Raw genomic sequence first — 286,322 nt, 5'->3', positions numbered from 1 at the left:
AAGAGTGTGGGAGAAATGGAGGGGAACCCTCTAGTTAGCAAAAACACAAACATTTTAAAACATTATATTGAATGTTATTATATGAAAACATAATATGTATTATTTGGTTATAGATCACCTTACACACTATTAGACATTAAACAAATCTGACTGTATGGTGAGTACCTCAGGTTACAACACCTAACCTGTAGCCAACTCTGTGTGTGTGTGTGTGTGTGTGTGTGTGTGTGTGTGTGTGTGTGTGTGTGTGGTGTGTGTGTGTGCGCGCGCGAAGAAATGTCTTTCCACTGCATTAGTTCTTCAGATAACATATTGCAATTGGGTACGTCCCTAATAGAGGCCATATGGTGCAAGATACAGCACCAGGAGCATATGGATCCCCACAGTACCAATCTGTCAGCACAAACACAAGCTTAAGAAACACACCCTGACTGCTTTAAGGGAGTGATCACTGTTTCTGAGTGGGTCTGTCTTGTGTGCTTGTTCTTCTATTTTGTTATTCCGCTTTTCTCATCACTCTGTCTCCTCTACTCATGTCAAGAAGCACCCCTCTCCTGCCCTGCCTGTGAGCATCTCTCTCCATCTGTCTCTATCTCTCTCTCTCTCTCTCTCTCTTCATCTCTCTCTCTCTCTTCATCACTCTCTCTCTCTTTGTCTTACTCTTCCAGTCAAGCATATCAATCTAATCAGAGCACTCAGTGTGACTCCAGACCTCTCTTTAAACACACACACATTCTTACACACACACACACACACACACACACACACAGAGAGAGAGAGAGAGAGCACACGGAGCACATGGACACGCACATGAAGCACACAGGCACAAGCATTACACACAAAGTACACAGACACACACACACTCTCTCTCTCTCTTTCACACACACACACACACACACACACACACACAGAAAAATTAATACATACATACATACATACTGTATTCAGACAGAAGAAAATCATGCCGAAAAATGAATGTGCACACCATAACACGAACACACACACACACATACACCATGTTACCCTTAAGTGGCTGCTCATTAGGCTCAGTGGATTGTAGATCTGCCAGTGACTCCCTGCTGAGTAATTGATTGTCTGTTCGGTGTGTGAGAGGGATACAGTGTGCGTGAGACCAGTGGAGGAAAGACTGACTGGACAGGGGTAGACAAGAAAACTGTGTAAGTGTGAGTGAGTTAAGCAATTATACTGATTTTAGAACAGCTAAGGGGAATTGTTAGGCAAATGTAATAATAATTATATATATATATAATTATTCCATATATTATTACAGTTTTTACCCATTGCTTGAACACTATATATGCTTAGACCATTGTAACACAACTTGAAGCTTTTGTTACTATACCTTAAACACAGTGTAACCATACCTTCTGCACACTACACACTATTTCATGCATAAGACACTTTGTTCATAAATGAAATGTCATGGGTACCATTGGGACAACACATCTATTCAAAATACAAAACACATTGGGTTATTGATAACACTTAGATACACACACTTGAAAATACTTACTTACAAAACTGAACACCAATCAGCCAGCCACAAATAGGCCTCAGTTGAGCGATTTTGAGAACTTTGCGAGCAGGGAGGCAGGGAGAGCAAGACGAGGCTGTGCAAGGAACAATATTTCAGATGATATTAGAGCAACTTTGGTGGATCCTCTGATAAATCATGGCCTGACAAATAGGGAAGCTGGGCAGAGTCCACCTAAGCCTGTTTTTAGAAGTGAATTTTTGGTTTTACAGCATTTTTGTTTTACCGTATTTTTGCATTACTGTGTTGCATTTACTCTGCTGTACTGTATAGTACTGTGATGAAGAGTATTAAGTTGATGTCATTTGTAACCTTTCTGTACTTCAATTTTTGGTTGTTGTGAAAACCTTTGTTGGAAAAACAACACAACAAAAACTGTTGCATTAAGCTTCACAGAATGCTAACTGATGAACTCAATAAAACAGTGAAAAATAAAAACTGCAGTGTTATATAAAGTACACTAGTGTGTTGCTGCTAATCTGAAAGTGTATTCATATGATGCAAGTATGTATCATTTTGTCATCAGTGACATTTTCACAAAGGATTGTTAGGATTTGATAGCAGAGTTTCAATTTGACATAGATGTGAATGGTTTATTTCCCAGTGTTGTGTCTAGTGTGCTTGTGTGTAAAGTTGACACAATGAGCCGAAATTTGGAAAAAGCGTTCAAGCAATTGGCAAAAACTGTAAATATATAGAATATATAAACATATTAAATATATTTCCTCAATTAAGTGGTTGCCAAGCAACGTCGAGACGCAGCTACTCTCTTGTATTTTTGTTCTGTATCAGGACCGGAACTATCCGTTTTAGAATGAGTGTGTGTGTGTGTGTGTTTATGTGCATGGAAGGGGCATTTTATGTGCATGGAAGGGGCATCTTTTCTCGATCGCTTTATTGCTTGTGTCAACTCTGACATCAAGTTGTCAAAACAGTTAACACACAGGTCTAAACAGAATCATTCTGTCCAAAATGACACATTCTGCTAGCAAACTCTAAACATATTTAAACACGCAGCAAAAGCCAATTTTGCCTTCAAACACCACAACTTGTAGTCAAATCATTGTTCACTTTCAATCAGTCATTACACACTGCACAACATAATGCACAATTCTTCTCAAAATGCCAGGAGTTTCAGCCTTCATTTTTGCTATGTCTGTTCCATTTCTTTCTAATTTGTCTGGTATCAGAAATTGTATTCATTCTTCTCAAGATGTAACTGTCGTTGCATGTAAGACCTACCGTAGCGCCTAGACAAGACAAATTTCATTGAACTATGTCATTTTTCATTAAAATAGACTGACAGTAAACACCTTTTTTCTTTATCAAAACAGTCTAAATGTGCCTTAGATCCATACTGGCAAATAGCAACGCAGAACAGATATGGATAATGAATGATTGCTGATTGAAGAATTGTGCAAAGGAGTTTCACACAGGTGTATCAGAGATTCAGACTTATGCAATAAATCTCTACCACCTGTAAATAGATGTTTTCCTTTTGTAGGGAAACCAATAGAGTTGGGGTCTTTGAATGACATCTGTATTACGTAACTGTTTTGCAAAAGGGTGTGAGAAATGTGTAAACCTAATGAAAATGTGTGAACACATTTACAAGAGATGACTGTGCTAAGAAGATGTTAATGAAGATGTTAATGAAGACCAACTGCAAAGGGGGGGGGGGGGGATAGAGTAGTGTAATGGGAGAAGGGGAGAGCAGCGCGATGTAACACAACGTTTTGAGAAAACTTTTGTCAAAAACAAAGGAATAGGTTAGATGGAAGCAAAAGAAACAGAATATAGAAACATGTAGTCAGGACTCAGAGCTCTGTTTGTCTTGCCCATATCTATAAGCTCCTGAACCCACTGAATATTTTTCCTCCACCCCCATACCCTGCCACCATACTGGTCCTCCACTAAAGTGCTCCAGTGGTTTTATGGTGAGGGGAATAAACAATAAATAAATAAAATAAGTGGAATTAAATGAAATTGATTTATTCATGTCCTTTCTTAAGATTTACTCCAGCAGGGAATGTTGTATTCTGTTATTAACTGTGCAGATCAAGAGCATTTCAAGTTCATTTTAGTCTACACATTAACAGTTAGACAGACAATAAGACGTTTAAACATACACCATGTGTCACTATCTTAATATTTTAGAAAGCCAAGCTTCCACATTTGAGTACATCATAATGTCAAGGTACAGTAGGCCTAAAATCTTACCTCATGCACAACACATGAAATCCCAAACAGGCAAAAGTGTATGTATGTTCAAGTGTTGTGCATGAGGTAAGTTTTTTTGGCCTACCTTGACATTATGACCTACTCAAACATGCAAGTCCCAAACAGGCAAAAGTGTATGCATGTATGTTATTACCTCTCATGATAGCTGACTTACAGTAACTGGGCTGGGTACGAGAAGAAGGCGCGTGCTTTGTGGTTGGGCAACATGCTCACTGGCTATGTTGGCTGGTCTTGCACTTGTGGCTTCATCATGTCTCTTATCATGTATTTTGTTGTATTCATTACAATGTCATTATGACATGACAACTCAACTGTTGATGAGACATATGAGTCAATATTTCCATTCCTCTTGCATACTTGCAGCCCTTGCATGTAGTTGACCACAAAGGTGATTTCCTTCACTGACCGAAGCTACTAAAGCACTTCAAGGAAATGTCTCCTCCCTTCACATTCTGTATGTGAAAGACGAAGATAGTTCTCAAAGTAACTCTGATATAGTATGAACTCAACCTTTTAGAACTCCAGCAATGACTCAGAATGGGAAAGCTCTCAGGAATATCATGCAGGCTAAAGAAACAGAGGTTGAGGGAAGGAGTGTACACTCTCAACACAGGTAAAACTTCTATTCTTTCATTAAAGCATACCCTCATTGCTGTTCCACAGGACACAATAGTATTGAGGTTTTCTGAGGTGATCTCACAGACACATAATTGTAGTTTTGGAAATCTTTTGAGTATATCGAAAATTATGCATTTCCTAGTAACCTTAAGTTTGTGCCATAGATCCTACAGAATTGCAGCTATGTGCTTTGGGGTGCTTTGTGTTCTTCAAGCAGCGCTAAATGTTTCCCTACGTCTGTTGTGTGAGTTCTCAACACTGATACAGCAGTCACAAATCTCCTGTATTTCCTCAAATAATAGACAGAAAACAAAATAGACACAAAAACACATGTGACGCAATGACACTTAATGTTTTCAGACCACAACAAGTTAGACACGCACGATTTCCAGGCTGAGTACTCCACAGTAAGTACAGAAAAAGACGTCTTACAGACAAGTCAACCATTGTTATGGAAAAAACACACTGAACTAAAACAGGAATGTGATAAGCTTCAAAGGAAACTCTATAATCTGGGTGAGCTATGTATGTAATATGTAATATTACAGAATATAAGAATACACAACAGTGTTCTCTCTCTCTCTTCTCTCTATTAATCTCTCCTTGTCTCTTCCTCTCTCTGTCTCATATCTCTGTGTGTGCGTGCGTGCGTGCGTGCATGCGTGTGTGTATGCCTGTGTGTGTGTGTGTGTGTGTGTGTACCTGTGTGTGTGTGTGTATGTGTGTGTGTGTGTACCTGTGTGTGTGTGTGTCTGTGTGTGTGTGTGTGTGTATGTGTGTACCTGTGTGTGTGTGTGTATGTGTGTGTGTGTACCTGTGTGTATATGTGTGTGTGTACCTGTGTGTGTGTGTGTGTGTGTGTGTGTGTGTGTGTGTGTGTGTGTGTGTGTGTGTGTGTGTGTGTGTGTGTGTGTGTACCTGTGTGTGTGTGTGTGTACAGAGAAATTCCTTCAACAAGGATGGAGTTACTTCAATTCTAGTATTTACTTCATCTCCTCTGAGAGAAAGAGCTGGAGCTCCAGCAGGAAGGACTGCAGAGAGAGAAGTGCAGACCTGGTCATCATAAACAGTAGAGAGGAACAGGTATAGTGTCCACTGCTCTCTGTGTGTGAGTTTGAGTGTGATCTTGTATTGGTTTATTTGTGCATGTGACAGTGTGTAGGTGGGTTCTGCAAGCATGGTGGGTTGAAAGACAGACAGAAAGACAAAAACAAGAAATAATTAAAACATAATGAGAACATTTCAGGCAGACACAGATATATCCGTACAGCAATTGCTTGCTTGGTTAAGATGATTGTGTACTTTGTCCTTTGAACAGGAATATCTGAAAAGATTTGGTGTGGATATGTGGATGGGTTTAACAGATGCCGATAGTGAGGGGCTGTGGAGATGGGTAGACAATGAACCCTTGGTCACAGGGTAACACAAACATTTATTTATCTGGTATTTAAAGTTGCACAGAAGTATTTCACTTGCTTTATGAAATGTAATGTTGTTTCTATTTCAGGTACTGGATGAATGGTGAACCCAACAATGGGTTTGGACAGACAAACGAGAACTGTGCTGCCTTTAATTCTGTAGTACTCAACAATGTGAACATTTGGTTTGATACAAATTGCCACTTCGCTTTCAACTGGGTTTGTGAGAGAAGGGTTCATCTTTAGCCACAGCATACAGATATCTAACAGCTAAAATATAAATGCCAGAAATAAATAAATAAAATACTGTTTACAGTTTTTTCTGAATGCTTAAACACAACCGTGATTCTTATAGCACAATTTCTAAAACTATTAATACTTATAGCAAAACCACTCACTGAGTTCGCAAAACTAAAAGCACAAACACTGCTTTGCACTTAGTTTGCAATTTTGTAACACACACTTTGCACAACTGTAGGTACAATCCACTGCACAGCACTCTTTTTGCGGAACTGTAAACACAACTCACTGCTTAACCACTGCTTTACACTCAATTTCCAAATGATCAACACACTCCTAGCAAAACTATACACATGTATGGCTATTATTTACACTATTTTGCCAACTCTCTGGCACACTTTCTCATGTGAAAACTGTTTTAGATAATTAGTTCACTTTGCAATCAGCCTAAGCACTATAAATAAGCCACAGGTAATGTACAATGAGTACAATAGAAGGAGCAGGAAGAGTGAGAAGAATAAGAATTAGAGGAGGCCGAAGAATAGGACGTGGAGGTGAAGAAGTAGGAGGAAGAGGATGAGGAAGATGAGGAGGCGGAAGAGGAAGGGTAAGAAGAGTAGGAAATAGCCCTTTTACAGAAAAAAGGGCTGATTTTTTTTGTCAGTGAAATTGCTATTTTGTGTTTTGACTTGGAAAAACACACTTGTGCTTGTTTTGTTTTGTCTAAATAAACACCAATACTTGATGTTTGGATCCCTGTATGTTTACAGAACAATGACAAAAGTATAACCTCAAACTGACATAGTCTACCTTGTGCACAGAGAAAGCAAAAGCCAGATGTGTTTTTTATTCATACCATCAGTATGTAGTTGGCACATTGTGTGCTTATTATTGTGATGGCTTGTGTTTACTGTTTGATCCGAAAACACCATTTTTACGAAGGTGTGAAGAGTTACAGTAAGCAAGGTGTGTTAGCTTTTGCAAGCGAACTACAATGTTTTGCTGATTTGGTGAAAGGTTTTCCTATTTGTGTGTAGAGTTTTGCAAAAATAGCCATAGTTACAAAAAATGTGCTTAAGCAATCAGAAAAAACTGTAATGGCAGCAAACATCATCAGCTTGTTGATGACAGCTCTTCTTTGTTAAACTTTGTATTTTGTACATAACTACAGTACAATGTTAATGTTATAGCCATGCATATAGTCTTTCAGTATTAACAAGACAGAGAGAGATATATACCCCATCACCATACTGGGGATGACAAAACCAAGAAAGATGTTTCTGAAGTCAGTAAAGACGAGGTTGTCTCTTTTACACATATGCCTGTAGAGGGTGCTGTTATGTCATGGTGTTTGTCAGTGTAAATGTTACACTGTAAAAGTGTAGTGACTAAAGCGCTCTAGTGGATTTAGGGTAAGGGGAATAAACAAGAATGTTGAATTAAGTGTGGAATTAAATAAAGTTGATTCATTAGATGCCCTTTCTTAAGATTTTTCTCCAGCAGAGCTTGTTTCAACCTGTGTCATCCCATACGAAATAAGGCATGGTAAAAAAACTATACCTTTGTAGAAGTGTATTTGCTGTTTTCAGAGAAATCCCTGTGTGATGGCCTGCTCTCTGCTCATAACATTGTACTTCTGAATAATTATTTTTTTCTCCCATAACTTTGATTCTTTTTTTTTGTAATGGCTCTCCATACACCTCCTCATGAAGTCCCCTAGGGTTTGAAATCTGATGGTGGGTAAACAATCTGCTGTTCTAAAATGACTGTATTTTGATACTCTGTTATTAGCTGTGCAGGTCAAGAGCATTTCAAGTTTCTGTTAGTCCACACAGTACAGTAAGTCAGGCAATAAGACATTTAAACACACACAATATACTGTCACTATCTTAATATGTTAGAGAGCCAAGCCCAAGCTTACATGAGTTGGTCATAATGGCAAGGTAGGCCTAAAATCTTACCTCATGCACAACACATGAAGTCCAAAACAGGCAAAAGTGTATATGTATGTCATTAGCTCTCATGATAGCTGACATATGTAACTGGACTGGCCACAAGAAGATGTCTGCTTTGTGGCTGGGCAACAAGTAAGCACACTGAAACTGATTTTTTGCAGCAGGGCATCATGCTTCCTGTCTATGTTGGTTGGTCTTGCGGTCGTGGTTTCATGTTTCATTGTGGTGTCTTTTATTTCAGTGTGTTCCCAAGGTTAGCCAGCTGCATAACAACAGCAGGAGTAACATATAGTCTGCCAAGACAAAAAACACTCATAATATAGCTTATGAATTTAAAAAAGAAGAAATGTGAAGCTTTGGGCTCTGTAGGAGACACAGTAAAGATGTGATTGTGACCAAATGTTCAGGAATTCGGTATGCCAAATATTAACAGTTAAACAGCTTTTAGTCTGGTTGCTGCTTTACATTACTGTATTCATGATTATTTCATTACGACATTACAACTCGGTTGTTTAGTTTCACATATGAAAAACCCATGAAGACAGTTTGAGTCAATATTTCCATTCCTCTTGCATACTTGCAGCCCTTGTATGTAGTTGACCACAAAGGTGACTTCCTTCACTGACCATATAGCTACCAAAGCACTTCAAGGAAATGTCTCCTCCCTTCACATTCTGTATGTGAAAGTTGAAGATAGTTCTCAAAGTACCTCTGATATAGTATGGACTCAGAAAGACTTAAGTGGGAGTTATAAACTCTTCAATGCTGAGTGTACACTGATGCCCCCTTGTGGAGGGTGTGCCACACAATGCCACTTCACTTTCAACTGGGTTTATGAGAGCTACGGTATAATGGCAGCAAAGACTTTGACAAACTTTGTATTTTGTACATAACCACAATGTTAATGTTATAACCATGCGTGCAGTCTAGTATTGTAGTATTACAGTAACAAGCACCATGACGAAAGATCACATGCAGTAAAATCAGCTTCCTATACCATTGCATGCTGGTTCACTGAACTAAAAAATGTCATGTCCATCAATAGATCATTTGTTTTTGTAAATGCACTAAAGAGGAACGTTTAAACTACTGTTGCTATTGGCCAAGGTACATAGATGTTTCACATGGGATGTTGTGGTCAGTCTGTCAAATGATGTGCATGCACACAAAAACCCACATGACTTCAAGTGAGCTAATTTTATACGCCTATACTATGGTGTCTGAAAGCAAAGGACTTCCTGTTGTGTTTATCTGTTGGTTCGGCATATGTGTTTAAACCAAAACATATTTTACAGCAAGGTTAAGGTTAAGAAAAACCCAGTGTAACAAATGTACTAAGACATGCCGAACAAGGCAAAACCTCATAGGGATACCAGTAGGAGAGGGGGTTTAAACATCGAGGAGACGGCCTCACGGAGAGACCTAAGACAACGCCCTGGAAAAGGTAAGAGCATTCACACACTTTCAAAAAATCTTACTGCTACTAGCAGCACAAAAGCCAACGTATGCCAAGAAAATCTGAAACAATTCAATAAACTAGATGTACCGCATTGCGGTACAAAATATGACCGCCGCTCAGTCCTGTATATCCGTTCCGCGAAAAATAAATCACACTTCAATTTGTCTCCATATTTTACTCCATCCCCCACTCTTGAAACTTTTGTGTATGCTTGTTTGGCATGAGTGTGTGTGTGCGGCTGCACAGAAAGTAGCCTACTGGTGCTGAAAAGGTGAATAGATTGTAGAACAGCCAAAGAAGATGTAGCATTGTTATAAAACCTTTAAAATCTCTAGACAATCACAAGTAGGGCAGTTCATCACAGTTCATCCACTGCAACTGGATTGATGAAAGGTCACTTACACCTGTAGGCTACATTGTATTTGGGAAAAGCAAAAGGTATCAGCATAATGTTATTTATTTATTTATTTATTTATAAACAAAAACATCTCTGTCAGTTCCATGCCGTTTTCAACAGCTATCAAAAACAAAGGTCATTTTTGGATGGATGGATTTTTTGTGAATGTTTCTTCTTCTACATAAGATTTGTGTCATCTTTAGTTCATGTAATACTTTATTGTCAATGCACAAATTAAGTAACAGTAGTCTGAAACGAAATGCTGTTTTACATCTAACCAGTGGTGCAAATTAGCCTGGCCTTGGCCTGTCTACATACTTCCGGTCGATTTCTTTTCCCTACTGCGAAGTCAGAGAGTCTGGTTTCCAGGCTAGGTGCAAATAACTGACATGTCCAAATGGGCCTTGATGAAATGCGTCGCTAGACTGTTCATACACATTTTAACGGGCCAAAGTTGAAGAGCTGTTGTCCGTTATTGTTCGTGCAAATATAGGCTGATTCATGTTCCCTTGCATTGTGTAACTGAGGTCCATGGCTAGTCTGGCTTTCACCAGACCAAGCTCAATCTTTTAAGAAATCAAAAAAATAAATAGCGGGAGCAGATCAGGCTGGGTTCACCCAGCCTAGTCCATAGGCACCGATATTGTTTAATTTTCCGATTGAGATATCCACGCTCTGGCTATTCTAAATGCATCAGGGAGTTATGACAAAACTGTAACTAACAAACTAGATCCTAATAGAAAGCTGTTAGCTTCCCTAAGCTACAGGTAGGCTTATAAGGTAGGCCTATTTACAACATAAATTGTCAATAGGCTATGCTGGCAACACAAATAAAATCTCCTTTGGAAACCAATGGCTTACGCCTTACAGTATCAAGCGGACTTAAAGGGACACCAGGCAACGTTTTCGTGTTAATTAATCATCTTCGTAAGTCGGTATATGGTTAAATGACTCATTACGGGGCGAATGAAGGCTCTCTCGCCCACCCCTACTGCCTGTAGAAAGAATATCCCACTTGCAAGTTCGGTGTATCCTACCCGCCGACCGAAGCAGGATCAGTTTACAGCACAGAGGCAGGCTAACAAAACGCTAGAGATTGTTGCAAACGTGTGTATAATGGCAGAGCCAGCGAAGAAGCAGCGAAAACCCTTGACGGAAGACGCAAAGAAAAGGAAAAGAGCTTCAGACCGAGCCAGAGGGAGTTTCGTAGAGAAAAAGCATCAGGCTTGCCTGGTGTCCCTTTAAACTGCCATATCGTGGCGAAAAGTTGTAAAAAAAATCACGCAGCTCCATGAGTCAAGGAAAGCGCGAATGAAGTAGCCACTTCTAAATGGGACCCACTACACAGTAGCTTTAGGGTGTGTTGCTAAAGCAGCCATAATGAAATGAAGGTGTCATTGGATACTTCACACACACGTGCTTTTTAATTTCACAGACTACAACTACCAAGCTGGAATCAAAGCACATCGATTCCCCTCTCACACCCTGCACGCACTTAGAACAAAATAAACAGGCGTCTCAGTCTCACGCATGTATAGGCAAAACTGTATCAGACCGGTGTAACGTTTGTAATTCTTCCATTGCACAGAATGATTTTTGTAGCACGTGCAACAAATGACAGTCGAAAGATACAATTACAGTGCTGCTATCAATTTGCTTGGTATAACCGCATTTATAGTTTTCTACAAATGCAATCAATCAAATTGGCCTCCATCACTCAACCAACGCTATGGTAACATTACCTAGGTCCTTATTGATATTATAAGATTAACGTACCTGCAGTAAAAACCAAGCATGTCCGATAAACATCCTCAGATTTATTTCGGCTTCAAGAAGAAATGGAAATTACATTTCATGTGAACATCATCCTATCCTTATTAGACGTTCTCTGCGGTAAACTACACTCCTTGTATGAAGCGTCCATTGTTTTTCCAACCCACTTTTAAAGGCCGTGTTGCAGGGTTCATTTTCCAACGAATTTGCACAATTTGCTTGTTGGTAATAAACATTTAAACTGTTATCCATTGTATTTGATGTTGTTGGGTATCACAAAACGGAATATAATCTGAAAAAAAGCAGGTACTATTTCACAGCGTTTGAAGTGATTCTCCTTTCCCCCACAATGCATTGCATTACGTCACCTTGGGGAGACTACAGACCAAAGCCCACCTTGAGACCCTTGAGAGTAACGAGAGAGGAGTAAAGAGAGACGAGTAAGGGATTGTTCAGCAGTAGATAGCGCAGATTATAGATAAATAGATAGGCTATAGATAGCCTAGATATGTATATAGACAGGTAGATAGATAGCTAGATAGATCATATCATATGCTGGTCACGGGGGAGCTCCTCGACCAGCGGCCAAAATGCACTCGCTTCCCTAGTTACTGCAGCTCTCCACCACAGTTTCCATCGGGACGGCACAGCCCACACAAGCACCTGCAAAACTGCGACTTGCCCATATTATCTCCCTCTTTGGTAAGCCGTGCCCTGACGATGTCAATGGCAATCAATAACGAGCAGTAGTTATCGAAAATATTCATGCTGAAGACACGACCAGCATAATCGGCGGCGGCTAGAAGCTAATAACTGGGGTGGCTCACAGGTGGGACTAAAAAGTTAGCCCAGCTAGCTATCATGATGCTTCATATTCTAGATATAAAGAAAATGTTGACTTTCATTCGGTGCTGTTCACTGACAGTAACAAAAAAAGTGTCGTAACGTTATAAGCATAATGCATTGAACTGAATAGGTGCATTATGTAGCCTCATAACGAGGCCTCTCAAATTCAGAAAATTGCATTAAACTAAAATCGGAAGACATTGTTATCTTTGTTAGACCAAAGGGTCGTTGTCATATAAATGCTGTAACGAAATTCTAAGTGTAAATATACAAACTTTATGTTGAAAGTGTAACCGCGACCGTTTCCCATAGGAATGAATGTAAAACATACCCTCCAAAACGAGACCTCCGAAATTCAGAAAAATTACTAAATTGATATCAGGCAACCGTTATTACCATTGGTAGATCATAGGGTAGCTGTGATATAAATGCTGTGACGAAATTCGAAGTGTAAATATACAAACTTTATGTTGAAAGTGTACCCATGAATCGTTTCCCATAGGAATGAATGTAAAACATACCCTCCAAAACGAGACCTCGAAATTCAGAAAAAATACTAAATTGATATCAGGCAACCGTTATTACCATTGGTAGATCATAGGGTAGCTGTGATATAAATGCTGTGACGAAATTCGAAGTGTAAATATACAAACTTTATGTTGAAAGTGTAACCGAAGGATGTCCATTGAAATGCATTGAAATGAATGAAGCGCAGATCATGTAGTCCCCAAAGTGACGTCATCACCGAATTGCGTAAAAAAACCCAGCTAATGCTAAAAACAACAAAAACTGGCATTTAACACCATTTGGAGACATTTTTAAAAATAATATACATATATTGAGTGCTTCATGTACCCATTAATCAACAGTGGTGGTTAACCTGCAACACAGGCTTTAACTTCCAACAATAATGTCTCACTGCAACGACGCGCTATCTAGTGGACAAACGACTACTTATCGCCAATACTGGAAATGCAGCCATGATGATGATGAATATTTATTTTGGCTTTCTTTTAATCCTACTGAATTTGTAATTATGTATCGGCCGTTCTAATACCGATAGTATGTGGGTGCCTGTGTGTGTGTGCATGTGTATGTGTGCACCGCCATCTACAGGCCAATGAGTGTACAGTCACTAAATGTACACATAATCTAATTTTTTTTAGACCCCCCCATGGATGAAATTCTACGAAACTTGGCATACCCCCAGAGCATGCCAGGTCAATCATACACATAAAATTTGGTGCAGTTCTGAACATCTTAACTGAAGATAGGGGCGATTAAAGCAGAATAATATTGCATTTTCATTTTTACCGGGGGTATCATTGACCAAAAATTCAGGAAGTAGATGACGGAAAAAAAAAAAACTTTGACAATCCCTATTTGACCGCTTCGCTAGCGGCGGTCATAATGATTGTTCTAATAACCAGGATACATTATATAAAAATGTATTTAACTTTTAAAATTATTAACATTTATTTAATTACATTTATTTAACAGAATCACTTGACTGAATTGCATAACTGTATTGCACTGAAGCTTTGTAGGAAGTGTTTAGCGTTTAGTGTTAGCATTATACTCTGCTCTCTATTCAAAAGTTGATCGGTGATTTCTTGATTGAAAGGTGATTTCTTTCTCCTGAACAGGATATGGTGTCTACAGGCTGGCTGGTGTATGTTTTGGAGTACTGTCTATTCTGCAAGCAGCACTTAATGTCTCACTACGCCTTTACTGTGAGTGCTTTTCTTTTAGCCAATGGGGGCAATACTCATGCCATGTGGAAGACAGTGTTGTTCTTTCCCAACTAGAATCCTTTACAGTTTTTTTTTTTTGATTGCTTTGACCTGCTTAAGGAAATGACAAGTTATAGTTCAATGAAATTTGTCTTGTCTAGGTGCTTACTGTAAGTCTTATGTCAATGACAGTTATTTCTTGGGAGGAATGAATACAATTATTTTTTATTCAGTACATTTTGTCTTTTCAGATACCACAAAAATGAGAAAGAAATGGAACAGACATAGAAAAAATGCTCATTTTGAGAACTAGATTTTGCATTTTGTTGTCCAATGTGTAATGATTGATTGAAATCACATAGTGATTTGACGACAGGATGTGTTGTTTGAAGGCAATATTTGCTTTTGCTGCATGTTTTAGGTGTTTTTAGAGAGCAACAGCCTTTTGCAAGCAAAATGTGTCATTTTGGCCAGAATGCTTTTGTTCAGACACGGGTGTTAACTGTTTTGAGAACGTGATATCAGAGTTGACACAAGCATCAAAACGATGGAGAAAAATTGTAATGCTCAATTTAGACGGCCAAGAGACACCATGTGGTATTAAGCATTGATCTCTTACAGTTCACACCGGTGTTGGGACCAACGCCAGCTGGAATGAAGACAGTGAGTCACTTAAGGCTGCAACAGAGCAGCTGCAAACCAGCTACAACTACGTAACCACAGAAAGAGAACAGCTACTGGCCAATTTCACAAACCTGATGACAGAGAGAGACAATCTTCAGAGAAGACTCTCTAAACTTGGTGAGTCACTAGTCAGGAAATATGGTTATACCTCTATGATATCCGTATGGCCTTTATGACCGTTGTGTTGTGAGTAAAGCTATTCATTAATTCATTACATTTATTATTGCAGTTTTCAGAGAAACAGCCATTTTGTTAGCTGTTGTTCATTCCAATTCTTTGATATTCTATATTAAAGACTGAGGCCATTTTATATTGTCAAAGGCATTGAACATTGTGTGTTGTTTACATGGCCTTTTCTACTCTGCACTTTTACTAAACAGAAGCTGCCAGTGCACATGGCTGGAAATATTTAGGCTCCAGCTTCTACTTCATCTCCTCTGAGCGCAGAACCTGGAAGGAGAGTAGGCATAACTGCAAAGAGAGGGGCGCAGATCTAGTGGTCATAAACAGCAGAGAGGAACAGGCAAGCGTGTGTGTGTGTGTCTGAGTGTGTGCGTGTGTGTGTGTGTTCTGGAATCCCCTAATTCATTAGATGCATTTTTCTCCCCCCCAAAGAATTTTGTAGTTGACTTTGGGAGAAAAATGGAAAACATTTTATGGATGGGAGCAACAGACCATGACAGAGAAGGAGTTTGGCAATGGGTGGATGGAACTCCAGTCCTTACTGGGTGAGAGCTTCAGGATATGAAAATGTGCAATTTCATTAACTGACTCAATCACTTTTTATGAACTTTTATATTTTTTTATTTACTTTACTTGATTTACTTTTTTTAATTAAAAATATATACATCATCAAAGAATATCAATTTAAATGTGAGTTGAAACATCCATACTTAAGTTGGCCCCATTACTATTTGCAAGCTGTGAGCAACAGTTTCAAGGTAGCTGTTCCGATGGTTGCCTGCAGTTTTACTGTATATGATCAATTTACTGTTCTTGATGATTTTGTTTTCAAGGTACTGGATAAATAACCAACCAGATAATGGCTTAATGGGAGAGGATCAGGACTGTGTCGCTCTCCAGCCTGCCAGATATAACTCATTAAAAACCTGGGATGATGCCCCGTGTGACCTTAAACTTCACTGGATCTGTGAAAAAGTTGCCCATCTTTAGTTGTTTTCCCAAATCCAATAGCAACATAGACACACAGATGAATACCTATAATGAAAAGCTACTGACCATATGTCATAGCACAGTGGCGGTTGCTGATCTTTGGAAAAGGGGAGGCTCTGATAAAAATGGTCAATTATTAAATTAATATTATTAAGGTGCTATATTGTTCTTTGAGGGCAAAAATGATCCCAAAACCCAGAATAGACCAAACAGTAGGCTATAGAGTTGGCATGGCAGACATGGCAGCTTGGGGGGAGTTTAGGCTAGCCTTCTAGAGTTATTTCTCTGTGTACGTTCATCTGCCTTGCTGTTTTATTTTTAATCTCCCCTGGTGGGCTTTTAAAATTCAAGTAAACATTAGCATAATGTAGCATACACCGTTATATAGCGTACTACCTAATTTAGCCAAAATACACAACTGAAACAAAAGCAAGTTACAAGCTATGTAAGTCCACATTACAGTTTTACTTACAGTATGCTATTTACAAAGACAAATAGAAACTGTATTGCTCACAAATTATGATAATTTGAGCTGCAACTTGCCTTGCGTCTCGACTTCACCTGCCAACACTATCGCATCCCTTGAACTTGAACCACTTCCTGTCAGATCGCAACATATGCTGTCAATCAAAAAGAGTCCAGCCTCTATGACTCTTCCTCCAATCATCATACAGAAGCTCGCCGTCCGGGCCATAGATATTAGAAAGCTAGATAACGCATTGACTGTCGAGTTCTATTAGGTGGCATCGTAAATGCGGCCGCCATATTGGTGGGGGCAGCACTTTTATTGTCTATGGGCAACATTTGCAGGCAAATTACAGACACCTGTCTGATTTCCAGTCAGAGTCACATGCTCCTCCATTGGCCTCCAGTGATTGCTGCCCCCACCAAGATGGCGTCCCCAGAGAATGTCTAATAAGGGGAGAACCGCCACTCTTTTGGGAAACTTCCAGTTTCTGAACTGGTTGCAGTTCCCATTCTGGTTCCACGTGAGGACGCTCACGAATAAGTGCAGAATAAATGGAGGTCTATGGAGCTGTACCCCTCATAATCCACTTTTCTTGCGATATAATTTTTTGTGTAGAAATTTGAATGTTGCAGTCGAAAGAGGGGCAGAGAAAATACAAACAGCTGAGTATTATATTTTTTGAGTCACTTATTTGTTCTAAAAAGCCTTTCAAATGTGTCAATGACGTCATTCATTAGCAGAAAGTTAGTGTGTTGTGGGCAACAATGACCCAACCTGTAAGAAATCGAAAGGACATGACTACTCGTTAATTCAACTTTTGACTTATAATCCATTTTGAGCTTGCAGAAACCACAATCAAATCTTCCATTTCTCAACGACAACCAGGTGATAGAGACAAATTTAGGCCTTTAGCTCCATAGAGTGTCCCAGTGACGCCACTTCCATTTGCCTCCATGGGACCTATCTTTCAAAACATTTTGAACGCCAGTCTATGGCGAAAAAGAAATTATTTTCTGGTCCCGGTTGACTTGTGCCTTGAATTACCCATATGATGTTTGTCAATTTTAAACATATAAACATTGGATCATAAATCCAACGACTACAAACCCATCAGTCGCGCTAGTGACGTTAGCTTATTCACAGCCACACTAGATTGTACAAGCATACCAGCAACAGGTCTTAATTGGGCTTTCCTTGCCGATGAAAATACCATGAGTCAGAGGATTAAACACATCAAGTAAGTTGTATTCGTCCATAGACTGTACATTAGATACTGTTAAGTGACATAGCAGGCAGCAAGATGCAACCGTTAACTAGCATAATAGCTAATCTTATCGTTAATTACGTTGGTGACGTACATCGTTCGAGACGAGAGATGTAGAAGGGGAGAACTGCCACTCTCGGAAAACTTCCGGTTTCTGAACTGGTTGCAGTTCCTTCTGTGGTTCCACATGAGGGCGCTCGTCCACGAGTGCAGAATGCATGGAGGTCTATGGAGCTGTACCCCTCAAAATCCACTTTTCTCGGGATATAATTTTTTTCCAAGTAATTTGAGTATTGTATTCGAAAGGGGAGGCAAAGAAAATAAACTTGGTTGAGTATTATATTTTTTAAAGTCACTTAATTGTTCTTAAAAGCCTTTCAAATGTGTCAATGACGTCATTCATTAGCACAATGCTAGCGTGTTATGTGCAACAACGACCCAACCTGTAAGAAATCAAAAGGACATAAGTACTCGTTCATTCAACTTTTGACCTATAACCCATGTTGAAGTTATACAAACTACAATCAAATCTAAGATTTGTCAACGACAATCAGGTGAAAGAGACAATTTTAGCCGTCTAGCTCCATTGACTCCCATTCATTCTGCACTCATGGCGATCGCCCCCAGTGGAACTCTGGTGGAACTGCATCCAAAATTCGGTACAATGGGACTTAAAGGAGAATTCCAGTGTGATATTGACCTAAAGTGTATTGAAACATGATACCGAGTGTGAACGTATGTCTCATAGCCCATCTCGGCTTGTCCCTGCACGCCAAAATCTGCGCTTAGTTAGCCGATGCTACCAACAGCTTTTTCAATAGTGGTGCTTCGGCATCGGGCTAGCCATGCAAATAAATCACTGTTTTACACCCATTTACGAGGCTCAATGTATCTCCACACTTCATTGGTAGACTTCCGAGGGCCCTGACATTTAAAACGAGACATTGAGAACTTTGAAAAAGCACTGGTAGTTTACTTACAAGACGATTTATACAGACAGTATCTTCACGAAGTTTAGCATTTGCAGCCATCTTGAATTTAGTCACGATAAGTCAAGCAACGAGTAAGAATGAACAGGTATGATAAGGGATCAGATTCCAAAAATAATTCAGTGGAAATTCATGGATTCCAGTTTCTTCCAGTAGCAGCAACTGGAATCCATGCATTTCCACTGAATTATTATGACCGCTGCTAGCGAAGCTAGCGAAGCGGTCATATAGGGATTTTTTTTTTTCTTTTTTTTCCCCGTCATCTACTTCCTGAATTTTTGGTCAACGATACCCGGGACACCGAACCACCGGGGCACATGAAATTTGGTGGGTATGTAGCCCCATTAGACTTTTACGGAAAATTTTCGTTTCGTCCCCGGGGGCCACTCCCCCCCCGTGCTGGGCCCCCCGAACCGCAAAAAAAGCAGTTTTTCCTAAATAACTACCTGAACCGTGGCACTGAGGATGAAGAATCTTTTATGGTATGTTGGTCTCAAGGGCCCACATCAACCTGGCCCATAATCACTCATTTGTGATTTGCACCTCCCTGGTAAAAAAATGAAAATGCAATATTATTCTGCTTTAATCGCCCCTATCTTCAGTTAAGATGTTCAGAACTGCACCAAATTTTATGTGTATGATTGACCTGGCATTCTCTGGGGTATGCAAGTTTCAGTAGAATTTCATCCATGGGGGTCTAAAAAAATTAGGTTATGTGTACATTTAGTGACTGTACACTCATTGGCCTGTAGATGGCGGTGCACACATATACACATGCACACACACACAGGCACCCACATACTATCGGTATTAGAACGGCCGATACATAATTACAAATTCAGTAGGATTAAAAGAAAGCCAAATATTCATCATCATCATCATGGCTGCATTTCCAGTATTGGCGATAAGTAGTCGTTTGTCCACTAGATGGCGCATCGTTGCAGTGAGACGTAATTTTGTTGGAAGTTAAAAGTGGGTTGGAAAAACAACGGACGCTTCCTACAGGACCGCAGAGAACGTCTAATAAGGATAGGACAATGTTCACATGAAATGTAATTCCCATTTGTTCTTGAAGCCGAAATAAATCTGAGGATGTTTATCGGACATGCTTGGTTTTTACTGAAGGTACGTTAATCTTATAATATCAATAAGGACCTAGGTAATGTTACCGTTAGCGTTGGTTGAGTGATGGAGGCCAATTTGATTGATTGCATTTGTAGAAAACTATAAATGCGGTTATACCAAGCAAATTGATAGCAGCACTGTAATTGTATCTTTCGACTGTCATTTGTTGCACGTGCTACAAAAATCATTCTGTGCAATGGAAGATTTACCAACGTTACACCGGTCTGATACAGTTTTGCGTGCGTGCAGGGTGTGAGAGGGGAATCGATGTGCTTTGATTACAGCTTGGTAGTTGTAGTCTGTGAAATTAAAAAGCACGTGTGTGTGAAGTATCCAAACAATTACACCTTCATTTCATTATGGCTGCTTTAGCAACACACCTTAAGCTACTGTGTAGTGGGTCCCATTTAGAAGTGGCTACTTCATTCGCGCTTTCCTTGACACATGGAGCTGCGTGAATTTTATTACAACTTCTCGCCACGATATGGCAGTTTAAGTCCGCTTGATACTGTAAGGCGTAAGCCATTGGTTTCCAAAGGAGATTTTATTTGTGTCGCCAGCATAGCCTATTGACAATTTATGTTGTAAATGCCTACCTTATAAGCCTACCTGTAGCTTAGGGAACCTAACAGCTTTCTATTAGGATCTAGTTTGTTAGTTACAGTTTTGTCATAACTCCCTGATGCATTTTTGCATTTAGAATAGCCAGAGAGTGGATATCTCAATCGGAAAATTAAACAATATCGGGTGCCTATGGACTAGGCTGGGTGAACCCAGCCTGATCTGCCCGCTATTTATTTTTTGATTTCTTAAAAGATTGAGCTTGGTCTGGTGAAAGCCAGACTAGCCATGGACCTCAGTTACACAATGCAAGGGAACATGAATCAGCCTATATTTGCACGAACAGTAACGGACAACAGCTCTTCAACTTTGGCCCGTTAAAATGTGTATGAACAGTCTAGCGACGCATTTCATCAAGGCCCATTTGGACATGTCAGTTATTTGCACCACTGGTTAGATGTAAAACAGCATTTCGTTTCAGACTACTGTTACTTAATTTGTGCATTAACAATAACGTTTCAGACTACTGTTACTTCATTTGTGCATTGACAATAAAGTATTACATCAACTAAAGATGACTAAAATCTTATGTAGAAGAAGAAACATTCACAAAAAATCCATCCATCCAAAAATGACCTTTGTTTTTGATAGCTGTTGAAAACGGCATGGAACTGACAGAGATGTTTTTGTTTATAAATAAATAACATTATGCTGATACCTTTTGCTTTTCCCAAATACAATGTAGCCTACAGGTGTAAGTGACCTTTCATCAATCCAGTTGCAGTGGATGAACTGTGATGAACTGCCCTACTTGTGATTGTTTAGAGATTTTAAAGGTTTTATAACAATGCTACATCTTCTTGGGCTATTCTACAATCTATTCACCTTTTCAGCACCAGTAGGCTACTTTCTGTGCAGCCGCACACACACACTCAGGCATGCCAAACAAGCATACACAAAAGTTTAAGCATACAAGGCATACAAGCATACATAAGTCAAGCATACACAAAAGAGTGGGAGATGGAGTAAAATATGGAGACAAATTGAAGTGTGATTTTATTTTCGCGGAACGGATGTACAGGACTGAACGGCGGTCATATTGTGTACCGCTATGCGGTACATCTAGTTGTGATTATTATTGTTGTTGTTGTCTTTCGAGACTGCTATGCCGTGATACTATGCATGTCTATTTTATATAGACATAAATCTATTTCTGCTAATACAACACAGTGTGTCCACAGAAATCCGATGTCCATCATAATTAAAGCTTGAGTGTGTAACATTTTTAAAAGTTTGCTATTATGCCAAACATACAGTTGAGAGTCTTCACTGGAAGTGAAATGAAGATGCTCCTCAAAAAGAATAATTGTCTAGAGAAAATAATAATATTCAGCTAGAAGAAGTTGTAATATTTATTTCATGAATGCTGATAAAAAAAAATCAGTTAAGCAGCTTTGATGGAGCTTATGAGTAAAGTTAAGTAAGCATGCAAATGAGTAGCAGTATGTGCCTTTACTTCCAGGTACACAAGCAGTCAGTAAAGGTGATTTCATGATGAATTCATCGTGTGTTCACACACAGGCCTCTGCATTGCAAAATCGGGGAAAGAGCCTGCCCTACGGTGCCTGAGGAGATTTATTCATTGCACACAGTACTGTCTTCCAGCTGCCAAACAGTAGGCCTTTATGTATGAAGTCTGAATAACATTGAATTGCCAATAAAATAAGTGAGATATTCATATAAAGTACATTGACATAATCTGTAGTTCATTATGAATTCATCATGTGTTCAGTGTGTAAACATTAGGAATTAGGAATCAGTTTACTGCTTGCACTAAAGCACCTCCACACTGTCATAGATGCTGGGTTTTTAACTGAGCACCATAACAAGTTGGATAAGTTGGATAGGCCTTCTCCTCTGTAGCCCATAGGAGACCATGATTTCCAAAAAGAAAAAAAAATACGTATGTATGTATGTCGGCAGATGGTGGTGGTAATGCACTCCGTTTGCAAACAGTGGTGTTCATTGATTATTAAAATCAAATATATCGGCGCAATGTATGATTTCCAGCCGTCTTATTTGCTATTGTGGAACTATTTTTTCAGACACCTCACAACCGCGTATAAACTTCCGCTCAATATTTGAGCCTGAAGCATAGACGGTGGCGCAGTAATATCAATATGCAATGAGTCGTCCAACAGAAATCAATGGGATTTTACAAATAAAACACGACAGAAACTGTATTTCGCTACGCTACTTGTTTTGGAACATCAACGAACACCACTAACCACTTGGTGAGTTGCACAGTTTTGAAAACGAACGTTAAGGGTTGTTTTAGGACATGTTTGAGCATGCCTGTAGGCAGCCACTCTGACTAGTCAAAGGCGTTTCAAAACGAGTCAGAAAAGTCGAGACAGGACCAATCGTCAAAATTTCGGTGTCCACCACTCTAGTTCATCCAAAACAAACCAGAAAAAGGACTCAAAGTGCTAAATACCGGAATTTTCTTTTAATTGAAAGCTCACCAGCAAAGATAGCCTATTGTCGGTGCAAATTTGGAAAACTTAAAATAAGTGATGCTGACCTGCCAGTTGGTAAAACTACACTTTAATGCTCCTTGTGGGTTTGTGGCCAGGGAAAACGAATGAAGTTGCGCAGGAACTACTTTCGCGCAAGGCAAACTTTACGCACCAACCGACAGCTTGCCAATATTGAAGATGTCATTAAAACAAGTACAGTACAAAAAAATAAAATTAATAAATAAGTTTAAATATAGGCTACATAAAAAAACAGCTCAGCCAGGTTTGTGTGTTGTCACTAAGTTTGGTTAAGAATGCTGATGGCCAATGTTCCCTCTAAGCTGCGCGAGCGACCGCGCAGGCCAGTCGAAGTGGCCGCGCAATAGATTTTTCAGACCGCGCACATTTTTCAGACCGCACAAACGATTTTTTATTTACCTTTTTACCCTTAAACCTGACTCATTGACGAATTCCTCTTGGTCGTCCTCACTGTCACTCTCAAGCTCACTGTCATCACTGTCAGTGGGAATGGCCCTAACCTCAACATCCTCCTTTCTTCCATAAAATGTATTAATATCCATCTCCTGTATAAATATCATATTAATATTTACATTGCATAATATAATACATTGGAATTTTAATTAAAAAAACACTGATTATGGTCATTTTACCATACATAAACATCTCCAGACTTATACATACCAATGCATTATATAGCCGGAATAAATTGAATAAAACTGCACAGTGTTGCCTTGAGGCAACGCAGGAAAAAATACAGTTTTCACATATAAATAAACACAAAATAGGCATCCAATTGATCAAATAAGCTTCTCTGGATACTCCTGCACATCCACATATTTTTTTGGTGTTATGTTATTAATTTTAAATATGATAAAAATGATGAAAATATTCTTACCAATTTGTGCCTTGTGTCCCATGCGGCTTGACTTCCTGAAAGGACTGCTCCTCCCCCAAACAAAAGCTCACACCCACTTCAAATCATCATTTTGGACAGAGAGGTGTCTAGTGTTACTACATGAAAAAAATCTGACATATTCTTTTAAAGGGCCAGTGTGGGGATTAAAAATGTATTTTGTTGCCTCAAAGCCACGGTATGCAGTAGAGGGCTAATCCACGATGCGTAACGTTAGAAATGTAGGGGTGAAGAATGCTTTTCCAAGTAGCCTACTGTAGCCTATTGGATTCCGCTGAAAAATGGTAGCGCTCTCGCAAGTTAAAATAATAAAGACGCCCCTTCAGGAAAAGCGATATAGGCTATGGGAAATATTGGGAAAAGTTCTTAAAGAAGATGACAGTAGTACAAGTTATGGTCTATGTAGGCCTACTTCTTGCGAAGCCATTTAAGCATGACAGCCAAAACGGGCAGCCTGCAGGAATAAATGTTATGTTTTACAGAAATGGCCTACTGTCACACTGTATGTGTCGCGCCGGGCTACCCGAGCAAGTACTCAAATTCAGTCCTCTCTGTGACACACCACACCAGACAAGGTTAAATTTTACAGGTTTTATTGAACGGGTTGGCAGCCACACCCCCCAGCGTAATGCAGTAGTGTCTAAGCAGGTGATACACAGCCGGGCCAGGCCCATCACCAATATATCCCGCCCCGGCTAAACCCACACACAGAAGTGGCCGATACCCAGATAGCCACACAGACACCAGGTTTAAGGAGGCAGGCAATACAACCTCACGATTTTGGCAGCCGAATAACAGGAAATAACCACACAGATAACAGGAATAACCACACAGGAATAACCACACAGATAACAAAGATAATGTCAATGAGACACAGTTCATTGAGTCACTTCACACAAATATGTTCACACAGCACTGAACACTACTAATCACACCCAACACTCACTATGGAAGTTTCTTAATCAGCGGTAGTCCATTCATAAGGGTATTGTCTGTTTTGCCACTCATGTCACCCCAATAAGAGAGGCTCAGTACACAGCTGCCCAGCTAGATGGGCGCGTGCGCAACCCGCATAAAGAGAGAAAAAAACAACTTGGTCGGCGATTTCTCCTCGCCGACCAAAACACATAAATCCCACAAAGCACTCAGTCCCTCTAGGCCAATCACGAACCGGAGTTAAGAAAAGGGGCGGGGCACTCCGTCCACTTTCTGTGATTCCCAGAGTTGAGCCGCTGTGTCTTCCTATTCCGGCTGTGTCACGTCTTCTTCTCCTAGTCACTGCTAAACGAAGGAAAAACACTCAGTGTCCACTCAGTCATCTGCCAGCCCATTCACTGAGCGACAAATTATGATCACTTCCCTTAGCCATGCGCTGACTGGAACATCTCGCACTCCACGCCCACTTCAGTCGCGCTGCATGCAACTCTCCCGTCCGCTCCTCCAAAGCACCGATCCTCTTCCTCGCAGGCTGGAAAAGTGACAAGACAAACACTCAGACAGCTATAGGCTAGACAGCGGCCCACTCATTCATCACAGGTGAGAAATATTACTCCCCTTTAGTAGGTGACGGCGCGCTTCTCTCTGTCTCTCCCCTCGCTGATCCAGACACAGTCCCGAACTCCACAGCTCTCCAGAACGACAGACAAAACAATGCACAGCCTTTACAATCGCGGTAGTCCCGACACTGGCCCACTCACTCACAACAGTAGGAATAGGTAGGTTACTTTCCTTTTGTCAGCATGTACGCATGCATTCATCCTGCAGACACCCGTCGATCTGCTTGCTGCTGCATCTCGGACCGCGTCCCCCCTCCGTTGACAGTTGGAAAGCCAATTCCTCTCTCCCCTCCGTCTTCGTGGGCCTGTATAAAAGCACTTATCCCCGCCCATGTCCCAATCATTCAATTAACCCCAACACCAGTCCATTAGTCCGTGTAATCAGTGCAGAGTTCCTATCCCCCAATATCAGCATTCAGACGCTTTGTTCAGAGTTCAGCCCACCCCAGTCATAACCTGACTCTTGCCAGATGAATTTTGTTCCGCTTAGCTCCGCCTAGCTTCACTCACATCCATCTGGGACCTCTTCCATTGAGAGTGATTTCTGCAACCGATTTTATGGTACAGCCAATCAGGACGCAGGGCGGGAGTTTCATAGATGTGACATAGAGTAGAAGCGACTGTGAGACTGTTATCAGCGTCACGGGTTGGCTTCGATGTGAGTGGTTGAAGTAGCACGTCAATAGATGACGGACAAGTGGCTTATTCAATCATATGCAAGCATTTTTTGATTAGGCCCAGCCTTCTGAAACAACACTCCAATGTATTGGTCCCAGATGGATGAGTGGAGCTAGGTGGAACGAAATTCATCTGGCGAGAGTCAGGTCACCCCAGTTATAGCTTACACAGAAACATACATTTCATAACACCAAAGACATCACGACACAAAGGCTGATATGTGACATATGCAGGCTATAACCAAAAGCACACATTTTGTAAATAAACGGGTCGGATCGCGGGTCGGGTATAATTTTGTCCTAATTAATATTCGCGGTCCGAGTTGCGGTCGGGTTGATTAAAATATTGGGCGGGCCGCTTGTGACCAAACCCGCGCAACACTGGTTGCCACATGCACTGGATTTCCCGGGATTGTTCTCTTTTTTGAGTGACTGTCCCGGATAATTAATAATAGCCTATTTCCCGGGGCACGAATTGTCCCGGTTTTTGGTGAAAATTAACTTTGGATTATAATTTCTGCTAGTTTCAAACAGTTTTGTTCTTGTGTTTATCATTTACATCAAATCCCGTGTAGCCTACGTACACAGACATAAAAGGCATGCTTTTTGGTGATTGGCAGCAAAAATAGAGTTTACATTATTACCTAGCAACTGCTGCGCAACCACAGACCCAGACCCCACTTTGTAGTTACACGCGCCTGTCCTAGTTGCTCTGTAGGTTAATATAACAGCAGCAGGGAAAGGAGTCCAAAGCGAGTGCGTGTGTCTGCGTCAACGAGTGCATCAGGGCAAATATATAGGTAAGAAACTATAGGAAATATTTCAACATTGTATTCACCACGCGCATCACGCACAAGGGCACCAAGGTACAGAGGGGGCACCAAAATGTAGCCAATAAATAATTTTACTGCTTTTCTTTTTCTCTTCGAGAATGTTTACGATGTCAAAATGCACCAACTTCGTGTCACATGCAAGCATGATCATGCAACAGCATCTAACTTGAGCGTTACTTACCGTACTCTTATTAATTGGGAAACACATCTTGAGTGCGCACCAAAGAATGACTGGTAGGTTCCCGGATTTCCACAAATCAAATGTGGCAACCCTAGTGACTTACATAGCCTGCTTACTCTAGGTTAGCATACCCAGTTAAGCCGGTAAACCTGCTTTCTGGAATACTCCCCAGGTCTATCTGGTATTGAAATGTATTGGGACATAGGCTAAAGAAAGAAAGAATGTGATCTGTCCAGGTGAACGGCCCTCCTTCTTCAGATCAGCCATGGTTAAGGGATTCAGCACATATGCCTTGCCCACACTGTGTGGTGATCGTGTGTAGCAGGTGAATTGTCCTACACTCAGTGACAACCTTGTGAAGAGACTGGAATGGATTGAAGGTGCCAGAGACATACAGAGGTACAGTATGAGGTGTCTTATAACGTTAATGGTTGTTACAGTATATGTTTGGGGGCGGTGGTAGCGTAGTGGCCAGAAAAGTTGTGCCCCTGAGCAAGGCACTTAACCCCAAGTTGGTCTGGGGTTGTAATAATTGGCATATGTGAGTTACTTTGGATAAAAGCATCAGCTAAATGAATATAGTATATGTTACTGGTAGCTTTAGTATTGTTGGCATTGGAAAAAATGGTTGACAAACATGTTTGAATACATTTTACCTCCACATTTCCTTAGTTGGTTTTGTAAACAGTCTTACCTCAATTGAAAACATGGAAACATTTTTCCTTCACACAGTCTTGAGTCCATGGTCTTGAAGATGGATACCTCTTCACAACATATCATCACCCTTGCCATCCTCCTCTTAACGCAAAGAGACACCCTGCAGGCCTTCACACTGATCTCCAGTAGCTCTCTGACCCATGGTCAGATCACAGAGGCAGGCATATTGAACGCCACAGCAAATGTCTGCAAAACACTGGTAGAGCAAGAAGGAGGAAATTTTGCCTTGCTGGTAAAAAAAAAATATTTTTCAGATGTCATTATGAAATCACTGCAGATATGTCAGTCACTGTTGTAAGTTAATGTAACAGAACGTTAAACTTTAAGGTGTCATTGAACATTTTCAGGTTTACCTCTTTATTTTAATTATTGGTGCTTCTGTAGCTCAATATGACTTGCAAGGTGCAAACAGCACGAAGCCTATGGCTTTGATAACCCAAGAGCACACAGAGTGGTGCAGTGATGGTGTTGTTTCTAGGAAACCTCTAGAATTCTCAAATAGACAGCTCAGCTTAACGCTGTTGGTGTGCATTACTGATGTCAGCTTATCAGGACAAACTAAGCCTTCATGGCATAAAATCATCTTCAATTCACCCGTAGGCTACATGTGTCACAAATGCAATTTCAGTTTTATTTTTAGCTCGATACAGTTTCAGTTTCATTTTATGACTGCAGCACAGTGTTTAGTAATATGACTGCAGCACAGTGCTTTTCCATTTCTCTCCATCCCCTAATCTGGAAACATCTTGTAAACGGTAAACAAACATTTCACAAATTGTTTAAATGTTGTTCAAAAATATTGTGGTGTGCACATTCCCGACCACTTGATAGCTTGTATGCACTAACTCACTAAGACAAGTCTGCAACAACAAACAAAGAATTTATGATGACACCCAAATGTACATCTGTATTTGCATTGAAAGTATGCTTCTGCCATATACACACTGCTTTGTGGTATGTCTACTGTAGATGTAGTGTGCTACTGATGTTTGCATCAAAGGAGACAACAGCTTAGATCTTACAAGTTAAAATTCTACTAAACTCATAAAATTCTAAAACTCATAAAATTCTAAAACTCATAAGTCCTATACAAAGGGAGTTTACGTTGTCAGAATGTCTGAAGTGAACAATTAAGTGGGTGGATAACTGAACACAAAAAATACATTATTAACTCTTCATATCAATCATTAAATAGACTGACTGACAGGTAGATTTAGGCATAAGTAGAGCTTTGAGTCTGTATGTGTAGGATGTTGATTATGTTAAATAGGACAAAGTTTTGACCAGGCAGAACTTCAAGGTGTTGTCTCATGCAAGTGAATATGGGGGTTGCGCTATTTCTGTTAAAAGATTGCCTGAACAAATTACATTAGACAATCCAGAGGCACAATTTTATTTTTTTTGGCCCACCACCACCCCCCCTCTTCGGAGGACAACTTTATTTTTATTTAAGTAACATATTTTTCAAGTGCAAATACAATTGTCCTACCTCAACCATTTATGTGACCCTGGAATCGTATCATATAGCACCACGTGAATTGAAACATAAAACACATGAAACGCAATAAGGTAACGTAGACAAGTGAGACGGATAGACAGACATACAGTACAGACAGACACTCAGACAGACAGTGGGACAGGACGATGACAGAGCTGACAGGATGGGACTCAGTTCTTGGTAATTGAATAGAAAGGTCTGTGAGTGGTCATGGTAAAGGGCTTTGGTAACATGCTATGTTTGGGTATTGCTAGTGTGTGTCTATATGTAATGTGGTGAATGTAGGGGGGAAAGGAGGAAATAAGGTTAAATAAAATAAATAAATTAATTAAGTTTAATCAATCAATTGATTAATCATCCAATCAATTCAATCAAGCAAATAAACAGATAGATAAAGACAGAGAAGGGGGCAAGGCAAGGGGGAAGAGCTTGGGGTTATGGTTTGTTGAATTTAAAGGAACCGTATGTAAGAAATGCATTTCAATTAATCATAAAATGGCCCTGATATGTCACTAGACATTAAGAAATCATGTTCATTTCAAATATTTATATCACTGACATAAGTAGTCCGGCCAGGATATTGTCATTTAAAAAGTGAAGTTGCAGCCCTCAACTGATGTTGATGTTGTGTTTTGTCATGTCATGTTGTGTTTTGGCCTGATGCGCCACCCTCCACCTATCTACTAATCACAAAGTCAGTAGTGTTTCGCCATCCGGGTTGGCAACCTTGAGTCAGGGGGGAGGGGGAGGGTATACACCGCTCTACAGTAATTTGAAAGTGATTGCAGTACCATTTTTGGCCACAATCTTACATGACCCAAAAAGAGTAGACAGGTTGACAGAGCCACATGGCGTGCAGATAGTCGTCTGTGCTACCTAAAGTGCATTGTGAACAAATATCTGTGTTGGTTAAGCTCATTTTAAACATTTTACTTTGAGTGATGTGAGATCTATGAATGACTTTATACTGTATAAGCTGTAAATTTGTGTTAGTGGTCATGGAAAATGTGTTATTGCAGATTTGTTCCCAATAATCAGGGTTGGGAGAGAACGCCAAGTAATTTTCCCACTTAGTTATTGGGAGTGTTATTGTTGTTTTTAGGTTTGTGATCAGTGTATATAGCTGGGAGGTTAATTTTTTGAAGTTATTCATTTTCATAATTTTTTCTACAAGTTCAGATGGTTGTAATGTGTTGTTGGTGAGGCTTGTTTTATCTTTAATTTTAAGTTTATCAGTGTATCAAATGACATGAATTGGTGGTTGTCAAACATGTGGTGAAGATGTGAGATTCCTTTTTGTGCCCATGTGGAGAAGTGGAAAGGTTTATTCTGTAATGTTAACACTGGATTGTGCCAGAGTGGGGTGTACCTGTTTAGTGCTAGTGATGATTTTGTGATTTGGTTTGTTTTCCACCAGGCTGTCAGAGTTGAATTGATGGTAATGCGTTGGCAGAAGTTGGATTTTTTTTTAATTGATTCTGAGTAGAAGGGGAGGTCTGCTATTCTGATATCTGTACATTGGTTTTGTTCTAGTTCAAGCCATGGGTAATTGTGATTTTGTATGTTGATCCATTTAACTAGGTATTGTAACTGATTTGCCAGGAAGTAGTGATGGAAGTTTGGTGCCTCAAGGCCGCCATGTGATTTTTTATTTTGCAGTGTTGAGAGTGATATTCTGTTTTTTTTTCCTTTCCAATAGAATTGCGTTGTTAATGAATTGAGAGTTTTGAACCAATTGTCTGTGGGAGTATTGGGGATCATGGAGAAGAGGTAGTTAATCTGAGGGAGAATTTTCATTTTGACAGCGGCTATTCTTTCGATGAGTGTGAGTGGGTGTTTTGACCAGCGTTTGAAATCGTCTTCAATTTTCCTGAGAGAAGTATAGTTGAGGCTAAAAAGCTCTGACAGCCTGGGGGAAATATGAATCCCTAGGTATTTGATGTTGCCAGTTTGAAAGTGGGGGGAAGTATCCTGAGCTCCAGAATCCCATGCATTATCGGAAAGGGGCAGTGTGATTGATTTGTTCCAGTTGATAGTGTAATGTGAAACACTAGAGAATCTATTGATGATATTGAAAGTGACACCTGTGGGTTCTGTATATAAAGTAAGAGGTCATCTGCATATAGACTGATTTTGTGTTGTACGTTTCCTGCCTGAATTCCTTTGATTATGTGGTTTTGTCGTATTGCGGCTGCAAGGGGTTCAATGAAGATGGCAAAAAGGGAAGGCGAGAGTGGGCATCCCTGTCTGGTGCCCTGGTGCAGTGTGAAACTGTGAAGTGATTCCGTTAGTGGTGATTGTGGCCCTTGGTGATGTGTATAATGTTTTAATCCAGTGGATGAACGACTCTTCGAAGTCAAACCTGTGGAGAGTGTTGAATAAAAATGACCAGTTTACCTTATCAAAAGCTTTTTCTGCATCAAGTGAAATTATAATGTTTTTCTGTTGTGATTCTTGTGATATATTGATTAGGTTGAACAGTCTGCGGAGGTTATCTGTGGTGTGTCTATTTTTAATGAAGCCTGTCTGATCTGGATGAATATGAGTATGGGAGTGACTGTTTCTATTCTGGTGGCTTGTGTTTTGGTGATAATTTTCAAGTCAGTGTTCAGTAGTGAGAGAGGTCGGTAGCTACAGAGGCACAATTTATTATATATCTTTGTCATCTGTGGTTTGTTTTTACAGCCAAATCAACTGGCAGTCGACTCTCTAGCAGAGGCCTGCCTTTTCACCGACTCAGTGAAGACCTTCCAGATAGCAATTAGAGTCATCAGTAGCAGAAATGCTGCAGTTGATCTTGAGCGTCCTTTTAGTGAAGAGTACCACTTTGATGATGAGAGCTTCATCCGTGGAAGGAGCCTCATCACGAGAGGGTTGGCAACCATTAAAGCCAACATAAAGCAAGGGAACTTCATATCAGCACGGCTGACTGTGGGAGAAATTTTACACACTTTACAGGTGACATCTTATTAGATTAATGACTGCCCATAAGTTTCTGTTTGTATATTAACCATGGCACTACTTATGTTCATCACAGAGAGATATTTACACCAAGATGCATGTTTTATTTTCATGTTTGAATCAATTAAGATATCAAGAAATATCAAATAAGATATTAAGAAATATTAACGCTTATATCTCAGGATTTCTACAGTCACAGCAACTGGGTAGAGCTGGGAAACATGTTTGCCTATTCCAATCTAATCAGAGCAGACCTCAACATTGACAACATTGCAGGTACAGTGACCATACACACGACAATATCAGGACAAGAACATCATACTGTAATAACAGTTAACAAGAGTCTGTGTGACTGAATTAGAGTGCATAATGTTAAATGTGCATACTGCTGTATGTTTAAATTGAATGTTTTGTTGTGTTTTTTGTTTTTTGTTTCAGACAGCAGTACACCAACATGCAGGAACTGTGTGGGTGATAACTGTGAGAACAATATCTTGGAGAATATCATCACAGAGAAGAAACTAACTTCAGGATACTTCAATCTGTTTTCATCCTCCAAACCAGATGGTAACTTCAGGGATGTGGGTAAACAAGTAGCTGTTAGTAGAAATAGTAAGAAATCCGGTGAAACAAGTACAAGTAGAAATCCGGCGATTTTTCACATAGATCGTAAGTTATGTCCATAACTATGGATCTACAGTATGAGACCGAATGATGACCGTCACCACGGTCTTACTGTGAATGATGCCATCCTGGCACCTGTTCCGAGACCATAATGTCAACAATGTCATGTGACTGACCTCTGGAGGCTGAACCCGCAGCATAAAGCGTTACCGGGTGAGATGCCTCTTCCTCTTGCCTGGAACGCCTCGCATTCGTCCGGAGTGACAAGAGATGGTGACGGTCATCGTTCGGTCTCATAGATCCATAGCTTACGATATCGATCTCTCTGACCGTCACCACGGTCTTACTGTGGATGCCTAGTACTAACAGTGTCACGAGGGGCCCATCTGCTCAGAAGCAGCTCTAAGAACAGTGGAGCCAACAGGACTAGAGGTCACGTTAACACGATAAAACCTGGCAAAGGTACAAGGAGTACTCCAGGACGCGGCAGCACATATATCATTAATAGCAACTCCCTTCAAAGCAGCCCAGGACGTGGCCATGCTGCGTGTGGAGTGAGCCACTAGACCCTCTGGGATTGGAAAACCTTGTCCAGTGTAAGCATGAGAGATGGTGTCCACCAGCCAGTGAGATAGGTGCTGCCTGGACACTGGCTGGCCAGATTGTCGACCCCCATAGCACACAAACATCTGTGTGTGAGTTTGCCTCTGCTGCCTGGTGCGCTCAAGATAAGCCTTCAGAGCCCTAACTGGGCACAGTGAATCAGGAGCCACCTCCGACTGGTCAACCAGTTCAGGATGGAATGTCTCCAGTTCAATAGCTTGGTTAACTGATTGAGGGGTCAACACCTTAGATAGAAAAAAGGGGTTAGGACAGAGAGACACGCCCATATCCTCTGGTTTCCACCTCATGCATTCTGCACTCACAGACAAGGCATGCAGTTCACTCACCCTCTTAGCAGAACACATGGCTAAGAGAAACACCGTCTTATGAGTCAGATATTTCAGCTCCGACCGCTCCAAAGGTTCATACGGAGCCACAGTCAAAGATCTCAACACTAGGGGGAGGTCCCAAGACGGAGCGCGCAAAGATCTGCCTGGATGCAGGCGCTTAGCACCCTTTAAAAATTGGGACACCATCGGGAGTTTCCCAACAGAAAGACCATCTACCGGTACATGAAATGCAGATATAACTGCTGTGTAGACCCTCAAAGTGTTGGCTGCCCTCCCAGCATCCAAGAGAGACTGGAGAAAGAGGAGCACTAGAGCCAATTGACAGATTTTGGAGTCTTGCCCCTGACCTTGACACCATCCAGAGAAAAAACTCAATTTCTGCTGGTAGTTCATACGTGTGGAGGGTGCCCTGGCATTACTAATGGTCTCCAAGACCGCCTCATTCAATTCCAAAGGCAAGGACTGAGGAGCGGCCAGGCCCAGAGTTGTAGAATTGCCGGCCTAGGATGCCAAATCTGGCCCCCCACCTGTGACAAAAGATCTGCTCTGAGTGGCAGAGGCCAAGGTTGGCCCTTCACAAGACGAAGTAGAGCTGGGAACCAATGTATCGCGGGCCAATGTGGGGCCACCAACAGAACTCTGCAGCATCCCCAAGAAATTCTGCTCAGTACATGCGGGATCAAGGGCAGCGGGGGAAAGGCGTATAGCAATCCGTCCAGCCACTCGTGAGACAGTGCATCCAGCCCAAGCAGGCCGACCGGATGCCTGAGGGAAAACTACATCTGGCAATGAGTCGTTTCCTCTGATGCAAATAGATCCGCCTGGGCTACGCCAAAGCGTGCCCACAAACTTTCCACCACCTCTGTGTGGAGCCTCCACTCTCCCAGGGGAGGTCCGGACCGGGACAGGAGATCTGCTGCCTGGTTCTGTACCCCGGGAATGTAAACTGCCTTCAGAGAGGCCAGATGCGGGAATGCCCAACAAAGGAGTTTCTGCACTACCTTGAGACATCCCTGAGACCTCGTGCCCCCTTGGTGATTTATGTAGTAAATGGCAGCAGAGCTGTCTGTCCGCACAAGGACATGTTTCCCCCGAATGTAGGGAAGGAGAGCTCTGAGGGCAAGGTGTATCGCCCTGAGTTCCAAGACGTTGATATGTTCGGTGTCCCAGGAAGGATCCCACAGACCCTGGACCATACGTCCCTCCCAGACTGCTCCCCAGCAAGTCAGGGAGGCATCTGTGGACACCAGTGTCCGTCTGGAGGGTATGCTGCCCAGGGGTACTCCCTGTGCAAGCCACCTGCCGTCCCGCCAAGGGAGCAAGGCCCGCAAACGTGTCTGTCATACTGAGTTTCACATGCCTGTCCCTCCGTGGGTGGAGTTTGAAGGAGTTCACCCACCGGTGTAGGGGTCAGGCCCTGAGGAGCATGAGTGGACAAGGCCGCATCAACCAGATCTCTGGTATCGTGGTCACATGCACTAGCAGTCTTTCTAATAGCCGCTAAAAGGACTGCTAGGGCATTGCCTGAGCGGGCAGCATGCACAGCAGCATTGTAGGTCCTACAAGTTAGGCAATCAGTCTTGTCACACTCCCTGCTAGGGCAGTGTGGATCAGCGGTAACCCTGGTTGGTCCAAGGGGGGTCAAGACTGCCATTTCCTTCTCCACAGGTGGCGTGTCCCCCAAACCTGTATCAGGTGGATAAAAGGCCTTGGCCAGCCTCCTAAACCCAGAATTAAATTGAGGGGATCTGCTAGGAGTACCCCAGGCCCTCCTCAGCATCTGGCAGTAGTCTGCTGCTGCAGGGAGAGAGGTTGAGGGACGTGGCTGGGTGACGCCAGCCCAAACACCCTCAGTGAGGCCAGGGTCTTCTATTGGTATTGAGAGCCCCACAATTTTGGCTGCAGATAGGACCCTGGATACCAGGTCACAGGGAACCTCTGTGCCCTCATCAACCGATGCTGAACCCTCTGGATGGGAGGAGGCTGCAGTACGCAACTCGTCGCTGTCCTGCAGGTCTGGCTCATCCTCCAAGAGAGAGCCCTGTGCACAAAGCGAAATAATATCCGGGTCTACAGACTGTGGCTGCTGGAAAGATGGAAGATACTCAGGGGAGGTTGCCGCTGAGTGGTCTGCCTCTACTGGAGCTGTACTGGTAGGCAAATTGGAAAGAATGCCCGACAGACCACAAATGGCTGACAAGAGCTAAACCTGTACATTCTCAACCCCTGACGAATCTCTAGGGGTAGATGCAAGGCTATGTGTAGGGGAATAGAGCTCACCTGATGCCCTCTTTTTCTTACGTTTGTAAGAGGACTTCCGCTTTCGCTTCAGGGACTGACCCTCAGCGCTGGGTGCCTGCTCCTTTCCACAGGCGGGAAAGGAATGTGCCCCTGGCCGTGCAATGTCACGTAAACAGCCCTGCGGGCTCTCTCCTCCAGTGGCAGGTCAACTGCTGCTGGGCATGGATCTTCCACGTCTTGGAGGAGATGTGCTTTGCCCAGACACGAGGGACACTCACGGTGGCCATCACGTGAGTCCAAGCCCACAATAACAGCAAGTGTGGGAGGCCATACTTGTAGTCACAATATGGAAAATACTAAAGAGGGGAAAACTTACCTCTCTCACCACAGCCGTAAAAGGGAAAGTGAACACCCCCTACTGCGCACAGTAGCTAAGGGGAGAAATGACCCAACTTACCGCGAACAGCAGCTAAGGCCAAACAACGTAGCACAATGGTAACAGTGGCTAACACAGACAGATGTATAACCCAGACAATGTTATCCAACCTGCTGCGAACAGCGGCTAAGGACACACTATAAACCCACCTGCTGCGAACAGCGGCTTAGGGGCGAACAACAGCCTACTCGGAACAGTGGCGAGGGGATGAGACACAGGATATGCACAGTGCAGCTATTATTTTGTTTTATTTTAAGCAATCACTCTTGGAGTGGGGGTAAATAATTCTATAATAATTGTGTGGTGGGCTATATACAGTAACAAAGGCAAAAGCAGTAACAATTCTGCTAATTAGATTATACAAATACAAATACTGTTCATGCAGTGTTTATAAGTATTAACAAAACTGCCCACTTCTGGGCTACAAAAAATCACAAGCCTAACTTTGCTCCAGACACAGGAGTAGGCTGTAATTCAACAAATTATTCAACAGTACACCATCAGCACTGCCCCTTTAAGGGAAACATAGGATAAATGCCTAACCAACTTAATTTGCCAACCCTACACGCGAACGTGAGGGGGAAAAACAAAGCCCAGTCGCCTACAGACGGCAACAAACTTAATAGGAGAAACCAAAATTCTTACCGTGGTTTTGGCGTTCTCTTGCAACACAATAAAGGCTATTCGAAGTGTTCAGCATAACTTTAACTTGTACCTTTAGTCACTGAAACGCAATCAAGCCTAAGCTACTCGCTGATACAACAAAGGGGGGGTCGTTAAACAATTCTCAGGGGCTCAAGGCGCCTGCACAATAACGTGATGGATTAGAACCCACAACTTTTCGAACTTACCGGTCTCAGAATCGAGGCGTTCCAGGCAAGAGGAAGAGGCGTCTCAACCGGTAACGCTTTATGCTGCGGGTTCAGCCTCCAGAGGTCAGTCACATGACACTGTTGACATTATGGTCGGAACAGGTGCCAGGATGGCATCATTCACAGTAAGACCGTGTTGACGGTCAGAGAGAGGTCAATATAGATCTCCGTTTCTCAAGGTCACCAAGCACTGTTGTTACGGAAATAAAGCCTGAAAACAATTGGTTTTACCAAGCTCGAGTTGCTAGTTCCAGCGGCTAAAGCAGTCAGGCAGCTACAGCGCTACACTCTGGGGGCATGTACGCGAGCCCCCATGTTCATGCCCCAGAGTGTAGCACCCCAAACTGCTCTCTGGGTGCTGCAGCAATGACCACCCACTGTTCACTACTCACTGTGTGTTCACTGCTCCTAGTGTGTGTTGTGTGTACCTGTTTACTAAGCATGGTTGGGTCAAATGTCAAGTCAAGTCAAGTGCTTTTATTTGTCACATACATTTTACATGTAGTGAAATGTAAAAGGGTCCTATGCTCTGCATTTGAATAAATAAACATAACGCAAATATACATATAGTAAATAAAAGCAGTATATAAATAAATTAATAAATGCAAGTTAAAAACATATCTGTCTTTGGGAGAAGAAAAACTTATTTAAAATGCGCTGAGTTGAGCAGTCTCACTGCCTGTGGATAAAAACTGAATCTCAGTCTCTCAGTCCTTGTGTTGAGACAACGCAGCCGCCTGCACGATTTAAGCAGGGAAAAGAGACTGGAGTTGGGGTGAGAGGAGTCTTGCATGATCTTCTTCGCCCTTGCCCCCACCATCATGGTATATATGTCTCTCAGGCTTGTGAGGGGGGCATTTATGGTCCGCTCCGCAGAGCGCACCACTTTCTGCAGGACCTCCCCGTCTTGTGCTGTGCAGTTACCGTACCAGGCAGTGATGCAGCCTGTGAGAATGCTCTCCACCACTGAGGAGTAGAAGGTTTTCAAGATGGAGGGAGAGACCTTGAACTTCCTCAGTCAGCGGAGAAAGTACAATCGCTGCCTGGACTTCCCTGTCAGGTGTTGAGTGTGCAGTGACCAGGAGAGGTCCTCAGTAAGATGTACCCCCAGGAACGTAAAAATAGGAACCCTCTCCACAGGCTCCCCACTGATGCTAACTGGGATGTATTTGTTGCAGACAAAGAATATCTATCTATCTATCTATCTCTCTATCTCTCTCTCTCTCTATTTCCTAAAGGCAAGTGCAGCCACGGAGGAGCTGTTGACCAGACCAGCGACAGTGATCCACGGGGTGGCATCAATAAGGACGCCGTGGATTCAGAGCACGGCCACCTGCACACACAGGCTGCACAGACTGCCATCGCTGCCACCACTGAGCTCCTCCTGGACATCAGAGGAGCTGCAGGGGACGCCGACTTCCTACGGTGGGTGAAGAGGGAGATAACATGGACACCTGACAACTGGGGGTATATGGGCAGGAGAAGGTTTGGTTTTGTGTATGGGCAGGAGTAAGGAGAACAAGGTTTGGTTTTATGGGCAGTAGTAAGGAGGACATAAGGTTTGGTTTTGTGTATCATCATGCTCTGCTAACATTTACACTTTACCATACTGTATATATTAGCACATCTGCATAGTACATGGTGCAAGCCATACAACTAACTACAATAGATTCCTCATGCACCACTAGAATTTGCAGGGGTCACAGAGGATCTCCATATACATTCAATTTTAAACACATGTACTTACATGGCTGACATACCTTATGTCTGCTTGCTAGGTTGATGGGGATCAGTCGGTCATCTTCCTCCTCGTCCTCTGCTCTTTGTTTTGTGGTGGACACCTCCGCCAGCATGACCAATGTGTTGGCTGAGCTAAAGAAGGCAACCTCCTCAATCATAAACAGCATTTCCAAACTGCCGTCAGTCTTCATCTTAATCTCCTTCAGTAACACTGGTGAGGTTCTGCACTGCACTACATTCAGCGCATGATGAGACTCATGAGACTTTATGCAATTAATTTATAGACCTCTGACATTCGCCTACATAAAGTACCCAAAGCTGCCATCTTTGCCCATATAAGGAAATGTGGATCACCTTATATGGGCAAAGATGGTTCCCATATCTCTTGGGCAAAGATGGCAGATTTGGATCATTTTAGGTGAACTTCAGTCTATTGAAAAGAAGCATTATGTTAGATCAGTTTGAGTCTGGCCTGGGTCATGCCCCGATCCTGCTCCATCTCTCTCTCCCACTTTCTTTCTGTAACTCTCTTCACTGTCTTATTAAAGGCATTAAAGCCCAGATATTATACTATAAACATAAAGATCCCCTCAGTTGCATTGCTGACTCGGTTGGTAATATGGCATAAGTGAACTTCTTTAGTGAAATGAATCACCTCAGGAACAATGTTTGGAATCCATCTGAAAAGCTCCATGTGTTATTTCATATCAAGGGTTAGGGCCACTCCTGAGGACAACAGAGTCTGACATCTTCCTGTCACAAATCAATATCCTTTCAGCAAGTGGAGGAGGGAATAGCCCTGAGCCTGGGCGAAGCTTGGAAGCACTTTGGGTACTGTTGTAAGAGTCACAGACACAGAGTTATTTTTTTTATCACTCATCCAAACATTTGATGTTTATCAATGAATCAGTCAATCTATCTATCTATCTTAAACAGCTATGGAAAAAATTAGAGACCACTGCAATGTTTTCTGATGTCATCTTATGGTTGCTTAGTGACATTCAAATGAGTTGACGGTCATATTCAAATTTGCAGTGGTCTCCTCATTTTGAATATGACCGTCAACTCATTCGAATGTCACTCAGCAACTGTAGGATGACATCAGAAAAATGTGCAGTGGTCTCATTTTTTCCAGAGCTGTATATTATAATGTATATCTAACTCTATTTCTCAGATGGCCCTCAGCGAAGCACCTCCATCCTCTCAGATCTTTGTTTTCACTGATGCACCACCCACAGATGCTCATTTAGAGAGTACAGTGCTTGCTCTCATTGAGACCACTCAGACTGGGGTAAATGACCAGATTACACATGGGACTGATGACTACATGTTCACCCATCACCACTAAAAACTCCCATGCAATCTTTTTTTTTTTCAAATCCCTTTTTGCAGGTTAACTTTTTCCTAACAAATGTAGGGAGGAGTGGTCAGCGGTCAAATGAGCTTTACCAGTCTCTGACCGAAGCCTCGGGTGGACAGGCCATAGTGATCACTGAGGAGCAGTTCCCACAAGCTGTCACCATCATCACTGATTCCATTCGCCCTGCTCTGGTACTGATGCCTGACTTTCCATTGAAGTGTGTGCTAAACATTTTCAGAGTGCCCAACTTGGGAAAATAATAGAAAAGTTAACCTGTCCTCATCTTTCAGGTAACAATATCCCAGACTGTTAGGGACCCAGGAACTACTGAGACTTTCTCATTCACTGTTGATGACTCTGTTAAAAACCTGACCGTGTACATCACGGGAAGTACGCCATCATTCACCATCATCAGTGCCTCAGGTGACTGCATGAAACTCATACTCAAACACACCCAAAATTTTACAGCTATACAGGAGTTTAAATAGGCTGTCTGTTTGAGACCAGTTGTATGGCAATATAAGATATATTTCCTTATCAATCCCTTTATTGATAACATTTTGATTTTATATGACCACTTCCACTTAACTCAGGTGCATCACAAAGCAGCGGAACCTCGAGTGGCTCCTTAGGAACAATCCAGACAGAGGGGAACTTCATATCTGTGCTGCTTAACTCCCCACCTCAAAAGGGACAGTGGAGAATTAATATGAACTCATTGCAACCATACACAATCACGGTTACTGGTAAAATAATTAAAAAATATAGCTGCAAGCAGCAATGTGGGGGCCAAGCAGTGCGCTATAGCAGGAATGGCGTTGCAATGGCATGAGCAAGCACTCACAGCAAGTTTGATTACAATTGGATAAAGAATGGCTGAGAAATAAGCTCATTTACTTTGTTATACTGCCCCTAGAGGCGAAAATTACACCAATGTCCTTGTGCATTCTCACAATCAGCTACCATGTCCCTGGACTTCATACACCAAAAAGTTGCTGAGATGTGAGCTCAATTTGTCTATTACAGCACCCCTAGAGGCCAAATGAGACCACTTTCCTTGCATGTCCTCACAATCAGCTACTATGTCCCTGTATCAAGTTTGGACTTCATACATCCAAGCGTTGCTGAGATACAAGCTCACTTCCTGTATTGCAGTGCCCCCTATAGAGGCCAAATAATACCAATTTCCTAGTGCGTCCCCACAATCAGGTACCAAGTCTCTATACCAAGTTTGGACTTCATACATCAAAGCGTTGCTGAGATACGAGTTCACTTCCTGTATTGCAGCGCCCCCAATAGAGGCCAAATGATGCCAATTTCCTAGTGCGTCATCACAATATGGTAACAGGTCCCTGTACCAAGTTTGGACTTCATACATTAAAGCGTAGCCGAGGTGTTAGCCCACTTCCTGTTAGGCGGCATCATAGCCATGTGTGATTGGCTGTCACGGGCAAATAAACTTGAAATTAAAAAAAATTGACAAGTATTGTTTGTGCGGCTCGGGCAGAAGATGATCTGAATTTGTAAGCGCTGAAACTTTTCGTAGAGTTTGGACTAAATCCAATATGGCGGAGGTCCAATATTGCGGAAAGTGATGGGATAGGAGTCGATGATCTCGGGATGGTCCAAGGATTCAGATGCTACCTCAATTGTGAAAATCAGACAAAAGAGTCAAGGATCACGCGCATGAATGCATGTCCAGCATTGAACTGGTGGTGGCGCTAGAGTGTTCAATGTATATGCATAAAAATTGCTGTGAGTGATTGGGACAGTGTCCTGACTAGTGGTATCGAGTTTTGTTATGTTAGCTCAAAATGCCACAGAGATGTTAGTCCACTTCCTGTTTGGCGGCTTCATTGCCATATTTGATTGGCTGTCACGGGCAAACAAAAATGAAATTGAAAAATCTGACAAGTATCTTTTGTGCGGCTCGGGAAGAAGATCATCTCCGCCAAGTTCCATGAAAATCGGATGAAATTTCTGACCGCTGAAACTTTTCGTAGAGTTTGGACTAAATCCAATATGGCGGAGGTCCAATATGGCGGAAAGTGACGTAATAGGGGTCATTGAACTTAGGTCGGTCCAGGGATTCCAACGGTGCCTGATATGTGAAAATGGGGACCTTTACCGTTCAATGGTCACATCGTGACTGCAATCCAGGTTCGACCCATTGGTGGCGCTAGAGTGTTGGGCATAGAGTTCTGGAAATTGGTGAGAGTGATCATGGGACAGTGCTGAATCAGTGTGCCAAATTTCATAACTTTAGACCCAGCAGTTCAATTTTTGGCCAGATTTTGACCTGTTGGTGGCGCTAGATGGCTGTGGTCCGTAAATGAGTGTGAATGGTCAGTGGAGTGTCCCGAAACTTTCTGCCAAAAAATCTGCACTTTTTAGCCAGGCGTTCTATGGGCTGCCAATGCCATAGACTCCAATGGCGGAAGTATAATAATAGGAAAAGCTAGTAACTCAATGGGTGCCTTCGCAGCTTCGCTCCTTGGCCCCCCAAAAAACAGTAATATATTTCACTTATATGTTTGTCTAGACTCAGACGATATCTATTTATTAATTATGAATACACAATGTTTGTCTGTCTGTCAATTTCTCAGGTGAGAGTGCCATAGATTTTCTTTACGACATTGTGGAAGTTTTTCACAGTCCTACGCCAGGGTTTGCCACTCTGGAGAGCCGACCCCCAGCAAGTATGAAGGCTTGTTTGGGATATCCATACATTTACAATTTATACTACATACATTATCTAAAGGGTTACTTATCCCATGTCATGTAATGAGATGGACGCTGTCAGTAGTTCTGATATTGTCAGAGATGTCAAGAATACTGATTAAAATATACTGAACAGGAGACTTTCATGAGCTATATTTTAGTAAAACTGAAACTGCTGCATGGTGCCACTTTGCATATGTCAAGTGCAGCTCTTGTTCCCTCTTTCACTGTCTCTCTGTCATCCCCCAGGTGGAAATACCTCTTTGTCAATCACCTTGACAGGGGGTTCCTCCATTAAACTCACTGATGTGGCCCTGATCCAAGTGTCAGGCTCTGATGAGGTTAAAGGCACCGTTGAGAAGACGAACAGTGGGGGTTATCTGGTGACCATGACGAGAGTCCCAGAGGGCAGTTTCTATGTGCAGTTAAGGGGAACAAACGAATCGTCAACATCCTCTAATAATGTCTTCCAGAGACAATCCTCCAACCAACTCAAAGCCTCCACAATTTCTATCAGGGTCAGTTGCTTCACTTTTTTTGTAGTTTAATTGTGCTAGTTGTGTGCACAAGAGAATTATTTGTCTAAGATACAGTCAAATTATGTCAATATCTATCTATCTATCTATCTATCTATCTATCTATCTATATTTTTAAGTCAGGCAGTACCGTGTGATCGTTATCACAGGGTTTAGCACTTATGCCAGGTTTACCTGTTCTTTCTGAAGGCTCAAGAGAACCTAAATTGGAAGCCTGGAACAAACCTCACCATTCCGTTCACCATGACAACAACCAGCAGTACCGGGGGAAACTTCACCGTCCAAGCGAGGAACAGCCGCGGCCTCAGCTCATCTTTTCCCAGCAGTGTGACCCTGGAAGCTGGAGGTCGTACTGAGGGCACGGTGACCCTCACAGCTCCCTTAGACACCCCCTCAGGAACCGACGTCACACTGACCATTGAGGCCGAGGCTCCTGGAGGCTCAGACTCCAACTATGTCGTGCTGCGCCTGACAGTCATAGCCGATGTAAAGCTTGTTTTTATTTCTTAATCATACATCATAAACTATATCTAGTCAGTAATCCCTATATCATTTTTCTATATATAGACCTCTCTGACCCCTACTCAGCTAACCATCACTGCTGGTTCAACAAATGGTCTAATGCTCAAACATATTCATCTTGTGCTTCATCTACCAAAGGTGGCAGACATCACAGCACCAGTCTGTCAGGTGGTTAGCGTGAATAGCAACTGCAATGGCAACTGCACTCTGCAGACATGGGATTTCACTGCCAGTCTAAATGATGGCAATGGCACCGGTATCGAGCGCATCACCGTCTCGGAAACTCTTGGCAACCTCACCACGAGCACACAGCCCGGGCCGGAAGGCTTCAACGTCACTGTGGCCTTCTTTAGCGCCCCCTGCTGCACCGAGGAGGTGATACTGGTGGCGGTCGACGCCGTGGGGAACGTGGGCTCCTGCACCATCAGGTCGGGTGGGGTGCAGCTCCGGTCCCCGCCACTGTCCCTCTGGATCAGTGTGGCCTGTCTTGTGTTAGCCAGAACTTTGAGTCTCTAACATCCAGGTATTGTAAAATGGATTGGAAAAAATGTTGTACTATTTGAGTGACTTAAGTATTTTTTAATGCTTAGCCAATGTTGTTGATAAATAAATGAATACATTAAAATACTATAAAGAAACGGGAGGTATTCTGCATAATATTGGGGGTTTAGATGGTGATTTAATATAATGCAGGCTGGTTTGCAACATGTGGAATATAAGACACTTATAGAATAAAGTGATTATTTTGATGTATTATCAGAACTGTACTTCATCATGTTTCACACATTTCACACAAATACATTGATCCAAACTTTTGATCATGGAAAACTCACATTCAGTCACCTGCAACATTAAAATGAATCAAACTTGTCAGTGCATTCAGGAATGTTGGTAGCTTTGGTTCTTGTGTTTAGTAATATTAGTTCTTGTCTTTGGTAATAGAGTAGCTCTACAATATGCTTTCAAATGTTTTTCTGCATGTCCGCATTGAAAAAGCAACCTCCACTTTTGGGAAACTCACAACATGAGTATGGGTCAATGGCTAAAGGCACAGAAAAGCTAGCCTGGCCCCGCCCACCTAGATCTAGTCTGGCAACCTATAGTTCATCACTTCCCTCAGACAAGAAAAATGTCAGGCCAATCAATGACGAGAGGGGAAGACGAAACCGAAAGTTATTGTGATAAACAGAAGTAGCAACACCTGCAAACGTCAAAAAATGCAGTTGGAAAAATGCAGAAATGTATTTACAGCAAAGTTAGACCCACATACATTGTTTACTGAATGTTGATGCTGTTTATTGTCAGTTAGCGAAGTAGGAAGCAACATTAGGAATCTCTGATCAATGTGATTGGTAGTGCTGGACCAGTGATTTCAAAGTTAGTGCCCATCGCGATGCAAGTGTTGCAAACATTTCCCAATCAAGTTGCCAGACTCTATTCACTTCGTGAAAGAGTTTGAATATTTCAAGGCTACAGAAAAGCTATTGTTTTGCATGTCTGCAACTCTGCATGTCTATTTTATATAGACAAAATCCATTTATGCTGATAAAACATTTGTGTTCACAGAAATCCGATGCCCATCATAATTAAAGCTTGAGTGTATAGCATTTTTAAAAGTTTGCTATTATGCCATGTAGTTGAGAGTCTTCACTGGAAGTGAAATGAGGAAAAAAAATAAAAGTCTTGAGAAAAATAAATGCATGATAAAAAATAAATACATGAAACCCTCATTTTAAATGTATCAAAGTAAACTGCAAAAAGCATCTGATGAACTGATAAAACTCACAAAGGGGGTCTGATCAGAATAATAGGTGATTTAGGGCGCTTTCATACCTATTTTGATCCGAATCACGGGCTGAAGTTTTTCTCCATTGTCCCCTGGGTTCGTTTGTGTTCACATGGCAGCATTTATATCGGAACAAATGATATAACAAACACGTGAGATTAAATCTTGGTCTACAAACAAACCCATGCACGATTAAATTGTTCCCTGATTGCTCACATTTAACAGCTGAAGATAGGCCTACTATCCAGCAGTCACCTAACCCCACATTTAACATGGACTATTAGAGCTCCATATATATGCGTGCATGTGCGTGTCCAAAGTCTAGGCTTCTCCCACTCTCTCCCGTTTTTGCGTGTAACATCGGTAAAAGTAGCCTAAGACATTGGCTTGAAATTCAAGACGGCTATCTGTTAAAAGTGGAATAAACGTGTAGGCTCAACATGCTTCTGCGTCAACTGCACTGTGTAGGCCTACAACAATTTAAGCACCAGTGAGTTGTTCCGCTACAACGGGCCGATTGGTTTCTCACTGCAAACAAACCGCTCAGTTCGATTGGAAACGAGCCGAGACCACCTCCTTCAAGTGGTCTCGGTCTGTTTGTTTTGTTCCGAAACAGACTGTGATTGCTGCTTTCACATACAGTATACCCAATCGAACCAATCTTTGAGGAAAACTCCATGTTCCATTCAAATAGCCAGGTGTGAAAGCGCTCTTAGAATAATAGGTCCCTTGGATTTGGCCCCTGGGGGCCATGGCAGCCATTTTTAAAAATGGCTGACAAATATGGGTTTTGATAGGCGAAAAGGGATTGAAAGTAGGAAGTAACAACTAATACAGTTACACATTTGACCATAAATCTTTGTCATTCTTCACATATACTTATAAAAATGAAATATTATTTAAATAATTAAAAATAAGAAATACATACAATTTGGCCCCTGTGATCCCAAATAGTAGGCTACCGTATGCAAGTTCCCAGATAGCAAAATCAGATTGGCAGATAGTGGACCGCTGGTATACCGCCGGTGGCATGCCACTTGTGGTCTGCCGTTGGACCACCATCTCTTTAAATTTAACTTGTCACAAATATTAAGAAAAGTTAATAAAATGATATGTGGAGTATGACTGAACAAATGAAAAAGATTTTAGACCAATAGTGGCAAAATATTGGGCAATTTGTCTGCAACCGCCAGAGAACCGATGAGCAAAATGCCAGCGGACCGCCAGCTATGCCCCCAGTAGACCGACAGTGGTCCGCCAGCCTCTTGCTATCTGGGTTCATGTAGCGTAATCAGAATTTATGTAGTCAGAATTAAGAATCATTCAAGAATTTACATTTACATTGAGTCATTCAGCTAACGCTTATCCAAAGCGACTGACAGAGCTTTCAATTAACCACATTATAACCAATAGGCCAAAATCATATGTGTGTTTTGTACAATATCTGTGCCTCAGGTTCTTAATTCAAGTCCAGTGCACAACTGAACAATATAATCATGTATATCTTGAAGTTCCAGTGAGGAACTTGATGTGCATAAATATCTTCAACTTCAAGTATGCAGCTAATAAGGAAATAGAATTGTTATTTAGACCAGGTGAACTTCTCCCCACTGTAGAATGTAGAAAGGCATGCTATAAGGAAGGGAATTCAAACCCACCCAACAACTTATCATCTGGTGATGTCATTGTGGTTAATACTGTATGTCTTTTTTCCGTTGAGGATTGGCATAGAGGCAATAGTACAGTGCCTCCTAGAGGACATGATGGGGGGAATTGACTGCAGTTCAGGAAAGAAAAATATCTGATTGAGGACAACAAAAAAATGTCTGAGGGGAAAAAAATCTGGTTTCGTCAAATCTGGTTGTCGATCGATATCATACCAGAAATGTCCTGTATGTGGCAAGATAGGCTTAATATAGTAGGAGGCATGTTGTAAAGTAGTATACATGTTCCAGTGATTGTTATAGCGAATAAGCTCATAACATTTTCATTTTGAGCTCAATTTGCGGTCAGGGTTAACTAACTTTAGGAGATTATCATGACATGACCTACAGTCAGCTACATCTAGTGGCAGCCGTGGCCTACTGGTTGGCGCTTCGGACTTGTAACCGGAGGGTTGCTGGTTCGAACCCCAACCGGTAGGCACGGCTGAAGTGCCCTTGAGCAAGGCATCTAACCCCTCTGTTGTTCCAGGCAGCTCACTGCGCCGGGATTAGTGTGTGCTTCACCTCACTGTGTGCTGAGTGTGTTTCACTAATTCACGGATTGGGATAAATGCAGAGACCAAATTTCCCTCACGGGATCAAAAGAGTATATATACTTATATACATCTGAGTCCGCAACAACTAAGACTTCAATCTCAACCAGGCCAAGTGTGCTGTGGATAGTCATCTGCTTGATGGTGTGTGGCATCAACGTAAATAACACAATAACATGACAGCTGTAGTATATAGCTTAAAATATAGTTTGATTACATATTGATTTTTTAAGATAAAATTTCAGTAAAGATTAATATGTGATTACAGTGTACGTTAACAATACTGTGGACTGTTAGCCTGACGAGCCAGACCCACATTAAAATGTAGGGTCTGGGCACTCACCGTTCGCAGGGGCAGGATAATCGGTTGTTCAAATCGGTTCAAATTTCCTCTGCACGCAATAGGACAGCGCTATGAGTCCCATGCATTTCCCACCAGCGGAGCTAGTTGGCTAGTTCAAACTTTTGCCAACTTAATATAAGCTTATAGCAATAAAAGCTTAACTCGTGTCACACTGTTCGCCAGCAACATCTATCTTATTTGTTTTCAAATAGCAGGAAATTCAAGCCAAACCGTTGCAACTCTGCCATCAATCATTATGTTAAGCCCGCCTAACGACTCTATACACGATTTGATTGGCCTGATAGAAGTTTAATTTTTCGAGCTCACAAGCCGGAGAGTTGCTAGACTAGCCCTGGCAGCAAATGTAAGCGTCTAGATTTCTAGGCTAGTGGGCTGTGACATTCTGGAAAATGCATTGTGAGTTGGTCGTAGCTCTGAACTGAGTAAAAAGTACAAGAGTTAACTTTTTAATGCACTGAATAGTCAAATACCACCAAAAACAGTAAAATAATAACACTAAATTGAGGAAAATTGACTCAGGAAAAACAGCTCTATCAAAAAGGTAACTTGTACCCTTTTCAAAGAGGGACCAAATGTTATCTGGCATAGAGTAAAAAAAATCCTCAATTCCAGTAATTTTTACTCAGGCAAATTTCCTGTGTATCAGAAATAATGCCCATTCCTGCTGTAATAACATCAAATACAGCGCATCAACGGTGACCCTCACAGCTCCCTCAGACACCTCCTCAGGCACCAACGTAACGTTGACCAACGAGCCTGAGGCTCAGACTCCAACTATGCTGTTCAGCGCCTGACAGTCATTGCTAAGGTGATATTTATTTTGCAGCAAATGCAGTGTAACTAATACCAACTTTTATTTGTCTATACATTTCTCCATGCTTCAGTCAGTCATTTTAACAGGACATAGGCCCTACCCTACAGCAATTTGTGAGGGAATTTTCATTCATCTTTCAGGCGACCGACATATTGTCTCCCACATGCAAAATGGTTAGTGTTAATGCTAATTGCACTGGCAACTGTAGTTTTCTCTCATGGGAACTATCTGCAAACCTAATGGGACAGCAACCGGACAGGCATCGAGAGAATCACAGTCCGCCAGGGCAGTGGAACCCTCAACACAACCGGTGTGGAGGGACTGAATGTGACCCTTGCCATATGTGCTGCTCTGAGGAGGTGGAGCTGGTGGCTGTGGACACGGTGGGGAAATGTGGGTGTGGGGTGTCTTCTCCAGATCCAAAAGAGCCGTTACTGAAATGGACACTACTACTGCCCCTACTACTGTTCTAACTACTACCCCTACTTCCCATACTACTGCCCCAACTACTACCCCTAGTACTCCCCCTACTACTCAACTACTGTTCTACCTACTACCCCTAGTGCTTCCCCTACCACTCAACTACTGTTCTACCTACTTCCCCTACTACTGCCACTACAACTGTTCCAACTACTGCATCAAGTATTACCCTTAGTATTGCCCCAACTACGGCCCCCACTACTTCTGCCCCAAGCTCTGGTGGGGAGAACTCTCTGGCTTCACCTCTGTCATTCTTGTTCAGTCCGATTCCTTTCTCCCTTATAAAAATCCTATCACACTAGGCAACACTGCAAACGCATTGTCACATGTCTCAAACTGTTACCAATTAGCGATTGTTTAATGAATTAATACCAATTTTAATCATATCAAAGAACAGCAAATCAATGTTATTTTCATGCTATATCATTATGTAATAAAGATCTACCACTTAAAATGTAGCCTACATGAAATCTGTTGAACTTCTAATAAACTCATGGGTGGTGGTTAAGACATGTTTTTTTCTTGTATAACTGCAAAGCATATGATCAATGAAGACAATGTCTGTAGTAATTAGATGGTACATTTTTATTGACTTTATACAAACAATATCACTAGTGAACGCTAATTCAACTGTGTATTCAGGTGATCTACACTGCCTTATCACAAGTCTTTGGGATTAAATGGAAAATAAGTGAAAAAGAGTATACGTAGAAACAGTAAACATCCCTTGCACCATGCCTGGCATTCAAGTTGTCTGGTATTCTTCAAGAGGTAGTCAATGGTGGAAAATAGCTAGATAAGTCTGATATCTTTAAGACGTCTACAAAAATCGTATAATGTATGCATAATGCATATAGCCTAATTATTGATTATCAAAGAGTTATTATTTCACACATTCACGTACGGATAACATAAAAGAGTGATTTGGGTAACTTTTCTATTTTCCACCACAGTATAGACCAGGGGTGGCTAACCAGTCCAGCATCAAGAGCCAAAAAAAAAATTCACACAACTTAAAAGAGCCGCACAACAAAAAAGATGCCCACACTACAACATCGACTTAGGCCTATAGGCTGCAGTTTAAATAGGCAGTTGGCAGATGCTACAAATGATCATTTTCAGGAATGAGTAGCAAGCAACAAAGATAATCTGACACACATCACAAATTTCCCCTCACTGAATGACTTATTAGCATGAGCAATGCTTCAATGTAACAACTGATATGATGCCAATGTGACCATCAAATGTTCCGTCGAGTGTTCAGTAGCTATATTTTTTAAAAATACACAAAAAGAAAATGAGTCTGCTTCTCTGACTGACGTCTATATAACCTACCTTTACCTTGTACTTGCAAAAGTCAGTGCCTTTGGGAAATGTTCAAGGTTGAAGCTTTATGCATCAGTTAAATCTGGCATACCAAGTACCAAACTAAAACACATTTTTTAACGGTGTAATTTTGGTTACGTTGACATATCAACCAGACGGATTATGCTACAAAAAGATAAATCCTCCTTTTGAATGTCCCGTGTTCGTCCTCCTATTTGCGCTTAGCTTCAGGGTTTTCCTGATTGCAACAGTAGCATTACACCTGGCTAAAGAAACAAACGTGTCTGCTTCTTTTTTCCTATCCATAACATGACGGTAAAATGATTTTAATGTAAACATTGCAGCCTAACTATGAGTACTATCAAATTATGATAAGCATTTTCATTTACCAGAAATATAGGCTATTTCAAAAAATAAAAAACTCTAAGGCCAAGGAGAAGTGGGAACATCAGTTGAGCTGCCGCGAGCCGCACGAGAGAAGGTAAAGAGCCGCAGGTTCGCCACCCCTGGTATAGACAATTAAAATGTGCCAGTAGTTATATCCAAATTTACCTCACGCTACATCTCAGACCTTCTGAAATACTTCTTCACAACCTAATGAATTGACTAGAATTTCAAGTTGAATGAAATCAGTGTCATGGCCTCATTCTCTAGGCTGGCTCCCAGGAGTTTCTCCATTTCGCACCACTGAAAAACAAGTCACACAATTCATCTAAAACTTTAAACGTTTTATTTTTCCAGGACACATTCCTTTCACCTACCTTTGTCTATAAATCTATAATCGCTGCATGTCAGTCTGTTTTACCATGTTTAAATAGTTGGTTACTTACATAGAATAGGTATTATCTATCTATAAACCATTCTGTGAGTTGCACAGTTTTGAAAACAAATGTTAAGGGTTGTTTTAAGGACATGTTAGTGCATGCCTGTACCCAGCCAGTCAACATCGTCAACATTTCTGTCCACTCTAGTTTATCCAAAATAAACCAGAAAAGGAACTCAAAGTGCTAAATACCAGAATTATCCTTCAACAATAACTGACAGACATTACAGACATAATACACACATTCCTGGCTTTATAGATAGATAATTCCTATTCTATATAAGTAACCAACTATTTAAACATGGTAAACTAACTGGAGACTCGGTTAACATGAATCTAAAGGCTTGCCTCAGATGAGAACAGGAGCAATGCACTGGAGGAAACCAATCAGTTTGCCTTCCTTAATGGTGATTATAATAAGGACTGGGAATACTGTGTAATGGTGAGATTAATCACCACAGGTCCGTGATTTACCAGGCTACCAAGCAATTAAGATTGTAATGAAAATACTATACAGTACACAATGCACAGTGCATCCTGTCAGAAGTGTCATTCTCTAAATGAGTATAATTGGTTAGAACACCACATTCACAATCTTGCATAACCCAGCACATGCAAAGTACACCTACCATGAAGAACACGGCAACCATTTCACCCTCACTACCTCTTGACCCTGAGGAAATTTAAAACATAAACCATGGTGAGGTCAATAGCACTGACATATAAAGATAGATATTGTAGGTTTGTATTAAGCATTGATAATCGGTGTTATGTTTATCTTACATCAGCTGTAGTTCGTCTCTGCAGAATTTCTTCAAAGGGATAAAGGGCACCATTCACATCATGTTTGCACTCTGAAACAGAAAATGTTGTATGAAAATCTTCACTTGAAGCAAAAGAAAAACTACAAATCAGATCCTCCAAATGAAAAAGTACTTACTGTACAGTTGATGGAACTGCCAATCACATTTTCAGCTATACAGGAACTACTATTACTAGCCTAAGCTTTCATTACAAAATTTACCTGGATCAGTCATCCTTCGTTTTTTTCTTGGAATCTTCTCACTCTTCTCTGCAGAGCTTCTTTTTAATGATGTGTCTTCTTTACCTTGTTGATTTGTGTCTCCTGATTTCACCCTGGCTTTAGAATTTGCTTTCTTTCTCTTGACTGCAATGGATTTCACCTCTATGTCAGAGGGATTTTCAGTCTCAGATTCAGAAGACACACAGTGACTTGTAGTCTCCTCTGCAGTTGTGACCACTGAAGGGTTCTCTGCTTTTGGTGACAGTAGACCGTTTGTTCCAGGTGGATCCATACATGGAGAGCTGTCCAGCTCATCTAAAGTGTCATGACTTCTGCCGCTGGTGTTCACCACAGCTGAACGGCTCCTGAGATGAAGGGTTGTGCCTGGTGCTGACAGACTCTCTGGGCTCAGACCCGCAGACCGACCACGACGTCTACCAGCTGCAGGGGTGGCTTCGTTGGACTTTGGAGTGCCACTGACCACCCGATCCTGCCTGGCACCTGAAGAGCTAGAGCAAGGTTCTGCTGTGGTGGAAGGGTCCTCTGTGGGCTTGCTGGAGCTAGGTTCTGCTGTGGCGGTGGAGCAGGTTGTTTCCTGGTCCGTTTGATGACGCGGCTGCCCCATAGGAGGGAACTGGCTCTTAGCGCCCTCTGCTGGCCAGACTGGAGCTCTCGGCAGTTCCTCATCAGCTCTGACCAGGGGCTCCTGTGGAGCAGAGGAGGAGTGGGCATCTGGGGAGAAGCTTGCAGAGCTGAACTCCAGGCACTCTGTTGGTTTTCATGGAGAGGGAGGAGGGGGGGAGAGAGAAAATAGGTTAACATCAAATGGCTTGACATAAAATCTCTACACAACTGAACACTAATTTTATGTTACAGATGTTTATGTAACACTCATTGCATTGTAGGACATTTATCTCACACACATCTAAATACTATAGGATTCAGTGGCGGTTCTACACAAAGGCCTAGGGAGGACCCCAAAAAAAAAAAAAAAAACACCCAACGTTCTACGCGGGTAAATTAGAGCGGCACTCGTGTGGTGCTGCTCGGTGAATGAGAGCTCAGAAACTACTCTTGGAGAGAGGAGCTACGATTTCTCCTTGTTGCAAGAGTCGAAGGTAATCAAATCTCGTATGTGATTTGTTGTTTTTGCACATAACCGTGTTACTGTTGTTCATTACACTGATAATGAACTCAAGTTTGTAAATGTCTGGTCTCAAAACATGTTCATATAATTCACATAATCATATCTTAGCAAACTAATCGAAGCAGAAACGAATATCCAAATGTCAGTATCCTTGCTCTACACAATGTTGTGATGTTAACCACGTAACTTCATCCATCTTGGCAGTTGCATTGCGATAACAAATACATTTGAGTAAAGTAGTGATTAACAGTAAACTATCTGCAAGACATGTGTTAAGTAGGGAGGGATAGCAACGAAATGCATGATCCTACGTTTTTTGTTTTCTTCTTGTAATCATGAAACGAGGAAGGGACATAGCGTCCTTTTTTGCCCCAATAAACAAAAAAGAGAGAGAAACAGCAGTGAGAAACAAATCAAGGAGCAGGAAGAGGGAGAGCCAGAGTCGTCGGTGGAGGTTGGAGAGAGGGCATGTGATGCAAGTCAGGGCTCTGACACAGAGAGGGAAAATCCAGAGGGTGAGGAGCATGAAGATGGAGAGGAAACATAAAGGGACAGAGAGAGGAACAGCCAGCAAATAGATCAAGTACTGCATCATCAGGTTTGTGAAGAAGGTTCTTCTTACTATTTGCAAAGCAGTGCAATTACAATTTCATTGTAGGCCTACTGTGTGTCCTTAAAATGGTGATTTCTGCTGTAAATTCTTTTTTTGTGTTAATATGGCTCTAACGTTTCTTTTTTTAAAGTAAATACTTGGCTTACATTTTGAAATACATGCAGATATACATGCATTATGCATAAGTGAATAAATGTTGTAGTTGTGCCCTATGTTTACTGTACATCTTTCTAGGATATCAGCAAGTCCAAGAATGATGTACCAGTACAGCCCAACTTGAATATATTCCTAACCACTTTGATGGGGGACAGAAGAAGCTTTAGGCCAAACTGGTATAATCTTCATCCATGGCTTGAGTATTCTGTCATGATGGACTCTACATATTGCTAGACATTTTAGCACACCAAATGCCCCAGTTGAACTGGTTTGTTTTATTGAGCCATACAGGGAGGTTTTCTTTGAGCTAGACTGTGCAAGATTGCTGTAACCCTTCCTGTAAGCCTCTGTTGCTGTAGTGTAGTGTATCTATATTTCATTAAAATTCAATTGATCCAGAATTGTGCCAATTCAAATACTAAAGTATGGACTCAACTGTGGAATTGACATCCTGTACTGTATTTTTCTTCATTTTGTATGACCCTACCTCCCTTGCACCTGCACTCACTCTTGTACAAAATAAATGTATATATGATTTTAAAGTGAAATAATGTTTATAATCTTTAAATATCATTTGTTGCCATTTTTTAATGTGCCCCTCTGGTTAAACACTGGCCCCTCCTTGGCTCCCGTAGTACAATTTGTCTAGAACCGCCACTGAGAGGATTCCTGCACAATTATGTGCAAAACTATGTGTTTGACGTCACAGCACTTTCCAAATCAATCAAATCCAACTGATTAGAAGAAAAGGAAAACAGATCCATTTGGTGGGTTTTGTTTCCATTCCACTCCCTATATGATGCCCATTTTCACAAATGCAAATTCACAGAATTCAATTCAAAGCATCCTTCCTCTCAGATGATCTTTTTAAAACAAGTCCATGTGCAACCTATGAGGTACTTACGCTTTTTGAACTCCTGCCATGAAGGAAATTCTCTAAGCCGCACTTTTATTTTATGTTTTCTAGTGAACCCCATAGCATTTACATCATCTTCAGTATGAGGGACCAGAGGGGAACTTGTGTGCTGTGTTGAAGAGGAGATGGAGATCGTCCTACCAGCGGGCTGGCTTTGCTGTTGATCGATGGTATGAAAGGCCTGATCTGACTTCAGTGGAGAACCGCTGACTACCCCATCCTGCCTCGGACCGGTAGATTCCTTTGTGGGCTTGCTGGAACTAGGTTTTGCTGTGGCGGTGGAGCAGGTTGTTTCCTGATCCGTGTGATGGTGCAGCTGCCCTACAGCAGGGAACTGGCTCTCGGCGCCCTCTGCTGGCCAGACTGGAGCTCTCGGCAGCTCCTCATCAGCTCTGACCAGGAGCTCCTGTGGAGCGTCCGGCACACTGTTCAACTCCAGCTGGTACTCTGCAGATCCACAACACATGTAGAAGGAAGACAGATAAAAGTGTACAAGAAAGTGGGAAAAGAAACTTCCATAAATTAAGCAATGACTAGCCAACACCTCAAGATGGACATCAGCATCATGTTTATAGACAAGCAAAGGATTTGTGTACAATACAAAGATCAACAAAGTTTTTTCCTGTTGGGATTGCCAGCAGGCTATCAGAGATGAATTTTCATAATTTCTTCTATTATTTCTACTATTTAGAGGAAGACTGTGGCCATTACACACAGAAGTTGTTATCATGATGTTTGTAGTCTTAGGAACCGTATTAGTAACTTAAGACACATTGTGTGTAGTCCTCTACAACAGTATTTCATGAAAAACAGTGCACCAGAAAAGCTAAGATCAAATAGCCTGGTTTGCACAATAAAGTCCAAAATGTGTAGGTTCACTTTTAACAAAGCATCTACATCACAAAATATTATCGCTTTTTCGAATATACATTGCAAAATGTTATTTTTCTTTCTGGCTATGAAATTAATTTGCAATATACACAAGCAAATGCTTAATATTTCACTTCACTGTCTTTTTTCACTAGAGAGATGTTGCATTGGTGTTATAGGTATGGGATTTCACACAACGGCCATTCAACAATCAAGCCTATTGAATGTCAAATACAAAATCACTAACACATCAACCTTTGTGGGCAACAGAACTGCCTTCAATAGCATTTTACTGAGGTTTTAAAACAGACACCTTCCTTCATGGGTGTTTCATTGAATTAGGCCCACAACACCTCCAGAAGGCTCCATAGTGGTATCTGACGTCCCAGACCAACCCACAACCAGACTAATGATGGGTTCTCTCCCAACAAATACCGACAGATTCTTCAGATTCGCAACCCTTGATGCGGGCTCCAACAAATACCAACAAACTCTTCAGTCAATCCTCTTCGTTGCTGTGGCTGTTTATGGTCCAATCAGCAACAAACAAAAACATAACCTTGATGAGAGCACCAAAAGTACCAACAAACTCTTCAGTCAATTATTTATGTAAAACTATTCAGTAACATTATTTGTGCATACTGTTGGTACAGGAGAAACATCATTTCATTCTTTGTTGTACATAAAATAAAAAGTTCAATTAAAAAAATCTTCAATCTTAATTTTAAAATGACCCTGACAAATGACAGTTATTCACATACAGTATATGTAGTCTACTGTCCTTACCAGGTGGCTGCACCATTGTTTCGGCATTCATTGGTTCCTCTGCTTTCATCACAACACACTCCAGCGCAAACTCCACAGTCTAAGAAGTTGTGTAATTTGAGAGAAGTTATATTTCATAAGAGATACTTAATTAAATAAGTTCTAGTCATAACATTATAAGTAACATTTACACTTAATGATGGCAGTCAAGCCTGTGTAATATGCCCACCTCTGTGCTCTCTGGGACTGGCTGTCCATGGAACAGGGCGCTTTCCAAAAAACGCTGTTCTGGCTCCACTTTGAGGACCGGCAGGTTGTCGCACACATCCTGAGTACACAATTGCTCCATCTCCTTCAGTCTGTGTGTGAGGGCTGCCACTTCCTTCCTCCTCTGTATTAACTCAGCTTCTGCTCCCATGTACATTTCATCAAATATGGAGACTATTCCTGATGTCGTTTTCACCATCAAAGACTCCATGAGAGACAGAATCTTTCTCCTGAATAGGGCAGCCCCAGATGTAAACTCTTCCTGGAATCTGATGGGTTCATAGTTTTCTTGAGGTGTTGCTGATTTGTTCTGCTTGGACTATTATAACACACAATAAAATGTCATTAAATGTCAGACCCATTTGTTTACACCTCACTAGCCATTACAGAATTCTCCAGACAATGCCTAACTTTTGCATTTAGATGTCTACCTTTCCATTCATTTTCAGTCCACATCAATGGAAAAGAGATGCAAAAAATGAGTTTAGGTATTACGTAGTCTAACATATTCGGTAGGCTACATTTTGACAAGAAGCAAAATAAAGACTAAAGCCTATCAGTTTGCAGACCTGACTTCGACCAGTGCAGCTAATAAATGTTTTGCAGCAATTTCAGGTCTCAAGAGTTTGCAGATTTCACATCCACAGTCTTGCTCGCAAAGAGACTAGGCCTATACAGTACATGTTCAAAAAGCCAGTCTGGGTTTCCATTCTTCGACTAAGAAACCCTGACTGGAAATACTTGAAATTTACATTAAAAATAAGCCTACACAAAAACATCAATCGCATAATTCTCAAATCGCATGCAGGCTATACGAATAGGGTTGATGGAAACACATTGTATTATCCTAGCCTACCTGTGTCCGAAACGTTGACCTAACGACCTAATGTTTGATACCACAACTCCTCCCTCAACAAGGACTGTAATTCACATAACACGGTAGCCTGGCTAACGCCTCATCTCATTGAGATGGGGTCTGGGGGTACTTCATTACCCACAATCCTGAACAATCCCACAGTGATGCCTAGTGTTAATTTTGTCACCTATTTTTAATTTAATCTTAGTCTTGTGGTGAAATGTCCTTTTTAGTCTTTGTCATATTTAGTCATTCAAATATAATTTTTGTTAGTCAAGTTTTAGTCGACTAAAAATCTCCTCATTTTAGTCTAGTTTTAGTCAAAAGAAAACTAAAGGTATCTTAGTCAAGTTTTAGTCAGAACATTTTAGTCTTTTTTTTTTAAATAACAATTTATTTCAGTCAAATAGGGTTTCATACATCTCAATTTTCCAACAATATTGTGTGTCCACAGGGCTACTCGTCTGTTATAATTACTCATTCTGATTTTTTGTCAGTCAGTATGTTTACATGCACAGACAGTTATAGCTCGGCTAGGATTTGACCATAGACAGTAAAAGATTTGACTGGACCACGGTCATGATCTTCGTAGACCTCTCAAAGTCTGGTCCGAGGACCACTGGTGGTCCTCAAGCAATCCCAAGTGGTCCGTGAGCAGACGTGGTAAAATATAATATAGATGAGTTGTTTGCAATATTGAACCATCTTGTATGTAAATCCAAACAGTTCTGCAACACTGCCTATGTAAGATATGCCAGTTTAAATCATATGAATGCTTTGACACAATAAGTAAAGTGCAAAGACAATAAGCAAGGTGGTTCAGTGAGTAGGCCTATTGTGTAGGCTAACATACTGTTGAAGTAGGTCTAATCTTTTTTTTTTTAGCTAGGTGGTCTGTGCGTTTCTTTTTTATTGGTTAAGTGGTCCTTTGTCTGAAAAAGTTGGAGAAACACTGTCGTAGACCCAAGTATTAATGTTTTACTCCGCCACGCTAGATGGCGATATGCGCCCAAACGCAACACATTCCCCAAACTTTTCATCTTAGCTAACTTGCTAGCGAACTTTCCATATTAGCTTACTTGCTAGTACACTTTGAATCGTCAGTGTGACTAGTTAAATAGTTGACATTATTTGCTGAACATTTTCGTATGGGGGATGTTATTTCGTATTTGTATGAGAGAAGCTTCAACTTATGGGTATGTAGCGTTGTGGCATAAAGTTTAGGTAGTTAGCTTGCTAACTCTGGCAGAAATAATAATGCTAGTTAACATTAGCTAGGCTGTAGCCTTCATACTGTATGAGTCATATCAATCATTAACCTAGGAATACTTTCCGTGCATTTAATGAACATTTTGTGTAATAATTCCCGGCAAGTTAATAAACTAAATATGGTGGTCCAAGAGCAGACCATGCACCGGTCCATGTATCAGCCCGACTGAGCAGTGATGGCAGGGTACGAAGCACTGCACCATGTTGCTAACGTTAACGTTAACCGCTTTCACACACACACAATATAAAATACACGAAGATAAATATAAAATTCAATACCAAAACACTATTATTTACATGATTACTCCTGAAATAATTGCTATTAACTGCACATTCCCTATATTGAAATCACTGTTTGGCGGAGGTCTGAGTAAGTCACACATGTGCAAGTCACAAGCAAGTCTCAAGCAAGTCCAAGTCATTTTTTGTGACAGTCAAGCAAGTCAAGTCAAGTCATAGCTTGGGTCAAGCAAGTCAAATCAAGTCATAGCCAAATCATTGAAATTCATGATGATTTACCCATGTTTTCATTTTAAAATAAGCTACAATAGGCTAGTTATGAACTGCTGGAGTTTTATTTGTAACAAACAAATAGACATTGCATTCATTCAAGCCATATAGCCTACATCTGAACGGTTTATAGAATAAGATGAAATGTATACGAATAAAAATAAATGTATTTCAAGTAGACCTATTATAAAATAGCCTATTATTGTTTCAATATGCCTCAAATATTTAGCCTAAGCTACATCAAATCATGAAAATATATTCAAACAGTTCAAATTACACTTGTCCTGACCTGTCACATCTCCAGGGAACCAATAATGAATGAAAAAGTTAACTAATCAATCAATCAAACGCTGCCAACGACGTCACTGCCAAACTTTGACAAGCGTGACAGCGCAATGGGTTTTGGGAGGGTTTAGGACCGTCAATGCTATATCATATTATACATAAGCCTAACATGTGAAATAAACTGCTTTTCTATGCTGATTGCTGGCAGTTAGCTAGGCCTACTTACTGTTGTTAGCTACTAGGCTGTAACGTATGGAACAGGGACGTGTTTAAGAGGGAGGGAGAAAGAGGGGCGCTTACTTTAGGTTACATTGGCAACATTTTCGCTATATATCGAGATTAAACTTAGACAAGAAAATGTTTCACTTTGCCATTTCACACATTTTAGCCTAATATGGCATTAACTAAAAAGCATAATAGATTCAAAGCCAACTTTTAACATGCCTCAAATTTGACGTTAGGTTTCTAACACGACTAACTTCGGATAAAAAACAACGTGGTGATGGTTATGTCGCTATTTTGCACACTTGCAGACTGCTGTTCATTTCTCCTTTGACTTGTCAGATACATCATCTGTGAAGCCAAACATTATTATGTTTTGGTATAAACGTAGAGCCTTCCATATTTGCAAGTTAGCAAAGTCTGTCTCATTTGATCTGGCACTTGCTGTTGGTCTCGTCACTTGGTACAATGACAGGTTCGCTTGCGTGACGCATGCAACAGCACCTAAGCAGATTTTCTAAAATCGTAAAGTTAACTCCTTAATATCTATGAAAAAAAATAAAAAGTCAAGTCATTTCAAGTCATTTGTCTCAAGTCTAAGTCAAGTCTCAAGTCATGAATAGCAAGTCAAAGTCAAGTCGAGTCTTTTATACATGGTGATCAAGCAAGTCTCAAGTCTTAAAAAAATGTGACTCGAGTCTGACTAGAGTCAAGTCATGTGACTCGAGTCCCCCATGTCTGCTGTTTGGAGGAAAAGGTTTGCGTGCTGTCGTCGGTTGGAAGTTGTTCAAATGGCAATTCGCGCGGTTGTGCCTTGCTATATATACTATTTCGGGGAGGCGCGGTGGTTTATTGGATGAGTAGTTCCTTTGCTCGGAAATGAAAATATGTACACAGTCTTGTAGGCTACCTTTTGACTTTTTCTGGATTTTCTCTTCATTTTTTCACTCAAAATGATATGTTGTATGCTTATGAGTTACGCCGTAGCTGGTTAGCCTAAGACATGCTCTAAAACTCATACGGATTTTTCTAAAACGTCAATGGGAGAAATGAATGGGAAACTTACTTCCGGCACCTAAGCTCTCTCGGAGGAGGGGTGGGACTGTGATGCTCTATTTGAAATGTGGTTTACGTTTAGGGAGGGAAAGTGAAAACCAGCGCCCCAAGTGGTTGCGTTCCTATCGAAGAGCAGCTCCAATGTTAAGTCCCATAGACCTATTTTAAAAAAAATATTGTGAAGCCAAATCAGCGATGTTATCCACCAAAAATATTTTTCAGTGTCTATACAGTAACTGTGAAAATGTCAGACCCTATTTTGCCTTATTTAAGAAAATCGAAATTGCTCCTTTTGTTTCATAAACGAACTACAAAAGAAGTCACGTGACTTTACCCTTCGACGTTACTCACGGTAAGAGCCGTTTATTTATTTATCGTTGTGTCGTCATCGTCTTGCTGTCCCCCTACGTTCTGTGATTGATTCCTTCGTTGAGGTGAAAATGAAGTCCATGGAATCCAGGCTGCCTAGCAGCGTGAATAAAATCGTGCGCATGAGGCAGCATGGGAAAACCATAGACTGTAAAAAATATGGACAAAGCGTCTGTGACGTCACCCATAGATTTTCTGAAGAACGGTTATGAAGCCGTTTATGGGCGGTATGGGCGGCGCCATCTTGGAAAGCCTTGGGAAATCCTAACCCTGCCTACCTCCTGGCCAATCCATATATGGGTAAAAGGGCGGGGCTTTGTATGAGACTGAGCAAGCCAGCCGGTGAACCCGCCTCGTCGTCAGCCGAGCAGCAGCCTCAGCTAAGCTATCTGTAGCGTTTGGCCTACAAGATGGACTGGCACAGACGTTGCTGTAACATTGCTGGTAAGTTCTGCTAACGTGAAGTTCATGTATGTTTCTTAATGCCATGTTCAGACACATTTTCATTTTGTATGCTGAAAGGTAATATTCGGGTGAACGGTTGAAAAGTTGAGAATGAAGAGTTGAGTTTGCAGATTCTAGCTTCTAGGGCTTTAACGTTAGCTATCCCTCCCTTGCTGAAGTTACGGTCAAATAACGTAGAGTAATTTAGCAGTTTTGTAGTAAATAGGATTGCAGTACATCATATATCCACTAGGTGGAAACCTACCTCCATGAGTAACTCACTTAGGGAGTATTCATATACCAGTGTTCTATGAGTTGGGTTCAGTTGTACAGTACGCGAAGTAATGAATGCCATGTTTCAGTAAAGTCACAGTAAGCTACAAGTCCTGTGCCTGCGTCAGTTCTTATGTCAACAAAGATATTACATTTTGGCGACGAGGAAAACGGTGAACTCGTAATACGCTGTTGGGAATGACAACAGTTTGAGAGTTTTTGAACGGTTTTAAGCAAATGTAGGAGCGTGAGGGACCAGAAACACTTGCCACGGGACAGTCGTTTTCTGAACGAGAAGTGCCATGGGGGTGGAAAAAAGGGGCATGTAAAGAAGATGTGCAAGTTGGCACCTCCCAGCGACCAGCAGCGGCAGGTTAAGGGGGGAGGAAAGCCAGAAAGGGCAACGGCAAAGAAAGAAAAACGGCAGTACGCACATTACGTGGAAGAGTCCCCTGATCCGCAATCCAGTGATGAAGAAGTGTTTGCTATGCACAACATCAAAAGCTCAAAAATGACAAAAGTTGACCCCATTACCACACAGTTAGACTTAAATGGACACTGTGTTAAATTCGAAGTGGATACAGGCTGTAGTGTTACCATCCTGACAAAGGCTGAATATGGCAAATTGTGGGCTGCTGGAAATGCACAGGAACTGCAGAACTGCTCAATTACCCTGAAAACATACACAGGTGAAAAAGTCGCAACCCAAGGGACAGTCAATGTAGCCGTGACATACCAAAACAAAGTCAAGGACTTACCAGTAGTCGTGGAAGCAGGCACCGGACCAAACCTGCTAGGCCGTGCATGGCTCAGGGAGTTAGACATGAACTGTGTGTATGTCAATAAGCTAGACCAGCCTCAGCTAACCTTGCCGAATGTGCTTAAGCAGAACGAAGAGGTGTTCAAGGAGGAGCTCGGCACCTGGACAGGCCCGCCAGCCAAAATATATATCAACGAGGATGTGGCGCCCAAGTTCTACAAGCCCAGGCCCGTGCCCTATGCCATGCGCAAGAAAGTAGAAAGGGAGCTGGAGAGGCTCACCGAGCAGGGAATCATAGAGCCGGCCAAGTTTTCGGAGTGGGCTGCACCAATCGTGCCGGTGCTAAAGCCTGACAATACAGTGCGCATTTGTGGAGACTACAAGCTCACAGTAAATGTAGTCTCCAAGCTCGAGCAGTACCCAATACCAAAATTGAAAGACTTATTCGAGAAGCTGATAGGAGGGGAGAAGTTCACAAAGCTAGACCTCAGTCACGCTTACCAACAAGTCACGCTTGATGAGGCCTCAAAGCCGTATGTCACCATTAACACACACAAAGGGCTCTTTCAGGTGAATCGCTTACCTGTCGGCATGTCCTCCAGCCCAGCCATCTTTCAGCGGATGATGGAAGGGGTGGTGGCAGGCATCCCGAACGTGGCAGTGTACCTTGACGACATTCTGTTGACGGGGCGGAGTGATCACGAGCACCTGGAGACACTAAATGCAGTCCTACAGCGGCTACGAGAGGCAGGTCTTCGACTCAAGCGCAACAAGTGCGCCTTCCTGGAGAGGGAGGCGGAGTTCCTGGGACACACCGTGGACGCCTCGGGGCTCCACCCTCTGCTGAACAAGGTAAAGGCCATACAGCAAGCACCCGCACCAAACAACATCACAGAGCTGAGAGCGTACCTAGGCCTACTTCTTGCCAAACCTGTCGACACTGTTAGCTACCTTGCACAAGCTGCTACGTAAAGAGACCAAGTGGCACTGGCATGAGGAGCAGGAGAGAGCATTCGAGACTCATGCAGTCGTCTGAGGTGTTAGTGCATTACGATAGCGAGAAGGACTTGGTCCTGTCCTGTGGCATCACCTTAGGGGCGGTGTTGTCACATCGTATGCCAGACGGGCAAGAGCGACCAATTGGCTTCATGTCAAGAACCCTCTCAGTAGCAGAAACAAATTACTCACAACTAGATAAAGAAGGACTGGCAGTGATGTTTGGCATACAGAGGTTTCACAAGTACTTATACGGCAGGAAGTTTGTCATTTCCACTGACCACAAACCCCTACTGTCACTCTTCATTGAGATGAAAGCAGTGCCACAGATGGCATCCCCTCGCATCCAACGATAGGCCGTGACCTTTAGAGTATCCGAGTACGAAATTGTGTATAAGCCAGGCAAACACCACGGCAACGCAGACACTTTCAGCCGACTCCCTCTGCCACAGTCGTTCCCCAAGAGAGAGCAGGAGGAGCGTGTGTTGATGATGGAGGAGGTGACGCTTGTGTCAGCCAAAGACATGAGCCAGTGGACCCGCAAAGACCCTGTGCTGTCACGAGTGTGCCAGTTCAACCAGCAGTGTTGGCCGGCACAACACACAGACCCAGCGTTCCAGCCCTATGCAGTGAGAAAGACTGAGTTAAGTCTGCAATATGGGTGTGTGTTGTGGGGGTCACGGGTGGTGGTAACGCCACCAGGTCGTGAAGCACTGCTAGGCCAGTTACATTACAGTCACCCTGGCATCACCAGAATGAAGGCCTTAGCCCGTTACTTCTGGTGGCCAAAGTTAGATACCGACATAGAAGCAGTAGTGAGGAGATGTAGCATGTGGCAAGAACATCGCCACGTACCCACTTCAGCACCACTTCACCCGTGGGAGTGGCCCAGCAAACCATGGCAGAGGCTACACATTGACTATGTGGGACCGTTTATGGGTCACATGTTTTTAATCGTGATGGATGCATATTCCAAATGGATGGACGCTTACCCGGTACATTCAGCCACCTCAGCTAGCACCATTGAATGTCTGCGGAAGAGTTTCAGCAACCAAGCATTACCTGAGATGATCGTGTCAGATAACGGCTCATGCTTTGTGGATGCAGAGTTCCAAAAGTTCCTCAGTAACAATGGCATCGAACACGTCACCTCAGCACCATACCATCCTTCCTCGAACGGCTGTGCTGAAAGGGCAGTCCAGACCTTCAAAGCCATGATGAAGAAAGCAGGTCAGGGCACTATCCACACCAAGGTGTCGCGGGTGTTGTTCAGTTATCGCATAACTCCTCAGTCCACCACAGGGCGGTCACCTGCTGAAATGTTACAGGGCAGACGCTTAAGATCAACATTAGATTTGGGACATCCAGATCTCAGAGCCAAAGTGGAGCGAAAACAGTGCAGTCAAAAGCAAAATCACGACAAACACAGAGCAGAGAGAAGTTTTCAAGTAGGTGACGCAGTAATTACACGCAACTTCAGTCATGGGCCTAAATGGATTCCTGGTTTCATCACCCAAGTCACAGGACCAGTATCTTACAAGGTCATGTTAAGAGATGGGTCTGTAGTGCACAGGCATGTGGACCAGACTCTGGCAAGGCCTGAGGACAGAGACTTTAAAGAACCCGAAACGCCAGAATCATCCACAGTTCCTCTGTCACTCCCAGACCCTGCTGCTGTCATCGCGAAGCTGGCAGAAATTGGACAAAGCTGCATTGCAGATGGACATCTGCAAGACAACACAACATCACCAGTGTCAAGCATTCCATCCCCAGTTGCAGTGAACGAAACCCCGGCATCTCAACAAACAGCTGCACTGGTTCAACGGTCGCAAAGGACTGTGTCAAAACCTGCTTACCTGAAGGATTATGTGGAATAACACACATACACACACACAAAAGGGTGTAGGCGGATCACTGCCCTATACAAAAAAGAAAAGAGAAAAAAGAAAAATGCCTTGAATGTGAAAACGACAAAAGAAAATTGTAAGGTTGTTATGTGTTAAGGGTAATGGTAATTTTTCTTGATGTGTTATAGTGTAAGATGTATTCTATACTTGGTGTTAGTTTTGTAAGGTTACAGAAGAATTCAGTAATTTGTGAGTTAGGTATTAAGGGAAATGTAATAGCTTAAGGGGGGAGGAATGTAGTAAATAGGATTGCAGTACATCATATATCCACTAGGTGGAAACCTACCTCCATGAGTAACTCACTTAGGGAGTATTCATATACCAGTGTTCTATGAGTTGGGTTCAGTTGAACGGTACGCGAAGTAATGAATGCCATGTTTCAGTAAAGTCACAGTAAGCTACAAGTCCTGTGCCTGCGTCAGTTCTTATGTCAACAAAGATATTACAAGTTTAGCGTTACAGGTTCACCAACTCACGTAGAATAGCAGTTTACAGGTTCAGCAACTCATACTGACAAAAATTTATCTTTGCCTTTATTGTTTTGTGATTAACGTTACCCATCTCATATCCTCAGTGGCAGCCATCATTGTAACGTTAATTAATTTACGAGAACATCAGCCAGCTCGCTGTATTCTGTCAACGTGTGGTGTGAATTGATAACAAAATCGTAGTAGGGTATTAGTTAACTTGTACATCATTAATTATTTTTGATTAACTCTAAATATCACGTTTTAAAATCGCTATATTGCTCTAAAGTTGTCAGTGGTAGTTTGGTCTAAGATGACATTGAAATTTCTCATCGGTGGCCATTTCACGATCCAGCGTTCATGTTCGGTTAGCTTGCCTTATTTCCCCTTCTTGTCAGGCTATTATCAAAACGTTAAATCCAGTTACAGTGTCCGGTGTTTGGCATAACAATGGCAATATTAGTGTACTTTGTCACTGAAGACCCATTTCAAATCGCACAATAGTACTACAGCATTGTACAACAACTGTACCTTTTGTTGATTACAACAAGGTGAAGTGGTTTGGCTGGGGTGTGGTGATATCGAACCCATTGAGACTATACAGTACATTTCACTTTATGTCTATTGATGAACTGTTACACCTACCCTTTACTTATGCCAAACCCATTTCTGTTCTTTAAATATCAGAAAGCAAACTTACTGTTGATGGCACTGAACTTGAAAATGTTTATGGAACCTTTCTGAACTGTGAATTACATTAAAACTCATGCCAAACCAATTTGCCTGTGTTCTCAAAAACATTTATACAAATCCGTCAGCTTCAGTCAGTAGGTTGAATTGAAGACCCAGATGCAGAAGTAAAGGTGATTTTTTACTTGTATATCTTGAGCATTACAGGTAACCACTGAATTTGTGAAACTAAAATAACAAAAACTAATATGTACTAAGCTAGTACATAGTCAATACATATTAGATCACTTTAAAGACTGACAGATGCAAATGCTGTAAATAAAGGTAATCATCAAGGGGTCTGCTGGTGAACAAAGTCTTTGAAGTCAGAAGCTGCCACTGCTCAATGACTTGTGCCCCATCTGGAAGGATTTCAAAATGTTCCAGATCTGAAAACAGAAATATTGGTATATGTCACATCCTTGAACTTGAACAAGTACTCACAAATTAAGCTAAAAAATACTCCCAATATTTATAATGAACAAACTCACAGAACACTTAGCTGAATGGGGACAGGACAGGCGTATTCAACTATTGCACATGTCCTGTTTATGCAGGCAATAAGCAAAACCAAATTTGGTGTATTCAAAGTTATGTAGAATAACCATTTCTTGTGTTTTCAGTGGAACAGTGTAAGCTCATATCTACACCCTATTGAGGTAGTTATTAACAGTTAGGCCAAGGTCCAGTCAAACAATAGCCAGTCACTGATGCCATATTCTTTAATTATCCAATCTGTGTCCAACCAAAACCTGCTGATTTAAAGGCATAATACAACTACTTTCCATGTGATAATTATTGCACAGATGTGCCCTGGACTGCTTGCAATAAAAGGCCACTCTAAATGTCTGAAATGCATTCATGTTTGTTCAGTATGCTAACCATGTCTGGAATAGACAGCTAGGCCTATTGAATCCAGTAGGTTGCTCCATTTAAATGTATGAAAAATGTCAAAGTACCATGGAATCAGTGCTGAAGTGATGCTTCTGAGTCGACTGCACAGACGAGAAGTGAAGTTAGGAGTCCAGAGCCCTCTCCAGCACCCAGCCTGTCTGGATCACCTACAGGGAAACTTTGCATAGACAAGAAGTGTTGATTCAAATTTGTGTTTAACAAATAAACGGCATCAATAAGAGTTTCAGACGTCAGTTATAACTAACAACAGTTATGGTGACTAGCTAACGTCGCTCGTTATCAGCTCCATGTTCAACGTATAGTCATAGTGGTTCACAATTTTACCTCCACTTGCTAATGCTTCGGCTGAAGTTATCATCTGAATGAACGCTTTTTTATCTTAAATGTGACAACCCAAAGACTATATAAATTGACAACGGACTAAGCATTCCCACAGAGAGTATTTACAAAAGTTTTTTTGACGAGAACACATGCTTTGTTGCCCCAGTATGTTTGTGAACTAACGTTAACGTTACAGCTGTCTGATCATTGACTCAAACACCTGGGCCTAATTTCCCGATTACGACGGAGACACGCTTTTAAGAGGGTTTTCTACGATTCATCTTACGATCGTTCGTTTGGTTTTTCCAACTGTTTCCCGAACATGCTCGTAGCGTGAACGCGCGCGTGCACTGCTCTTAAGGGGAGCTGTCCACGTTAATAGTTCTGAAATATCCTCTGATTTGATGGTGATGTCAGGAGACTGCACGTCACAGCAATAGGCCTACCGTTTAAACTTCGGATCTACACATTAATTCACATCAATACGAAAATAGAAACACTTTGACATCAGCATGTAAGCATCCCAAGGAGGTTATACTTTTTCGCTGTGTCACAAGAACACGTTTGAAGATAAGAAAGAAGTCGAGTAAGAAAGTGAGGAAATGTGTAGGCTTAGATTTTGATGCAGTAGGCCTACAGACTAAACCACATGTTCCTTTCTCTGCTTGTACCCTTATAGGCCTAATAAAATATAGTCCTCACTTAGCAAAGATAATGGCAAACTATTCTGGCAACGTCTCATTTCATAACTTGATTGCATTTTTGTCCCTTTTCATCACATTGTTATGACCATTAAATTTAGGCTATGCTATTTTGCACGCTAAAATCTAATTCATCACAGGTAAACACAATAAAGAATGGGAACGTAAGTTGGATTATGTATTCTAAGTTGTAATTCCTCTGTATGTCCTGTTGGTGACCTCAGTGAGAATTACTGTTAAGACGCTCTTAGCCGGTAACGAGAGCACTCGAGATTACGAGTGTTTTCACGACGCTCTTAAGCTACGATGGTTTCGGGAAACAATCGGTAAATCTTAAGACGTTCGTAAGAGGGACTTTACGACGCTCTTAGGCTTAAGATGCTTTCGGGGAACTGGGCCCTGGCTAGTATGGCAAACCAAACGTTAAGCTAACTCACAACGGGAGCACAATGGTTTTCACTAACGTTACCTTTATTCAAGTTAACTAAATGTATGTGTGTGCTTCAGTCATTCGGTCATCATTTTCGACATAAACTTATTTGAAATGATTTGACGCTAACGTAGCCTATAACGTTAGCTGCTACAGTGCCCACTAACATGGATGCTATAATGCTAACATCTACGTGAAATAGTAGTGGAATGTCACTTACCTGAAAAACTGAAGCGTAGTCTTCTTAAAGTGTCGGTTAGGCTTCAGTTAATAGCAGAGCAACCCATTTTATGTCAGATATTTGAATAAACATTTTCAGAAAGGATGTGGTGTGTAGGATCACAGCCAAGACATCAAATTTCGGAGTTTCCTCCACTCAGCTAATGACGTCGTCTACTCGACGCCAGCCGTCAATCAAGTTGACCACGCCCTTAATTATTCATACATTTAATATCTAAATGCGATCTAAACTAACGAGTTAGAAAAAAAATCACCCCCCTCACAGTTGTCAGGCACTCGGGAACTACCAAAAAATACAATTAAAGTCCATGGGACCAACCTGTAAAAGCATGAATTTATGCTGTGAAAACGGACATTTTAACATGGGGGTCTATGGACATTTGCTCCCTTTTGGGACCTGCCCCTAGCGGATTTTCGATGTATTGCAATTTTTCGCATTTCTGGGTAGGCTTCATTGTTCAAATTAGAATGTTGCCGCTTGGGGAAAACCCAGGCTAATAACACGGTGGATTGGAATATGGCTCAGCACCTTTTAGCCGAATTTTCATAAATGCGCTATGCAAATGATAATGTGCAGTTCAAGTTATCTGTAAACATGGCGGGACCCTAGCCCAAAATATAATGCTTCACCATCGTTGAGGTTTGTGACTCAGACTCACCTTCAGCTGTTTATAAATTGTGTTTGTCAAGTAGATGGTTCATTAAATTAGTTACCTCATTTCGCTTTGATTTTACTTCTGCACTGTATTGCAAATAGGCAAGCCATTCAGTTGTCCATTCGCATCTCATTAAGCCAAAATACCGCCCAGACTGCAGACTTGTTACACGGCTGAAAAATCTCTTGCACAACATTTCCCTAGATCATTGCAATAACAACGCTATAAACTTCACTTTGAATTAGTGCTGCTACTAACTACCAATTTTGTAATGACTAATCTTTCGACAAATTTTTCGATTAGTCGACTATCTAAACGACTAATTTTAAAAGAAAAATCATGTGTTTGTTATTTTTGTTGTGTCCATTTTATTTTGAACTCAACTGAATGGCCAAAACATAAAATGCCTCCTGTGCCATAAACAATATAAATAACTTCAATGTGACAAAATAAAAAATACAATATAAATAACTTAAATATTACCGTTAATTTACATACTATTATTTCTGTGGGCGCAACTTCAACAACTCCTGTGTGTTTCCTTTTCAGGTGTTCGTGCATCGCGGTTGTGCTCCCGTGATAAGCAAGTGAAGTTTGACAGAGTGTACAGACCACTCTTTTGTTACCAGTTGGCCTGAAATACTCCCATACTTTCGAAGGTTTTGGTCTAGAGCTAATTCTCGGACTTGATTCGGAGGACTCTGCCTCCGCCATTTTTCATCAAAGCATACAAGCATGCAGTGACGGCGGAAGGAAGGAGTTAAGCATTTTGAGACGAGACCATAGACAAAAGAAATGGACGAACAGACTCCGTCGTTTTCGATGGGAGGGCACTGACACAAATTGAACGTTTTTTTAGTTGGTCCCCCATCGTACTGCGCAGACTCGCAGTTTTAACTTCGTGATAGCCTTCGAACTGAATCTTGTAACTCAGATGGTTCACACAGAAATTTTTGCACTTCCTTCGCCTTCAGAGTCATCAAAACATTTATTTACGTATTATTATATCATCCTCACAAGTGATATCAAGTCGTGTTAATGCAGTGGCGTAGCGTAGCTGTGCTGGTCCCCGTTGCAAGCATTTTCATTGGGCCCCCCCTCCAACACCAACCCCACCCCCCGCGACACAAACACCCACACACAAAATTTCATGTGTGTGATGGAGATTCAAATGGATGGATCAGAGAGAGCCATGGTCAGTGGCTACCTGACTAATCATCGCTACCACCTGTTAAACTGAATTCCCCCAACTTTCGAAACCGAAACGCATATAACGTATAGCCATAGAATAATTAAAATAGCCATCAAGGAGAACAACTCATACGCGTGGCGCCTAGCCTAAACAGTGTGTCGCAGCGGTCAGCCTTCCACAAAAAGGTCAAAGCACCTCACATGCCTACTCCATAAAAAAGCAACCTACTCACTCATTGGAAGTTCACTCTGCGGCCCTTCTGTTCAGCAAGTCAACTGCCTGGCCCTGCTGTTCTCTATGGAGACTATGGTCGAGTACTCAATCGTTCTTGTCCATTTGCTAGCCTACTCCTTAGGTAGGATTTTTAACGTCAGCACTGCTAGCATCAACGCCAGCAGCAACATTCGAGGTGTTTTAGTGTTCAGTTTCATTCATTTGGATTTAGTCTCCTCCAGTTCTTGCCTTTCTTTTTCTCTTCTGTGTGCCACTTTTATGCTTACTAATTGCTGATTGCATTGCTGATTATAACACACCAAGTAGCCTCACTTAATGTAGGCTAATCACGAATGACAGGAAGTAAGGTCATTGGGATAAACATTTTCTCCATTCCCAGCAGGCCTTGTTCCTTTGTAAAAATGGACAATAATTAAAGAAATTCAATAACTTGCAGGTATTGTTTTTACTTCTAACTCATATTGTATAAATAGCTGTCAATCCCTTCCAAAACCAGTTATTGTAGTGTGAGAACTGTAGAGGTCAGGGCCAGTTTCATTATTTTTAATGGACTTTTAAAGTTTTACATGTTTATATCAATATAATTACAATCGTGCATAGGCTTACTGTCATAATGTATGTTACTACGTTATTATTTTGCCATACACTATCTTCTATTGGAAGATGGCTTCCAAACACAAGAAACACAGAGCTATGAGTGACGATGAATGGGTGGCCCGCCTGCACAGATTTGCCACACAGGGGGTCTGGCCTTCTGAGGCGGGGAACAGACCGGCACCACGCCAGAAGAAATGGCATGAACTGTATCAGAAGGTAAACTTGGACATGTATATAAACACAGGAAAGCTATGTCATCATTACAGGGAACAGATAGTTATGATTCATTGTCATAAGTTACAGATTGAGAAGTGTCCACTACAACAAAGGGGCCAAATGTCTCTGGGGGGACACAAACATGTGACTGGTTTCCACACGAAAAAGGTATAAGAAGCGTTTCATAAAAGTGTGATGTGTTGATGGTGTATTGTGTATTTTTTTTTATTTCATTTCCTGTTCTGTTAAACTGTAGCCTTCCAGTGTGGCCCCTGTGTCATCCACACCATCCATGTCACCACCTGTAACACCAGTGCAGTCAGGAACGACATCTGGGAAGGCACCTTTAAAGCCTACTTTGACTTTGACATCGGTAAATGCATGTCTTTATGCAGATATTTATGTTATCATATGTTATATAACATTTTAAAACGCTTCACATAATGTTACTAATTTCTTTTTGTCAGTTTACAAGGCGGTGTGGTGGGTCCCATGGTGCAGCTTTAAAGCCAAACCTAGGTGTGGAAAGGATGCATGCATCCAAGGTATAGTCAAGAAAATGAAACTTCATTTCATAAATAGATGCTGAGTTTATCTAATCATCGTTACTGCAATTCCTGATAATGATAGATTATTTCATTCAATACTGTAAACTGTGCTCTCTTATTTTTGCAGCCTATTAGCACTTCTGCATTGTCCAGCCCTGCGAATGGGGGTGTTCAGGACTGAAGTGCAATTGATTAGACAGGTTATTGGCAGAGAAGCATAAGCCCCCCTGCATTCATTTTAATGCCTTTTATTCACCTTTGTTGTACACAAGTCCCAAGCTATCAAAAAGCTATTGAAAAGTCATACCATGTAGTTAGTTTGCTCCCTTTCTTTCAATAAAGTATTGGATTTATCACAAATGCCAGCTTGTGTGAGATGACAGTTTTTTTCCCCACCCTATGTCCTTTATGCTTTCAACTATTATGAAAAGTGTTTAAAGTGTTTAAATTTAAAGAAAGAAAGTGTTTAAATTTAGGTTTCAAGAAGTTAAATGTAAGACTTTTGAAGACCTTTTATGACTATTATGATTGAATAATTTTAAAATGAAATCATTTTAAAAATTAATTTAAGCATATGCTTTTTGGTATAGACAACAAATACCAACTTGATTTCTCCTTAAAAACCTGAAATGACAGACACTAAATGTATTTTGACCTAGTGCACAATTAAAGACTTTTAAGGCTTTAAACTAATTTAGATTTAAGATTTTGACCCTTTAGAAACCTAGTTCTAGTGTGTGTGTGTGTGTGCGTGCGTGCGACACTCAACAAGGCATTGTTACTGATTGACTATTTTTATTCAGTAAGACCAGCAAACAGATAACAAGTCAGAAAGTGCATAACATAGGACAACAGGCATTTGTAAGACCAGAACATAGATAACAAGTCAAAAACTATTTTACAGTTTGTACAGTCAAAACACTGCAAAGCACAGTGAAAGGTGCCAAGGCAACGGGCTTTTGTAAGACCAGAACATAGATAACAAGTCAGAAAGTGCATAATAGGAGAACACTGCAAAACACAGCGAATGGTGTCAAGGCAACAGGCTTTTTTAAGACCAGAACATAGATAACAAGTCAGAAAGTGCATAATAGGAGAACACTGCAAAACACAGTGAACGGTGCCAAGGCAACGGGCACTTGTAAGACCATAACACAGATTACAGGTAAAAAAGTATTTACAATTTGTACAGTGTCAGTCCTTCAAGCCATCTATTAAGGTGACAAAAAGGGGGCAAAGTTTCTGTAAACCCTGTTGTCCAGACCCTTGGAGGGTGACATGTCTTTCACAGGGCAATACGTTTTCTTTTTGTATTTTTTATGTCCCTGTATAGGCTGGCCACACACCTTGCAATTGGGGATGTGTTGAACCCTGAAGAGCTTTGCCTCAACTTGGGTGGGTTGGTCTGCCACCAGTTTCCTTTTGTAATGGGTCGACCTGGACCAGGAAGCTGGAGCAGCATGGGCCTGGCTGGAGAAAGGCCCAGCGGGAGCAGGGGCAGGCAGGATGGGCACAAGCCGAACCAAGGGCGCAGCAGTCGGCACGCGTGGGGGTGGGCACAGGCCCGGTGATGCTGAAGGTGGCGGGGGGTCTCTGCAGCAGCCGCACAAGAGGCAGTGGCTGAGGAAGAGGAAGCAGTGGCTGAGGAGGAGGAAGCTGCGGCGGCGCCGCCATGTCAGCCCGTCCCCTCAGCTTCTTGGTGCCGGCCGGGCTGGCCCGGGCACGTCTCCATCACCGGTAGTCGGGCGGGAGGAGGACGTCGGGTTGCCGTGGCGCTGGAGGAAGCTCTGTGGACGATACGGAGGTGGTCTTTGAGATCACTGAAGGTTGCCTCGTGGCATGAAAGTTGACCAGCCTCTCTTGCTGTCGGATAAAGTCCCTCACCGTTTTGATGTTGATCTTGGGGAGAGGGATGCCCGCCTTGGACAGCACCGGATCGTCCACCAACACCCTGTGTTGTATGTGTTCATAGGCCGGATCGTCCACCAACACCCTGTGTTGTATGCGTTCATAGGCCGGATCGTCCACCAACACCCTCTGTTATATGCGTTCATAGGCCGGATCGTCCACCAACACCCTGTGTTGTATGCGTTCATAGGCCTTGAGGATGCTGGCCTTCTCCGGGCCGATCCGAGAGGACTGGGGGGCACTCAACCATAACAGCTTGACCAGCACGTACATGAGGCGGTTGTGCTGCGGGCTGATGTCCTGCTGGGTCGGCGCGTACCTCCTGGCCATCTTCACCCGCTGGATCAGGGCGGCGTCGCCGAGGTCATCCCTCTTTGTACGGCAGTACAAGGTGTTGCCCCAGTGCGTGCGGTACAGCTGGTGGTACTTCTGTGGCTGCTTGTCATGCTCCTCCACCGCATTCCAGGCGTCGAGGATGGCGTTGCGCTGGTCGGTGGTGAGCTGTAACATCTGGTCAGCACCCCCAAGCTGCACTAGCGTAGCGCAGAAGGCCTTCAGCTCCTGGAACCCAGAGAGGGGATTGGCACTGCAGGCGTCCTCCTGCAAAACAGCAAGAGAGAGAGAGAGAGAGAGTCACTTGAAATGTAAACAATGTTCTTTCTAAAGTAAATGTCTAATATGAATGTCCATATATGTATATAAATGTCTTTGTGGTTCAGCAGCATGTTGGTGAGACTCACAAAGGCTGGCGGATGGACAGTGGCCGTCTCGTTGTTGGTCAGCGTGATGCGGGCAGCATCTATGTCTTCCAGGTCCTTGTCGCTTTGGTAGGCTTCGTCTGCCTTAGCGCCGGGATCACCAGGCTGATACACCTCCTCCTCGGGGGCCGGGCCATCGTTGACAAGACCGTCAGGAGAAAGCCTCAGATTCCCCCGTGCTCTGGCGAAACAGGTATTCCAGCCCGAGCAGCTCGTCCGATTGAACATCAGCTGGGGGCCAGAAATTCTGTTTGACGGCCTCCCCGAAAAGCAGCTGGCAGCGAGCGTTGAGGCGGTCCACGAGCGGTGCAGAGTAGACACTGGACCTCTGCCGACCTCCAAACACAGCCGCAGAGCTCCTGTCGGCGTTCCATCGTGCGATGCCGCTGACCACGTACACCTTGTAGGGCCCCGCCACACAGTGGGGACCTGCAGGCACAACAACAGGCATGATATGAGCGGTATTGTTGAGTTGTGTGGGTTTTTTTTTTGAGTGCAAGTATTTGTATTTGTGTTTTCTAGGTCATCTGGAATCATGTGGGGGAGCGAGCGGTGGAACCCCTCCAAGCTGTTGCTCCCACGCAGGCACTTGTAATTGGGGACATCCACACCGTTGATGGTGGTGGTGCGAGCCACCCGATACATGCTCATGCCTGGTGGATGCATTGCACTACCTGGATGCATTCCAGGTGTCACTGCTGGCTGGCCCACATCTCATTGATGGCAGCTGTAAGCACAAAACACACAAACATGCATTCATTTAGCACACAATTGACTTTGAGCGTGCTTGCGCGCGCGCATGTGCGCGCGCGCGCGTGTGTGTGTGTGTTTTATCGTACCAGTGGACTTGAAGAGGCTGACGCCACTCTCATCGAGCTCGCCGGACCCTTCAGCTCCGCGATGATCAGATGAATGAGGCGAAACTTCTCATGGGCGCCGAGGGTGACCCGTCAGACGTGGTGCTTTAACTGCTCCCGCGAGATGTAACGTCGGACCTCATCCTCGTCCGACAGTTCCTGTGAGTACTTGTATGTATGCAACACACTCTTGGGTAACTTGCCTTCTTTGTGGAGTCCATTTTCAGGGCCGTGCCAAATGTGGAGAGAATTTGGCTCCGGTAATCCTGGACGTTGTTGGCCTCCGCCAGGAGAAAGGCGTGCCGCAGGAGCCACTCGCAAGGAAGCTCCCTGGGAGGTGGAGGCGCCCGAAACTCTCCGTGGCCAAGCGCGGAGACGATGCTGCCCGGTCGCACCAAAGCCATGAGGAGCGTGGTGTAGAGGTCCCACCTGCGGTTGTGTTCCTCCATGTGGTTCTCCCACACCTGCCGCCACACCTTGGCCATGGTGTTGCCCTCTGTGCGGTCGCGCAATAGGTTAAGGACGTTCTTGTCGACCCCACGCTTGGCTGTGAGGACAGCCGGAAACATAGCCTGGTGAGCCTCGCTCAGCTGGCGCAGGATGGCGTCGTCCCAGGCCAGCCAATGGCCCATGGGGCCACCGTCTCCTCCCCTGGCTGCCTTGAGGCACGGCACAGCACTTCACAGCACATGGAGTACCACCTGAGAGATAGGAAATGTTACAATTACAGATAAGCATGGGCCAGACATGTACGTAGCACTCACGTGAAGGGACCAAAGCTTACCTGAATGTGGTAACCCGATTTGGAGAGATGGGTGTTCGATCCGGCCTCCGTGCACGCGTCACCACGTGGGCAGCTGATGGAGCACCGCCACACGCCAACAGGGCGCCAGAAGAACAAGTGGCTCCGGAAAAAGGGCTGAAGAGAGGGAATGCCTCCGCCGATGTAGCCAGGTGGCTCGGGTGGGTAAAACCACATGCGGTCCGACTTCAGGACCCGCCGCCTCTTGATTTGCCCCCTGATGTCCTTGAAGGTCTGCACCGCGGTGAAAAGCCCTCGCTCGCTGTCCTCCTTCAACCAGGTGACGTCTGCCGCTGGGATGCCGCTAGGGTCCTCCCATAGCCTCACCCAGCCTTCCAGCTCCACCTAAAAGACACACAACACAAATGGCATATATATATAAAAAGTGCATAATTTGGAGGATTGTGACTGAGGTATTTTGTAAGATGCATGCATCACACTGTCATTTTTACACTTACAGGAGAGTCGCTCTGCGACAACATGGTGGCAGGGGCAGGCTGAGACTGAGATGCAGGCTGGCTGTTGACATCTGCGGCTCAGGGCGAGCGTCAGGAGCAGGCTGGTGGACGTCTCAGGCTGCTGCGCTTCATGGATGGGGGGCTCAGGCTGACTGGGCGAGGATGGCGCTGGCTGCTGTGTTTGACGCTTGGAGGTCCTGGAGGGCGGTTTGGGCGCAGGCTGCTCGGTGGATGGCTTGGGCTGCTGTGTCTGACGCTTTGTGGACCTGGAGGACGGTTTGGGCTTTGGACGGTTTGACGATTTGGACGGTTTCTGTGTCTGACTCTTGGCGGACTTCTTGGCCCGCTTCTCAGATGCAGCGAGGAGTGGAGGCTCAGGAGACGCAGGAGGAGCAGCGGCAGCAGGAGGAGCAGGCTGCTGTGTCTGACTCTTGGCAGACTTCTTGGTAGACTTCTTGGCCCGCTTCCCAGATGCAGCGAGGAGTGGAGGCTCAGGAGACGCAGGAGGAGCAGCGCCAGCAGGAGGCTGTGGCTGGCTGGTGGACAGCTCGTCAGCTGGCTTCCCTTGACTACTCTCAAAGGGGACGAGGGCATCCAGCATGTGGTCATCATCATCACACCACCACGCGCAAGATGGAGCAGCGGCAGCAGGTGCAGCAGCCGATGGAGTGGCTGTAGGAGGAGCAGATGGAGTGGCAGCAGGATGTGCTGCGCCCGACTGAGACTTCTGTGAAATACAGGTATCAGCTTTATGTTTTCTGTTATGCATCAGATGTTACAGTGTTATTAGGAGAATTAGGACAACTCAACAAGCATACCTCTTTCTCCAAAATGTACAGCCGGAAACGCTTGAGGGACTTGGTGGTGATGTCACCCTCCTTTTTTAGCAGCCACTGCTTCACAGCGGCATGAGCATCCCGCACCGTCTTCCTTTCTTGTTCACTCACAGCTTGTGGGTCAGCCTGGTAGCGTTTATGCAGGCTGTACCAGCGCCACATTTCAAGGAAGGTGAAGAACTTGTACTGCCCCTGGCCGTAAATGGCCCGATCTACGTTGACCTCAAGGTGACAAGAGACGGGCGGGAACAGCGTCACATAACTCATCAGGCTGTCCTTCAGCCACCCGTCATTGATGGGAGTTTGTCTCTTTGGGTCCTGGGTCTCCTCCAAGTGGCGGTCAAGAACACTGAAACACACACACACACACACGTCATGGTTAGTTTAAGAACGGGACAACTGTACGCTGTTTGGTTTGGTTTTCTTTAATGTTTTCTGCAATGTATTTACTATTTGATGTAGCCGACATCATTCTCGGCCAGCAACTTGAAGCTCCTCCCAAAGTACCAGCCGAAGGTCAGGACCAGCTGTCCCAGGTACTGGGCCTCAGTGGCTTTTTTGCTGGAGACAAAAAAAAACAAAACATTTTATTACCTTAGTGAACAAGACAGCAAAAGCTCTACTGCACTGCATTAGGTTGTCATTATGCCATGATGTTACCTTCTCTGTAGGCCGTCTTTGGCTCCCGCAGCAGCTTGTTCACACTCAGGCTTTTGCCCTGCGTGGCCTTGGCCTCTTTTGAGGCCATTAGTACTACGCATTGTTGCCTCTACTGGCACGCTAGTGTCCTATCTCTAGCACTGGCAGCAGTGGATCCATATCTGACATTGGCAACAGTCAATTAACATTAAAACATTAAAATCATTATGCTTTTACGCGTCATTATGCTTTACTCATCACTTATGCTTTACTTTACGTTAGTCAACATATAACCAGTGCGCTCTCTCATTTTCCTTACTGAGAGCATCTCTCTACTCAAGTTCGCGCGCAGCCGGAACAAGCGGCAGCTGTACTGTTCTCTAACTAAGGAAATATCCATAGACAGTAAAAGAAATAAAGGAATCAAGGAAATATATTGTAACGTCGGTGTTCCGGACTGAGTGCTAGCCTCCCAGAATGCAATGTGTGTGAATGCTGGTTTGTGTAATGTCGGTTTTAGTGAATGTAATTGCATTTACCTTGTCATGGAGGTGTTAGCTTGTGTAGTCTTTCTTTAGGTTGTACCTCATGTGTTTTACCCAGTGTATTGTATGTGACTACCCTGTTCATGTATCGTGCTTGTTTTATTGGCTTCCCTTGTGTTTTCCCGCTTACGCTAATAAACCTTTGATTGGACAACTGGGTGCCGCATCAATCGTTACAATAACATCCTAAGCTAGATGTACCGCAGAGCGGTACAAAATATGACCGCCGCCCAGTCCAGCATTTTTTTCACAAAAAGTAATCACGCTGAAAGGCCTATATGATTCTAACTGTCTCACTAAATTGCATTATCCACACTCAATTCTCACTGGTATCTGCTAGACAACAAGTACCAAAACATGATTAGTTCATAGATTTCACATGTAAAATTCATTTTATACAACCCCACCTCCATCTTACCTGTTCATAATTCTGAGAAATTCTTGATTGTTTGTGTTATGTTTATGTTATGTGTGTGTGTGTGTGTGTGAGTGCTTGTGTGTGTGCCTGCGTATGTGCCTGTGCATGCAAGCGTACATATGTCTACTGTGTGAGTATGTGTCATACGTATGATTACTGTGAATGTATGTGTGTGTGTGTATCTGTTTGTGCACATGTGTGCACATGAAATGGGTTAACATGACCCCTGGAGGCAAACACACGGAAAAAAATGGTCATCCTAGGCCCTACAGTTCTCAAGATATTCACAGAGAACTGTGTCTGCCCTACCCTCCTTTCGGGGGGTCCAGTCCAGCGGGGGGGCTACAGATCAAAACGAAAAATGACGGTTACATGCTATCCATGTGGGGGTACATGCCCACCAAGTTTTATGTACCCGGTCTTTCAGTGTCCCGGGAATCCTTGTTGGTGTACGTCACTAAATGTACACATAAATTATTTTATTGTAAGGCCCCCCATGAACGAAAGTACACAAAACTTGGCATGCATTCGGAGGGTGTCATAATGATCCTACACTTTTAATTTCGTGCAGTTTTGACCTTGTCAGCCAGAGATATTGTGATGAAAACACCTAATTTTTTGCTTTTGAATTTTTAACTAGGTGGCGCTATACATGAAATAAGTGGTAATGGGATGGGTTGACATGCCCCCTTAAGACCAACATACATAAAAAAGGTGGCCACCTACAGGCCAGTTGGTGTATAGTAACATAAATTAATTTATTGTGTGGCCCCCCATTAACGGAATTCCACAAAACTTGGCGTGCATACAGAGGGTGTCATAATGATCCTACACTTACAATTTTCGTGCAGTTTTGACTATGTTAGGTCACAGATACCTTCAATTACAATACCTCATTTTTTACTTTTTTGTGTTTAACTAGGTGGCTATACATGAAATGAGTGGTTATGGAATGGGTTGACATGGCCCCTTGAGATCAAAAGACAAAAAAAAAGGTCCTCCTAAACCCTACGGTTTTCGAGATATTCACAGAAAACTGTGTCTGCCCTACCCTTCTTTCGGGGGTCCAGTCCAGCGGGCTTCGCTGCGCGGCGGTCATAATTATACCATTACGTGCACAGTTTTGCACAATTTTATACACACCCCATTCGTCGTGTGGCTTAAATATCCATTTTTTTTATCATTTCTTTTTAGTTTTACTTTTTTCTTTTACCCCCCTCCCCCAACTATGGCTTTCCCACGCTAACGTGAAAAGTGAAATTGGCTGTGAAATTGGTCTAATTCACCAAGGTAAGCATAAAACCGAATCACAACGCAAACACTATAGAAAAAATGAATACCTACATAAACGAGCTTACAAATAAAGCCCTTAACTGAGCATGTCGAGCATGTAATAGCAGAGTTATAAATGCTATTCTGAGAAGATGCAGGATGCTAACGTTAACGTTACATAACATTAACATTGATGCATGTATGCAGGTAGGCTAACCTTTCTTTCAAATTAAGTTATCATTCCTCTATACTTAAACATGAGCTATAGCTAGCTATGTCTTAATTTAGTACGAATTAGCTTCATAATAGTAATTACCTTGCGGTATCCGTTTGTAGACTTTTGATTGCTGTTTTGACTCGTCTTGATTGCCGTTGCTGGGTTCTCGTCGGGTCGATGAAAGGGTTTGCGCACCTGCCTGCAATAGACAGTCTCGCTATCGGATTGGATACAAACCCACCGCGAACGTAGACTCTGGTGCAATCGGAGGCTGACTATTGCTCGTTTGGTAGTTAACGTTAACGACAGGCATACATTAGGAAGTGTCAGCCGCTGCCTCCTCTGGGACGTCCTTTGCTCCCGTCACCCCTGTTATCAGCTCCGCCTGTGTTCCCTCTGCTGCTCCATCTTCGGCTGAATCCTCTGTCCAACCTGCTGAGAATACGGTGACCGCTCCATTTTCAGAGTCTGGATGGCTATATATAAATAATTTAGCATCACTGACTGTCTTTTTTGTGTGATTACAGTGTGAGTGACCGGGTGGCCACCTCACTTGCCAGGACAGCGTTGCGGTTGGAAATCAGAGAGAAGGGGTAAAAAATGTCAGGAATGCAGAAAAATATTGTATTTCAAAATTGCCAGTGTATTTATTTTTACAGTGCCAGTTAGTCTTCAACAGAGCTCTCTGTCTCCGGTTGTCAGCTCTTTACACTCTCCCCCACAACACAAACTGAACAGGGTTCTTATACACAGTCCTACTATGCTCAGACACCATGATTGGCTAAGATAATTGACTACACACATGATTGGACTGAACCATTATCACGATCATACTTGTACACAACCACAGTGTTCAAGTCATCAAAACACAAACCAAACAATAAAATGTACCTCAAACACATCCCACACATCTTGGCTACGCTACACGCAAAGCCCATAAACATATAACATTCAACAGAGGCCTAGCAACACAAAGCACACTTCCAAACCCCCCTTCGCGACATCATTCCCCATACCCAAAGTCAAGATGGCATTACAAATACCAAAGATTGTTAAGGCGGAGCAAGATACTTCATCAGGAGCCACTTCCGGGAACCCGGATCGCATCGAGGGGGTCAAAATCCCCCTTTTTTATGCAGAGCAGAGGCAGCGACTGCTCCATTGAAGTCTATGGGCATAGCTCAGAATTTCACCACATATGCTAAGGTCTTGGTTCTATAGAGTTAGGAATGTGAATTTCGGGCACATTTTCATGATCCTCAAACCCTTCTGAACATTTCAGGTACATTTTTAGCATTTCTGAGCAATCCAGTCTGGAGAAAATCAACCTTAGATCAGGTGTGCCCGGTTATTTCTGCAGCTGCTGTTGGCGGTTGCAACTTACGCCGTCAATACGTCATCGACACGCCTCTTTATGCAGACAGGATTCGATCCCCATTTCGCGCCCATAGACATGAACTACGACGAAGTATCTTGCTCCGCCTTAACAATCTTTGCAAATACTACTCAAATGGCGCATGCTTCCGTTTGGTAGTAGTGACTGAAGCTGGAGGAACAAGAGGTAAGTATGGCGTTTTGTTTATAAATGACCAGGGAGATAATGTGGTGTGTGCAGTGTTACATACGAGTGGGTACCTCACCCGTATGCATGAGATATTTCAGGGCTGTTTGAGTATGAAGACTTGTGGCGACTGGTTTAGTACTGTTAGCGCAGCAAGCGCTAACTTCCGTGTTGGCGTTTCACTCGCGGAAACCCAAAGATGACAGGCAAACAATTGTCTCTGTCCGTAAGCAGGCAACGCCGCTTCGGCGCCACACTCGGGCAAACCTTGTACTCTGCGCCGGCTGTGTGAGCAGGGAAAGGGTGTGTGTATGTGCGTGCGCGTGTGTGTGCAAGGGGCTCAATGTCTCTCGTTGGCACTTCTGCTCTTGCAGGGCTTCCGCGGTGCAGAGTGCATTCAAGCAAAAGTTCATAAGATGTCCATAATTCACACACAAGCAATACCATCTTTAAAAACAGTGAGGAGGGGAGAGAGCGCCTACTCACATACAGATAACAGAGAAGCTGCTGAGGTTAGCAAAAGGAACAGCGCTGTGGCTAACATCTGTCAGCAATGAGGTGGGCCAGATCCTCATCAGTTTTCTGACAGCTCAGGAGGGTCCTGCCCTGGACCGAATGGCAGCTGACCTCATCCGGAGGTACACAGATGCGGGTGTGGCTCCGCCTCAGCTCCTCTATGTGGACTGCGACTGCTGTCGGGAGGGCACTGGGCAGACCAAGCTCAAGCAGCGATTTGATGGGTGGCCAGACTTGGTGGTAAAGCTGGATATCTACCATTTCATGCGGCGACTGGCAGCTGGGTGCACTAAGGATGCACATCCTCTTTACCCCATTTTCATGGCATGCATTTTTGAATGGGACAGTGGGGATGTGTCTCTGCTGAGGCAGGCCAAGAGGGAGCAGCTGAGACATGAAGGTGTCCCTGGCATCACCGACACTGTGGTGGACCAACGGATCACCAAGGAGGAATTGGCCCTGCACTGCCAAAGGCGGACAAGAGGAGAGCAGCAGACCATGATGATGATCAAGCACCTCCTCAGCGAGCTAATGGGGGTAAAGGGTCAAGACCTTCTTGGTGTCCCTCTCTTGGACCCGGAGAGGATGCAGCACATCTGGCAAGTCCAGAAAAGGCACATAAAGTGCATTCAGGACAAACCAGGTGTGCTGCTCTACACACAGACTGGCACCACCACCAAAGAAGGTATTGTGCTTCCAAACTACTAACCTGGCCATTGGCCCTTGGTTCGCTTTTACAAGGGTCTGGGATCTCGGCTATTGACGTACGTTTGAAACGATTGGATCTGATTTCACCCAATCGCTAACGTTTGGCCGTGACGTAGGTATGTCATGCGCCAGCTCGATCGTGAAGTAAGCTACACTACAACGCTCACCAGAAATTGCGTGCTCTGTAGGCTATACAACAACCATTCCCCACCAGAGCGAACAAGATAGATGTAAATGACCGATGCCGGCTTTGCGATACAAATTTAAGAGTTAGTGGAAGAATAGCAAATAGCAGATTACTATTCGACAGTAAGTTTGAAGATAACATATTGTAGGGCTAACGCCGATGAGAAGTTAGAAGACGGGGAGGCTGATATATTGTTCCAAAACTCTGGTAATTTATTTCCTATAGATGTACAGGCTAGTGCATGGGCAACAGGAGGTGTCCACTACAAAACAACAAACTGATCGCTGATCAATCACGGTCTCAATCACTCGTCAGCCAACAACACAACGCAACACAACTCATTCGCACATAGTCCACTTCTACTCTGACTAAACTTACTAGACGTCTTAGAACCCCCTTTTCTATTGCCTCCCCTTATCAATCGCTAACCTATTTGAACCCAGACAGCCCAACCTGCAAAAAGCCATTTCAGGGAGGTGAATAAAATAAAAATAAAATACATAATAATAATAAAAAATACTTTAGCCTTCTTAGATACTGAAATAGTGATGAATAGCTTATGTTTATATGTAGATTTTGGTAGTTTGGTCTTTACTGTATGTAGCCTTGGCAAATAGCCATATAGTAGGCTAGTCCTGAATTAATATGCACATGAAATGAAAGTGCAGCATGCAAGACTATCGTTATTTTGAACTCTTATGAGACAAGGGTACACTTTCGTGTAGGCTGATGTGAAATGGGTCTTAAATGTTCCTTTTTGGGGGGCACTCTGCCTCTGCCATGACGCTCCTGTTCCTACTGAACTGAACTGAAACAGGCCAATCAGGATGCTCTCTGTCTTGAACAGGCACACACGCACTACCTCTCTCTCTCTCTCTCCATCCCCGTCGTGTGCGCACTACACTAAGATGCACACACGATTTGAAGTTTCGGTCTCCGGCAGCCATTATCCATTATGCGGGAGACTCCCAGAACTTCCGGCAGACTTGGGATGTCTGTCTGAACCCCTAAATATTCCCTCCCGTACACCTCCCCCCAATCAAAACACATCAGAACTCATTGACACATTCTATGACACAGGAGGGAGAGGGAGACACAAACACTCTCGAGACACACACGCACGCACACGCCGGGAAAACAGAACAGAACAGGCTACTGCGTGATACAAATCAAACTTTTCCCAAATCCCGTAGGGAGTAGGGCCACGACATCTTTGCCCGAAATAAAATGTGTTAAACACTCCTTTTGTTCGGACTTCAATTCCTGAATATTTGGAAGCGTAGCCAGCACGGACTGAATTGCTTCATTAACTTCCGCCATTGCCAACTCCCTAGTAGGGGACTACAATTCAAACACAGCGCAGAATCTCGACGTCGTCTCTCACAACTCCCGCCTCCTGCTCACTGATTGGCTCGGGGTTGAATTGCTCGTTGCGAGCGAGGCCAATGGAATCCCAGACGGAGTCGTGGAAGGAGATGAAAATCGAGCGGAAGTACAGTGGGCATCGCTTTCAAATGGCCACTTCACTCGCGCATTACGAGGCGTGAAGCTGTGTGAAGCTTTAGTACCACTTTCAGCCACTGTGCGTCGCTCTGCCACTGTACATCGCTCTGTCAGTAGCCTGACTGCCGCCCCTTCTGAAAAAGCAGGAGGCTAGGCTACCTTTAAACGTAAATGTTGCGAGGAGGAATCCCAGCCCTACGAATTCAATAACAAAATAAATCGTAATAAAGCGTTACCTCGATTAAGACTACTTGGGTATGGCTTAAGGCTTGACTACACGGTGGTAGCTTAAAATCGAAATCTGCTTTTGATAGCCTACGGTGCTGCTCCACAAAACGAAAAAATATCTTAATTTGCTGTCTATGTTATTGTCAGTGTTGGGGGGTAATTAAATTAACTTCATAAAAATCAAAACAGTGTCTTAATTTGCCCTACTTCTTGACTGCAATGTAGTCAATTTACTGCTTGACATGTCATTTTATTTTTCTGTACAATAAACAAAGAGGCCTACATCTGCTTTATGCCGCAGAATTACATTCATATTTGGCTGACTGCAGAACACACGCACTTCCATCCCCATATACCAAGATTAAGATAGCCTAGTAGCCTATACAAAAAGCACTTCATACTATCATAAAAAATCGTTAAAACGAATAGCTATTTGCAATTTGACAAAACACTGGTCCTCATTTTGCGAATGCGAGGACGATAGCCTATGCCTGTTGCATTTAGTTAGATGTCCGAGTCACGCATGTTTGAAAACCACTGGCTCGTAATCACAATAATTTAACACACGACAGTTGGATAGCCTACTTCATCATGTCCCCATGTCTACATTTCTGTGAGTAGCATAGAGATCGTTAAAAACAATAAAGTATGGCTCTCCGTTTGGGACATCGAAAACTTATATTTTTAATACCGTCGAAGATGCTGACTTCCAAAAGCCTCGGGATAACACGTTATCTCCACTAGCATCAGTCATGCCCCTTGATCAAAGTGGGGAATGAAATAAAAGTTTGAGAACCACTGGCTTAACAAGTTACCTGCAGTCCAGAACACAGAATCTGTTGCAATATTCTGATGATCGGCGATGATATCGGCAAATGTTTGTTTTCCAAAGTAAGAATTTCACTTCACCATGCACCTTTGACAATGAATAGCTCATTACACTTGTTACTGTTAAACGTAGGCCTACCTGGTATCATTACAAACATTATTCTGTGTCCTAAAACTGGCATATTTTATGGCATTGTGACATGTAAGTTCGTTGCAAAATCTAGAGAAATGTGTGGGGTGGTCAGCGGGGGACAATTGAGACACACATTGGATTGTGTTATTACTTGAACATTCCACACTATCCACAGCTGTGGTAGGCCTATCAGGGGCAGGAGGATTACTGTTAGCGCAGGCTTTATATAAAATTCTTCAAAAGAAGGCCTCGAATGTTGTCTTGTTTGTGGAGCGCTTTGCTTCGCTTCTGTAATCTCGGCTTCATTGAAAATGAGGGCTTCCCTCAATGACCCTCCGAGAATAAATAAAGGTTGAATGAATGAATGATTGAATGAATGCAGGCTTGCCCAAAATAAAGGCATGTGGTTTGCGCAGCCTACAGTAAATAACAGAACCGCCAGAATGTGCGTTATGATGCTTTTTATGAGCAAGATGTTTTGGTACCCCACGACACTGCATGTTCTTAAATAACAATGATCATCAGTAATATTCGACCATTAATTTGGGTAAATGGGCAAGCGTGACCACCTTGATTGGCTGATGATTGTAACCAAACACCTCCCTTACGATGATAGGGGACAGGTCTCAGAATGCGTGCGCTACACAAGGACGGAAGATGATGAATAACTGGGGCCGTAGGCTATTCACAAAGGCTTTTATCTTACTACTAGGAGTAGGTTACTCCTAAATCGCACTTAAAGATTTTAGCTTGGAGTTTTCTCTTAAAAGTTATTCACAAAGCCTTTCAGACAACTCTTAAACTAGGAGTGAGTCTTCGTGGGTATGGATGACGTCATTACTCATGCACGAGCTTGACTGAAGTGACCACCTTGATTGGCTGACGATTGTAACACGGGAATTCCAAACACCTCTCTTCCGATGATGAGTGACAGGTGACAGGTCGGAGAATGCGCGTCGCTACACAAGTAGTGCGAAAGGACGGAAGATGATTAATAACTGAATAAAAAGGCCTAGCCTAAATGAATAAAGAGTAAGGCAAAACAAATAGCATAGTAGCCTAATGAAACAGGCCTATGGATTGATGCAGTAGCCTACCTTTGCAACATTATTAAATTAATCTGTCACCATAGGGTACGTTTGCAAAGAGAACATTTTAATTTGATTCACAATGAAACGTTACATTTCATTTACATGTTAACAATGAGTAGTTTTGGTTGTGTTTGGGTGGCATTATTGCATCCCTTTTATGAATGCAAAATTGTTCCCTTGCATTGAAGCTCCTGTTGCGCATAGGCTATGCATTTCAAAACATCGCAACGTAAAATGCCACAAAAAAGCTGTTTATGAATAGGTCTTAGTGAGTTAGGAGTCCTCTCGACTTAAGCTGTCCCAGACTTAGGTGCTACTTTTAGGTCTAAAATGCTTCGTGAATTACTTTTTTGTGAAAAAAAAATTAGGAGTCCTAAAGTTAGGAGGACACGCCCATTATTTTTAGGAGTTGCTCCTAAATTCGCCACTTAGGAGCTACTTTTAGCCTTAAAATTCTTTTGTGAATAATGCCCCTGAATAAAAAAGGCCTAGCCTAAATGAATCAAGGCAAAACAAATAGCCTAGTAGCCTAATGAAACATAATGGATTGATGTAGTATCTTTGTAACATTATTAAATTATTCTGTTACTATGCCTACGTTTGCAAAAAGAGAACATTTTAATTTGATTCTTAATAATGTTACATTTAATTTACATGTTGACAATGATTAGCCTAGTTTTGGTTGTTGTTGGCGGCGTTATTGCATGTTAGTTATGCCTACAATGCAAAATTGCTTCCTCACGATTGGAAGCTCCTGTAGCTGCATAGGATTTCAAACACGGCAAAATGCCGCAGGTATTGTGAATAGGTCTGTGAGTAAGGAGTCCTCTTGACTTCTTTTAAGCTGTCAGAGGTGGGAAGGTGTGATGTGTTGGGGGCAGGGCCGGATGGGCACAAATGTCTGATGGCCCCCCTTCCCCCCAGCCAACGTGAATCGGGTGGTTAGTTAATAGGCCTATCGTGAAGATTTTTCCTGCCATCTAAGGCACGAGCGCATCTGAGCCAAGCCTCACCAAGTAGTTTTCAACATTTTGTTGAACATTTTGTCATGAACATTTTGAATATTAGTGTCGGGTGAATTGAAATGTTCTCAAAGTAGCCTTATGGCTGAAAGCTGCTTGGGATCCCCCCGTCAAGCAATATAACCATACAAACGCGCTTCCTGCACTCATTGTTTCAAAAGGAGTAATTTTGGCTTTGTCAGAACTGAAGAGCTGTGGACGGCACGGCACGGCATGCCCAATGAAAATAAATTAACATAACGCAACACAACACAGACCCCGCTCTCTCGCGCCATTCACTGACATGAACGAAAACACAGAACCCGCTTCTCTCGGCAGTCACTGACAGTAACCTAGAATAAATGAATGGGGAAAAACACTTCCCCATGACAAAGACATCGTAAAACACTGAAAGTTAATATTTTGTCACTAGCAACATACATCTGTCCTTTGTCAAATGTATTATGTTTCAAGTAGCCTATGCGTAATTCTGCTTCATAAAGTTGAACAAATACATTTGCTTATTTCACAGAAAAATATAAATAGCCAGTTAGGGTATGGTTATGGTTAAGTTATGGTAGGCCAACTTGCAGTGAACATACAAACAGGGGAAATTCTTTCTCTTGTAGCTGAGTAGCCTCAGGTGCGCACGTAGACATAAGGCCGAACATGCAAGCGTCAATGAATCGTGCTCTCCGACAATCACAACATTAAACTTAAATAGGTTAACATCACTCTAAGTTCGCCTTCAAGCAAGGAAAACGATGATTTGAAGACATCTGTTTCGTTGGAAGGGCAAGGGGTAGCAACAGGGCAACACAGATACAGGCCCGATGGCAGGGCTGTTATGAAAGTATTAAAATATGGGATATTCTACAGGAAAACAATAAAACGGCAAGACAGCGGGGGAAAGTTAAAATATGTGATAAACACGGAAAAAGTTGGCATGCATTGTTTCGGTCCCCGTGAACAGGGATTATTTGTCATATTATTAATCACATATGATTATTTGTGAAATTGTGCAAACAGGCGCAACACATTTGAAAAGGAAGGACTGGTAGCATGCAAGCTCACGGGAAAGATTGATTTAAGAACGTTATCACAGTGTGTGGCTGTGGCGAAGGCGAAGACAGCGACAATTGGCAGGGGAGGGTCATGTCTTTTTTAACAATTCTGTCAGAGGGTCATTGAACAATTTCTAGCAGGCAAGAGAGGGTCATGCAACTTTTGACTGAAGCACTCAAAATTCCTCCGGTGGCCCCTTCAATAAATAACGAACAGTCTACTGAATAAGCACGAAGTCAAACCTTTAAATGAAAAACACTCTTTAATAATAATAAAAAAAAATAAACCGATGAAGTAAACTTGTGACCATCAAAAATCGTTTATCGCCTGTAACTCCGTAATAACAGGACGTAACAGGAAGGCGTTTGGCTATTGAGCAACGGAGGTTAATATGCTCTATATTTTGTCCAAATGATGTCTGTCTATCATCGTTGCACTTTCGGAGAAAACCAGAATGTTTAATTTGTCCTGCGTTTCTTCACACGGCTGCAAACGGGATTCACTCGCAGTTAACCAAATATTTCTTTATTAGGGCAGGGCAGGCATATTTCTGGCTATTAAATTATTTCTAAACCAGTCTGCTAAAGTCTGTTGTGAAGTAGGGTTTTCCAGGCTCCATTTCTTTTTACGAAACACCCTGCTCACTTGAGCCATCTACCGGTTGTTTGGGTTGTTGCAGCGTCTCACTGGAAAAATACAAATTAAAGTCGCGTGATACCGCGTGATCCCACGCGCGGACCGCGAGTGAAGCTGGCCAAGTCGAAGCACTGCCCACTGTACGTAGGAAGGCAAGGCCAGGCTACCAAACTACAGGTGTGCAAGGGGCTCCACATCACTGGAGTCCTTTCATCTCCATCTGAACAGGTTCATTCCAGGTCAGTATAAATCATTATTCATCAGAAATATTAATGGTGACACAATAACGGCTTTCAAATAGCAAAGCACAACCAAATTAACTTAAAGTTATTGATCTTATCTAAAGGAACAAGTGCCAACAGCTTGAATTTCCAGCTGTACCTCCTGGAAGGCCTGAACAGGTGGAATCAGGGCCGTAAGATAGCATCTCTGGCAGGCAAACCTCCGTCCCTGTTAAGCTACTCCGGGGACCTGGTGCACTGTGTCAACACCCACAGTGTTAAGGTGCTTGGAAGACAGCTTGTACCACCACCATCTGTCTATACTGGTGAGTTTTAGCTTATTCATAAAAAAAGAATATTCATATTAATTTTCTGAAAACTGTGTTTCCCTGTCTGTCCTAGGTGAACTCATGGGTATAGATTACCTGTACCGCCAAACAGGGCAGGCCATGTTTTTTTTTCAGTCTTTTATCTCCATGACCAGGGTGCCCTCTGCTCCATCCTCCATAACCACCTATGCCTCCTCTGGTCCATCCGCTACGACCACCTACGCCTCCTCTGCTCCATCCACCATAACCACCTATGCCTCCTCTCCATAACCACCTATGCCTCCTCTGGTCCATCCGCCATAACCACCTATGCCTCCTCTGCTCCATCCACCATAACCACCTACGCCTCCTCTGCTCCATCCACCATAACCACCTATGCCTCCTCTCCATAACCACCCTCGCCTCCTCTCCATCCATCCTCACCTGCTCCATCACCTACGCCTCCTCTCCATAACCACCTATGCCTCCTCTGCTCCATCCGCTACGACCACCTACGCCTCCTCTCCATAACCACCTATGCCTCCTCTGCTCCATCCGCTACGACCACCTACGCCTCCATCCTTCCTCTCCCGACCAGCCTCACAGTCTCTGTCACTGCAGCCACTGCTCCCCCAGCAGTGCAACCAGTGCCTGGGGAACCGCTGATAAGACTCTTTGTGACAAGTACATTGTGGTAGTTGTTTTGTTCTTCTGCCTGTGATATCTGGCTGTGGATGAGCGCATTGTACCAGTTATAGACAGAATAGACTGAATTCACGCCTGGTGTGGACAGCATGACCCATTGCATCCTTGGGTCAACAGGATCACCTGCCCAGTGGCCAGACTGTTGCCGTCTGGTAGAGTCCATCTTTGTTAAACTGTGTGATATTCACAGGACCCCAAATGGGCAATGGGACTGTGATGCAGAGTACCACCCTGCAATTGTTTGAGGTGAATCAAACAACATTAATTCAGTGGCACAACAAGCGGCTGAAGAGGAAATAATGTGCCATCCTGCTTCAGGGTGTGAACTTGCCAGCCCCCATTCCTATTGCGGCCAGGCCTCTCCCCCCTGGACAGATTCGCCCCACTGCAGCACCCTCACAGCCTGGTCCCCAACACCACTACCACCTGCCTGAAAGCACAGTGGGAAAGGCAGTGGACAGGCGAAAGTCTGCAGTTCCGGCCCCGCACCTCCAAACGTTTTCCGGCCAAGGCAGTTGTTCCCTGCTGATTCTGCCCCTTTACCTGTTGTACCCAACCCCGGTCCTGCATTTGCCCCCATTGTTCAAACACCTGTTTCTGCTCCTTCACCTGTCATCCCCAACCCCAGTCCTGCCTTTGCCCCGTTTGTGTTTTTGTGTCCAGCTCCTGTTCCTGCCATCCGGCAGATTGCTCCTGCTGGCCCCATTCTCTCCCCAACACCTGCTCGGAGGCCCTACGTCCGCACTGTGGACAAAAATAAGTGCAGTCTGTGCCACCAGCCCCGCAACAAAGATACTGGCCACAGCCAGTATTATGGCCACATTTACTGCCCCCAGACTGCTGTTCTGCCACTTGACCAGTGGATGGAGGAAATGAAGAAGAAGACGGCAGACAAAAAAAAAAATATTTGTTCATTTCAAAATGCTACATTGTTCATTATGTAATCCTAAAGCTTTTTTGTTTGCAAATAGTCCACAACTTGTGTGTGTGGCACGTGCGTGTGTGTATACTCATGAGGGTGTGTTTATGTGAGAGAAAAGGAGAAGCTGTTTGTTAATAAAAAAAGGTTGAACTTTATCTCTACAGTATCCTTTGGCTTTATTCTATCAAACCTGGAAAACTTTACAAACTCACACAGATATTAAAATTACAAGAAAAGGACATAATAGTATTGCAGACAGATCCACTGGGTGTGAGAAGTGATTGTCAGAAACATTTATTTGATATAAAGGTTTATTATTATTATTATTATAAGCAGTAGTAGTATCATATTCTTATTTTTATTATTCTTATCAACAAAGCATTAAAATTACAAGAAAGGGGCAGAATAGTATTGCAGACAGATCCACAGGATGTGAGAAGTGATTGTCAGAAACATTTATTTGATATAAAGGTTTATTATGAGCAGTAGTAGTAGTATCATATTTTTATTTTTCTTATTCTTATTGCAACAAAGCATCTTTATTCTTACCAATTGTATTTTTCTTAGTTATTAAGCTATATTTGATAGATTCATAGCACTTTTTAAGAGTTTGTGTTAACTGATGCATGTTCCAATCGGGGATCGAACCGGCGATCCCCCCCCCAGACTATTGTTCGCTAGGGAACATTTGTCCGTATAAGAAGGGGGGGAAAGGGGAAGAAATTCCAGCAAGTCGCAGGTTCGAATCCAGAGCAAGAGCAAATTAACAGATTTCATTTTTAAATTTGCTTGTTTTACAATTAATTCCTTATCTTTTCATAAGTTTTGTCATTTTTCAAGTAAATTATTAAAAACTCACATTTACTTATGCAATTGTGTCCTATATGTTAATCATTATCATTCATACTATATTGTAATTGTTATGTCTCATTCAAACTGCAAGCAGCTTCTTGATATTATAAGTGCTTCTAGAGTGAACGTATTGTGAAGGAATACAAAACAACATAATCAATTCCACAAGGAAATATATTTATTAACACAACACTCAGTGCCTTCACATGCCCCCAGGGGTACGCGTACCCCCATTTGAGAACCAGTTTTGACATACAAGTTAGGTAAGTAGCTAACGTTAACGTTTTTAAACTTACCATTGTGACATGAACCTCATCATCGACAATCCCCACCAAGTTTACATGGTACTTCTGAAGAAAGCATATTCCTTCTCGTTAAGTAATTAAGATTCAAGGCTACCAAACACTAACTGGAATTGGCCGTGGAGGATGTCTGTGTCCTTCATTCCTCCCAGCTACATTGCAGAGGCTTTCCCAGGAATACTCGAATATTCGGATAAAACTTCAGCGATAGCTATGCTCATCTCATCCGTGGAAGTCGCCATGTTGTTTTTTTTTTTTTTTATCAGAAGTATATCCAGGGTACAATCAGATAAAGACACACATAAACACAGTGACGAGTAAGACAATACAAAAGAATAGTCAACATAAGTAAAAATTATAAAAAAAAGGAATAATAATAAAATTAAAATTAAAATAAATTAAGCAAAACTTAATCTAAAAGGTGGAAAGAGCCCAGGAGGAGTGCAGTCTTTATGGCTTTGGGGTTGGTTGTAAAAACTAAGGAGTTGTTGTATATTCTTAACTCATTCAGAAAAACGGATAGAAGAGGCTTGCCTTTGCTGTATTTACATTTGTGTATAAAGTATTTAGCAAGTAGAAAAATAAGATTTATGATGTAAAACATGCTACTGTCCTCTCTACTAAACTCATGGAAACCAAATAAAACATGTTTAAAAGAAAATTCAAGGTTTGTACAGATGTTTGCATGTAATAATGACAACAGGTCTTTCCAGAATTTAGCAGAAAAATTACATAACCAAAATAAATGTGCATTTGTTTCTGGGGATCCTTCACAGAAAGTACATGTATCATCCAAGTCCTTTTTCATTCTCACAATAAAACTCTTAGAGGGATAATATCGATGAATAAGTTTGTATGAGATTTCACGCACTTTATTTGTGAGAAGATATTTTAGAGGTAATGTCCAACATTTTTTCCAAGGAATTTCCCCAAATAACCCGGCCCAGTAGGAAATGACATATGGTGTTGAAACAATATCATTTTGGAATAATGCTCGTATCTCTGTTATTTTTTTTCTTTCGTGAAAAGCAAACCTGTCCCACAGCAGAGGTCATAGGGTCAAGATCTGCCTGACTTGGCAAAACAGCAGAGGTTTGCTGACTTCTTAATAACATTACTACTCCATCAGGTATGCCACCAATGACTGTAGCGAATTCCTTAGGGGTGACAGGAGGCTAAACTTAGAAAGAAATTCTGAATAATTGATGAGAAAACCTTTGTTGTTTATTAGTTAAGACACCAGAAGAATGTCATGGCTTACCCAATTATCCAGATAGAGAGATTTGTTTTTAAAAAGTATGTCTTTGTTATTCCATATTAAGTATTTGTGAGGGGAAAAATTATGTTTGTAGGCCAACGACCAGGCAAGGAGAACTTGTTTATGGAAGTTAGCTATTTTAATGGGAATCTTCTCAACATTATAGTTGCACATTAAGAGGAATTTGAGGCCACCCACTTTAGAGAATATATGTTGTAGAATAAAGTTCCAAATAGAAGATGGATTATTCATGAATTGACGAAGCCAGTTTATTTTAAACTTATTGTTTAGAGACATAAAATCAAGAAAATTCAGACCCCCACAAGAGTTGGTATTCATTAAGACAGTCTTCTTAACATAATGCACCCTATTCCTCCAAAGGAAGTGAAGTAACAGTTGATCAATTTTTTTGGCCTGAGATTTGTCAACATATAGGGAGAGAGCCAAGTAAGTTAGTCTGGAAATCCCAGCCTAGAGAGAGATCTCTTTGTAGCCAACAGTTCAGCCTATTATGGGTCTTCTCAATAACTGAGTTGAAGTTTGCATGTGGTCATAATGTGTTATTCTTGAGGATTGTTACCCTGAGATATTTGACCTGGTCTTTAACTGGAATGCCACAAATACTGGGACTCATTTTATCTTTTATAGGAAGCAACTCACATAGGAAGCAACTCACATTTAGAGACAGACCTGATGCTTTGGAGAAGTTTTCAATAAGAGCAATAGCTTGAGGAACCTGGGAGTCATCATTTAGAAAGAGAGTAGTGTCATCAGCTAACTGGCTTAAAAGAATTTCACGATTAGCAATAGTTATTCCCTGCAATCCACTTTGTTGCAAGTACGTCGCGAGTAGCTGAGAGGCTAAGAGAAACAAAAAGGGGAGACTGGGCATCCCTGCCTAATACCATGTGACAGAGAAAATCGTTTAGATGTACCATGTTTTAATTTAATACAGCTATTACCATTTTTGTATAGAGTCTTAATTGCACAAGAGAAATATTCACCAAAACCAAACATTTGTAATGTTTTGAAGATAAAAGGGTGCTCCACAGAATCGAACGCCTTGTAAAAGTCCAGAAACATAATTAAACTGTCATTATGAATAAGCTCATTATAGTCTAATAGGTCAAGTACTAAGTGTATGTTGTTAGTTATATGTCGATTCTTCATAAAGCCAGACTGGGTCTCATCAATAATGGTGTTTAATACATTTTTTAACCTATTAGCAAATATAGATGCAAGTATTTTATAATCATTGTTTAATAGAGTAATTGGATGCCAGTTGTCAAGCGAATCTAGGTTTTTATTGGGTTTAGGAATTAAAGTAATGATACCCTGAGTCATAGTAGTGGGTAAAACCTCATTACGGATGCTTTCTTGATATACACATAGTAAGAATGGTGTGATTTCATCAATAAAGGTTTTGTAAAACTCAGAAGTGAGACCATCACTACCTGGTGACTTATTATTTTTTAAGTTTTGGATACATCGTTTAATTTCACTTGTGGAAATATTGCGGTCACAGTCCTGTTCATCGTTGTCAGAAATCTTTCTGTAATTCTTAATAGATTTAACAAAATCCTCAGCAATTTCTTCTGAGTATCTTAAACTGTAGAGATTACTGTACAATTTCTGTTCTCCCTCGATCATCCATTTTACCCTGGACCTGATGAAGGCGCCTTCAGCTTTCAAGCAATACATGTCATCCAAATCTTTTTGGAGTCGCATATATTCTGTTCTGTCTTCCTCAGATAAAGGCTGGTGACTGGAAAGGAAACTCAACCTGGAGATTACACTGTGCTCATATTTCTTTCTGTTTTTAGCTAGAGTGCTACCAGCATTCCTCAAGTACTTGTCTATTTCAAATTTGCACAACTCCCAGTTTAGACAAAAAGAATTCTCAGTTAAAGCTTTGCCAAGGTAATCAATAAGTATTGTTTTCACATCTTGCTTAATGTAGTCATATTTAAGTAAATTGCTATTAAGTTTCCAGATTGTGGCATTTTTAACATTACCCATCACGGGGGAGAAATTAAGACTCAAGAATATTGTCTTGTGGTCAGTTAAAGGTGAATTTTGGATGTCCACTGATATGCATCTCTCCACTAAAGATCTTGATATAAGCCAGTAGTCTAGTATCATTCTGAGTAACATTGAAATCTCCACCAACTATAAGATCAGCTTCTGGGTACTTATTCAGCCAAAGTTTAAGCTTGTCTTCAATTATATCCAATATTGGATCATTATCTGTGGTAGAATTATCCCCATACATATTCACAGTAATTATAATATTTCCCTCACAAGAGATGATCAAAAAACAAAAATGACCCATAGGATTGCTTTCTGTGTCCAAAACCTTACCCTCAAACTCATTTTTAAGAATAGCTACCCCAGCAGAGTGAGAGATTCATGTGCAAGCCACAAATCATTGCCCCATTGAGTCCTCCAGAAATTACTGTCCTCCTTTGAAGAATGAACTTCTTGAAAAAAAAAATATATATACTTTTCTGGTTCTTAGCATAAAGAAATAAGGCCTTCCTTTTCAGCTTATCTTTTAAACCCCTGGCATTAACGGATAAAAAAGATAAAGACATAGTATAATGATAAAAAACACACACACACACACACACACACAGAAATATACACACAGAAACGCTTTAAGATTAAAACTTCTTGAAGCCTGAGTCTCCATAGTATAATGATAAAACACACACACACACACACACACAAGAAATATACACACAGAAACGCTTTAAGATTAAAACTTCTTGAAGCCTGAGGGAAAAAAAGGCAGAAACCTACTTTGAGCAAACTGCACAAAGATTCTTATTGTAAGAAAACCTTTAAAGGTAGCCTATGAACCCAAGTTACCTGTGAACCAAAAGAGCCTACAAACTAGAAGTTTAAATCTATTCATGAATGCAGCTCCTTTTCAACTGAAATAATGACTTTACTTTGGTGCCTATAGGACTATTTTGAATTTTAAAAAAAAACATTTAGCTTTAGAAATTAGACTCTTCTAAAGTAAATAAAGACATGTAGCTTGCGAATTCTCTGTGACACTGTGCACAGCGTCATCCACGATCAGTTATCTCCTCTCCGTTGATGTATGCTCTTGCACCAACAAAGTATGCTGCTTTCCCTTCTCCTCTCGCCTTTTTCACCTTGGGCCAAAACAGCAGCCTGGCTTCCTTGACGGATTGTGGCAGATCTTCGGCTATCCGCAGATTGTTCTGAGTCAGGTCTGGGTGATTGGCTTGGCTCTTGGCTTGGGCTTTGCGGATGTGGCAGACGGATCAATGTCAATTGCTTCATCTGGTTTCATCTTTGAAGCTGGGAGGAGGGCCCGGCAAACTTCCAGAACCTTCTCCCCTCACATCTTCGTCCTTGTCTTCCACCATTCCGTAGATTTTCAGATTCCATCGTCTGGAGTATGTATCCAAGTCAGACACACGAGTAAGGAGATCAGCCACTTTAATTTCTTCATTTTTGAGACGGGTTTTCATGGGGGCAACATCCTTCTGTGTGTCTTTGATTTCGCTACATGCGGAGTCCAATGTCTTTTTCAGTCCCTCTATTTTCAGCGAGTTCTGGTCAATCTTCTTTCAATTGGCACTGACTAGCATCTCAATGGAGTCAGCTCTTTCGTTGATAATTAAAACTCTATCTAAACTTATCACATTGTTTTCAGCCTGATCACTCTCCATCCCATACAGAGCCTTTTTAGCTGCCGGCGACTTGGAGGGAGTAATGGGTAGCGAGGGAAATTCGTTTTCGGATAACGTTACCGACATTGGCATGGTGTTAACGTTAGCATAGTCGTGACACGAGGATATCAACGCATTGGTACCTTGTGGCGTCAAATTGGTGGAATTCGCCTTTTGCATTCTGTTTGCGTCTCGTTTGTTCATGAGGTTGACGTAATATGGCACACCAGGTTAACAACAGTTCTTTTCGGTCATTAATGATGAGGTTTTCTAATGTCAATTGTTTTTTCTTTTGCAGGAGCTCGTCGTAAAATCTCCTTACACGGCAGCCATCTTGGCCCCTCTCGACGATTCAAACTCTCCAGCCACTCCAAGTCGCCATGTTGTTTAGATTGAACAGTAGCTTCTCGTTGCGTCACACCTAAACCCGCCTCAAAACCAACGCTGATTGGACGTTCGTTTGGCGAACTGCTCCAAATTTTCTCTTGCTGTGAATTAATACACAAAATGTTCATTAAATGCATGAAGAAGTATGCCTAAGCTAAATATTGGTTTGACAGTGGCATGATATTGATATACAAGGATACAAGGAAGTTTATTGTCACATGCATATAGTTACTGGAAGTAAGAAATGCAGTGAAATTATGTCTGGTGTCAGCCTATTTGTGCATTAATGCTATGCTTGATATGACACTGTATGAAAGCTGCTGGGTTAATGTTGGTGGGGAGATTCCTGAAAAAAAAGAAAACATTGAGTCACTTAATCTTTGAGGTCACACAAACCCTTGTTTGTACCAAAAACCTTGTGTGTCAGGCATTCTTGAGATATCACACTCAAGTTGGGTTTGACCTTGGACATTTGACTTCATCATTGAGTCCATACAAATGTTAACACCAAATTTGAAGCATGTGCGTCAAGCTGTTCTGAAGTTGTGACACAAAGCACGAAAGCTGGCCTTTGGAAAATGTAGTTCAGAGAAAGCCTAATTGTATGCAATGCAAAAGGCTACCTGCAAAACAGGGCTTTCAGTTGGTGTTGATGACTGCTCATTCTGCACCCAGATAACAATTAGTCATTGAATCTATGTTAAAATCAACATTACTTTGTCAATGTTAAAATCATTGAAATGTCGCACTGCAACATTGATTCTACATCACTTTTGCACCCTTCATTAATATTGAAGCAACGTTGAAATTCTAACAGATCAACAGGATTTCAATGGTATTTCCACTAAAATGAATATTGAGACAATGTTGAAATTACAACAAAACTAAAGATCAACATGATTTTAATGGTATTTCAATTGATATTAAACCTCAGTAAACCACTATTAGCCTAATCTGGCAAAATATTGGGACATTCATTTATCTACAGCCAGGATAAATTTGGCTAGGCCTAGGTATGTCTGGTTTAGGCTACACAAGCTTGCATAAATAACCATTGACAAATTGTTATCAGTTAAGCAAGTGCATTTATTCACTCTTCATCTAGAAATTTATGTGTGCTGTGCTTTCCTGCCATCCATTCAGTAGGCCTATAGCATCCATAGCAGTTGCAGTCAGCCTGATCCTCCAGTAGCAGAGTGAAGCGGCACCTAACAGAAATAGAAGGGGGGGGGAAGAGACAGTTAGATAAATATGTTCAACTGAACAACAAACTAACAGCTAAGCCTACAATCAAGTCATTTCCCGACAAACACGGGACGTCCCCCGGACCTTATGCGGACATTCACAACGTCCCTGATTGGTCCCAAACGTCATGTTCTCTAGCGGACGTTCCGGTGACCTTATTGACGTCCGGAGCAAGTTATCCTTTGGTTATTGTGTGACGTCCGGTGCAGGACTTTCTGGGGACGTCACCGTCAGGTCCCTCGGATGACATTTGCATTTGGTCATTTCAAAGACGTCCTAAGGACCCGACAATAACGTTATACCGGGGACATCAAGGGGACGCTTGTTTATTCACACATGGCAGCGGAGTTGAGAGCACTCTGGCAGAGAATGTCTAGGACTCTGGCTCTGGCCTGCAGGACGGAGACATCACATCCATGCGCGACTTCACGTTACACATCATTACCTAGCAACATTGAGGTCAACCCCACAGCATTCGGAAGAAATGCACCATTGGTGGCCACCGATGAAAGTAAGTAACATTTTTGGCTGTGTATGTAGCTGATAAAGTTTTCAATAACTGAATGAAAAGTTGTCATAATGTCAGCTGCTAACGTATAACATAACGTTCTGTAATTTTCCTCTGGGGATGAATGAAGTATCTATCTAACGTCTCTAGAAGTAGCTGCATTAGCCTACCGTAGTCAAAGGCAACATATCATACAGTTTATGAAGTTGTGCGGTCTATGAACAAAGTATGCTAGGTTCACTGCAGATATGTGAATTATGTAGCACATACATTTGGAGTTTAACGTTAATGTATAACGTTACAAACTAGGAAATGGATTTTATCAAATTCATGTTAGCTGATGTGATGCTTGGTGTAACGTTAGCAAAGTCGCTGTTCTTAGCTTCTAGCTTACAATGCGCATTTCTTCAGATAACTGTCATTACGTGATGCATGTAACATGCTCTAAATAGGCAGTAGTTTATCTAACCTAGTCACGTACTTATTATCTGTTCTATTTTCAGAAACACACACACGGCCGAATTGGGGCTGAACCGAGGACTTTTGGAGCTGAATACGATGCAATAAAACTAAAGAAATGTTAAAAACAGACCACGTAGCATTTGTTTAGGATTGCCTAGCAAAAGAAGTGACTACTTAATTTACATTAAGGATACTGCTTCTTCGTGACTTGTTTAAATGTCATTGTAATTTATTTGATGCAGGCTCGCGTTTAAAAGTGTCACGCATAGCTGTCCCCTATGTCACAGCAGCTCCTTGTGGAAACAGCAAAGAAGAGTGCAGGCTATCCGATGAGATTTCTGACGAGGAGCAGAACATCTCTGCCTTACCCGAGATCTCTGCCTTACTGTTTATGAATAAAAAATGATATGGAATAGAAACAATTGGAATCTATTTATTTCAGCTTAAAGTTGGCTACAAAGAGCATTCATAGCCTAGAGAAAACAATACAGTTTTCTTTATCTGCAATGTTCCAGAAAGATAGGCTTACATAGGCTATTTTTAGTCTGTCCCTGTTTGATCACAGGTCCAAGAAAACGCCTTAGAGTGGATATAACATCAATGCATTCTAGTTATATTTCATGTACTTTATTTCATGTTGAGTTTTGCTTCCCAGCATGCATTGCGATTAATTTACATATTTTTGACTATTATTAGTTTTTATTTTGAAACAATATGGTTTAAACAATTTAGCTAGCCTAGGCCTACTCTGATGATGTTTTGAACAATATGCTACGGGATATGCCCATTAAAACGTTGTATTAGTTTATTAAGAAAAAGACACCGTAGATGTGAAAGCAGCACATCCTAGCCTGGTATAAAGGTCCATGTCTACTCATCATCAGTGTAATGCACAAGGACTGGACAACGTGAAAACATGAGGTAAATGTAATTGATTGAGTAATTGCCATACAAATCATAACTACATGTCCATGTTCCAACAACTTCTCTCCTAGCAGCGGTGAAACCTATAGATTGAAATACCGCTACATCACGATTCAGGTTTTTTTTTTTTTTTATGATCGCATAACGTCGCGGTGACCATTACAGGACGTCCCCTCAAAGTCTCGGGGGCGTCTTTTAGACCTCCCGTACAGAGGTCCGCGGGACGTCAAGGGAACCCTACACAATGTCAAGGAGGTGACGTTTGCCAGGGGACCTTTAGGGGACGTCGCCAGGACTTTATTTTGTTTACTGGGTTTACACCACAACCTACCACTCATACAAACGTAGTTCAAAACAAAGGCTAAGTTTAGCCAGTGACTGTTTGCCATAGAAGGCCATTTCCCTCGTCAGGCCAGCTATGAAAGGCGGCTGACAATTTGAGTGTGAAGGCTTAGCACTACCGTCGCCACTGCACACAACCCTAGAAACATTCCCGAGGTCTAGCGTAATTTAACTTACTTACTGTATCCTCGGTAGAGTTTAGATTCTCTGCCCGAGAACCTGCGGGCCGGGCCGATATTTCCAGCCACTATGGCCGGGCCGGGCCGGGTCCTTGATTAAGCATTTTTTTTTTTTTTTTTTTTTAACCATTAGCCTACTTGGTTGGGGAGCTAAAGCTATGCCATAGTCAGAAATATTATATATTTAAAGGGACACCAGGCAAGCCTGATGCTTTTTCTCTACGAAACTCCCCCTCGCTTGGTCTAAAGCTCTTTTCCTTTTCTTTGCGTCTTCCGTCAAGGGTTTTCGCTGCTTCTACGCCGGCTCTGCCATTATACACACGTTTGCAACAATCTCTAGCGTTTCGTTAGCCTGCCTCTGTGCTGTAAACTGATCCTGCTTCTGTCGGCGGGTAGGATACACCGAACTTGCAAGTGGGATATTCTTCCTACAGGCAGTAGGGGCGGGCCCCCGTAATGAGTCATTTAACCATATACCGACTAACGAAGATCATTAATTAACACAAAAACGTTGCCTGGTGTCCCTTTAAGTGAAGCTTGAAGATGTAAAGAAAAAAATGAAAACAGGAGAAATAACTTGGAGCAAGTTTGGAGAAAAGTCGGAGGTATGCATTTGTCAGGTATGCTTTGTTGCGTGCATTAAGTGTGCACAATGTTCCCCTATGACAGCAAAAAGACTAAGAGACTAAGATGAACATGAAGCAGGCTTGCCATGGCAGAAATAACTAGATGTACCACATAGCGGTACAAAATATGACCGCCGCTCAGTCCTGTACATCCATTCCGCGAAAATATTAACGCTAACTATGTTACACAGCAGAAGAAGCTGCAGTAAGAAACTAGTAGCTAGCCTCTGTGATGGTACTTCAGACTTTGGTTGCTACTATTCACAACTACCATCATCATTATCATCTAGTTTCCAAGGTGTGTGCACAGGTAGATAGATAGATAGATAGATAGATGGATATATAGATAGATACTTTACGTCACATTGTCGCGCTACCGGTCGGGTGCGTCGAGTATGTAGAAGCCTTTATCATTGTTTGGATACTTCACACACACATGCTTTTTAATCGCATAGACTACAACTACCGGTGTAACATTGGTACTAAATCATCCATCACAAAGAATGATTTTTGTAGCACGTGCAACAAATATATGTAGGTACAGCCCTGCCCTGGATACATCTCTCAATGTGCACTCTAAAAACATTTGGTTTAAATGGAAATGTAGATCACGGGTGCGTTAATAAATCTACATTGCGGCGAGTTCACACGAATTATTCACTTTGACGAATTTATGTTTCAGTCCTAGTTACTTTACTTTGAGCCATGCTCTTCCTTACTTGAATCACCTTTGAAAATAGAGGATTGAAGTAGCCTAGTGGGTGTTTGGGAATTAACATTGACTCAGATGCTTTTTGAGACTTTGAGCAGAAATGTCCCAGCCCGGTGTTTAGGATGCATCATAGACAGGTTATCTTTCAGGTAGCCTATATATTTTCCATTAGAAAACCATCACGTTAGCGAACGTGTTGTGGCTAACTCACTTAGCTCCTGCTAGTAGCCTAGGTTATGGTCATAAGAGAATGGGATGACAGCCGAAAGATAGAATTAGTGCTGTTATCAATTTTGCTTGGTAGTAGGAGTGTAAATATTAATCGATTCGTATCGATGCATCGATTATACAGCCGACGATACGATGCATCGATGCGTCTGCAAGAGTATCGATTAATGTGTTTATTTTGCCGCCTGTCTGTTCACCTTACTTGCTATTTTCAGCATCCGCTCCAACATATGCGTACAACCTACTCCTAAGCTGCGGGTGGCACTAACCTCATATATTGTCTTCTACTTCACACCGCTTCACACGCGTTACTGAAGTTTCAGTCTATCTATCACTCAGTTGAGTCTGACTTTCAAGAGCGATGGAACCGTCAGGGCGAGCTGGCAATGAAAGTGAAGTGTTACACACTCCAGTCGGCGCCAAGTCATGGGTTTGGAGGCATTTTGGCTTTAGAAAAACAGATGGAGCAGTGGTAAGAGATGTTGCCGTTTGCAAAGAGAAAGACTGTCAGTGTGAGATAAGATACTGCGGCAATACGTCGAATCTATCTGCACACCTAAAAAGGCGCCATGGTATTGATGGCGAGTGTAAAGAAAGAACACAGGCTTCCACGCCCGCCACATCACTGACAACGTTTTTTCCCCCAAAGTTGTCGAGCACTTCAAAAAGAGCAAAAAACATCACCAAAGGCATTGCATTTTTCATATGCAAAGACATGAAGCCCTATTGCGTCGTAGAAAACGAAGGCTTTAGATACCTGCTCGAAATTCTTGAGCCGAGGTACAACATTAGCCTGGCTAGCGCCACCACTTCTCAATGAGACGTGGTCTGGGAACCAAACGTTTATTTTCTCGTATTTGAAAAAAATGCCCAGATCCGTTTATTAGGTGCCACGGTTGTCTATCAAATGTGTCTGTGCATAGCTCATCATCGTCTTGCTTTTCCCCCTGTTCTGTGATTGGTTCCCTATCTCAGGCGAAAATTTGCTCCATGGTCTCCAGGTAGCAGCGTGAATCAAATCGCGCGCAAGGCAGCATGGGAACACCCAGGCTAGTACAACATCCCCTCACGGCAACATTTCAGCGAGTCCTACATTCCGAACTTCTACACCAAAGTTCGTGATGAAGTTATTCAGGGTCTGATGAGTGCAGAGCGAGTAGCCATAACTTCAGATGGATGGACTTCTACATCACTGTAACGTGTCATTTCATTGACAACAAATGGCAAATGAAAAACCATGTTTTACAGACTCGTGTCTTGGGAGACACTCATTCAGGAGTTAATATCGGGCAGGTTCTGAGAAGTGTGTGTGAAGAACGGGGTATATTGGACAAGGCACCGGCTCTCATCACCGACAACGCTTCTAATATGATCAAAGCTGGTGTAGAGGCAGGGTTATCACCACATATAAAGTGCTTCGCGCACACACTGAATCTGACAACACAAGATGGCCTGAAGATTGCTGCCACAGAAAGGCTTTTAGGACGCGTGAGAACGCGTGAGATTTTTTTTCACCGCAGCGCAGTTGGGAACACAGTTTTGAAGGAGAAGCAAACTTTACTGGGGCTTCCACGCCACAAGCTCAAAGCAGATGTGAAAACCCGATGGAATAGTTCTTTCGAGATGTTGGAGCGATTTCTTGAACAACAAGCTGCAGTGATGGCGACACTTCTCGACAAGAAAGTCAGAAAAGGCTCGTGTGACGTGCACACACTCAGTGAAAGTGATCTCTTGGCTGCCGAACAAATGGGGAGTCTGCTAGCCCCACTAAAGGCTGCTACCACTGATGTGCGAGGAGAAGCAACCCACTGTGTCCATCGTTGCACCTCTCCGAATGAAGTTGTTGACGCATTTCGAATATGCACCGGATGACTCCCCCTTAATCAAAGACATGTAACGACTCATGTCTGATGATCTTAGAGAGCGATATGTGGACAAAGAACCATTCTTACTTCGAGCAGCTGCTTTGGACCCCCGATTCAAAAAGCTTCCTTTCCTGGGTGATGAGAGAAGAAACCAAACCTTTGAAAATCTCGCTGAAGAAGCAGCACAGCTGAAGGAACAGAGGGTAGGTTGTTGCTCATCTTGGTTCATTTAGTGATGGTGTTTAATTGTATTTAATAGTAATACTGATGAACTCGTTGTTCCATTGAGTACTCTAGCTATTTACTAACTTTGCGTTTATGTGTTACAGAATGAGGCCCAGCCTGAGGAAACACCTCACTCTCCTTGCCAGATTTCTATGGAGCTAAATGAGGTGTGTGGTGCAACCACTAAAGGTATGTATTCATACATTGTAGACATACTTGATATATATATACATATATCACAATAACACACAACTAATCAAGTCTTATTTTTTTTATTTCTGTGCCATTCTAGAATGCCCTCCTGTTTCCAAGAAATCAAAGGTATTGGAGGACCTTTTTGGAAACTCCTTCTGCACTGAGGACCCAAGTGTCAGAGACAAAACATCCAAAGAACTAGCCCATGATGAAGTTAGGAAGTACAGAGATGTTGCATCTTTGAGCCTAGATGGTAAGGTGTTTGTAGATTGGTGGAGAGCTCACCAGGCTGAGTTTCCTCTCCTGGCAGACCTGGCCAAGACATACTTATGCATTCCTGGTACAAGTGTACCATCAGAACATGTATTTAGTACAGCAGGGGACATTGTGCGTTCAGAGCGTAGTGTATTGTCTTCTGAGCATGTGGACCAGTTGATTTTCTTGAAGAAAAATCTGTCAAGGAGCACCACTGAGAGTATTGAAGTGTAGAGGTCAGCCTCCATGTTTTTGGTTGTTTTGCCATTAATGGGCTGTAGGCATAACATAGGCATTCCAATTACCTAAATACATAATTCTTCTAAAATGCAAATTTTTTTTTGTAGTAAATGGGCTGTAGGCTTATGTCCTATACTTTTTGAATTCTGAAGTATCGGAAATAATCGAATCGCTGGCTTAAGAAATCGGTATCGTAGCGAATCGTCATGAAGGCTCCGATTTACACCCCTACTGGTAGCCTATAACTGCATTTATGGTTTTCTACAAATACAATACCAATGCTAACGGTAACATTATTTCACCTACCTCCTAGGCTATAATTTACAAGATTAACGTAGCCTACCTGCAGTAAAAACCAAGCATGTCCGATAAACATTTATTTCGGCTTCAAGAAGAAATGGGAATTACATTTCATGTGGAAATCATCCTACCCTTATTAGACGTTCTCTGCGGTAAACTACAGTGTTGTCCTTGTCTTTCCAACCCACTTTAGATTAACTTCCAACAAAATTACGTCTCACTGCAACGATGCGCCATCTGGTGTACAAACGACTACCTAACGCCAATGCAGCCAATTGATGATGAATATTTGGTTTTCCTTTAATCCTACTGAATTTGTAATTATGTATCGGCCGTTCTAATTGCCCGAGCACCGATGGGTGGCGTGCCTGTGTGTGTGCGTGTGTATTGTGTGCACCACCATCTACAGGCCAATGAGTGTACAGTCACTAAATGTACACATAACTTAATGTTTTAGACCCCCCCCCCGGATGAAATTGTACGAAACTTGGCATACCCCCAGAGAATGTCAGGTTAACCATAATTTGGTGCAGTTCTGAACATCTTAACTGAAGAGAGGGGCGATTACAGCAGAATGATATTGCATTTTCATTTTTTACCGGGGGGTAAAACATTTGTATCACAAATGAGTGATTATGGGCTAGGTTGATGTGGGCCCTTGAGACCAACATACCATACAAATTTCTTCATCCTCGGTGCCACGGTTCAGGTAGTTATTTAGGAAAAACTGCATTTTTTGGGGTTTCGGGGGGCCCAGCACGGGGGGCAGTGGCCCCCGGGGACCAAACGAAATGAAAAGTCTAGTGGGGCTACATGCCCACCAAATTTCATGTGCCCCGGTGTTTCGGTGTCCCGGGTATCGTTGACCAAAAATTCAGGAAGTAGATGACGGGGGGGATTGCAAAAAGCCATCAAGTCAAGGAGATCATAATTGCACTGATAAGTGTACCATGCAAAAACACAACACAGATTTTTTGTATTATTTATTTTTTATTAAAGATTGTTGTACAGTAACAGCAGCAAAAACTCTTAACGGTGGAGGTCTACAGTAGCCTCAGCCAGCAAAATGTTGCCTCGGGGTGGACAGCAAAGCTAACCAACTGCAGTGTTAGCCAGTGGTGGCAAAGGTAACTCCACAGTTCAAAAGTTGAAGTACTTAATGAAGATATAAACACCTATAAACAACAATTCATGTTCATAGAAACAACAAGGTCAGCAAAATGTTACCTGTGTTGCAGCATGTAGCCTAGGGCTTACAATGGACAGTCAAAGCAGTTGGCCTGTAACCATTTGTTTAAACTAACATTGACAGTGGTCTATTTGATGGTGTATTGCCAGTGGTGGCAAAATGTTTGTCTAGAAAGTCTTTAATCACATTAAGATTTTCGTGTTAACTGGGCCATCTTATCAGCTAGTTCTGTGTGTAAAAGGGCTTTGAATGTTTGAACCTTAATGAAGATATACATTGGGGTCAGTTTTATGCCTCTAAGTTGATGTTGCCTATCCTGTCTTATGTCCAGATTTTTCAGTTTTTCTTCAACAGGTTGGGTCAAAAAGTTTGTTGCCCATAACGTTGTTGCCCATAACACGCTTAGCATTGTGCTAATAAATGACGCCATTGACATGTTTGAAAGGCTTTTTTAGAACAATTAAGTGACTTTAAAAAAATATAATACTCAACCAAGTGTATTTTCTTTGCCTCTCCTTTCGATTTCAATATTCAATTTACTTTGAGAATTACTTTGAGTAAAAAAAGGGAAAAAATTATATCCCGAGAAAAGTGGATTTTGAGGGGTACAGCTCCATTCATTCTGCACTCGTGGACTCGGAAGTTTTCTGAGAGTGGAAGTTCTCCCCTTATTAGACATTCTCTGGTTCCGAACAGAAACAGTATTTTAAAGTTCCCGAACCGGTTAATAACGCTCCATGTCAGCTGCGGGACATACAAATAAGTAGGCTGATCATTAGGACTTTACAATTATATTGTTAATCTACATAGACTCATTTTCCTTTTTAACTCTCTATCTCATCATCAAACATTAAAAAAGCACTATAGGCTACATTTTGCAGCATAACTGTAATTCTGACATGCCTACATTTTTTTTCAGTATTATACATGAATTAAGACAAGGAAAATTTCTGCCATGTTGATTATTGGCAAGGTACTGTCAATGCTAGCTGTCCAACATTATTTAGCTATATTTTTATTAGCTTGACCCAGCAGATTTGTACAACAATGCATTGGAAATTCGTAGCTTATCTAAATAGATAGAATTCATATTAAAAACCAAGATTGAAACTACAGATTGGGATACGATCTTGATTAGGCTACTTGTTGGCGGCAAGCTAATCTATTACATGTATCCCGATGAGTAAACGACAAGAAGTGAACCTCACTAAGTCATATTGCACAGAAATCTTGTCAAAGAACGAAAAAAATAACGGTATTACCATTATTTTAGATAAACGACTCTGTTCCGGAACATAACAAAAAGTTTCTGGTTCTCATTTTCGTTCCGTGAACTGGTTTAAAGCCTTGGTGGAAACCTACCATAACCACTGATCTATAAAGAACTTTTCTTTATAGCCTTGGCACTTCCTATTAAGCCCCATTGTATCGAAATTGGTTGCAGTTCCATTAGAATTCCACTGGGGGTGATCGCAGGCGAGCGCAGGTCGAATGGGGGTCTATGGAACTAGACGGCTAAATTTATCTCTTTCACCGGCTTGTCGTGGACGAATCGTAGATTTTATTGTAGTTTATGCAAGTTCAATATAGATTTTAGATCTAAAGTTGAATGAACGAGTACTTATGTCCTTTTCATTTCTTACAGGTTGGGTCGTTGTTGCCCATATCATGCTAGCATTGTGCTAATGAATGACGTCACTGACATATTTGAAAGGCTTTTTAGAAGACTTACGTGACTTCAAAAAATATAACAATCAACAGGGTGTATTTTCTTTGCCTCTCCTAGCGAATGCAACATTCAAATTACTACTCAAAACATTATATCCAGAGAAAAGTGGATATTGAGGGGTAAAGCTCCATAGACCTCCATGCATTCTGCGCTCGCCTGCGAGCGCCCTCAAGTGGAATCTGAGGAGGAACTGCAACCAGTCCAGAAACCGGAAGTAACCAGACAGTGCCAATTCGCCTTATTGACCTGGCGGCCATTACGAGGCTAAAGGGTACACTTGCCATTACACCTCAGTCCGGCAGATGGTGGTGGTAATGCACTCCATTTGCAAACTGCTAAAAAAACTCACTGAAGAAGAATAGGCCAGTGAACCCTCCTTCTTTTTCGGTGAGCTTTTTTTTTTTGGCAGTTTGCAAACGGAATGCATTACCACCACCATCTGTTGGACTGAGGTGTAATGGCAAGTGTACCCTTTAGCCTCGTAATGGCCGCCGGGTGAATAAGGCGAATTCTCTTCCTATTTGACATTCTCTGGCCTTATTCACCCAGCGGCCATTACGAAGCTGAAGGATATACTTGCCATTACACCTCAGTCCAGCAGATGGTGGTGGTAATGCACTCCGTTTGCAAACTGCTAAAAAAAAACTCACTGAAGAAGAACAGTCCAGTGAACTCTTCTTCTTTGGTGAGCTTCTTCGATGAGCTTTTTTTGGCAGTTTGCAAACGGAGTGCATTACCACCTATCAGAGCTGGACAGTAACGTAGTACATTTACTTGAGTACAATTTTGAGAGATCTGTACTTTACTCGAGTACCATTTTTGGGGAGTACTCATGACTTTACTCAAGTACATTTGAGAAGCAAATATTGTACTCTTTACTCCGCTACATTTCTATCCATAACCGTGAGTACCCGTTACTTCTTTTAAAAAAAAAGGAAAAAAGAAAAATCTTGGAAACCCTCAATTTGTTTTTTCCCTCTCAAACGTGATTGGATTGTGCAGGCGCCACTGATTGGGACAGCCTATCAGCAATCACCTCCAGCTTTCCGCCAAAGTCAACTCCATGGTCAGATTTCGATAAGAGACGAAACCATGGACGAAACAATGAATGAAGACGCAGCAGGTCCATCCCGGGAATGGCCTCTGCCACCTATAATTGCTATATCATTTTGTAAGAAAGATCTACAACTTAAAATGTAGCCTACATGAAATCTGTACATCTGCCTACATTTTTCTTGTATAACTGCAAAGCATGTGATCAATGAAGACAATGTATGTAGCAATTAAATGGTACCTTTTTATTGACTTTATATGAACAATATCACTAGCCATACATAGTCTTGTTAGTAGAACGCTAATTTAACTATGTATTCAGGTGATCTAGGCAACACTGCCTTATCACAAAAGTCTTTGGGATTAAATGGAAATTAGTGAAAAAGAGTACGTAGAAACAGTAAACATCCCTTGCACCATGCCTGGCATTCAAGTTGTCTGGTATTCTCAAGAGGTAGTCAATGGTGGAAGCTAGGTAAGTCTGATATCTTAAGACATCTACAAAAGTCATATAATGTATGCATAATGCATATAGCCTAATTATTGATTATCAAAGATAGTCTTATTATTTCACACATTCACGTAAAAGAGTGATTTGGGTAACTTTTCTATTTTCTACTACAGTATAGACAATTAATGTGCCTGTCTTTATATCCAAATTTACCTCACAATACATCTCAGACTTTCTGAAATACTTCTTCGCAACCAAATGACTTGACTAGAATTTCAAGTTGAATGAAATCAGTGTCATGCCGTCATTCTCTAGGCTGGCTCCCAGGAGTTTCTCCATTTCGCACCACTGAAAAACAAGTCACACAATTCTTCTAAAACTTAAACGTTTTATTTTCCAGGACACATTCCCTTCACCTACCTTTGTCTATAAATCTAAAATCGCTGTATGTCAGTCTGTTTTTCATATGAAAGATAATGTAAGACAATAATATGGCAGTGAAACATCCAGAAGATCTTGACCTCAACAACCGACTGCAGTGTCAGATATAAAATAATGTATATGGTGTATCACTTAAAGGAAAATTACGGTATTTAGCACTTTGAGTCCCTTTTCTGGTTTGTTTTGGATGAACTAGAGTGGTGGACACCGACATTTTGATTGGTCCTGTCTCAACTTTTCAGATTCGTTTTGAATCGCCTACAGTATGCCTGCTGGCAGCCACTCTGACTAGTCAAAGGCGATTCAAAACAAGTCAGAAAGGTCGAGACAGGACCAATGTTTTCCTGCCTACAAGGACACTGCGTGCAGAAGCAAGCACTATATTGTTGAGGTCAGATCTGTTGTTTCTTTAACAATGTATTTCATATTTCACATCCAAACAACATCAAACTCGTCTGTTTAACGGTTTGAGAGATGTGCAAAGAACTGACAGACACTACAGACATAATACACACATTCCTGGGTTTAACAATAGATAATTCCTATTCTATGTAAGTAACCAACCAACCATTTAAACATGGCAAACTGACTGGAGACTCGATTAACAGAAATCTGAGGATTGCCTCAGATGAGAACAGGAGCAATGCACTGAAGGAAAACCATAAAACACTTAGTTTGCCTTCCTTAATGGTGATTAAAATAAGGACTGAGAATACTGTGTGGATAATAGTGATATTAAATCACCAGGCAACAAAGCAATTAAGATTGTAATGAAAATACTATACAGTACACAATGCATCCTGTCAGAAATCAAGCACTACATTACATCACAGTAGGACAAATGTCATTCTCTAAAAGAGTATGATTAGTTAGAACACCGCATTCACAAACTTGCATTATCCAGCACATGCAAACTACACCTACCATGAAGAACACGGCCACCATTTCACCCTCACTTCCTCTTGACCCTGAGGAAACAAAATAATCAAAACAATAAACCATGGTGTGGTCAATAGCACTGACATATAAAGATGGAGAGATATTGTAGATTTGTATGATGCATTAATAATCTGTGTTATGTTTTTTTTTTTACATCAACTGTAGTTCGTCTCTGCAGAATTTTTTCAAAGGGATAAAAGGCACCATTCACATCATGTTTGCACTCTGAAACAGAAAATGTTGTATGAAAATCTTCACTTGAAGCCAACCACATTTTCAGCTATATAGGAACTACTATTACTAGCCCAAGCTTTCATTACAACATTTACCTGGATCAGTCATCCTTCGTTTTTTTCTTGGAATCTTCTCACTCTTCTCTGCAGAGCTTCTTTTTAATGATGTGTCTTCTTTACCTTGTTGATTTGTGTCTCCTGATTTCACCCTGGCTTTAGAATTTGCTTTCTTTCTCTTGACTGCAGTGGATTTCACCTCCATGTCAGAGGGATTTTCAGTCTCAGATTCAGAAGACACACAGTGACTTGTAGTCTCCTGTCCAGTTGTGACCACTGAAGAGTTCTCTGCTTTTGGTGACAGTAGACCGTTTGTTCCAGGTGGATCCATACATAGAGAGCTGTCCAGCTCATCTAAAGTGTCATGACTTCTGCCGCTGGTGTTCACCACAGCTGAACGGCTCCTGAGATGAAGGGTTATGCCTGGTGCTGACAGACTCTCTGGGCTCAGACCCGCAGACCGACCACGACGTCTACCAGCTGCAGGGGTGGCTTCGTTGGACTTTGGAGTGCCACTGACCACCCTATCCTGCCTGGCACCTAAAGAGTCCTCTGTGGCCATGCTAGAGCTAGGTTCTGCTGTGGCGGAAGGGTCCTCTGTGGCCATGCTGGAGCAGGTTGTTTCCTGGTCCGTTTGATGACGCGGCTGCCCCCCCATAGGAGGGAACTGGCTCTTAGCGCCCTCTGTTGGCCAGACTGGAGCTCTCGGCAGTTCCTCATCAGCTCTGACCAGGGGCTCCTGTGGAGCAGAGGAGGAGTGGGCATCTGGGGAGAAGCTTGCAGAGCTGAACTCCAGGCACTCTGGTGGTTTTCATGGAGAGGGAGTGGGGGGATAGGTTAACATCAAAAGGCTTGACATAAGATCTCTACACAACTGAACACTAATTTTATGTTACAGAGTAACAGTCATTGCATTGTAGGACATTTATGTCATACACATCTAAATACTAGAGGATTCCTGCACAATTAGTGTCACTTCAACGTCAAGTGTCATTTCAACGTCCTGAAACAGTGGTTTCAGGATTTGTGCAAAACTATGTGTTTGAAATTCACAAAGCTCCATTTTAAAAGTTATTTCCATACCCTGATAAAACCTACTCATTCTTTATGTCACAGAACTTTCCAAATCAATCAAATCCAACTGATTAGAAGAAAAGGAAAACAGATCCATTTGGTGGGGTTTTGTTTCCATTCCACTCCCTATATGATGCCCATTTTCACAAATGCAAATTCACAGAATTCAATTCAAAGCATCCTTCCTCTCAGATGATCTTTTTAAAACAAGTCCATGTGCAACCTATGAGGTACTTACGCTTTTTGAACTCCTGCCATGAAGGAAAGTCTCTAAGCCGCACTCTTATTTTATGTTTTCTAGTGAACCCCATAGCATTTACATCATCTTCAGTTTGAGGGACCAGAGGGGAACTTGTGTGCTGTGCTGAAGAGGAGATGGAAATTGTCCTACCAGCGGGCTGGCTTTGCTGTTGATCGATGGTATGGAAGGCCTGATTTGACTTCAGTGGAGAACCCCTGACTTCCCCATCCTGCCTCGGACCGGTAGATTCCTCTATGGCCTTGCTGGAACTAGGTTCTGCTGTGGCGGTGGAGCAGGTTGTTTCCTGGTCCGTGTGATGGTGCGGCTGCCCTACAGCAGGGAAATGGCTCTCGGCGCCCTCTGCTGGCCAGACTGGAGCTCTCGGCAGCTCCTCATCAGCTCTGACCAGGAGCTCCTGTGGAGCGTCCGGCACACTGTTCAACTCCAGCTGGTACTCTGCAGATCCACAACACATGTAGAAGGAAGACAGATAAAAGTGTACAAGAAAGTGGGAAAATAAACTTCCGTAAATTAAGCAATGACTAGCCAACACCTCAAGATGGACATCAGCATCATTTTTCATAGACAAGCAAAGGATTTGTGTACAATACAAAGACTCCCTAAGCTATCAAGTTTTTTTCCTTTCGGGATACCAAATACCACCCTGCGGGCAGGCTATCAGAGATGAAGTTTCATAATTTCTACTTGCTATATGTCTCCTATTTAGAGGAAGATTGTGACCGTTATACACAGAAGTTGTTATCATGATGTTTGTAGTCTTAAGAACCATATTAGTAACTTATACACATTGTGTTTGACAACAGTAATCCATGAAAAACTGCACCAGAAAAGCTAAGATCAAATAGCCTGGTTTGCACAATAATAATAAGTAATAATAATAAGCTTTATTTGTATAGTACCTTTCATACACAGAATGCAGCTCAAAGTGCTTTACAGTTGGAGCATGTAACACAATAATAGAAGAAGAATCATTGATTCATTTATTAGTCATCTCCTGCCTTTGTTGCTGTGGCTCTAATCACTCTGCCAGCTGCATGATCTAATCCCAGTATATAAAGCAACATATCAAAAATAACCTGCCTGCTTGTCTACTCTCTGTAGTATACCTGTTTACTGCCCGGTTATACGGAGTTAAGAACATCTGCCTTCTGTCTATATAAAGTCTGTAAGATCAAGGCCTAAACCCTCAGCCGATATATCTCAGCACCTTCTAACCCCAAGAATTATTCAGACCTCACGTTTCTCTCCTCCTCTTCCCCCCTGAACCCTTCAATAAAAAAATATTGAATGCTCTTGGGTCGTCTTCTGTTGACAGAGAAGAATCAGTCATTATTAGTCATTCCTCTTTGTTTTCGTTTATGATCTAATGCAACATATCAAATATGTTTATATACAGTTGTATATAAAGTTAAGATCAATAAAGTATATCTATCTAACAAAATTATTCATACCCCTGGCAAATATTGATGTAATTGATGTTGATTTTCTCTTGAACAATATGTTTATTCTGACTGAAAATGACACAACCTTTTGACATGTGGTGGTAAGACAATGTGGTAGAAACATAAAAATGATTTTTGTTTTGATTCTATCTTTTTTAACATTTCTATGAAAAATGGCATGTCCAAAATTATTCATACCCTTTTTAAATAATCAATGGAAACATCTTTATTTACATCAAAGCTCTGGAAATGGTTCTTATAATACCTACCAAGCCTCTCAATGTCTCCACAATGATTTTAGACCGCACCATTTTAGCAGCAATGTGGGTTTTGAGGCAGGAACGATTATTTGCCATCACTTTGGCCTTGTGCTAACTTTTTTGACTGATTGAGGTCTGGACTCTAAAATATTGACATTGTTCTCTGTTAACCATTTCTTGCCTTGTTTAGCTGTATGTTTTGGATCATTGTATGGTTTAATGGTCTAATGATGCCTATTGGGGCAGGTCTCTTGGCACACTGCCTGATCTTTTCCTCCAGAATCTCAGTGTAGCCTCTTGCTTTAGTGTTACTGTTTACTTTGAGTAGGTCACACAATCTTAATCTTAAAATGACCCTGACAAATGACAGTTATTCCAGACCTGCCAACCTTGAAGAAATTGTATGAGTACAACCCCAACAAACCACATATAACCATACCTGTCAACATTTAGCTTTCCAAAGACGGGAGATTATTTTTGGGGAGGGGGTCAGTGTTTATACCGGATCTGTGTTTGCATATTTAATACGTTTCATACACGTGTTTCAACACTGCATTTGATCGTTGCTTTTTACCTTACCATTACCTTCGCGATGCCAGTTATATATCCACCTGCTGCCTGCCTGCAGTCTACTTCCAAAACTCCAAAGCTGCTTGCTGTCAGATTTGGTTCCGAGGGAACAAGTTCAGTGTATCAACAACACTCAATAACAGTTTATGTGATGTGTTAATCAATTAAATTCCCAACAATTTCACAACAGCTAGTTCTGGAGTAGGCCATTCATCTAGCCCGCTTGCTTACGACGAGACTCAGGCTGCGCAGTTGATACCCGCTTCCTTATTTGGGTTTTTGGTTGCCAGGTTTTAGCCTATGACAAAACGGTTGAAATTGAAACTAAGTGATTGTGTATGTGTAGGGTGTATTTCATACACAATCTGGCAACCTAAATGCATCAATGATTTTAAAATGAAGTTTGATGGCCATGCAAATTACAGGAGTTTTCTGGGAGAAATAACAAAACGGGAGGGTGCTGGGAGATGACCTAGAAATACGGGAGAAACCCGGGAAAAACGGGAGTGTTGACAGGTATGCATATAACCCCAATGACAACAACTTGCAGGGTGTGTTTTCAGAAACTTCAAAGCTACTTTCTATTCTGATCACTACGCCTATGACAACTGCGGAGTCTGAGTGCTGCTTTTCCACACTTAAACGAATCAAGACGTTTCTTAGAAATACCATGACACAGGACAGACTAAGTGCACTGGCAATGTTGTGAATTGAAAAGCGACTGACCCATGATATCCCTGATTTCAATAAAACTGTGATCGAGAGATTTGCGCATCGCCAAGCTCAGTGTGGCCTAGGCCAGATTTGACTTGTTTTTGTTAGCTATGTAGGCTAATTAATGTGATCTTGCCTTTCAGTGGGCCACAAGAAGCATGCCATTTTCATTTGGTTTTCTGTGCGCTTCAGCTGATTTTGTTTTCTGCCCTGGTTGGTAGGCTATGCTATGTGATAAACTGAAATTAGTTTCTAAAATAAAATATCTTTACTGTCTTGTTTCAGCAACAAGCATGAAATTTTCATTTAGTTTTCTATGCTCTTTAGCCAATTTTGTTTTCTGCGCTTTTTTTCTGCACTGGTTTACTGCGAAGTGCTGCGCTATGGTTAATAAACTGAAACAATAGTTTCGAAAAGAAAAGATATTCAAGAAAATTAAGGCTTTAATGCAACAAAATGCGTACCTAGAGAGCAGCGAATCGTACAAGTGTAAGGGTCAAAATGCGTGCAGAGTACGACAAATGCGTACATGTTGGCAAGTTATTCTCTTATTCACATATAGTATATGTAGTCTACTGTCCTTACCAGGTTGCTGCACCATTGCTTCTGCGTTCATTGGTTCCTCTGCCTTCATCACCACACACTCCAGTGCAAACTCCACAGTCTAAGAAGTTGTTTAATTTGAGAGAAGTTCTATTAAGAGAAAGTTCTAGTCATAACATTATATGTAACATTTACACTTAATAATGGCAGTAAAGCCTGTGTAATGCCCACCTCTGTGCTCTCTGGGACTGGCTGTCCATGGAACAGGGCGGTTTCCAAAAAACGCTGTTCTGGCTCCACTTTGAGGACCGGCAGGTTGTCGCACACATCCTGAGTACACAATTGCTCCATCTCCTTCAGTCTGTGTGTGAGGGCTGCCACTTCCTTCCTCCTCTGTATTAACTCAGCCTCTGCTCCCATGTAAATTTCATCAAATATGGAGACAATTTCTGATGTCGTTTTCACCATCAAAGACTCCATGAGAGACAGGATCTTTGTCCGGAATAGGGCAGTCCCAGATGTAAGCTCTTCCTGGAATCTGATGGGTTCATAGTCTTCTTGAGGTGTTGCTGATTTGTTCTGCTTGGACTATTATAACACACAATAAAACGTCATTAGATGTCAGACCCTTTGGTTTACACCGCACTAATCATTACAGAATTCCCCAGACATTGCCTGACTTTAAATGTCTACCTTTCCATTCATTTTCAGTCCACATCAATGGAAAATGCAAAACAAAAATGAGTTTAGGTATTAAATAGTCTAATATATTCGGTAGGCTACTTGACAAGAAGTCAAATAAAAAGACAGCCTATCAGTTTGCAAACCTGTGCGACCAATAAAGGTTTTGCAGCAATTTCAGGTCTCAATAGTTTACAGATTTCATAGTCTTGCTCGCAAAGAGACTAGGCCTAACCTACACATTTTCGAGACGCCAATAGTCCATCTGGGTTTTCATTCAACTAATCGATGCGCATATTTTGATAATTTCACTAATAGAAGGAGAGCAGCTTCACAGAAGAGAACTTCTGACGGCAAATTTGAGATAAAGTTGGTAAACCACCCTTCTTACCTAATTTGAGGTTGTTGATTCTGAATATTTTGTTTACCAAGCTCAATTCTGAGTTCTAAGCCGCATAATCAGCATTTTACCATAAAAGTGATTTTTGGGTTGATTTCAAAAGTAATTACTAAAATCAAATAAAAGTGTTCTCTAAATACATGTTTGAGCATTAAAGAAGCCATACTATAGTTTATTAACGTATTTAATGGGAACATGATTACAGTTAACATGTAATAAACTTGGAAATTCTAATCAAAACACAACCATATTTTTATTGCTAACATAGTGAGTCACTCATGTGGTGTTTAATGCATTTCATCACAATAACAAATTGCACAGATAACCTTCAACTCAGAATATATCCTACAGTACATATGTACTACAGTACTACACTTAGATAGTGGGAATAAGCCTAATGCAGAACTGCATCTACCGTCAGCAACAACCGACGAGTAAAAAAACATTTTACTTCTAGTAACACTGGATTTGGTATAGGGCTTTGACTCCGAACTTTGTTATTCGAATATAATTCGATTATTTTAAAAATTAAAGATATTCGAACGAATTTTAGGGATCTCTTAATATTCGAACCTGTAGCCTATGGAGATTATTTTTGGTCAACTGCGCTCCTGTAGGTGAGGTTAGCATGCTGGCTGGTTCACGCTTAATGAGCTCACACATAGACACTTTTATTTTAAACTTAACCTTCCTCTGATTTTAATCACCTCAGTTATCAATCAAAGCAAACAGGGAAAAGAAATGGCAACACAATCATGAAAAACACTCAAATAAATAAATGTGCAGATAAGTCTGAATGAAAAGCAGCACTGGTTGAAGCCTGGAAATATTGTAAACAAAGTAGGTCTAACGTTAGCTTAATTTGCTAGTTCATCATAGTCTGGTTAGACTGTTCAGTTTCCTAGGTGTGTTTAAGTTTCAAATGAATACATTTTCTCCTTGGGACAGGCCCGTTTGAGTCTTGGAAAATACTTGTCCATTTGTATCGGGATTGAGATGATTAGAACTTAGCAGTCAATTTGAATCCAACAGTTTTGAACAAATTTGTGCAGCATGCTGATGATGCTAACCGGATTTAATAGCAATTTAGCCAATTGTCTTGCACGATTGTGAATGTTTGGATTACATGTGCATGCTGAGGAGGGATGCGCCTGTTGAAAGGGAGGGAGAGAGAGAGAGTGCACGGGGCAAGGAGAGTCTGTGTTGAGGTAGGCCTACTTCTATCGCCTACTCTGGTAGAGTTTGACATACTACAATGCAAGATATATTTAGCCTATTTATTTATGGACAACGTAAGGCAGGAGGTGTGTGTTGCTTTTAATTATGAATGTTCTATCAAACCTATTTTTTATTGATATCGACATACATGTCCATTATGATACATATCGCTATCGTTTTATCGCCCAGCCCTATGCTCAATAATAACAATTTTAACACACGATAAATACTCAGCCTTTTCAACGCACGTAGTCTATTGACATTGACTGATACACTGCCCTCTGGTGGACAGAACATATAGAACTTAAGTTTGATACCAATATCGGTCTTACTGAAGACATTTAATGGTTAAAATATTATTAATACATATTCGAATATATTCGAATTTTAATATTAATAAACAAACGAACTTCGAATATAATTTGGTATGTGTGCTTGCCTCTATACTAGAGCTTGATAATGTGCTCTACTAATATGCCATTGAGCAGCATCACTTGTTGGTGGTAGAGCCTCCACTCCTCGACATCTAGAAAACAGAGTGGCTCTGGCATAGTGTTGTCACGATACCAAAATTATGACTTCGATACAATACCTACCATAAATATCTTGACACTCGATACTGAAACGATATCCAAATCCTAAAATATCTGGAAAAGAAAGGACGCAGGCCTCCTCCAAGTGTATTGAGTCATTTGTGTTGAATTTGGTGCACTTTTGGTCAATTCTGGGTTTTAAACTTCTAAACTTCCTACATAATTATTACTTTTTTAGTCAGTAAAATAGTAGTTTGTGTGTGATTAAGTCCTTTATTGTCTGTTATAGCTCATTTACTGTATATTGTGTGGTGTTTTGGCAATAAATTACCTTTAAATAGCCAAAGTAGGCTAGATCAAGGTCAGTGTTCAAATTACTGCATGCAAATTACTTAATGCTGAAGAGCCTAATCTTTAGGCCATCTGATGTAGGCTACCCTAGGCCTTCCCGTGTTTATGGGATTTCTTTGACAGTTGCAAAGGGGAAAAAAGTAGTCTTCTTTGCTCCCAGAGTAATTTAATAAGTACATTTCAACCACTCAGGTCTTAATCAGATAGGCCTACACCATTACCGGTATCTGTTGCAATATCTGTGTGCATTCCTACATTAGGTCTATTTCTTTGATAGTTAACATCATTTGTTACCACACAACAAATACCAAATAACAATACAAAAGTTTCTTACAAACTTTCCTGCATACTTCTTAAATGTGCTGCAGTCACATTGCTAGACAGCACTTGAGTGAGGATAGACTTATTTCCACTTCACAAATAACCATCACTATCTGCAAATTCAGTTCAGGGACATTAATCAGTTCATAGCTGAGGATTTGTCCTAAGTCCACTTCCCTTTCAGCATCGTATGCAGTAATGATGCACTGGAGAATGTTTATTTTTGTTGCACTATAAAGGATATCTTGTCTAAATGTTTTGCAAATAATGCAATCTCCATAGCACTCTTCAGCAATCCTCTTCCATTTTTCTGCATGGCTGGAATTTGAATGATAGGAAAGAGCACCAGTAAAATATTTTAACTAGGCAAGCACAGTCGCCTAAAAAAATACATTGTAAATCCTCTGTAAAGACTGACAACTGTTCATAATAGTTAGTGACAAAGGACTTTCTACAGAAAAATTAGCAGTCACCTACTATTCTATCAATTTATTAACAAGGAATCTATTTTGTTTCTAAACGTCATACTGAATTTTAGCTATTATTTCAATTTATATTTTCGTTTATTTTCATTTGCTACTTGAGGGTCATTGGGGTAATTCCTGCATGTCCTGTCTTACAACTATCTGATACATAAAGAGTATATTAATGCCTTATTTTTTGCAATTCCTATGATGTCTAATGGCAAAACCAAAAAGTATGTGAATTATGCTAATTAGCATGCTTAAACTGTTGAGGAGTACGGTCACAAATATGTGATCAGATGCAGCTGAGCCCCTGGGAGTACGATCACAAATATGTTTTTGAAAAAGGTTCTATAACATGACTCAACAATTACCCTCAGGGACTTTTCTGCCATTAACCCTTAAAGGAGTACCGTCACACCGGTGTGACGGGAATGTTGGGAAATTAACATTCTAAAGAATATCTGGGTTCATTGAATTCAACATAGAATTTTGGAACCTTCAATTGTTGCGGAACTTAGAATGTTCAAAAACCTACACCTTTAAGGGTTAAACCATTTTAAGAACACTGAAACTATAGAACGTTCGCGTAGAATTCTAGAAGGAGCCAGGAAAATAATTCACTCTCTGGGGAATGGGTCCTCAACAGGTTAAAACTCTGAGCTTGGTAAACAAAATATTTGAATTCAGCACCCTCAAATTGTGTGAAATAACCCCTTTACCGACTTTTCCTCAAATTTGCCAACAGGACTTTTTCTGAACGTTTGTTACCTATCTGCTCTCCCTCTATAAGAAACCCTGACTGGAAACACTTGAAATTAACAAACATAGAAGTCTAGGCCTAGGCTACTCAAAAACAGATTAGACAACTCTCAAATTGCATACAGGCTATGTATGATTCGAATAGGGTTGATGGAAACACTATTCGTATTGTTTACATTACCCTAGCCTACCTGTGTCCGAAACGCTGACCTGACGATATCACAACTCCCTCTACAAGGACTTTAATTCACATGTGTTATGCGTTCAGACGCGCCTTTTCTTTAGAAGACATTTTCATAAATGCGTTTAATGCGAATGAGCAGAATGTGCAGTCAAGTTCTCTGTAAACATGGCGGGAGGCATTGGAGCCAAAATATAATGCTTTTCACCATCGTTGAGGCTTGGTGCCTCACAGACTCACGTACCTTCAGCTGATTATAAAGCTGCTTGTGTTTGTCACGTAGATGGTTCATTAAATTCGTTGTGTTACCTCCTTTCGCTTTGATTTTACTTCTGCACGTATTGCAAATAGGCAAGCCATTCAGTTGTCCATTTGCATCTTTCGTTAAGCCAAAATACGCCCAGACTGCAGATTTTCTGTTAGACGGCCGAAAAATCTCTTGCATAACAGTATTTTCCTCCATCGTTGTAGGCTAATAACGACGCTATAAAGTTCCAGCAATTGAAGATCACAGTTGACGAAACCCCTCTCTCACGCCTGCGTGGTTTGAAAGTGCAGGATTGGGATAGAAACACTTTACCCAATGGGGGTCGGGGAAAAGCCTGCTGCAAGCATGGCTGCAAGTCGTTTTCGATCGATTTCTAGCCTGACCACGTCATTGATACATTAGCCCTCCGTGTAGTCACGGAATTAGCGTTAGCATGCAGTTCCACAGGTCGACATAATGAATCAATCAGTTTGTGCAAACTAGATGAAGCTCTGCATTGTCCCTCAGAAGAACAACACAGACGAAATTAAACTCATTCACCTTGAATTCTCTGAATAAATCTGGGTGCTTGTCTTTGAGGTGCTTCGCTAAATTGGAAGTGTTTCCTCCTTTCGCCTGAACAATTCGATGGCACCGTTTGCAAACTGGTCGATCCGAATTTATGATTAACCCCTCAAGATCCGCCTCGAATGCAAAGTACTTCCATACATGACTCCTACAGCCCCCTTGTTTTCCAACCAGTCGGCGCGACCTGGCTATTGTTGCCATCGTCCACGTTTTCTTTTTACCCACGTAACACCGTTACAATAATAATGTTGCCAGCACACTCTCACCAGAGGTAGCCTCTGAAAAAAGTCGCTGAAAAAAGTCATGCATGACGTCACCACCCCACCCCAGATAGCAAGAGGCTGGCGGACCACTGTCGGTCCATTGTGGGCATAGCTGCGGTATGTAGCCCTACTAGACTTTTACGGAAAAAATTCGTTTGGTCCCCGGGAGCCACTCCCCCCGCGCTGGGCCCCCAAACCTCAAAAAATGCAGTTTTTCCTAAATAACTACCTGAACCGTGGCACTGAGGATGAAGACATTTTTATGGTATGTTGGTCTCAAGGGCCCACATGAACCTAGCCCATAATCACTCATTTGCACCCCTCAACCCCCCCCCCCCCTAAAAAAATGAAAATGCATGCAATATCATTCTGCTTTAATCGCCCCTCTCTTCAGTTAAGATATTCAGAAATGCACCAAATTTTATGTGTATGATTAACCTGACAACCTGATGGCGCATCGTTGCAGTGAGACGTAATTTTGTTGGAAGTTAATCTAAAGTGGGTTGGAAAGTGAGAAAGCCACAACGCGTTCGCTAACGTGATGGTTTTCTAATGGAAAATATAGGCCTACCTGAAATATAACCTGTCTATGAAGCATAGGCTGGGACATTTCTGCTTGATAAATAGGTTTTTCTGCTGTTGATTCACTCATCATCCATCCCACAGAATGATTTTGTAGCACATGCAACAGATACAGCCCTGCCCTGGATACATCTCAAAGTGCGCTCTAAAATATTTGGTTTAATTGGAGATGTAGATCATGACGGGTGCGTTAATAAATCTACATTGTGACGAGTTGACACAAATGATTCACTTTGCCGAATTTATGTCAATTACGTCGTCTCAGCCTACTTTACTTTGAACCATGCTCTTCCTTACTTGAAACACCTTTGAAAATAGAGGATTGAAGTAGTGGGCAGAGGTGGACATTACTTGAGTTCAGAGTACAACAGCAGAAAAACCTATTTAGCAAGCAGAAATATCCCAGCCTGTTTAGGATGCTTCATAGACAGGTTATCTTTCAGGTATATTTGTCATGCCGAGGGGCTACTCCTGCTCAATACAACCAAATCCACCAATACACAGGCAACACACAAGATTTACTAATTTACCACTAAAGTTTATTTAAACAAGCACAAAAATAGATAACAGGACTGTTGGAAAGTAGGCAGATATAACAGGGCACCACCAGGGCAGTCACTCCCCCAACTAACAACATAGGCTAGAGAACCAAAACCCACCCCAGGTAAAATATAATTTCATGCAGACCCACAGCAAGGTTAGGTGACTAGACCATACCTGTCAACACTCCAGTTTTTCCCAGGTTTCTCCCGTATTTCAAGGTCATCTCCCAGCACCCTCCCGTTTTGTTATTTCTCCCGGAAAACTCCCGTAATTTGCATGGCCATCAAACTTCATTTTAAAATCATTGATGCATTCAGGTTGCCAGATTGTGTATATACACCCTACACATACAAGATCACTTAGTTTCAATTTCAACCGTTTTGTCATAGGCTAAAACCTGGCAACCCAAAACCCAAATAAGGAAGCGGGTGCCGACTGCACAGCCCGAGTCTCGTCGTAAGCAAGCGGGCTAGTTGAATGGCCTACTCCAGAAGTAGCTGTAGTGAAATTGTTGGGAATTTAATTGATTAACACATCACATAAACTGTTATTGAGTGTTGTTGATACACTGAACTTGTTCCCTCGGAATCAAATCTGACAGCAAGCAGCTTTGGAGTTTTGGAAGTAGGCTGCAGGCAGGCAGCTGGTGGATACATAACTGGCATGCGTAAGGTAATGGTAAGGTAAAAGCAACGACCGAAATGCAGTGTTGAAACACGTGTATGAAACGTATTAAATATGCAAACACAGATCCGGTATAAACACTGACCCCAGCCCCCCCGTTTTTTGGAAAGCTAAATGTTGACAGGTATGGACTAGACACAGCATTCATTGGCACATCACAGGTTAAAGCACATACAATCCACATCAATTCATCAAGCCAACAACTTCACAGTGATTTCATTCCACACCAGAGGGGGGCAGGGAAGGCAATTAACCAAAGGTCAGCAGGTGGCAACAGACCACTCCTGATGTCCCCAGCCCAAATATATAACAGTCCTGCACAAGATAAAAAAAAAGAGTCTGTACTGGTCGGTGACCACTGCCGACCAGTAAATAAAAAGTCCAGAAACAAAGCACAAGAAGATGGCACCAACCCACTCTCAAATGGCTTATTAGTGTCCGAAGTCCGTGGGATGCAGATCAGTGACATCATGTTCTTGCGTAGGTAGAGTCGCGCAGTCCAGAGCGAACGTACCTTTGCAATTGCAGCAGCGTAGTGGCTCGAAGCTCCGCCTCCAGCTACAGGGGAATCACAACAGAACAACTCAGTGCATAGCTAGAGCAAATCATTTAGATGGTGGCACGGCAGGGGATTAACAGATTGGAACCATAACTTCCCTTCTCAAGACGAATTGAGAGCGTAGCAAGATAGATCATCCATCATAAGTCTTCATACCACTTCCTGGTTGTGATCCTTGTCAGATGCCGGTGTCCCAGTCGCGTTGCGCCTCCTGTCAACACACGAAAATCAGGGCACGATCTGCCACTCCTAGCCACAGCGGCTATAGTATCAACATGCAGCGGGATAGACAGTTCAGACGTCCCTTAATCAAACACTTAGCTTGCGTTGTATCGGTCACTCTCGGCGTCGGTCACTCCACTGCTGCCCCCGGCTCCTAAAAGTACTAAAAGTATGATTCTATGTAATGACTGTATGAAATCTGTATACTGTCCCTGTGTATATCTGTGTGTATTTCTGTGTATGTAGGGGCAGCCGTGGCCCACTGGTTAGCACTCTGGACTTGTAACCGGAGGGTTTGCTGGTTCGAGCCCCGACCAGTGGGCCGCGGCTGAAGTGCCCTTGAGCAAGGCACCTAACCCCTCACTGCTCCCCGAGCGCCGCCATTGTAGCAGGCAGCTCCGGGATTAGTGTGTGCTTCACCTCGCTGTGTGTTCACTGTGTGCTGTTTGTGTTTCACTAATTCACCGATTGGGTTAAATGCAGAGACCAAATTTCCCTCACGGGATCAAAAAAGTATATATACTTATACTTATATACTTATTTAGAGATAAGCGGGAATATTATGACTTTGCAATGTTTCACTGTTGTGCATGGCTGCATCAGTAGCTATCTGCTCCGGATTACCAGGTTGTCATTAATCAGAGTCTGATTCAGTGCAGTCCACGTGAGATGGGATGACCAACGCCATCTCCCGTCAGTCTGGAAGGATACCTAAACCCTAACTATTTTCTTTGTGTAGTTAGAGCTGATGGATCTTTAGGTGAAGTCATGCTGTCTCTCCCTTGATGCGCATCATTGTAAATAAACTCTGTTCCTGATTTTTCATACTATTGGTCTGACTGGGTCTTTATTAAATCTATGGTATCAAAATTACCATCGTTTTATGGAGGTTCTACTGAGATTGATATGGATTAATTTGGATCTATTGAATTAAGGATTGTTCTTTTTACCAAATCTACTGTGTGTGATCCCTCAGCCCCTCTATGATCCCTCTATGGCGCAATTAGCTCCAGGACACAGTGTTATACGTGTGACAGAGCAGTATAAGGGGAGGAAAAAAGGTGTACCCCAATTAATAGTCCCGACTACGCCCCCCCAGGGGAACCACTGTAATTATCCCCCAGGGAAATACCAAGGGAACCTCACAATAGAATACCCACACAGGTTCAAATGCATTACGCAACAGACGTGCAGTCCAATGAAATGAAAGTTTATTCATGGTAAAGGGAAAGGGGAAGTGGAACGACAGATCTGTTATGCTGGGCAAACCTGAAAGACTCACAATGGTTAAAGCGTTGGTTCGGAGTAATTTCACTCTAGGGTCATTTGCACCAGGCAGGTCGGGGTGCTCCTAAGGGGAGGCTAGGCACCTGGTGGTGGGACCCTATCATAGGCGCCGATACCGTGGGTGCTCCGTCGCTCGAGCACCCACGTGTGCCAGCTTACAGTCCCGGCTAAATTTACATGAATTTAAAATCAAACATTGCAATTGATGTTAAATTCAGCATCTCTCATAATGTGATTGGCTATGTTGCTGTCAATCCCCTACTCCATGAGAGCGTCTCTCGTATGAAAATCCCTGACACTTCCCACCTGAAGAATAAACGCAAGGCCTTGTCGGGTCTTCAGCCCCGAATGTTTAAAATGTATATAGCCCTGAATATCATATTAAAAGTAGTCTGACAAAGCTTATTGTTATGTGATACAGCTAAACACTGGTACCTCATAGAACGTCTATAACATAGCCTAGGTGGTCGCAACTCGCAAAAGTAAAGCAGATAGAAAGAACTCACGCAAATCTAGCCTACAACACGCAGACAGCTTCATGCGCAGGGAAGAGAGAGCGCGCGCACAGGTGTTTTATGATTGTTGGCTTCTGATGGTATCTTGCTAATTCACTGGAGAAAGACTTATGATTATGGATAGAAAGAACATTCTGAAAAGGAAAGGAGTAAGGCAATGAGGACCAATGCTATAGTGGAATACTCATGTTGCAGATGAGAGGGACCTGAGAGTGTCACTGACGACGTGACTGCCTAATAGGCTCAAAGGTTGGTGAAGGAGAAAGCTACATAGCTGAGCCCAGTGACTATGCTTTTGTGAGAAGGCACACCATTCATAGGCCTAAGAATATCCCTGGCAGACCTTTACAAAAAATATGATCCCATACACGCCTTTTACACCAGTGTAGGATATGGCAAAGTTTGAGAACCACTGCCTCCACTTACTGTCGGCTAATGCGCGCTTCTGGATGGATAGGCTATATCTCATTTTTTTTAACGGCGTCATGTCAACACAAAATATAATTTCTGTTTATAAAAACAAAGCAAAGTATTTTTCCTTTTAGTTTGGGTTAACGCAATTAACCTTCTGAGTTACGTAAACTGTTCAGGAGTCAAACGACGGATCATACGTGATTTTGGGCGTAGTGTAGGTGACTGAAAGTGCACAAAAATTGTGCCTTTGCTTAACAGCATTTAAGAAGTGTCCTCGGGGCTGACGCCCATGGACTCCCGCAAACTGTATAGGCGTTTTGTGTGTCGGCCGCTGTTGATTTCCTAAAGTGTTGAAGTGCATACATTACTTCTCAAAAACCGTATATGGCAACAATACACATGGGCGTTGGTATCGGGCATTTAATTGTTTGAGCACCGATGGAAACATAAATCGGCGCCTATGGACCCTATCACTGCATGTTTGCTGTGCTTTATTGTGCTGTGCCGTGCTGTATGTTACTGTGCTGTGCGGTGAGCTGTGTGTACTGCTTACCGCAGTCTGTGTTATAAAGAAACTCACTTCACTCCGAGTGTGTGTGCACGTGTGTTTGGTGTGATTCTTGGAACACATCATCATCATTAGTAGTGTGCCTCCCTTGGGTAAGCTCCCGCCTAGCTGCATTTATTGAGTTCTGTGGACGTTTGGTCCCTCAAATGCCTAGACTCCAATGTATGATCCATAAGATCTAACTTTAAAAACTTGTCATACAACAATATTTAATAAATATATATTTTTGTATTGTCCTTAAAGCGATGGTTCGGCTTAATTTCACTCTAGGGTCCTTTGCACCATGACCCCGAGCCAAACACCCTCCCAGAACCTGTTTTCCCTTGGCGAACCCTGGTCGAGTAGCGCTGTCAGAAACTAATGACTGTCTGCAGGCGCTAATGGAACCAACTTAGTATCTCATAAATTACCCCACTAATAATGCCCTGAATGGTACGAAACTTCTACAGTAGTACAACTATGTTCTTTACTCATAAAACGAGGCACTGAAAAGTTTGTAAGTACACCAGGAGTTTATTTAAATAAGACTTGCCTGATGGATGCTACTATCTGCTACTATCTACCGCTGCATCTACGTTACTTCCGTGATTTGGAAAAAGCCCGTAAAAGTCCTGGCAGAAAGCGATTACATCAAAGTTTTTTGGTATATCCAGTTTTTAATATTTAATAATTTCCGAAGTGTTTACAACTTAGTGTTAATAATTGTTGCAAACTGGTACTACGAACAAAATATTAGTGCATTCCTGGATCTACATCCTTATGCATGCTTCCTGCCAGGACTTTTACAGGCTTTTCCCAAATCACGGAAGTAACGTCGACGCAGCGGTAGATAGTAGCAGATAGTAGCATCCATCAGGCAAGTCTTATAAACTTATCCCAAAAGAAGGCGCAACAGTCCGGCAGAGTTCCGTGCAAAATTCCTTTAATGACTACATAGCGCAAAGCCTGAGTGGATCGCACTCCCGAACAATTGTTGAACACCAACATTTATACCCCTCCTTAGATGCTGACACAACATTTGGCAACTTCGAACCCACAGGTGGCGTTATGAAAGGATCGTTGTTCGGTCTTATCTTCAGCACTATTGCTGCCAAGGGTACGAACTTTCACCGTAGCACAAGTTCAGAGGTTTACACAAAGTTCAGGGGTTTATACAGTGTTCACAGGTCACACATCGTTCATGGGTTACATATCGTTCACTCGTTCTCTCTCATACTAGCTGTTTTTGAGTAGACCCCGCCTCCGATGATGTCTTTATCTCTGCGGCTGCAAGGCCAAGCATTTTTTTTTTCAAACAGGCTTCACCCATCCACAGTGAGATAGTGTTAATTTTGTCACCTATTTTTAATTTAGTCTTAGTCTTAGTCTTGTGATGAAATGTCCTTTTTAGTCTTTGTCATATTTAGTCATTCAAATATCATTTTTGTTAGTCAAGTTTTAGTCGACTAAAAGTCTCGTCATTTTAGTCTAGTTTTAGTCAAAAGAAAACTAAAGGTATCTTAGTCTTAGTCAGTTTTAGTCAACACATTTTAGTCTTTTTTTATAACAAATTATTTCTGATTACCATTTGAGTCAAATAGTGTTTCACACATCTCAATTTTCCAACAATATTGTGTGTCCACAGGGCTACTCGTCTGTTATAATTACTCATTCTGATTTTTTGTCAGTCAGTATGTTTACATGCACAGGTAAGTCGAGCTACAGTTATAGCTCGGCTGGGATTTGACCATAGACAGTAAAAGATTTGACTGGACCACTGTCATATTCGTAGACCAGTGTTTCTCAAAGTGTGGTCCGGGAATCACTGGTGGTCCGCAAGCTATCCCAAGTGGTCCATGAAAGCAGGCGTGGTAAAATATAATATAGATGAGTTGTTTGCAATATTGAACCAACTTGTATGTAAAAACAGTTCTGCAACACTGTCTATGTAAGATATGCCAGTTTAAATCATACAGTATGAATCCACACAATAAGCAAAGTGCAAAGACAATAAGCAAGGTGGTTCAGTGAGTAGGCCTATAGTGTAGACTAATTATAGGCTACTGTTGAAGTAGGTCTAATCATTTTTTTTTTAGCTAGGGTTAGTTAAGTGGTCCTGAAACTGAAAAAGTTTGAGAAACACTGTCGCAGACCAAAGTATTAATGTTTTACTCTGCCTCGCTAGATGGCGATATGCGCCCAAACACAACACATTCCCCAAACAGACTCTCCATCTTAGCCATAGCTAACTTGCTAGCTTAACTTTCCATATTAGCTTACTTGCTAGCAAACTTTGCATCATCAGTCTAACTAGTTAAATAGTTGACATTACATGATGAACATTTTTGTATGGACATTCTGGTGGATGTTAATTTGTATGAGAGAAGCTTCAACTTCTGGGTATGTAGCATTGTGGCATAAAGCTTAAGTAGTTAGTTGGCTAACTCTGGCAGAAATCTCCAGTGTTCTTGTTCCATGTAATTTCATTGTTGCAGCCACAGGGTTGCAGCAACAGCACGTAGACTAGCCTACAGGAAAGCTGTTGCGTATGAACTCATTCGGAATATTTTGAAAACGTAACAGCTAGATATTCTGTCTTCTCATTTTGTAGACAAAAATGAAGAGAGATTTTATCTTAGTTCTTATTTCATGCAAAACATTTTAGTCTCGTCTTTTTTCGTCAACAATAATTCATCTTAAGATAGTCTTAGTCAGTGTTTCAGGACATTACTGCCGTCTCGTCATCGTCTCGTCTTAGTCATGAAAAAAAAGGTTGTTGACGAACATATTTCCTCTCGTCTCGTCTGACGAAATTAACACTAACACAAAGCGACAAAGAGAGACATAGGGATACATAGGGGGAATTCTGGTAGATTAGCTTCAGTATGTTAATAGTATTAGTTAAACTTGTTATTATGACCGCCGCGCAGCGAAGCGGCGGTCATATAGGTTTAGTCAGTTTTTTTTCTTCTTTTTTTTTTTCTTTTTAGCCAATGTCCAAATTTCCGTCCAAGGATTCCGGGACACTGAAAGACGGGGTAGAGCCTAAACTTGGTGGGCATGTAACCCCATATGGATAGCATGGAACCATCGTTTTTCGTTTTGATCTGTAGCCCCCAGCTGGACTGCACCCCGAAAGGAGGGTAGGGCAGACACAGTTTTCTGTGAATATCTCGAGAACCGTAAGGTTTAGGAGGACCATTTTTTTTTGTATGTTGATCTCAAGGGGCCATGTCAACCCATTCCATAACCACTCATTTCATGTATAGCGCCACCTAGTTAAACACAAAAAGTAAAAATGAGGTGTTGTAATCGCAGGTATCTGTGACCTAACATAGTCAAAACTGCACGAAATTGGAAGTGTAGGATCATTATGACACCCTCTGAATGCACGCCAAGTTTAGGTGGAATTCCGTTCATGGGGGGCCACACAATAAATTAATTTATGTTACTATACACCAACTGGCCTGTTGGTGGCGGAGACAGTTTTCTGTGAATATCTCGAGAACCGTAGGGCCTAGGAGGTCCACCTTTTTTTTGTATGTTGGTCTTAAGGGGGCATGTCAACCCATCCCATTACCACTTATTTCATGTATAGCGCCACCTAGTTAAAAATTAAAAAGCAAAAATTAGGTGTTTTCATCACAATATCTCTGGCTGACATGGTCAAAACTGCACGAAATTGAAAGTGTAGGATCATAATGAAACCCTCCGAATGCATGCCAAGTTTTGTGAACTTTCGTTCATGGGGGGCCTTACAATAAAATAATTTATGTGTACATTTAGTGACCGTACACCAACAAGGATTCCCGGGACACTGAAAGACCGGGGTACACGAAACTTGGTGGGCATGTAACCCCACATGGATAGCATGGAACCATCATTTTTCGTTTTGATCTGTAGCCCCCCCGCTGTACTGGACCCCCCGAAAGGAGGGTAGGGCAGACACAGTTTTCTGTGAATATCTTGAGAACCCTAGGGCCTAGGATGACCAATTTTTTCCGTATGTTTGCCTCCAGGGGTCATGTTAACCCATTCCATGTGCACACATGTGCATAAACAGATACACACGCACACACATACATTCACAGTAATCATACGTATGACACATACTCACACAGTAGACATATGTACGCATGCATGCACATACACAAACACACATACGCAGGCAAACACACAAGCACGCACACACACACACACACCCACATACATAAACATAAACGTGTACACGCACAAAATTCAAGAATTTCTCAGAATTATGAACAGGCAAGATGGGGGTGGGGTTGTATAAAATTAATTTTACATGTGAAATCTATGAACTAATCATGTTTTGGTACTTGTTGTCTAGCAGATACCAGTGAGAATTGAGTGTGGATAATGCAATTTAGTGAGACAGTTAGAATCATGTAGGCATTTCAGCGTGATTTATTTTTGTGGAAAAAATGTGCTGGACTGGGCGGCGGTCATATTTTGTACCGCTCTGCGGTACATCTAGTTTAAAATGTTATAAAAGTATGTTGGTTAGGAATAACTTCAGTGTATTACTTGATTATGATTGAGGTTATATAAATACATGCTTTACAGTTTCAAACTCGTTCTCTCATCATGATGTCTACAAACCATAGTGATAATTTACTACCACAACATCTGGTGTAGCCAGTTGCACTAATCAAGCCATAAGCAAAACTGTATCGCACCAGTGCTACGTTTGTAAATCATCCATCGCACAAACTCATTTTTTTTGTAGCATGTGCAACATATGTCACATTGTTACACCCTAGCAACAACCTAGCAACCACTTTCATAATGTCAACCTAGCAACCACCTTAGCAACCAATATGATTACTCTAGCAACCAGCATAGCAACAGCTATATTTAGCATAGCAACCACCTCATATACCCTAGCAACAACCTAGAAAGGTAGGGAGAGTTATAATACTTTAATGTCAGGGCGGAAATGTAGAACTGTAGATGGTGGTTTATGGTGCTATTCGACTTCAAGAAAACGTGATTTATCAGATCAGGCCCCTTTCTTCCATTGCTCTGTGGTCCAGTTCTGATGCTTGTGTGCTGATTTTTGGCACTTTTGGCAGTGGCACCCTGACTGGCATCCTGACTGTACTCGCGGTTATGCAGCTCCATACACAACAAATTGCAATGCACTGTGTGTTCTGACACCTTTCTATCAGAACCAGCATTAACTTTTTCAGCAATTTGAGCTACAAAGTCCCTCAAATCTTTACTCTATTTCCCTGCTTCTAACACATCAACTTGTGAGCTATGGTATATTGTTTCCTAACAACAAGCCTTGGTTGAACTAGATGTACCGCATAGCTATACAAAATATGACCGCCGCTCAGTCCTGTACATCCATTCCGCGAAAATAAATCACACTTCAATTTGTCTCCATATTTTACTCCATCCCCCCTTGAAACTTTTGTGTATGCTTGTTTGGCATGCCTTTAAAATCTGCACAGAAAAACTGGTGCTGAAAAGGTGAATAATTGTAGAATAGCCAAAGAAGATGTAGCATTGTTATAAAACCTTTAAAAGTTCATCACACAGTTCATCCAGTTCATCCAACTGGATTGATGAAAGGTCACTTACACCTGTAGGCTACATTGTATTTGGGAAAAGCAAAAGGTATCAGCATAATGTTATTTATTTATTTATAATAAGGCTGATTTTTTTTTTTTTTATGTATTTATAAACAAAAACATCTCTGTCAGTTCCATGCCGTTTTCAACAGCTATCAAAAACAAAGGTCATTTTTGGATGGATGGATTTTTTGTGAATGTTTCTTCTTCTACATAAGATTTTAGTCATCTTTAGTTCATGTAATACTTTATTGTCAATGCACAAATTAAGTAACAGTAGTCTGAAACGTTATTGTTAATGCACAAATTAAGTAACAGTAGCCTAGTCTGAAACGAAATGCTGTTTTACATCTAACCAGTGGTGCAAATAACTGACATGTCCAAATGGGCCTTGATGAAATGCGCCGCTAGACTGTTCATACACATTTTAACGGGCCAAAGTTGAAAAGCTTTTGTCCGTTATTGTTAGTGCAAATATAGGCTGATTCATGTTCCCTTGCATTGTTTAACTGAGGTCCATGGCTAGTCTGGCTTTCATCAGACCAAGCTAAATCTTTTAAGAAATCAAAAAAATAAATAGCGGGCAGATCTGGCTGGGTTCACCCAGCCTAGTCCATAGGCACCGATATTGTTTAATTTTTCGATTGAGATATACACGCTCTGGCTATTCTAAATGCAAAAATGCATCAGGGAGTTATGACAAAACGGTAACTAACAAACTAGATCCTAATAGAAAGTTGTTAGCTTCCCTAAGCTACAGGTAGGATTATAAGGTAGGCCTATTGACAACATAAATTGTCAATAGGCTATGCTGGCGACACAAATAAAATCTCCTTTGGAAACCAATGGCTACGCCTTACAGTATCAAGCGGACTTAAACTGTCATATCGTGGCGAAAAGTTGTAATAACATTCACGCAGCTCCATGAGTCAAGGAAAGCGAATGAAGTAGCCACTTCTAAATGGGACCCACTACACAGTAGCTTAAGGTGTTTTGCTAAAGCAGCCATAATGAAATGAAGGTGTCATTGTTTGGATACTTCACACACACGTGCTTTTTAATTTCACAGACTACAACTACCAAGCTGTAATCAAAGCACATCGATTCCCCTCTCACACCCTGCACGCACTTAAAACAAAATAAACAGGCGTCTCAGTCTCCGCGCATGTATAGGCAAAACTGTATCAGACCGATTGTAACGTTGGTAAAATCTTCCATTGCACAGAATGATTTTTGTAGCACGTGCAATAAATGACAGTCGAAAGATACAAACAGTGCTGCTATCAATTTGCTTGGTATAACCGCATTTATAGTTTTCTACAAATGCAATCAATCAAATGCCTCCATCACTCAACCAAGCTTAACGGTAACATTACCTAGGTCCTTATTGATATTACAAGATTAAGCGTACCTGCAGTAAAAACCAAGCATGTCCGAGAAACATCCTTAGATTTATTTCGGCTTCAAGAAGAAATGGGAATTACACTTCATGTGAACATCGTCCTATCCTTATTAGATGTTCGCTGCGGTAAATTACAGTCCTTGTATGAAGCGTCCATTGTTTTTTCCAACCCACTTTTAACTTCCAACAAAATTACGTCTCACTGCAACGATGCGCCATCTAGTGGACAAACGACTACTTCTCGCCAATACTGAAAATGCAGCCATGATGATGATGATGAATATTTATTTTGGCTTTCTTTTTAATCCTACTGATTTTCATTTTTTTTTTACGGGGGGGCAAATCACAAATGAGTGATTATGAGCCAGGTTGATGTGGGCCCTTGAGACCAACATACTATAAAAGATTCACAGAGAACTGTGTCTGCCCTACCCTCCTTTCGGGGGGTCCAGTCCAGCGGGGGGGCTGCAGATGAAAAGCGAAAAATGGCGGTTCCATGCTATCCATGTGGGGGTACATGCTCACCAAGTTTTGTGTACCCGGTCTTTCAGTGTCCCGGGAATCCTTGTTGGTGTACGTCACTAAATGTACACATAAATTATTTTATTGTAAGGCCCCCCATGAACGAAAGTACACAAAACTTGGCATGCATTCAGAGGGTGTCATAATGATCCTACTCTTTTAATTTCGTGCAGTTTTGACCTTGTCAGCCAGAGATATTGAGATGAAAACACCTCATTTTTGCTTTTTAATTTTTAACTAGGTGGCGCTATACATGAAATAAGTGCTAATGGGATGGGTTGACATGCCCCCTTAAGACCAACATACAAAAAAAAGGTGGACCTCCTAGGCCCTACGGTTCTCGAGATATTCACAGAAAACTGTCTCCGGCCACCTACAGGCCAGTTGGTGTATAGTAACATAAATTAATTTATTGTGTGGCCCCCCATCAACGGAATTCCACAAAACTTGGCGTGCATACATAGGGTGTCATAATGATCCTACACTTCCAATTTTGTGCAGTTTTGACTATGTTAGGTCACAGATACCTTCAATTACACCACCTCATTTTTACTTTTTGTGTTTAACTAGGTGGCGCTTATACATGAAATGAGTGGTTATGGAATGGGTTGACATGGCCCCTTGAGATCAACATACAAAAAAATGGTCCTCCTAAACCCTACGGTTTTCGAGATATTCACAGAAAACTGTGTCTGCCCTACCCTCCTTTCCGGGGGTCCAATTCAGCGGAGGGGCTACAGATCAAAACGAAAAACGATGGTTCCATGCTATCCATGTGGGGTTACATGTCCACCAAGTTTCGTGTACCCCGGTCTTTCAGTGTCCCGGGAATCATTGGACGGAAATTTGGGCATGCGAAAAAAAAAAAAAAAAAAAAAAAAAAAAAAAAAAAATCTGACTAAACCTATATGACCGCCGCTTCGCTGCGCGGCGGTCATAATAAAGATGTACAACTCCTGAAGGTCCATAACATTGCTTTCCGGTCTGGTGACACACAACAGTACAGCTCAACCAGGGCGAAACCTGATGAAGGGCATCTGGGATGCTAAAAAAGAACACAAGCAGAGAATTGAGGATTACTTTAGCAACTCGGACCCCGTCGAGCATGGTAGGGGATACGTCACATAATCAGGCAGAATAACACCACCAGCCTGACTAGCAGCGGCGCCCCAGTAGCAGAGCAGCACAACAGAGTTGATAGAGCTGACAGAGTGGTGCGCAGGAAACAATCTGACTCTTAACATCAAGAAAACAAAAGAAATCATAATCGATTTCAGGAAGAGGATGTTCATGCACCACTGTACATCAACGGGGAGAAGGTGGAAAGGGTGTCAAATTTCAAAGTCTTTGGCACACACATTACAGAGGACCTCTCATGGACAACAAACACCACAGCATTAATGAAAAAGGCACAACCCTCAGGAAAATAAACGTACAACAGCTCCTTGTGTCATTCTACCGCTGTGCCATTTAGAGTGGCATCCTGGTGTGGTACAGAAGAAGCTCTGCAGCAGACAAAAAGTCCCTGCAGAAAATAATCAAAACTGCACAGAACATCACAAAACAACAGCTACCTGCTCTGGACTCATTCCACCCTGCCCATAAACTGTTTGAAGTGTAGCAAGTGATCATAATCACTGTTTTTATATTAATTGAGGAGGTACTTACTACATTTTTAGTGAAGATATGCTGCTTGATGCAATAACAATGGCAACTCTGTCATTTATAAACATTTATGTAAAAATGGAACAAAATCAATCGGGTATTCTTGTAGACTTTCATGTCAAGCAATATTGCATTGCTGCACACCAAAACCTAACCTTTGACACCTTTGCACACTGCTGCTTATATTTAAAAAGGTCCTTTTTTTAGTCTAGTCCCAGTCTGTCCCTGTTCGCGCACGCACACGCACACACACACACCCTATTAGAGTAAGGGCAAGTGAAACAAAGGCAGAATGCAGTAATGGCAAGTTCTATACAAACTGCAAACTAAAAATGTAAATTTAGCTAAGAAATTTATTAGGTAGCCATATGAAATTTTAACAGATTGAAGAGCAGACCATGTACTTATTTGTGCAAAATATTTTTGAGAAAAAGTGCAGATACTGCTCTTAGCCTTTGTAGGGCAGTTTTGTTCAAGCTCCAATTGATGTTTCTGAGTGTATGAAATTAAGTCACCTGTCTACAGTTGACATATATATCCTTTTTTTAAAGCTGTGAACCACACATGTTGTATAAGGTACAGTAACAAAATACCATATAGGCCTACCATACATGTGAGTGGTTAAACGTGAAGTGTCATCATTATTGCACCTGAGTTCCAGATTACCACACAGAACAGTGACCTGATAAGTCCTGTTTTTACACAATAACTTGGCCAAGAGTAATGGTTAAGCCTGACAATGTTTGTAACATTTAGCAACACTGATTGCCGAAAACAAATCCAATCGTATACATTGCACTTTACTTTCTTTTTGTTCTTGGTAAAATCACACTGTTAGATACAAGGGCACAAACTAGGCAAGAGAAGATGGTAAATGTAGACATTCTAGAGAAAAAGCTAACATCTCAACAGCTTTGGGGGTGAATGACATTTATTATTCTTAACTGATGAGCCCAACTATACACATCTATTAATAGTGGAACAGGTTAGAAAGTTGACAAAACTCCACTTATTAATCACCAGCAATCTTCTACTTCAGCAACACATAATTTTATTCATTGATTTCCCAGCACACTCAAAATGTCCCTGTTTTACATTTAATTTGGCATTAGTTAGCACTATAGCCACTGTTTGTTGACAACTGATTTCTTTCCATTGAAAAATCCTGCAAGAAAGGAAAGACATTGTAAGATGAAATTTCCAAATGCAGATGAAGCAGTAATACAACATACACATGCAAAGTACAGATTTATATGTTTATGTAGTTCATCTCATTGTATTGTAGCTATTATTATTATTATTATCAGAACAATTTTATGAATAGCAGAAAAGCACCTTTGCTCTCCTCCTCAGATAGTCTCTTCTGTTATGGAGCATTTTAGTGCAGCGTACAATCACTTCCATTTCCCTGCCAGAGAGCTGTGGCATTGCTGATATGATCTGTGTGCACATCATATAAACATCTTTTTAGGCACCATTTCACAACTTCCCAATTTCTTAACACTTAAGTACAGGGATGAATGGATTGTGCATGTTACAACCGACCTTAGCTGTTATAGGGCCCCACTCAATATTTCTGCTATAGCAGGCCCTCTGCCATACTTGGGACTGTATAAGAATTTGTCTGGCTACACTCTGAAGTCAAAAAAGGCATCCATTAGAGATTTGAATTATATGCCATTTATAGGTGCTCTAAGCGATGCTGGGTAACGTCACTTCTGTTGACTTTCAAACAAAACAAAGAGCTAGCTCGCTACTTCCTCCCCCTCTCTCCCGTGCTGCTCGCGTGCAATTGAAACTCTCCTAAACGCTCATCTCGTCTGTGATTTGCTGGAACAGTTTGTTATGTTTTTATAGGCTAGGTTTGCCCAGGTTGTTTTTGTTGCCATTTTTGGAGCCTGGGCTGTCCACAGAGATTGTGTTTTCTTACAGTGTATGCAGGACACAGACAGCTAGCGGATGGTTAGGTGATGTTTGCAGTAAGTGACAAACATGTTTTAGCCTAAAAAACGTGTGGCATCACTTAGAGCACCTTTAAATCATTTAGGACATCTTTAAAGACATGAAGGAAAGTACTTACACTAAATGTCTTCTGTCTGTTTTTTGGTCTCCTTTTGACCTCTTGACTATTTGCCCATCTTGTGACATTTTGAATAACCTGTAAAGAAAGAATGAATAAAACAAACAATTAATCAGCATCATCAGCACTGCCATCAGATTCATTTGGGTTGACTTGTTCCACTTAACAGTTAAGAAATAAAGTGTTTTGGAGCATCATTTTGCAAAGGCAAAGCAAATTTTACACATTGTGACATCCTAGATAAAGCCTCATCAATGTTGGTTATAAAGAAGGTCAATTCCTGATGTGACATGGTAAACAGATTTAATCAAGGACTTAAAAGTCTGAAAAGTGGCAACTTTATCCATTTCCTTGTTTTTTACTGTGTGCGATGTTACAAAATGTTTTGTATTAGTGTACCTTTAAATATAATCTCTGAATATATGATAGAAAATGTTATTATAGCAAATAGTCTTAAGGGGATATAGACAAAATCAATGATGAGAAGAATGTCTGAACTAAATAAAGCATGTTTTGTATCAGCAGTTAAAAAATCACAAAGTAACACTAAAGTAAGTGTGGATTTACTTCAGTAGGTATACTCCATACATGTGTAAGTGTGCCCATCTTGTGTAAGTTGCACTCGACAAGTCCTACATGAATGCTATTTCAAACAAGCAGACATTCCAACCACGTACCATTGACACTGATACAATGTGGAGACATTTAAATTGGTTTAATGAATATCTCACACAAACCTCAGATTAAGGCTACCCTGTGTAAGAGTGTCTTCAGAATTGTAACACTTGTTCATCACACAAAAAACTTTAATTTATCATTACAATTCTCAATTCTCTGGACATTTATGAATCAGCTTTCTTTTAAATCACATTTGCTGTGAATGTACCCAGATGGCTGATCTACATGACCACATGCATATAAAAGAAGTTGTCCACAATGCACTATGGCGTTGAAGGGCCTGACTGAGTGGAACTTGAAAATGTCCTTATTAATGTGGTTTATTAATTCATTATCTCTTTATTGAAGTCTGACACAGTCTCTGCTTGGTCAACAGGCCTCCTTCAGATGAGCCACATTACAGACAGGAGTCGCTCGGACTGCTGTGCCGCCGCAGGTGGACCCTCAGGTTGCTCGAGCGTGTGAACCTCATGCCACAGAAGGCACAGCCGTACACTTTCTCTCGCGTGTGGATGTTCTGGTGCTGCTTGAAGTTGCTCAGCCGCGCGAAGCCTTTCCCGCAGTGCGCACACACGTAGGGCTTCTCGCCTGAGTGCTGCCTAAGGTGGATCTTTAGCTCAAAGTTATACACAAAGCTTTTGTCGCAGTGGGGACAGTTAATCGGCTTCTTTCCCGTGTGAGTGAGCATGTGGGCCTTCAGGTGGCACAGGTGCTGAAACCCTCTCCCGCACTGCAAACATGGGTGGCGCTTTTCAGTATGGAGCTTCTGGTGCGCTTTCAGATACTTATATGTCGAGAATCTCTTTGGGCAAATAGAGCAGCCAAAGGCCCTCTCTTCACGGAGGCCTTGTGGTCGGGACACGGGTGAGTTTTCACTCAACACCAAGCTGTTGTTGGGAGTGGTGTATCCAACAACGCCCTGAACCTGTAAATCAGATCCAACTGACTTGTCAGTCAAATCTGCCATTGCTGGACTGAACAGCAGGGGCTGGACCTGCCCGGTTTGTGATGCCAGTGTGTCCAGCTTAACAGAATATGACATGACGAACGTGTCTGTCTCCTGTGAGACAAGAGGGGAGATATTGTTAAGGGTCTCTACCTGCATCTCCTCCTGGTTCCAGGGCACGCTGGAGTGTGTCTCTGGTGGATTTGCCATGTCCTGACAAAGCTCTTCCTCCTCATGACTGGGGTTCCACACCGGCAAGGCCTCTTCCTCCTCCTTAATAAGAAACGGAGCTGCCGAGTCGCTCTCCGACTTCAGATCAGGGAAAGCAGAGGGGGGGACCAAGTCACTGCTGGTGCTACTGTGGCAGCTGCTGCCTGGTACTGCTAACGTGGCGTGCAGGCTTGTCTGTGCTGCCTGTGATTCCTGAACACTCTCTCTGATGTGGGGCGAGGAGACCACCCCACCAGGGTCGGCTGCATGTCTGTTTTTGTGCTTGGCACCAGAGAGGGAATCAATCTCCTGGTTTATGGCAGATCCGGCAGTTGAAATGGGGCTCTGCAATGTCCACTGCTTGTCTGGTGTTGAAGATGGAGATGACAAACTCAGGCTTTGACTGTCCCCCTTATTGTTTACATAGGAAGGGGCTACACAAGGCTTGCTATCGCGTATCTCTCTGGAGCTCCACTCCTCTTCTTCACACAGTTGTCCACACTGGCGCTGCTCACGGACACTCAGGCTCAGGCAGAGGGTGTCGGCCTCTAAACAAAAACATGCAGATAAGTAGGTGTTAGGCTACTGTCCCAAGTGCCTCTTTGGACCTTTGGACAGTCCTTCAGAAGCCTACTTCTTCAAAGCCAATATGTCTGCATTTCAGTCTAATTGAAAGCATCCATCCTTATTAAATCACTTACCTGTTTGTGGCTCATTGTGTGTTCCGTCACTGGAGGCGCTAGCTTTTCCACAGTTTACACACCTCACCCGCTTCACTTTTTCACGCTCTTTTTCCCTTAGTTTGAGCTCAGATAGCTGTAGTTTCAACCGCAGCATCTCGACTTCCTGCCTGCCACGGCCCATTTCCTCTAAGAAGCTGTCCTCCACCAGCCTAGTGATCTCGTACATGGCTGACTTGAGGACAGTCTCCAACAGGCTGGAGAGCTGGGACTGAAAGGTGAGGATGAGGGCCTCTGACATCTTTTAAATGTAGTCTGAGATGGCGCTTCGATGCCAACTTGTAAAAGCTTTGCATCAGCCTACAGTGAAATAAAACAACACACATAATTTCCAAGCGAGAAGATAGCCTACGATATACGTGTCAACAAACAACAACTGCTTACGGAGCACAAATAAATGAGCTACATGGGTTATTTGTGCTATATTAACCGTCGGAACTGATGCTGATTCAATAACTGCAATAGCCTCTCTCTCTCTTCTCCTCTCGATGATTAGGCTAACATACAGGCTAAAATAAACAAAATGTCTGCGTCAGTTTTGTGAATCGCTGATATTGCTTTCCCAAGCTTTAACATTATTCTTTCGAGATGCAGTATACTCACCAGTAGTGGTCGATTGTTTATTTATTGGCAATTAGCGTGACATTGTTGGTATCATTTGACCATCAACCCCCTTTCTTAGCAGTCCGACGATAGTCCTCAGTATGGATAAAAACACACTGCCACCTATGTGCATGGGTGATTCACTTGGGTGTCTAGATTACAATTCTGCTGCGTCCACAGGGTGGCGCTGGTTGCGCACAACAGTCAAAGCCGTAAACTGCTTTTATCCCAGTTTCTTTATTTTTTCCCCCATTTTATTTATTTCCTTTACCTCTGTATCACCCATCATGTCTAGCCCCTCCTTATGTCCTCTTGTAGTAGTTTTTTTCCACACAATGTCATCTTTTCACTATGTTCTGCGTCTGTGTAGTAGCCTAGGCTATCTTTGATCTCTGCGTCTGTGTAGTAGCCTGGGCTATCTTTGAGCCTAGGTTATCTGTGTCCTGTTTGTATAGTGTGGTCCTTTAATTGTACAATGTCCTCTGTCTTTGTGTTTCTGTCTGTATGTAATGTACAATGTCCTTGAATTGTAGTGTCATTGGCTGACTTGAAAGGTGCTTATAAATTATAATAATAAGAATATTATAATATTAAATTAAGAATAAATGATGGCTCTGATAATTAGACGATGTAGAGGCATCTCCCTATTACACATTCAATCAGCCTTTGTTTTAAGTAGCGATAACTATTTGCAGGCTTCATCTTTCATTAACATTCACAATTAACTCAACAACACATCAAGAAAAGTATTTCAGTATTTAATGAGAACTCTGGCATGGGATATATAAATAATTAACATTTTGTTTAATAAATAAAAACAATATATCTATGACTATGTCATTACTACAAAAGAGGAATGAAAGGTATGTGTTGTCATAAAGAGGAAATGGTGTGTGATTATGTACTATTGTTTCAATTATTTCATGAATGCGCAATGTCAGGGAACAAGACATCTACTATACTCCAGGCTACAATTTTAACAAGACAATCTTAGTCACAAAACAGGACACATTTCTGTGATTTAAATCCATAATATTACTTGCTCAACTGTTTCAGACAGTGAGTGATAATATAAAAAATTCCACACTAGAGTTTACTACTGTGTAACCATTATAACAGTTTAAATAAATAAAGTTAGAAAATTAAAGGCATAGTTAAAGGGACTGTAAGCGATGCTGCATGGCGTTGCATTTGTTGATATTCTTAACAGACACTTTTGTTCAAAGTGATTTACATTATATTTGAAGCAAACACCAAACAGAACCCACCAGAGAGGTAGCTCACCCCTCCCTTTAATGGTCCCCGCACAACTCCACTCTGTGTTTTGTTATTGTTGAGGGGACAGGCTGCTACTTTGTTTGTTTTCATGGAGCCATGAGCTGTGTACGAAGCTAGGTTTGTTTTTACAGTGTACACACAGAATTGGCAGCTTGCAGATCGTGCGGACATATTCGCTAAATGTGACAAAAAGTGCACAATTGCTTTTCTAGGTTCCCGTTTATTGTATTGTATGTTTTGAGACAGTATACCTCAACTGCTTCTAAACAAGTTACAGGTAAATAAGAGTGCTGTCCAATATCTTGTGATCAATTCTGTTTCTAACTAAATGCAAAGTGGAACATTTGACTATTCAAATTGACTATGCAATTTTCTGTGTACTATTCAGCATATAGGCCTAATACACACCTGTAAATAATTATGTTACTTTGAAAAGGGGGTAACAATCACAAGATAGTAAATTTGAGGAATGATGAACACGTATTCAGAGTTCACTACCAAGCTTTTTGTCTTGGTTTAAACAATATTGTAAATACAATGTAGTGTAGTGTCACGTTGCTGGTGATCTATCGTGCTGGGCTCTATTATACCTCTTTGGAGAAAAGCACTGTTTTTATGTTAACTCTTGCAGGGAGGGTAACAAAACAATTGACAAACGAATACAATATGAAGATGTGGCTAACATAACATAAACACAAACATAGAACATACTGTAAATACATAAAAATGAATAAACATATTTATTGCTTCAACACTCTACCATCAGTATCCACTACAACACCGCAGTAATTGAATAGATAACATGATAATGGAATATCTGAACAGAGGTGTATGACAACACTCATATGGAGTCATCCCTTCTGCTGTCGATACCAACCGGTGTTGGCAATTAAGCAATTCTCAGACAAAGAGGTAGTGGTAATAATAAAAACTCTGCTAGTAAATGGTGTATTACAGATATGACATTTGCTATCTGAGTAGAAATTATCCATGTTCACTTGAGCCCAAACCTACAGCCGCCTATCCATCCTGTCATAGATGAGCAGAGTGGATTCTCTGGTGCCTCTTCAGATTGCACTTCTGGGTGAAGCGTTTCCCACAGTCCGAACAGATGTATGGCCGTTCTCCTGTGTGTACCCTGCAGTGAGCCTTCAGGTTGCTGAGTTTGGTGAAGCTCCTGCCGCACAGGGCACAGCAGAAGGGCCTCTCACCCGTATGGGTCTGCTGGTGCGCCCTCAAGTGGCACAGGTGAGAGAAGCCTTTCCCACACTGGTTGCAGCTATGAGGCGCTTTGACAGCGTGGTGGCTCAGGTGTGTCTTGATGCCCGCCACCTGTGGGTAACCTCTGGCCACGTGGATGCCGCCGATTCGTCGGCCACCAGTGTAAACTCTCTGGTGGTGATGGAGCTGGATGGGCTTGGTGGCAGAGCTCTTGTAAAGAGAGGCATTTCTGTCCACTTCCACAGAGGCCAGGCTTGAGGCCGTCACCACAGATGGCTGCGCTAGGGCTGGATTGTGTTTTCTAACAGGCTCATGGCGCTCCATGGGTTGAGAGGCCAGACGGTCTGTTGGAAGCTGAGGACGGGGGATCTTCATCACAACCTCTGCCTGGGGCCGACTTGGTGAAGTCTGGGGTACAATGTCCACCCTTGACCTATTTCCTTTGGAGGAACTGAGAACCACATTGTCCCTGGGTGCCTCTTCCTTCTCTCTCCACTGTGGATACACAACCACAACCTCCTGCTTTACTGATGCAGAGTCCGAGGCCCCAATATGATGCCTTGTGTTGAGAGAGTCTGTGGAGGACTGTGGGTTGCTGCCTAATTGGTGCTGGGAAGAAACAGCAGTTGTTGTGTGGTCTGATTTGAAATCAGGGTCAGTGTGTGTTCTAATAGGGTGACTCCTTGAGGATCCTCTGTCCTGATTACTCGGTCCACTCTTACGGTTTTTCATATCTAGCTGCTTCATCACTGGCTCAGGTAGTTGACAGTCACCCAATACACCAAAGCTCTCCCTCTGAGCCTTCTGCTGGTCTCCTGAGAAGCTGTGGACCATGACAGACTCGGCATCCTGTGACACTGATGGATCTGTGATGACTTCTTTCTTCACCAGGTCAGCAGGTTGAACAGCAGTCAATTCTATAACCTAGAACAGGTTTTTTTTTTTAAATCAAGCAAATAAAAATAAAAAACTCATGCATCATATGTATGATACAAATGAAAAACAAAATGTGAGCAGCTATGACATGTACCTTGAAATCTCTGTCGGAGCCAGAGGAAGGAATCTCCTGTTCCGCTTCTGGGGCTTCCCTTCCACAGCTGGCCCATCTCCCAGCCACTCCATCCTCCTGCTTCACAACAGGACATTCCTCTCCACCTTTGATGAAGACGGTTTGTCAAATTCAGAAGAACATGTAGGGTGAAAATTGCTATAGGATCCTATGAGACATGACTACATGAGCTGTGATACAGTTCAATTATGATTTTTAAAAGAGTGTTGTGATATGCTATTGTAGTAATATAACAATATATATAATAATATGTCTAGAATGCTAATATACTTCGTAATGTTTACTGTTTCTACCATCCTTCATCCTTTTGTAATGTTCTAGACTGCTACTAAAACACACCAGGTTGTGATTCATCAGTGGGGAAAATGCTCCTTCCACAGTCTGTACATTTTCCTCTCCTGCTCTTCTCCCATTCTCTCTCCTTGAGTTTGAGCTCGGACAGCTGCAATCTTCGCTGCAACAACTCCACTTCTTGCTTCCCGCGGCCCACTTCCTCTAACAGGCTGTCCTCCACCAGCCTGGTGATCTCGTACATTGCAGATTTAAGAATGGTCTCCAAGACATTAGACAACTGAGTCTGAAAAGTGATGATGACTGTCTCCGACATGTTTGGTGATCTGTATGGGAGAGCACTTTACACGAAGTGTTTAATTTCACCCTTAACTCCCCTGAGGTCCGACTCTGAATTTTTGTTAATATCCTACTTATGCATCAACATTGAGAAGAAAATATACAAATCTCATCAAACCAGTCCATTCCTTAAATACCTCGTCTCTAACTTGCATAACATTACCTAAGGTCAAATCTTCAGAAACGAACTGTAGCCTATGCCACTCTGCAGAGGTCTCACTGACAGCCTTAACACTAGGCATGCCCGCCCCGACACCGACTCACATCAATATAAACACAAGCAAAATATATCGCTGAATGAGACCGCAAAGAAAGACAACACTGGACAGGCAACATCAAAGCTCAATCAGCACACTAGGCTAAATAAGTTTTTTTTATTCTCGATGGTTAATATTATGTTAACGTTAGCTAGCTAACCTCTAGCCTAGGTCCTACCTACGTTAACGTTGCCTAGCAAGCTCACCTTAGCCTACAAAAGGCTGACCTGGCACATTAAATCAAGGGGATAGTGAATGTAATTCGGAAAGTCATGTCATTAGGCGCTCCTATAGCATAAAGTACCGTGTACTGTTTAGATACTATGAAGCTAACAAACTTAGCTGTTGCACCAAGAACTACCTCGACGTAGAAAATGAAAGGCTTGTTGTAAACAGTGATGTCACCCATGGTACGGTGGCCTTAAAGGTCTTGCCTACAGGCTCCGTACTTCGGTACATGGCTCCGTACTTCGCCTATTTACAATCTTTGGGTAGCCTACATGGCATCCCCGTCGATCTTGCTGCCATTGCTGTTATTAATCAGGCATAAACCTAGAATATGTGTGTTCTTGTTCAAAACACTAGTAATCCAGCTGTTTATTTTATGATCCGTTTTGCCTTTATTTAAACATAATCATTCAATGTTACATATGGGCCATGATAATTCATCCATGATTATGTTTGCGGATCTAAATTCACTCAGTGGCAGTACAACTTAGTTTTGTGTAGTTGCTAGGAGAACAAAGAAGTATGCTGCTGTATTATTTGTACACACAATATGGCAGGACTGTGTAGACTCTATTAGGTTGTTAACTTTTATAATTAAGTAGTTATCCTCAGCAGAAACCTGTGGCAACTTAAGGGCCTCCAGGCAACAATACATAGGAGAGATGTGCCCATACAAGTGGAATTTATGAATCATTTTATCTAAATAACAAGATTAGTGGTATGACCCAAGCCCATCATAATGACCCAATGTTGGAATGGAAATCATATACATATGAGGCCAATAACATTGGTTTTTAATGAAGTCTTCACATTAACAAAAGTAAAATAAGTACAATGTAATTTACCTTATGCACAGTAATTCAACATCAGACTTTTAAATACAAAATAAAAACCCCTTACAATAAATCTCCTTACAAGATTTATATAATGGATATTCAAAAGTTACAAACACTGGCGGTAATAATAAACAATTGAAATATAGTACAGACACAAAAAACGTTGCTCTTAAATTACAAAATTGAACGAGAGGATAATAAACAGGCAACATCAGCAAATAACTAGAAATACAACTAGGATATGGCACCTCTATATCAATGAGATTAATGATATGTATTTTTTTTAATTTTTTTTTTTATCTGGTCCCATCATATATACGCTCTACTTACTTATTCCAAACACCAGTTCTTGTTTTAAATCTTAGTTCCTGAGGTCAGGTCTGTGTTTGCGCTGATGTGACTTTAGATGGTCCAAGCGTTTGAAGCTGAGGCCGCACACTGTGCAACAATACGGCCTCTCTCCTGTGTGCGTCCGGTAATGGACCTTTAATATGTCTGCTCGGGTGAAACTTTTGTCACACAGTGTGCAGCAGTGTGGCTTCTCCTGGGTGTGGATACGCCGGTGCAGCTTCAGGTTCCACAGACGGCTGAACTTGTTGCCGCAGAGCGAGCAACAATATGGCTTGTCAACTGCATGGCTGCAGTGGTGTTTCTGGAGGTCGCTGAAGGAGGAGAAGCCTTTGCCACAGTGGCTACACAGATGAAGGCCTTCTCCCTGATGGATACGCTGATGGACTTTAAGGTTGCAAGCTTGTGTGAAGGACTTCCCACACTGATTACAGGAGTAACGACCAGAAGACCCAGTACGGTGGGACTGCATGTGTGCCTTCAGGGACCTGGCATCAGGAAAATTAATCAGACACTGACTGCAAGTGTGTAGTCGCTCTTCCCTACCACTGCGTTGAACCAGGCCATGGGTTGATGTCAGGGGTGTGTGACTGAAGGGGTCTCCTGCGTACATTTGTCCAGGATTGTCCAGTGATGAACCACTGGGGAGTACTCCATGCTCTCGCTGTTCTGCTTCCCCATTGTTTTGGTATATAGCACTGGGGTCCTCCAGGTACCCATCCTCATTGATCAGGAAACAGTTGAGGTCAGCTGAGCCAGTGTTTCCACATGAAGGATTGGCAGGGGGTTGTCTGTGAGTCCCCCTGACAGTGCCTCTCCTCCCCCTAAGTGTGCCAGATGCATGTGTGCGCCGAGTACCCTCTTCCATTACACCCAAGTCAGCAGGGAGATGGGCCTGAGCTGTGCTGTAGCTAAGAGCACCATCCTCTCTCGTGGGAGAATTCGCCAATCCATCAAGGTCACCCATGTCCAGGACCTGGCTGCTATAAGATGTGTCAAAGCTGCCAAGCTCATCCATACTGTATCGGGATCTGTATGGCAACCCTTGCAGGTCCTCTGCTTCCCGATCTGGGCCAGGGTCTTGGGACTGGATCTCTAGTTCAGTGTCCCATTCCTCCTGGCACTGTTGGAGATGCTCTTCGCGGCCACATTTACTGTCGGATGAATGCAAAATCTCTTCTTCTGGAATGATATTGATGAATATTTGTTAGGGCACCCTTGCATTTGCTTTATAAAAAATATGAATATTGTTAAAGATGCAGTCTCTAATTTGTTTTAGGTTTGCTGATATTTTAACTCAACCGCCAATCAAATTACACCCCTAAATTACACCTTTAAATTCCATGCACAAACACTGCAGTCTTTAGAGCAAACAAGGAATGAACAGGTAGCCTAGAGGATCATGGGGAGCAATTCACTGAATTAGACAGAAATGATCTGAAGGACCTGAATCACAGACTGCACTTTATGATTTTTGCCCCAAGGCTGGAACATCCTTCCACTACACATCATGTGCTGTCCCACAGTTGCTACCTCTTCTCTCTGCTCTATTGTTTTATAAATGTTTATTTATTGCACCTCATCTCTTTTTATTCATTTTTTATGCCCTGTCACCTGAACCTATTTTATTTTTATTTTATTTATTCTTCTAATCTTTTCTTGTTACGCTACTATGATACTGGCTCCTCTTTTACCTATGTGTGCACAAATAACTACCTCTCTGCCATACCCGTGAAGCACTTTGGGTCAACTCCTGTTGTCCTGTTTGGGTCAACTCCTGTTGTCCTGTTTGGGTCAACTCCTGTGCTATACAAATAAATTGACTTGACTTGACTAGGATGCTAAATTTCCTGCGACTCAGGTCATTTTCTGTTTAAAGGAGAATTCACTCATCATATTCATTGAATCAAGATCACTTCACCCTGAAACTTAAAGGAGAATTCCAGCTATTTTTCACATAGATCTGTTTCTCAAGGTCACCGAGCACTGTCTGTATGAACGTACGAACATGCACCCAGGGTGTAGCACTGTAGCTGCCTGGCAGCTCTAGCTGTTGACTGCAGCAACACAAGCTAGGTAGAACCGGTTGTTTTCAAGTTTTTTTTATACCAACAGTACTCAGCAGATTCGGACCACCCCTATACATGTAGGGCCCCCGCAAATGAATCAATTGCGTCAAGTTAGTGACAGTTATATTTTTGATGAGAAGATGAAGCAGAACTATCAGGGCATGAGGAGAGAAAAAACTCCATGCGGGTGAACAGCGGGAATAGCCGTTAGGTAAACTTGTTGTGTTCCTCTTCAGGTTTGATATCAACAAATAATAATAACTGGTCTGCTGAATTGCATCTCTAAAGTCTGTGTCTTTAACCTAATGAAATTAAGTTAATTCACCATTGTTTTTTAAATTACACGTGAGTAACAGGCTACGCAACTATTGGTAAACTTTTACATCTGAAAATAGCCTAGTTCCCTCTAGCTATCCAGTTAGCTCACGTCATGTTTGCTTGTCATTTGTGCAGTACTCACCAGAAATGAACATTGCATGACACTCCTCTGCGATTCAAGAAAGGTTCACTTGTTGGGTTTTTCCATATTTATTTTAACTAATGACATGGCAAACATCATAACTTACATCCTCATAAACACCTATTTTCCAAGTAATAGCCAAGAAACACAACTTACTCTCCTAAAAGCACCTAATTGGACCACCAATACAATGCAATCATAACATTAAAGGTGAGTGATAAAAAAGTTAAAAAACAATCTGAAATATTCAAATGACAATATTTTAGGCTACTTGTAATTATGAACTCCTTGCATAAGGCGCGCAGCTTCATCAAAGACTGTTCCCACCCCAACCACAGAATGTTCACTCCACTCCGGGAGGCGATACAGGTCTCTTCGCACCCGAACCAGCAGGTTCAGAGGAAGCTTCTTCCCTGTGACTGTCACCCTACTGAACTATATCTCTGCACCCCGGTGACCAACCAGCTCTGGTATTCGGTAACCTCGAGAAACAGAGATCTATGTGAAAGATCGCCGAATATCTCCTTTAACACTCACCTTCCATGCACAAACTCCACTTTTCAGTATGCTCCTGCAAATTGCGTAGACTCTCCTCTTTAGGTTGTGAATATCCCTTAACCCTGCTTGTAGCATTATCCTGTGAACATGAATGAATCATATTTTATGGAGTAACTGTATTCAGTAATTCAAGTACAATATAGAAGCACAAACATACAGCCCATGAGGAATTGTACACACCACAGTCAAACGACTGGAATCTGATGTTGGTTCTTGCCCTGCATCGGTAGAACCATCTCTTGTGCTGCCACCACAACTGTTCCACTCATCTTCTTGGACCTCCTCTTGCTTCAGCCCACCTCCTCTATCTGAGACAAGTTAACCGAGGTTAATGCCCGACTAGGCTATATTTTAGACAGCAAGACGAATTTCGTATTAGGAGTCCAAGAACTTACTAGTCTGTGTTTCCAAGTTCCTTTCTACAGGGTTCTCGGTAGATCCAGTCTTCCCGCAGTTTACACACCTCATCCGGCGTACGTTCTCGCGTTCTTTACGTCTACTCTCAGACAATTGTAGACGCTTCTTAAGGGACTCCACCTGTTCTCTGCTTCGGGACACTTCTTCTAAAAAACTGTCCTCTACAAGCCTTGTTATCTCAAACATCGCTGCTTTAAAAACAGTCTCCATTACGCCAGATAACTGAGACTGAAAGGTCAATATCGCCTCAGACATCCTGGCTCGCGAAACGAAATCACCCCTTTCAACGTTGTAAGTGTACAACTGCACACAACCGAAAAGCTGACAATTTAGTGGTAGATTGCACTAATTATTACCTGCGAGGTAACTGAACTGGGTACCACATCTTAAACTCGATTCAGGAAGGGTACAGGTGGAACATAATCGCAACTGAGGCAGGCCCTACGGTTTAATTTTTAAAACATTACTTAAATGATGGAGTTATGGCACCATTTAGAACGATTAAAATCACCGAAACGTTAAGGAAATGATAGGCTACATACGGTAGCTAGATCGCCAACGTAACGTTAGGAGTTTTCCAAATACAATCAACATTCAACTCGCTAAAACGATTTTACATTTCCAAGACAAATACACTGTGGTTGTTTTTGGAAGACGCAGCTGAACAGACAACTATGTGGCAAAATAGAGTAAAATATTAGATTAATTAGCAGGAAAATTATGTCCAACTTCACCCTTAAAGCACGCTGAATTTCCGGAAACATATGTACGGGTCGGGCGACTGGACAATTTGTACCACTCATTGTTTGTGCGTATTTGCTTCGCTTCTGGTTGCCTGCCAGTCTCTTGATCTGTTAGCTTGTTGATTTATTAGCTCAGGCTCTCAGACTTGAGAGTGTTTTATCTTCTTTTTTACGTAGGCTACTACAACATTTAGCAGAATTATTATTTAGGAATAATTATTATATTCTGTTGTTTTGTTCGAATAAAACTTTATGTTTGATAGGATGCTTCTGTCCACCACATTTTAAACATGCTACTAGTTCCTGTAGATAAGCTAGTCAACTTTGGGACTGTTTGTGGTGTGGTGACGACCAGTTAAAATCTGTGGAAATGTTGCCTCTGTTGGCGCAGCGAGTGTTTTTGTCCATGTAGCTACTTGGGCAGATTGTAGTGCTAGCATAAAACGTGTCCTCGTCTTTTCTAACCAACAACTTTCTCTCCCGTATATCACATTACTATTTCATTTCCGCATCACGCTTAAAATGCACACAGGCAGGCGACTAAGCTGTCAGTTACTTTCAGACGTTTACTGTGCGGAAGTGAACATTGATCTTTATCCTCCTGCTAGAGATATTGCGTCAACGACGGTGAACCTGAGGGCAAGAAGCCAGTTGTGCACGTTGAGCTGCATAGCCAACCCAAAATACTTTCGTTTACCGTCTATACCCTACTTTGGGTGTACTTATACGGTCTCTCTTTGAAGAACTCTTTGTTAAAGTATTATGATGTCAAATCATGGAGACTTTCAACGTCAGTTTACATCTGTTGTGGAGAGGCTACTGCAAAACGTTGTTTCTGAGACAATGCAACTCTTCGAGAACTCAGTCCAGGAACTAAAAGTAGAGATAGTTCGAATCAGGAAAGAGAACGGTAACTTAAATGATAAGATTATTTTTTTTGAAAAGTCACAACCATGTACGGACCCAGGAAACAACTACATCCCCATTCTAAAAGATAATTCTCACAAACGTGACATCGGTGTGCAGTGTGGTAAGTTGTGATAGTCTACCGGTGAATTATTGTTTCTCTTTATTTCCTGGTTCAGGTTTCTGACCAGATCCCATGGACATCTCCGTCCTTCTCCAAACAATAACACAATTCAATTTGTCTTTGTAGGTCAATGGTCACTGGTTCTGAGAGGGCACTAGTTTTTACGTGGCTTAAGAATTAAACATGTGGCCTATAGGCTAGGCTACCCTATGTAAACATTGTTTTGTCTTCAATGATACAAGGTAGTATTTAGAGGCCTAGCCTACATAGAGGATAATGTAAGTGTTCACTAATTTATGAACATGCATGTCTAATATGTTTATGTATTCATTAGGCCTAGATAAACACAATTGTCTGAAATCATAGGCTACTCAAATGATGTGTAGGCTATATCATATTGAAATAGAATTAGAGTTTTGAATTATTGAATTACAGTTTATCCTTTGATCTGAATGTGATCTGAAAAGATTATATAAAATATGCCAAAGCCTACTCAGCATGTTGCCAGTTGTTTCAATGAATATGTAAAATGAAGTGTGATCTCTGTGTCAGTCAGGCCAACCGTGGTGGAGAGATCCTGCAGCCCTTGTTCTCGAAATGAAGATGATGATAGGAGTGCATTTCAAAACCTGTGCCCAAGTCTCTCAGAGGAGGAAAACCGCCAGTTGGCGTTGGTGCTTGTCAAGCAAGAGGTCACTGCTTATTACTAGTCCTTTCCCCCATTTTGCAGTTCTTTGTCAGTGGTTATTTTTTTGTCACATGCTCACTGTGGTTTTGTGCATTTTGTGTTTCTGTGAATCTCTCTCTCTCACTGTGTGTGTGTGTTGTCTCTCACAGGAGCTTGACTTAGATGACCACAGCACTGGATATTTTTTGCTAAAGCAAGAAGATGGTGAGCCAAAGCTTATCCGGAGGCAACACATAAAGGACATTCCACCAGAAGGTGAGAACATCTCATTTTGAAAATTGGTACAGCAATAAGTGTGAACTCTCAGCTTAAATTTGGAGACTTAATATTGTCATGTCCTCCAGATTTCACCTGCTTTTTCACTTAGTCATCCCAACCACTCTTTTTTTTTTTTTTAGTGTTTCTCTCCTCCGGACTCCGTAGAAAGACGACAGAGAAAAGCCTTTCTGTAAAAGCTACTTCAGAATCTATTTCATCAGGCGCAAGAGTGGAAACAGAAAAGCACAGGATCAGTACATCTGAGGTCCACACCAGAAGCAATTCAGAAGTGAGAAATCAAGAAAGTAGAGAAGTTAATGAGGGAAACATATTACAAGAAAATGCTAAATTACGTGCTCGGACATCTGACACAAAGACACAAGCTCTCTACACATCTGCTACGACGCGTATTGCTGCCCTACACCCCCAACCCAGTGAACTTCCGAAGGGCAGTACAGTGCAGTCTCAGGCTCCAATTCCAATGTCACTGTCCATGTGCACACAAAATAAGGTGCTGATTCAGACCTCCCAGGTTAGAATCCAGTCAGCTCCACAGCCAGCCTTTAAAGCTCTTACTCTCCCTTCTCTGCGATCTCTTAAATCGGTTCCACCTGCCCAGGTTCCTCTTCTCCCTGTTCAAATTCCAGGGCTACTTTCAAATCAAGGGGCTAATATTACAAATTCCCCAGCTCAGTCTCATCCCTCACTTGTCAGTCACTCTGTCTCACAAGGCCAGGTACATTGTAAGCCAACTCAGGTGCCATTATCACAGCAACAAGCTCCCCCATTTCAGGTTTTGCCCCAAATGACACAGTTCCCAAATTTACAACCAAACATTGTTGCTTCAGCAGGCCAGGTCTTGTTTCCAGCGTGTATGAGCCCTTTCCAGTCATCTGCTTCATGCCAGGTTCCATCTAACATGCCTTCACTTCCATTAGATCATAATTCATCCGCGTGCCAAATGGGCTCAAATATGCCACTTGTTGCTTTACTCCAGAATTCAACTCCAGCTCCAATACCAGCAACTAGATCTTCTTTCCCAACACACCAACTTCTAACTTCACCTCCATCCCAGTCCTTTCAGTCAGCACATGAAACTTCACAAGTTCCATTGTCCTATCCATTAGAGAGTCTCTATGCCTCCCTGGACCCAATGTATGACCTGGAAGAACCGACCTTGACAACATTACACCCACCTTCCACGTTTGACCAGCCTAATATGCTGTCAGAGCATTTGTCCTCTGTGAGTTCCCAGCAATGTGTACCGCTGGTCCAACCAGGCATTGCCCTTCAGACGCCCTGCATGGCTTCTGATCAGTTCTCCTCAGGCCACTCAGGATCCCTCTCACTGTCAGGACAGCCTCACTCAATGTCAGGAAATGTGAATCTAAACAGACAGTACAGGAACCTAACCGCATGCTCAGGTCTGCTTAGTGTCTCAGGCTCAGCCCAACAAAGTGATGGAAGTTCCACCACCATCAAAAATGATGTCCCAAAAGAAGGACAAGGGCACAGCGATTCTGTCCTTTTGAAACTACGATCACATTTCAAGACTTGTCAAGAATCAAATCGGCCTAACACAAGGCAATTGGAGTCAGAAAGTCATAGCCTGGATGTTTCAGAAGAATCCAAACCCAAATCGAGCCTGCAGGAGCTCTCAAGTGATGGGCCCATTTATCAGACAGGTGGAGACATGACCATTCAAAATGACACGACTTCACAAAACAATGACTCAGTAAAGGATGACCTAGAAATTGATCAGAAAAGGTCAGGCAAGTCTCAAGCACGCAAAAACCAGTGTGAGGTCTGTGGCCGGGTCCTCAGCAATGCCTCAGCGCTAGAGAACCACGCTAGGCTTCACACAGGGGAGCGTCCGTTCTCGTGCGACAAATGTGGGAAAGCGTTCCCTAGCGTGAGGGGCCTGAACCGGCACGTCCAGATCCACGCCGATGAGAAGCAGCATCAGTGCCCCGAGTGCGGAAAAAGTTTCGTTTACCACTTCACTCTGACCAAGCACCAGCTCATCCATACGGGTGAGAAGCCCTTCCCTTGCAAGGTCTGCGGAAAGCGATTCTTGGCCAAAGCCGACCGGGCCACTCACATGCGTATGCACACGGGAGAGAAGCCTTACAGCTGCATGCAGTGCGGCAAGAAGTTCAAACACCGAATGGCGCTGAACATGCACATGCAGGGGCACAGAGGAGAGAAGCGTTACAGCTGCCCGACCTGTGAGAAAGGATTCGTGGACCTTGGCAATTTCAAGAGGCACAAGCGCATTCATACTGGGGAGAAGCCGTATGAATGCAAGGTCTGTGGCAAGAGGTTCACTCAGTCAGCACACCTCAAGAAGCACCTCAACACACAGCATGTCACAGATCAGTAGCCTCTGCAGTATGCACAGGTAGTGGCTTTTGTTTACACTGGAAGATTGAACTTAGAACAGCCTGTAAATGTGATCTGAATTGCTAACTGATTTATTGTGACGTGCAGTCACTGTCTGTGGAAAACAACACAACTTGTGTTGTTTTTAACACATCTCTGTGTCCAGAGAGGGACAACACATTCGGTTTTAAGAGTGTACTGTGACAATAACCAGATTGCATTTTAAGACATTTCTGAGTTAATTTTTATGTTATATTTTAATTGTTAAAGGCTTGTGTTGCTATATGAAATGTGAAAGCTTGCTCATTCTGAGATTGCTGCTTGTGTTACTAAAAAAAATAAATATTGAAGACCTCTGTATTCCAGTCTTTTTGTACCTTTTCTAAAGACATCTATAGATCATTTGTAGTCACTCATGGTATCAGTCAGTCAGTGTGCCCTCAGCCCTAATTAATTTTATTACAATGTGTTGTAGTATTAAAACATGTTTTTGCACATCATCAAATAGTCAAACTTACAGTATGTGTCCTGCAGTCTAATTTATTAACTGTAATAACATGGGATAGAAAAGAAAATCAGTTTAATAGCAAGTAAGTATATACGAATAGTTAGTATACTAAATTACAGAAACAGAATATCTAACACTATTGCATACACATTGATTGTACATACTGTTTAATGTGTTAGTGCAGAAAATAATTATAATTCAATGAACTGTGTGTAGGTGAGTCTCCACCTTTCACACAAACAGTATATTGGCAGCATTTGTAGGATGTAGTGCCAAGATGGTGGCATTACTAAATCAACTTCTGAGCATTAAAGGTCACACCTTTACTGGTTGGTTGCAGTATTCAATTTGAACCATATGAAACAACATAAAATCCAACCCCTCTTTGGTGTGCTCATATGCCAATTTTAATGCAAGAGTGGGACTAAATCTCAGACTATGGCAGTGGCAGAGAGTAGCAGGCATATCCACAGTGGCACTGCCAAACCCAGGGAGGGTGGTCCGCCATTGGGTGTGGTGAAGGGGACTGGTGTGGTGGTCGGCCTGATGGAGTGGAAGCACGTGCCAACGTTGCCCTCCTTGTCCGTGACCGACACCTTCAGGTTGGGGGTGCAGCAGGAAATTTGGCAGAAGTACTGGATCACCGTTACGCCGCCATGCTCAGTCTCATTTGCAGAGTGAGAAACATCGCCCTCCTGTATCCAGACCTTCTCGACTCCTGTGCCATTGCCATCAGTCATGTTAACAGTGGCGTGCCATGAAGCGTTTCTGCAGTCAGTTGGGCAGCTGTTGTTGATGTTGAACATATTACATTCTGGTGGTGTGAAATCTGTAACCTTTTGGACAATGACAGAAGCCAAAGTCAGTTTTCAGTGTCACTACAATGTTCACAGTGCTTGTGGACAATGTGCCATTTTTAATTACAGTACAAGAGTGTTGCAAACTAATGTGACAGTAGATTTCAAAGCATTTATTTTACAGTTTAATTGTAATACTGGTATAATATATAGAATGGCCAACAAAGAAAGCCTTTGTGAAAGACGACTGTTCACTGTGCAATTGTCACCTTTTTGATCACAGAGAGCCGTACCACAGCGTAGTTTGAGTCAGAGGTTCCATCAGACTCGACATCAATGGTCAGAGTGATGTCAGTGCCTGAAGCAGTGTTGGTCGGGGCAGTGATGGCCAGGGTCCCTTCAGCTGTGGATCTGCTCCCACTGACAATGCTGTGAATACAGAGACTATAAATATGGCAGTCACGCCCATGATGCATCCAAATTCGTTGGAAATTCACCACTAATTCTTAGTTCCATATCACACAAAGGGCTAATTGCCTTGTTGTGAATCACGTGATGGGGAATAAAGCTTGTGAAGTTATGCTTGTAATTAAGAATCTTGTAAATCCAAAGATGAGACAAATAGGCTAATTATCATTATGTAAGAATACTATTGTAAGCATATTACTGTTGTATTATGCTAACTTGTTATGTCACCTGTTAGGGTATGTCATGGGAAAATCTTTGTCATTTCTTGCACGGATGTTGAACTTGGTCCGTGGCACACTGGTGCTGATGGTGAATGGTATATCAAGTGATTTTCCTGGCTCCATATTGTTGTCAGCTACAACCTGCAGTACAGACAACATAACATGTAACATATGATAAAGATGCGTTCAATAATGAGTGATTTTAAAGTCACTAAGTCAATGTGTCAGGACAGTGTGAACTGGCCACTCATTCAGGACATAATATCGAATTTTAGACAGGCAGTAGCTTAATAATGCAAAACACGTGGGCTTTTAAAGACTCCTCATTAAAGACTCCACAGCTTTCAGGTACAACTGACAGTCATGTAAACAACACAGTGACCCACCCCACTCCCACCTTATGGTGTAGAGCAAATACCACTCACCTTGACTGACACTGGAGTCACAGACATCTGTGTGGTGGTTTGCCTCTGGAATCGGCTAGAGGTGGAAACGTCCTTCCCCTTCAGGAGAACCACAAACTCGCCTGCCGGGGCACTGTTCACAGAAACCAGGAAGTTGCCACCTCCCATTTCCTCCACTGTTCCATTGGCCACACCTGAGCCAGACACCTCCACCAGTGCTGCTTCCATCACCTTCAGACTCTCGGGTCCGTGTCGGCCAGTGAGGGTGAGTAGTAGTTTGGTTGGAGAGCCTGACAGGAGCAATGGAGAACGGAAGGTGGAAGACAAGGGAGGGATAACAGAAAGGGATCAAAGTGAATCCTGTTCCAAGTGCTGCTCTCTAATAATAATGTCACAGGAATGAGTGGTGGTGATGACCCGTCCTACCTGCCAGTGGGCGTCCATCAATGACTCCATACCCTGGGTGAGGCCCTTTGAATGTCTCCACAAAATCATAAACAAAAGTGACGGTACTCTGAGCTGCGGATAAAAAAAAAACACACTGTAGATGCATAACACATAACCTACACATATGCACAAAGCAAAGAGGCGCACATACATATGTGTGGCTTCTCTTGTGGCTTGTGATTTCTCCCATTCTCACTATGAAGCATTAACAGTGGGGGACGCTGTAAACGACTAAACTCAGCTGTTGAATGAAACTCACCGGTGACCTTGACAGTGTAGGCATTTCCACTGTTCATGTGGATTTCCCATAATCCTGTTTGGTTTAGGGTGTTGAGCCTGACTCGTTTCAGATTGCCCACGGTATTAATCGTTCCCAAAGGTCCAGTGGTCTCTGTCGAACCCTGAGACACACCTATGACAAGACAAAAAAATTGCTTAAAGCCGCAGTCTGCAATACTATTATATTACAAAATACCACCAGAATATCATTATTCAAGTGCTGTGTCCATGTGAGAGAGTAACACATCATGCTAGCTATTTTATCTATTCTATTTTATCCAGCACAATGCTTCTAGAATTGCATCTGGTTTGGTACAGTCTGCTACAGACTAATGTTGGCTCAACAAACGCATTGTCTTGCCTGTGGGGCTTTGTAGAGTGAACGCTACTGCAGTCCCAGTGATGTACAAGGTCACATTGGAGACAGACTCATCCAGCAGGAAAGGAAAGGTCTCTACTTTGCCAGGGTTTCTGGCCCTCTGCAGAATTGTCACCTGAAACATAAACAATCAAGCAGTGACAAAGAGGATCATTAACACCATGTGAACAGAAGACTGAATTTGTTATGACTGTACTGCACACAAACTCTTGATCTTAGGCAAAAATTTGCCATTGTAAACTCTTACGCGTTTTAAAAGGAATTTATTGGCTCTGGATGTTACTATTAGTTTCCTGCTGCTTCCTTATTCAGCACTTTTGTTCAGCAGTTGAGCATTAGCATGGTGACTTGATCACACAATATCACAGGGAAGGGGGAACTGCTCTGCTCACCAGTGCAGACGTGGAGGAGTCCACAATGATCTCTGTGGCCTGGGGCAGGCTGCTCTTGGACACTTCAATGGCTTGTCCTCCAGAGGCCAGTGCCATATCATAGTACACACGGAAATCTGCCCTGGGGATGCGCCCAGAGTACTTAGAGGTCCTCTTTGTGGCTGTCATGAAAATGTTCACCTGCACAGGAAGAAGATTGGAGAGGAGTTTTATGTTTCATGTGTTTGTGAGTGTCTATGCATTCTAAGACCTGAATCAAATAAGCTTACTGTTGACTTTGTACTGCGGATCAGGGCAATGATGGTCTTTTCCAAGTGCATGTCTTTGGCAGGAGCATCGGTGAAGATGTAGATTTGGGAGGAGGGGGGAGCACCAGTCAGAGCCAGCTACACCAGACATAGACGAGAATGAGGAAAAGAAACAAAGGTGCATGTGAAATTACCGGTAACTGGGACTGATGTATTTATTTTGTATCTATTAACCAATATATTTATTTTAAGTATTATGATATAAATGTTGTTTATTTGATCTATTAGTTTGATATAATGGTTGTTTATTTTCTCTCTGTGTTGGTCATGTCCAGTCTTTACCTGAAGTCCAGAGAGGCACATCTCTGGTGTGTCACCACCGCCATTGGCACCAAGAGCAGAGATCTTTTCTTTCATCACTTCGGGATCTGTCGTCCTAACCAGAGGGCCAAATTCTGTAGGGATGTACATATGTGCACACAAAAACAGACAGAGAGAAACAGACAGATAGACAAGCAGACATATAGATAAACAGACATACATACGCACAAACAGACACGGACAAAAATGCATTAGCACTGACAAATGTTACATTATACATTTATAATGTTATATATTTGTGGACACATTTGATGTGTTTTTTTTTAATTGATTGAAGAAATCAGGAATAGTGCTCAAGATCTCAATCTTTGGAGTAATTCTACCTTTTGCAGCAATGCAGTGTTGCTTAGTTTTAAAAAATATTATATGTCATAACTATATCTGTCAAGTAGTAATTATACAGGCATATATAGAATGTTCAAGTGTATATACATTGCATTTGGACATAGTGCCATTTGACTAGTGAAGGAGAAGTTGGATTGGGTTCCGAAGGACAGGCAATAATCGGTCCTTACTAGGGTCATTAAACTGGACAAGGATGTATTCAGAGGGCTCATCAACTGTGCCCTTCTTGCTGTCGATGATGTTATTGGCGACCCTCTTTGCCTCTGCAATGTCGTCAGCCATGCTGCCAGTGGTGTCGATCACAAAACAGAGGACAGACGAGCGGGCAATGCCCATTAATCTGAGACAGAAAGGGCAAAACAGAGGGACAAAGAGAAGCAGTGAGATATAAAAAGTTGTCACAGGAGTATATTGAAACCAAAAAATAATATTTAATATATGGTCTGGGAGGAAAATGGCCAATTTAGCCACTAGACTGTCACTGAATGTGGACTAATTTGTATAGACGGTCTGTCATGATTATTCCACATGTTGTATAAGATGTGCATCAAGCACTGGTCAGGTTGTTATGGACACCACCATGGTCACTTCCCCCTTACCGCAGGAACTCTTTGTTGCCTGCAGCCCCGCGGATGTCCTCCAGGAGCTCCAGAGTGGCCTGTGTTGCCACGGCTACAGCAGCGTCATGTAACACTGCATTGTCTGGTCTGCGCTCATCCTTGCTGATGCCTCCGCGGGGTACCTGGGTGCTGGTCATGTCTGATGCCCCTCCGTGACTACACTTACCTATCAAAAAAAAGACCATTATCAGTCCACCCACACTGATAACCATATTGCACAAGTCATAAGTCACTCATAAAGGGCGTTGTACAGACTTCATTAGGCTTTCAAATATTTTGAGGTTGATATCAACTCGCTGTCCAAATGGAATACCAGTTAAGGCTACAAAAATGTCACAAATCATACAAACTAATTCTTTCTCGCAGATTTGTATTATTTTTCATAATTTTACTCAGTGTTTGCCAAAAGTAATGACAAATGAATGCGTAAATGTACGCATATCCGTACCGAACTGTCTAGGTACAGGACGTTAGGTTCAATACAGATGTGTACCTAATGTACCAAAGTCGTTAACAGTAATCATTTAAACAGTAGGCTTTTTTTGCTTGCAGGCCATTGAGTTCCCACACAAACATATTACGTGGTGGAACATACGTATGTCGGCTTAGTCAATTAACGTTGAAAAAACATTTGACAACTTTTCAAAATACTATTCCCGTTTTGCATCAGCAATATTGTCAGTGAATTTTAGATTAGTGGTACCTACGGGCTTTACGGGAAAATTTACCGAACTGTGACTTCAAAACCAAGGTGCACTCCAAACCGTGACTTTTGTGTACACCCCTACAAATAAATATTTTTTTCATGTGTCTGACCATATGACCCATGTGTGTGTGAGAAGTATACCTTTAGGTTTGGTAGCAGAGAGTAGACCCATGTATCCTGAGGTAAGTTTCTTATGAGTCAGGATGTCAGGCAAGAGAGGATTTGGACATGTACCACTGGCACAGTCATTACACGTAGGAGTATCGATATCTGTTAACCACACACACACACACACACACACACACACACACACACACACACACACACACACACACAGTATTATGGGTATGCTGATGGAAGCACTGTTCATTTCACTGAACTGTACCCTGGTCATATGATCAGTAGGGTGTTGGCTTGAGGATCCACTTACAACATGGCTTGTCAACTAGGGTCATCTCAACAAAATTATTTCTCAATCACTGTAGTGAGGGCATGTCCCAGTCCCAGATTTTCTAATCTTTATCATGTGGTTTATGACTTTCTCATGGTGTTCATATATGTGAACAATGTTTCACTGATATGCCATATCCCATGAACATTTACCTGCAACATTGTCAATGGGGAGGTCTTGTCGGAAGAGGTTCATGTAGGGACCTCTGTTGCCCAGCTCCACCCAGTTACTGTGGCTGTAAAAATCCTGCAAATGTAGATAAGCAGGTAAGCTGCAAGTTGTGACAAAAATGTTTTGTTCATGTGTGATCCAATTAAATTTTCTGTGTTCTGTGTTTTTTTGCGCTCTCTCTCTCCAAATCTCTCTCTCTCCTTACTTGTAAAGTGTGGCAGACTCGTCCTAGGGTCTCTCTCGCTGCCTGGAAGTTCTCCTTGCGGACATTGGCCTTCACACTGACGGTTCCCTCAGTGATGAGAGTGCGGGCCTGGACGAAGGCCTCGTTGCTGAAATGGTGGGCCGGGCTGTTGGCTAAGTCGCGGTCCACGAGGCCATTCTGCATGTAGATTTGGTTAAGCGCTGTGCGGAACTTTGCTGCTGACACTTCTCCAGTGGCCGTGCCTAGACACGCTCGCAACAGCTCCTCTGCCGATGAACCCTAAGGATTCACAAGAAGTCAGTGGCGAGCAGACACACACAAACACACATTCTGACGTAGACTGACGCACAGACTGCTCACACGCCAGACATCATCACTGAATCATTCACAATAGAGACATACGACAAGAGAGTCATGCACAAAAACAGACATAGACTCATACGCACTTCTTAGTTATTCAGTTATACTTGCACACATACACATACACACACACACACACACACACACACACTTGAACACGCATGCCCACACACACTTGCTGCATGCGTACGTGTAAACACACACACACACACACACACACACACACACACACACATGCACACACATGCCCACACACACTTGCTGCATGCATACGTGTAAAAACACACACACACACATGTACACGCATTCCCACACACACTTGCTGCATGCATACGTTTAAACACACACACACACACACACACACACACACACACACACACACACACACACACACACACACACACACACACAGAGGGAGCATCTCACCGTAGGATTGAATTCCCTGCCCTCAGATTCCGCCACAGCCCGGCACACCTCAGTGATTTTACTGAGCACTGCATTTCCTGTGATGGTGGCGTGGGTGGAGGTGCCCCCACCAACCGGCATAAAGGCCTGAGCCACCCCAGACAGCACCAGCACGAGGAGACCCGCAGAGTAGGCTGATGACATCATCCCCATCTACAGGCACAGGAGAACAGAAGTGTCTTCACTATCATGGCCTGAACCACAGAAGTGTCTTCACAATTACTGTATGGCCTAAATTAAATTGAAGTAAAAGTTGTTATTTTTTATACACACAAACGGTATATTGCTCTTAAATTTTGTTCACAAATGCGTTCAAATCTATATGTTAGTGAGCACTTCATCTTCACAAACATAATCCATACCCGACACTTTTTACTCAAATGTGTTTTCCTCAATAGAGATTATCCAGATGTGTGACAGCAGATATCAGTCTGATTTTCTGATTTTACATTTATCAAATTGAATTTAATTTAATTTCATGTATATGCTTAAAATGTATTTGCTCAACCTATACATTTAAAATATGTTTATTTAAACAAAACTATTACCATAAACAAAATCATAAATTGGCAAACATTTTGTGAGAATGAATTACGACAATATGACAATTATTACGACAATATAAAAATTATAAAATGCTTTGTTAAATGTAAGGAAACAGCAAGCTAGCTAGCTCAGTCTCACAGACAGCAAACAGGCAAATTCAGCTCACTTCAATTGCACTGAATAACACCACAGAAAGGATTTCAACACACATGAGCCCAATGACAACACTGACATAAAATCCTATTCAAATTCAAAGGTGCTTTATTAGCATGACTGTATGAGTACAGTGTTGCCAAAGCTAGCAGAAGTTACAAATAACACATATCACAAAAGACGGAAACGCTGACATAGTTTGTTTGAGGTACCATGGAGTTTTGTTGGCGTTTGAATACTGACTTTCTTAGACTAAAATGGAGTAACATAGGCAAACACTGGGATGAAAGGCCATGGAGAGGAAATCATTATGCCATTGTTCCTCTTGAATGTCATTTATTTACATTATTTACACACCCTAATACTCTGAAATAAAATAAGGACAGTTTCCTCAGAATGAAAGTTTTTATGCTTTGTTTTCTTTCATTTCTGTTCTGAAAATGTCAGTTTTAATGATACATGTATTTTGGCATAGTTATCAAGAAAATAGTCTTCTAACCAAATAATAATTGCCAAAGGTCCATGTCAGTGTCACACACTATTTAGACAAATGTGTCACAGAAATATGAAAAAGGTCTATAATAATCTTACACCTTTGTGTACTTTAATTACATCCCAAACCTATTCTGTTCTGTACTTGATATCAGGTTTTTCTGAATAATACTGACAGCTAGGAAAAAATCAAATATGGAAAATAAATTGATACATAAAATAGATTATATTAAACTGAAAAAGTGTAATCAGTCTGTTTACATGTATTGTTTTATTCACAGCACTGATAACAATCCTCCTACCTTATACCTTCTCCAGCTGCTGCTCCCTTTGCCACCAACTGCCTAAGACTATAATGTACGTACATGTTATACACTTGTTTTATGGCGTATAGCTTGGGTGGAGAAGGATAGACTGATGCAACACCTACTCTGTTATCACAAACCATTCAGGGAACCCCTTTCTTGAAGAAACAGATTTATTGCATGTCACTCTCCAGTGTATAGGAAACTTTGGAACTTTGGTCAATGATGATCTAACACACCTTGTTTGTATGTTGGCAATATGTCACTACAGTATTGTACAACTGAAGTATCAGCTATGTAAATGAAAATGATTACAGTCCATCCTCTGCCACTGGATAGAATCACAGAAACTGCAGCTCAGTGACTGTTTTTTCCATTGGGAATTGTGGCCAAATAGTTCAGTCTTTGTTTTGTCCTTCTTTACGCTTCTCTCATCTTCTCAAAGGAACTCTAGATCTCATTCATAGTGAACATTTGGTCCTTGGTTACCGTACTCTTAAGGACTCCGTATGCACTGTATCAATAAATCCCTTTGTATTTTCCCCCCATCTAATATGTGAACACAATGAAAACATAATTTTGAACGTGGCTGTATCCAATGCTTAGATTTCGTGTTTTAAAATGCAGGCAAATTAGCGCATATTTAATTAGATAATTCCTAATTTGCATATGTAAACATTAAATTACAGAAAACTTGTAATACATTTTTTTCTCATATTAATGTACAGTAAGTAATCAACTGGGGAAGTTTCATAGTGATATCTGCTAAAAATGTACCCTATTCACCTGCAGTGTCTCGCCTTAATAACTAACTGGTCAGGTACTTGGTCCTTTCCTGTATGCCCATACATGGTCACACATTCCTTTACTATATATATCTCTCTCAATGTGCTTGAACTAAAGAATCTAAGGAAATCAGTGAATGGTTGCAGGGGCGTGTTCTGCCACTAGGTGAGGACAGGCCCCATCACATTTGAGCAGTTGCACAACCAAGGTAGTGCTTTGTTTCTCGAGGCCTAAAATTAAACCTTAAATCATTATTTATGTTTTGGTTTTTTGTTTTGCTTTGTTTTATCTACATTCACTGAAGGACAATAAATGTTTCGTGGCAACTGGTCATTGACAATTCTATATACATATAAACATTATGTGTTGTGTGTGTTGGAGTGGAGTAGACAAAAATAGTTGGGCAGAAAACTTTAGATATAGGTTTTAGAACTATCTCTGTTCAAATATCTGGAGGAGACATAAGGAGGAGACCGGCCATGATCTTTTATGCATATCTGCATATTTGCTCTGCTAAATATGGAAAATCTGCCTATATTTCATTTACCCACAGTCTCCATGCTCTCTTTGACATAACAATTGTAATAACAATTGTAATATATTACAGAATGTCCTAGTGTGGTTCAGTTCTTTGCCCACACAACGATTTTGTTATGATGTGTAGTGATGTAGTTTTAAAATGACAATGACAGAATTTGTTTTCATTTCTGTACTTCTTTTTTTTTTTTTTCAATTGTCTAGGTGCTAAGTCTAGCCATTAATAATAACATAAACAACCTTCAGAAACATTCTTGTGGATCACTAATCACTGATGTCCAAACAAATATTTCACTTGCCTGCACAAATCTAGCCAGTAGCTGAGACAATCAGTTTCCTGGTTGTCATTATTGTATGATAACTTTGAAGTACGTACACTTATGCCCAAAATACTCATTCAGCTTAACCATGCTTGAAGTCCTCGGAACACTGTGACTGAATTTTGATTTCCCAGGTCTCTTAAAGATAACATGGCCTTGCCCCATCAAACTTAATTTGAGGATGTTGCTTAAAGACTTCAAGATTCAGTCCAATAATCTGGCTTTTGAAACCTAGTTTCAAATTCTGCAGTTATTTAGATCAAATGTTGACCTAATATGGGTCCAATATTTACAGAAACCTTTCCTGGGCAGCATTGTTTCACTATAGGGTGACTTTTCTCACACCTCTTTCTTATCTGATCAAATGCCACAACCCATGACAGTATTAGAGCGTCCGTGTAATTCCCCAGAACTAGAATCAGGTTCTAGAGCAGTGTTTCCTTGAAGGCCCAACACAAGCCACAACACAAACTCCTACCCGCACACACACACACAAAGAATAAAGTGATTAATTACAAATGTTTAAGTTCAGAGGTGGGGTTGGGAACCACTGTTCTAGAGGAATACATCTAAATCCATGAAACATCTGGTGACCTCTTGAGAGACAATAGTGACCCCATGTAAGCCTACTTAAGGAATAATAACATTGCAACAATAAGATAGGGACTGATTTTCTAAATGTTTCTAAAAAGGGATATTAAGGGATTGTCACTTTAAGCATTTCTTCAGTCTATTGCACATACTGTCTATGGGTTAAGGCTTGAACAAAGTAAGATAATCTGCACACATGGGTGATGTATCCGATATTGCAGTGTGGTCAGTCTTCTTCCCATTTTCAAAAGACCCACCCCCCACCCCAACTCTTTCTGTCCCCTTCCTTATTCTACTGAACATTGTTTCCTCTGACCTTTGTACTCTGCACTGCTGTTGTTTCTTACAAGCCCTTTCCCATAGAGCCAACCCAACCACACAGAAGTCTTATACATACAGTATTTACATGCAACACCAATAAACATGCTCTTCCTGTTCCTTCTTCCTCTTTTCTCTTTGCACAGTCACTTATACCCTCTCTCTTCCTCCCTCTCTCTCTCCCTCCCTCTCTCTCTCCCTCCCTCTCTCTCTCTCTCTCTCTCTCCTTCCCTCTCTTTCTCACTCTCCGCTCCACCTCCATCACCGTGGTGATTGGTGAGGTGTGTCTGATGAGTGACTGGCTTGGAAAGAGAGATACAAGAGGAGGACAGAAGAGAACAGAGATGGAAGGAGAGACGGGGAGAAAGTTTGGCGGAACGAAATAAAGCTATTTGAAAAAGGAGAGGAAGCATAACTGCCGCCATTTGACCCGAGCCATTTTATCCATTACCTTTCATATTAGACATCACAGCACAGATGATATGACCACCTAGGTAAGTAGCAGCTCAAACTTTAACGCTGTTAAAAAATTCCTTTTTACATAAATGCCTGCTCCAACTGCATGTCTTAAAAGAAAAGAGACTTGACACAGATGACCTGAAGAACCTGTTATATTCAGTTAGGTATTTGGGGGAACATGCCAAGAGCAAGGATGAAACCAGAATTACCTATCGTATCGTACGACACTGAATGAGAGTCACTCCTCCAAAAACAATTGAAAAAATACAGTGCTTGCTCATTAAGAGGTAACAAAATGAGACATATTTGTGTGATGTGTGTGTGTGTGTGTGTGAGAGAGTATGTGTGTGAGTGTGTTTGTATGTGTTTGTGAGGGTGTGTGTGTGTGTGTATCTGTGTATCTGTGTGTTTGTGTGTGTGTGTGTGTGTGTGTGTGTGTATGTGTGTACGTGTGTATGTTCATGTGTATGTCTTGTGCATATGCATGGCTGTGTGCATGTGGTTTGTTTGAGGGGAAATGTTTTTGATTTGGGTGTGATTAGATTAGAGAGTTTCACTTCTGACAACACGCACATGTACATTTGGATGATGGGGTCTGCAGACGAGACTAACCAACAGATTCATTTAATTTCACACTTCGCCAGTCCTCTAGTGATCTCTCTAGTGGTCTCTTCAGTCCTCTCACATGGATGTTTCAGAAGTTTGATAAATAGAAATAACTTAAAACAAAGTTAATCTAACACTGATAACCATTCCAAATGGATGCGATCAGAGTGATTCACGCACAAATATCTATTCTCTCTTGTCATAAAGAAGTATGTATAAACTCTCATCAGTATTCTGGATTTAATTTATCAGTTTGAGCCGGCAAAGTCAGTTCTCCTCTCTGTCAGCTGGGTCTGACACACTACCTCAGTCAAACAAACAAAGTTTTGTGTTGTATTTCTGTGGGGCTTATTCTACAGCTCTGGAACAGATAACATAGTCAGCCAGGGCTTCAAGGTAAATTCTAAACTAGAAGCTGCCACTGAGTAAGATGGAACATGTTCTTTATGCGCTAGTTATCCAATCGTACATGTGCCCATATTTTTAGACGTGGCATACAAATAACACTTATCTAGATGAACCATGAGAGCATACAGAGCATGTCTGTAAATGACTTCTCCGTCTTTGACTGTTTTTGTAAATCTTCTTAAAAAAACACACCCTTTCAAAACAGCCTAAGCATGCCGTACCGCGGAATGCAGTTGGCTGATGGAGACAGGCTTTGACATGCTGTCGTCACGCAGTCATGATGGGCTTTTGGGGAAGGAAAAGAGAGATATTTTATGCACTACCTCAGTGTTATCTCCCTAAGGGACAGAAAAGCACCCACTGCTCTGGAAAAGAGGCACTGAATAACTTTGACAACATAGTACTTGTGGCATAGTGTAACACTCCTCAAAGCGGTTTGAACTAAAGTAGTAGCTAATGTTCACGGCATGCTGCTCAGGTGTCTGCGTTATGTCAGCCTGGGTGTGAGGAATGGCCTGTAGCCCCAGGCAAGTACAATGTCATAGGTGGTGCAGTACCATGAAACAAAAAGCTTCTTGATTATTGTGGTTTTTAAATGGTTTCTGCCTTTGTTTTTTTCCATTGATACCATACCACTGGTATCTGATCAGGGATTTTTTTCTCTCTCTCTCTCTTTCTCTCTCTCTCTCTCTCTCTCTCTCTCTCTCTCTCAGAAAGCCATTACATCACATCACCTTAGTCTCTTTTACTCTTCCAACTCTCACATACATGTGAGTTAGACCTACACACAAACCTAACAGACAGCATCGTGCCCATGTCCATCATGTCTGTTCTCATTCTCTTTTTCTATTTCCCACGTGAATCTATGGGATTTCTCTCTATTGACCGTAGAGTTTAACCATGAAGCACTTGAATTTCAGACAATTGTTATCAACAAGTGTCATTCATGTCTCATGATCACTGCACAGACAAAAGGCATATGTGGACATACCGTCAGAAATGCCTCCATCAGCATTAAGAGAGGCATTGTTTAGATATTTGTTTTTCTTTTTAGATAAGAAGAGCATTTATTTCCTGCTCCTCCACAACACCACCACTATTCACACACATCACATTATCACAAACTGACCCCACCTTTCCTTAAGTCATCTCTTCTCGTCAGTGGATAATGTCAGCCAGTGATATACGATCCTGGATGTTTTGCCAATATCAATACACATCACTGGCACTATCATGCTCATATCCTGGCTATCTTCCTGGTACATATTAACACACACACATACACACACTTATCTTGCATCATATGGTTACAACATACCTTGTTGTTGAAGAGAAAGATACAGCAGCTGCAGTGTCTGAGGAGAAATGGTGCAGCACATGTGTGTGAGAGAGAGAGAGAGAGTGCCATTAGAGTTAGACAGCGTGCAGACAGAGCATCCTCACCCCAAATATCACTCCAAATGTAATAAGGCTCAACCCAATGCTGTTGCATGGGAAGAACTTGGACTCACAGTGAGTTAACTTGATTAGCTTTAACTTTGTAGTCTGGTTTCCTGTTTTTCTGTGTATTAACATGTCTGCTAAAGGCTTATGATGTGAAAGTAACTCTCTCTCTCTCTTTCACACACACATGCATTGTCTCTCTCTTTCCCCCCAGCGCCATGGATCCCTCTTTCTCCATCTCCAACTCCTCGTTCCCTTCACTCTCGTCCACTGAGCTCTACTGCCCGCTGCTGCAGAAAATGCGTTTGCACTCGGTCAACAGCACGGGGGACACGACGGCGGTGGTGTGCATCCACGGCCTGGTCTCCTGCCTGGGCATCATAGAGAATGCCCTGGTGCTGTGGGTGCTGGGCGTCCGGCTGCAGCGCAAGACGGTGGCGGCCGTCTGGATGCTGAACCTGGCGCTGTCCGACTTCCTGGCCACGCTCACGCTGCCACTCTTCACGCACTACCTGCATGCCGGCCACAGCTGGGAGCTGGGCGCGCCGCTCTGCTCGGCCCAGGCGTCCGTCTTCTTCCTCAACATGTACGTCTCGGCCTACCTGCTGGCGGCCATCTCACTGGACCGCTGCCTACTGGTGACCCGTCCCGTGTGGAGCCAGAACCACCGCTCGGTGGCGGCCGCCTGGAAGGTGTGCGCCGTGGGCTGGCTGTGGGCGGCCGTCAACGCCTTCCCCTACTTCATGTTCCGCTCTGTCACGCCCCATGTGGACGGCCGGCAGCTGTGCTACCACAACTTTGCGCTGTACTCCTCGAAGGCGGCGCTGAAGCAGGACTGCCGGGTGCGGCAGGCGGCCACGGCCATCTCCAAGGCGCTGCTGGCCTTCGTGGTGCCACTCGTGATCATCGCCAGCAGCTACATGTACTTCGGCCTCAGCCTGCAGGCGCGCAACCGCCGCCGGCTGCGGAAGAAGAGCTGCATGGGGCTGGCGGACAGCGGCGGCTCCGCCGCCCTCGTCGCGCTCAAGCTGGGCTCCGGCGTGGCGGCCACCTCCGGGCGGCTCTCGCGCAGTTTCACCAAGATGGTGGCGTCGGTCATCGCTGCCTTCATCCTGTGCTGGGCGCCCTACCACGCCTTGTGCCTGCTGGAGGTGGCGGCGCAGTACGAGCCCGATCGCTTTGCGCAGCTGGTGGAGCGGGCTCTGCCCCTGGCCACCACCTGCGCCTTCCTCAACCCGGTGCTCAACCCCATACTGTACGCCTTCAGCTGCCCTCACTTCTGCACGCGCATCCGCCAGAGCCTGTCGGCGCTGCTGGAGGGCCTGGTGGAGGAGGGGGGGGCCGTGTCCATGGCGGGGGGTCTGGTCAGGAGGAGGACAACCAAGGCAGGAGAGAGCAGCTCCGGCTTGCCCAATTCACCCACCTCACCCAACACCCCCGGCCTGTCCAGGCACACCCTCTCCCCTCAGAACTCAGTCAATGGGTGCATCTTCGAAAAGTGCCCTACAGAAGACACCTGCACAGACAGCCTTCGAAAGGTCCCTTTTCAGGAGACAGCGGACATTATAATGTAGATCAAAAAAGAAAAGAGATAAGGTCTTAAAGACTTTTGTCAACTGTACAGTTAAATAGTATGGGAATTGTAAGTATTAATGTGTCAGGACCGACATAGCCTACTTTGTTGGCTCTATTTGACCATTTCATGTTTTTAGAGTTTTTGGAACAGAAACATATTTGCAATTTCATCTTGTCCCTTTGTCCCTCCATCCCAATATTTTCTATGTAATTACCTCTATTTCTCTCACACCCTCTCTCTCACATTCTCTCTCTCTCTCTCTGATTGCAAGATAGTGGACATGTTTCCATTTATCATTTCATTTCATTTGCTTTCTCTTCACAGACTCACATTCTGTCACAATTCCACTCATAGTCCCGGGATTACCACTGAGGTTGTAATTTTCCAGTGTAAAGATCCAGGGTCAAAACCCCTAATCCCTTGCAGACCCACATGGGCCCATATTTTTTTTCTCTGATGTTGTCTAGATTATCCACCCTGTCTCTCCTGCCCAAGTCCACACCCCCAACACACTCTCTCTCACACACACACACACACACACACACACACACACACAACTTTGTGCTGTACTCCTCGAAGGCAGCGCTGCAGCGTGACTGCCGGGTCCACACACACAAGCACACACACACACAAACACACACACACACACACACACACACACACACACATATATCGCCTACAAGCACACCCACACCCGCACACACAAGCACAAACACAAAGACACATGTGGTATTTCATATGGTCTTCAAGGAAACACTCTTTGTTAAATTCCTGCAAGTCAAATGACACTTTCTTCTGAACATCGTAAAGTGTGTTGTAAAGATTTGTGAAATAATATAACAAGCAACAAGCATAGAGGTGAGAAGTGAGAGTTGAGGTGAACATTTTGGGGGAAGCATAGTGCTTTGGTGTACTGCATGTAGCTATCATTTTATATATTTGAGAATATTTCAAAATAGATAACAGACTCTGTCTTTCTCTTCTGAAGAAAAAGCAGAGGGGGGTGTTGAATGTGTGTGTGTGTGTGTGTGTGTGTGTGTGTGTGTGTGTGTGTGTGTGTGTGTGTGTGTGTGTGTGGGTGTGTGCGTGTGTGTGTGTGTGTGTGTGTGTGTGTGACTGAGAGACTTGGAGTGACTGTCCATGAGAGTGACACATTGATGGCATTGATGGAGAGACCAGTAAATGGACTCATTTGACTATGAGCACATAGACGGGTTAATGCAGGGCTTTACTTGTGGAGCAGATGTTTGAGCAAGGCATTAGAGAGAGATTGTGCATCATACTACTGCTGGCTAACACTTTTAATTTTAATTGAACTGTCATATACAAAAATCTTACTATCCATGTTAAATAAACTTGACTTTTTCTCTGTATGTGTCTTTCCTTACTGCATCAATGAAGAAGACAAACAGAGGAAAACTCTACTAATTTGAAATGTCACTAGGGAAGCTAATGTGATTTAGGTTTGATAAAAATTAAATCATTTTTTTATACAACTTCTCTCCAACCAAACACGCGTGCGTGTGTGTGTGTGTGTGTGCATGTGTGCGTATTAGTGTGCACGTGGAATTACATAATCGGTCATATGTATCCATACACTCCATCTCATGAGAACATACTGTCTGCCCTCTGCTCTTGAGGACTCGGAACATACTATCTGCGTCACCATCATTAAGCTTTGCTTTAAAAAGGCTGATAATCACCAGTGAAGAGCCTGGCTCAGTAAGGCATCCACAAGCATCCGTGTAACTAGGAAAATAATTGTAAAACAGTGACATACAGTATACAGACAGGTCTCCAGTGAAACATATATGGGAAACTTTGGAAAATTCTTTATTTCATTACATCATTTGCAATCATTCAAATACAAGGTTCACAATCCAGTAAATGTCTCTATAAAAAAAATCACCTGGCATGCACATAGAAAAAAAATCCATGGTCATCGATCGTTTCCCATCATATTGCCAAAATGCTAAACCTGTAGAGAATATAACTCCCTCTTTCAGCTTCAAAAGATAAAAAAGGCTTTCAATCTCCTTCCCTTGCACTAACCTTCATTCTGAAATCAAAGCCTTGTACTCTTGTCTAAATCAACATCAGCGATGTTTCATCACTGTGCATGTTGAGCACAGTCAGCTGTGGCTTTAAGCCCCCTGGGCTCTGCGTCCTTGAAATCTGACCTGGTACCACAATGTTACCTTGTCATGTAATTCATTACTAAAGGAAGGTCCTGTCAAAGGGAAAGTCTAAACCAGCTACGTTGGTGTGTGCCCTGGTGAAAGTGTCCCCACGCCTTATGGTGGTGCACATGGAGAATGATTGGGCAGAAAACACCTGAAAGATTTTTGAAACCGCTGACCCTGTTCTGTTCATGTGGACATGAGGTACAGGTTTGGATGGGTGTGCGAGGGTCAGTGAGCAGCACACATATTGCGCAGGCTAGCCAAACAACTGTTTGAAATTTGAAAGTCTAAGAGGATTGTGAATCAGTAGAGAATGAGTGAGTGGGAAAGAGATGAATGAGAGGGGGAGAGAATGAGGGATTATGAGGAAATACACTGTGTGAGCCGGGAGACAGAAACTGTTGTTGTCTGAGTACAAACACATCTTTTCATAGGTCTGACAGAATCACACCAAAGTCAGATTAGGGGGGAAATGGTTTTGTACCCCTCCTTAAATCCACTGGACCTCAAAAGTGCATAGAAAAATGAATAGAGATGGACAGAGGGGATGGAGGGGATGCTATCTATTAGAGTCTATGCTGACAACCCTGACAGGTTACATCTAATAACAATATAAAAACAAAATCCCATATTGGAAAAAAATTGTATTAGTGAATGAATGTGGGGTCATGAATGGAAAGAGCTGGGGATGGGAGAGAGAGAGAGAGAGAGAGAGAGAGAAGGAGGAGTGGCTTCATGGGAAGCTGGAGATGCTAAGGCTTAGCGGTGCCTCTGCCAGGGTTAGATAGAGTACAGCTGACACAGACAGAGAGGAAGGAACACTGACCTGTGGATGATCAATGCAGACGGGATCGGCATGGAGGCCACCAGCATGACCACGATGGAGGTGCCAGAGACGGGGCTCACCAAAAAGGTAGACGATCAACTGCACATGTGTGCGCTTCTGGTTTGGTAGGAGGTTGGACTGTTTAACAAGTCTATTTCCATCCATTAGATCTCATGTATTATTGATCTATTTGTGATGCTATTCAGCACAATACAGAAAGAGAACTATTGTATGTGTAACGGGTTGCACGGCAACAGTCCATATGGGTTGATGTGACTCAGAACCCAAACTTTTAGGTAGCGTATAGAGCGCCCTGCACACTCTATGTGTGCAGTACAGTATTGTTAGCTTTGCCTCTCACTAATAGCAAAAACACATATAAATGATGAGGAAGGCTGAAGGCCAGAGTGCAGTATTGCAGTGCAGTGCAGTATTAACAGCTATTGTTTCAGAAGGTCCACTGGTTGTGCAAAATCCTAACAGCATCACGGCTGTGTATATACATCATATAGGCAAACTGATGTATAAGGTATTTAAGTCATCAACCTTATGTTGTGTATATTATGCATTATAAGGACTTTTTAAAGTTGTATTTGACATTTTAAATTTTGACATGGCGAATCCTCATCACTCTCTCCAGTGTTTCAAACTTTTACTCTTTCCTGTCATCCTCTCGACTCTTTCTCTCTCTATCTCTCTCTGTCCTCTATCTCCTCCTGTTTTAGGGCTCAATCAAGAAGAAGATTGAGAAGTTGAGGAGATGGAGCACCTCCTCTGGTGGCAGCTTCAAGCGGCCCTCGAAACCCCCGAAGACCCTGAGCCTGTCGTCCCCTGCTGAGGAAGAGGAGCCCCAGCATCGGGAGAGGGAGAGGGAGCGTCGCCGACTCCGGCCCATCGTGGCCTCAGTGTTTGGGCAGGTAAGTGCCTCCTGGTCTGGGCCTGGTTACAAGGACTGGTTGAGAGCCAGCCCAGTGAATGGAGTCTCCTAGTGCTGCTCCCCCATTCATTGCAAACAGGTGAAATGGATATGGGTATGAAGGACCACATAGAACAAAGGTTCCAGAGAGTGTAGAACTTTCATTATATTCCTGGACCTCAGCAAGCTCCTCCAGGATTCCACTGAATCAGCAGTCGGCTGAATGCAGCTGCTATGGAAGATTGGAAATACTAGGATATTCAGTTGTGAGCTTTAATCCTTGTTAACAAAACGTACATCTTTGAAGCCTTGCACGTGCCTCGGTCACTGTGAATATTTGTATAACTCATATTGCATCAATATCATTTAATCTAAGGGGGAATTGTGTACCTGATCTCTTACTTTGCCTTTCATTGTGTGATTGTTTAGTTAGCAAATGCTAGCACTGCATTCATTTCTGTACTTGACTGGTTTGTCGCTTGCTTATCAGCTATAGCTATAACTGTGTTGTGCAGAAGGAATGGTAGTACAGAGTCTGAGAAATATTCACAGCCTTCTGCCAGCACCTTATTTGGTCAGCCTTGGTGAAACGTGTTCTTGTGAAGAGAGGAAGTCCCAGACTTATCAAAGAGCATGAGGATGCCGAGATGTCAGTCATAGACGATAGTTTCTAACCTCTGGATATCACGTATTACATGACATGCATAAACATCTGAGAGGATGCTTAATTGCTTAGGGAAATATGAGCAGAGTAGGCAGATGTGTAGAATCTGTCTCTCTGTGTATGGGAGAACCAAAGTGACTACTAAAGTGTTTTAGAGGGTATCAAACAAATCCCACAAATTGTACTATGATTTAGCAGAATTATATTTTTAGAAGAAAAAAACGTCCAACTCTCTGAATTGCTTTGCTTCCAGTTGTTTTGGCAGTTTTAATTTGCTTTGACATTTGTATGTTAAGCCATGAGGCTATAAGGGGGAGTGGATAAGGGTTCATTGAGATACACAAAAAGTGAGGCGTGTGTGAAACAGACACCTGGGTCTGGGTGTTGGCTAATGTACATCATTTACATCATGTACCAACATACAGTATATTTGAAGGCAATAGTGATCACATTTGTAGGTGCCAGTGTTAGAGAGTTAAACCCTCTAACATCCAACAGCTGGTCCGTGATTGTTCTAGAGACTGTAATTAAAGGCTTACTCCTCCAATATTATGTAATTGCTTTCATCATCATGATTACCCAGTGTAATGTCTGGTTGTTCTAAGGGTAGACAACATCCTCCTTCTTTCAAAATTGTCTGTCTGTCTAGTAACAGTGCCCACACCCAAGCCACAATCATACTCACCAGCACCATCAACCTGCCACAACCAGACCACCCAACACACACACACACACACACACACACTGACACATACAAACACACTTACAGGCACAATTATCAGATTAAGCTTTTGGGGAATGTTCAGAATATAATGTACCCTGAAGGGAATCATTTTTCTCATGATTTTCCATATCATTATCCTCCTGTTGAAATAATTGTTGTTCAAGTATGACATAGCCTACCACCACGTACAAAGCACACTGATGATTTTGCACATTCCAAAAATACTGTGATCTTTGACATGGATAAGTCTTTTGTAGCCAGCTGAGTAATTACTGTTTTTTAAAAGGCACCAGGATCAGGATATGAATGAGAGAGAGAGAGAGAGAGAGAGAGAGAGAAGGGAATTGCAGCAGATGGCTGAGTGTTCATGATTTCATCTTCCTCTTTATGCATCTGGTTTCTGGCAGGATTGCATAGATTTGTTTCTATTCCACTGAAACAAAGGATTTGACACCTTTACATGCTGGTCTGTGTATTTTATCTCAATCAAACATAATTTTAGTATCAATATTTCACAACAAAATATGTTTCATTGTCATTGCTATAGTAGAGATCTTCATATTTGAGATCTATTTTTTGTGTTTTCTAATATGTACTTTCTGTATTTTAATTGCCTCATCCATAACGCCAACACAATGCCATTGTATTTAGTTGGCGTTATGGAAGTGACAGTTTTGCGTGCTTTTTGTTTATTGCCCTAAACAAAAAGCAAAATTGTATACAAAAAAGCTCTCTATACAGAGATAGAAGAGCTGTCTAAATGTAAAGAATCAGATTTCGCACTTTGTATCTTTGAATTCAGTCCACGTGTCATTGGACGAGAGGCCATTACAACTCAGATGTTGTCAACCAATCACAATGCACCACATATTTTGGGCAGCAGATGGAGTTGAAAACAAACAAGGGAGCCAGGAGAAGAAAAGTGCAGAGATAATGGAGCAAGTGAAGGATGAGAAAAGAAAGTTTGATTGGAAAGTGGAGGAGGGATAATCTGGGCCAGATTAACAACCCACAGGATAAGATGATCCCGTTAGAAACTGATTCACCCGGAGAAAGCACATGACATGACTGTGAAACAACCATTGCAGGCATGTGCAGCTCTGTTTTCACGTAGAAACATTGTACAGTAAATGCACTTTTTGTATAACACATACTCTCTCTGGATTGACCTCCAGCATACTGGATTAGCATTTCCAATACCACTTAATTAAAAGTGTCTGAAAACTCTGCTTCAGTGAAAGTTTCAAAAGTCACAAAGGTCTGTGAATCAATAATGCACAGCATGGGTCAGATAAAACCACAGTCTAAACCACAGTTTCCACATCAGCCTTACTTTGAATTTAAGTAAACAGGCATATAATATATTTATTATATACTATACTATATATACAGGCATATTATGCTTCCTGTAACAGCACAAAGGGAGCTGTTGTGGCTGGGCAAAGGACCGTGTATAACCATGCGCCCTCTGCCTCGCTCTGAGACAAATGAGTGAGATGAGTGTAGGACAAGTCTTTTTTTCACTTCATCAATGCACTCTTCCCATTCTCTGTGTCTCTCCGTTAGCTCTAATCCAGCCATGGACAAATCTCTCATGTGATCCAAAGTCCTGTTCATGCAGGCGCACAAAGGCACAAATAGCATTAGTGGGAGGTAAATGGGGGAAATGAAACAAACAAATGTTAAATGAAATGGTATAAAGCCATGCTCTACATTTTGTCCCTTTCTCTGAGTACCATTATCCCCTTGAAAACAACTGCCAGGACAAGCGTTCACATTTGTGGGCTATTTTTGACAGACTTCCTCCATCTTGTGACACACGCACGCTGTACACGTGTGGAGCAATAGATCACTTTCTCAGACATGCACGTTCGCACATACACAGCAATTGTAGCCTCTTGATCATTTTTTTCACCTTCAACCCCAAACACACACACACACACACACACACACACACACACGGGTAATGAGCCTACTGAAATGTCTTAAATACTTTGTGGAAAAGCCTTTGTTTGTAGTGACAGCTTCAAAACATTTCCTGTTTGAAGAAACTAATGAGTCGCAGTATTCAGGTGTAATTTTGGTCCAAGTTTGATCTTCTGAACAGATAGTCTTAAAATCTTGAAGATTTCAGGGGGCCCGCTTGTGAATCTTGTGAATCTCACTTGTGAATCTTGATATTTTTTGTGGGCAGCCGTGGCCTACTGGTTAACGCTTCGGACTTGGAACTGGAGGGTTGCCGGTTCGAACCCCGACCAGTGGGAAGTGGCTGAAGTGCCCTTGAGCAAGGCACCTAACCCCTCATTGCTCCCCGAGCGCCGCTGTTGTTGCAGGCAGCTCACTGTGCTGGGATTAGTGTGTGCTTCACCTCACTGTGTGTGTGCTGAGTGTGTTTCACTAATTCACGGATTATGCGATACACACGATAAATGCAGAGACCAAATGCCCCTCACGGGATCGAAAGAGTATATATACTATACTTATACTTTAGTTCCTTCCACTAATTGGATTTAAGTCAGGGCCATGATTTTCTTTCTCTGAAACCAATTGAGAGTTTCCTTTTCTGCATGCTTTGGACTGGTGTCCTGCTGGAAAGTCTACCCATGTCTCATCCTCATCTTCCTGATGGATGGCAAGATTTCCCTGAAAAAAATGTCTCCATTCATTGTTCCTTGAATCATATGAAGTCTGCCAGAAATGAAAAACCTCCACCTCCAAACTTCACTGTTGGTATACTATTTTTAGGGTGATGTGCAGTGCCATCTCTTCCATACATGGTGTGTATATTACAGGCAAAAAGTTCAATTTTGCCCTTGTCTGACCAGACTACATTCTCTCAATATTTCATAGGCTTGTCCAAATGTTGTGTAGCAAACTTTAAACTAGCTTCAACATGTTTTTCTTCAGTAATTGTCCAGGGTGAGAGTGCATAGAGGCCATGGTGGTAGAGTAAAGTCCCTATGATTTTCCTTGGCTCTGGGCTACTCTTCTGACTATCCTTCTGACTCCCTGGTCAGAAATCTTGCGAGGAGCTCCCGTGCATGGCCGGTTATGATGATGGAGTGATATTCCTGTTACGGCCAGTAGGCCAGAGGTACTGGTTGGACCCCGAAGTAGGACAGAAGCAAAAATGGTAACGGTTAAACTGTGATTTAATGTTCAGTGGAAAACAAGAACTGCTTCAAGTAAACAGCAGGCAATGGCAGAGCACAATTGAAAGTCCAAGAGTGAGCACAACACACAAGGTCCAGGGCAAACAATCCAAAAACAGTAATCCAAAATCATGGTCAGAGATCGGTCCAAAGTTCAGTAACCAAGTTCAGTCCAAAAAGGTCAAAACATAATTCCAGCGCAGCAGAGCAGCAGAGCAGCAGAGCAGCAGAGCAGCAGAGCAGCAGAGCAGCAGAGCAGCAGAGCAGCAGAGCAGCAGAGCAGCAGAGCAGCAGTAACATCCAGATGACATAGCAAGATAACTCCGCACTGAAGGATTCCAAGAGCCCAGCCTAAATACTGTGCCTGATTAAGTAATCAGACACAGGTGTGCTGAGCAGCAGACCAGGGAGACAGGAGATGCAGTAGGTTAGCAGCAAAACATGGCATGGAGTTGACCACCTGGGAATGGAGCACCTTAAAAGTGGCGCCAGCCAGGTAGGTACAGGAAAACCCGGCTCAGGATCTGGAAGGTCCTGGACGATTCGTGACAATTCCTTCCACTTGCAGATAATGGCCCCCATTGCTGCTTACTGGGAGATTCTGAAGTTTTGAAATATCTGTAACCAGTTCCATTGATATGTTTTGCAACAATAAGGTATTGGGAGAGATAAACCAACATGACTTGTGATTGAGGCTAGTTCAGAGACATTTTGTCAGTCGGTCATTAATTGTGACACACAAGTTACGTGCCAATTTAGTTGGGATCAGTGAAGATGAGCCAAGTTGGATGTTAATCTGTTGGGAACTTGGGGAATAGCTGTATTAGGTGAAAACACAAAAAAGTTCAGAGATAAGGTGGAAGGTGACGATCTTTCATCCAGACTGCATGCAAATATCCACTGAGAAACAGCCAGGTCATCAGAGTCATCAGGTGGGAAAGACAGGTCAATTTGAGTATCATCTGCATGGCAGTCATAAGCAAACATGTGAGAGCGAATGATCTCAACCAAAGAAGTGGTGTTAATAGAGAAAAGAACAAGCCTTACTGATCTCTGAGGCACACCTGTGGTGAGGTCATGAGACTTTGATACCTGTCATTGCCAAGACTCGCTGAATGAGTGTCCTTTGAGGTACGTGTTGTGTAGGCCTACACATAATAAATAAAACCAACTTATTAACATACTGTTAGAAATAGAAGTAAGGTAACTACTATTATGAAGTTTGAGCCTAGCAGTGTTGGTTGTTATGGAAACAGTGGCGTAATTTTAGGTGTGTGCGCATGCGTCGTAGTGTGAGTGAACAGTTGAGTGAAAGTGTAATGTATTCTGTGTGTCTCTGATCCTTTCCAAGCATAATAGTAGGATGCAAATCCTTTAAGGGCTTCCCCAAAAAGTCCCAGCTCAGATGATGTAGAGAGGAGAATGTCATGGTTCACCGTCTCAAGATAAGTCAAGCAGATAAGTCAAGAAAAACAAAACCTATGACTGAGCAGAGGCCAAATGATTTTGGCCTCAATGCTTCAGCCACAGATGAAAGAGCCGTTTCGGTAGAAGAACAGCTGTTGAATCCAGACTGCTTGGGGTCTTGTGGGTTTGTTCTGAGGAAATCAGAAACTCGCCTGAACACCACTTTCTCAGGAAAAAAGTGTCTCCAGAACTGAGTGATGAATTAATAAATTATTCATGAATCAGAATAGTATTTCACACACTGTGTTTCAAATATTGATTTCAACTTTTACTCATTTCCCCATTACTTCATGCCTATTCCTGCCAGAGATGATTCTGTATTCTTCCTAAATCATGGGATTTCACCACAAGGTCTAACAAAACACACCTTTCAGTATGTTTCAGTGCTTCTGTTCTAGATGGTCTTCAATTTATATTCTAAAAAGGCCAAAAATGTAGAGCATATTTTCTAAGTCTATGATTAACCTTGTTGGTAATATCCTGAATGCCTTTAGTGTGATCATTCTCCAATTGTTTATACTGAGAATGGTCCCTGGGCTGTCTAAGTGTTAGATGTAAGCAAGCATATGCTCATGAAGGCTGCTTTATTGATTATGCTTTTTGTTGTGTTGATTCTTTGGTTAAAGACATGGCAGTGCATATTGTACTGTTGTGGATTCCGTATTTAACGTGCTATGCATTTGTGACTGCCACCAGCCAATTTTGCATTGCTTTTTTACAATTTTGCAATGTACGCATTGTATCCCACTGAAGTCGATGTAATACAATCAAACATAGGTTATAAGATTCCAATAGGTACAATGTCACAAACGCCTTTTGGACATTATAGAGTAGACAGCATTCTTTCACTGAACACTGCTTTGGCTGTGTCATTTGGATGACAAATCTTCATATTTGAATGAAGACCAAATACAGTTTGACCCCAGAGGCCTTGGGCAGTGATTAATTGACAACATGGCATCTGGAGAGGGATTTCTGAGGCAGTGTTGAGAAAATTAAAAATCTGCTCACTCTGTGACGTTCCTGTATAACTTGGCTGAAGGTTTGTGGAATGTTTATTGTTAAGAATTAGGGAGGACAGCAGTTGCTTTCCCTCTCACATCTTCAGAAATACCTTAAACTTGTCTCACTTATTCTGGAGCATTTGGTCATGATCTAAATTCAACACATGAAATGAAAAATGATTGACGTATAGAATTGTTTTGCACCACTTTGCTGCCACTCAGTGGTAGTCTGCATTTATTACAGCAGTAGAAGCACAGCGCTTTGCTCAGGAGAGGAGAATGGCTAGCAATCGAGCACCTCCTGCACTTCAGTGGTTGGAGATTAAGTGAAAGTGTAATTGGATTTGGAGTTGGATATATGCAAGTAGGAACATTTTATGTCCATGCTATATTATTGTGTCTAAGGATGTTCGCAATATTGCAACAGAATGTTTTGATGCATGAGAGCATCAGTGAATTAAGTCATTTGTGCCACTGGGGTCTCAGAAATGACCAAAAACAATTCCTCTGTGACCTCCCCTTATCTTCCAAAATCTCTGCGCGTTTTCCCAGAACAACCAAACAGCATGGATTATACAAAGGTTTGAGAGTGGGTCAAATTCAGCTCCATGCTGTGGCTCAAAATCCAAAACAGAAGAGATAAACAGTTTGGGGTGATAATGTGAAATGCCCCTGACCGGCACAGATGTGCAGACCAACCCAGCCTGTCGCTCTCTCTTGTGAGTCTTGTTGAGCCTTTTTCCAGATCCTGCTCAAGATAAATGATTTTCATAACATAGCATTCTTTACCATTTTTCTAAATCCCACAATCCATGTTGTAATGCCATCAGATCACAAAAATAGCTCTCTAACTGTCCTGCACCGTTGCAGTTCTATACTCATCCCTACAAGTCCCCTGGGTGTTTCAGAGATATCATAAAAGCTGCTGCTGTATGGCTGGTGTATAGTGTGGCGTAGGGGTGGATTAGGGCAAATTTACAGTGGTGTTGGTGTTCTTAGTGAACTAATGCCTTTATCTTGCAGAGGAGCTCATCTATGGCCTGCTTAGGAAAAGACTCTGGAGAGCCACTAGTGGGAAGGCATTACATCTGTAAGGGATAATTTAAGAGGGGATGCAAAGTGGGAAGTGCCTACATCAATTTCTGGGGCAGTACAGTGTTGTGGCTGTGATCACTTACAGAGTTCCTAACCCTCAAGCATTGGATTGGCGTGAGAGCGCGTGGAGCCAATCAGATGAATGAATCTCACGGTCAATGCGTGAGTTGCCAGCTCTGACTTATCTGGAAGTTGAAATAAGGTGTTGATTGCTCAGTCCTTCATATTGCAGTGCCTATTGTTGGTGGTGGTCACTACATGGAGCAGGCAGAGAGATGGAGAGAGAGAGAGAGAGAGAGAGAGCATGATGGGAGAGAGAGTGCTTTTGGAGTCTTTGGTCCTGCTTCTGCAAAGCTGTCGCTTCCCTTATCGTGACTTTCTGCACTTTATCCTGTCCCTAGCAGGTCTTATGCGCTTTCCTTATCATGACTTTATCCTGTCTCATGTCATATCCCAGTGGTCCCCAAACTACGGCCCGCGGGCCGGATACGGCCCACCACCTCATTTTGAGTGGCCCCCCAAGACATGTCCGTAGTATATAGCATCCGGCCCGCACGGGAGTACAACATCGTCAAACTAAAACCTCCGCAATTTCCCCCATTTATTCTCTATGGCGAGTCAAACAGTACACATGTAATACTCTTTTTGTCCACCGGTGGTTGTTTTGGTGCTGTTTTGCGTTTGCCATCGAAAACGGAATGAAATGTAGGCTACAGTACCTGCAAACAATGTGAGAGGCCTGACTGACTGCATCAGTGCTCAAAGTATTTTAAAAGTTTATCAATTAATTGTTAATAACTAACTAACTTCTATTCAAGTCATATTTCTGGGACTTTCTGGGATAATTATTTCTATTTTTTATTCACTCGTTCAAATGTTCATACAAAGAGTTCACAAAGTTCTCATCAGGTGACTGAAAGTTAGAATGGTGGTCATTTCAGACCACTTCAGCAATTCATAAAATTCTCATAGTTTGAGAACTTTAAATTATTTGTAGGATATTCACAACTTGAGCTGTGTATGCAAAGACACAGAATTCAGAGTTCACATATTTTTAATAAAATATACTTTTGGGACTCCCTGCTAATACTTTTGGGAATGCAAACGTTTTTTTATTAGTATTATTTAATTTTACACTGATATGGCATGATGGCAATATAAACACAGCTAACAATGGTATTAAATTGCAATAGCCTATGATTAAATGTAATAGAATATTTAACTAAGGTAGACTGCTGTTGTTCACAGCACTAAGCTATTTATGGTTACTGATATAGAACTACTCCGAGTCTCTGGCCCTCTCATGGAGCCAGGCATAGTGAGCTGGCCCTCGGAAGAAAAAGTTTGGGGACCACGGTCATATCCTGTCCCTCAGCAGGTCTCATGTCCTGGGGTTGGATGTTGTTTTCACTTCTGTTTCAAAGTAATAATTACAGACTCTATAACAAGCAGCCAGGGTTGGGTAGTAACGGATTACATGTAATCTTGATTACGTAATCAGATTACAACAATCAAGTAACTATAATCAGGCCAGATTACAATAAAAAAATTGTGTAATCAGATTACAGTTACATTGTTGGGGATTACCTGATTACATTTTATCATGCAAACAATGCAACTTTTTTATTATAGCCTAGCTATCTTTTAATTTGACAAGCTTCGGGCTTGCCTGTTCGATCCCCGACCAGTAGAAAAAATGTGGGCGCGGGAAGTGGTTGAGCACTGCTCTCCCATGCCCACATCCACGGCTGAAGTGCCGTTGGTGTGTGCTTCACTAGTGTTAATTTCGTCAGACGAGACGAGAGGAAATATGTTCGTCAACGACCTTTTTTTTCATGACTAAGACGAGACGATGACGAGACGGCAGTATTGTCCTGAAACACTGACTAAGACTATCTTAAGATGCATTATTGTTGACCGAAAAAAGACGAGACTAAAATGTTTTGCATGAAATAAAAACTAAGATAACATCTCTTCATTTTCGTCTACAAAATGAGAAGACAGAACATCTAGCTGTTATGTTTTCAAAATATTCGAATGAGTTCATACGCTAACAGCTTTCCTGTAGGCTAGTCTACGTGCTGTTGCTGCAACCCTGTGGCTGCAACACTAAACTACATGGAACAAGAACACTGGAGATTTCTGCAAGAGTTAGCAAGCTAACTACCTAAGCTTTATGCCACAATGCTACATACCCAAAAGTTGAAGCTTCTCTCATACAAATTAACATCCCCAGAATGTCCATCCGAAAATGTTCATCATGTATTGTCAATTATTTAACTAGTTAGACTGATGATGCAAAGTTTGCTAGCAAGTAAGCTAATATGGAAAGTTCGCTAGCAGGTTAGCTATGGCTAAGATGGAGAGTCTGATTGGGGAATGTGTTGTGTTTAGCATATCGCCATCTAAGAGGCGGAGTAAAACATTAATACTTTGGCCTATGACAGTGTTTCTCAAACTTTTTCAGTTTCAGGACCACTAAACTAACCCTAGCTAAAAAAAAAAAAAGATTAGACCTACTTCAACAGTAGCCTATAATTAGTCTACACAATAGGCCTACTCACTGAACCACTTTGCTTATTGTGTGGATTCAAACTGTATGATTTAAACTGGCATATCTTACATAGACAGTGTTGCAGAACTGTTTTTACATACAAGTTGGTTCAATATTGCAAACAACTCATCTATATTATATTTTACCACGTCTGCTCGCGGACTACTTGGGATAGCTTGCGGACCACCAGTGATCCTCGGACAACACTTTGAGAAACACTGGTCTACGAATATGACAGTGGTCCAATCAAATCTTTTACTGTCTATGGTCAAATCCCAGCCGAGCTATAACTGTATAAATCAGAATGAGTAATTATAACAGACGAGTAGCCCTGTGGACACACAATATTATTGGAAAATTAAGATGTGTGAAACACTATTTGACTCAAATTGTAATCAGAAATAATTTGTTATAAAAAAAGACTAAAATGTGTTGACTAAAACTGACTAAGACTAAGATACCTTTAGTTTTCTTTTGACTAAAACTAGACTAAAATGACGAGACTTTTAGACGACTAAAACTTGACTATCAAAAATGATATTTGAATGACTAAATATGACAAAGACTAAAAAGGACATTTCGTCACAAGACTAAGACTAAGACTAAATTAAAAATAGGTGACAAAATTAACACTATGCTTCACCTCACTGTGTGCTCATTGTGTGCTTCATCTCACTGTGTGTTCACTGTGTACTCTGTGTGCTTCACTAATTCACGGATTGGGAGACCAAATTTCCCTCACGGGCTCAAGAGTATCTATATTTACTTACTAACTTATTTACTATTGGGGCAGGTCTCTCGGCACACTGCCTGGTCTTTTCCTCCTAATCTTAATGTAGCCTCTTGTTTTAGTGATACCGTTTACTTTGAGAAAGTCACCAGGTCCCCCTGGTTGAAAAACATCCCAAAGGAATAATTTTCTCACCCCCACAATTGAAATGGACATGGTGTCATTCAATCTCAGGCCATGTCCCTGGGTCAAAAAAATCCAGCGAAAGCTAAATGCATTGTCCAGGTGTGCCCTTATAAAGGTTAAGCTGAGTTGTGCATGTTTGGAGAATAGTGATCCATGATCACATCCATGATGACTAAGTGATCAATTTTGGGATGGGGTGAAAATTTCAACCACCAAAACACCACCCCCAAAGTGGAGAATAGCTATAGAAATGTATTAGTTTTGGGTGTTTTTCAGACAATGGGTAACACTAAATAAAAGTAAATGGTAACACTAAAACAAGGGGCTACATTAAGATTTTTGGAGGAAAAAATCAGTTAATTCACACAGGAATGCTTTACTCAGAGCAAAGAGATTTCTTAGATGTAATGAAATAATAAAGAGAAAAATAGAATGAGAATTCTTTCATCAATTCATTGGTGGTGTCTTTTTCTTAAGGGACATATTTATTGAAGCAATCTAAAAGTAATCCTAAAGTAATCAGATTACGTTACATGTATTTGGTACTAATTACGTTACTGATTACAAAAATTGCCATGTAATTTGTAGTCAGTAATGGATTACATTTCAAAGTAATCTGACCCAACCCTGCAAGCAGCATACATGTAACTGTACTTTTTTATTATGCTAATGTATGTGCATTTAACATGTCCAATCCCCCCTCGCTCAGCCTGAGTACAGCAGGATCAGGGCGATGCCAGGGGCATGGAACATATAAAATATAGAATACTCTTTAATATCCCACCTGCAGTATTAAAGCTATCACCAGCTAAGCCATTTCTCTCTCACTCAATCTTTTTCTCTTTCTCCATCCCTTTTCCATTCTGTGCCTGTACAGTACCTGTGACCTATGTTGTCCTATAGCCCACTGCCCAGCGTCCTCTCCCACAGTGCTCTGCTGGCTCTCCGTGCTGCTCGCTTGCGCGGCTCATGCAATCCGTTTTCTTATTTCTGCTCTCTGCTTGCCCAGTGCAACCAACCCCATTTTACTGCCTGTGTAATCTGACATGCTGAGGATTAAAAAGACATCCACCACCACCACCACCATCCACCACCCAACACCACCCGCCTGTCGCCCTAATTCCCCCATCCCCCTACCTCTCCACTTGCTAGCTCTCTCTCCCTCTCTCCCCCTCTGCCTGTCAGCATAGGCATTTACGTAGTCCAACAGAGAGAGAGAGAGAGATAGTGTGTGTGAGAGAGAGAGAGGGTGGGTTGTTGAGATTATACTGCACAAGACCCATCAGATGCCCATACTGTACATCAGAGTCAGGATAGCAGAGAGCAACCGTGAGTGCAAAATGGGCATCGGATGTCGCTTGCTATAGAGGGACAGAGGGCTGGCAGGGACTGAGGCAAACTGTGAAGATGGCTGTTGCTCCACCTCAGCAAAGCACATCCCAGCGCTGACACCAAGGCAAAGATATAGGGAGCCTGCACGCAGTCCAGCTGCAGCCAGACCTGGGGTGTGTGGCGTCCCATGCTCAGAGTCCAGCTGAGAGGGAAGCGCCTGACTTAACACTATTACTGTTAGTGTTTATTCGATTATCCAGCAGCCACACTTAAGCAGCTTGGCCTCTTGGGATATTTGATTGGGCTGCTGGAAGACTTGTCATAAAAGTTTATGTAACATCCGACGACTGCAGAGGGGGGTAAGAAGAGGCAAGTCCAAGGGGGAGAGAGAGAGAGAGAGAGAGAGAGAGAGAGGAGGGAGGTGCAGAAAAGAGAAAGGGGCAAAGATCCAGAGCCTGGGGAAGAGAGTTGAGAAAGGTAATGGGAACAAAGCCTTCCAAGAGAGACAAAATGAAGAAGGTAAGAGACAAAGCTTTTGTGTTGTTTTATCACAGGCTATAAGTTGTGCTTTCGCATGTGTACTTGGCTTATTCAGGTATTGCATTGGCTGTGATTGAAGAACTGAGCATTCAGTAGCCAAATGTCTTGAAATGGCACTATTATCTACGATCAAAAAAACAATTATTCTCATTCTCATGACTTCTTTGTTGATTGATGATACTGCACCAGTAAAACTGATGAATGTTTCATGAATTCAGATGCATTTTTAAGTTTTACAATGCTACATATTTATTGCATTACAATGCATTTATGCCACTGAGCTGCAGTTTGTCAAATGAACTGAAAAAAACTTGACTGACAGCTATACTGAGCTGTTAAAAGAATTTTGTGTGGAACACTGGTTGTTAACTGCCTGGTCCCTCTCCAAGGGGTCAGTGCAACTGCCCCAACAGAGGAGTGGGGCACCACTAGCCGCCGCTATGCTGGGGGGCGTTGGGGGTCCAGAAGCAGACGAGGAGGGGGAGGACGAGTTGGGGAGTGAGAAGGCGTTCGACGAACCGCTCTGCGCCCTGGTCCAGAACTGCACCATGCTTCACAACATAGTGGGGCCTGCCTGCATCTTCCTCAGACAGGGCTTTGCCCAGTCCCAAATCGTATGTACACAGACAGACATGCAGAACTGTTCCCAGCCATCACATGCTCTCAATCAGAGCCATCACATGCTCTCAATCAGAGCCAGGGTTGCATGGAGAGACAACAGCTAAATAACAGATTTATAGTGCTCCAATACACAGTCAACCACTCTCTTAGCACACACATAACACTTTACACTCAAAATTCGAAAAAAAAAAAAAATGAACTGCGTTTTCTGTATCGTCCCCAGCAAAGCCACCATGACCATCTAATCCACTCATACAGCCCTCCTCTCCTCCATCTCTCCACCATGACAGCATCCGTCATCCTCACACTCATGCACAATGTGGTGTGACTGGAGGACTCTGTGGTGCTGTTTCCATCTCAGTGAGTTAGTAAGTTACATCCTTAGGATAGCATGTTGCAAAGGTGTGGCAATGACATGCAGTGGGAGCATTGTGTGTGTTTACCTGTACAGTATTCTAGTAACTTCTGTTATCTCTCTGCAGTCGGACAAGCTTGTACACTTTTCAAGTGTTGCATTATGGCCTGCATGTTCTACTGGTGGTGGAGTAATTTTGTGGCAGCTTTAAAATCTGCACCATCATAAACTCACCAAGAAACAAAAATGTGTGTGTAAGTGAAAGTGAAGCTGAATGATGATACCTCAGCTGGCTTCATGAGATTTCAATTTAGATGTTTTATTCTCTGCGCTCCCCTGAGCGTCACCAGAGACCCACTTATCCCAGATTGATGACACTAAACTGCTGCCCGACGGTGCTAGATGCGGACCAGTTGCCGCAGTGCAATATCCTGACCATGGCTATCATGCCTTCTTTCACTAATTGCTCTTGTCCATTAGCACACCGTTTCTCAATTGAGACAAAGCTCCTTGAGTCCTTGAAGTGAGTGCAGAGGACAACCTTCAAAGGGCAATAGGAAACAGACGCTTTGGGTGGACATTTTGATTGAAACTGTTTATAGTGGTATCATCTTGATCTCTTGTTTTGTGAATATTTGTTACTAATGCAATGTGATGATTTGAGTCACGAGTCTTGATCTTATGATAGTTAATATATGCAATTCAAACTTACAAGCTAATGAGATACAAGCTGATCTCATTACACTTTTTATTAAGGGTTCACCCTTTCAAATGGCAACGTTAACACACTGGACCCTAATTTATGCAAAGTGCAAAGTTAGGTGTCCATTACAGTACAGCTATTGTGTGACTTGTGGGATCATTGAGCCGACCCACTAATGTTGGAGCATTGAGTCATCTTCATGGTACAGTATCAAATTAGCGAAAAGATTTTGCTTAATTGCTTAATTGTTAAAGGCACCCTTAACAAGATTTGCTCTTGTGGTCCATGTCTGGTTGAGAAGCGCAATAATAAACAAACTAAATGTTTGTCTTTTGCAACAAAGTATGACCATAACTCCGATATAATAGAGGAATGCACCGACAGCAGTCTGTAGAAAAAGATCTCAGAATTCCTGTGGCCTAGCAGTTATTTTGTGTTTCGATTTCGGATTTTGGAAACATTAAAGGAACCGTATGTAAGAAAAATATTTCAATTAATCATAAAATGGCCCTGATATGTCACTAGACATTAAGAAATCATGTTCATTTCAAATACTTATAGCACTGACAACAGTAGTCCGTCCAGGATATTGTCATTTAAAAACTGAAGTTGCAGCCCTCAACTGATGTTGATGTTGTGTTTTGTCATGTCATGTTGTGTTTTGGCCTGATGCGCCACCCTCCACCTATCTACTAATCACGAAGTCAGTAGTGTTTAAGCCATCAGGGTTGGCAACCTCGAGTCAGGGGGGAGGGGGAGGGGATACACCGCTCTTCAGTATTTTGAAAGTGATTGCAGTACCAGTTTTGGCCACAATCTTACATATGGTTCCTTTAAGTTAAGGTCAAACAGGGTGCTTTTAAATTAGCTATAGTTAGATTTCAAACTTTTATCACCATTTAAATTATGGCCCACAGAGTCTATATCACTCATATCTACTGACCATTATTGAAAACAGTGTTTTTTGTTGAAATCTACAGTCCACCAGTAAACCATCAGCAGCAGTATTCACTGATGGAGAGTCTCACTGTTCTTCACTGTAAACTGTAACACATTTTTTTTAACACACATACAGTGAGATTACATGATAATACACAATTCGATATGGAACAGAGAGTGAGATAAATGCTCAATCACTTTTAACATTTCATATTTATCCACATCTGACTGATAATCCCAGAATCCTGTTGACATGAATATGGATCCACTCCACTCCAGCTTCTCTCCGGAGACTCCCCCGCCATATTGTGTTATTTCTCATGTCTGTCTTTATCGCTCATTTTCTATCAATCTCTGTCCGTCTGTCTGTTGCCTGTCTAGGTGTTCAGAGAACATATAAGGTACCAGCAGATGATAAAATGAAGTGCTAGTGAAAAGAAAGTAGATAAGCTTAGTGATTTATATTTTAGTGTGATGATATAATCTTCCTCCCTTGTCTATGGGCCCGATATTCTCCAGCCCACTTCTGTGCAGCATTATTCCAAGCCTGCTTTATTTATCGTGGCACACAGATATTGGAATTAGCACATCTGTCATGTGATTTATGGTGATAGTGAAGATAATGCCAGACCAATGTACAGTTTTTTGGTTCATTTATTTGGAGTAAATCAAACAGTGGATGGAGGTGGTAACAGATTATTATAGAGTTAATGAATGTGTACATTTTTGAGAGACAGAGAGAGAGCGAAAGAGAGAGAGAGAGAATCAAAATGATCAAAACCAGATTCTCCTTGATCTCTTTTTGTTGCCTGGCAACCTTACTTGAGATTTTTTTAATCTGGTCAGCGTAGTAGTAACTCCTGACCCTGATAGTACACCCTATTTGGCCAACGCCAACAGGGAACATGCCTGCACAGAAGATATTAATCTAAATCGAGACTCTTTCTCCTAAGTCAGCCTGTCATTAGTGAAGACCTTGATTCCATAATATCCTATTTAAAGTATTGACTTTTGAAACTATTTTTGTGAGTTTGTTTTGGGCATTGATATGATAACAGATTGTTGGGATGGACTGACTGTCCATATAAAAAAAAAAAAACTATCCAAGCGATTGCTCGTCTCCATTTGGCAATCTTCCGATCTTAAACACATCAACACTCTATCATGATTGACATTTTTAGTATACTCAGGGCCAGATGTACTAACGTTTTTGCGCCCACTTGAGGCATATTTTCTTCGCAACGTGCCCATAAAAACATGGTGTGATATGTAGGCGTGTCATGCGTAAGCATTCATAGGTTGGTCAGGGGAAAGTGGGAGTTTCATGTAAAAAAGTGCGCCTAATTAGGTATTCCCCAGTATGTACGAAAACTACCCATGAAAGCGCACGTCTGTTTTACGGTGAACCGCCTTGTAAAAGCAGGTGTTAATACAAATTGCGGTTAAATGCGTCAGTAAGAGAAATGTTCAAAGACAACAGAACTGCTATTCATAGCACCAGTTTTGCTCCTTTGTAGGATGTGTTCAGTTGTGAACGTTCGCAAATTGCTATAGGGCTCAGAGAAAGGCGCTGATTACCCGATGAGCTACAGGTATGATAAATAGCATGTAAACTGAAGATCCACTGCGTTCGCTTTCTGCGGTTTGGCCATGGCGCTGATAACACTACATTCGCAAATGTACATACCGGTACATCTGGTCCTCAATGCTTTTCGTTAAATAGTGTTCATTCTGAATCTTGTATTGTACATTCATCTTTATCTGAACATCTTTTGTGCTTTTGTCTGACTTTCAAGTGCTTCAGTGTGTGTGTGTGTGTGTGTGTGTGTGTGTGTGTGTGTGTGTGTGTGTGTGTGTGTTTGTCTGTCTGTGTTGCTTTGTGGTGAGGTTTGTAGTGTTGTCTCATATGAAATGCCAGGGTATGTGTCTCTGTCTTCTGCCTCACCATCAGCTTTTCTATGTGTCTCTCTGTAAACTGGGACACTGCAGGACAGGGATCTGCGGCCTGAGGAGATGGAAGGTACAGATATGCAGACGTCACACCAAGTGACTTGATGTGTGTCCCTATCTTATGTACCTACTGACTTAAGAGGTCCCACCTCCCCTAATACCCCTGATTAACCAACCAAGTCAGCACATTAACCTATTTCCTTAAACTGAACCCTGTTCCCTCCTTGCCTCTGTTTTTTATTCCACCATATCATTGTGAATGTTTTTTATTCCACCATATCATTGTGAATGTTTTTTATTCCACCATATCATTGTGAATGTTTTATTCCTTTTCATTTGGGTATTCTTTTCATAGCACTATCAATAAAATTGGTATTCTAATGGTATAAAACAATACCAGCATTCAATCCCTTGACCATTGCAAGAAAACCAAACAATGTTAAACTTTTGTTTCTCTGCTCTCTGTCCCCTGCTCCATCCTTGATCAGAGCTAAGGGAGGCCTTCACCGAGTTCGATAAGGACAAGGACGGCTTCATCAGCTGTAAAGACCTGGGCGAGTGCATGCGGACCATGGGATACATGCCCACAGAGATGGAGCTGATCGAACTGAGCCAGCAAATCTGTGCGTCACACAGCTTTTCTTAAATTAGTTGGTTATAGACCACTATGTCTGATCCAAATCATTTATCCAATAACTTTCCAAACATATTTTTTTCTACTGAATTCAATTTTAGCAATGCTCTGTTCACATGGCCTTAAATGTAGCTATTTGTTTATACAATACATTTCAGTGTTTTCAAAAGCTGGTTGCTGACAGCTTAGCACCTCCTGACTCATGCAGTGATTACTCCTGTCCTCCAGGTGGTGGTAGAGTGGACTTTGAGGACTTTGTGGATCTAATGGGCCCCAAGATGCTGGCTGAGACAGCAGACATGATCGGAGTGAAAGAGTTGAGGGATGCTTTCAGAGAGGTTGATCACCTCTACACATTAAGCCTTGATTCTGTTACAAATGTTATTTCTCATTATGTACCATTTATGTATGTCAAATCACAATTGCTAAAACACATTTTCTATCGATCTATCTATGGATCTATCTATCTATTTTTTGAAACCTTCCCAAACCTTTTTCAAAACTGCATACACAACCCCCCATTCTCAATAATCAATACTAATTTTACTGGATTTTCAGTAAATGTTGAATCCACCGAGTTATGAAATCTTTTTACTTTCTTTTGTTTTGTTTTTTAAATGAAAAATGTACTGTATTGTAAAGAATGACAATTTCTCCTGGAGCTAAATGAGCTGCCATGAACACAGTGTTTTCCTTTTTTTTTTTTATGTATACACATATAGTGTGTAATGACTGCTCAGTAGTGTTTTCATTTTGACTGCTTTGTGAGATGATCTGAAGACAGTGTTTGGTTTTGAGGCGATTGTTCAGAGTTGTGAAGAGTTGTTCGGGTTTTGTGAATGTAGTTTGAGATTCGGGTTTGTGTTTACATTTTTGAGAAAAGGGTGGAACGTTTCAAAAAAATTGTTTTAGCAATTGTGAAAAACTGTAATGTGGTGGGTCCACCAGACCTAGGGACATTGGCTGAGTATAAAAAAAATATAAACACCTTGCAGGGTTAAACTTCAGCTCTTGCTCAAACTCTCTCTCTCTCTCTCTCTTTGTTTGTTTTTGTCTTTCTCCCTATCTCTCTGATAGTTTGACTCTAATGGAGATGGTCAGATCAGCCTGGCAGAGCTCAGGGAAGCCATGAAGAAGCTGATGGGAGAGCAGCTGAATCAGAGAGAGATCGATGAAATCCTCAGAGATGTAGACCTTAACGGTGATGGCCTGGTCGACTTTGAAGGTATGTGTGTGTCTGTGTGTGTGTGTTAGAGACACGGATAGAGAGAAAGCTAGCAGAAATATACAACATCTTCTTACTCTTCATCCACAGAATTTGTCCGAATGATGTCCCGCTAGTATTCACACACAACTGTGTGAAGCCAAGTGGGAGAGGTGAGGACATCATGAAGGAACCAATCAGAACTAATGTGATTGCCCAGTTAAGGGTTACCGTATAGTGTCAAACCTGTTATGTTGTTTTATGTACAAATTCATGTTGTTTTTATTTTTCTAGCACTCTCACCCTGTGTTGATATCAAAAAGAAATATTCTGTAAATACGGTTTTAAATTCTTTTTGTACTCTCTATTATGTAAATGAACGGTTTGGCCTGCATTTTATCTCTGTCAGAAAATGACATATGTCTGAAAAAGATTGAAAACAGCTGTGGTCATCTCTGAAGTGAGTGGTCATACAATTTTGCCGGACCTTGTGAGAGATGTACATACGCATGTTATTACTCGTGTTTTGTGCCACACATAAACTATAGTGACAACTTTATATAAGGGGTTGGGTGGGGGTGGGTAGCACTTCACTTGAACCACCCATCATAACAATTATGACCATTGTCATAACAATTATGACCAAGTCCATTTTAATATTATCATGACAGTTATTGTTAAATGCCATTACAGTGCCATGTACATCAGTAACTGTCATGAGAGCTGCTGGTGTTTGATGCCACAAAAGCCCATATCATGTGGTAAAAAGCTATCATAGCACTGTTATTACTAATGGTGTGATTGTCATGAAAATGTTCTGAAATCTCTAAATATCATTCTGACCTGCTTATGTCGCTTGCTTGAGTCTTATGAAGAAGAGTTCAAATGAAGTGGTACGGGAGGATTTAAGATGTTCAATATACTTTACTTAATGATTACCTTAAATAAATTACCAAATCAGTGTGAGTCTGTGTATGATGTCATATTTGCACTTCAACTGTCTTGACTGGGCATTTCACAACATTTCACCTTTTTCAATAAATTCTATGTGACAGCTTTAAATATAGTCCAATGAAAATGTTGGGATAGGGTTAAGGTCATAACGAACCATCACTGGCTTTGAAAGAAAGTCCCCTCCTATGATGAATGTGAGTAAAGCCCTCCCTGATGAACTTAATGCTTTTTATGCTCGCTTTGACATGAAAAACACAGACTATCTTGCACTAGCTGCAGCATGTGAAGCAAATGAGGATGCACCTTTCTGTGTCTCTGAGGTCGATGTGAGCAATGCCTTTAGGAGGGTTAATTGTAGAAAAGCTGCTGGACCGGATGGAATTTCTAACAGGGTTTTGAAATCCTGCGCTGCTCAGTTAGCTCCTGTGTTCACTTATATCTTTAACACATCATTGGCTCAAGAGATAGTTCCTACTTGCCTCAAGCAGTCTGCTATTGTTCCAGTACCGAAAAACAAAAGTCCATCATGTCTGAATGACTACCGCCCAGTAGCTCTGACGTCTACAGTGATGAAGTGTTTTGAGAAGCTTGTGAAAAACATTATCTGCTCATCCCTCCCTGCCTCCTTCGACCCCCTCCAATTTGCTTACAGAGCCAACAGGTCTACAGAGATGCCATCTCAAACCTCATGCACACCACCTTAACTCACCTGGAGGAGGGGAATGGGAATTATGTGAGGATGCTTTTCATTGACTTTAGTTCAGCATTCAACACGATAGTACCTCTCACCTTGGTCACAAAGATGAAGGCCTTAGGACTGAACACCACCCTGTGTCACTGGATATTTGACTTCCTCACCAACCGTTCACAAGTGGTTAGAGTGGGGGGTCTGACATCTGACTCATTAACCATCAGCACTAGTGCTCCCCAAGGCTGTGTTTTGAGTCCACTGCTGTACAACATCTACACACATGACTGCAAAGCCAACAGTAGTCATACCTCTATCATCAAGTTTGCAGATGACACAGTGATCTTGGGCCTGATTAGTAACAACAATGAACAGCTCTACTTGGATCAGGTTGATGAGGTGGCACAGTGGTGTCAATCTAACAGCTTGACACTAAATATCAATAAAACCAAGGAAATGGTAGTGGATCACAGAAGGAAGCAGCAGAACTACAGTTACACCCCACTTATGATCAGCGGGCAACCTGTAGAGAGAGTCACAAGTTTTAAATACCTTGGTGTCCACATTACTGAAGACTTAACATGGACTGTTAACACTCAATATGTTCTGAAGAAGTCCAGACAACGACTCTACTTACTTCGTCAGCTAAGGAAATTCAAAGTTTCTACATCCATCATGAAGCCCTTCTACACTTCAGCGGTTGAGAGTGTTCTAACTGGTAGCATCATCACCTGGTATGGGAACTCCACAGTTAGAGGATTGTAGTACTCTGCAAAGAGTAGCGCTCAGCTGAGCATTACTATAAGAACTCAACTCCCTGCTCTACAAGATATATATTCCAGAAGAGTACTCCTAAGAGCCCAAAAGATTCTGAAGGACTCTTCTCATCCTAACAATGGACTATTCCTACCGCTGAAATCAAGAAGACGCCTATGTAGTCACAAAGCCAGAACTGAGAGACTCAGAAGTTTTTATCCCCAGGCCATCCGAACTCTGAACTCACACTATACTGACTTTGCACACATTCACTCCTCAGCACTCCCAAACATTTCCCAACTCTGAATTTACACTATACTGAATTTGCACTCATTCACTCCTCAGCACTCATGACCCCCCCCCCACACACACACACACACACCTACATGACTTTTAGCACTTTTACATCCCTCTCCCTATGCTACAGACCTTATTATTATTTTCTTATTTCATCACACGTCAAAACACACACACACACACATATCTGACTTTCTCCAACTTTTGCACATCTCCATAGAACTTTTTATTTATTATTTTTGATTTCTCCTCCATCTATCTACCATCATGTCCTTGATTGCCTAGCCTTTCTGCCCCCCCCCCCTCCACCCCCTCTCCAACACACACACACACACACACACACAAAACACACACACTTACATCATCACTGTCATCACCTCACATACATACAGCACACTGCTTGCTATAGTAAGCCTCCTCTACATACTTGCTGCACACTGCCCCCCCTCCCTACATACACAGCACATTGTCTTCAGGATCTTCTCCAACACACATCCTCTACATACTTACAGCACACTGCCCCCACCTACCCACACACACACACACAGTCACTGCTCCACTCCCCTCCGCACACACACACATCTTCACTGTCATCACTCACATACATCATACATACAGTACTCTGCTTGCAATAGTAAGTCCCTTCATCATACTTGCAGTACACTGCCCCATACACAGCACATTGTCTCATGAGGAAGCTTCTCCAACACACATATTGCACACTGCCCCTCCCCACATACACAGCACACTATCCCATCTCCCCTGTCATCCCCCAACACACACACCAAGACCCCTGGCAGTTGGGTTAGCCCCTTGAGCCGTGGATCTGCCCAAGGTTTCTTCCTTGGTAAGGGAGTTTTTCCTTGCCCCTGTTGCTCTTAGGTGCTCCTTGTTGGTGCCCCCACCCCCAATCCCAATCCTCCCCACCTTTCTTATGCAGCCCGTGCCACTTAATCTACTAAACCCCTCTTCTACTGCACTTTTACCCCCATAAATGCACAAATAGGCTGACATCAGACATAATTTCACTGCATTTCTTACTTCCAGTAACTATATGCATGTGACAACAAACTTCCTTGTATCCTTGTATCCTTGTAGGCCTATAACTGAATGAATTGCAGGATATGAATGTATGTGACAATGTCATATTGACTGTCATGAACATGTTACACACAATTTTATTTATATTTTTGCACATATTAGATCTTTAAAGGACAAGTTTTGGGCAAATTAATTTACATTTACATTTATATATTTACATAAATTCATTTATTACAGTATACTGTGATTTACATTAATGCAGCAGTGACATTAATCTAGCCTAAATTTAGCCAATAATGCTTACATACTGATGTAATACTGAAAAAAGAAATGTAATCTCAAAGGTTAGCAATAGAATGATAATAACTAGGTGTACCGCATAGCGTAGGCTACATTGTATTTGGGAAAAGCAAAAGGTATTTATTTATTTATAAACAAAAACATCTCTGTCAGTTCCATGCCGTTTTCAACAGCTATCAAAAACAAAGGTCATTTTTGGATGGATGGATTTTTTGTGAATGTTTCTTCTTCTACATAAGATTTTAGTCATCTTTATTGTCAATGCACAAATTAAGTAACAGTAGTCTGAAACGTTATTGTTAATGCACAAATTAAGTAACAGTAGTCTGAAACGAAATGCTGTTTTACATCTAACCAGTGGTGCAAATAACTGACATGTCCAAATGGGCCTTGATGAAATGCGTCGCTAGACTGTTCATACACATTTTAACGGGCCAAAGTTGAAGAGCTGTTGTCCGTTATTGTTCGTGCAAAGAGCTTTCACCAGACCAAGCTCAATCTTTTAAGAAATCAAAAAATAAATAGCGGGCAGATCAGGTTGGGTTCACCCAGCCTAGTCCATAGGCACCCGATATTGTTTAATTTTCCGATTGAGATATCCACGCTCTGGCTATTCTAAATGCAAAAATGCATCAGGGAGGTATAAGGTAGGCCTATTTACAACATAAATTGTCAATAGGCTATGCTGGCGACACAAATAAACTCTCCTTTGGAAACCAATGGCTTACACCTTACAGTATCAAGCGGACTTAAACTGCCATATCGTGGCGAAAAGTTGTAATAAAATTCACGCAGCTCCATGAGTCAAGGAAAGCGCGAATGAAGTAGCCACTTCTAAATGGGACCCACTACCTAGTAGCATAAGGTGTTGCTAAAGCAGCCATAATGAAATGAAGGTGTCATTGTTTGGATACTTCACACACACGTGCTTTAATTTCACAGACTACAACTACCAAGCTGGAATCAAAGCACATCGATTCCCTTCTCACACCCTGCACGCACTTAAAACAAAATAAACAGGCGTCTCAGTCTCACGCATGTATAGGCAAAACTGTATCAGACCGGTGTAACGTTGGTAAATCTTCCATTGCACAGAATGATTTTTGTAGCACGTGCAACAAATGACAGTCGAAAGATACAATTACAGTGCTGCTATCAATTTGCTTGATAACCGCATTTATAGTTTTCTACAAATGCAATCAATCAAATTGGCCTCCATCACTCAACCAACGCTAACGGTAACATTACCTAGGTCCTTATTGATAGCGTACCTGCAGTAAAAACCAAGCATGTCCGATATTTCGGCTTAAAGAAGAAATGGGAATTACATTTCATGTGAACATCATCCTATCCTTATTAGACGTTCTCTGCTGTAAATTACAGTCCTTGTAGGAAGCGTCCATTGTTTTTCCAACCCACTTTTAACTTCCAACAAAATTACGTCTCACTGCAACGATGCGCCATCTAGTGGACAAACGACTACTTATCGCCAATACTGGAAATGCAGCCATGATGATGATGATGAATATTTATTTTGGCTTTCTTTTAATCCTACTGAATTTGTAATTATGTATCGGCCGTTCTAATACCGATAGTATGTGGGTGCCTTGTGTGTGTGTGCATGTGTATATGTGTGCACCGCCATCTACAGGCCAATGAGTGTACAGTCACTAAATGTACACATAACTTAATTTATTTAGACCCCCCCCCCCATGGATGAAATTCTACGAAACTTGGCATACCCCCAGAGAATGCCAGGTCAATCATACACATAAAATTTGGTGCAGTTCTGAACATCTTAACTGAAGATAGGGGCGATTAAAGCAGAATAATATTGCATTTTATTTATTTTTACCGGGGGGGTGCAAATCACAAATGAGTGATTATGGGCCAGATTGATGTGGGCCCTTGAGACCAACATACCATAAAAGAATTTTCATCCTCAGTGCCACGGTTCAGGTAGTTATTTAGGAGAAACTGCTTTTTTTGCGGTTCGGGGGGGCGGAGTGATTTCTTTGAGTTTTCCATTACATTTTAGCTTCCATTTTTGTGATTTTTTATTTTATTTGACATTGTGGGTAATTTATTTCTAAACACTCAATCAGGTCCCTCTCAGTCAAAAGTGCTAATTACTTCAATGTTACAATGTTACATACCCTACATGGAAACCCCATGGAAAATCCAAAAAAAGGCAAAGGTAAGTTTTTTTTACTCAAAATGATATGTTGTATGACTATGAGTCACGTCGTGGTTAGACATGGTCTAAAACTCTAGATAAGGATTTTTCCAGAGTGTGTACATATTTTACCCATGAGCCTTTTCAAACTTACACATTTCAAACATTTGCAGCTCAAGAATGCTCAAAAATGCTAAAAATGTACCTGAAACCTCCCCCCTGCGATCGTGCGATCTGGGTTCCCTGAAGTGGCTCCTCATGAAATATCTTGCTATTTAGAATCTGCTTCTCGGGTGTGTTGGCTTCCCTCTAGTGGTAGTTAAAGGGTCTAACCTCCAGGGTTGAAGTATGTCTCCACTGGTAAAGAGTTCACAACTATGAATGCCCGAAACTCCGTTACACTTATGTTTCAATTATCAAATGCTAACTCCTTTTAGATTGTAAATAAGCAAAATTACAATTAAACTTTATAGTCATGTAAATACATGGAGTACAGAAAAATACACTGACATTATAATGCTAACATCTGAAGTGAAATCAGTTTAATGTTAATATAATGACAAGGTTTCTGTATTTTACATATTTTTTATTAATTTTGTTTGGTTTTGTACAAATGTAACACAGGTGAAGTCCAGATTGGCAATATAACAGAAAATCAGCTTTAATATGCGGTGCAGCAGCAGCCTATAGCCAATTTGCATTCAAATATGCTTGACAGACCTGAGACACATGTAACCAGCACAATTCTAAAAGATAATTGAAAATACTAATATATATATATATATAAAAACAAAACAATTGAGAACAGCTGTTAAAAAAACTATGCTAAAATGATTTTTTTTCGTATTCACATATTGAATACAACAGCATGCTGGAATGTATTGCATTCTTGTGTACATTTTATAGGCAACTAATTTTAGTATCATCTTCAGATTCATTTTGATGTTATATGCTTATGTGAAGTACAGATAACTAGGCCGTTGTTCCTACTTGTCCCTTAGGCTTGCTTACCATGTAGATGTGGTACCTGCAAAAATGTAAGACAAGCTAACACAGCTTGGCATTGCCAACTATATTACCAAGAGGACACCAGCTAGCATGCTTTCATCAATGCTTTATCAGTATGCAAATTTTGCCTTTTAGGTAGTAGCTTGCTGATTTTAGACCAAAAACTCTCACAGCTGGTTTGAGCTGGTCAGACTACCAGGATTTGAATCCCCTCTAGAGACTGGCCTCCCTCAAAGGAATGTCCGAGAATGTCTCTCTCTCATTTGCCAGTCTCCTGCAGTGGATGTAGATGTACAGGGGATGGATAAAAGCCAGTAAAGTGAGGAGAGTCAAGGCAATGTTGACCTGGAGAGAGGGAGGTGGGAGGGTCAGAGAGAGAGAGAAAGAAAGAAAGAAAGAAAGAGAGAAAGAAAGAGAGAGAAAGAAATAAAGAAAAGGAGAGAGAGAGTAAAAGGGTGAAAAGGGCTGTTATCAAGCAATGTGGCTGAAAGATACTGAGGTCTGTAACTAATTGATTTAAGGCAGACATGTTTGAATAGAGAAAGAGATTTGACCTATGTGGAGGTCAAACCTTCTCTACCTTGAGAAGATTTGCTCAACCCTACTTGGAAACATGCAACTAAACAACAACCTGCTTCTCTAAACAACATCTGCTCACAGTTCCTATCTTTAAAATCCATTTAGTATAACATGTATTCATTCTTTTTTTCTCTAAAATGCATTAATGACATTCTACATCTGTATACATTGTAGAAAAGCATAACACTTACATATAATGGATCCCCATCTAGTGCTTTAACCAGGGCGAAGCAGGGGTACTGAAGTAGCGACACTACAGCAGATAGTGACATCACCAAGCCATACAACTTCCCAAAATGTTGGCCTGGGAACCTGTGGGTAATTAAGGTCATGTTGATCTGGGCCCAGTTCCCCGAAAGCATCGTAAGCCCAAGAGCACCGTAAAGTCCCTTTTACGAACGTCTTAATATTTGCCGACTGTTTCCCGAAACCATCGTAGCTTAAGCGCGTCGTGAAAACACTTGTAGATCTAGTGCTCCAGAGTTCTCGTTACAGGCTGAGCGTCTTAACAGGTACTTCTCACTGAGGTCACCAACAGGACATACAGAGGAATTACAACTTAGAATACGTTAACCAACTGATGTTCCCATTCTTTATTGTATTTACTTGTGATGAATCAGATTTTAGTGTGCAAAATAGCATACATTTATTGGTCATAATAATGTGATTAAAAGCGGACAAAAATGCAATCAAGTTATGAAACAAGACGTTGCCAGAATAGTTTGCCATTATCTTTGCTAAGTGAAGGCTATATTTTTTATAATCTTATATATTTTCTATAATCTATATCTTGAAGTCAATAAAGTATCTATCTATCTATCTATCTATCTATCTATCTTTTATTAGGCCTATGAGGTAAAAGCAGAGAAAGGAACCTGTGGATTAGTCTGTGCTGCGTCAAAATCTTATATGTTATTTAACACATTCTCTGATTTTCTTACTCGACCTCTTTCTTCTTAAGTGACACAGACATAAACGGTGCAACAATCTAATCTTAAATAATTATTATGTCTGTGTGTGGTATAAAGCCTACTTGGGAAGCTTACATGCGGATGTCAAAGTTTTCCTATTTTCGTATTGATGTGAATTAATGTGTAGATCCGAAGTTTAAACGGTAGGCCTATAGCTGTGGCGTGCAGTCACCTGACATCACCATCAAATTAGAGGATATTTCAGAATATTAACATGGACAGCTCCCCTTAAGAGCATCTTAAGAGCAGTGCACGCATGTTCACGCTACGACCATGTTCGGGAAACAGTCGGAAAAACTAAACGAACGATCGTAAGATGAATCGTAGAAAAACCTCGTAAGACTGTGTCTTCGTTGTTATCGGGAGACTGGGCCCTGAAGTATAACAAAGGTCACTCAGTTCCCCTTGGAGCAAAATACAGAAATAATTGTGTATCTGCTGACATGTTTACAATTGAAGTGTAGTGTGACTGTGAACCATGCATGCTGAGTTTGCATTTTGAGCCGACTGTTCCATTCAGAGAGATGTGGAAAAGTGAGGCACCACTATACTTAATTACTCACGCGATACTGATAAAGGCGGCATTTCCACCATACAGGAAGGATCGGTTGACGACCTGCAGAATGAAGGTGAGGTACTGGAGAGGGAGGAGAGGGGACGTGGCACAGATAGAGAACAGCAGGCACTGGAGGGAGGTGAGGAAGAGGGAGAGGACAGCGGAGCGAAGGTCGGCCTCCCTATCCGTCATTCCTGCAGGGAAAAAAACACAGGAAGAAGAGGGTTAGCTGAGGCGAATGTTATGATGCTACAGTATATTCACCACCTAAACATCAGCTTGGTGTGTGTTTAGCCTTGAAGACTTCGCCTTTAGCCATATCAAGATGTATCTACCTTTTAATCTATTGATTTATGCAGTACATGTAGGTTTAATGCTCACCTGATGGCAATGGCTTGCCCTTGTGTCTATCCATGAGGAGGCCATTCCAAGGAGCACATAGAACTCCAAACAACTGAGTGAAGGCGAAGGCGTTGGTGTACTGACTCACTGGAAAACAAATAGGGACAAATAGGACACTGAGTCTGGAGGCACAGTGATTTAAGTGTCCATGATGGCACACTTTAACATGCGCTGTTTCACATGAAATATTCATATTTCGCATATTTATTCATATTGGATAATGTTTTGCTCACCCAGGGTGGGGTCTTGGTTGGCCAGGCGGTTGAGCATTGGGTTCAAGGTGCCAATGAAGAGGTAGTGGCGGAGCTGCATGACAGAGAGCCACAGCAGGTGCCAAAAGAAGAACCAGGAAAGGAAGCAGGACCGGAAACTTGGTTCTGCCAACACAAAAGAGACAGTACTTTCCGTATATACATTTCCATTCACATTCTTACATGTACTGTAGCTAGCTGGTAGCCATAATGGCCAACCACTACCTTCCTCTGGAGTGTCCCGAGGCCGGTGTCCATCCTCTAGCTGTGATGAAAGTTCATCCATCTCCCTCTGTCCCTTGGCTCCCCCTGACTGCTCAACTGCTCGGGAGCTCTCATACTCCTCCACATTGTAGCTATTGGACTTTCCACAGCTGACTCTGTTCAATCAACACAGTGATACTACGGTCAGTAGGAACCATGAAGCCCTGCAGAGATAATCTAGACCTATAGGTACAACAGTCTGGTCTCAGCAGTCTTGTTTTACCTATCAGTTTGAGCTTTAGTCTGCCCTGCTGCCCCCTTGACTCACTCCTCAGGACAGGAGAAAAGGGGTTCACTCAGCTCATTACATAGGTTGATCGTTCTTATTATTTTTTAACATGAGTTCAACATAAACAAAGGGATTATAGATTTGGGCATCGTTTGATTATTCAAGTTCACCGCAAGTCAAAGGGAACATCTAAAGTAGGGTACAGCATGGTGTTCAGACTACACCCACTGTGGCTGACTGCATCTGCTAGTGTGGAAGTTATGGTTTCTCTCACCCATATGCGTAGCCCTCTGGGATGGGATGAGGAATGTGTGTTATGGGCATGAGAAAGATGGTGCGAAGGAAATGGATGACACTGCATGCAGAAATGACAAGGAAGGAGAGACGCAGAGAAATCCCACCTTCAAACAGCACCTTTATGGAATGAGAGTAATCATATGACCAACATTAACAAGAAAATGTTTTTGTTTACATTTTGGTGATGGAAACGACCATCTCAAATCAATAAAACCCCAATTTCTCAGTAATTCCTAGAATGCCACAATTTCTATTAACTCATTCATGCTTTAAAGCAACTCTTTAAATTAGACCTTCAAACTCATTTTGTTTTACCCAGACTCTGATATTGCTGATGCAAACCCAGAGTGCCTGGTTTTGCACAATGTAAAGCTAGGTCACAGGAAGAAGGGACCTTCTCACCTTCTTGGGTAGCCAACACTTGTTGAAAATGAGTGAAATGAGTTTCTACATCATGATGTTAAATGTGTAGCATTTATACTATAGTTCAAACGTTCAAACTGCAGGTACCTTGATAATAAAAAAGATGGCAGAGGAAGAATCAAAGGCACCATTGTAGAGGGTGATGATGGTAGAGCGATGTGTGCCAAAGAGGTTCCCCACCTAGATGTGTTCAGAGAGGTGGGGGTTAGGTTGCTTTTAGCAGAATAGCAATAGGTTTGATTCACAGTTACAGAGATGAATAGTGTAAAGCAACAGAAGCAAAAATTCATACCTGCATATTTGTTATGAGCAACAAAATGCCACCGACAGCAATGAAGGACAGAGCTGGGAAGAGCAAGGTGGACAGTGCTGTGTGTGTGTGTGTGTGTGTGTGTGTGTGTGTGTGTGTGTGTGTGTGTGTGTGTGAGAGAGAGAGAGAGAGAGCGAAAGAGAGTAGACAATGTGTGAAAGGGAAAAGAGAAATAGAGATCTGTGAGATTTGTTGACATGGGAAAGTGACTTTTATTTTGCACACGATCCAAATGATTCACCTGCACTGGATGCCGCCACCAACAGGGTCCCAGTGGTGTAAAGGGTTCTGTGTGAGGTAGGGAAAAGTTCACAAGTAAAAAGACCTTGCAGGGTAATGGATAATAGATTCACAGCATGCAAATTTCTGTTTCGTTAACCTGCAACCTTCATTGGGAGAAAGAATGGTAATGTTTACATCAGCTTTGCCACTATGGAGTACTATGGACAGCTGCAGTAACTTAAGACGACAGTATGCAGTATGCCTATTTTGGGGGTACACTTTTGTGTTTCTTTTTTTGATCATCTTCAAATTCATTTTGAAGGAATATTTTAGATATACTTCACCTGGCATTGCCCCAACACAAGCTATGTAGAATATGCACTAGTTTATTTTGTGGTCCGTGTCGGGCCACATGTGAAATTGCAGGCATTTCAAATAGTTACACTAACTAGAATAAAAGTCCTTACTTTTTTCAGTGTGATTTCGAAGAAATTAGCTGCAGATAATGCAACGAATGGTAGGTGGCCCTTATCTTTCACAAACGTCTGTTAATCTCTATGACCCCAACACTCTCCATTTTCAGTTATAGCCATGTTCATGTGCAGCACTGGTTAACTATCTGACACACCCATGTAGAAATTCTAAATAAACTTACATTCCCATAAATCTTGTTGCTAGGGTCCCAAAGCGGTCAAAAATGAAGCCATTGGGCAAGGTGAGAAAGTTGTTGAGGAAGGAAGCAATGGTGAAGACCAAGGAGAACTGCTCATCTTGCCCACTGCAATCTGTGCAGATTTGTGTGTGTTTTGTGGAAGTAAATAATTACTTAAAGGTTAAAAAAACAGGAGCATACATAAAATGTTAAATAATCAGCGGTATATTCTACAGCCGCATCATGTTTAGACAACAAGCCCTCATCAAATTGTGGACACAGCCCAGGTTAAGTTTTATATATAGGTAAATAATGCAGGCACCTGTATTCAGAAGAGTGCTGTTGGACTCTGTCTTGTTCACACAGAGGTCACTGAAGTAGCCATCCGCTTTGAGGACAAAGGCCAGTGAGGCCCATCCAAACACCACACCAGCAAAACACAGGCACTCCAGTAGCCCTGACACAAAGGTCAGCCTGTAGCGCAGCCCCAACCCTGATTCGCACCCAAGCATCCTCCTCAGCTGACAGCAGCTGCTGCGTTCCTGTGAGTTTCCAAATGGAGTGTAAGGCAAATTGCAGCAGTTTTTCACAAGTTCCGCTCAACCTCTTTAGCAGCCAATAATGTAATAACAGCCAATAACGTAATAACGACCAATAACGTAATAATTCTAGTGTAATAAAACCAATAATGTAATAACTTGCCAATAATGTAATTTCTGAACCAATAACATTACTTTTTTTTATTATTGGTTGTTTATTACGTTATTGACTAGGTAAAAAAAAAAATTGTTTGTAATATCCGTAGCCATGTAATATCACTTTATTTTAAGCTTATTATAATAACTGCTTAAAAACATGACCATACAAACACCCTTACACTCTCTCTCAGAGATGATTGATGATTTATTTTGATCTCCGCTAGAAGAGCTAGCATTGCGGTCATAAACTGTCAAAGTGGTTCCTTCGTTGAGGTGAAAATTTGGTCCATGGAATCCTTCTGTAAATATGATGTAGTTGTTGCTCACATGCTATGTGTGTGTGTGTGTGTGTGTGTGTGTGTGTGTGTGTGTGTGTGTGTGTTTGTTTATTTAAATGTATGCAAACTGGCAGTGAAAGTGGTTTCTCTTATCAACAAAACGAGGAAGAGTTGAAGTAAAACTTGTCCAATTGAACAAAAATTAATATGATTGAACAAATATGATTTCTGTTTAAAATATCAATGTATTTCCGCTGAAGTGTCTTTTAGTTTTATATATTGTGTTTTCAATGCACATTATAAATAAATGGGAAATTTGTTAAGATTTATATCAGCTTTTTAGTCTTATAGCAAAAGTATTTGAACAAGGTGAGACCGGTGAAATATATGCACCTTACTGCTGCGGTGTAGTCTAGTTAGCTGTAGTGGGTATACTGTGATCAACCCCAAATGTTAATACCTATCCTTGCCTATTTTAAGTGGGTATACTGAGATGGTGATGCTTTTTAAGTGGGTATACTGCATAGTCCTGCATATCACATGGCCTACACCACTGCCTTACTGAACAAGGGATTTTTTGTGCATGGATGTTGACTGGTTCTTGGCCCCTCAGTGTATGATGTGGCCCCTGTCTCAGAAAAATCCTAGAACCGCCGGTCTGATCTTACTTCTTTGGAGAGTCTTTACGCATGTAGTTTGTGGCAATGTGGTAGAACAAAGACCTCTTTTATTATTACTATTCTTTCTATTCTACTCTTCTTTCATTAGGAAACTCGATAGTTAGGCCTATTCAAATACATAATGCCATTAGAACCTTGGGAGAACATTTTTACAGTGCGTTAAAAATTCAGTTTTTGAAAAACTCAATATCGAAATTGGTATCGGCCTTCAAAATCCCATATCGGTCAGGCTGTAGGAGATGGAGACAAATTGACATACACACACACGCATCCACATGCACAGATCGGCACGCATGCACATGCACACACAGGCACGCTCACATTCACACGCACGCACACTCACACGCACACACACACACACATACAAGCATACACAAAAGTTGCAAGAGTAGGAGTAGGAGATGGAGACAAATTGACAAGCGTGATTTATTTTCGTGGAGAGGATACAGGACGGAGCGGCGGTCGTATGTTGTACCGCTATGCGGTGCATCTAGTTACGTTATTGACTGCTACAACACCGTTACACCCTCTGTGTTCACGGTACGCCTACTACTGCAACCCCTTTTTCTGTTTTTCACTTTCAGGTTTGAATGTCATAGTACATTTAGCATGTGTAGTACAGAGTCCCTTGTAGAAACAACTGCAGGAAATGCCTACGAATAAAACGATACTAGGTCTTGCTTTCTTTCTACTGTAACTATTGAGCTGTGGCACATATCATGACTTCTACGACACTGACAAATAGGCTACACTAAATAAAGTACAAAGACAAAACTTAAGACCGAGGAGATTTTTGGCAATTGTAATAGCATCGCATAAGACTGTTCCCCCATGCTTTAACGGTCTCTTCCTGAAGTTTTGAAACTTCCTTCCTCATACATTTCTTAAGATGAATTGCTTCATTGGTCTATGCATGACATTATGCGGACTGTTCTAATCCATCCTAGACCTGTTGAGAGAAAATAATGTCATAGTCTACACAAATAGACCTTTTCAGATGGATATTGCCGAATGTTGTTTATTTATGTTTTTTTTTTAATACAACAAGATACATAGCCTATAACTAGCCTATACCAGCCTATATCTACCCTATACTTTACATTATACAAGTAATGTAAAAGGCTGTATTAGTTTATATAGCCTAGTCGCCTAGTCAAGCGCTAGATAATCCAGATTAGCCTATACCCTAGGCCAATCTAATCTACAGTCTGTTCCATGAACACCAAGCAGTTAAATTCATGAAAGGAATTTCAAAACAACAAGACTGTAGCCTGATTTCCTCTCCAAACAACCATCAATATCTTAATCAAAAAGCCTATAAGATGCAGGTTAATTGCTCCATAGCCTACCTGACAAGTCCAAAACGTTTATCCCACTCGGTTAGGCCTCCAGCATTCTTCGATCTTCGAACAACCCAGCTATGCAAAATGTAAACTGTCGTCCATACTTAATCTGTCCGGACAAATGTAATCCTGTTAGTGTTTTGATGCCATCCTATCGAATCCACGCGTGGGCCTACGTTCCTCTACAATGCATACACAGACGTCTGCGCGTGGTGCGTAGCCTACTCATCCAGACAGTGTAATTTGACGTTGCAGTTCCTTGCTGCAGTCTTGTGATAAGAGTAGGATTAGGATTGTCCCTATCAGAGCCTAACATTCATTAACACAGACCTGAGTTCATTTTACGTTATACTGGTTCAGTGCTTAGATGCTTCACGTTGATCTTAGATGATTCTGTTGGATGAATTAATTGATGTGGCAAAATAGGTCTGTTCAACGTCACATAACATTGTGTTTGAAAGAAAAACATGTAGACCCAAGCCTATTTGTTTAATTGCAGGTGTTGTGGTTTAATCAAACCGCCCCCCCACCCATATACGCTTACCTTACATGATTCAATTAGAAAAAATCATTTATACAATAAGGTTCTGTTTCATTCAAAACTACAACCCCAAAACAGAAAAAGTTGGGACGTTGTGTAAAATGTGAATAAAAACAGAATGTAGGCCTAATAATCTTCAAATCTCTTAAACTCATATTTAGCTGCAAAAAGGACACAGACAACATATCAGATGTTGAAAATGACAAATTTGACTATTTCATGGAGAATATATGTTAATTTTGAATTTGATACCAGTAGCATGTTTCAAAAAAAGTTGGGATGGGGGTAACAAAATGCTGGAAAAGTTGTGTAATGATAAAGAAAACAAAAACTAATTAGGGTAACTGGCAACACGATTGGGTATGAAAAAGAGCATCCCAGAGAGGCAGGGTGAAGTAAAGATGTAGTGGTATTCAGTACTCTGTGTAAACCTGTGTGCACAAATGATGATGAATGATGAAACAATGTCATTTTAATGCTTCTTAACATGAAATTGTGACGTATTTAGGGAGTTCATCTAGCCTAGAAATCTAGACGCACCCTAGCGGCAGCAAATTACATTTGCTTCCAGGGCTAGTCTAGCAACTCTCCGTTGGCTTGTGAGCTCGAAAAATTAAACTTCTATCAGGCCAATCAAATCGTATATAGAGTCGTTAGGCGGGCTTAACATAATGACAGCAGACTTGCAATGGTTCCGCGTGAATTCCTTGCTACTTGAAAACAAAGAAGATGGATGTTGCTGTTGGCCAACAGTGTGACACGAGTTAAGCTTGTTTTAAGTTGGCAAAAGTTTGAACTAGCCAATTAGCTCCGCTGGTGGGAAACGCATGAGACTCAGCACTGTCCTATTGCGTGCAGAGGGAATTTGAAAGACAACCGATTATCCCGCCCCTCGGACTGAGCACTGCGAACGGTGAGTGCCCAGACCCTACATTTTAATGTGGGTCTGGCTCGTCAGGCTAGAGTTCATCATCTAGAGGACATAATATGAACATAAACATTCAGAGAATCCAGAAAAAGCTTTGCAAACAGGGGAAATAGCTGAAAAACAAATTGGATGGTCGTGGTCTTTTGGACCTCAGATGGCATTGCATCAACACCATACCTGTCTCCAGACCATCCGTCATTGCATCGGCTCAGGAAAACCTCTAATAACCATTGTCTATATGCCCAGTTTGATACTCAATTCAAAAACTGCAGCCAAAATGTAACAGCTAAAATTGTATTGAGACATGATCCAGAAAATACCACCCTCTTATCTGGGCCTGAGCTTTAAAATGGACAGGTAACGTGGAAAAAGGTCCTGTGGTTAGACCAATCAAAGTTTGCCATTCTTTTTCGAAATCATGGACTCATCAGGGCTAAAGAGGAGAGGGCCTATCCAAGTATCCAACCTATCCAACTTGTTTTAGTGCTCAGTTCCAAACCCAACATCTATGACGATGTGGAGGAGCATTCGTGCCTACAGCATGGGCATCTTGCACATTTGGCAAAGCACAATCAATTCTGAATGATGTATACAGGTTTTGAGCAACATTTACTGCCATCCAGGCAATGCCTTTTTCAGGGAATATTTTGAATATTTCAGAAAAACAATGCCAAAATGAATTCTGCACAAAGTGCACATATTTAAATAGTATTTCTCCATAGAGGAAGAGTCCAGGTACTAGGATGGCCTGTCTGCAGTCCAGATTTGTCAAATTAGGTGCATAATGGAATGAAAAACATGACTAAGAATACCCCATACTGTTGAGCGACTGAAATCCTATATCGGGGGGTAATGGGACAACATTTCATTCTCAAAACTGTAGCAAATGTTCTCCTCAGTTCATAAACATTTACAGAATTGTGTTAAATGAAGAGGTGAAGCAGCACAGTGGTAAACATGCTCCCGTCCCAACTTTTTTTAAAACATTTTGCTGGCATCAAATATAAAATTAACATATACCTTCCATGAAATAGTCCAAATTTTCCTTTTCAACATTTGATATGTTGTCTATGTCCTTTTTGCTGCTAAATATGGGTTTACGAGACTTATTATTATGACATTCTGTTTTTATTTGCATTTTACACAATGTCCCAACTTTTTCTGTTTTGGGGTTGTAGAATGTTTTGTGTAACTGTGTAGCCTATTTTAAAAATACAAAAACACTAAAGTATTACTATTATGAAGGCATTTCCATAATCCCAATCAAATACAAATGACAAAATAATATTTTATATTTTGTATTCGACTTTTAAATAAATGTATTAAATACTGCCCATCCCTGCCTGCCAAGGAACAGCAATATAGTTGTACCAATCCAATCCCACATATCAAATTTGCATTTTGTCCGCTATAGTTCATAAGGAATCAATCTACACTGCAGATGAAAATAACTATGGTTCTAAATTAGCAAAGTGCAAACTGCAAAGTGTCAGATACTGTCAAACTCTCAGATAAAACTCTCTAATTTCAGATTTAGTCTGGTACTTCTATACAGAAATGTAAAATAACTATTAGCATTGATATTAATATAGGCCTACTAGCAATTTATGAGAGGCCATTTAGACCAATAATGAATACTACACATGCACATACAGCTCTGGAAAAAATTAAGAGACCACTGCACAATTATCAGTTTCTCTAATATTACTATTTATAGTGTTTGAGTAAAATTAACAGTTGTAAAATTAATTAATAACAGCAGTAAAATTAACTACTGACAACATATTTCTCCCAAATTCCAAATAAAAATATTGTAATTTAGAGCATGTATTTGCAGAAAATGACAAATGATCAAAATAACAAAAAAGATGCAGTGTTTAGCAAATGGCAGCTGGGGTGAAGTGTACAGTGAGAATTGTTAGAAACAGGCTCCCAGGGGCAGGGCTCAAGTTGTGTAAAGCTAGAAAAAAGCCTGGTGGCCTGGAGGTTTAGGCCAGAACCTGGATGAGAGACTTTCAAGGAAAGTTATTGTTGTGGGTGCACTCATTCTGTAGCCAGTGTACAGTACAGTAGGGACCCTGCTGTATAAGATATTAATTCTCTGTGCATTTAAAATTATTATCAGACAGGTGAATATGACAGTACTCTGATTGGTACACTCTTGGTTCTTCTGGCAGAATCCACAACCCCTAAATTGTGTTTCTTTGCTCACCTCCCCAATGCACAGCTCCGGTGGTTGAGGTTTTGTGGATGAGGTGGAGCGGGTAAAGTTGTGGTGAAAAGACAACAATTGCTCCTCAACACAGCCAAGAGCAAGGAACTCATTGTGGATTTCAGGAGGAAAAGAACTGCCATTCAGCCATTAAACATAAACAGGCACTATCTGGAGATGGTGTCAGACTTCCGTTTCCTGGGAGTCCACTTGACAGATGACCTGGGTGCAAACACCGCTGTGCTGGTGAAGAAGGCCCAGCAGAGACTCTGAGGGTCAATTTTTGTTACACTGCCCTAAACACACTGCTAATCTTTGACTTAACATGAAATCCTTTTTTCTAACAGGTGAAGGTCTCTGTAATTGGGGCTCTGTGCAATACTGAATGTGGATCTGTGATTGATGTCTTATGTGTTTCTTCTCTTAATCTTATTTGTTGTTTTTAGTATTAGTCTTTGCACTAAGGATGGCACTTAACTTTTGTTGTACTGTGACAATGACCATTAAAGATACTCTATTCTTTGTGTGTGGCAAACATGTATCACTACTGGTGGTGATGAGATGAGTTTAGAAAACGATACAAAACAACATTCATTCATTAGTTTTGACGCAAAGGTTTATTTATTGGTCTACTACAGCACATCTTTTTCTCCACATCAGTAAATACTCAAAATTCCATCTCACATCAACACAGTTTTCGTCTCCATGCCAATGCACTATTGTGTACAATACTGCAGTGCTGTTCTACGATGTGTTTTGAGATGCTGGTCCAAGTGGCTCTTGCGGATGAAGCTGCGGCCGCACACCTCGCAGGCATACGGGCGGTCACCTGTGTGGGCCCTTTCGTGCCTCTTCAGGTGGCTCATCCGGGTGAAGCGAAAGCCGCAGAGACTGCAACAGAACGGTCGCTCTTTGGTGTGCTTGGGCATGTGCCGCTTCAGTTGGCTGAGGTAGGCAAAGCCCTGTCCACAGTATTTACACGCGAAGCGCTCAAGCATGGATGATTTTCTTGGCTTCTGTGCCACTGCCACTTCACTACCATGGCCAGCGGGGACTCCAAGCCCTGGAGCTGCTCTCTCACCAGAGACATGAAGGTCTGTAGGTAGGGGAGGGTAATTTGGAGGATGGTCGGAGTAGGATAGGCGGTGAGGGAAGTGGTCTGGCAAGGTGCTACCCAGGGTACCGATATACAAGTCTGGTTCCAATGTAGCCAAATCTGGGTTAGGACCTTGACTCTCTGTCTCCATCTGGTGGATAGACTGCAGTGGACTCAGGTGATGTTGTGTGAGTAAGAGACCATATGGCTCTATGCTGTCCCCTGCTGGTGAGTTTTGAATACAGGGACTTGGCCTCTCCATCTTTATGCTGCACACCTGATGTTGCTCTGCATAGTAGATAAAGTAAGAACATAAGATAACATTAGAAAGTGATATCACCAGAGGTACCATTATCCCAATAGGACTAATTTAACAGCATGAAACTTCAAAAACCTGCAACTCTTCAACTACCTGTGCTACTGAACCTGTGCCAAAACAATTACTGATTTAAACATCAGGCTATATTTACATTTAAATATTAAATAATTACTACATTAATCCTTACCTTCACTCCAGCCCTCTTCTGACCCAGGAACTGGGTTCAATTGCATCTCTTCTTTAATCTGGCATGACAAAGGCTCTCTGTGCTCTTCTTTCAGGGTTAAATGGGTCTACATGTATACACAAAAACACACAGTTCACTCATTGATCACTCGTGTCTTACCTAGACAGGGAGTGTTCTGTGTATCAGTAGGCATACAAGTAAGTTGCATATGGCTACTGTAATTAACTGCAACACTAAAACCTTCACAGAGACAGGGATAGTGCTTACATGTTCTTTGACATATATCTCTTGCTGTGGATAGTTTTCTTGTGAAGATTGCTGGTCATTCCACACTCTGCAGTCCTGATGCAAAGTGGTCTGTTCAGGGTAATCCTTCTGTTTGTTTTCTGGAGAATGAGCATGGAGTGAGAAACCTGAGGAATATGAGCTATTCTTAATTCTTAATAGTTTGGTATGAGAGAACCAGCAACCATATGTTTATGTGTGACCTCCCGAGAAAACTTACTATGTCCACCATCGAGTTGAGCTGCCACCTGATCACTGTCACTTCTGCAGTTTATGTTATCCTTAAGTCTTTGACCAAGAACAGTACATTCCTTTCGAGGTGTTCCTGTATCCCCCTGATCTGACAGTATAGATGTGCACGGCTTCACAGCTTCACTTTTACTCTGACATCGGGATGTTTCTAAAAGCGAAGCTGTATAGTCCTCCATTAGTTTGCCAATGTCTGCTATAGCGGATCTCACCAGAACCTCCATGATGGAGGACAACTGATTGTAGAAAAGCTCTAGCTCTAGCATTATGTCTGTAATAGACTAAACAGAGGGGGATTTTGAATTTTCGGAGACAAAATCAGATAGAAATATGTTAGAGATAGGCCGCTGAATGCCTCCACGTCTTATTTAAGTAGCAAAAACTGAGAGAGCTCGTCCATCCAGCGGTACGATACAGTATGATGCGTAACCGAATGAACAGCACAGACGAACTATTACGCATGTGCCGTAAATACCAGAGAAGAGGGGGCGAATGGGATTTGACATGGTCTAGGTCCTAGGTCTGGTCTAGGCCCCGTCACGTCATGCATTGAACCAAAACCAGTTAAATAGCAAAAGGCAGCCTATGGATGATTTCCAGAAATTTAACTGGTTGCATTAGCCAGGCAGCTGCAGTAAGCCTATTGCAAAATTCCAATACTCAAGTGCCTCATACTTTGAGGGAAGCAGGTAACACACAGATAACATTTGTATGTGCATGTTTTTAACAGGTAGGCCTATCCAGTAGCCTATCCTGCTGTGGGTTGCAAATCTTCTCCCCAAAAGTGGCTGGATGTGTTTGCATCTCTGAATTTACAAAACTCATGTGGGGTCAAGCTATGGCTGACAGTACATCCCCTAGGCCACCATTCAACAATAATAACATAATAAAAAATAAAAATAAAATGTGGGTTTTATACTTTAAAAAGTAATATCACTGTACTAATACATCATCATTGAAGAGTTCTTCAAACTATTTTAGAAGTGAATTATTGTATGTCAGCACTATAAAGAGGTACAATATAAAGAAGCTTTGCAAATTCTTGGTATATCAGCAAATACTAGACATTAAGGCTTACAAAAGACCAGAACAGATTGTGCAGAGGCTAATGTATCCAGCAACTGTCCCTCGATGTGGGGTGGCATGGTAGAGGCAGAGCGGCCATAGTCAATCTCACCCCACCGCTTCTGTGTTGAGTTGAAAAGCTATAGTCCGTTAAACAAATTACTTCCTCAGTCTGTAAAACAATAGCCTTACTCGGGTAGCCTGTTTGATTCATATTTGAACGGTTTAGTCTCAGATGGCAGCTCATATCAACTGATTTTGCATGCTACACAAATCATTTGGCCCAACCATTTTCACAGAATATTATGAGGGTTTGTTTAGAAAGGCAATGCACCTATACAGTTAACAAGTATGACATTTTAATATATGATTTGAATAACTAAATATTGGCCAGACTTATCAGAAATTACAAACATTTCAAGGCAAGTTGTGTCACCTAACTCGTTGACAGGGTTGGGTCAGATTACTTTGAAATGTAATCCATTACTGACTACAAATTACATGCCAATTTTTGTAATCAGTAACGTAATCAGTTGGATTACCAAAAAAATGTAACGTAATCTAATTACTTTAGGATTACTTTTAGATTACTTCAATAAATATGCCCATTAAGTAAAAGACACCACCACAGAATTGATGAAAGAATTCTCATTCTATTTTTCTTTGCTCTTCTCCAAACATGCACAACTCCGCTTAACCTTTATAAGGGCACACCTGGACAAAGAATTTAGCTTTCGCTGGATTTTTTTTGACCCAGGGACATGGCCTGAGATTGGCATAAAAAAGGAAAGCATTAAACCCAAATGACACCATGTCCATTTCAATTGTGGGGGTGAGAAATTTATTATTTTGGGATATTTTGGGATTTATTATTTTTCAACCAGGGGGACCTGGTGACTTTCTCAAAGTAAACAGTAACACTAAAACAAGAGGCTACATTAGGAGGAAAAGATCAGGCAGTGTGCCGAGAGACCTGCCCCAATAGTATGTAAGTTAGTAAGTATATCTTTTGATCCTGTGAGGGACATTTGGTCTCTGCATTTATCCCAATCCGTGAATTAGTGAAGTCGAACCGGCAAGCCCAAAGGCCGAAGCCCTAACCAGTAGGCCATGGCTGTCCCAAAAGGTAGCATTTGAACATTAAATCACACAATGATCCAAAACATACAGCCAAACAAGGCAAGAAATGGTTAACAGAGAACAATATCAACATTTTAGAGCGGACCTCAATCCGTCAAAAAAGTGAGCACAAGGCCAAAGTGATGGCAAATAATCTTTCCTGCCTCAAAACCCAGATTGCTGCTTAAAAGGTGCAGTCTACAATCATTGTGGAGACATGAAGAGGCTTAGTGGGTATATGAACCATTTTGAGAGCTGTGGTGGTAAATAAAGATGTGTCCAGTGATTTTTTAAAAAGGGTATGAGAAAATCAATATTTGCCAGGGGTATGAATAATTTTGTTCTTAACTATATCTTAAAAAAGTCTAAAAAGTGAACATCCGAATGAACTGCTTGTCAAATTAATAGGCTATCCTAAAAAAGTTGCATTATTTGCATGATAAAATGTAATCAGCTAATCCCCAACAATGTAACTGTAATCTGATTACACGTAATCTGATTATACATTTTATTGTAATCTGGGCTGATTATAGTTACTTGATTTTTGTAATCTGATAACGTAATCCAGATTACATGTAATCCGTTACTACCCAACCCTGCTCGTTGAGCTCCCGAACCTCAAATTGGGCTGATAAGATCAATGGTCAACACATGCAAAAAATAGAGCATTAACCTATTAGGCTGTTTTGCTAATTTTGTTTTATGGTATTGTAGATAATTTTTGTTTTCATAGTAAATTATCTTTGCATTATAGCCCGTTGCATCAAGGCACACCAAAAGTCAAACCAAAATGCCAAGGCACACTGACTTATGACTACTGATTATGAATTATATTAGGCTACACACACATTATTATAGATAGATAGATAGATAGATAGATAGATAGATAGATACTTTATTGATCTCCAGGCTATAACAAGTGTGTTCATTCTCATGACCATATTTTTTCTGTGTTCATGAGCCGAGACCACAGCAATAGGCTTATGCTTACATGATGCTGACTGAGCTGCAAAATAAATATGCAGCCTAGGTTACTTTTTAAACCACTTTATGATGCCTTTTTAAAACTCTTCGGGTTCCACAAAATTCCACACTTCACATCATAGCACAATGGTTGAGAACCACTGGCCTGTTCAATAAACCCTAATGTCCAATGCAATGCTGATACTAAGATGATTAGTTATTGAAGACATCTCTGAGCTCTGAAATGTGCGAATCATGACTATTTCAAGATGAGCGTTTTTAAACTATTTGGGCTCGCTCTTCCTGTTATTGCATGGTACAAGGGGCAGCCGTGGCCTACTGGTTAGCGCTTCGGACTTGTTACCGGAGGGTTGCCGGTTCGAACGCTGACCAGGCACGGCTGAAGTGCCCTTGAGCAAGGCACCTAGCCCCTCACTCCTCCCCGAGCGCCGCTGTTGTTGCAGGCAGCTCACTGCGCCGGGATAAGTGTGTGCTGAGTGTGTTTCACTAATTCAGGAATCAAAAGAGTATATATACTTTCTTATGCTTATACAATTCTCAGTGATATTAATTAATTGGTCAGACAAATAGTATACAGTAGAGGCTGCTAACTCAAGCTGGTTAGGCCCTGTCCCGGTGCTGATGAGGTTTGTTCTATAGGCCAACATCTGTGACAGGTCTCATAGCATCTTCCTTAACTGAGGGCATGTGTAACAGTTCGTTTGGAATGACTGTTTTGTCACTGATTTCAAGCTCAAATGTGGTCATTTCCATGACTTTGATACAGCAGCAGTCTTTTCCATTCAAGGTGAAAGTCATGGTGTTTTCTGAAAAGCGACTGATGGCAGTTGGGCTACAATCGCATAGGCTAGAGGGACATTTTCAAGAAAATGTCTATTAGCCCACACAATATTGTGATAGTGTGACTAGAGTCATTTTATGAGCCGAATGTGTTGGTGTGACACACACTGTGTGCAACAGTAATGACTTTTTATGGTAATGGATTTCTTTTAAATGTCCCTGCACATCATGTGAGTTTTTTTAATTTACCCTTGGCCACTGACAGCAGGTGTACAAACTTGGTAACAGGCAAATAAAAATGAGGACAAAAAAAAATGTGGGTATATGTGTAAAACTGAAGGAGGCGCGTGCTTTCTGATATTACGGTAGTGGCCACTAGTGTGTGGTTTTTCCAAGTAGGGGAGGAGACAGAACAGGAGGAGTCGCGACGAAGAGGGAAGAGAAGTGAACAAGGCGAGGAAGATAGCTAGGAAGGTGGGTTTTAAAACCAGTACAAAAGTTCATGTTCATTGATATTCGATTTCTGTGAGACCTTTTATGGGCGCAACGTGTTGTATAATTGAGAAGGATTTGGAAGGATTCGCGCTGAAACAGTGAATGAACGAAGGGGCTATAACGCCCTAATTTCGTTCAGCAACGTTTGGAATTACAATCACTTCCTACCGCTTGGAAATCAGTATCTGGCAATAGCAGCCTGTTTCGATAGGCCGAGACCCGAACCACACTCCGGACTTGCACAAAAAGACAAAGGTAGACTTATTTGGACACTGAAATGTAGTTATGTGTGTGTATTTTTTGTTTGATTTACATGTTAACGCTACTTTGCCGCTAACTTTCTAGTCGTAAATTGAATTCTGCTGGCATGCATACGATGAAGTTGGTTGGCTTGTCGCTAGCTAGCTCTTTGGCTAACGTTAGCTAACCAAGGATAGCTAGCAAGTGGTTACCGCAACGCATACTTTAGATTGCTAGCAGATAGCATTATGCCTGGGTCCAACGTACTCTTATAGCCCTAACGTTTACGATATATTATTGTGTGTATGTCCATGTAAACGAACATTATACTTATATTCTTTTAAGAATGTCACATGTACGTAATAGTCTGGATGTAATAAGTTTAAGGTTGTCGTACCATAGCTTAGTCAAAATCAATGATTCGTCTCATTACGACAAATTACCAGCGACGTTATCGCTAACGCTGCATAGAAAGTGTTACGTTTTAGTTCATGGTATCAGTTTGTTATAAACCATTGAAACTGGCAACACTCTGTTACCGACGTGTGTACATTTTCCATCATCTGAAACGGGTCCATCATAGCATTTTCTGATTTTTATTTTAACGTTAATCTCTTGTTGCCGAGTTCACGTTTACCAGGTATATCCATCTTATGTTACCCATTATGGTAGCGAGAGCTAGAACGGTCAGACATTAGTGTGTGCTAGTACTTCATACTATTTTTGTTGTCCGAGTTTTGCTCTAAAGAGGGCGAATAGGCTACGTGGTGATCTGAACAACGTGTAATACGTTGTAGAATTGTAACTTTCTAAAAAGTAATTTTACATCAAAGTTGTTTACTGAACACCCATACACTCTCCCGCTCGTTCACCGGCTGGCTTACGCTGTCGAACAAAATCGAGGCGAGGTCAAAGCCTGTGAACACCTGTGTTCACGGAAGTGCGCGTCTGTATTGGTTCAAAATGTAACTTGTGCAGTGGAGGTCTTCAACAGGTAACCCACTACATAAGCTAAATAGACCGTGTTGGGTGTCTGCCTTGTGGTACAAAGTAACGACGTGTTTGTGATCATTGGATGAGTGATAGTAGTTGTTGACATAATAACTTGGTAGTAAGTTGGTTAGCCAACCCAGCTACATGCCGTGTTTGGTATATACTGAGGTTGTTCTTGTGGATATAAGAAGCATTCTTTAACGGGGATGAATATGATACATGAGTTCGCTTTGCAATGAACATGTCTTTTTCAGACAATTTGGTTTTAATTGAAATGTAAAGTGAAACTCGACGTCTCCTTGTTTTGGATCAACTGGGTAGTAGTCAGGAAAGCAGGGCAGAAACCTGTTGAGTGGGTATTTGTTGAAGGGGTGTGGGGGAAGGGGCAGGCGTGGTTCTGTGTTTTTAAATGGAAGCACTCGGCAGCGTCCGCCGTGTCCCCCACAATTTTTACACACAATTCACCTGCAAGTAGAAAACAACTTGGGACAGACGGCAAAAGGATGGCAAATGCACAGCTTCTTTCTATGCTTGGTGAAAGGTTTAATTTGTACCAGAGCGACTGACTCGTCTGTCTGAATCCGTGAAATTAAGCTGTTTCTCTCAGAACAACAGTCAGACATGGTTGGGATTTTTGTGCATTCCACATGTCCTGCGGGCGTGTCTCCTTTGACCTAGGTTTTCTATAGAGAGCAAGGGCGAGTTTTTACATGTCACCCCCCCCCAACCACACACACACACACACGTAGGCTACACCAAAAAAGTAATGCAATGAGGACAAGACGGACTTCAGTGGTGCAAGTCTTGAACCTATATAGAACTTATGATATCATTAAAAGTAACGCGTTGGTACGCTGCGCTGCCCGTTAAAGCAGACGTATCATTTTTGAACCGCTGTAATGAGAGGTTTATAGTTACGAGAAGGGTGTGTCCGTCCTACACGGAAGGGAGTTGTTTGGTTTGAAAAGAGACGGAGAGGTTTAGAGAATGGAAGCGTTCACCTCTGAACTCTCTCTGGTTACCTCATCGTTTGTGTTCAAAATTCAGCTTTCGGCTTTGTGTTGGCTGTCTCATCCCGATGACACAGCTGATAGGACAGTCATTATTTCCTGGTCAGACTTTACCTTTACAAGCTACAACTCCTGCATTTCCGTTAGCTGGCTTTGCTGCGTCAGTTATGGCCAAAGCATGACCGACCAAGTCACATGCATGAACACACCTCCAGTGAACTCTTACTCGCCCAAACATGACTGGGGGTTCCACAGCTGTATTCTCTCTGTAGTTAACATGACATGTGTGAGGGACAGGGGCAAATGTGTTTGGGTGACTGAGTGCCTGACTGAGTGTCTGCTGAGGAGCGTTGGAAGTTTGTGTTCCAAAGTTCAGGGAGGCGTTAGTCTGGAGCCACGCCAAGGCTAACGGTTTGGCTCCTCTCATTCAAATTTGCCTTGAGTCAGCAGAACCATGATCTGGGCCAGCTAGACCAGCATTTTAGCTCTGTCCACTATTATGGTCTGGCCAGGACAACTAGGGTGTAGTGCATATTTCATGCGTCTGTGTGGTGTATGGGTATATGTGTACTGTACCGTACCCGCCTCATCTGTGTGCCTGCCTGTTTGCCATCTTTTGCTGCACCTGTGCGGAAGGCTCAGAGTTCCTGATTTTCAGCGGGGCTTCATACAGGTCCTCTGTGTTCTGCCTGCAGCCAGAGGAGTCCTGCAGTCTGGGGCAGCTGCCTTCAGCCATATCAGCTGGTTATGAATGTGAGTGCTGCTGGCCCTCGCTGAGTGGCTGTTACAGCTGTGTGTTGTGGTATGCACTGCAACGTGGGGGCTTCCTCCACATCCACTAATTGTGTGGGAAGGAAGCATATGTCAACTGCCCTCAGCCCCTGCACTCGCATTGTCATGTCTGTGCTGCTAGCACTGACTCCGTGTGGCTATGCTAGGTGTTTCTGCACCGGGCCGCTAAGTGGCTTAGCAATCTAATGCCAGCGCCATTAGGAGACACATGATTAAGTGTTCAGGCAAATTGAATTACTCCGGGTGCTCTCTGCTGCTTAGGGATAATGCCCATGTTTCTGTCTGTCCGTCCGTCCGTCATAAGATGGATAATGATTGCACAAGCACCCTGGTTCAGCAGGTGTTCCCCACTTGTCTTGTGTGGGCTGGTCTGCTTTGCACCCCCCCCCCCCCCTCCCCCCACTTCATGTATTGATCTAGCATGGATGAGCAACAGATGAGTGTTTTCTTCTACCCCCCCAACCCCCCTTGAGCAGCCATTTCTAGTGACGGGTACAAAGACCTGTTATGCTGACCTTTTCATTTTTGATAGACTGTTCAAACATCAACCATTTCATTGCTCTTAGCAGTACTGGTATTGCAGCAGTCTCAGGATCAGTTTACATGTCTCTGTACGCCAGCTTTAGCCTTAATAGGTAAAACTAGAAACAGGCTTGAATGGTCAGGAACCATAGCTTTACACAGCACCAGTGTCATGAATGGTCAGGAACCATAGCTTTACACAGCACCAGTGTCATCTTTTGCCATAATTCCTTAAGGCAAGACACTACAGGTGAATAGGGTAACATTTTTAACAAGCAGATATCACTATGAAAGTTTTTCTGTAATTTAATGTTTACATATGCAAATTAGGCATTATCTAATTAAATATGCCCTAATTGGCATACATTTTAAGGCACGAAACCTGAGCATTGGATACGGCCAGGTTCAAAATTATGTTTTCATTGTGTTCAGATGTTAGATGGGGAAACATTTACAGAGGGATTTATGAATATCTACTTTTGTAATCCTGTAAATCAGAAAATGATGTCAATAGCCCTAAAAAATCGATTTTTGCCATGTTTTTAGGCATAAAATGTCATGTTAGTCAGGCTAGGAATAATATATCAACAAACCCCTCTAAAAATCTTCTACATATAGTTAGGCATAGGTCTAGAAAGTTTGGTGTATGTATGTGCTTCTGAAGTGGAGTTTTCGTACTCAGAGTGGGAGAGGAAACTCATTTTGAGAAAACAGCTTTGAAAGACAGCCAATGAGATTCCGTTCTCAGCCTAGACTCGCCTTTGAACTTTCGCGATTGGTTGCGCGAAGTGTCCATATATGGATCACATAGCGTGATACAGGAAAAACAGAGCTTTCGGTAGTACACATGATATGTTTTGGACCATGGTCGCGGGAGTGCATGCAAGGTTGTAATGCTAACTTTTGCTGAATTTAGGAGAAATATACAGGCGCGAGCAGACACAATATAATAAATAAGACTTTTTTTGTTGTAGTAGTGTGATAGAATACATGCTAAGGTAACATACTAGCTCAAAATCTCGAAATTGACCAGTGCATGAAAAAACAATGTTTTCACCTGCCGTGTCTCGCCTTAAATGGCTAAGCTGGTGTTGAAATGTGGGGTCATGACTCATGACTGGTTGCAGGTGTGTGTGAGAAATTATATATATATGTGTGTGTGTGTCTCTTTTTCACTCACACAGTCATCACATCAGATTCAACCAGTCAGTTACTCAGAGACAATGCGGGCTGACTCACCTTTCATAGAGGTGGAGGGGAGTAAAGGAGAGCAGGTTTAAGAGTGTGTGAGAGAGAGAAAGAGAGAGCGAGGTCTTAAAGAGATGAGAGGGAGAGAGGCTGTACGGGAAAGGGGTGGATCCCTCAGCCATTCAGAGCAGCTGAGACAGGATCTGACATGCCACAGTTTCAGCTGGAATGCGTGTCATAGGGAGAGAGTGTGTGTGTGTGTGTGTGTGTGTGTGTGTGTGTGTGTGTGTGTGTGTGTGTGTGTGTGTGTGTGTGTGTGTGTGTGTGTGTGTGTGTGTGTGTGTGTGTGTTTCCTGCCTTTTTGTCAGTGTGAGTGTGTTTGCTCTGGGAGGAAAAGGTGGAAGGCGGGTGGGGAAAACAGTTTCAGTAGCCATCGACGAAACTCACTGCTGTGTCTGTGTTTTCAAGGACAACTGCCCCCCTCTCTCTCTCTCTCTCTCTCTCTCTCTCTCTCTCTCTCTCTCTCTCTCTCTCTCTCTCTCTCTCTCTCTCTCTCTCTCTCTCTCTCTCTCTCTCTCTCTCTCTCTCTGACACACACATCCCATTGTTTTCAGGCCCACGCCACACAGACAGCTGCAAATATTTCCCGTGTGTGTGTAAGAGTTGGGCTGAAGTTATTTGAAGTGTAATATTCATTACTCGCACTGGCAAAGGAGGAGAGGGTGGCCAGGGTGGTTTTAGAACAGTCATCCGGTCTGGCCCCCGTTGGGGTGATTCCAGTGTTTGAGATATGCAACGTTTTAATTTTAAGATTTGGTTTGAGGTCAAGCGCCAAGCTGATGTGGGATTTGTTTTGGTCCCCCGAGCCTCTTCTGGGTATTTGCACTGCCACTGGGGTTGCCCTGATTTGTCTTCTTTGCTGGATGTGTGTTGCTGAGTGTTTTTTGTGTTTGTTGGTTTTGCCTTCTTGTCTGTTTTGTCTCGGGGAGTCACTCCTCTCAGTCCGTTTTGCTATGTTCCCCACACCGTGCCATTAGGCTACCCTGGCCTTTATTTGCATTTGAAGTCCAAACAAAAGGTCACACCCATGGCTGGGAGAGATTTACCAGGTGGTCTGGTCAGTGAAAGAGCCGCTCAGTCACAGATGACCAGTGTCCTCAATCACAGGCGCACATGACCTGATTACCTGATCAGAAACGGTCTGTCCCAGTTTCGCTGTCTGTTATTACAGTGTTGAAAGACAGCATGACGAGGCTTTGGTGGACAGTGTAGCCTAAATAAGGGCCAAGGTTGTTCGTGCTGCGGATAATGTCCCCTGGCTACCTTGAACACAGCAGTGCTCATATCTCTCCAGCTGATTTTTGTCCTGTTAAAAGTAATGTGTAATTCAGAAGCTGGTGTCATGGTTTCACCCCTGGCTTGTTGAGACATTGGCTGAAAGTTGAAAGCTCTGAAATTATGTCATCCCAGACCAGCAGACAACTTCCTGCCAGCAAATGACATCATCCATATTTCCCTGGGAGTGCCATCATGCGGTCTGGGACTGAGATATGCACGGTAGTGTGGGCGTGTACTAATTCAGGAGTGTCTAGTCAGGAGCGAGCGGGGGTTGTTCTCTTTACACAGGGATTGTTTTATCCTCAGAAATCAGCGAGTCAGATGTGTAGAGCATGTAGGCCTGAGAGTATCTTTCTGAAGCTGGGCTGAAGTTACTTTTCCGTGTCTCCGGTGAGACTGCGGCTGTTGCTCTCCTGACAGGAGCCCAGAATAACTCCGAGGCCCCTGCTTCTCCACGCGACAGGCTTTCTCACCTGGAAATAGCACTGTGGACGCTACTGCGGCAGCCTGCCAGAGAGGTGCTAATAAATGCACTGGTGCCTGAATTTGCTCTTTTTTTCTGGCCGCTTTGGCCCCGTCTTTTCTGTTTTTCCACAGTATTGCTTTGTTAGACAGAACTCTCTTTACAAGGCAAAAGGGCCAAGTTAGCTCAGCCGAAGTGAGGTGCTGATAAAAAGGACACATTTGCTTCTGACAGCTGTTAGATACGCTGGCGCTCGTTTAGTTGTGTGTTTAGAACATTCATGTACAGTGGCATCCTGACAAGAACAGCAGCATTGTTGTGGATTTCATTTTTTTTTTTTGTCCGTAGCCTTAAGGAAGGCAAAACCTTTTGAGGTCGGTAGCTATGTTGTGTTGACAGTGTTTCTGTTGTAATGAAGGTCGCTAACCTAACGGATGTTATCGTATGAAAACCACAAAAGGAACAGTAGGGTGATATTCTTCCTGTTGGTCAGGAGGGCCATTAAAGATGTCTGCCCACAGTTTCACTCTGAGGTCAAGCAAGATGGCGACGTTGACCTCTTTAATGGACACTTTCGGTTATGATTGAGGAAATGGCCACACGAAGTCACTAAGTGGAGGCATACAGCTTGAGTGGTGGTGGTGTCCGAGCTGACTCTCTGATGGGAATGAGACCCGTGGGTCTACACGCACACACCCTTCTACTCAAACACACTCACATGGCCTTACATAGACATGGTGCTGAAGCCTCGCCAGCCTTATGTCTTATTCATGCTCAACATGAGCCATATGCCTACAAGCTTGTGTGTGTGAATGTGTGTATCTTTCCTGAGGTGCTTTTGCAGCAGCACTGTGTTACCACACCTCTATCAGCAGTCGTTTGCTTGCACTCACTCTCTTCACTTAGTGGAGCTCGTGTGCCAGCTCTTCTCTTCCTCGCTCCCTCTGACACTTCTATCTTTGGCTTTCAACATGAACCCTGGTGTGTGTTGCGTCGGGCGTGTCTCTCTGAATGTTTTGCTCTCTTGTTATGTGTAGTGCCATTGTACTGTGTGTGTGTGTGTGTCTGTGTCTGTCTGTCTGTGTCTCTGTCTGTGTGTAATGTGTGTGGGAGGCTCTACTTCTGTCTTTCTGTCTGTTCAGTTCACACACCAATCTGCATGGCAGAGGGTTAATTGGAGTGTATTGGAGACTACATGGAAGTATTGCATTACTAGTTGTCCTGTGTGTGTGTGTGTGTGTGTCAGTGGAGCTCTCTGAGTCATTGCGTGTCTGCGTCATGCCTTGTCTGTGGGTCTCTTGTGTTTGGGCCTTTGGGGATTTTTTCCCCCCCATCCTAATTGGGTACTTCGCTCTTGATCTCTGCTTACTCTGTATGAGTAATTTCTTGCTCTGTCTATACTTATCTCTCAGTATGTGGTCAGCCTGCTGTATGCCTAGCGCACTGTCTTACTGGTGTTGGGGCTTGCTCTGTCTGTCTGTCTGTCTGGGTGTGGGTGCGTGTGTAACACTCTCTCTCTCTCTCAGTGTGTATGGAGCACTGTGAGAATGCGGCGTCTCTCCTGGCCTCTGTGCGGGAGCAGGAGATGCAGTTTGAGCGTCTGACTCGGGCTCTGGAGGAGGAGAGGAGGAGCGTGGGACCATCGGGTACCCTCCCCCGCCCCCTCCCCACCCTGCAGGTAACACCCCACATCCTCCACCACCACCACCACCACCACCATCACCCGCCCTCTAAAAGCCCCCCACCCCTCATCATCTTCCATCTCCACTGCCCCCCACCCCACCCCCAGCCCATCCTCCCAGCCTGCTGAGTCATTTCCCAACGTCCCCCTCCGGTGTCATCATCATCCTTTAGAGACGCCCAGTCCTCTACTCTCAGGCCTTGATGATTAGTTGACCCTTTTAGGGACTCTTAAGCCGAAAACAGACACCGCATAGAGCAGATACAGTAAGTGACGACATTAGACTGATAAGAGATGCGGTTGTCCTTTACACACACATTGACATGTTGGGAACGGTCATCACCGCATCTTCACTGCATCTACTACGTCACCACCCAGCATGAGACTTTCACCACCTCATCCACATTACCCCTAGGTCACCCCCAACCCCCTGGCACCCAGGCTTACATGTACCCCATACCCCCTTGTCACAAACAATCACCCTTAGCTGTCCTCAGATTCCAGCTTGACCACTCAAACCTGCTCCCTACCCACCACATGACTCCCATTGACTCCAAGCCCATGACACACACAGACACGCACACACACTCCTGCCAGTGTTTCACTATCATCAGCTGTTCTCCATCCCATCTCTCCACCCTGCACCACCTCCGCCTCACCCATGCTCTCTCCATTGCTCATCTCTCTTAGTGTGTATGTACGGTATGCTGTGTCGGTCATCTCCCACCACTCCACTGTCCTGACCGTCACACACTGTGCCGTCACGGTGATAGCAGATCAGGTTGGGAGTGTGTATGTATGTGCAGGCTCAGCATGTACAGGAAAGAACGACACCCATCACTTCCCATCCAGTCTCCACCCCACACTCCTCCATCGCCACCACTGCTCTCCTCTCCTCTCTGTTTGCTCGCTCGTTCTCTCCATCCACCCTTTGTGTGTGTGTGTGTGTGTATGGGGGGGGGGGTTCATCATGTTCCATCACGGTGCTTGCATGCATGCTGCTGGGTCTCTGTGTGTCATAACAAACCGTCTAACAGTAGGCAGTCTGCCTTGGATGCTTTTTGCTTTGGAATGTTTATCTGGTAACAGTCAAACACTCACAGAATTTGTGTTGAATGATGTTCACTCGCTTGTCTTTTTTATTTTTAATTGGATGTCACCAAAACACAACTCCCTCCTTTTTATCTCCTACCCCCTCCCTCTCTTTTCTCTCATTCTCTCTCTTTCTTTCTCTTTTTCTCTCTCCCCCCTCTCTCTTTCTCTCCTCCTTTCCAGCCATGTCCCACACCCCTTCTCCACCACGGTGGTGCAGCTCATAGGGAGAGTAAAACCGGTTCAGTTAGTCAGATCCATTATCTCCGTGGCCTTAGACAGAGAGGCCCTTCACCCTCTCCCAGGATGTTGCTCAACACATTCTCAGAAGGAGCGAAGCTGCCTATCTGCCTGCGTGAGTGAACTGAAGGATCCAGGGGACGGGCCAGGCCCCTCTGTCTTTGCTCAACCGTCGCTTATCACGGCTGGAGACTCAGGCCCTCATGATATAACCGTGACTGATGGCCACGCCCAGTTTTTCCCAAGATCTGATGGTGACACTAAGCCAGTTCCTGTGTGCGTGCGTGCGTGCGTCTGTGTGAACGACCTCAGATGGGTCCGCTCTCAGCCTACATTTGTGCTTAACCCTGATTCTTTCAGTTATCACACTCACATACGCAAATGCACACCAAATACTTTCTGTTTCTGTTAAATACAAAACACAATGTTTCTACCACCAGCTCCATTCAAAGAAACTTTATCCCACATTCTACCTATTGGACACACCCTTTTTAAATTCTTTCTCTTTCTGTCTCTCTTTCACACACTGGCACACACAACACATATATACACTCTCCACAGACACATACACATGTATACACTATCTTGCACCACGTGAGTTTCGTACAGAGATAAGTCCTGGCTAGTGCGTGTTAGGCCAGCAGGGTTCTGGAATGCCACTAGCCTTATCGGCTCTCTGTTGACATAGTTAAACAGCATTAACATGCCAGCCAGTTCACAGACCCTACCTGTGGGCAGGTCCGCACAAGCAAACGCATCACACTTTCACTGCTCTGGGATCAGTTGTCCTCGAGGCACAACGAGGAATCTGGTCTCTGAATCTTCTCCTCTGGAGGGGAAGATCTGCTTGGTTGTTGCTGTTTGCCATCTGGTTTCTCAGCTGGAATCCAAACCACTGCTGGGCTGAAGGCAGGATGAGATGCATGGACTGACTCAAGGCAAAGTGAAATTGTGCCAAGGTTTTAAAAACGCTTTCTGAAGCATGCTTTCATCACAAGCATTAGTGTTTGCAAATTGATGGGATATTAGAGATGAATCAAAGCCATTACATTTCTCCATCATTTCCCTCCCCACCACCACCACAACCAAATACCTTGGTGAAAATGGGTAAACGCTCACACAACCAAAGCAGTGATTATTCTACGCAGCACAGTGGCAAGGCCAGCAACTCTCCTTGAACATTTTGGCAGGAACGGCTAATGTATTTGTGTACGTGTGTGTGTGTGTGTGTGGGCGTGTGTGTGGCTGCATGCCTTTACCACACGGACCAAAGAGCGTTTTCCCGGAAGCTGCCTCGAGCATTCCCTGACTGGCCCGTCTTCTTCTGGCGCTCGTCCTCCATCTGTCCACCCATCTCCCATCAGCCACGCATCCGTGTGTCTCGCTGCTCTCTGTGTGTGAGTGTGTGTGGGAACTTGATATCCGTTCTTCTCTTTCAACCCCATTGCATGGATTTGGAGACCAGTCGCATATTGGTGTGTGTGTCATTGAATCAGCCATACATTCTCCCAGTGTCTTGCAGTAACCTGCAGCGCTGAATGTTTGGAATTGTTCAGCTACTTGGTCACTGGCTGTTGTGACGTCCTGAGTGTAATCCTCTGTGTGTGTGTGTGTGTGTGTGTGTGTGTGTGTGTGTGTGTGTGTGTGTGTGTGTGTGTGTGTGTGTGTGTGTGTGTGTGCATGCTCTATCGGCTCACACACTCATTCACACTCTCTCCTATAGAACGGGCGTGTCACTGGTGATGCGGAGTTAGAGAGACTCAAACTGAGCGAGGGATATATCAACGGGACACAGGTAGGTTTGAGTGTGTGTTTGTTTTTCCCCACTTTTTTGGCCAGCTGTTCATTCACTTTTTTGCCATTGTGTGTGTGTGTTTGTTTGTTGTGGTGTGTGTGTGTGTGTGGAGGGAAATGCTTCTCTGCACTTGGCTGTGGTTCACCATTGTTCTGTCCATGTCCTTACAGTACAGGATGTTAGACCCAGGTCATGTCGTCGAGCAGACGTTCACTGTAGAGGAGGACCCTCAGGAGGCTCCCTCTGTCGTCTCCGTGGAGACCAACGATGACGGAACCACACGCCGGACCGAAACCACAGTAAGAACACCACCCACCCCTCCCATCCAGCAAAACACTGACCAATCTCACGTTCACACAAGGACACACATACACATGCCACACACACACACACACACACACACTCTCTCTCACTCACTGCGGATAAGGACAACTTTTTCCTCTGTGCCAGTGCTATTCTTGGCTGTTATCTGCCACAGCCAAGTTAAAGTGCTGACAGGGCCTGAAAAAAGGCAGGAAATATAGCACAGTGGCTTTGTCATACCACTATCCTTGAAAATGACATCTCCCACCATCGAACACGCAAAGCAAGACAAACGACTGAAATTCCCCGTCAGGTGTCGATGGGGGTTTATCTGCCCAAAACTGACCCAGATTTGACCTGCTGTAATCGACACTGTCTAATCAGTTGACCCCCCCCCCCGTCGCCTTTGTGTCCTTTCCACCAGGTTAAGAAGGTCACCAAGACCACCACCACACGCACGGTCATCCCGTCGATGTCGGACACAATGTCCCTGGATGGCAGCAACTCTGTGACTGGGATGGGTTACGGAGGACCCATGTACCGGCAACTGGGTGGTCCAGCGGACTACCCGACCAACACTGTCCCCAGAAACTACCACTACGGCCCACCAGGTGCCTACGATGACTACCGTGGCGGCCCACCCTCAGACGCCTATGCCAGCCTCAACCGTGGCATGCGAATGGACCCAAACTACAGGTTGGTATCTTGTGTGTGTGTGTGTGTGTGTGTGTTTGAAAACATCTTTTTTTTTTGTCAGTGTATCCCTTGGTTTTAGGTGTGTATAGTATAGTGTTAATTTTGTCACCTATTTTAATTTAGTCTTAGTCTAGTCTTGTGACGAAATGTCCTTTTAGTCTTTGTCATATTTAGTCATTCAAATATCATTTTGATAGTCAAGTTTTAGCCGCTCTAAAAGTCTCGGCCATTTTAGTCTAGTTTTTAGTCAAAAGAAAACTAAAGGTATCTTAGTCTTAGTCAGTTTTAGTCAACACATTTTAGTCTTTTTTTATAACAAATTATTTCTGATTACAATTTGAGTCAAATAGTGTTTCACACATCTTAATTTTCCATTAATATTATTGTGTCCACAGGGCTACTGCCTGTTATAATTACTCATTCTGATTTATACAGTTATAGCTCGGCTGGGATTTGACCATAGACAGTAAAGATTTGATTGGACCACTGTCATATTCAGTAGACCAGTGTTTCTCAAAGTGTTGTCCGAGGATCACTGGTGGTCCATAAGCTATCCAAGTAGTCCTGAAAGCAGGCGGGGTAAAATATAATATAGATGAGTTGTTTGTAATATTGAACCAACTTGTATGTAAAAAACAGTTCTGCAACACCGTCTGTAAGATATGCCAGTTTAAATCATACAGTTTGAATCCACACAATAAGCAAAGTGGTTCAGTGAGTAGGCCTGTGTGTAGACTAATTATAGGCTACTGTTGAAGTAGGTCTAATCTTTTTTTTAGCTAGGGTTAGTTTAGTGGTCCTGAAACTGAAAAAGTTTGAGAAACACTGTCATAGGCCAAAGTATTAATGTTTTACTCCATACCAGCTAGATGCTTATATATACCAAACACAACACATTCCCCTAATCAGACTCTCCATCTTAGCCCATAGCTAACCTGCTAGCGAACTTTCCATATTAGCACTTGCTAGCAAACTTTGCATCATCAGTCTAACTAGTTAAATAATTGACAATACATGATGAACATTTTCGGATGGACATTCTGGGGATGTTAATTTGTATGAGAGAAGCTTCAACTTTTGGGTATGTAGCATTGTGGCATAAAGTTTAGGTAGTTAGCTTTGCTAACTCTTGCAGAAATCTCCAGTGTTCTTGTTCCATGTAGTTTGGGTGGTTGCAGCCACAGGGTTGCAGCAACAGCACAGACTAGCCTACAGGAAAGCTGGTGCGTATGAACTCATTCGAATATTTTGAAAACATAACAGCTAGATGTTCTGTCTTCTCATTTGTAGACTAAAATGAAGAGAAATGTTATCTTAGTTTTTATTTCATGCAAAACATTTTAGTCCCGTCTTTTTTAGGTCAACAATAATGCATCTTAAGATAGTCTTAGTCAGTGTTTCAGGACAATACTGCCCTGGGCCATCGCCTCCTCGCCTTAGTCATGAAAAAAGGTCGTGCTGGATCTAACATATTTCCTCTCGCCTCGCCTGATCTAAAATTAACACTAGTATAGTATAAGATGCTTAACAGATTCCCATGAGCTCTACGAGGGTACAAGCCAACTACATACTTTGCACTAAATATACACGTTGCCGAAAATACGAGTTCAGAGAATTCTTTGTCAGAGAAAGCGCTTCACACACTCTGAGCTGAGAGGGAGTTAATGAAGCCCCTGGCAGCATGTGCATCCAGCTAACGTGTGAGATGAGGTGTTGATTTGACTCTTTGGTGTACTTTGGTGCTGTGAGCAGGAGAGGAGGTGTTGCATATCTTTCTGCCTTGTCATTAGCACGTTCATTTCCAGATTGGCCAAAGATGTTAGTGGGGATATGATGTTTCAGGGCAACTATAAGCAAAAATATTATCACAATTATGTTGTTCAATATTGAGATCAGTTATGTAACACGATTGCTAAATTTTTTCTGAAAACACCATCCATTTTTTGGTATCAAATGAATGGAAATTCATTGTTTTATCTTTTACCTGTTTTGTAAAGATTGTCACACACGATCATAATATACTGCTGCATGGACAAGAATGTGTAGGCTAGTAGCCTCATGACCTACAGGACTTAATTGGTCATGGTTGCGCTCCATGCTTTGAAATAGGCTCCAATGCGTAGCAGTGCTTTGGTTCAATACAGCTTTATCAGAATGTGTAGTTGTGCCCCTGTTACTGTGACATGAGGTTAAGTTAGCAGTTAACAGCCCGTAAAAAATCGTTAAAAAGGCTGGCTGACTACATTTCAGACTCCACTTTGTTACTTTCACTTTAGTAAATAAATTAAGTCAGAACCTCTACTTTTTCCAGTACAACCTTTATCTGTACATCTGTTTGACTATAGAAAGTGTGCACTTTTTCCATCTCTGCACTGCTCTGAGTCTGCTCTGGTGTTATGTAAAGCTGTATTGTGTATAGATCCCTACAGCAAGGGAAGGAGCAGTGTGTCCTGACTTGGTGACTGTGTCTCTTCTTTCTCTAAAACAATAGAAATGCATTAGACCTGTAGTAGCCCAGTCCACTGCGGCTCCATCCCAAACGGCTCACTCACTCACTGCTGGCCTTGCACCCTCAAATAGCAAGGTCTGCAGGGGTGTTTCAACACTGGATGTCCACTTCTAATAAGAACAGTGAGCCAGTTGGGAAGCTAAGCTCACCCCAAGCTTTACCCAGCTCCTACTACAGCTTTACAGTAGTGCAATTCCTAAATCCCTCTGTCTCTCTCTCTGTCTCTCTCTCTGTCTCTCTCTGTCTCTCTCTCTGTCTCTCTCTCTGTGTCTCTCTCTGTGTCTCTCTCTGTCTCTCTCTCTGTCTCTGTCTCTACCTCCCTCCCTGTCTCGCTTGCTCTCCTTTTTCCCTTTCTCTCCTCCTGCCACTCTTCCTCTCTCTCTCTCTGTGTCTCTCTTTCTCTCTGTCTCTCTCTCTCTCTCCCTCTCTGTCTTTCTCTCTCCCCCCTCCTCTGTCCCTCAGGCCGCCTGACACCTACCGCACACTGGACCCTAACTACAGGGCGCACAGCCGGCCTCAGCTGGACCCATACGCGGCACAGCCCCAGGTGGGGCGCATGGGCAGTGCCCTGGAGCTGTCGGGCATGCAGCGCTTCGTGCCCGAGCCCTACGGCCTGGAGGACGACCGGCGCAGCCTGGGCTACGCCGACGACCCTGACTACGGCATGGGGCCTCCGATGCACTACAGCACCATGCCTCGTCTAGCACACGGCCACCCCATGCACGCCCCGCCACCACGCCGAACTGGGTAAGGAAATGTGTGTCTGTGTGTTTGTAAGGGTGAAAGGGACTGTTTGATTGTGGTTGATACCGTGAGGATAAATGAAAGTGAGTTTGTGGTACTGAAGGAGTATGCGAGCATGAGTGAGCGTGCCAGAGCATGACTTTGCATCTCTATTTCATTGGGAGTTTTAAGACGCTTAGGAAGTGAGATCAGAGTGTGTTTCTGAGGGTGACAACTGTGAAGGCGCCTTCAGTGCGTCTATTTCAAATGTGTTAGTTCTGGTGGGAACAAGTGTTCCGTTGCCATGGCAGCCAGCCACTTCTATTTGCTCTAATTGTATTTCTTATTGCCTTTTTTTTGGCTCACACATTTAAAGCCATCATTCTGTGTTAACCCTTTCTGTCTGTGTCTGTGTGTCCATCTATCAGGAGTTATGAAGGCATCCTGGATGGAGACATGAGTGGACCTGGGGATATGTACTACTGGGGCGGCAATGTGCCCCTGGCTGAGTGCGAGAGGGGCAGCATGGCCTCGTTGGACAGCACCCTCCGCAAGGGCCCAGCCCCCACCACATGGCGACAGCCAGAGCTGCCTGAGGTCATCGCCATGCTCAACTACCGCCTGGACCCGGTCAAGAGCAATGCTGCTGCCTACCTGCAGCATCTCACCTTCAGGAACGACAAGGTACAGCGGCGACGAGCACCTGCGCTCAGCCCTTCCTCTGGGGCCCTGGGTGTTTGTGTTTGTGTGTGTGTGTACTTAGGGGATTAATCACGCTTTCTTTCTTTTTCTGTCACACCCTCTCTATCAATCTTTCTGCTCACTGCTCTCTGTTTGGCACTTACCTTCACTCTTTCTTTCTTTGCTTTATCTTCTCCCCCTCTATTTGCCTCTTTCTTTCTTTCACTTGCGCTCTCTCTTTCTCTTTCTCTCTCGCTCTCTCTCGCTCTCTCTCCTCTCAGGTGAAATCTGAGGTGCGCCGTATGAAGGGCATCCCTGCCCTGGTCTCCATGCTGGACAACCCAAAGAAGGAGGTGCACCACGCTGCCTGCGGTGCTCTCAAGAACATCTCCTACGGCCGCGACCCTGACAACAAGATCGCCATCAAGAACTGCGACGGCATCCCTGCGCTGGTGCGCTTGCTGCGCAAGACCCGCGACCAGGACCTCACCGATACCATCACAGGTAAGCCCCATCTCTTACACCTATCACTCACACATCACCCTCTCATACTTGACCTCTACGGGTAAGCCACGCTGCACACACCTGGTTGCTACAATCATAGATGAACCATGTCCCCTTATATCCTAAAAGTACCAATTACTGCCCCTTTCGTTTGAAAATTCTAACAACACTGTTTACAGCTCTTTGAGTCACAGTAAAATGTCATTTTTGGTACATAGCTAATTTAGTGGTGCATAGCTAATTTAGATACACTTATGGAGTGGATGCTTGCGTTTTTTTAGGAATCCGCCGTCTTGGTTTGTATAGAAATGAATATTAAGTGACACATACACGTAAGAGGGCGGAAATAGGGGATGGGCAGTAATAGATAACGGCTCCGATACAGGAGTTTTATTACAATTGCATCTCGTTCCTAAAATAGAGCCATACAAATTTCCTTCTGAACTATGTCACTCTTTAACTGAAGTGGCACTGTATAATAATGCACTCGGCTCTTTTTGAGATGATTCCTTTAGATTTACTGTATTCCTATAGAATGTGAAATTCTATAACATACTGCAGAAGTATTCTTATCTTGCCCTCATCTATAGTTTTCATGTTTACGCTTTGATCTACATCAGTGTGACAGTCTGTACACTTGTTCGGCCCATTTGCGCGCACACACTAAGACAAATTCCTCATATGTGTTGCGTACTTAAAGTATATAGTCATTAAAATGGTTCACTTCCTTGTAAGTCATCATGAAACTTGACACCAGCACAGGTAAACAACTCCTGTAAGCACACTTTACTTGTGACCAAAGGTACATTGAATGGCCCATATTGCGAAATGGCCTCTTCCCGTTGAGCAATGTCATGTGTAGACCTTTTAGAGTCAGATTGTGAGTCATTTCTGCGAGCTGCGGTTAAGGGCATAACAACCTTAATAAAACAGATTTGTCTGAACCAGACACACGCACCAGTTCCCAGGAAAAGTGATTAAAGTCCCATCATCAAAGCGTCCTGTGTGCCAACAGTGGTATCAAAATATGCAATTTTTGGCGCTGTTCCCAAAAAGCGCGCACACACACATTAACACACACATTACACATTAACCTGTAATGCCGCCGCACTGACCTCTGGGCCTCTTGCCTCTCCCCACACGCAGGCACCCTGTGGAACCTGTCGTCTCATGACTCTGTGAAGATGGAGATTGTGGACCACGCGCTGCACGCGCTCTCAGACGAGGTGATGGTGGCCCACTCGGGCTGGGAGAGGGGCAGCGGAGGCGGGGGCGGAGAGGAGAACTGCAAGCCCCGACACCTGGAGTGGGAGACGTCCCTCACCAACACGGCCGGCTGCCTGAGGTGAGCCCGCGGGGGGGGGAGGGGGCAGGAGTGAGCGCACAGAACGCTGGCTTGGGTAAAAGAATGGGGAGAATGGTGGGAGGAAAGGGGGGGAGGCGGGAGCGAGGGTCACTTACAAAAAGCAGCGCTGAGGCAGCTTTAGACGGAGAGAATGACGTAGCGAAAGGAAGGAAGAATGGAATGAAAATCGGCCCTAGACGGAAGAGTTGTTGTATGGCCATGTGTGAAAACTACACCACATAGGAAATAGAGGAGCTAAGTGGAAATGCCTCAGGCCTGTCACAAGCAACTTAATGGCCTGTGTGTGTGTATGAGAGAAGAGCTGCTAGTGTGTGTGCGCTACGGTCTGGAGCTGAGTGAAAAGGCAGAGGGAGAGAGAGAGTGCATGGTGGGACAAAGAGGGGAAATGTGATCTTTGAATCCGTTTATTTTCCCTGAGTGCTCCTCTTTCTCTTGCCTGCTTCTCTCAACTGCTGTTATTTGGCTTCAGAAACCACTCTTTTTCACTCGCACCCTGAGCTTTGCACTCTAGTGCCAACCCGACAAGGCGGCACCCTCTAATTGCCAACCCGACAAGGCGGCACCCTCTAATCCCCACACTGCTCCTGGGTTGATGTCTTTTTCCACCTCCCATCTATCCCCTCCTCTCCATGTCTGTATGTTGTTGTTATTGTGGATGTAAATATTTATTTTTCTTCCTGCTATTTTATTTTAAACACAATCTTCTTTCTGTCTCTCTCAGGAACGTGAGTTCAGAGCGCAGTGAGGCCAGGAGGAAGCTGCGAGAGTGCAATGGATTGGTCGATTCTCTCATGTATATCGTCCAGTCACAGATCGACTGTAAATCTGTCGATAATAAGGTTTGTTTAGCACAACCACTATTGTTTATCATTGTTATATGCTCTTGATGGTTTGTGATTAAGTCTGGCTACACCACAAATGTCATATCGTGCTGGCCTCCTCTGACCAGTACCAGTGCACTTAGATATTGATGTGGTCATCTGTGGCGGCCATCTGTTGCAGTCCTCCCTGTTTCACACGTGTGTGTCTTCTCTCTCTCATGTGTACAGCTGATAGAGAACAGTGTGTGTCTGCTGAGGAACCTGTCCTATCAGGTGCATAGAGAGGTGCCCAACTGCGAGCGCTACCAGGAGGCCGCCCCACTCAACCAAGGGCCTGTCCCCGCACAGAAGACCGGATGCTTCAGCTCACGCAAGGGCAAAGGTGTGTGTGTGTGTGTGTGTGTGTGTGTGTGTGTGTGTGTGTGTGTGTGTGTGTGTGTGTGTGTGTGTGTGTGTAAGAAAGAAAGTGGACAGCAGTGATGATTAAATATGCAGAATATATTTGAAGCATCAGCTCTCCTTTCTTTCTGAAAATGACCATGGTTTATTTATTTACAGTCATATCAGTTGTTTCCTCTAAAGTATAGTGGATTTCTTAGGCTATAACATGTGGCCACTGTGGGGGTTTAGCAGTTGCTGTTTTCCCCTTAGTCCCAGTGTAGTGAACCACTGCACGTAATTGTGTTTCTTGCTGCTGGGGATTTCAAATCAAATCTTTGAATGGTCCAGACTTGGCTCTTCTGAACCTATGCTCTGATGCCCAGCTACGTGTCTCTTGGGTGCTCTGGGGGTTGCATGCTATGGGGCAGGTTCTTTTGGCCTGTGTGTGTGTGTGTGTGTGTGTGTGTTTTGTAGACCTGCTTGTGTATTGGTGTGGGTGGCTTGGGGATACAGCTGCTGGTTTATTTCCATACTGAAATACTCTCTTCCCTGCCATGCCTCTTCTCTCTCTCCCTCTCTCCTCCGGTCCTCTACACCTTCTCTTCCTCTTTCTCACCTGTTCCTGATCCAGACGAGTGGTTTTCCAAAGGTAAGCTGCTCTCTTCGAATCTTCACTTTTGGGTCTGTTGGGTCTTGATCAGGCTTGCAGTGCTGCCATACATACACACACTCTACTCATGTCCTTCCTAACCATACAATCAGTAAGGTAATTTACTTTACGGTCCGTTAATTGCAGATCAGTAGTGATGGGCAAATGAAGCTTTGGTGAACCACAGGAGTGTGAACCTAGTGACACTAGCTGAAAAGCAAAAAGATGGCCGCCACACATGCATTTTTCAACATAAAAGTCCTTAGCAAACCAATATTTTTGGTTACATATACTGGTTTGGGTAAGGACTTTTATGTTGAAAAATCTACATGTGGCAGCCATATTGGATTTTTTCATTAGTGTTGCTAGCTTCACACTGCTGTGGTTTAGTGGTTCACCAAAGCTTCATTTGCCCATCACTACAGATCAGTGCCTACATGTTGATGCTGCTCGTAGCTCGCAACATTTACTGGAATTTATTAGGGAGGTCACTATCTTGATTGTAAGTCGGATCTCAATCGAAATTACTTCACAATCTCAACCTTCAAAATCAAAGATATGTAGCCACGCCTCTAATGTCATGTCTGGCAGGCGTGCCAAGAGGAGGGAAAAACACACACGAGTGCAGGAGTCAACATAATCTCCTCTAACGTGAAGCTGTAGCCAATTAAAAGACACCGTAGCAACTGCTGATATAGAGGACGCATCAACCGAACTTGAACTCCATCCTGGTGTCTCTGAAATCACCGCTGTGGAAATATTTTGTGGTTCATTCATTCATGTCAGTTAACATTAACTTAGCAAGTGAAAATAAATAAATAAAAATGCTTTTTGATAGCCTTTTGAAAGGATATCAGATTAGTAAACAGAATGTGCCTTTGGAACATTGGATGAATGGTTGCTGATAATGGGCAATGTAGATATTGCATTAAAGATCAGCCATTTCTTTCTACAACAGTCATTTACAACATTGATGATGAAAACAAGGACATTTGTAAGTGACCCCAAACTTTTGAACGGTAGTGTGTATACTGATAATCAAATCGTGACCTTAAAATTGAAAATTCGAGGATTTGGAGAACCGTGACACCCCTAGAATTTACCTTGGTTGATGAGCTTTGGAAGATGTCTACTGGCTTGACTGATGTAAACCTTTTGTTTTGAGCTGAAAGCCTGCACGCTAACGGTCAGTTTGGGCCTATAGGCACGGTGTTCATTACCTCAGTTATGCCAATCATATTCTGAAAGCAGCTAAAGATGAGAATGAAGACTCCCCACTCATATCCCCTTCTCCTGCACTTAGATCCATAATGTCTGCTTAATCAGTGCATAACATAGACTGTATATACAGTCTATGGTGCATATCATAAAGCAAACTGGGATTTGTGGTCGACAAACTCACTGCCCTTTTGCACATGTTATGTCATGTTATGGCACATGTTCACCTCGAATGTTCATCCAAAAACCCACTCTCCCCCCTTTCTCTCACCACCCGTCCAGGGAGGAAGGATGATGATGGATCTGCTGATGTGATTGAAATTCCGAAGAGGACCACACCTGCTACAGGTAAATGGTGAAGTGTCGCTCTCACAGGGCACCCTTTTTCTGTACGGACCAAAGTGAAATGTATTTTTCTCTTCAACACTTCCTCCTCCTCCTACGCTCACGTTAAGAGTTAACCAGGGTCCAGCCATTTAATGCAGTGTTTTCCAGCTGTTGGACTGTGACCCTGCTTCTTCTCCTGTGGAATGTTGCTTGGCCACAGTAGGATGTAGCATTTATAGGATGCTTTCATTCTAATCCTTTCATTCACTCTTACAAAACTGAAGCCTCCGAAAACCACTATCATCACATATACACTCGCAAAATGTCAGGGATATTCGGCTTTCGGGTGAAATTTCAGGATGAACCTAAAATCCACTATAACCTAAACCTAATTCTCTAAACTTTTGAATGCACAATTCCAACAGTTCAATGTTTTAGTACTTTCTGTACTGAAACATTAAATTTCACCCGAAAGCCAGATATCCCTTATTGTATTGCCTGATATAACTTTTTGTGAGTAGTGCATGTATCCACTGGCTGTGTAATCCAGACTCTTGGTTGTTGCTTAAGTGATTTGGAAGTATATTGTTGATTACTGGAAATCGCCCCATGTGGATATGTTTCAGTCGTTAGCCTACAATATTATATTGTATTAGACCTATTAATATGATCTTTCAGCAATTGTGACATTATTGAACCCTATTGATCTCAATGCCCCCTGGAGACTAAGACTGGTATCACACTGGAAATAACACATTGGCAATAAATTAATTTTCTGATGATAATTCTGTTTGTTAAAAAATAATTCTGTTTGTGAAGTGCTAATTTCTGTCCAGCAGAAAGAAACGTTACTGCTTTGATTGGTCAGAAAGAATTCCTGAAATGTCACTATGATGCATTAAACAAAGCATCGTGTTATGCTCTAGAGGGGTTGCAAATTGATGCTTTGCTCTCTCCTGCTAGCACTGTCGACCATTCCGGTGCTGACCCAAACAATAGCAGATGCTTTGCTGGTTAGTGTGATTCCGCATCCCAACACTCACCGATATGCCTGGTGGTGTGTGCAGGTTATGAGCTGCTGTACCAGCCGGAGGTGGTGCGCATCTACACATCACTCCTGAAGGAGAGCAAGAACCCATCGGTGCTGGAGGCCGCGGCCGGAGCTGTGCAGAACCTGTGTGCTGGACGCTGGAGCGTAAGTGTGGGCGGCTGTCTGGGTCAGCGTGCGCTTAAAGTGACCAGAGCTGGGAATAGTAACAGAGGAAATGACTCAAATGAGGAAGCTTTTAAAAATAAGATTTGTTTCCTATTTTAATCAGTTCATGTGATTTCTAGATGGTTCTCATGTCTGATTTCCTTCTGTCTTTTTCCCTCCCTCCCTCTCCCCTCCCTCCCCCTCCTCTCTCCTCTCCTCTCTCCTCTCCTCTCCTCTCCTCTCCTCTCCCTCCTCTCCTCTCCTCTCCTCTCCTCTCCTCTCCTCTCCTCTCCTCTCCTCTCCTCTCCTCTCCTCTCCTCTCCTCTCCTCTGACGCTCTCCCTCCCTCCCTCAGTATGGGCGGTACATCCGGGCGGTGATGCGACAGGAGAAGGGCCTGCCCATCATGACGGAACTGTTGGCTCATGGCAATGACCGCGTGGTGCGTGCCATGTCTGGGGCACTCCGCAACTTGGCCATTGACGCCCGCAACCGTGACCTGCTCGGTTAGTCTCACTGTGTGTGTGTGTGAGTGAGAGGGACTGTGTGACCTTAGCCTTTGGCACATTGACATAATAGGAATGCAGCTATCGAAAGAATTCAGAGACCACTGCAAATTTTTCTGATGTCATCCTACATTGCCATTTGAATGAGTTGACGGTCATATTCAAATTTGCAGTGGTCTTTCAATTTTGAATATGACCTTCAACTCATTTGAATGTCACTCAGCATCCGTGGGATGACAGCAGAAAAATGTGCAGTGGTCTCTTTTTTTTTTTTTTTTTTCCATAGCTGTATATTTCTATTATGTAAACGTGTGGACGAGCAGATTTGAGAAGCATTGCCATTTACTCATTTCATAGTGATTTCTAAATGAAGATGGAAAAAAAAAAAACATAATTTTCTGTTGGTAGTTAGTCATTTGCCTCGGAGCAGTTTACGATCAGAACACATTTTCAGTTCCTCTCCAGAGTGCTAATCCAAACTGTGAAATGCTCATGGTGGCTCTGCTGCCCTTACTATGCTGTGATTTCTGTATGGGCCCTGATCATGTATGTGGATGAAGGATTAGGGGTGTTGGGAGTGCAGTGTTGTGGCCCTGTTAGTCGGTCCTGTGCCAGTGTTTCTCACCCCCCCCTCCTCCTCCTCCTCCTCCTCCTCCTCCTCCTCCTCCTCCATGGGTGTGCCTGTAGGGAAGCATGCGGTGCCGCACCTGGTGGCCAACCTGCCGGGCGGGGGTCAGAGCCAGCCGGTGCGCGGGCTGAGCGAGGAGACTGTGGTGTCGGTGCTCAGCACGCTGGCCGAGGTGGTGGGCTCCAGCGTGGAGGCCGCCAAGACACTGCGCGCCTCGCAAGGCATCGAGAGGCTCGTGCTCATCAACAAGGACGGGTACGGATCTGTATGTGTGTGGACAGAACTCAGTTCAGCAGAGTGATTTGTATTTGTATAGTTGTCATTAAGACATAAGTTTGTGTGTCAGTCATCAAATAATTTTGGGGAAGTTGGGGATCTTTGGTGTCGAGAATTGGGGAGTATTAAGAGTAATAGGGGAGCATGTGTGTATGTGAGGGAAGAATAAGTGAGGTATTCTCAGCTTTGTGTGTGTGTGTTCGGCCATGACCCTGCTCTTTCTCTGAATTTTTCAAAGTATTTTGAGCTTTCCTCTGGGGAGCTGGTGAAGCAGGGCAGGCTTACTGCAGCAGAGGCCGTGTCTAACTCCCAGCCCTCTTCCTCCTCCTCCTCCTCTTCCTCAGGAACCGCTCTGAGCGGGAGGTGCGTGGTGCAGGCTTGGTGCTGCAGATCGTGTGGGGCTTCAAGGAGCTGCGGCGCACGCTGGAGAAGGACGGCTGGAAGAAGTCCGACTTCATGGTGAACCTCAACCCCCCGACCACCACGCGCAGCAATGGAGGCTACGAGGACAGCACGCTGCCCCTCATCGACAGGGGTGAGGACCGACCACGCAGTCTGATGTCTACCACTAGAGACACACACACACACACACACACACAGGAAAGAATTTAAGATTGTTTTTTCTTAAATTCTTTTGTCATCTTTCCAGGAGGCAAGCAAGACCGTGAGAGAGATATGATTCCACTGAATGACATGGGACCAGGTAACTGTCTTACCTCGCAGATAGATAGATAGAGATAGATAGATAGATAGATAGATAGATAGATAGATAGATAGATAGATACTTTATTGATCCCCAGGGGAAATTCAAGGATATGAATATATGTATTACACACACACACACACTAGTGTTGTCACAATACCAAAATTATGACTTCGAAACGATACCTGCCATAAATATCACGATGCTCGATACTGAAACGTTTCTACGGCGAAATCCTAAGATATCTGGAAAAGAAAGGACTCATACCTCCTCCAAGTGTATTGAGTCATTTGTGTTGAATTCGGTGCACTTTTGTAGTGTGCAGGTCAATTCTCGGTTCTAAACTTCCTACATAATTATTATTTTTATAGTCAGTAAAATAGTAGGCCTACTTTGTGTGATTAAGTCCTTTATTTTTTGTTATAGTTCATTTACATTGTGTTGTTTTGCCAATAAAGTAGTTTTAAATAGCCAAACTAGGCTAGATCAAGGTCAGTGTTGAAATTACTGCATGCAGAGGGACCTAATCTTTAGGCCATCTGATGTACAGTATAGGCTTCCCTAGGCCTTCCCATGTTCATGGGATTTCTTTGACAGTTGCAAAGGGAAAAATGTGAGGATAGTCTTCTTTGCTTCCAGTGTACAAGCACGACGTTCCAACCACTCAGGTCTTCGCCAGATAGGCCTACACCATTACCTGTTGCAATATATCTGTGTGCATTCCTACATTACGTCTATTTCTTTGATAACATGATTTGCTACCACATAACAATAACCCGCTATTATTATTAGGACTCAACACGCTTTGGTAGTATTATATGCTGTGGGCTTTAATTAGCGCATTTCGGGTAGCCTATCCTACATCTGGGCAATACTTATTGAACAAATTGCAGTCTACATGCCATGACGGATATTACCAGTAGTACTGACCGAACATGAAATAGATTGTTTACAAGTTATGGTAATGTTATTCTGGCGTGAACATTGCACTTTCATCACGTTAGCACCCTATGATTACAGCTCGTTATGTCTCGTCAAAATTCATTGATGAAGGAATGTTCGCTTTATCCCAGAGAACCATACTCGTTTCACTTAGGCTAGACTAAAACAGAAGAGAAGAACTTGGCACTAACCATGTAGTCGTGTTTTCTATAGCATATTCGTTAACCTGTCGTTCTTTGAACAAAAATGTTGGGATATGTCTGCGAGGTGTTTAGCCAAGTTCCATGCGTAGCCTACTGCTTTTAAATGACTTTGAAACATATTTCACAAACGGGCCTCTGTGTACCTGATGGCTTGCCTTCACTATTCGCGATGTATCCGAAATAGTTGCAGATTTCACTTCACCTTTTGTTTTATCCACAAGGCCGAGGACTGTCGGCAAAGAACTACTGTATGTTGACGCGTTGGCTGCACTCACTCACTCGAGCTGCCTGCTTGACACGCCCCACTTGCCTAGATGCGTGCAAGGAGCAGTGAGAGCAGCAGTTCACGAGACACAGAACGTTAATTTTAATAAAGTATTGATTCTAAAAACGCCGGAAATCGTATCGTTTTTTGGCGCGTGAAGGCATCGTGATGCCTTTTTAGTATTGATACACCGTGCAACACTAACACACACACACACACACACACACACACACACACACACACACAACACACACACACACACACACACACACACACACACACACACACACACACACACACACAGAACTAATGAAACTCTGTGCTCTGCTTCATCAGATGCGTACTCTACACTGGACCAGAGAGGCCGGAGGAACACTTTGGACAACGCCCTGGACACGGACAGAGACGCTGCACAGGTGCGTCCTCTCTAACACCTCTCCAACGTATACACGTACTTAACAGGCTCGACTGGACACTTCAATTCCCTGACAAAATCCATCCAACACATCGGTTGCACACATGCAGACACGTTATATTGGCATGCATCACTAACTCTTTGTGCTAATGTAACAGAACTGTGGGATTCCTAATTTACTGCTGTCTTACACAAACCCTACTGCACTGTAACTAACTAACCAAAATAACCACAACCTATTTTCTTTCCCTCTCTGTCTACTTTGCCATGCCTTTTCTCACTTTTTCTCATCACCTCGTTCATTCTCTTGGTCTCATTCCGTCACTCACACTCTCCTTGTTTGCTCTCCGTGATGATGCCCCATTGTTCTTTCACACTCCACATTTTTCATTTTTCACCCTCTCCTGCATGTCATACTCTCGCTTATCTGTCACTCCACATTTCTATCTCTCTCTCTCTCTCTCTCTCTCTCCTTTGCTCTCTTGCTCTCTCCCTCTCAGGGAGGGATGTATGGGGAGAGGCGTGGCTCTATGCCTCTGCTGGAATCTTACGACGGTTAGGCCACTCCCCCCTCCCCCCAAAAAAGTGCATGATCCAGCATGGTATGTGTGTCTCCCGACCTCTTTTCCCCACTGCACGGGCTCTTTCTTTGCGTGCGTGCGTGTGTGTGTGTGAGAGAGATGTCCCCATGTCTGTCCATGATCATGGTAATCTGATCTCCCTTCCCTACTCTGTGTGTGTGTGTGTGTGTCATGGTCCTGCAGTGTCGCTGTGTACTTCGTTTTGTATTTATGTTCACAGTGTGTGGCCAGTTGTGTTGAGGTCATGTGGCCTGACAAGTCACATGCTTTATAATTGTGTTATCCCCCTTTGGTTGCCCAGTCTGGTTGACTGTAGCTGACAGTGGAAGGCTGTGGCTACAGCTGTGCATTTGTCTGCATATGCACACTGAGAAAGGACAGGCACAACTTCCTCATGACCCGTTTGCCTAGTTGGTGCAGTGCTCCTTTGAGTTACGAGGTTTCGTCTTTTTTACCCTGCAGACTTGATGTAATCCCCGTGAACATTCTTTCTGTCTTTTTGCTTCTTTTCTTTTGGTTTTGTTTGTGCTAATCTCACTCTCCTTTCCCTCTCTCGACAGAAAAACTGATTGTCTGCATTACTCGAGGAGAGCGCCCTCTTCCTGCCTACTGTCCCTGCTGAGCCTTTGGGACTCTTAAGGGACAACAGCCAGTAGTGATTCAAGACAAGACACTCAATCTCTTTATGTCTCTCTCTGTTTCTCTCCATGTATTTCAAAACGCCAATCCCTATTCACATTGAAAGCTTGAGGACCACTGTCTAAGGACACAGACACTATAGAACTTTTGCTGTTTCTTTTTTGGGATTTTATTTAGTTTCTTCTCTCACCATCCACAGAATGCCATCTGAATAGCTAAGGACAGACCTACTAAAACACTAAGGAGGAGGAGATCCTCTTTCAGTCTCCTCTCTCCCTCTCCCCCTCTCCATCTCGCCTAACTGCTACTGAAATTTTTTCAGCAAGCCAACCATGAAAGCATAAGTCATGACCACTCTAAAGTCCCCTCCCTAGCTACCTCCCTTAGTGACGCCACACTCTGGACGAATGGTCACCTCCACACAGGCTTCTGTCACACTGCTGACTCTCACAACCTGAGCTCCTCTAAGACTGACTCCTCAATGAGCTGTGACTACCATCACCAAACTGATTAACTTACCACTACAGTGTGACACTCACACACTCACACTCACACACACTCACACTCACACACACACACACAATCACACACAATCACAAGGGACTTCTTCGTCATATTGTGAAACTAAAAGTTCCTTTTTGTCTTACTATCTTCCTTTCCTTTTCATTTTAATATGATTTATTTTTTCATTGGTGGTTGGGAGGCTCATTAGAAACGTGCAACAGTGTTTATCGATTAGTTGTATAGTAAACCGTGTATTGATTTTGCATCGCTAACTTAGTCCTGGTTTATCCGGCTGTCTGAGTCAAACAAATGACTGGCTTTGTGCCAAAGGCTGTCTACCATTTGCTGGCGCTGGGTTAAAAAATGTACATAGAACACTCGCAAAACTGAATACATGGTTCCGCACTACATTTAATATATATGAATATATATGTTGGGAGAGAAGCAGGGGCCAAGTTGTAATTTTAGTCTTTGCCCCCCAATTCAGTCCAGATGACCATTGCAACCCATTCCCAGTTCACAACTGGCTAGTTGAATGTGTTGGTAGCTGTTATCATGGAAACGCCTGTGGAGTTTTGCCCAACATTCCATAGTCTCTGAGGAGACCATGTCAGAAGGGCATCAATGGGAGAGGGGGGGGGGGGGGGCACTGGAAGAAAAGCGCCACTGCAAAGAATTAATGGAGATGTAGGCAGCTGCTGGCTGCTGTGATGATGCCGGAGTTAAGTCTCAGTTTTTCTTAAGCAGTTCTGTCTTATGCAAGGGCAAACAGCAGATTTGATTGTTGACCCGGTATGCTTTCTTTTCCAAAGTCTGAATATACATGAATGTGTAAATATGTGACAGCATCCAACAATCCGCTGTATTGTCTTTGAGTGCCTCACTCACGGATGGGTTTTTTTGTTTGTTTTTTTGTTGTTGTTTTTTTTTGTGTGTGTGTCTGTGTGTGTGTATGTGTGCGTGTGTGTGTAGACACAACACATTTTCTGTGTGTGTGTGTGAAAGGGTTTTCTGAAGGGCATGGCAGTGTTGCTTTACAACTGCTCCTTATGTGTGGTATTGCTTGCATACTGTGTCTTCGGTAGCCAAGTTTTGTTTGTTTTGGATTGGCTGGTGGTTTTTCAGATTCGGGTGTAACCCTGCTTGTTTCTTGAGTTCCTAGAAGTACAGTGCTTGTTCCTTAGACTGCATATTCCAAATGCACAGTAACAAAGTCTGATGTAGATAATTACTGAATGGATACTATAGCACTAGGAGGTGGGGAATATTTTACTGTTTTGTTTTTACCCTTTTTATTGGTTTCCATTTTATTTTATTTTTTTTATTTTTTTAAGAAAGTCATGTTGAGTCATTTGTTGTATTTAACACTAATCATTTGACCCACAAGTGCAAGCAAGCGGTGTCATGATGGCCGTTACTACGTATTACTGAAAGTGACGTGGAGACTATATTCCATTGGTTAAGTGACCGTGGCGACTATATTCCATTGGTTAAGTGACCGTGAGTGTCGAGGGAAGTGGTTCAAAGAATCTGTTGAATTCCTAATGGAGAATGCAACACTCGGTCTGATTGAGGCAAGGGCAACATTTTTGATTCTAGCTTGATATTTAGATTTAAAAAATAAAAAGCACATTTAACTATATATACAAGAGAATATTTGTTAAGTTTAATTATTTTCCTCTTGGTTTTATGTCCTTTTTCCTTTTTTATATTATGATTTTGGGGGTATTCTGTGGGTGCTGTGGGTGAATGCATATGCAATCAGTTTTATTTTTTAATTAAATACATTTATGGTTTATATCTTTTAATTAAAAACAAAACAAGAAAAAAAAGTCATGTCACCTTTCGTCAGTCCTTATTGCTCTGATTCTGCAACACTAATCAGAAAATGATTTCAGATGAGTAATCTCTGTTTGCCTTGGCTCTTAAAGTTGCACCTTTCTTTCATGGATGGAATATGTAACTAGCAATACTGTTTTTAATAATAAAAGAATGATTTTTTTCAACATCCTTGAGCTTTATTTAGTTTATTCTTTTAGATGTATACCTACTAATGTGAAGGGGTGCATTTGGTTGGGTTGATCAGCTGATTTCAGTGTTCAAATCTTTCAAGTGGTGAGAACTTAGAGGACGGCCACTGTCGTTTGACACAGGTGCCCTCTAGTGTCAACTGCAAGCAACTGAAGCATTTTGAAATGACTCATGGGTCGCAAACGTCAGCACGTGTAAAAACTCAAGCAATAACGTTATGTGAAGCAAAGTTTCTAAATGTGGAGCACATATAGGGGTCTATTTTCCTGCTGGCATTAGATAAGTGATAAAACCGCTAAAGAGAGCTTTTGACCAAAAGCTCAAAGGTAGGTAACTTGGTTAACTTTTGAGTAAGCAAATTCAAGATTCAAAGATGCTCATTCATCAAGCTAATAGCATAGCCAAGTGGATTCACGCCCTCCGTGCACAAATTATGTGAATTAAGTTAGCACGTGCAATGCTCGAGATCATTTATTCCTTTATTATTAATCAATGTTTTTTTTTTTACTGAAGTCCACTACATTTAAAAATGAGCTTGTTCGCAAACACGTGCATATTGATAAAACCAATTGTGGTGGATAGCGCAAGAATAAGATCATTAACGTTAGCTTATTGCTAAACAATGTTTGACTGCTCTCCCAATCCATTGGAGCACGCTCAATGAAACTTCAAGTAGTAAGCCTAACTTAATGTGAATGTTCCTTTAGTTCGTAGATTATTTAGGTGGCTGATTATAAATGCATTTTGGATTTTCTAGCTCATTATGCTAGCAAGACCGTGTTATTCATTTGTTAAATTACTTGTCACTAGTACACTTAAGCATGCTCCCATCACTGCAAGATACTCACAGGCTTAATCTGCTGTCTTTTTAGAATTCTAATGTTATCACAGCAGCCATCTAACCATATTGATGTGATGAATACATTTCCTTGTCACTTAAAATATGCATGCATTGATATTAGGTATATAAGCGCAGATAACGTTAGTCACATGCATTTAGCTTAGGCTAGTCGTAAGTGATGACTTGCAGCAGTGTATTTTCACGTGTAGTGCACCTGGAAGTAATCACATTATTAGAGAACAAAAGCTGATACTGTATTTGATCTGAGGGAGGCAGTGTTGGTTCATCAAACCAGGCATGAGAAAAGCACACATCCATAGTTGGTTTTGTTACAATGGCAAGAGTGCAGATGACATCTCTGGTCCAGATTTGTGTAACCGTGCTAAATCACAGTCAACTGCTTCATAGGTAGGTTAGGCACCAAATTGACTGTTTGCCATTTTATCATTCTCTGTGTTCCTCAGACGAGCTGGGAACATGTGGCGCTACAGGCAACCTGGGGTGGCTTTCCAGCTGCTTGGAGAGCTGCAGAGGCAGCAGCATTGCAACATCCTGTGTGATGCACTACTGCAGACAGAGGGTGAGGGGAGATGGAGCATGAATGAGATGAAAAAGCTGGTCTGGTGAGACCACGCAGTTGACCCCAAATGCTCTGCTAGAAACAGAAGTAACAAATCAGAATTTACAGTAATTGTAAAACATATGATTACAAATCAATTGTAAGTGATTAGCACACAAAAAAGGCAGAAATAAGCAACATGATCTCACCACCTTATGCAAATCCTCCCTCATAGAATACATTCTTCTCTTTCCCCCTCCTCTGCAGGCATGTCTGTGCCTGTCCATAGCTGCATCTTGGCTGCTTTTAGTCCATTCCTCTATAGGGAACTCTCGACCTCTCCATCCTACCCCGTGGGCCAGAGAAGGTTGATCAGGGTGCCAGCCATTGGTGCCCAGGCACTGTTGAAGCTGATAAGTTACCTGTACTCTGGAGAGATGAGAGGTCTGGGCCCGAGGGAGCACGAGGAGGTTAAAGCTGCGTTCATCAGGTTGGGCATGAGCCACCTGATCCACACATTTGAAGAGGACAGCAGGCAGTGGAGAGGCATTGACCGAGGGCTGCAGCTGGAGATGGAGGAGAGCGTGCAGGTGGGCGCTGAGCAGAGGAGCGCCACCAGGCAAACTCCAGAAGGGAAGGGCGTGGATAAATCAACCCAGACTGAGGCAGAGTCCACTGTGCATGCTGCCACGCAGACCTCGAGGCGAGAAGCGCACGCATTTTCGGATCAGTGGCTTTCTCCATCATCTGATGGACATGGGAGCGCGGCCTCATCCGCGATCCAGTTCGCCGAGGTTTCCCCCACCGCCCGCGCATCTACTTTTGTTATTTTGACACCTGTCAGCGATCCCCCACTGAGCAGCGACAACATAGGGTCTTGCCAAGTCTCACTGATACCCTCCCCCTCTGTCCACTGTGATCATCTACCACCATACTCCCTGATCGCCAATCCATCAAACACCTTCAACCCCTCTTTTGAACGTTTGTCCGACGACTTTTCCTCAGCCACAGCCCAGCCCAATGACAGCATGGTGTCCACATCGCAAGTAGGGAAGGAGAGGGCCGACACCCGTGTGGAGGCAGGCACAGTGGTTGAGCCTGGGCCCGAGGAACAAGTAAGCAAGGACGGCACAGATGAAGCGTCCACGTCAAAGGTGCGCAGGAGTGAGAGGCTGATGACCATGAAGGAGAAACCCGGCCAGGACGTGGCATGCACATCCGAGGAGCCAGTGAAGGTGCTCAAGATCAAATTTAAAAGGAAGTGTAAGAATGACCTTTGGGAGATAGAGAGCATGAAGGAGGACCCAGCCATGAAAGTCAAGCTGTCTATGAGTCCTGCTACCACTCAAGCTCAGAAGGTGAGAGGCTGAATAATATGGTAACCCATTTTGTAGTTAAATGAATTATATTTCACATTATCATGTATTTTATTTTATAATAGGCTCCTTAGAATTCTGCAGAAAGTTCCCAACATTTTTTATATTAATAGCTGGAGAAAGAAGCCTTCTTATGTATGTTTTTAGGCATCAACAAGGCACGAAGACTGTGGTGATGTTTTTTTGTTGCTATGGTTCTTTGGTTGTGCATTAATGCTACTGGTAACACATGTTATACCGCAAAGGAAGGCTTTTACAGATCCCAGGTAGATAGGTTGATAGATTTATTATTTGTCCTTTCGGAAAATTGTTCTGCGCCATACAGTACATTTGATACATTTATACAAAAGACATTTAAGACAGTTAGACAAGACAGAATACAAGACAGAATATACAACAGAATTTACTTCACCCCAACCGCCCCCACCCTACCACACCCCCACACATACACATCAGGACAGAAGACACAGACCCCACTACACATAAATAGGATGATAAAGTGCAGTTTTGCATACTATGACAATCCAGCTGGAAAGAAAGTGCATGGTGTTATTTAAAGTGCTGTCCTGCAGGTAACTTCTTGTTCATCAATGTAATACTAGTTGGAATGAATGACCTACTGGCTCGATTTGTTTGGAAAGAAGGTAGCCTGAACCTCCTCCCTGATGGCAACACCTCATATGCCTGGTGTAGGGGATGTGACAGATGTGACACTTTCACAGGTCGTAGCCATACTGTCTAGTCTTTGCTCCGCAACCTTGCTGGCCATGTTAATTATCTTGCTCAGTTTGTTTTTGTTGGTCACTGACAAAGAGAAATACCAGGCAACACAACAAAAAAGTAGCATGCTCTCCACAAATGAGTGATAGAAAAGTAATATCTCTATCCACTCTAATTGTCTTAATTGTCTTAGTTCTGCAGCCCCTTTTTATAGATGGTGTCGGTATTACTGTTCCATTGCAACTTATTATCTATTATTGTGCCTAAGTACTTGTACTCGGCTAATCCTCTCCATTTATAACCATACACTGGCGGGGCTGGCTCCCAGTTCTGTAGTCTATTATTATTTCCTTTATTTCCAACATGTGGCATGCTTGTGATTGCCACCACACCAGCCAATTGTGCATTGCTGTTGTATCCAGTGTCATATTGTGTTAAGTAGGCTTTTTTGTTGATTTGCCACTGCAGGAAGTCCTCTACCTATCGCACAATGAATTTAGCACCTGTGTATATATGAAACCGCATACCCATGAACTGATGGGACTGACGTTTAAGTTTATGTGAGTTCAGTCGTGTTATAAGTGTTATAATTCCATTAACAGTGTTTTTTCTCAAAATAACATCTCTTGTAGAGGCTTTCAGATACTTACTGGTAAAATATCTGACTCCCACCTCCCCTATGTGTCAAACCTATTCCAGATTATGGCCCAACTCAGTATTCCAGTTTAGGCACACTCCTAATGGAGTAACGCTAGACAATCATGGTACATTCAGGTGCTCGGAGGCGATATTTCAAAAATCCCTAACTGAAGCTGAATTAATAATAATTTCAGTTTACACATTCTTGCCCCTACAGGACCTCACTGCTAGTGAAGAGAGGCAGAATGGCTCATCAGTTCTCACGCCACCACATGATCCACGGCTTTCTTCCCCTTCCAAGATGGTCATAACCTCTGTCCACATCCTAACTCCGGCCGCAAGTCGCAGGAGTAGCCCATCGGTCCATAACAAGGCTGCCCTGTCCCCGACCCACTCCCAGCCAGAGGAATGCGATGAGCAAATGGATAAGCTTCTGGATGACATCATGATGGATCTCAACTTCCTCCTGCCCATCACCACAGAGAGAGGCGACAGCAGGCCCCAGCAGAGACCACTGCCATATCTCCCTGGTGACACATCAGGGTTGGATCCAACCCCTTGGCTGGGAGAAGTATCCATGGAAGTATCCATGGTGAATGGTGATCTGGATAGATCAGCTGGACAAACGGACAAAGGTATGATTGAACTTGTTAGCTGTTGTAGATTGTTGTTTCGTGGATGTGTGATCCCAGTGTTGTAAATGACACATACTAATCCATCTTTTCCCCCCATCTTTGTCTGTAGCAGTAGGCTCTGACCTAACACTGGTGTCCCAGTTTGACACTTCATTAGCTGAAAGTGTGGAGTCTGTTCAATCATCCCATCATCCAGGATCAAAGTCCACACCATGCCATGTAGAACCTAGGAACAGCAGCTCATGTAGTTTCACACACGTCAAATCAGCAAGAGCCTGTGCAAACACCGCAAGTCTTGGCTTCCCTGAGTCAGATGGGAATGCTGGCTTCTCCAATGCAGAACTTAGTCTTGCCCACCACGGTTGGTCCTCTTGGAGAAAGCTACCCTCCCCAAACCCCATCAGCAAAGAGCCAAAGGGAAGAGCCTCTTACAGCTGCACACCAGATTTGGATGAGATGCGACTCCGCAGCTGTCTCTCTCCACTCCAGTCTGAAGACGAAAGCACTGTTAAATCCCAACGACTCAACAACCAACCCCCAGGCCAGTCAGCAACATCAGGTCAAAGACTAAGCCAGGAGCCTGTTAATATTCCTCCATGGCTCTCTCTAAAACCAGTAGACCTGCGATTCCCACTGAACTCTATTCTTCTCAAGTCACCTTCGCAAACAGATGAAGGTCAGCATCCTGCAGTCAAGAGGACTAGGAGGCAAACAACACTGCTTGCTCAAAACAATGTTTTTTCAACTCCAGACTCTGAAACTTGCAGTGGGTCTAGCATTTCTGGACAGAAAGCATCCAGAATAGATGATGGATCGTGTGTGAGGTCTATAGTTACAAGAAAACAGAGTTTGGAGAGACAAAGGTCCATAGAAGAGCCAAAGAATAGCACTGTGAAGGAACAATCCTTGAGAAAAGGTCTAAGGAGATTGGTGGCGAAGCGAATATGTCCAGTCGAGGAAAATGACCACAAGACATCTGCTGGGGTGTCCCCTGGACTCGGATTACAGAACACTGATTCCAATGCAAGGCACAGCAGCACCTTGGCAGAAAGGAGTAAGGGGAGATCAGTCCCAGCATTCGCTAATCGAAAGGAAGACCTGTCAGAGGTTGCCAGATCAAAGCAAGGTGGAGGCCACGCCAAATCGGTGACTGATTCAAAGTCCCTGTCCAGTCCCGAAATTCCGAAGCGTAAACGAGGTAGGCCACCCAAGAACCAGGTTCACCCTGGAGTCCTGAGCTCAACCGTGAGGTCACTGACAGCCGTGAGGAAGGCACGTTCTGTCAACAGCCCACGCAGACCAGCCCTAGAGACACCTACCAGCAGACAGCGGTATCGGACCTCATCAAAAAACAGACAAGCCCAAGAAGACAACATAGACAGCTTAGCCGAAGGGAAGTCGCAAGATGAGACCCCTAACCAGAAGTCTGAGCATCAGAGCCCCACACTGAGCCCAGGAGCTGTGATGAAGAACCAAAGTGCAGAAGCTAACAATGTCCAAAGGGACACGTTAGCAAGCAGCTCGGAGCTGAAACCAACCTCAGTGGCCGAGATGAAATCCAACGGCAGTACTCCCACGCCCTCACAGACCTTGAAAAGGTTCCGAGAGCTGTTAGAAAGGAAGGGGTATTTGGTGAAAAGGAAAAGAGAAGCAGAAGCCGTGGGGAAGAAGGAGGGGGATGTCCAGAATCGCCAGTGTCTGGAAGAAAAGGAAACGAGCGCGTCTGCAGAGACTGATGAGACCACAGCAAGTAAAGGTATTTCAGAATTATGTGTGGTAGTCATTACTCTTCACCATATATTTCTTGTGTCCACACGTATTCGGTCTCAACTGATATACTTTTCTTCAACCATAATAGTGCTACAATTAACCACTATTTTCACTATTGGCTATTTTTTTTAAGTTTCTCAATTGATTTGAACATTTTGAAAATCTTTGATCTGTGTTTCCCAAAGTGCTAGATTGTCCTTGAATGTCTGTTTTAAAATCCACACTCTAAATAGAGTTTACAGAGGAAGAAGGAAATATTAAAATGTTAAAGTAACCATGAGTTTACAGAGTAACATGAGTTACAGAGTAACCATGAGTTTACAGAGTAACAAGGATTTATTACAATTTTAAAGTAACCATGAAAATATTTGAAATTGAAATCAGAAAATATTGATTTTTGTTTATTCTTTCAAAATAAATTTACTTCTAAAAAGGCACTGGGGCAGGCTGGTTTATATTTCTGGTGCATTTTTCACAGTTATGTGATTGAGCCTCTGTTGGTCTGAGCTCACTTTGTCCCTGTCTCTTATCTATCTAGCTCCAATGCAATGCCACCTCAACAGACACTTCATATACCCTGCAAACAAAGGTGACACCAACAGCCAGCAAGCGCCACCTCAGCGCATTTCTGCAAAGCCTGGGGCAAAGGCGTCACGAGCTCGCAAGTGGACAGAGGGCTCAACAGGAAGTTGTGATGAAGAGGAAGAGGACCAGGAGGACCAAGACCTTGAAGAGGATGTGGACGTTATGAGTGGTTCTCCAGTGACTCTGCCTGTGTTTGAATCTGGACTGGTTGGTAGAGAACCATCTGATGTTGAGGAGATTGATGAAGATGTTGACATCATTACTGTGGATATTGACTAAACTCCCCTCAGTCACTGCTAAACATCTGCCGTCCTCCAACCTGGATTTAACAGTAGATCAGGTACGTCTGAACTTCTTTCGTTCCCTTTCCCCCTTTCTTTCTTTTCTTATGCATTTACTGCTTACACATGTTATATTTAAAATACTTTTCTGGGGTTTATTAATATGGCATAATTTGGGCAAACTTGGGCAAACTAGGTAATTTAGGTAGTTCTTATGAAAAAGAAAATATGCTGTGTTGAGTAATACGTATATTTTCCCAATTTGTGTATTGTATGGTATACAAACATATCAATACTTTCCACCTACCATCGAGCCAGATCGGAGGTTGCGTCACGATTCCATGCGGAAGTGCTTCCAGAGTGTTGAATGGGGGAGGTACACATGTGTTTTCTGCGTGGTAGGTTGTGAAGGTTACGTTAGCCTGTCGGGAGTCTTTCAGAGACCAGTTGTTGTTTGGACATTGCATTTTGTCGTGTGGAAATCAGTCCTTTATATGCAGAGATGGACCCAATGAAAGCACAGCAGTTGGCGGCGGAGCTTGAAGTGGAAATGATGGCAGATATGTACAACCGGTCAGTATTAGCAGTGTGCAGGCTAGCACTAGTCAAAAGTAAATTAATTGAACGTACGGGTAAGCGCAATATGATATGCATTCAACGTTTGGAATGGAATTCGTCAATGGAGCTGTGTATAGAAAACGTATGCAGTCACGTATTACAAAATACGTATTTATAATTAGCAGTATCTAAGTTATTAGATAGGACACAGCTTGGTTTCATGATATCCTAGCTAACGTTAGCTATTTGCTTTCAATGAACGACTGTCGTAAACTTGGCTATTTGCAGTCACGTGGCAACAAAATGACAAGGGTGTAGTGCAAATTAAGCATTTGTGTGAAGTCTACACCATACACTTTCAAAATGTGTGCCCACAGTGCAGAAGTAACTATGTTGGTGTTTCGCCTTAATGGTCAGATAGGTCCTATGTTTAAATGCGTGAATTAACGACAGTCCTAGGCTGCTCCCTTAATGTTTTCTTTATAACCTGATGAGTACATAAATCCACTTATTAGCAGCAGTTCTAGCAGGACACGTCTGAGTTAAGTATTCTGGAGTATTTCTTTGTAAAAGTGATCGGAGAGGCTGAGAAAGGGGGTCCAGCAGCAGAACTTGAGCACTACTAGCAGAGAGGGTTAAAGCAGAGGATTTTTGCTACTATTTTGAATTCAGTTTAGGTCTTTTAATAATAGACTTGAGACATCCTGCATTGCTAATTTTAGTTGTTAAGCTGTGATAACACATAGGAAAACGTCATTGACAGTTAATTTGATTCTTGTATGACATTGCATCTGGACACACACTGATGCTTGACAGTACTACATATTATCCTCTTAGCAACTTCATCCCAGTGGCAGGTCGGTTGCATTGATGTCCAGTCTCTCAATGCATATTGTAATTTTACGAACAACGTCTGCTTTTGTACTCTGTTGCAGAATGACCAACGCATGTCACAGGAAGTGCGTGCCCCCCCACTACAAAGAGGCGGAGCTGTCCAAGGGTGAGGCTGTATGCCTTGACCGCTGTGTTGCTAAGTACCTGGACCTGCATGAGCGGCTAGGACGCAAGCTGACCGAGCTCTCGGTGCAAGATGAGGAGATGATGAGGAAGGCTGCTGTTAGCACTGGATAAACATCAACTGAGCGCATGTGTGGATTTGGGGGTACAGCTCAAGTGGCACTGATCTTAAAGAGTTCCAGTAGTTAAAGTAGAGGGTCAAGATGGTTTGGCGGGGTTTGAGTGTGTTGTAAGTTTTGTTCTGTGACTAGGTTTTTTTTGTTGTTGTTTGTTATGTTTTTGTTAAGGTTATGAACAAACACAGTTTAGAAAAGAGGGATGAAAACGATGGGGGATTTTCTTTCTTGCCACATCAGATAATATATTTTGAATCCTAGATGAATGGGGACCAGGTCCACTTTGGATGTGTGCAGTGGACAATGGTCAATCTTTTTGTGTTGGTTTGTTTACGTGTCTGTTTTTATTATGTTAATTATTAAATGCTAATAAATAAATAATAATACTAACAAATAACTCTGTACAAATGTGTGAAGTTGTGATTGTACAGTAACCATAGACCCCTTCAATATTTGTAATCATCCAGAGCCTAGGTTGGGTGCCCACACAGCATGGGGTAAGAGAAATGGCGCAGCTAATAGACCGACATGTTGAGCTGTCAGGGTATGCACTCTCATTGTGACCTAAGGGCCGCAAACTGTTAACCTGACACTCGCCAGATGAATTTCGAGCTAGGCGGAACGAAATTCATCTGGCGAGAGTCAGGTTAGCAAACTGTACCTTAATAAATTAGTCTTAGCCAATTGTCTGCCTGATACTGAGCTGATAACAGAATGGGTAGACGATGTTAACAAGTGGCCAGAAATTCATTAGCCTGACGTATGCTATCTGGTTGACAAGCCCAGCGTGTATACATGTAAAAAGGTAGTACAAGTAAGCATTTTTCGTGACGTTTCAGTCAATTCACACACACAATTCAATGGGATGAAAGCTTTCTGACCCTGACATCCACACACCTTTTCTGTGACGTGGACCTGAAGGGGGTTTATACACTTTGTTGTTTGATGTTTGTAGTTAGTTGCTGAATGGGGCTATATTAATAAGCAGAACATTCTGCAAGGTTGGCATATGGTGCTGAAGACGAATGACGTCAATGGTTGTCAAGTCAAGTCACTTTATTTATATAGCACATTTAAAACAAGGTTGACCCAAAGTGCTTCACAGGTAAGGCTATCTTACAAAAAACCAAAGGAGGGAGATTGACAAATAAAATGAAATTAAAAAGGGGGGATGTAAGATGACAGTAAGACACAAGCCAGGGAAAAAGGGTTACAATGCTCATAAAACTAGAATAAATAAATACACAAATACACAAAGGCTATTAAAAAGTCCAAAATAAGATAATACTAAAATCAAGAAGAAATAAATAAGTATAAAGTGTTGAATAAAGTAAATAAAGTGTTACATAATCTACTACATGAACTCAAGTCATGTAGTAGATTATGTAAATATTGCGTGGTTCACTGCACCAAGAAAAAAAAGCGTTCTGCCTCTTTAAGTGGGGCGGAAAGGTCGATATAGGGAACTGAAGAAAGTGAAGTTTCGTTTCCCTTCACATGGGGCTTATTTTGGATAGCTTCTGCCAACGGTGCGTCAAAGGCATGTTCAGCCATTGTCATTTCAAGTAGTTGGGAGGTTACATCGGATGGGCTACATCGTGAGTAGGCTACAAGGTGAGTTGCCTACACAGATATAAGGGACCCAGGGGGTCCAATGTTTCGGGGTGTAGCCTATTAAATAAACAGATGTACACAATTTATGTCGCTAGTGTTACATTTTAAGCCTATTTTATGAATGACGTTAAAGTTACTTTAAAACAAATTGCACGATCATCGTTTATATTTCAGCGTTATACAGCGTTGGGTTGGATATTTTAATCTAAAATGATCAATGTAAAACGCCGGTCCGAGTGCACCCATGAAACCGAACCAGAGAATGTCTAATAAGACGGGCTCTTACCGAACTCAAATCAACCAAACTCCATAATTTCACTTCCCAGTTTCACTCCCTGTTTTCATTGGGTCTGTGCAGTACACACTTGCATAAACGGCCATTAGATGGCAGACGCAGCTGCAGAACATAACGTATACCGCGAGGCTGAGGTTCCTGGAGCACCTGCCAATGGAAATGGGGAAGGTCCCGCAGCACCTGAAGCAGCAGGCAACATCCAAGAACAGGTAAATTGCCAGTAGGCTATAACCAACTTTTCCTTGTGTTGCCTCGTTGTGCCATTTGTAATCAAATGTTTTGAGGAATTAATTGGATTCAATGAGAATGCTTCTCCACGTCACGTGGCTGTAGTTTACCTCTTTTAGTTTTGTAAATATACTGCTCAAAAATTAAGACTGTAAACACTTACAGTTTTCCACAATTGTTAAAACACAATTTTTTAAACCTTCCACCCTTTTCTCCATTCTCAAACTACATTCACAGAATGTCTGACAGTTGTTGCAAAATAAAACACTTGCCTCAAAAGTTTTACTTGTGCTCAGAACCAAACCTTGTCAGAGTACCAGAGATTCAGTGTATGATTGAAGTGTTCCCTTGTGTATTGAGCAGTATACCTTGATGAGGTGATTGAGAGTTTTCCCGTTCTCTGATTGGGTGGGTAGGAAATAAATTATGACAATTGTTTTAACTGTCTGCCAACCACAGGTGGAAGAATTCCTGGGCCCTCACCCAGACTATGATGAAGAGGAGGAGGAGAGGAAGTACTACAGACGGAAGCGGCTGGGTGTGGTGAAGAATGTGGTGGGAGCCAGTGTAGCTGGCATGATTGTCTACAGTGTTTATTTGGGTGTGCATATGCATAATTCCTTTTAAATTAGTTCCATCCACGTCAGATGTTTATATAGTTGAACGCCTAGTAGCCTAATGGCATGATCTAGTATGAGAAATATTAAAATGCTGTGTGATGTGATGATGATTACTCCCAAGAAGTACCTCAGATTTTAGACATGATTTAACATTTGAAATATTGACTTTGTAATGGTGTTATGACAGTGATTTTTGTACTTACAACAACATTTCTCTGATGAGTATTTCGAATAATGTTCTGGTGCTGTGTAGGCCTGCTGCAGATGCAGTTGATTCTGCATTATGACGAGACCTACAGAGAGGTGAAGTATGGCACTCTGGGCCTGGAGGACATTGATAACAAGATGCTGATGGGTATTAATGTCACACCCATCATTGGCCTGCTATACACCCCCGTGCTCATCAGGTATCTCTCCTCCATCTTCTGTCTCATCTGTACAACCTCCTCTTGCCCCTCATAGCCCTGTTTATGTCATTGCTGGTAGTACAGGTGTGATTCTGCTGGGGTCTAAAAGCTGGGGGATTTCAAGATGAAACTGTGTAGCTTTACATTATGACAACAAAGCTTCCAAGGAGAATGTCCATGTATCAGTGCTCTTGAGTTGGCATTATTAGAATCAAATGTTATTAGATCGTTATTAGTGTTATTATAAATTACTTCCTCCGCACACAAATGTATAGACTGTATAAATAGGATCCTCTCACTTCCCACCTGCCATCACATCCATGCCCATATGGTCTATCCATGCAAACCATGGTTCTTTCACTTTATTTTCTTTTTCCAGATTTCTGGGCACCAAGTGGATGATGTTTTTGGCGTCTGGTATTTATGCTCTATTCGTTTCAACCAATTATTGGGAGCGATACTATACCCTGGTGCCGGCGGCAGTGGCTATTGGCGCTGCTATTGTCCCCCTCTGGGCTTCTCTGGGAAACTACATTACCAGGTAAGCTGGAAACGGCTTTAAAATTGTTTAATATATCTGTAATTTAAAACAAATAAAATAGAAGCTAGACATAGATTTTGTCTCATCAGAAACCTTCATATTTTTGACTCGCATATTTCTCTCAGTCATTCCACATCCTTTTGTTAATGAGCCCCATGGGATCTCTCCCCTGGTCCAGGCATCATTGTTCTCTCACTTCCTACCTTACTTCCTTCCTTCAAGTACAGATCAATATTTGTGAGGGTGTATGTGTTTGTGGAATTAGGCATGCATATATTAGTTATATATCAATGTGTTTATTAGTGTGGTAGTGTAGTGGTTAAGGAGCTGGGCTAGCGTGCAGTAGCCTGAAAGTTGTCGGTTCAATTCCCGGCTTCCACCGTTGTGCCCTTGAGCAAGGCACTTAACCCCATGTTGCTCCGGGGACAATGTGATCCCTTTGTAATATAGCTGACATATTTAAGTCACTTTGGTCAACAAGTGTCTGCTAAATGTAATGTAATGTAGTGTCCAGTTTTGCTTTAGCCAACCCAACTCTCTCCATCTCCTTTTCCTCTGTCTGTCTTTGTCTCTGGGATCCATCTCACAATCTTTTCTGGGTTTCTCCCTTTCTTTCTTTCTTTCTTTCTTTCTTTCTTTCTTTCTTTCTTTCTTTCTTTCTTTCTTTCTCTCTCTCTCCCCCCCTCCCTGTCTACGTCTCTGTTTGTTGATGTTCATAGGATGGCTCAGCAGTACTATGAGTACAAAAATTATAAGGAAGACCATGTTCAGGAGCAGAAGAAACCACCCAAAGGGGCCTTTCTCCGCTACATTGTCATCTTCCAGTCTGTGTTCTACATCATCTTTCATGTGAGCTCTCATTTTGCTGTGGCTGTGGCCTCAGACATACGAGGGAGGCCGCAGTCACATTTTAAGACATTTTAAGTGAAGCTAAGTTCCTCAATTTGTTGAAATCATGCTTACTTCCCTGTTGAGGTCTTCACTTAAGTATATCATGGGAGTGCCTGTTTCATGTGTACTGAGGCAGCCAGTGATAATGTTATTTTTTTATTTATTGGTACAGGCGAGGGGCTCAAATTTTTAGGGAAACAATAATGTAGGCCCCATTGTTCCTGGAATTATGCTCAAGTACACTATATTCTTAAATAGTGACATGACGACCCGGCACATTGTACAAGTAAACTTTTTATCTCATAATTATTTTGCATTAACTCATTTTTTTGTGATAGACTTTCTTATCTGGATGATTGCCAGGGGCAGCACCCCAGTACCCTTTATTTCCAACCACCACTTCTATAGACAAGTTGCAATGTGCTGTGGTCCGTTTCCATAAATGTGTAGTCTGTTTCATGGATGTGTAGTCCGTGTCCATGAATGTGTAGTCTGTTTACATAGATGCTGCTCTGTTGCATTGATAAGTCTTTCTGTTGATCTCATAGCCGATTCACAGTACATCAGATGCTCCATCTCCAATCAGTTGATGGAGATGTTGAAATTGGAAAAAAAAGCAGTTCTATGTTTAGAGTAACTGTCATGCTTCATAACAATGTAGGTATTCCCCTTTTTGTCAGTTATGAACGTACTGGGTACTCATTTGGTGCTTAGGAGTACCCGATTCGTCTTAAACGGACAAAAAGGGTCATGCTTCCACCCACGACAACACCGTTAGTGTAATACCAGGTGTGCATCTGGGTGCACATCAACAATGTTACAGACTCTATTTTTGCTATGGTAATTCAGTGTAGCATTAACATGAATTTGAAGCTGTTATTTTAAGATAAAATATTTATCCTGTGTTGCTTTAATATCTGTGGATAGCATAGGATGGTTCAAACATATGTGGCTTACATGATGCAGTTCAGAGTTTTTACTGTATAGCGTGTAGCTTACATATATTATATATAGCCCGTTATGTCTAGTACATAAATGCAAATGTTAATGGTAATGCACAAAGCAACTTAATCACCTAAATGGGCAGTACATCACAGTTTTATATTTTATCTTATGGTTTATTTTTGTTATTGTGTTTTTTTTTTTCTTGTCCAGCTCTCCTTTGTTTTTGCGGAGTTTCCCATGGCCTTCTTCCTCAATACGTATCTGAACGAGCCCTCACACATTCTTTACGGCGTGAAGACCTGTGGTACTTGGATTACTCTATTCTTATTTCCTCTCTCATGTCTACTCCCTCCTCATTTCACGTTTTCACATGAGATGTCCTTGATGAGAGGAGGTTAATGTTTAATGCTGAAATATCTCTCAGGTGCAAACAGCCATGGCATCATCACAGGACTGAACAAGACGGTGTTGCAAAGTCTGCCTCGATCTTTGATGCTCATCGAGGTGGAGAGTGTCTTAATGGGAGCAGCCTTTATGGCCATGATCATCGTAAGGATGTGTCTCTTTCTCTCTCTTTCTTTCTTCCTCTCTCTCTCTCTCTCTCTCTCTTTCTCTTTCTTCCTCTCTCTCTCTCTCTCTCTGTCTCTCTCTCTTTCTTTCTCTCTCTCCCTCTCCCTCTCCCTATCTATCTCTGTCTCTCCCTCACACACACACACACACACACACACACTTATTCTTCCCTCTCTCACTTTCTCATGCCATACAGGACAGCAAATGACTGAGCCACATCATATGCATTCTATGTACACGCATAATTCCCACATCATATGCATTCTATGTACACGCATAATTCCCACATCATGCATTATATGTACACGCATAATTCCCACATCATATGCATTCTATGTACACACATAATTTGTAATTGATTTTATATGATATATGACATATAATATACATACATACGTTAGTATACATACGTATGTACTTATGTGCATTTCCTACATGTTTTCTTTTGGGTAGATTTGGGATGCATTCCGTTTCAGGGTTGCTTTATTTGAAAGGTTTGTTTGTTATCTGTCTCAGTTTCTGGTGCTGTGTGGAGCTGCTTACCGCCCCACAGAGGAGATTGACCTCCGCAGCATTGGCTGGGGCAACATCTTCCAGTTGCCCTTCAAGCACCTCCGGGACTACCGCCTGCGCCTCCTCATCCCCTTCTTTATTTACTCCGGGTTCGAGGTGCTCTTCGCCGTTAATGGGATCATACTGGTGAGGATTTTTACAGAGACACAAAATGGCTCCCAGCACACACACACACACACACTCTGTGTTCACACTACGAAAGCACATTAGGTTTTGTTCGATGGTCTGTAAACGTGTTAATGCAACGACATGGTGCAAAGGAAGATCTAACAGCTCACTGAGAAGGTAAAAATAGGAACAGTTATCACCCACAAGCAACCATAACATCATGTTAAAACATGTTCCTCCTGTCTGCAGTTTCCAAAGCTGCCTTATATGTAATGAGTCAGATATACATGTTCACATATATTCATTAAGGTATCACCTCTGTTCACTTTACTGAAAGTGACAAAACATATTTTATTTTGAGGTGGTTGTGTGTATTTGTTATCTGATCTATCAGTTAATTGCCAAATAGTTTTCTATGTTTGGAAACCAGGCAGGTAATAATTGAATCTGAAATAATATGGAGCCTCAGAGAAGAGAAAATTAAATATACTGTAAGTGAGATTGCCATATGCCTAATGACATATGGCCCATCTCTGTGGAGTATACTGTGTGATTACCACAGTTTCTTGTTTGTACCTTCATGTGTTGACAGAAAGCTGTTTTTAACCACTGACTCTATAGAAACCTGTGAACGTGTCTCGGCTTATCACCTTTTTAATATCCTGTCGTTCCTTGCCTCATTTAACACACACACATCCACATCTCCATGTGTTGCTGCACCACACTGTTCATCCCTCTTCCCTCCCTCGTTCCTGATTTAAAAAATATATAAAATACATAAAACTTATCAAATATAATTAGTTATAGAAATAAAAAATAGCCCAAATGAAACATTACAAGACGCAGCATCATCATCATCATCATATTTCAGCTCATGTTTGTCTTATGTTGACACCTTGTCATATGAAGGGAAGGTGAACACATATGAAGGGTATTTTATGTTCATATATAGAGAGGTTCAGAAGTACTGAACCCATGCTAAAGTTGACTAAATAGAGGAATATAAAATCATCTTTTGGACATTGATCTTAATGCCTTAAGTAAAAAAATGAGGAAATATCCAACCTTTAAGGACACCAGTTTTCTTTGTTTATGAATAATGTATCATAAATAAATAGTGTTCTTCCTTAAAATACAGGGGTCATAAGTATTCACACCCCTAAATTCCCATAGAGGCAGGGAGATTTTTATTTTTAAAGGCAAATTATTTAATGGATCCAGGATACTATGCATAAGTTCCCTTGGCCTTTGGAATTAAAATAGCCCCACATCATCCCATACCCTTCACCATACCTAGAGATTGCCATGGTGTTATTTCAGTTAGCCTATTAGCTAGTTTGATTTGCATTGAGCTCAAATATATACATATATATCATGTAAGCTGATTGAAGTTCTGGGATTGATGCTCTGTCTCTCGCATGCTGCATGTCTGTGTGTGTGTGTCTGTGTGCCTGTGTGTGTGTCTGTGTCTGTGTGTCTGTCTGTCTGTGTGCCTGTGTGTGTGTGTGGCGGGTCCGGGCCCCAGTCATACGGCGTGTGCTCTGTGGGCCTGAAGAAGCTATGGCTGCTGGTGTTGGTGTACGGCCTGTCGTCGTCCGGCTGCTCAGCGCTGTCCCTCTGCCTGCTCCGGCTGCCGCGCCACGTCACACTCCTGGGCGGCGCCTTCCTGCAACTGGGCGTGATTGTGGGCCTCATGTGCTGGTCACCCTTGCCGCTGAAAGGCACCAAGCCCGACCCGTCTGACCCTCTGCCCGTGCTCCTGGTGCTGACTGTCTTGTGGGGCCTAGGCACAGCGCTCAACAAGACCGGCCTCAGCTGTGAGTAAGACTGAAAGCTAAAAGCACAACCAAACACCTCTGGACCTCTACAAGGACACACAGCGCTTACCTGTAGACATTTGGAGTTTTGTTGCTCAATTTGTAGTGTACTTCCAAAGAGACGGACATAGTATTTTGTTCTGTCTCCTATTATGAGAGTCTGAAATTGTGCACTTGTTACATTGACTCCATCTGATTTGAAGTGGATTGAAATGGCTGGTCTGAATTTTTTGCTTTTTTGTTCAGAACTTTTTTCCCTTATTGGTACTCTTTCAAAGGATGTTGTTTCTTCAGTGTATTGATTTAGTCATTCCATCCTATTCTCCCTGTTCTTACTGTTATGAATTCAGCCTTGCTGGGGATGCTGTATGAAGACAAGGAGAGGCTGGATTTTGTCTTCACCATCTACCACTGGTTTCAAGCTATAGCCATCTTCATTGTCTACCTGTGGTCAAACCTGCCAATGCGAGTAAGAGGCTATTTATACGTGTCCTTGTGTTAAGCTACAGTATTGCATAATTTCTGTCTTTGCCCCACTCTCTCTCTCTTTCTCTCTCTCTCTCTCTCTCTCTCTTTCTCTCTTTTCTCTCTCTTTCTCTCTCTCTCTTTCTCTCTCTCTCTCTCTCTCTTTCTCTTTTCTCTCTCTCTCTCAATTCAATTCAATTCAATTGAGCTTTTTTGGCATGACAAAAAATACACCTTTGTTTATTAACATCTATCTTGCTGCGACTCTTGCACTCTTTTGTTCCTCTCCTAATAATATTGTTAGACTTGGATCCTTAAAGTTTTGAAGGTCTGGATGCATTTCTCTGAATTTAGGAAATAATTGATCTCTTATCTCTTTCCATTGGCAGCATTCAGCCAAAAAGTGAAGCTCTGTTTCTATAGCACCTTGATTGCAGCTGATGCACAGCCTGTCTTCTCTGGGCAGCCAGGTTTGCCTGTGTCTGCCCTTCTCGATAGCTAGACTGTGATTGCTTAGTCTGTACCTGGTCAAGGTTTTTCTCTGTCTGGTATCAGTGACTGTGAATAGGTAGTCTGCCACAGTGTACTATCTGTTTGAGGATAAATAACATTGAAGCTTATTTTGTCTTTTTGTTGTTTCAGTCCAATATGAAAATTAATTTAGTTTTTTCTGCATTTATAATTTGGTTAGGCCGAATTGTTTGAGAAAGGGTGGCAAGGTCCTGAGGCTGACTATTAGTTGTGTACTATTAATATTGTGTACTATTAGTATGTGTGAGTCAGGACTAGCTGGATGAGGGGGCTTGTTTTTACACTCATCTCTTGGCTTTTGAGGGCTTTATAACAATAAGAGTTGGGGTTGCTTGTTTTGATATGTTTGAAGTATTTGATAGCTCTTTTTTTCTATTTTAATTAATAAAGGATATTGGCCTAATTCAGCCCTGCATGCATTGTTAGGTGTGTTCCTATGTTCCTGTGTTCCTAGGATACAGAATTCTGCATGCAGGGTTTCATTTGGGTGTTTGTCCCATTTTTCAAAGCCATAGTACATAAGAGGACCCCACACTGTCGTATAATGCAATTGGTTCGACAACTGTTTGGAATATTTTGTGTCAGATCCGAATAGGTATGTCAAATTGAATAGATTTTTTGATGGCATAGAAAGCCATTCTTGCTTTCTCTTTCTTTTTCTTTGTGCAGGACATTTAGGTTCTGCTGTAGACCCTCCTCTGTTGGAGACAGCAGGACCAAGTCGTCCGCAAAGAGAAGAAATTTGATTTCGGAGTCATTTGCCTCCTGTTTGGCTTACACCTGCCACTCTCTCTCTCTCTCTCTTTCTCTCTCTCTCTCATTTCTCTTTTCTCTCTCCTCACCCCTGCCCTCTGCAGGCAAAGTTGGCCATCCTCCTCATCACTCTGCTCCTGGCGATGTTCTGCTACTGGCGAATGGAGCGCCAGCTGGCCAAGAGGGTTCCCTACCGGCTGCCCCGCATCCCCAGGCCGCGGCACAAGGTCAGTGAGCTCTGCCCTGCACCGTTACCCCGGGGGGCATTAGGCTTCATTACTGTACCATGTAGAACCCGTGGTACATAGGTCATGTGGTCTGATGGTAATTGTAAAGATCCAACAAATAATTATAGCCAAACCATTTACTGTTTAGTTAGAGTTAGTGTGTTTTATTGTCTGCTGAAGCTCTTTCCTGCTTTAATAGTAATATTAATTGAAATAAATGGCTAAAATGATGTCATGGTTTGATTCAATTTTGTTTGCATGCTCAGTTTTACCTCGTATATAAAATGTTCTTTGTTTGGGTCAGACTGGTCATCACAAACACATGTGTAACACTCTAGAAACATCTTCCATTCATTTTACCCCGAGGGCAACAAAAGGTAATGGCCTCTAGGTAATACTGGGCTCTTCTCTTTGAACACGAGTCAAGCGGAATGACTGCTTACTTTATCCTCGGGGGTTACAGAGGTCATGACAGACTGGCAGTTATAGACCACCACAACGTCATCAACTAAGAGCTACGCAGGGTATCAGCAGAGAGTATAAATGGATTATTTGTAGGTGTACTCCCATATATTTGCACATCTTTACATATTTATTAGCATGTATTCACTGCATTTTCACCCTGGGAATTACTGTGAGAGGGATAGAAAAGGAAATTAATGTGTAAAGAGTCTGTTTTGCCTTTTGCTCAAGGAGTAAGCTTCAGTACCTGATAAGCCACAAACTTTGTATATAAATATAAAATTCATGTGACTGATGACCTCCCCTCCTCCCCTAGGTGAAGGGCTACCGTTACCTGGAGGAGGAGAACTCGGACGAGTCGGACTCGGAGCAGAGCGCAGACGGGGAGCATTCGCAGGACGATGAGGATGGCCGCGGCACCGAGGAAGAGGAGGTAGCCGAGGTCGGCGGCGGAGGCGGCGAAGGGGAAGCCGCATCACTGGGCTCCCAGCGCTCGCCTGGGCCGCACGGCCGTCGCCGACACCGCCGCCGCCGAGACGACGCCTACGAACAGGCAGGGGACAGGGACGAGTACGCCTAGTGCATGTGAGCGAAGAGAAGGAGGAAAGTCAGCGGGTGAAAGGGTGGGAGGGAGGAGGTGACTGAAGGAGCACACACACACAGTAGGAAATCATCAGTGAGGAAAACGGCGGCTTTGGCCAAGGTCATCACATGTTTGTCCAATGTCATCACATGTTTCTATCATCACTATAAATGGATGGGGGTTGACTTTGTCTTTAAAAGTAGAAAGGCATTTGAGAGCAAAGGAGAAGTGAAGAAAGTGTTTCTTTGGAGCAGGAAGAGTAAAAGAAGAAGTCACATTCAACACAGGTGCTCTCAGATGGCTGTTTCTATAGCAATATTGGAACCTCGTGTCAATCTCTGAACGCTGGTCAAATATTCCTGTTGCGTGTTCCGCTTTCACTGACTTTCTTAAACGTGTACAAAATATGTGCACTTTTAGAATGCTTTTATAAACGGTTCATTTTGTTATATTCATGATATGCTTTAGAGTATATTTGTGTGTGTTTTCAAATTGTGCTTCTTTAAAAATATGTATATTTTTTATATAATTATTTCAACGGACATGTTTTTTTTCTGAATAAACCACATTCTTGAATAAAATCAACAAACGTCATTTAACAGTGTTTTCATTAATTTTCAATCCATGCACTCCAAGTCCTCTTACGTAACACCAGTGTAAAGGTTAAATACACTCATTTCCGAGTTCATTCTCAAGTGCGTATATGATTCCCCAAATGAATTCTAATATAAACACATAAACAGTCACACACACCAATAAAAGCACAGATGCGAGTTTGAGGTGTGTATTAGTTTATTAGTCATTGGTCCTCCGCCTCTCCCCTCTCCTCCCACCCTCATGCACACACACACACACACATCCATCTGTCTTCTGTCAGACTCTTGCGTCAAGCAGTGTTAGGCTGACACAGACATGGGGGTGGTCAGCTGTGTTATCTCACACACATACACACACTCTCGCAGACCCATACATGCAGGTGGGAGGGTGGGGAGGATCTTGACTCGATTCAGTGGACTTGTTCTCACTGTGGCCCAACTGGCATAGACATGGAGCCTCACTGCATCGGTCCCTCCACTGAGTGTCATCAGTGTGCTGCCTATGTGCGTCTGTGGACCCGTGTGGGTGTGTCCGAGTGTGTTGAGTGAGGTAGACAGAGGAGGACCAGAGGCTCTGCTTGTCAGCTGGAGACGTGTGTTGTGTGCCAAAATGTGTGCCGAGCTGTGATTGCGGTGGTGACAAATGTGAGTGATGACACCATCACTCTGACACCCCCTTGCTCCTATGGCTGCCACATGATTCAACTATAGTGTTTTTCTGTATCTATCTTTTTTCGCTATCCCATCTCTGTTTCATGTTAAAAAAATGTATTTTTGGTTTCAAATGTATTTTTTATTGTTTACTTCTTCCCTTCCCTCTTGCTCTCTGCCACTCCAGTTGTCCGAGTCCCACATCAGCTCTTAGTGGTGGATCCTGCGGATAGACTGGATCTTGGGGGTCTGGCAGTGGGAGCCCCAGTTCTTCCAGCGCTGGTAGTCTCCGCTGTGCCTCTCACACTCCATGATGTACTGCTGACCCCTGTAGCCGGGGTACTCGTAGCACACAAAGCTAGAGGAGAAACCACACACACACACACACGCACACACACAAAGAGGGAGGGGTGCGGAGAAGATGGAGATGCATTAAGATTCTGTAGACTAGGAGAGAAATAGAGGACATAAGTGTTGGAAACAAGGGTGTAGGATAAGATGGTGTGTGTGTGTGTGTGTGTGTGTGTGTGTGTGTGTGTGTGTGTGTGTGTGTGTGTGTGTGTGTGTGTGTGAAGAAGCCTCACTCGGAGTTCACATCCACCCTTCCCCACCCACCCCACCCCAGATCCATACTGCGATATTAAGAAGCGTGTGTGTGGAGACTATAGGTGGCAAAGGTTTTTGGACCCTTCTGACTGGTCTGTAGATTGTATCACTGTGATGTCATTTCTTAATTAGGTCACAGTCTGCTGTGATCTGCTGGTTGTGCTCATCATCGGTATGATTGCTATACTGAGTGTATAAACTAAGCGTGTGTTTGGCATGGTAACTGGCTGTGGTCCTGGGATGCCCGAAGTGGAAATCGCAATAGAGCGATGGCCGCTTTAACCCCCGTGTAAGGAGTATGAGTAACTGGACTGTCAGTGAAATGGAGGAGTAGTGGGAGGAGGGATAATTTTGCGAACGCCGGGGCGTGTGACGTATGGATAAGGAGGCCGGCTTAAATATCCTGGTGGCGAAAGCCAGATGATTTAATTGCTGTCAATCATCCCTAAGGGTTCTTCCTGAACTTTGTTTAGAAAAACTAAATATATTGGAATGATAAGTATAAAGAGCTGCAGGGATATCTATCATCAATTAGAATGAACATAAAATGTGGTGTTCTTTAATTGAACAACAGCTATCTTCCAATACTGTTGTCTGTCTGGTCATGCATTCTAGCCACTCTACTTCTGAAGCCATGAATCAAATGGGTTTGTAACGTTTAACTGTGATGAATTTACATCAAGCCAAGCCAAGCACAGAGACTGGAGATTGTTGGAAACTCTTTGGGGACTGTTTTTGTTTTTGTTGAATGTTATTGGCAGGTATATTGTTTAATGTGTAAACTAATGCATATATAGTCTATTTTTAAAATTATCTCAGTGTGTGTGTGTATGTGCGTTTTAGTGCTTTTTGTACACAGTGTGGACTTACGCGCCGCACTGCACGTGCATAGATCCCACTTCAGTTCCACACCAGCCCATGGCCTGCAGAGAGGGGTAGTCATCGCACAGCTCCACACAACGACCCAGGAAGTTCTCCTTCTCAAAGATCATCATGCGACTGCTCTGGTGAGCCTGTGGCCAAGAGTGTGTGTGTGTGTGTTGGGGGGGGAGGGGGGTGGTGTTAGAAGAACAGAATGTAATCTTAGAGCTCTAGACCCCTCCACACACCCACATACATACAAACAATCACACACAAAGAATGACACACCTATGTTCAAATACATACATACACACACACACACACACACACACATACACAATACACAATACACAAGCACACATGCATTCAGACTCATATGTGTCACCACACACGTTCGCCCATAAAGGACTTGGTAGATACATGACTCTTCTAGTGGGTGTAAGTGAAAGAGGATCACACATCAGTCAGCTATTTTCTCACACACACACAACACAACACAACACAACACAACACAACACAACACAACACAACACAAACTCACAGCACAGTAGATGGGGCGAAAAGACATCATCCTCTCCACATGGTAGGACAGGTTGCCACTGTAGGCGTCCCAGTGGGGGTACTCGCCACGCTCCAGGATGAACTGCTGGCCCTCCATGTCGATGTGCTCATAACCCACCCAGCTGGGGAGAGACGGAGAGCAGCCAGACATTAGCCCCTCCACAGTGATGACATTTCAGAGAGAGAGAGAGGGAGAGAGTGAAGAGGTGGTGAACATGGGCAATAGGAAGGAGAGTAATGCATTAGCCAAACTCAGTGGGTCGGAGAGAAAGAGAGAGAGGAGAGAGGGAGAGTAGGAGATAGTCATGATATATTAGCCAGGCCAAGAGAGAACGAGAGAGAGAGAGAAAACAAGGGCACAATTACTGCATTAAAGCACCCAAGGCCATCATGCAGGATGGAGAGGGACACTGAAGGCAGATGAGTAATACACAGACATCATTTCAGCCACAGCAATACAGTGGGTGTCCCGCTTTCCATTCTCCTCCTTCTTCCTGTCTCTCTATGGCCTTTTATGTCCATACGTCCTTTTAGGTCTTTTTACCATAGGTGGGCACATCCTCAGTTTCTTTCATGTCACATTCAAATTCTTATGTCCTCTCCACCTCCTTCCCACTTGTTTTTTCTTGCTCTCTCTCTCTCTCTTCCTCTGTATTTCTCTGTTTCTTTCTCTCTCTTTTTTCTCTTTGACACTAAACTGTGTAGACAGTCTCTGTCTCTCACACACACACACACTTTCTGTTTCTCACACAAGTACCCCCTAGTATTCACAAACACACTCATTCCCCTGCCTCTTAAACACACACACACACACTCTCTTTCTCTGTTACACATACTCACATCGAGACATACAGTATTCTCTCACATTAAAAGACTTACGCGCCACACTCCACTCTAATGGAACGGATGTTGTCAAAGCCGCAGTCCTTGATGTTGCAGCACTCGGAGGTGAACTCCTGGCACTTGCCCTGGAAGTGCTCCTGCTCAAACACCACCATCTGTCAAATACAAAGACATTTAGCATTAGTTCTCACAGACAGTATAATATGATAATGTGTGTGTGTGTGTGTGTGTGTGTGTGTGTGTGTGTGTGTGTGTGTGTGTGTGTGTGTGTGTGTGTCTGTCCGTGTGTGCGGGTGTGTGGTGGTGTGTGGGGGTGTATGAATGTGCATGAGAATCAAGGTTACAGGAAAATAATAAATTTTCCAGGAATTCATGGATTCTGCTGTTGTGTGTCCTGTATGAAGTGTTGCTTCTTCCCACACCCACTCAGAGTTTAGCGATTGGTTTGTGTTACATCATGTCCAAGGACATCTATTCTGTGTGTGTGTGTGTGTCTGTGAGAGAGAGAGAAAGTGTCCGTGTTTGTGTGTGTGCACATTTCAGAAAGAGATGAGAAAAACACCCGTGGATATGTCTTGAGTTGACCAGAACAAAGAGGGTCTCACCTTGAAAAAAGGGGACATGCCCATTCCCATCCCCATCCCTGACATGACCATAGGATGGGTCATGTAGGTCCTGTTGGTTCTATTCATTTCCCTATGATAGATGGTGGGGGTCAGAGGGTCAGCAGCACATTGTGTCAGACAGAAGAAAAGGAAATTGAGTAGAAAATATTTTCAGACAGGTACATTGAAATAGTACTAAATTACAATCAGTATGTATCATAAATCAGCAGTACAGAAAAGCAGTGCAGAAAATATAGTCATATTAGCATCCATGTATTACTTATTTGCTATGTATTATTAAATAGTATGTTAAAAGCTTGTAGCAGGCCAAAATATTGAAAAGCTTGTAGCAGGCCAAAATATTGAAAAGCTTGTAGCAGGCCAAAATATTGAATTTCACTCTACACCATGGCATGAATACATGTTTGATTCCACTAACAACGAAATAGTGGAACGCAATGAGATTCAACACTTCCAGTCAAAAACGTTTTTGTAATAGTTGTAAATGTCACTTAATAAAATTGTATTATTCTGATTAAACGTCATTCATTGAGCTCGTTCTTATATCAGATTGCTTACTTACCTGGATCGTCACCTTCCCTTGGGCTCGTAAGTGGCGCGCGCTGATCCTGTTTTGAGTAAAGTTTTGTGATATTCTGGCGCTTCTGTTTTATACCGGCCGCCACAGTTGGGTGCGCGTCGCCACGCCAGACACGCAAAGTGACGGTGCGCGTGTCTGAGAGCGCGTCCACGTCTATGTTTGTGAGCGTGGATCACTTTCTCTCTGCCAATAGCATCCCCTTCTCTTCCCCCCTCAGGCTAACTCTTTTTGTTTCCTATGCAATCGTTCAGGCTTCTGCCGACTCAGCGAATTAGTTACCATAGACCCGTTGGCACTGATGGCCTGAGTGCGCAGCAGCGGGGAGGCAGTGCGCGGTCGCGGTTGGTGTGAATGGGCAAATGCACAATAGACGAACGCTGTTACATTCGTATATGTCAGCACTGTCTATCGTATAGCGCACAATGGACGGCCTATAGGTAAAGAATGAGGGGATTTGCTAATCAGCGTTGCAGTGTAGGTTACGCCTGGCCACAGCTCACAGCACTCATTTCGAAAAACCTTTCCATAAAGTTACTTGGATTACTGTAGGAACAATTCTAGGTTTTCCTACTGTTGTAGAAAAACTATCACTTGAGCTTATATAATTACTACTTGAGTGTTATTTAGTAAAATGTATTGTTCTTCAATGTGTTTATGGTCAGTGTTATTATTTGTGTTTAATATGTTAGGCTTATCAATCACTGAATATAGACAGATAGATTGCTATATTTCTACATGCCCCCCTCCCCCCAATCACATCTTGCAGAGTTGGATAACCTGGTGTCACCTTCGACCCTTTACCCCAAATCTCTTTGAGGAGGTCGGGTGTGACGCTATGAAAGGTTACGCCTGCACATCCATACACCAACTCACACCACACATACATTCATTCCCCCCTCCCCCTACTCACACAACACCCACACAGGCATGGCTTTCTGATAACCCTCTCCTCATACACAGACAGACACACTGTAGAACTAAATAAAGGCACTGGCCTGGAACATTTTTGAAAACAAATACAGATTATACACATACAGATCATAACATTTTCAAGAATATGAAAATACTGAAATAAAGACAACAGCTACATACATTAAAACTGCATTATTTGTAAGTAATTCCAGTCGCCTCTTGGAAATGCGGTACATCATAAGGTTGCAATGCATCGACTGAATTCAAACACTTGTGATCTTTTCATTTTAAAGGACAGGGAAATGTAAAGAAATGGAAAATACATACAGATTGGAAATTTAAGTGTGAAAAATGTATTTCTGACTCTGCTGCATGCCATCAGTTTCAGGGACTAGAATCATCTCTCAGTGCAAGGCTGTGATCTGAGGTTCGCATGAGGTGAGATGAGGCGTCTCATATTCTCATAGTTATTACTCATGATGTGAGCTTTTCTCAGGAGTGACACTCAACCCCTTGCTGCCTGCTTAATTGAAAAAAAGACATACTAAACTCTCACAACTTGCTCCTCTCCTAATAACTTCCAATGAATGCCCTTACACTGGAGATTCAGATGTTCAGCCTCCCACTGGAGTGGATACAGTTTAACATTTTAATTAGTTTGCCTGTTGTTTGCATACTGCCACTACACAGTAAGATGGCTTAGGATGCTTTTTTGCTGTCAGGTGATTCAGTTTGGCTTCCACAATGTGGAACTTCTTTGTTTGTGTACTTTTGTTTAGTGTGCATGTTATATATCTCATATATGTTGTCTTCGCTGGCAGCCTTGTGTTTGTCCACAGTATGTATAAATGGTATATCCTCTTATGATATAATAAAGAAAGAACATTTGGCAATAGAACATTAAAAGCTGAAAATAAAAGACAAAGACCAGGAAACAGCAATAGTGGAAGTCCTATAATGAAGAAATACTACAACAAGAATGTGTAGTGTGTGAAAGTGAATGTAACAGTGATTCCATTGATGTTTAGGATGGGGTTTAACAGATCCTAGTAACACCATCAAAGCTGCTGTCCAAAAAATCAATCTCAGGAGCACACTTGATAAGGTATAGAGCGTTCAATCTCTTTTGCTTCTGAGCAAGATATAGGAAGACACAGGTGTCAAATAATGCAACAACCACCGCATTGGCTTTAAATGACTGAAACACACATTTCTACATACATACATACATACATACATACATTATTTAGCTAAATGTTCCCCATGTTGTGCTAACTAGCTCTCTCTGCTCTCCCCTCTCCCCTTTGGGTTGGACACTTCTTTAAAGCTGTATCACACAGCCCTAGTTTGTCACAGCATTCCTTTCAACTAGGATATGGAACTTTCCACTTTAATGATGTGGCAATACATATAATCACATATTATATTTCACTTTTACAACTCCTACTGTCTTGCCATGACACAATCTAAATAATGTGTATTATATGGCAAAGTATATGTACTATAGGTGCTTTTATAATAACATGCAGCTACACTTATCATCATCATCATACTGCTCTGCTGTGTGTGCAGAGTGCTGTAGCGCTCTGATAGTCACAGATGTTCTGACTGTCTGGCTTCAATGCATGTATACTCACCATCACAGGCACTGCATATATCAGCATCCTGTTTAGTTTCTCTCCTTTTCTTCTCCTTTTTCTGACCTTCACTCTCATCTCTTCCTCCTGCCTTACAACCAGACAGGCCTTTTGATCCAGCCTCTGCTCAAGGTTGCTCCCTGCTCAAAGGGATTGGTATTTCTCTTCCGCTATTTCCGCTGTCACAAGGTGTTTGTGAAAATGGCAAAGCGGAGAGTTTAGAAAGTCTAAACCATCATTTCCAGCATTTCAAAAATGCAGAAATGCTTAATTGTTTTGAGAAACTATGTCTTGAGATACAGTGAGATTTCATATTATGATGTAATAAATCATAGATTATAGAAATGTATTCATGATTGTGAATGTAAATTGTAATTTTGAGAAATATTGTCTCAGACTATTTATTCCAGGATATCAATTCATTACCTTCAGTCATGACCAATCAGTCTTCCTTTCACTCACTATGTCTTAACAGCAGAAAATACATTAACAATGAAGATGACGAAGCCTTTGGAAAAACTCAGGACCATTGAGAATGTGGTTGGAATATAAAGACACCAGTGCATGTGTCAGTGCATATACCAAATGTTATATATAGAGGATATGAACATGACATGCAACATGTCTTCACTCAGCATGAGCTTACTTCCGTTTCGGAAATTATATATAATTATTTTATATTATATATATTTCTGAGTAGCTCATAGATGTATGGCATACAGTATATCACATGATATGATGCATACAGTAGGGACTGACTGATGGTTTGGGCATTAATGACTCAAAAATAACAATAAAAGCAGGTTGCTTTTAAAGCAGATTTGATGCAGTAACCGAGCAACCAAAGACATGAGTTTAGCCTGTATAGCGTAGATGTTTTCAAGGGTGTATATAATGTAGTATTTCATTCATTTGGTGTTGGTCCATTCTATTTAGAATGTATTTATAACA

General features: G+C 42.4%; 16 protein-coding genes and 1 long non-coding RNA gene across 37 annotated transcripts; 7 read left to right on the top strand and 10 right to left on the bottom strand.

Moving 5' to 3' along the window:
- Positions 1-24,529: 24,529 nt before the first annotated feature.
- Positions 24,530-27,348, bottom strand: LOC125299023. The gene is made up of 2 exons (XR_007194300.1): positions 27,201-27,348; positions 24,530-25,827 (listed from the first exon to the last, which is right to left on the bottom strand). It is a non-coding gene; the product is annotated as an uncharacterized LOC125299023 (long non-coding RNA).
- A 176-nt stretch (positions 27,349-27,524) lies between these two features.
- LOC125298775 (von Willebrand factor A domain-containing protein 7-like) lies at positions 27,525-45,251 on the top strand. Its single transcript, XM_048249643.1, has 16 exons — positions 27,525-27,599; positions 27,933-28,149; positions 32,101-32,373; positions 32,559-32,652; positions 32,815-32,943; positions 38,741-38,927; positions 39,281-39,456; positions 39,955-40,073; positions 40,417-40,533; positions 40,635-40,793; positions 40,893-41,025; positions 41,196-41,348; positions 43,209-43,301; positions 43,573-43,841; positions 44,049-44,345; positions 44,520-45,251. The coding sequence occupies exons 2-16, from the start codon at positions 27,943-27,945 to the stop codon at positions 44,895-44,897; spliced, it is 2,784 nt and encodes a 927-aa protein (XP_048105600.1). The 5' UTR covers positions 27,525-27,599; positions 27,933-27,942; the 3' UTR covers positions 44,898-45,251.
- Positions 45,252-50,731: 5,480 nt separating this feature from the next.
- Positions 50,732-72,161, bottom strand: LOC125298792 (aggrecan core protein-like). The gene is made up of 8 exons (XM_048249659.1): positions 71,879-72,161; positions 57,952-58,308; positions 57,744-57,822; positions 56,229-56,534; positions 53,256-54,023; positions 53,015-53,085; positions 52,861-52,904; positions 50,732-52,095 (listed from the first exon to the last, which is right to left on the bottom strand). Exons 1-8 carry the CDS (start codon positions 72,107-72,109, stop codon positions 52,059-52,061), a joined length of 1,893 nt encoding a protein of 630 aa, XP_048105616.1. The 5' UTR covers positions 72,110-72,161; the 3' UTR covers positions 50,732-52,058.
- A 41,357-nt stretch (positions 72,162-113,518) lies between these two features.
- LOC125298809 (protein mel-28-like) lies at positions 113,519-126,310 on the bottom strand. Of its 3 annotated transcripts, none has more exons than XM_048249680.1 (8): positions 125,994-126,310; positions 120,506-120,862; positions 120,317-120,395; positions 116,722-117,180; positions 115,449-116,210; positions 115,274-115,344; positions 115,105-115,148; positions 113,519-114,087 (listed from the first exon to the last, which is right to left on the bottom strand). In XM_048249680.1, the coding sequence occupies exons 1-8, from the start codon at positions 126,219-126,221 to the stop codon at positions 114,051-114,053; spliced, it is 2,037 nt and encodes a 678-aa protein (XP_048105637.1). In that variant the 5' UTR covers positions 126,222-126,310; the 3' UTR covers positions 113,519-114,050. The 3 variants fall into 3 exon arrangements, with proteins under 3 accessions (XP_048105637.1, XP_048105648.1, XP_048105643.1); XM_048249691.1 differs by having other exon boundaries at positions 116,875-117,180; XM_048249686.1 differs by lacking the exon at positions 125,994-126,310 and adding an exon at positions 125,430-125,954.
- A 15,425-nt stretch (positions 126,311-141,735) lies between these two features.
- Positions 141,736-146,194, bottom strand: si:ch73-109d9.1 (zinc finger protein 629). Of its 2 annotated transcripts, XR_007194290.1 has the most exons (7): positions 146,080-146,194; positions 145,438-145,776; positions 143,640-145,284; positions 142,903-142,980; positions 142,368-142,457; positions 142,158-142,262; positions 141,736-141,987 (listed from the first exon to the last, which is right to left on the bottom strand). XR_007194290.1 is itself a non-coding variant. In XM_048249851.1 (3 exons), exons 2-3 carry the CDS (start codon positions 145,715-145,717, stop codon positions 143,978-143,980), a joined length of 1,587 nt encoding a protein of 528 aa, XP_048105808.1. In that variant the 5' UTR covers positions 145,718-145,776; positions 146,080-146,194; the 3' UTR covers positions 143,603-143,977. The 2 variants fall into 2 exon arrangements, 1 of the variants encoding a protein (XP_048105808.1); XM_048249851.1 differs by lacking the exons at positions 141,736-141,987; positions 142,158-142,262; positions 142,368-142,457; positions 142,903-142,980 and having other exon boundaries at positions 143,603-145,284.
- A 1,880-nt stretch (positions 146,195-148,074) lies between these two features.
- si:ch73-109d9.3 (zinc finger protein 3) lies at positions 148,075-150,904 on the bottom strand. Its single transcript, XM_048249884.1, has 3 exons — positions 149,987-150,904; positions 149,609-149,733; positions 148,075-149,502 (listed from the first exon to the last, which is right to left on the bottom strand). The coding sequence occupies exons 1-3, from the start codon at positions 150,252-150,254 to the stop codon at positions 148,390-148,392; spliced, it is 1,506 nt and encodes a 501-aa protein (XP_048105841.1). The 5' UTR covers positions 150,255-150,904; the 3' UTR covers positions 148,075-148,389.
- Positions 150,905-151,533: 629 nt separating this feature from the next.
- Positions 151,534-156,205, bottom strand: si:ch73-109d9.2 (uncharacterized protein LOC565042 homolog). The gene is made up of 4 exons (XM_048249723.1): positions 155,429-156,205; positions 155,214-155,341; positions 155,013-155,112; positions 151,534-153,128 (listed from the first exon to the last, which is right to left on the bottom strand). Exons 1-4 carry the CDS (start codon positions 155,703-155,705, stop codon positions 151,960-151,962), a joined length of 1,674 nt encoding a protein of 557 aa, XP_048105680.1. The 5' UTR covers positions 155,706-156,205; the 3' UTR covers positions 151,534-151,959.
- A 287-nt stretch (positions 156,206-156,492) lies between these two features.
- On the top strand, positions 156,493-160,911 carry LOC125298782. Its single transcript, XM_048249652.1, has 4 exons — positions 156,493-157,223; positions 157,776-157,915; positions 158,061-158,166; positions 158,310-160,911. Exons 1-4 carry the CDS (start codon positions 156,956-156,958, stop codon positions 160,550-160,552), a joined length of 2,757 nt encoding a protein of 918 aa, XP_048105609.1. The 5' UTR covers positions 156,493-156,955; the 3' UTR covers positions 160,553-160,911.
- A 164-nt stretch (positions 160,912-161,075) lies between these two features.
- vwa11 (von Willebrand factor A domain containing 11) lies at positions 161,076-169,924 on the bottom strand. 2 transcript variants are annotated; one of them, XM_048249622.1, is made up of 17 exons: positions 169,892-169,924; positions 168,360-168,551; positions 167,574-167,852; positions 167,350-167,443; positions 166,888-167,016; positions 166,020-166,206; positions 165,591-165,760; positions 165,037-165,149; positions 164,716-164,832; positions 164,447-164,626; positions 164,037-164,169; positions 163,656-163,808; positions 163,376-163,468; positions 162,971-163,239; positions 162,553-162,686; positions 162,126-162,285; positions 161,076-161,895 (listed from the first exon to the last, which is right to left on the bottom strand). In XM_048249622.1, the coding sequence occupies exons 2-17, from the start codon at positions 168,549-168,551 to the stop codon at positions 161,491-161,493; spliced, it is 2,808 nt and encodes a 935-aa protein (XP_048105579.1). In that variant the 5' UTR covers positions 169,892-169,924; the 3' UTR covers positions 161,076-161,490. The 2 variants fall into 2 exon arrangements, with proteins under 2 accessions (XP_048105579.1, XP_048105588.1); XM_048249631.1 differs by having other exon boundaries at positions 169,899-169,917.
- A 2,781-nt stretch (positions 169,925-172,705) lies between these two features.
- Positions 172,706-178,311, top strand: LOC125298944 (prostaglandin D2 receptor 2). 2 transcript variants are annotated; one of them, XM_048249924.1, is made up of 3 exons: positions 172,706-172,940; positions 173,066-173,192; positions 175,577-178,311. In XM_048249924.1, exons 2-3 carry the CDS (start codon positions 173,137-173,139, stop codon positions 176,934-176,936), a joined length of 1,416 nt encoding a protein of 471 aa, XP_048105881.1. In that variant the 5' UTR covers positions 172,706-172,940; positions 173,066-173,136; the 3' UTR covers positions 176,937-178,311. The 2 variants fall into 2 exon arrangements, with proteins under 2 accessions (XP_048105881.1, XP_048105889.1); XM_048249932.1 differs by lacking the exon at positions 173,066-173,192.
- A 1,594-nt stretch (positions 178,312-179,905) lies between these two features.
- On the top strand, positions 179,906-201,683 carry cabp2a (calcium binding protein 2a). 2 transcript variants are annotated; one of them, XM_048240278.1, is made up of 7 exons: positions 179,906-180,034; positions 180,673-180,864; positions 198,919-198,949; positions 199,368-199,502; positions 199,742-199,851; positions 200,591-200,738; positions 200,829-201,683. In XM_048240278.1, exons 1-7 carry the CDS (start codon positions 179,954-179,956, stop codon positions 200,852-200,854), a joined length of 723 nt encoding a protein of 240 aa, XP_048096235.1. In that variant the 5' UTR covers positions 179,906-179,953; the 3' UTR covers positions 200,855-201,683. The 2 variants fall into 2 exon arrangements, with proteins under 2 accessions (XP_048096235.1, XP_048096321.1); XM_048240364.1 differs by lacking the exons at positions 179,906-180,034; positions 180,673-180,864 and adding exons at positions 193,684-194,290; positions 194,701-194,925.
- Positions 201,684-207,481: 5,798 nt separating this feature from the next.
- Positions 207,482-216,334, bottom strand: slc43a3a (solute carrier family 43 member 3a). The gene is made up of 13 exons (XM_048264415.1): positions 216,099-216,334; positions 213,416-213,635; positions 213,097-213,226; positions 212,461-212,507; positions 212,202-212,278; positions 211,997-212,089; positions 211,464-211,603; positions 210,922-211,076; positions 210,679-210,822; positions 210,425-210,532; positions 210,051-210,237; positions 208,708-208,828; positions 207,482-208,282 (listed from the first exon to the last, which is right to left on the bottom strand). The coding sequence occupies exons 2-13, from the start codon at positions 213,603-213,605 to the stop codon at positions 208,151-208,153; spliced, it is 1,524 nt and encodes a 507-aa protein (XP_048120372.1). The 5' UTR covers positions 213,606-213,635; positions 216,099-216,334; the 3' UTR covers positions 207,482-208,150.
- Positions 216,335-220,371: 4,037 nt separating this feature from the next.
- Positions 220,372-222,325, bottom strand: LOC125303540 (zinc finger protein 768-like). Of its 2 annotated transcripts, none has more exons than XM_048257333.1 (4): positions 221,881-222,325; positions 221,643-221,788; positions 221,376-221,481; positions 220,372-221,157 (listed from the first exon to the last, which is right to left on the bottom strand). In XM_048257333.1, the coding sequence occupies exons 1-4, from the start codon at positions 222,173-222,175 to the stop codon at positions 220,490-220,492; spliced, it is 1,215 nt and encodes a 404-aa protein (XP_048113290.1). In that variant the 5' UTR covers positions 222,176-222,325; the 3' UTR covers positions 220,372-220,489. The 2 variants fall into 2 exon arrangements, with proteins under 2 accessions (XP_048113290.1, XP_048113300.1); XM_048257343.1 differs by having other exon boundaries at positions 221,643-221,761.
- Positions 222,326-226,253: 3,928 nt separating this feature from the next.
- ctnnd1 (catenin (cadherin-associated protein), delta 1) lies at positions 226,254-256,750 on the top strand. 10 transcript variants are annotated; one of them, XM_048239582.1, is made up of 21 exons: positions 226,254-226,331; positions 234,425-234,576; positions 237,635-237,706; positions 237,877-238,005; positions 238,434-238,705; positions 241,677-241,961; positions 242,366-242,621; positions 242,900-243,122; positions 244,269-244,467; positions 245,210-245,327; positions 245,538-245,691; positions 246,322-246,339; positions 247,840-247,905; positions 248,952-249,079; positions 249,434-249,584; positions 250,272-250,467; positions 250,833-251,023; positions 251,138-251,191; positions 252,938-253,017; positions 253,517-253,571; positions 254,158-256,750. In XM_048239582.1, the coding sequence occupies exons 2-21, from the start codon at positions 234,430-234,432 to the stop codon at positions 254,217-254,219; spliced, it is 2,856 nt and encodes a 951-aa protein (XP_048095539.1). In that variant the 5' UTR covers positions 226,254-226,331; positions 234,425-234,429; the 3' UTR covers positions 254,220-256,750. The 10 variants fall into 10 exon arrangements, with proteins under 10 accessions (XP_048095539.1, XP_048095576.1, XP_048095531.1 ...); XM_048239574.1 differs by having other exon boundaries at positions 226,277-226,607; XM_048239624.1 differs by having other exon boundaries at positions 226,277-226,607; positions 253,517-253,618.
- Positions 256,751-256,928: 178 nt separating this feature from the next.
- timm10 (translocase of inner mitochondrial membrane 10 homolog (yeast)) lies at positions 256,929-266,265 on the top strand. Of its 4 annotated transcripts, none has more exons than XM_048264266.1 (7): positions 256,929-257,097; positions 258,077-258,192; positions 258,439-259,529; positions 261,124-261,541; positions 261,654-263,297; positions 263,850-264,236; positions 265,671-265,755. In XM_048264266.1, exons 2-6 carry the CDS (start codon positions 258,090-258,092, stop codon positions 264,173-264,175), a joined length of 3,582 nt encoding a protein of 1,193 aa, XP_048120223.1. In that variant the 5' UTR covers positions 256,929-257,097; positions 258,077-258,089; the 3' UTR covers positions 264,176-264,236; positions 265,671-265,755. The 4 variants fall into 4 exon arrangements, with proteins under 4 accessions (XP_048120223.1, XP_048120215.1, XP_048120231.1 ...); XM_048264258.1 differs by having other exon boundaries at positions 261,651-263,297; XM_048264274.1 differs by lacking the exons at positions 256,929-257,097; positions 258,077-258,192; positions 258,439-259,529 and adding an exon at positions 260,796-260,827 and having other exon boundaries at positions 261,651-263,297.
- Positions 266,266-267,304: 1,039 nt separating this feature from the next.
- unc93b1 (unc-93 homolog B1, TLR signaling regulator) lies at positions 267,305-278,067 on the top strand. 2 transcript variants are annotated; one of them, XM_048264340.1, is made up of 13 exons: positions 267,305-267,482; positions 267,841-267,986; positions 268,465-268,606; positions 268,879-269,032; positions 269,412-269,573; positions 270,293-270,422; positions 271,620-271,713; positions 271,834-271,958; positions 272,496-272,678; positions 274,186-274,477; positions 274,828-274,946; positions 276,331-276,453; positions 277,232-278,067. In XM_048264340.1, the coding sequence occupies exons 2-13, from the start codon at positions 267,867-267,869 to the stop codon at positions 277,493-277,495; spliced, it is 1,908 nt and encodes a 635-aa protein (XP_048120297.1). In that variant the 5' UTR covers positions 267,305-267,482; positions 267,841-267,866; the 3' UTR covers positions 277,496-278,067. The 2 variants fall into 2 exon arrangements, with proteins under 2 accessions (XP_048120297.1, XP_048120301.1); XM_048264344.1 differs by having other exon boundaries at positions 267,809-267,986.
- Positions 278,068-278,272: 205 nt separating this feature from the next.
- On the bottom strand, positions 278,273-282,932 carry cryba1l2 (crystallin, beta A1, like 2). Its single transcript, XM_048253074.1, has 6 exons — positions 282,805-282,932; positions 282,222-282,312; positions 281,653-281,771; positions 280,754-280,895; positions 280,222-280,364; positions 278,273-279,103 (listed from the first exon to the last, which is right to left on the bottom strand). The coding sequence occupies exons 2-6, from the start codon at positions 282,306-282,308 to the stop codon at positions 278,956-278,958; spliced, it is 639 nt and encodes a 212-aa protein (XP_048109031.1). The 5' UTR covers positions 282,309-282,312; positions 282,805-282,932; the 3' UTR covers positions 278,273-278,955.
- Positions 282,933-286,322: the final 3,390 nt, after the last annotated feature.

The sequence above is a fragment of the Alosa alosa genome, chromosome 1 (genome assembly GCF_017589495.1).
Source record: "Alosa alosa isolate M-15738 ecotype Scorff River chromosome 1, AALO_Geno_1.1, whole genome shotgun sequence".
Lineage (NCBI taxonomy): Eukaryota > Metazoa > Chordata > Actinopteri > Clupeiformes > Clupeidae > Alosa > Alosa alosa.
The sequence above is the reverse complement of the archived record's forward strand: the minus strand, read 5'-3'. Positions and strand labels throughout refer to the sequence as shown.

What these genes read in the sequence shown, in the direction of transcription:
- LOC125298775 (XM_048249643.1), top strand. Translation starts at nt 27,943, where the DNA reads ATGGTCTTGAAGATGGATACCTCTTCACAACATATCATCACCCTTGCC. An exon ending in GAAGCTTGGAAGCACTTTGG is followed by an intron (nt 40,074 to 40,416) that starts GTACTGTTGTAA and finishes TCTATTTCTCAG; the next exon opens with ATGGCCCTCAGCGAAGCACC. An exon ending in ATTCCATTCGCCCTGCTCTG is followed by an intron (nt 40,794 to 40,892) that starts GTACTGATGCCT and finishes CTCATCTTTCAG; the next exon opens with GTAACAATATCCCAGACTGT.
- LOC125298792 (XM_048249659.1), bottom strand. Translation starts at nt 72,109, where the DNA reads ATGGCGGAGGCAGAGTCCTCCGAATCAAGTCCGAGAATTAGCTCTAGA. An exon ending in ACGAAGGATGACTGATCCAG is followed by an intron (nt 53,086 to 53,255) that starts GTAAATTTTGTA and finishes TTTCTGTTTCAG; the next exon opens with AGTGCAAACATGATGTGAAT. An exon ending in AGAGACGAACTACAGCTGAT is followed by an intron (nt 52,905 to 53,014) that starts GTAAGATAAACA and finishes AAATTTCCTCAG; the next exon opens with GGTCAAGAGGTAGTGAGGGT.
- LOC125298809 (XM_048249680.1), bottom strand. Translation starts at nt 126,221, where the DNA reads ATGGCAACAATAGCCAGGTCGCGCCGACTGGTTGGAAAACAAGGGGGC. An exon ending in AGCAATGGTGCAGCAACCTG is followed by an intron (nt 117,181 to 120,316) that starts GTAAGGACAGTA and finishes GTGGATCTGCAG; the next exon opens with AGTACCAGCTGGAGTTGAAC. An exon ending in ATGGCAGGAGTTCAAAAAGC is followed by an intron (nt 116,211 to 116,721) that starts GTAAGTACCTCA and finishes GAAAACCACCAG; the next exon opens with AGTGCCTGGAGTTCAGCTCT.
- si:ch73-109d9.1 (XM_048249851.1), bottom strand. Translation starts at nt 145,717, where the DNA reads ATGTCAGAGGCCCTCATCCTCACCTTTCAGTCCCAGCTCTCCAGCCTG. An exon ending in ACACAATGAGCCACAAACAG is followed by an intron (nt 145,285 to 145,437) that starts GTAAGTGATTTA and finishes GTTTTTGTTTAG; the next exon opens with AGGCCGACACCCTCTGCCTG.
- si:ch73-109d9.3 (XM_048249884.1), bottom strand. Translation starts at nt 150,254, where the DNA reads ATGTCGGAGACAGTCATCATCACTTTTCAGACTCAGTTGTCTAATGTC. An exon ending in CACTGATGAATCACAACCTG is followed by an intron (nt 149,734 to 149,986) that starts GTGTGTTTTAGT and finishes TCTTCATCAAAG; the next exon opens with GTGGAGAGGAATGTCCTGTT. An exon ending in GCTCCGACAGAGATTTCAAG is followed by an intron (nt 149,503 to 149,608) that starts GTACATGTCATA and finishes AACCTGTTCTAG; the next exon opens with GTTATAGAATTGACTGCTGT.
- si:ch73-109d9.2 (XM_048249723.1), bottom strand. Translation starts at nt 155,705, where the DNA reads ATGTCTGAGGCGATATTGACCTTTCAGTCTCAGTTATCTGGCGTAATG. An exon ending in GAACTTGGAAACACAGACTA is followed by an intron (nt 155,342 to 155,428) that starts GTAAGTTCTTGG and finishes AACTTGTCTCAG; the next exon opens with ATAGAGGAGGTGGGCTGAAG. An exon ending in GTGGAGTTTGTGCATGGAAG is followed by an intron (nt 153,129 to 155,012) that starts GTGAGTGTTAAA and finishes ATATCATTCCAG; the next exon opens with AAGAAGAGATTTTGCATTCA.
- LOC125298782 (XM_048249652.1), top strand. Translation starts at nt 156,956, where the DNA reads ATGATGTCAAATCATGGAGACTTTCAACGTCAGTTTACATCTGTTGTG. An exon ending in TGACATCGGTGTGCAGTGTG is followed by an intron (nt 157,224 to 157,775) that starts GTAAGTTGTGAT and finishes TCTCTGTGTCAG; the next exon opens with TCAGGCCAACCGTGGTGGAG. An exon ending in TGGTGCTTGTCAAGCAAGAG is followed by an intron (nt 157,916 to 158,060) that starts GTCACTGCTTAT and finishes TGTCTCTCACAG; the next exon opens with GAGCTTGACTTAGATGACCA.
- vwa11 (XM_048249622.1), bottom strand. Translation starts at nt 168,551, where the DNA reads ATGGGGATGATGTCATCAGCCTACTCTGCGGGTCTCCTCGTGCTGGTG. An exon ending in GCAGGGAATTCAATCCTACG is followed by an intron (nt 167,853 to 168,359) that starts GTGAGATGCTCC and finishes GTGAATCCTTAG; the next exon opens with GGTTCATCGGCAGAGGAGCT. An exon ending in TCCGCAGTACAAAGTCAACA is followed by an intron (nt 164,627 to 164,715) that starts GTAAGCTTATTT and finishes CTTCCTGTGCAG; the next exon opens with GTGAACATTTTCATGACAGC.
- LOC125298944 (XM_048249924.1), top strand. Translation starts at nt 173,137, where the DNA reads ATGAGAGTCACTCCTCCAAAAACAATTGAAAAAATACAGTGCTTGCTC. An exon ending in CAGTGCTTGCTCATTAAGAG is followed by an intron (nt 173,193 to 175,576) that starts GTAACAAAATGA and finishes CTTTCCCCCCAG; the next exon opens with CGCCATGGATCCCTCTTTCT.
- cabp2a (XM_048240278.1), top strand. Translation starts at nt 179,954, where the DNA reads ATGATCAATGCAGACGGGATCGGCATGGAGGCCACCAGCATGACCACG. An exon ending in TGGCCTCAGTGTTTGGGCAG is followed by an intron (nt 180,865 to 198,918) that starts GTAAGTGCCTCC and finishes GGGACACTGCAG; the next exon opens with GACAGGGATCTGCGGCCTGA. An exon ending in TGAGGGATGCTTTCAGAGAG is followed by an intron (nt 199,852 to 200,590) that starts GTTGATCACCTC and finishes TCTCTCTGATAG; the next exon opens with TTTGACTCTAATGGAGATGG.
- slc43a3a (XM_048264415.1), bottom strand. Translation starts at nt 213,605, where the DNA reads ATGCTTGGGTGCGAATCAGGGTTGGGGCTGCGCTACAGGCTGACCTTT. An exon ending in GCAACAAGATTTATGGGAAT is followed by an intron (nt 212,508 to 213,096) that starts GTAAGTTTATTT and finishes TACCTCACACAG; the next exon opens with AACCCTTTACACCACTGGGA. An exon ending in TCGGGACACTCCAGAGGAAG is followed by an intron (nt 210,823 to 210,921) that starts GTAGTGGTTGGC and finishes TTGTGTTGGCAG; the next exon opens with AACCAAGTTTCCGGTCCTGC.
- LOC125303540 (XM_048257333.1), bottom strand. Translation starts at nt 222,175, where the DNA reads ATGCTAGAGCTAGAGCTTTTCTACAATCAGTTGTCCTCCATCATGGAG. An exon ending in TCAACTCGATGGTGGACATA is followed by an intron (nt 221,789 to 221,880) that starts GTAAGTTTTCTC and finishes CATATTCCTCAG; the next exon opens with GTTTCTCACTCCATGCTCAT. An exon ending in AGAAGAGGGCTGGAGTGAAG is followed by an intron (nt 221,158 to 221,375) that starts GTAAGGATTAAT and finishes TCTACTATGCAG; the next exon opens with AGCAACATCAGGTGTGCAGC.
- ctnnd1 (XM_048239560.1), top strand. Translation starts at nt 237,111, where the DNA reads ATGTATTTGTGTACGTGTGTGTGTGTGTGTGTGGGCGTGTGTGTGGCT. An exon ending in GTAAATCTGTCGATAATAAG is followed by an intron (nt 245,328 to 245,537) that starts GTTTGTTTAGCA and finishes TCATGTGTACAG; the next exon opens with CTGATAGAGAACAGTGTGTG. An exon ending in GAGGACCACACCTGCTACAG is followed by an intron (nt 247,906 to 248,951) that starts GTAAATGGTGAA and finishes TGGTGTGTGCAG; the next exon opens with GTTATGAGCTGCTGTACCAG.
- timm10 (XM_048264258.1), top strand. Translation starts at nt 258,090, where the DNA reads ATGTGGCGCTACAGGCAACCTGGGGTGGCTTTCCAGCTGCTTGGAGAG. An exon ending in TGCACTACTGCAGACAGAGG is followed by an intron (nt 258,193 to 258,438) that starts GTGAGGGGAGAT and finishes CCTCCTCTGCAG; the next exon opens with GCATGTCTGTGCCTGTCCAT. An exon ending in TGAGACCACAGCAAGTAAAG is followed by an intron (nt 263,298 to 263,849) that starts GTATTTCAGAAT and finishes TTATCTATCTAG; the next exon opens with CTCCAATGCAATGCCACCTC.
- unc93b1 (XM_048264340.1), top strand. Translation starts at nt 267,867, where the DNA reads ATGGCAGACGCAGCTGCAGAACATAACGTATACCGCGAGGCTGAGGTT. An exon ending in CAGGCAACATCCAAGAACAG is followed by an intron (nt 267,987 to 268,464) that starts GTAAATTGCCAG and finishes TGCCAACCACAG; the next exon opens with GTGGAAGAATTCCTGGGCCC. An exon ending in CCTTTATGGCCATGATCATC is followed by an intron (nt 271,959 to 272,495) that starts GTAAGGATGTGT and finishes TATCTGTCTCAG; the next exon opens with TTTCTGGTGCTGTGTGGAGC.
- cryba1l2 (XM_048253074.1), bottom strand. Translation starts at nt 282,308, where the DNA reads ATGAATAGAACCAACAGGACCTACATGACCCATCCTATGGTCATGTCA. An exon ending in ATTAGAGTGGAGTGTGGCGC is followed by an intron (nt 280,896 to 281,652) that starts GTAAGTCTTTTA and finishes GTCTCTCCCCAG; the next exon opens with CTGGGTGGGTTATGAGCACA. An exon ending in TTCGCCCCATCTACTGTGCT is followed by an intron (nt 280,365 to 280,753) that starts GTGAGTTTGTGT and finishes TCTTGGCCACAG; the next exon opens with GCTCACCAGAGCAGTCGCAT.